The sequence below is a fragment of the Aquarana catesbeiana genome, linkage group LG05 (genome assembly GCF_042186555.1).
Source record: "Aquarana catesbeiana isolate 2022-GZ linkage group LG05, ASM4218655v1, whole genome shotgun sequence".
NCBI classification, from domain to species: domain Eukaryota; kingdom Metazoa; phylum Chordata; class Amphibia; order Anura; family Ranidae; genus Aquarana; species Aquarana catesbeiana.
In genome coordinates, this window is record NC_133328.1 from 598,385,361 (window position 1) to 598,673,718 (window position 288,358).

The following is a 288,358-nucleotide window of genomic DNA, read 5'->3' on the forward strand; positions in this document are numbered from 1 at the left end:
GGCAGCGTAGCAAGTGACATCTCCATCTGGTGGCAGGCAGCGTGGCAAGTGACATCCCCATCTGGTGGCAGGCAGCGTGGCAAGTGACATCCCCATTTGGTGGCAAGTGACATCCCCATCTGGTGGCAGGCAGCGTAGCAAGTGACATCCCCATCTGGTGGCAGGCATAGTGGCAAGTGACATCACCATCTGGTGGCAGGCATAGTGGCAAGTGACATCCCCATCTGGTGGCAGGCATAGTGGCAAGTGACAAGAGATGGTGGCAAGTGACATGCTCAGGGCTCCCAATGATTCTGCATTATGGTGAGTTGAACTATTTCAGTTTATATTACACTGTAATCATAGAAATAATGTGTTTCAATCATCCTGACACCATAACAACCATGGTGCCGGGGATGATTGAAGCACTAACACCAGCCATTGCCTTGAAAATTTGCCTGCGAAAAATCCTTACCCCTCGCGCGCTTACCCTGAAGTATTTTTAGTCTGTACAATTAAAGCCAGTTATTTTCAGTGTTCTTGTGTATGGAGATATGTTTTTAATTGATCTATTGTAGAAGTCATCGATAAAGGGCGTGGTGTGTGTGTATGTGTGTGTGTGTGTGTGTGTGGGGGGGGGGGGGGCGGCATTGAAGGACCCGGCCTTGGGGCGGCAAAGGGAGTAAATCCGGGCCTGCTTGGTAGGTTGATAATTTTAATTTTCTTTAAATGATGTGGCATCCTTTCATTCCTGACACATTACTGAGTCCATATCAGTATAGATATCCAGCATGATATTTTTCCCTATTAAGATCTGATGTGTTTGCAAAGTGTTCCTTCCATTTTTTTGCGCAGTATATATAGTTTGTAAAGACTGGAGTTCTTCTTTAAAATTGGACTGAATTTTTTTTTTGTGCTTTTCATCTGGGTGCCCCACTGGCTTTCCATATAAGCTCCAGCTTATATAACTGTGGTAGGGACGGATTTATATTTAGACATCAAACTGCCTCAGACATACCCTCCTCTACAAGCTTTGCTACTTGTATCATGTAAGTAAGTATTTTAATAAAATATGATGCTAGAACATACTAGCTGAAGAACCATGTCATTTTCTGTGTATGTAGAGCTACTTTTTACTGCACAGTCCAATCAACAAAATAAACAAGAGATAGTTCTATGGTTCCTAAACTATACTGAGTCTCCTAACTTCTCTCAACATCCACTAACCACCCCCACCCCACCCCAAGTTGTAAACCCAATCATTAAAAACTTATATAATTTTTAACACCTTAAAGTGACTTCAAAAGTCATTTTTATTCTTTTTTAAAGCTACCACTTTTGCTAAAATAATATCTGGTTATACTGCTATGCATGTGCTTGTTCAGCCAGCTCAAATGACAACACTTGTCCCCATTGTCCAATTTACACCCCTTTGTTGCCCCACTAATGCTGTGTACACACGGGCGGGCTTTTCGGCATCAAAGGTCCGACGGTCTTTCCGACTGACTTTCGACGAACTTCTGACGGACTTCCGATGGACTTTTGAACGAACGGACTTGGCTACACACGATCACACCAAAGTCCAACGGATTCATAAGTGATGACGTACGACTGGGCTAAAATAAGGAAGTTGATAGCCAGTAGCCAATAGCTACGCTAGCGTCGGTTTTTGTCTGTCGGACTAGCATACAGACGAGCAGATTTCTTGATAGGAGCTGGGTCCAGCGGAGTTCCGGCGGAAAGATTTGAAACATGTTCCAAATCTAAAGTCCGTCTGATTTTCGACTGAAAAAGTCCGCTGCAGGTCCGATGAAGCTCACACATGGTCAGATTGTCCGGCGGATTTGTTACGTCGGACCAGTCTGGTCGAAAAGTCTGCCCGTGTGTACGCGGCATTAGCCTACAATCTTGAGCAGTGGGCAAAAGTGGGAAACAATATCAATTCACTATGAGAAATGCAATGCTAAGCTTTTTTCAAGGGCAAGGATTAAAGTGAATGATTGCTGTCAATGGTTCTATGTGCTGTGTAACATATCAGAAGTTAATAAACAGCAAAGGGTGAAAAAAATTCAAAATTGTTTGAAAATGTTAGATTCTCCTGCTTTCCACTTGCTAGAAAAGTAAGTAACATTTTCAGTATTATAAAATAATACTTTTAACATGTTAAAACAGAATGAGCTTCTGAAATAATAAAACATAATAATCACATAATGGCTTATGGGCTTATGATCTGGAAAATCTATTAAATTGTGTTATTTATATGTAATCAGCTCTGCAAAATTTATAACTCCTGATGCACTTGTGAGTTTGAATGTGAACATGTCTCTAGCGGGATTCAGTAAGTACAACACAGACAATGAATGTCTTTAAGTCCTGACATACCAGTCCACAGAGTCACTATACTACCAGACTGCCAACGCACACACACACCAAGTGGAGAAGCCACATGCAGGGAAGGATGAAAGACGGTCTCATCAGTGCTGACCTACCTCATGCTGTAGGATGATTTCTCTGTCATTTTGTAACTATAATGCAGTTCGTGTAAAAGCCATTTTGAAGGGAATTTATGGCAAGTTATAATATTTTTAAAGGTCTTTTTTTTTTTTTTTTTTTTTTTTTTTAGATAATACCTGAATAGTACATTTTCTTATCAGTGAAACATAGAAAAGTGACAGCAGAAAAAAGACTGGGTAGTCCACTGAGTCTGTCCATTTTTTTTATTTTGCTTTTGTTTGGTTTTTTTTTGTTTTTTATGGTTTTGTTTGTTTTTTTGTTTTTGTTTTCATTATACAGTAGATCTCAGTGTGTGTGACAAACAGACTCCTGTCTATGTGTATAGTTTGCAAATATACAATAGGTACATACATTGCTGTGAAAAAGTATTTGCCCCCTTTCTGATTTTTAATTTTTTTTGCATATTTGTCACACTTAAATGACCCAGATCATCAAACAAATTTTATTATTACACAAAGATAACCCGAGTAAATACAAAATGCAGTTTTTAAATGATGGTTTCATTTATTAAGGCAAAAAAGTTGTCCAAACCTGCCTGGCTTTATGTGAAAAATATGTAGAAAAATGTAAAATAATGCATTTGGGTGGCAAAAATATGAATGTAATCTTTACACTAGGGGGAGAACCTCTGGGGGAATTTAGGATATTATTTCAATTTACAAATACCCTACGGGTGACCCCACAAGAGGTATAAAACTTTTTCGCGGAAGGGAGTTTAACAAGACACGTGGACACTCATTATATATACGATATACGCCAGCAGAAGGGCACGTACAGGCAGATTAACGTACCTTTAAGAAGCGGTTTGCGCGCGCGCGCACGTCGAGTGTTATTATGGGTCCCGCGGACTCGATGTCCGCAGGGATACCAGCGATCGTCTCACAGAGAGGAAGACCAGGGAAATGCTGATGTAACCAAGCATTTCCCCATTCTGCCTAGTGACACTGGCACTGATCACCGCTCCCTGTAATCGGGAGCGGTGATCAGTGTCGTGTTACACATAGCCCCTCCCCCCCACAGTTAGAATCACTCCCTAGGACACACTTAACTGCTTGATTGCCCCCTAGTATTTAACCCTTCCCTGCCAGTGTCATTTATACAGTAATCAGTGGCTATTTGTAGCTCTGATCGGTGTATAAATGACAATGTCCCAAAATAGTGTCAAAAGTGTCTGATGTGTCTGCCATAATGTCGCAGTCCTGATAAAAATTGCAGATTTAGTAAAAAAAAAAAAGTATAATAAAAATGCCATAAATCAATCCCCTATTTTGTAGACGCTATAACTTTTGCGCAAACTTAAAAAAGGATGTCAATTTTGTTTGGGAGCCACGTCACACGACCGCGCAATTGTCAGTTAAAGCAACGCAGTGCCGAATCGCAAAAAGTGCTCTGGTCTTTGGGCAGCCAAATGGTCCGGGGCTTAAGTGGTTAAACTATGTAGAGGGTTCTTTACTGTAAGAGCGGCAAGGATGTGGAATTCCCTCCCACAGGCCATGGTCTCAGCTGGGGGGGGGGGGGTGCATCTATAATTTAAAAAAACTATTAGATAAGCACCAAAACAACCGCAACATACAGGGATATACAATGTAATATTGACATATAATCACACATATAGGTTGGACTTGATGGACTTCTGTCTTTTTTCAACCTCACTTACTATGTAATTATGTAACTATGTAACTATGTAACTATGTAACTATGTACAGTAATTGCCCCCTTAACCTAATAACTGGTTGTGCCACCCTTGGCAGCAACAACTGCAATCAAACGTTTGTAATAACTGGCAATGAGTCTTTCACATTGCTGTGGAGCAATTTTGGCCCACTCTTCTTTGCAGAATTGTTTTAATTCAGCCACATTGGAGGGTTTTCCAGCTTGAACGGCCTGTGTAAGGTCATGATACAGCATCTCAATTGGATTTAAGTCCGGACTTTGACTAGGCCACTCCAAAACCTAAATTTTGCTTTGTTTAAACCATTTGGAGGTGGACTTGCGTGTTTTGGATCATTGTCCTGCTGCATAACCCAAGTACACTTGAGCTTGAGGTCACAAATTGATGGCCGGACATTCTCCTTTAGGATTTTTTGGTAGAGCTCAGAATTCATGGTTCCATCAATTATGGTAAGTCGTCCAGGTCCTGAAGCTGCAAATCAGCTCCAGACCATCACGCTACCACCACCATGTCTGACTGTTGGTATGATGTTCTTGTTATGAAATGCTGTATTCGTTTTATGCCAGATATAACGGGACGCACACCTACCAAAAAGTTACATTTTTGTCTCATCAGTCTACAGAATATTTGCCTAAAAGTCTTGGGGATAATCAAGATGTTTTTTGGTAAATGTGAAATGAGCCTTTGTGTTCTTTTTGGTCAGCAGTGGCTTTGGCCTTGGAACTCCCATGGATGTCATTTTTGCCCAGTCTCTTTCTTATTGTTGAATCATGAACACCGATCTTACCTGAGGCAAGTGAGGCCTGCAGTTCTTTAGTTGTTGTTCTGGGTTCTTTTACGACCTCGTGGATGAGTCGTTGTCGTGCTCTTGGAGTAATTTTTGTAGGCCGGCCACTCCTGGGAAGGTTTGCCACTGTTCCAAGTTATCTCCATTTGTGGATAATGGCTCTCCCATGGTTCATTGGAGTTTCAAAGCCTTAGAAATAGCTTTGAAAGCCTTCCTAGACTGATACATGTACATTACTTTGTTTCTAATCTGTTCTTGAGTTTTTTTAGATTATGGCATGATGTGTGGTATTTTGTGATCTGTTAACGTGCTTCACTTTGTCAGGCAGCTTCTATTTATGTGATTGGTCTGGCAGTAATCAGGCCTGGGTGTGGCAAGTGAAGTTTAACTCAGCTTTCCAAAAATTGTGGTTAATCACAGTTTATTCATGATTCAGCATGGGAGGGGGCAATTACCTTTTTCACATAGGGCCAGGCAGGTTTAGAACAGGTTTGTCACTTAATAAATGAAATAATAATTTAAAAACTGCATCTTGGATTTACTCTGGTTATCTTTGTGTAATATTAAAAATAGTTTGACGATCTGAATCAAGTGTGAGAAATATGCAAAAAAAAATAAAATCAGGAAGGGGGCAAATACTATTTCACAGCATTGTAAGTAAGCCGTATTTAATAATAAAAATAATAATAATTAATAATGCACCTAGGGAAAAAGAATCCTTTGAGAGAGTATAGGGTACAGTGTTGGCCAGCACTACAGATTTGTAGTTACTTATTTCAGATGACTGCAAAATGAGCAAACAGTGTGACCAGGCCATGGGAAAAGAGAATAGAATTCTAGGATGCATCACTAGAGGGATCACCAGCAGGAGGAAGGAGGTCCTGATTCCTCTATTAAGATCTTTAGTGAGACTTAATTTAGAATACTGTGTTCAGTTCCGGAGACCTCACAGAAAGATATTGATAAGATTGAACGAGTACAGAGATGGGTAACAAAAATGGTGAAAGGTCGGGGGGATAAAACGTATCGAGAGCGACTTCAGGAACTTAATATTTACAGTCTGGAGGAAAGAAGGGAAAGTGGAGACAGGACTGAAACCTTTAAATACATCAAGGGGGTGGATAAGGTTCAGGAGGGCAGTTTTTTCAATATGAAACCAAAATCAAGAACACGGGAATATGATGTTAAACTAACTAAAGGAAAGTTCAAAACTCATTTTAGAAAGTGTTTTTTACTGAATGTGGGAGCCAAGCTCAACCCTTGAAAAACACACACCATAATCCCCCCTCCACCAAATGATTGGAGCAGCATTATATGAAAACACAGAGCAGAGAGTGAGCTTACACTAGTGCCCCCATAGCAAGCCACTTCCTATGGGGGCACTCGGCAAGAAGAAGAGCCAAGTATGCATCCAAGGGACCCAAGAAGAGGGATCGGGGCTGCTCTGTGCAAAACCAATGCACAGAGAAAGTAAGCATAACATGTTTGTTATTTTAAAGCAAAAAAAAATAATAAAAAATGTAAGGTTTGTAATCACTTTAAATGTATTTTCTACTGAAAATGTGTTCACCGTGTACTAAAAATATGGAGCATTTTATTTTTAAGGGTCTCTGCTTTCAGAAAAAATATAATGTTTGGGGGTTTAAACTAATCTTCAGGCCTAAAAATGATTTTTTTAATCATGTGTGCAAGAAAACCCCCCCAAATGGCAGTGAAATGGTTAAAGGTGTTTCAGACTGATTTTGAATAAAAGTTGATTGCACCTAAAGACAAGTTGCACTTGTCTATTGACACATTCCCCAAGTAAACCTGTTTGTGTCCCAAGTGTAAAAATCAGTTATAACATCTGAGTTATCCTCTCACATGCACCAATAAGATTCAGTCTATCAGGACAGGATTAAGTTTGCTTGGTGGCTTTAGGACGGTAAACCTTAGGCTAGGTTCACATCTATGCGATTGAAGTGGTTTTCTGGTGTGTTTTGTGGTGCATTTTTGAACACGCAAAGCCACGCTGCAATGTCCTTAACAACTGATGACTGTATTCCCCACTGACAGCTGAATGTACATCAAAGAATGCCGGCATAAAAAAAACGTAAAAAAAAAAACTGCGTGGGGGCCCCTCCAATTCATACCAGGCCCTCCAGGTCTGGTACAGATTTTAAGGGGAACCCCACGCCAATTTTCTTTTCAAAAGCGTGTGGGTCCCCCCAAAATCCATACCAGACCCTTATCCGTTAGACCAGGTAAGGGGAAATGACCTGGCCAATCGTGGTGGGGGTCTGTGGGTGAGGGGCTTCTAGGAATCTGGAAGCCCCTTTAACAAGGTATTCTTTTGTTTACATCATTGTTTGACATGCTTGTTTTTTACTTATTCTTGTGAGTTCAATAACCTTTGAATAAATTAGCGTTATCAGCATTTTAGACATACTTCACCATTGTTGTATTGTTTGCATTCTTCGAGGTAAAAGCCACTGCTAATGCATATGTGGATGTGAGCGGGAGCTCTCTGCCCCAAGATTGTGGGAGATATCCCTCTATAGGAGCCACAGTGATGGACAAAGTAACCGGTGCCATATACAAGAAGTTGCTGATCCATCCAGCATTATCTCTACACATGCGGTTATTGAACTCTCTATAACTTGAGGGTCAACTTGTTCTGGTAAGCAGGCTTGCCCCCTCCTTCACAGTGGTGACGAGTGTCTTCTGACTTTTTTATTGTCTTTATCAACTTTATTTTTGGATCTTTCATGAAGTGCATAGAGGACTTTCTGGAACACTTAGTTGGCGCTGCACCCCTTGTGTTTTATATTGATTGTTTGGGTGTGTATTCGACCTACTGGTGCTGGCAGACAACGACCTATTTTTGATCCAAGCGCAGATATATTATGGTTTTTATTTGGCTTACATGAATCATCGGTTGGTAAGGACGTGATGACCTCCTACTCCTTAACAACCGGCTATTAATAGTTTGGTAAAGAACCTTACCTATTAGAAAAAAAAAAACAACAACACTTACGTTTTTGGTGCTGGTCTATTGAAGTATATTACACGCAAAATGCAATCTGCTGCTGGAAATAAAGTCCCTGGCCCTTTTCAAAAATGCAGCAGCTGAAAAAGCATAGGTGTGAACGTTTCCCATAGGAAACCATGGTAAATGGATTGTAGTGCGTTTTTGCAAAACACAAAATGCACAAAAAAAACGCAAAGGTGAGAACCAGGCCTTATTCCTTCTTATGACATTTTAATAAATCAGGCTTTTTTTGTTTTCTTTAGCGTGTGTGCTTACAAAAAAAAGGAACAAAAAGTGACAAAATGACAAAATCTATATTGGATCTAATTTTCTATCAGACAAAATTTACAACTGCACTTTAAAGAACAATGTGAAATAAAGTAATACTTAACCTGAAGGATAAAGGATAATAATATATCACATTGTACCCATATAACATATATCTCTCTATTTCCAGTATCCCAAGGCCATTAATTATTAGTAATATATTATTTCACGTAGTACTCAAACCCTATGATTGCAGATAAAAAGAAATATTTCTATCAAGCTAATTGGACTCTTTTTTCAGCTTCCAGAAACAAGGATACTAAATCTGGTGTTTTAAAAATTGCAGTTTGTGTTGTCATGGTGATGCCGTGCACTGTGCAGTGCCTCTTAACTGATTGCTTCTAAACATTTTGATTGTCAGATAATAAAAGTGTTTTATTAAAAAGAAATTGTGTTGCTTTGCAGGAAACACAAAAGCATTAGGATAATAGTAGATTTAGAAGCCAAATAGGGATTTCAAGTTTCTCTCAACAGTATGTTTTTGTGCTACAGAAAAATAAAAAAAGTATTGCTTAAAATTTTTTCGAGACCATTATTTCTATTGTAACATATAGAAAAACAGTAGCATTTGAAAGCATTTTACTGCAGATCGGAACCCATAACATTTGTTTTATTTAACTGTGTATGTCCTTTTCTGAAGTCAAATAACAAATAGACACTAATGCGTGTAACGCATGAATGCAAATGTAATATTAAGGACCCTATTATTCAAAGCAAGCCTATTCCTAAAATCAAAAGCCCATTTGAAACTTCATTTTCTATTACTGTAATGCAGTTAGGCTGTATAAACAGTAATAAATATGAGCGTCTTTTTTTTTTTCCTTACTGTACTATTATGTTATATCTAGAATTAAAATGCTGACCTGTGCTTGTAACAATGCAGGAGTTGTGAATCACTGCTCAACACAGAATGAGGCAGTCCGGTATCCTGATTTCTGATGCGCCCCTTGCACAGTAGGTAGCGTGAAGACTGTTGATTTGAACCCAGTGCAGAGGGCTTGTCAGACCAGTGTAGACCTGGACTGTTGAGAACCACTTCAATACCAGGCCTATTCTGGCACTTCTCTCCTACATTTAAAAATCATCATTTTTTTGCTAGAAAATTACTCAGAACCCCCAAACATTATATATATATATATATACATATATATATATATATATATATATATATATATATTTTAGCAGACACCCTAGGGAATAAAATGGCGGTCATTGCAAATTTTTATCTTGCACGGTATTTGCGCAATAATTTTTCAAACGCCCTTTTTTTTTTTTAAAAAACGGTTTCATGAATTAAAAAATAACAAAACAGTAAAGTTAGCCCAATTTTTTGTATAATGTGAAAGATGATGTTACGCCAAGTAAATAGATACCTAACATGTCACGCTTTAAAATTGCGTACAATCATGGAATGGCACCAAACTTCAGTACTTAAAAATCTCCATAGGTGACGCTTTGAACATTTTTACAGGTTACCAGTTTAGAGTTACAGAGTAGGTTTAGTGCTAGAATTGTTGCACACGCTCTAACGCACGTGGCAATACCTCACAGGTGTGGTTTGAATGGCGTTTACATATGTGGGAGGAACTTGCGTGTGCGTTCGCTTCTGAGCGCAAGCTACCGGGGACAGGGGCGTTTACATTTTTTTTTTTTATTTTACTTAATTTTTTTTATTTTTACACTTTTTTTAATCACTTTTATTCCTATTACAAGCAATGTAAACATCCCTTGTATTAGGAATCTATTGTGAGAGGTCCTCTTTATGGAGAGATGCGGGGTCAATAAGACCCCACATCTCTCCTCCAGGCTGGAAAGCATGAGATCAAGAAAAAAAATCACCGATCTCATGCTGACAGGCTTTGTTTACATCCGGGAACCCGGGCGTGACGTCATATAACGTAGCGCCCGGGCCTCCGATGGTCGTAGAGATGACTGGTGACCATCTGGTCACCTGAAATCTCTATCGTCGTCATCCTGCACTGGCCGATTCTTTCTCCGGGCCCCCGATGGCACGGGAGAGCCCGGAGAAGCACCAGATCACGGCGGGGGGGGTTCCCTCCCATCGCCTATAAGAACAATCAAACGGCGGAACTGCCGCTATGATCATTCTTATCATGCATAGAATCGCCTGTTGGAAATAATGATATGAGCAGTAGTTCAGATTACCTGCATTGCTGGCAGCACAGGGTCCTTTGGCTCTAGCTGCAACAGAAGAACACCGCAAAAAAAAGAAGAAGGCTACATTGATTGGTGCAAACAAATGGCCACTGCCCCCACCTATAACTGGCCTTCGCAGCAAGGAGCGACGCATGGTAAACAAAACCAAATAGAATTCCCAGCTCAACTCACCAGCCAGCCTGTAACAACCGAAATTGCCTGTCTAACAATTTTCATTAAAACAGAGGTTTAGTTAGCTGTATGCAAATATATGCATAGTCTGTAAAGTATAATCTGCAGTTCTAACTCTGTAAATTTATAAGAACCTCCATAGTACAAGCACATGCATTCTAATGGATAGATAGAGGGCAGGTGAGCCTGGGGGGGAGCCTACCCCTCCTTAACCACTTCCCGCCCTTAGGACGTCATATCCTGGACTTTGAGTGGATATATTTTTTTTCAGCAAGTGATTCCCTACATAGTAAAAGCCATCATATCTGATCTTTTGCCACACTGAATTACTTTTACAGGCGGCGGGAGGGGATGACCCCTCTCTTTACCGCCATCCTCCGGTGCTTCTCATGGCTCGTTCGTGCGATTGGCGAGCCAGAGAATGAATCTGCCAATGGCAGTAGTTTACCATAGAGCTGACCGTAGACCAGATGGCCCCCGGCCATTATTAAGACCCTCGGAGGCTGGAGGCGATGGCACCGACAGATGTAAACACTTCTGTTTTTTTGCTAATAAGCCTAAGATGCTTTTTTGTTTTTTTTATCACAGGCTTTCCAGCATAGAGGAGAGATCTGAAGAATTATAGACCCCAGATCTCTCCGTAAAAATGACCTGTCATGCCCTATTCCTATTACAAGGGATGTGCTTGCACGCAGAAGTGAATGCATACGTAGGTTGCACGTGCATAGGTAAATGGCGTTCAAACCACACATGTGAGATTGTGGCATGATGATCACCATGATCGTTAGAGTTAGTGCAATATTTCTAGTTCAAGACTTCCTCTGTAACTCTAAACTGGTAACCTGTAAAAAGATTTAAACGTCACCTGTGGAGATTTTTAAGTACCGATGTTTGGCGCCATTGCACAAGTGTGCACAATTCTAAAGCATGTCATGTTACAGTAGGTATCTATTTACTCAGCGTAAAATCATCTTTCACATTATATTTAAAAAAATGGACTAACTTTAGTGTTTTTTTGTTTTTTTAATTCATGAAAGTGTTTTTTTTTTCAAAAAAATCACATTTGTAAAATTGCTGTGCAAATACTGTGTGACATAAAAAAATTCAATGACTGCCATATTATTCCCTTGACTCAGTTCTACCTTCTGTACTGGCTACTACATAGAGTCTACACAGGAAAACTTAAAAACTTAGTAAAAGTAAAGTGTCCTGCTACAGAGAATCAGGGAATCTGGAGTGTCCCATTTCACCCTATATCTAATGCCATGTTCTTCAGCAATAAAAATCCTAAAAGACATCCCCTAGACTGATTATTGAGACACAATGAGAGAAATATTGCTGCGTGTCTGGAAGCCTCTGCACTAACTCTGGGAAAGAAGCTGTTAAATTACAGTAGCTCCTTGGGGATAGCGCTACATATACTGTATGTACCATACAGGAGGGATACCTTAAGAAGCTGGAAATCACTGTAGTAAACACTGCTACCACTATCATTCAGAGAATGTTTTGCATTTGCCCAATGAATGTAAAGTCTTCTCTGTTTGGACAAGGTGGAGTGAGTGACATCATTGCCCGCCCTCCCATCTTGTCCAATCAAAGAACGCTTTGAGATCATTAAGAAGATGCAAAGCAATCTCTAAACGAAACCCATGCTGTTGTTCACAATGTAGCAGGTTAGCTCCCTGAAGCTAGTGGAGATCACTATAGTAGTATACAGATCCCACAGAAATGATGTATGCATAGTTACATTGGTCCAAGCTGGACCAATGTAACTATGTAAAAATATCAAAAAGTGTAAAGATACTAAAGCGCTGACATGGATAAAATTATGTGAAAAATGTGATTAATAAGAGATATCCAAATGATATAGCTGCAATTAATTTGTAAATCACAAATGGATAATTGAGTGTATGTGAATAATTGCGCTAATATTAACCTCTTATTATTGCACCTTGGTGTTTACCTCAATATGTGATTAGACATAAATAAATATATTAATTGTGGATAAAAACAATCCTCCTAATAATTCACCCTTATGCAACACCTGTAAATTAAGTACCACGATAATCCTTAGTTAAAGTTGTCAGAAATAAAGTGAAAAATTATAAAATTTTATAAATTAATAAATTATTGAATTAGTGCGCCAACAATTAATGCTAAAAAGTTCAACTGAACTTAAAGATTACAATGATCAGCTGCATACAGCTCTGCGCTGGAGGCTCCTCATCCACTGCCAGTGCTCACACACAGACACTGCTGTAAATGCCACAGGCGGCGGAGTGGTGAAAGTGACAGTGAATCTGCTACTATTTATTTCACATTAGACTTGGCCTGTTTCTGTGACGCAACGCGTCGGGAGGAGGAGCCTGTGACGTTTCCAGCAGTGTCTGTGTGTGAGCACTGGCGGTGGATGAGGAGCCTTCAGCGCAGAGCTGTATGCAGCTGATCATTGTAATCTTTATGCGATCTTGCGAATGGGGATATGTGAGTGAGACTAGTATCCTAGCATTTGGTATCATTCTGCTGTGATCTCTGCGCAATGGATTTGTTTCCTCTGTTTATTTTTCATGTCATGGAAATGAGCTGACAATCGCAAAATCTTCACAAACACCACCGACGGCGGAGTGGTGAAAGTGACAGTGAATCTGCTACTATTTATTTCACATTAGAATTGGTACTGAACTTTATTATTTTGATTCACTCATCAGTTGAACTTTTTAGCATTAATTGTTGGTGCACTGATTCAATAATTTATTAATTTATATATTTATAATTTTTCACTTTATTTCTGGCAACTTTAACTAAGGATTATTGTGGTATTTAATTTACAAGTGTTGCATAAGGGTGAATTATTAGGAGGATTGTTTTTATCCACAATTAATATATTTATTTATGTCTAATCACATAGAGGTAAACACCAAAGTGCAATAATAAGAGGTTAATATTAGCGCAATTATTCACATAAACTCAATTATGTAAAAATATCCACACCTCAAGTTCATCTTAAATCTAAAGCTTGCTTGTCTAAAAGGGATTCATAGGCGCAGATTACTGGGACAAAGGAATCGGTAAAAAGAAAAAGAAATCTAGCTTTAGCATTTATGGTGTAAGAGCAAGAGGAGCTGCCTGGTGATATCTTGTGCCTCCACTGTTAGTCAGGGATGCTATTGATATGCAGCTGGATTTTGTGATTGCCCCAGCCTACGTCCCAATTTTACTTTCTTTGGACTCATCATCTCATTAGAAAAGGCTGCCAGGAGCTTCCCATAGCATTCTTCACATAAACTCTTGTAACACATACTAGAACATAAACTTTTTTGGACCTTGTTCAAATACCGAGCTTCAGAGGCTCATGGGTTTTGGAAAAGTTTAGCCGAACCACAACTGATCAAACTTTTCAGAAATTGGTTCATTTCTAATCAGAAGCTGGAGGGTGTTTCAAGCAGCGGTATTTCCATTATGGGTAGATTGGCCCTTTGCCACATCACATAGTCAAATGGAATTAAACTTAAATTAATCTCTCCACTGTTTTCATCCTCTTCTTTTCTTATCTTGCAGTATATTGTGGTAGAGCAAAATCTTTTTACATTTTTTCAATTGCATGTTTAATGTTTCTTTTTATATCAGGTTTAACCTTACTTTTTCTCTGCCCATTTTCTGTAACTTTCCAATGTATTACCACCCACGTACTACTATCTTTCTTCCTTCATATTAAATTTATTGATTTTATTGGGACCAATCTCTGCCCTTTCCCTGTACTGCCTCGATGACCCTGCCCTTACCTATTGGCATTATCTGCATTTGACATTTCTATTATAATTTTCTTGCTAACGGCATCTTTTTTGCTTTTTTTTTCTCTTTGTTCCATTTACCGTGATAGGCTTGCTATAGCATTGCTTCATTTTACACAGGTTATTTTATTTTATGAAAGCAAATTTGATTAAACTGCCACTTTCAAGGTAAGATTTTACAATAAAACAAACTCTAATTAGCACGTATAGATAGAGTTTGGAGCGAACAGTATTGAAATTCAGCATGACACATTTTATAGATAGCCCTTTGTTCTATCCTTATCTAATGAGATGGAAAAATACAAAGCATACATCCAGCTGCAAACAGTAGGCATTTTTGCTTCATTGGTTCAACTCATTTACACTCATATATTGCAAAAAATAAGCATTTGGGCATACATGATAGGAGGGCCAAAAAAGTGAACTTTTTTTTTTTTTTTTTAATTAACTCAATCTACAGTGCTAAACCTCAAAGAAAACAAATAAATATCATAAAACAAACATCACAAATGCATATACCATCCCAAGTGACAAATATAAATACATAAAAACGTGTTCACTCTGTGATGATAAAGGATGTGATCTACCAAGAATGTGAATATAAATTGCAAAATTATTAAAAATAATTAATCTACAATATTATATAAATCAAAGATTTTAATATAAATATAAAGTGCTCTGGTGCAATTCAGTTCATATTAAAGAGGAACCCTCGTCATAAAAAATTACAACAAAGGCACCTTTAGAAATGTTTAATAAAGGCAATCCACTAACAGATACAAAATGATACAAATTACAGGCTTTTTATTCTTTGCATGCCTTATTTGACTTTTTCTCCATATTCTTCTCATTGCGGCCATTTTTACTGAGGGCAGATGAATCCATCTCCCTTTACTTCCTGGAATTCTGTCTAGAACTCTGGGTCTCCTGGAAAATGTGACAGGAATTTCTCAAGACAAGATGCAGCTGTGAGGCCAAGTGGTTACATCACCAGTGCCTCACTCAACCAGAAAGTGGAAAAACAGTAACTGTAGTAAAAACAAAAAATGCTTGTTTATCCAATGAATGTAGGATGATGTTGTATCACTATGCAGTTCTGTATGCTGCTGTGATTTTTAGTGAAGGATGAAAGGTCCACTTTGATTCCACAGTGTCCAAACAACTCCGCGTGTTACTGAAAGGGCTGTAAAGTGCACTATGACAATCCCAACCGAAGATGAGGTAACCATACTTTAAATCTTCAAATCAAATGATATTCTAAATTAAGTGTAGGTTACATTTGTGAATGAAATAAAACTTATTTTTTTCTTTTCCATAGTAATTTTTTTTTTTTTTGAGCAGAAGAACAAATTACAGTCATCAAAAAAGACATATGTTGCACAACGTTATGCGAGAAAAGTAAGGACAAAAAAAGATAAAAGAAAATACATCAGCTTTGGATTCAGGCAGATGAGGACAATGAACAAAAGACATCATGCCCAGTAAAATTTTTTGTGGTTCTACCCATAATTTCCTTATGGTCAAGACTGAAGTAACTAAATAAGAAGTATTGAATATTAGCCAGCAGGTGAAAGTCTAGACTCCTTTTCACATCATTAGCATGAACACTTTTCATACTTAAAATGTATCTAAAGCCAAAACTTTTTTTCTTCAAACTTTTTTTAGTGTCATATAGATTGCAGAGTGGTGGCATATTAAATATGATGATATCATAGATAATGCATGACTTGAAAACAACAAATTCATCTTAAAACTTCCTATTTTAAATCTAGGAGCATTCCGCATTTTTATTCTATTTTGGATTAAGTAATGAGGGTTTAGAATAAACAAAAAAAAAAAAAAAAGTTTTGGCTTTAGACATACTTTAAGAAGTTAAAGATTTCAGTTGCGCATAGTCCATCTTTTCTTTTTTTCTTATTTTTTCTTTTTTTTTCTTTTTGTTTTTACATTTTATTGGTGCCTAAGCTACTTAAAAATAGTTTGCCAAATTGAGAGCACAAAAAAAAAAAAGGTACCAAACACTAAAACTCTACCCACTGAGATCACTCTGCAGTGGTCCTTTCATTTTCCTTCAAAATTGTATAATGAGCCTCAGTAAAAGTGTGTACGTGTACCCATATTATTTTCTTATTTTTTTTAAGTAAGGGCTAAAAATACATACTACAGTCATTGCTGAAAATATTTTCAGTAACCTCAGTATTCAGATTTCTCCAGCGCACAGCATGCGTGCCGGACCAGGTGTTTTGTCTAGCTGGGGAAAAGCTCAGAGCAATCCTATTCTCGAAGAATCTGCTGATTTCCTGTGTTTTTCTCAATTACACTATGGAGGCTTATTAACAAAGAGTAATTTGACTAGAAACTGAAGGATTGATCATCCCCTTGTTACTATTTTCAGTGTGTATACATTACTCCGCAGTAGGGCTACATTCTAAACACAAAGGATAAATAGAAAGTTTTGATTATTTTATAGTTCAAACTTGCGGAGGAAAATATATGCACGGGTGGCTTTTTAGGATACCAAGTTTAAATTTCAGTCTGGTCTAGCTGTGTTTTACCCTAGTCTTAAATAATAGCTTTTTGTAGAGGTGTAAACCACAGGAATTCAATCTAAGAAAGAGTTAAACTATATGTACGGGCATTACCAAAATGTAACTCTAAATATATCTACAGCATGTCTCAGCATTTATTTTTATCTTACCTTGTTTCCATATCAAGAAACAGCTTTTATTACTTTTTGTGACATCATTACCAGGTTTTATTTTTTTATTTTTGCACAGGTAGCTGTCAGGCGGTACGTTCCTATTGATTTAGACCCTCCTCCAGAACCACATATTCCAAGACACTACTCCCTACACAGAGTGAATGAGCAGACCCTTGGGATTCAATGCAGCAGTATTGTTTTGCTTGGAAGGAAATGAAAGAGTAACTCTACTTGGTTTAGAAAAAAAAAAAAAAAAATATATATATATATATATATATATATATATATATATAAAATCCCCTCTCGGTGATCAATGTACATTGCAAGGGTTTTAACAAATTTTGTTTTAGATTCCTAATTTGAAGAAATAGCTCTTTGTTTGATTTTGTCTATGTTCAGAGTGAATCTGAAGAGACTTTTTCATTGTTAATCAGCTGATGCACTTGCAGGAGTTCTAAATGAGGAATCTTGCAGTGTCAGCATTCCTTTAGAAGTGATTAATCCTTTGGGAATATGTCGCTAAAAATGAAATTTTGTTACAGAGGATGCCTAAAATTTTAATTGTATCTTATATGAGAGAGGGGAGGGGGAAGTTTGGGACTTTAAATGAAACGCATGGAACTATACATCTCCAACCTTATTTTAATATAAAAATGCACCAAGTTGGGACTTTAAATGAGGCATGTTCAGTATGGCTGAAAAATGAGTCAATAACATAGGCGTGCGCAAGGGGTGTGCCAGGTGTGCCTGGGCACACCCTAATCCTGGAGTTGGCAACCCATCAATTGTGGGCAGGTGACAGGTAAGCCACGATCCTTACTTGCCGACCCCCAGAACCTTTACAAGATAGGCGGCTGGAGTGGAAATTAAAGCGGAATTCCGGCCAGCTAAAAAATTTTTTTAAAGTCAGCAGCTACAAACACTGTAGCTGCTGACTTTAAATAAGTAGACTTACCTGTCCTGGGTGCCCGCGAAGTCGGCCGCCCGAGGCTGACCCGTCCCTCGGCTCTCGGGTCCCGGCACCGCCATCCTAGGTAAGGGAAGCAGGCAGTGGAGCCTTGCGGCTTCACTGCCAGTTTCCTACTGCGCACGCGCGAGTGGTGCAGCGATCTGTGAACGGCCCAGTGGTTTTATGGGAACACACACAGTTCCCAGAAGGCAACGGAGCCGCTCAGCTAGAAGCAGAACACGCCGCGGAATAGGAACAGGCAGATTAGGAAGACTGCCTAGCAACAAGGGTTCAGGTAAGTTTAAATTTTTTTTTTTCAAATGTTTTGTTTAAATTTTTTTTTAGGATTTTTGGTGCAATTTTTTTTTCAGGGTGGCCCTCCACTTTAAGGGACCGATCTGTATATTCTTCTGCAGCAGCTGAAAGTAGGCTTCTCCTCCTCTTCCTCTCGCCCATATTCAGCTGCCATGGGAGGAAAATACAGGGGATTGGTACCAATGTATGCCACCCCTCTTGTCCCAGTTCCTTTTCTTTCTGCTGCCCAGGTCCCCCTGTGTGCTCACCTGCTCCCCCCCCCCATTGTTTTAGGATGACGAGTGGGGAAGAGGCCGGTTAATATGTCACAAAGGCATATGTGTTGGAGCTTTGAGGTGCACACCCTAATACAATAGGCTGCGCACACCTATGGTCAATAATAAAGACAAATTTATATTTATTGTCTGGACAGTAGAGAAATGTAACATTATCTAATTTTTAAAGCGGACCTTCAGTCATATTTTTCAACTTTCCATCTATTTAATCTTCTGCCCTTGTTGTGTTTTTCTGCCAGCAAATACCTTATACAGCTCACTTCCTGTTTCTTGTCTGGTCATTATGACATCATGCACAGCTTCCTCACTCTCATGAGAGTTTGCCAGGAAGGGAGGAGGGATGAGTCCTGAGAGAGCCAATGAGAGCTGCAGGGCTGGAGGTGTGCCTCTGTGTGTGTGTACAACTCCAGGAAGTGAACAGGCAGCAGCTTCAACTCCCCACAGTTAAAATGGTTGCAGCCAGACTCAGTGGACAGAGATTTCTGCAGCATATTTGGCAAGTACAGAATCACAGTATATATAAAACAATATGCAAAGTGGTTGAAGGGAAGCTTCAGAATGACAAAGATGATTTTATTACAAATTATGTGAGCAGACTGCAGTTCCTCTTTAATTACAAAAATGAATGAACATACAGAATACATATTATAGACCGTTGTCACGAAAGGAGATCATAACATAAAAGTACATTGCATAATGTGGCATAAAACATTGTCCTCCATGTTCTATATAACTTGAAAAACAGAGTAATATAATAAATCCAATAAATAAAATACAATAGACCTTCTATTTAAAACAAGATGCATCGGAATCGGGCAGGCTTGTCCCATTACGCTTCGGTGCCAGGCCCCCATGCCCTACGTATGACACCCCTGTGGCGTCCCTGCATCAGTATGTGTGTCATGTCATCTCAGCTGACATATGGGGAGGTGAGCACAAGTGGGTGGTGATGTTGCTCCGGTGGATATGCCTCTCCTCTTTTGTCATGCCCACGTGACGCTGGCCTGAAGGTTAGTTTTGAGCGCATATAACACCCCTATTCTGTGTCAGCCAGTCCGCGTGGCAGCACCTCTCTCATACACTATGTATCTGAAACTGGACTATGGTTTATCTTTGCACCAAAAGGTAACTTTTCTATAAGCTGTTTCTTCTCAGATCCTTAGTATTTTCTCCATATATCTTTCTTCCTCCTTTGTTGGAGTCTTGAATATTTGGCTTGGTGCCCCTTTTTTTTATGTATCATGGTCCTTCCCCTTCCACAGAGGTCACACTTACTTGGTATACTCACCTGTCTACACACTCCTTTATCTATATTCCTTCACTTTGGTGTTGGGCACCATTCTTTCCCCCTTTTTCTATTAATTATTATTTTCTTTATCATTATTAATAGTATTTACTTATAGCCAATTTTTGGATTTTTCAAAATTGGACCCCACACTGTTTTAAAATACCACTCTGTTTTAAACTACGTAAACCCCCCTTTTTTTCTGAGTGGGGATTATGTGGGTCCATTCTGCCACAGTTCCCGGTATAGACACCACAGGGAGCCCCCGGGTTTTGATCTCACAGGTTCCAGGCTTCACACTTATTTGAGTATATGTAGTTATAGATGACTGCTGTATCCTACATATTATATAATAATTGTCCTTGTTCCCATTATATGGGTTTATATCATATTATACTGGTTTACCTATATCCTTTTTACAGTTTTAGATGCACCTGCCCCTGAGGAAGTGGTTTTATCCACAAAACATGTCGGGCATATCTGGATGCATCTTGTTTTATACAGACGGTCTATTGTATTTTATCTCAGTTGGATTTATTATATTACTCTGTTTTTCAAGTTATATAGAACATGGAGGACGAAAATCAAAGGTATCTGTACTTTAAGGAAATTCAATTGTGGAGAATATTTATGTCTTCATGCAGACCTTTATCCCGGGGAATCACTCTCAATACCAGGAGGGTACAACTATAACCGTGTTTACTTCAGTGTGTCTGTACTTGTGGATTAATGAAGAAAAGAAAGGGGAAATGAAAGGGGAGAAACCTTGTTTGGTTTGTAGCAAAGGTGGCTTAATGTTATTGATAAACTTCAATGAGGGGGTTGGGGCTCAGAAATGCTATGGACCAACACTGATCATTTTAAGATACCTCTACTACAAACCAAACAAAGGGTCTTGCTCCCTACAAGCAGTTTTGTCAGGTACTTTTAGCCTTAGCTTTGCTTGGCATTAATAATAAGGTAGCTGAATACCTTATTCCACGGTACTCCAAGAATAGCAGTTTTCCATTTTATACAACTAGAAAAACATCTGACGCTTTACCAAGTGCAGACCGGCATCAAAAAATGTATATTTTCTTTTGGCTAAGGCACTCAATTAAACAAATAAATACCAAATTGTTAAATTAACTCGTGCAACAGTTTCAAGGTCTTCAAGAAAATATACATTTTTTTCTAAAATTAATTTACTGTTTCACAGACTCTTAAATCTCAGTACTTCAGGATGGATCTGTGTTGTACTATTTCCTGTTCTCATTATATTCTTGGCCACAAAAAAGTGAAATCACTGTAAATCATTCCGACATTTGTGAAATAGCAGCTGAAGAATTTTATTGTTTTCCAAATTGATTGGCTGACCGCAAAGAACATCTTCAATATCCCTACTTCCTAAGTAAGCACATAACGGAGAGCAAGGAACGCTTTTAATTTGGCATGAAATATTCAGATTATAATTTATCAGTAGTGGGACATCATCCATCCCCGAAGGCCTGCTGGAAGCACAGGGGTTTCTGTGTTTGTTTAGGACAAAACTAGCCATTGCTGACTGTGTGATTTGAGCTCAAATTAGACCCCCCTCCAAATTCAACAAAGGTAATCAATATAGCATCTGTGACTTGGAACGGTTGGAGTTTTTAAACTTGAATACAGAAGCTTCTGCAGCCAAAATTACATTGAAGGTTAAAGGATTCAAATAAACTAAAGGTAAATCTTCATTTGTTGACAGGAGATGGTTTACTGTTTGATAGAAGTGCATTGTGTGTAAAGACTAGTTTACTATTGAGGAAATGGACCTCCAAGGTAATATTCTCAGGAATACTACCGGTACATCGAGCCACACCAGAAAGGCAGAGGGAGATTAGGGAAGTAAACAAGTGGCTGAAGAGCTGGTGTAGTAAGGAGGGGTTTGGGTTCCTGGAGGACTGGGCCAACTTCTCAGTCGATAACCGGTACTATAGAAGGGACGGACTGCACCTAAATGAGGAGGGTGCAGATCAGCTGGGAATGAAGATGGACAAAAAGTTAGATGGGTTTTTAAACTAGGTGATGGGGGGAGGGTCCAGAGGTATAGATAGTCAGCGCGGAACATATTCCAGAGGGTAGTATTGGGGGCATTAGTGGTAGGTTGACCAAAGAACAAAAACCCAAGTAAGGTATAGTAGCAAGTCCTAGTTGCAATTTCGAAACACCCAATACGAGGACAATATGTGACCGGTCTAAACTATATGGCATGTTCACCAATGCCAGGAGCATGGCGTACAAGATGGGTGAATTAGAGATACTGTTGTACGAGGAGGATTTGGATTTAGTGGGAATTTCAGAGACCTGGTTCAACAGCTCTCATGATTGGCTGGCAAACATTCAAAGGTATACCCTTTACCGCAAGGATAGAGAGGGTAAAAAAGGGGGAGGGGTATGCCTATATATCAAGAATAATGTACAAGTGAATGTGAGAGATGACATCACTGAGGGAGCTAGGGAGGAGGTGGAATCCTTATGGGTAGAGCTCCAAAAGGATGAAGCTAAGGGGAAAATAAAACTGGGAGTATGCCATAGGCCCCCTAACTTGAGGGAGGAAGTGGAAACAGATCTCTGATCACAATTTGGATTAGCAGCAAGGATGGGAAGTGTTATAATGGGGGATTTTAATTATCCAGACATAGACTGGGTGGAGGGAACAGCGCATTCATTTAAGGCTTGCCAGTTCCTTAATGTCTTGCAGGACAATTTTATGGGTCAGATGGTAGACGCACCAACTAGAAATAAAGCATTACTGGAGCTACTGATTACCAACAATACAGACCTGATCATGGATGTGGAAATACGGGGCAATTTAGGTAACAGCGATCACAGGTCAATTAGTTTCAGTATAAATCACACAAATAGGAAACATAAAGGGAATACAAAGACGCTGAATTTCAAAAGAGCCAACTTCCCTAAACCACAAACCTTGCTAAAAGGCATACATTGGGATAAAATATTAGGAACAAAGAACATGGAGGAGAGATGGGTTTGCTTTAAGAGCATATTAAAAAGGGCATTAGCCAATGCATCCCATTGGGTAATAAATGTAAAAGAGCGAACAAAAGTCCTGGATGGTTTAACTCTAATGTAAAAATGCGTATAAAAGCAAAGGAGAAGGCCTTCAAAAAATACAAGGTTGAGGAATCATCCTCAGCATTCAGACTTTATAAAGAAAGCAACAAGAAATGTAAGGGTGCAATTAGGACGGCTAAGATAGAACATGAAATACACATAGCGGAGGAGAGCAAAAAAAAATCCCAAGAAATTCTTTAATTATGTAAACAGTAAAAAAGGGAGGACAGACCATATTGGCCCCATAATGAATGAGGAAGGACATCTGGTTACAAAGGATGGGGAGAAGGCGAAGGTATTGAATTTATTCTTCTCCTCAGTCTTCACGAGTGAATCGGGGGGCTTCAGTAACCAAAACTGCAGTGTTTATCCTCATGACACAACACAGGAAGCACCTCCATGCTTAACAGAGGACGGAATTAAAATTAGACTTGAGAAACTTAACATTAATAAATGTCCCAGGACCAGATGGCTTGCATCCGAGGGTACTAAGGGAACTCAGTCAAGTGATTGCCAGACCGTTGTTCCTAATTTTTACAGACAGTCTACTGACTGGAATGGTTCCAGCTGATTGGAGAAAAGCCAATGTAGCACCAATATTTAAAAAGGACCCAAAATACATCCCTGGGAATTACAGACCAGTTAGCCTAATATCAATAGTATATAAACTCTTGGAGGGGATGATAAGGGACTATATACAAGATTTTAGTAATGAGAACGGTATCATTAGCAGTAATCAGCATGGATTAATGAAGAATCGTTCTTGCCAAACCAATCTACTAACCTTCTATGAGGAGGTAAGTTGCCATCTAGATAAAGGAAGGCCCGTAGATGTGGTGTGTCTGGATTTTGCAAAAGCATTTGACACAGTTCCCCATAAACTTTACTGTACAAAATAAGGTCCGTTGGAATGGACCATAGGGTGAGTACATGGATTGAAAACTGTCTACAAGTGCGAGTTCAGAGGGTGTTGATGAATGGGGAGTACTCAGAATGGTCAGGGGTGGGTAGTGGGGTTCCCCAGGGTTCTGTGCTGGAACCAATCCTATTTAATTTGTTCACAAACGACCTGGAGGATGGGATAAACAGTTGAATCTCTGTATTTGCAGACGATACTAAGCTGAGCAGGGCAATAACTTCTCCACAGGATGTGGAAATCTTGCAAAAAGACCTGAACAAATGAATGGGGTGGGCGACTACATGGCAAATGAGGTTCAATGTAGAAAAATGTAAACTAATGCATTTGGGTGGCAAAAATATGAATGCAGTCTATACACTGGGGGGAGAACCTCTGGGGGAATCTAGGATGGAAAAGGACCTGGGGATCCTAGTAGATGATAGGCTCAGCAATGGCATGCAATGCCAACCTGCTGCTAACAAAGCAAACAGAATATTGGCATGCATTAAAAAGGGTATCAACTCCAGAGATAAAACAATAATTCTCCCACTCTACAAGACTCTGGTCCAGCCACACCTAGAGTATGCTGTCCAGTTCTGGGCACCAGTCCTCAGGAAGGATGTTCTAGAAATGGAGCAAGTACAAAGAAGGGCAACAAAGCTAATAAAGGGTCTGGAGGATCTTAGTTATGAGGAAAGGTTGCGAGCACTGAACTTATTCTCTCTGGAGAAGAGACGCTTGAGAGGGGATATGATTTCAATATACAAATACCGTACTGGTGACCCCACAATAGAAATAAAACTTTTTTGCAGAAGAGAGTTTAACAAGACTCGAGGCCTCTCATTAAAATTAGAAGAAAAGAGGTTTAACCTTAAACTACGTAGAGGGTTCTTTACTGTAAGAGCGGCAAGGATGTGGAATTCCCTTCCACAGGCAGTGGTCTCAGCGGGGAGCAACGATAGCTTCAAGAAACTATTAGATAAGCACCTGAATGACCGCAACATACAGGGATATACAATGTAATACTGACACATAATCACACATAGGTTGGACTTGATGGACTTGTGTCTTTTTTCAACCTCAACTACTATGTAACTATGTAACTACATGTAACTTTTTGCAAACCACAAATGCTGGACTTCAAGATGGAGTGATTCTGGTTAAAAGTCTGCCTCTGTGTTTTTATTTTATTGCATAGTACAAGGGCCTGGGAACTTGTAGCACCTTGAAATCTATGTGTGGTGGTCTACCCCTCTCTGCCGCTATAAGAGACAGAGGAAAGCAGTTTTTATGACAGAATAGTGCTTGGTCAACACTGTTTCTGATTTATCATTGTAAAATGACAGTGAAAATGTTTATCTCCCAAGTTCTTCAGTGTTATGATGGCTAATAAAGCATCTGTAAACCCTTGGCCTGCAAACTGGCCACTGTTATATATTTCTTTAAGCTCTCAAATTAAGGAAATGCTGAAAATATTTTAAATAGTTTTTCCTACCAGTTTGTAGTGGTCATGTGACTGATATTTTTTCCCTCTTCGTGTTCAAGGGCTTTGGATGCAGACTAATGCTGGCCATACACCAGACAAAAAATCGGTCGAGTGTGCTTTCGAAAAACGAACATACGATTGTGAGAGCAAATGATCATGCCTTTAGGTAACGACCGATTTTCAAACAATAAATCATTTATCAGCATCAATTTATTGTTTTTTCATGTGGTTTTTGCATATAGAAAGGAAGTAACAAAATGTATTTGACCTCTGCATCCTGACCATCTCTACTGCATCACCTACATCAGCACCACCTTCAATATGGATGTGAATGAGAGGACCATTGCCATAGTAATGCTTGGAGTGATGGCTATACAGCAAGCAGAGGAGCCCAGAAGCAAAAGGCGAAGGTTATGGAGTAAAGAGTAGCTGACGAACCGTGATAACTTCTCTCATATGAGGTTGATTCAGGAGCTCAAGGAAAACAATCCTGGTGATTATCAGAACTATCTGAGGATGCCTGATGAGTCCTTTCAGCTGCTCCTGAGTCAAGTGTCACCCCTCACAACAAAAAAGGACACAGTCTTAAGACCTAGCATCACAGTGGAGCAGAGACTGGTAGCAACACTTAGTTTCCTGGCAACTGGATGAAGTTTTGAAGACCTCAAGTTCACCACTGGAATATCTGCCCAGATGCAGAAAATACATAGAATTATTAAAAAAAAAGGTATTTTAGATTATTTTCTGCCATTTCTGCTCTCTCAGCTAGGCATGCAATCCATCTAGTCTTCTCCAATGTCTTCATCAATGCAAACTATATTCTTTAGCATGCATGCTTCTGTGATTACATTATTATGTGCAAGAATACTGTACTGCGCTGCATGAAAGGTGTTTTTTTTAATATGCATAAACTTCCATTTTAGCCACATTTTAAAAATGTACACTTTTCAGGAGTCTACCCATATTGTGCGCTTGAATTTTTAAAGGCCAATGTTTTATGATTTTCTATTATCTTAAACCTAGAAAGACACAAGAAAGCATACTTAGATACCAGAACTGCAACAACAGAAATGGATATCGCTCAGGTTGTTTATACAGCTCCAGTTACTGCTATAGGACCTGATGATGATGCAGAACCATGCCAAACTATATCAGATGTTGAAGCAGACCAGGCAGAGCATTCCTCTGATAACATCACAAGCAGCACAGAGAAGCCACTACACATACACTTTAACATAAACTACATTTAAAATACATTTTCCTGATTTTTTTTTATATCTTCAACAGCACGTCATCTGTCTGAGGAACAGGAATTCAATTCCCTCACTGCCCAAAGATTGGTAGCTGATCTTTTAAAGTGCTCATCAGAGTTAGAGAAATACAAAGATTACTTGACCTCTGTCCAACAAAGTTTTATGTTTGTAGTTGACACACTATGTAAAATTTAACATGTGTCACTTTTGTCAATGTTTTTTTTTTTCTTTCCTGTTTGTATAGTTCAGTTCATGTGGTCATGTTGAGGACACTGTATCTGTAATGTGGGTGCTTTACGCACATTTATACTTCCGGCCTGCCTAGGAAAAACCTGGTTTGAGCAGAGCTGTCTTTAAAGTTTGTGCAGTCCGTCACCTCTACTATAGTTATGTGCAGGCACAAGAAGTCAAATATGTATGGCCACATATGGTAGTAGTGTTTTCATGCACCCAAATATCCCATATGTGGGTACTATAAACTTTAAAGATAAACTCAAAACAGGTTTATTCTGGAGGACCAAAATCTCTAGACTACTGATAATGTTTGTCAAAAAATTACAGTTTGAAAATCATGAGAGATAATTAATTATCATTATTTGATGGATGTATAATGTTATGTAAAATGTGACAATAATGTTTAACATTTTTGGAGGCTATTAAAAAAAAAAAAACGCAAAAAAGTTTGTAAAAATATTTCTTTACCTTATCAAAAAAATAACAATTGCAATAAAGTTTTGCATATTTGGTCTGTTGTACTAGTTTTTTACAAAGGTATATCATGATTGACAAGGTTGCAGGTGATATAGTTGGTGGTGTGCACGATTTGGCGTGACCTTGTGACGTGAACGTTCTTTGGCACGAATATTTACCTTCTGGGTTAAATGTTTTTCAACCATTCGTTTTTTCACTAACGAATAATACATTAACCTTGCAAATTATCGTTCATACGGTAGAAGTTTTCCAAACTTGCTGTTTTTTTTTTTTTTTATTAAGTATTCGTGCCCATCAACTTGCTGAAAAATTAACAAACTGTCTAAATGACAGATTTTCATCTGATTTTTCATCTAGTGTATGGCCAGCATTATACTGACCCTCTGCTGAATCATGACATGTTTGTAGGCAGGTGCCGACTGCAATAGTTCCTCCAACCTTCAGGAAAATTCGCCTATCTTAGGCTCCAGGTTCCCATCTTGGGAAGATGGTGATCCTGTTGGATGTCAGAGTCCCTTGAGATTTGGTCAGATATCTTGATGTAGAACCCTCTAAATATAGGGGGGGCGTTTTCTTAAGGGGCACCTGCAGTGAAGCAGTAGGTAGGGAGAGAGCTCCACTTGGTAGGTGCAATATGAAGGAGTGGTTCGGGATGTGTAGGGATGTGTAGATTTTCTTTTCAGGGTGTCCACACTGCACTGGTCCTGGACAGACTGTCTTTGACTGTCTTATACAAGAACCCATCATCATTTAACTTCACCACCACCCTGCTAATGGAGCATTCTTCTGGCACAATCAGATTGCAAGTGGACCTTGAATTGCTGCTGAGTAAATTCTATGTTATGCCCCACCTAGATGTTGACCGTGATCCTCCCTACCGGAGTCAGAAACTACAGGCAGGCTGAGAGGTGTGAATGCCTGTAATGATACAGGCTAAATTACCTCTCCACTCCTCCCAAGACCTTCTGCTCTATAGCTCCCATGTCCCCTCCTCCCATGCCTCTCTCTAGGACTTCTCCCAAGCCTCTCCCATCCTCTGGAACTCCTTGCTCCAGTATGTTCAGTCAGCCCGTACCCTGTCCACCTTTAGGCAATCCCTGAAAACTCACTTATTCAGGGAAGCGTGAAATTTTGAACTTTGCAAATCATAGTTATATCCTAGTCTGTAGAGTATGAAGTGAATAAGTTACTAGCATTAGTATTTGTTGTATGTGTCTATCTATCTATCTATCTATCTATCTATCTATCTATCTATCTATCTATCTATCTATCTATCTATCTATCTAGATATATATATACATAGATATATATCTATGTATATATCTATGTATATATCTATAGATATATCTATATCTATAGATATATCTATAGATATATCGATATATAAATATATCGATATATCTATATATAGATATATCTATATATGTATCTACCGTATTTATCGGCGTATAACACGCACAGGCGTATAACACGCACATTCATTTTAAGAGGGAAGTTTCAGGAAAAAAAATTAAATTTTAAATAAGGAACTTTGAAGCAAAATAAGGGTCAGTGCCCATCTGCAGCCTCACCATTGCCATCAATGCAGCCTGATCAATGCCCATCTGCAGCCTCACAAGTGCCATCAATGCAGCCTCATCAGTCCACATCAGTGCAGCCTCACCATTGCCATCAATGCAGCAGCCTCACCATTGCCATCAGTGCAGCCTGATTGATGCCCATCTGCAGCCCAGAGGGGACAGGAAGGGGGGCGGGATGAGTGCCGACAGAAAGTGAGAATCTCCTATGATAGACAGAACAGTGGTCCAATGGCGGCCCAGGAGACGGGACTTCCTATTACAGAGGCCGCCAAGTAAACAGGAGATTCTCACTGTATATAATCTAACGGTGCTCGTCCTGCCTCCCCTCCCTCCGAGGCAGCTAAAATTGAAGTATTGGCGTATAACACACACGCACTATTTGCACCCAATTTTCATGGTGAAAAAGTGAGTGTTATACGCCAATAAATACAGTATATATAGATGTATATATATAGATATATATATATATCTATATATATATACACACACACACAGTATGTATATTATTATATATGTGCCCATATGAAAATATACCTACCTACTATCCAAAATGTGTTCTTCCAATATAAATACTGAAATAAGATTTTATTTTTTTTTATATTCTCTTTTTTCATACCATCTAATTACTTACTTTGAATGTGGACACATTTATACTGAATGAATAGAGGTGTCGTATAATGTGTTTCATTTACTAATTAGAGACTTCAGAGTCAGAGATGAAAGCCCAATACATCAGAAATACTTAATTTGCACTTTGGTAGGATTGTTTTTGAAATCTATCATATTATCAAGTGGTTCTCATAAACATAACAAGAAACTCTGGACTAGTTAAGATCAGCAGATAAAGAGATTATCATACATTATATGTTGTATTGCTTTTCTGGGTGCTAATCAGATAAAATCTTATCTGGTGATATGATCACCTATGTCCATCAACTGGGGCACAATCCTATTATGATATTCAGATATTTTTACCTTCCTTTAACCCATTACTGGTTGGCCTCTGTAGCCAATCGTACTAAAAATGTAAAGTAAAAACAAAACATAGATCAGATGGTCATCTGTTTCAAAGTGCTCCACCTTACACTGGGCATTTCACTGTGGATACTGGTTTGCTGTACTACTATACTGGTAGTGGCTACATGCATTCACTATAAGGAATGGCTTATCGCATTTACAGAAACATGGGCTTTTTTTATACTTTATGACATAAAGCTTAAAGTTCATCTAAAGTAATATTTTTATTCTTTTTTGGTAGAGTGTCAAAATGCTCTAATTTTTGTTGGGCCTTTATTGCTGCCTTCTGATATATTTGCTTTGACCCTTTCACTGTCAGGTCCATACAGCATACAGACCTACAGCACCACTTCCAGCTGGACAGGTCCATACGCCAAACAGACCTGACATTCCTCCTTCTACTATAAGCTTATGTTCAGTTCAGTGAACAGCAAAACTATTTAGCAGACTCTGCTGAACAAACAGCTTTTGTTAGTAGCTAAAAAGGCGCTGATCGGAGCTTTCCACCTAAAATGTGACCCCCCGCCAATGCCATTGCTTCCCTGTGTCTCCAGCCTCTCCACCTCCCGCGTCCTGTTCTCGTGCTTTTAAATGCATCCCCCCACTCGTTTGTCCCCTTTTTTTGCCGATTCATCACCCCCCTGAGACATCCATTTCCCTCCCCCAATCCCCCCAAAACACCTATCGCCTGTGGCTATCCTGCAGCCACCAGCTTTCCATCTCACTGGATTCTGATGGTGCAAGGCAGCCAGGGACTTAAAAAATGTATACATACATTTCCCCACCACTCTCCTCCCACAATGCCCCCCACCAATCCCCTGACATCCATCCCACTGTGTTGCTGACCTTCGTTTCCTCCTCCCCCTCCCACCAGCAGCAGCTGCTGCTGCTGGGGCCCATGGGGAAGCTGTCAGGATGGAGAACAGTGGGGGGGGGAGGGTGGTTTGTAAACATGTGTTTACCAGCACCCTATCTTTCCTTGGATGGAAACAGTGAGTGATCAGTATCAATCACTTCTGTGTCCATTCATCACTTAAGCAGAGTAAACAGTGTTTACTCTGCTTAAGTTTGTGAATGAATAGGGCGTCTCTATACAGACTCATTTATGTACAGTGCACCTGAGGTTGCAGAGAAAGGGACTGTCTGCAGTCCGTTTTGCTGTCTCAAAAAATAGGCAACGTGGGTCTGTTTAGACCTCTGATATCTCACTAAAGCCCCACTTCCCCACCCACCCCAAAAAAAAGTACAAAATATTAAAAAACAAAATTGCAAAAAAAAATAAAAAAACAATGATTGAAAAAAAAAAACATAGTAAGGTCTTGTTCACACAGGGAATACTACAGCATATGCCCCTGCAAGGCCGTGTTTACCTGCGCAGGCAGTACCATTGATGTCATTTAGGATGTAGCAACTGCACAAACACAGCTGTTGCTCCCAATTTGACATCCATGTGGGTCCGGGAGCATGTCCCTGAGCTTGCATACACATGGATGTCCAATTGGAGCAGTGGTTGTACCCAGGCAGTCGTTGCATCCCAAGTTACATAAATATGGCTGCCTGCATGGGGATGCACAGAACATTTGTGCATCCCTGTGCTGGTAAACATGGTTCTCCATTGGAATATACTTTAGTATGCCCTATTGAACAAGGCCTTAGTAGCAATTTAGCAGAAATGTTGAAAGTTATGTTGTGTTTGTGTGCACTAATAATGATTTTAGTGTATTTTCAGTGAAACTAGTGATTTGATGAACATTTGTGCAACCATAGCGGGGCCTAAAAATTAAAGTAGCACTTTTTTATTCTATAGGTCATGTGCTTTCACAAATTATATATTTTTGGGGAGTATTTTACAAACTCGGAAAATGAAAAGGGGGAAGCACTCAGATTGCCACATCTGTAAACATGGGAAAGAGGGGGTACTAAATAGTAACCAAAAAAGTCAGACTTTATAGGCATAGAAACAATAGAGAAAGTGACAAAACTAATATTATATAAACTATTTATTGAAAAAAGTACATGATATATAGACAATGTTCAAAAAGTGGATAAAAACATAAACAGATGATACAATTTGTACATTGAGCCCTTGTGCGTCTATGCTTTTCGCCGTGAAGCTTCTTCAGGACACAAACGAGGTTCAAAACTGTAACAAAAGAGGGACAAAAGCAAGTTTCACTATCTGTAAATGAGATATTTTCAATTAAAATCAAAATAGTATACATACATATTATATCATTAAAAAACATATGCTAGACTGGCAAAGAGAGCACAAGGACAAAGACACATCATCAAGACAAGATACCTTCAAGAGAGTGAGCCTCATGTACAAATTTATAGCAGCCGGGGGGTTTCCAAAGATATGGAATATTTATGGCAAACTGTGAAGAAGTAAACAGTGTGCCATTGGTTTAAAGTAGCAATGTATATATTTTACAAACTCTGAAAGCTGTAAGTAAAAAATTATAACCTCCAGATTTTTAGAGTAAATTTACATTTTTGCGCACCTTCAGTTTTTACTATTTTACAAAAAAACGCAATTTAAAATGTAATGTTATTTATTAACTCAATACAGTTTTAGCTTTTATAGTCGTGGTGGGCTGCATCAATGCAAACCTGCTGTTTCCTGACTGTACATATAGCACTACCCCCTTAGGAGCCGTTGGTTAAGGTGGTTCCGCTGTTCTTGCCCATAAGCAATTTAACTTTAACAATTGAGCCTTGGTTAATGCACTTAATGTATATGTAAACCCAGTCACCAAAATCTCATATTAACTTAAACATGTCAATGTAATTTCAAAAATTCCAAAATGCATTTTTACTATTTTTAAATAGGTAGCTTATGATAAAATAATATTTGGTGATCCTGCCATCAAACTCACTTTGAAAGATGCCATGCTGCCATTGCTGGAGCACACATAGACAGGAAGTGGATGCAAATAAACTAAATAAGCTACAGGGGACCAGTAGCACTGAGAACCAACTAGGGGATAAAAAAACAAAACCAAAACAAAGATGAAAACAAGTTTTCTATTTATTTATATATTTTCTTTAACAATGTATTTATCCATTTATTTTCCATGATAATGGTTTATAATTCACAGCGTTTTATCACACTAAATCTCATTTAGTTAGGGTTTACAACTACTTTAAAGTGTAAATTAAATTAGGTCATTTTAAATAAAAAAAAATAATAAAATAATTAAAAACAAAATACCAGCAATAATAATTAAAAAAAGGAGTAGCAAAACACTCCCTTGTATTTCCTTCATAGGAAGGGTAAGCTATAAGAAAATCATAGAAGCCATTTGCATTTTATTAAAAAAATCAGTTTACAATAATATACAGAATGCTTAATGTTGTAGTAATTTGAAGTTATATACTCAATAAAGTTTTGTGGTAAAGCTTTAGCTTCCTCACATTATAGCATAATAATCTCCTGTGCTGTTAAATGTTATACTTTCATAACATTGGTAAAAAGAAAATGCCATACTCCCCTATTCTTTTCTGTCTTTGCAGTACAGAACACTATATGGAACTGCAGTGAAACACTGCCTTTATTACATATAGAATTGTGCAGCAGGAAGAAATACACTAGGTGCAAATTTTCATACGAAGTGTGGCACTGACCCTTATTAAAAAAAAACAAAAAAAACACGGTAATCCATATAAAAAGGGTTATCTGGAAAAAAAACAGCTAAATATTCAAATGAAATACATGTAATGCTGCGTACACATGACCAGACTTTCCGGCAAACTAGGTCCGACGGTCTTCCCGACTGACTTTCAGCAGAGTTCCGATGGAGTTTCAGAACAAATGGACTTGGCCACACACGAACGAACTAGGTCCGGTCGAAAGTCCTTCGTTTTGTTCGTGATGACGTAAATGGGACAAAAAAAGGAAGTTCAATAGCCAGTAGCCAATAGCTTCCCTTGCGTCGTATTTGGTCAGTCGGACCAGCACACAAAAGGACGGTTTTCCAGATTTTTTGTCTGTCGGACAGATTTGAAACATGTTCTATTTCTAGGTCCAGAAAAGGATCCCCGTTAGGACTGTACCTAAACACAGGGTGACAACTGTAGGTACTCTAAAGCCCCATACACACGATAGGACTTTGTACAAACTTTCCCTTGGCTTTTTGTACAAAGGGCGTTGCCCGAAAGTTTGTCTTGCATACAGACGACAGGACTTTTCCAGCCAACTTTCACCATATCACGTGGTTTTTCAGCTCTTTACCACCACCCTTTCGTCAACTTCTGTATTGTTGTCTGATATTGTGTGAATCTCGCCACTTTTATTGGCGAGATTGACACCTTGCGAGCCGGGTTGACACTGTTGCGGGGATCCGACTTGGATCCCCGCCAATGCCAGGCACTGTGTTTGGTATGAATCTTGAGGGGGAACTCCATGCCAAATTTTAAATAAAAAGCTGGCATGGGTTCCCCTCCAGGGGCATAGCAGGCCCTTAGGTCTGGTATGGATATTAAGAGGAACCCCCTACGCCGAAAAAACGGCGTGGGGGTCCCCCCCAAATCCATACCAGACCTTCCAGAGATGTTGACATGACGCTCTCTCCAGCCGGAATGCTCTCTGTGCGCTAAGCAACGGACTTATATAGGCGGTGACCCCACCCCTATGACATTACAGTCCCAGGGCATCCTGGGACTATGAGGTCATAAGGGGGCGTGGTCATAGGATGACATGACCACGCCCCCCTTATGACCTCACAGTTCCAGCATGTCCCGGGACTGTGATGTCATAGGGGGCGGGGTCACCGCCTATATAAGTCCGTTGCGGAGTGCACAGAGAGCATTCTGGCTGGAGAGAGCATCGTGTCAACATCTCTGGAAGAGAAGAGGGAAGAAGACGATCCAGAAGTCTGGGCCACCGCTGGCAAAAGAGCGCCAGAAGATAGCGGTGGAGCCGGCAGAAGATGCGGACACCGGGAGAAGACGCCGGAGAGACCCCCGAAGTCGGAAGAGGACCCCCGAAGTCCGAAGAAGACCCCCGAAGTCGGAAGAGGACCCTCGAAGTCGGAAGAAGACCCCGGAGCTGCCTAATAAATTACTTTAAAAATCTGTGTACTGTGTTTTTTATTGACACTTTTTTCCCTAGGTGAATGGGTAGGGGTACGATGTACCCCATACTCATTCACATAGGGTGGGGGGCTGGGAATCTGGGGCCCCCTTATTAAAGGGGGCTTCTGGATTCCGATAAGCCCCCCGCCCGCAGACCCCAACAACCAATGGCCAGGGTTGTCGGGAAGAGGCCCTTGTCCTCATCAACATGGGGACAAGGTGCTTTGGGGTGGGGGGGCCCACAGGGCGCCCCCCTCCCCAAAGCACCCACCCCCATGTTGAGGGCATACGGCCTGGTACGGCTTGGAGGGGGCGCTCGCTCGTCCCCACCCCCTTTCCTGACCGGCCGGGCTGCGTGCTTGGATAAGGGTCTGGTATGGATTTGGGGGGGACCCCCACGCCGTTTTTTCAGCGTAGGGGCTTCTCCTTAAAATCCATACCAGACCGAAGGGCTTGGTATTCCCCAGAGGGGAATTCCCTCTCGCGCCCGCCGCAGTAGGAAAGTGTGTTTTTCCTATTGCAGCTAGTGCGAGATGTATAGTACCCTGCCGCCGAGAACCAGCACGATCCGATTGCGCTGGAAACATTCTCGCGGCTGCGTACTGTAGTTTGTACAAAAGGCCAATGGCCTTTTGTACACACGATCGGACTTTGCTCCATCGGACTTTTGCTGCAGGAAAGTTTGTCCGTTCGCACAGCCAACAAAAGTCCGATGGAAACTGAAAAAGTTTGTCCGATGGAGCGTACACATGGTCGGATGTTGCTCCAAAACAGCTAATTTGCATGTTTGTTGTCAAAAAGTCCGATCGTGTGTACGGTCCTTTAGAGATAGTGTGCCAACGTCCCTGTAATCTACATACAAAACATGGGAATAGAGTTGGACTTTGGGGGCACACAGATAATTAGACTATAAAAAGTAAAAAATGGTAATTTTATTAGATTAGAATAACATGGACAAACACAGATTTTTAAAAAACAGTACAATGTATATATGGCAAATATATTGTATATAGAATAGATCCTACCATGCATGTAATATTAAACCCTGCTGTTAGTACAAATAATCCGACATTCAAATGAAAAAATGGAAAAAAACTTCCCAAATATGGATTGCAGTTATGAATGTAGGAGGGAAAATTGCAGGTGCGGTAGGAGTTTAACTTTCTATGCTCTTTATACGCGTCTGGATAACGCTTCTTCAGGAGCTAGAGACAATTCTGCTGAATATATATGAAAAGTATATAACAATAAATATATATAGATGATGAGCAAAAAATTAGAATAGAGTGTACATTAAATATAAAATAGAGAGTAAAGTAGATCTAAACCAGTTGCAGCAATCCCACAGGGAAAACCCCATAAAGGAAATGGTGAACCGGGGGTCAAGGGTACAACCCGATAACTGGGGAGGCCATTCAGCTAGTATAGTATTCAGCAGAATTGTCTCTAGCTCCTGAAGAAGCGTTATCCAGATGCGCAACATGTCGAGCGTATAAAGAGCAATGAAAGTGAAACACCTACCGCACCTGCAATTTTCCCTCCTACATTCATAACTGCAATCCATATTTGGGAAGTTTTTTTCCATTTTTTCATTTGAATGTCGGATTATTTGTACTAACAGCAGGGTTTAATATTGTATGCATAGTAGGATCTACTCTATATACAATATATTTGCCATATATACATTGTACTGTTTTTTAAAAATCTGTGTCTGTCCATGTTATTCTAATCTAATAAAATTACCATTTTTTACTTTTTATAGTCTAATTATCTGTGTGCCCCAAAAGTCCAACTCTATTCCCATGTTTTGTATGTCTATTTCTAGGTCCGTCTGATTTTTTCCCCAAAAAACAATCGGACTAGCCCACACACGATCGGATTGTCCGACGGACTAATCCCGTCGGACCTAGTCTGCTGGAAAGTCCAGTCGAGTGTACACGGCATAAGGGATCTGTTTAACCTTACCTCTGCCACAAATCACTGCCCTTGTCTGGCTGTTAAGAGACCTGATTTTTCTTTAATGAAGTTAACATCTCTAGGTCTTCTTTTTCCCCCTAGCCTGTAACTGGACAGTGAAAGAAGAAGCAGCCAGCAAATGAGCTAATCTCTCGCTCTCTCTCTAGTTGCTCTGCTCTTTCCTCTTATCAGCATGCTCCTTGCACTTCAGCACAGGTGGTTGGTTCTTTTCCCTCTCTGAGTCCAAGCTCTGGAAGAGGGCCTGTAAGAGGCTAATACCAAGTCAAATTAAGGTGTTTAAACCACTTGCATTTAAAAAATACATTTTACTGAACAGGTCTCTCAGTTCACGCTGGGCTCCTTCACCTTGACCCCCATCCCTCTTCCGCTGTGCGAATTCTGGGAGTGTTCCTGGCCTAGCCTGGTGAATCCCCCACTTTCTTATTTCTTCATACATACATATTTGTTTGAAAATTTGCTAGTGTATGGTCAGCTTTGGTCTATAAGGTGGGGGGGGAGGGGCAAAGCCTTTAGTTGTGGTGAAAACAATTTGCCACCAAAGCAGGCAGCCACAGTGGTCACATCCATTCTCCTGCTGTCCTGCACAAGTTGTTAAATTGGAAAACTGCAAGTTACTGCAAGTTAAAGTTGTGAATCCCCCACTTTCTTATTTCTTCATATGCACATTTGTTTGAAAATTTGCTAGTGTATGGCCAGCTTTGGGCTATAAGGTGTGGGGGGGGGGCAAAGCCTTTAGTTGTGGTGAAAACAATTTGCCACCAAAGCAGGCAGCCACAGTGGTTACATCCATTCTCCTGCTGTCCTGCACAAGTTGTTAAATTGGAAAACTGCAAGTTATTTCAAAGTCTTCTGAAACAACCCCCCCTTTTTTTTCTTCCACCTATGCAACCTGCTTCTTGGACTGGCTAAGATCACCTCCTAGAATACCCTTTTGCTGGGATAGCCAAGTTGGCAATAGTTATACCAGATCCCAGACGGTGAATCCCCCCAGGCCTTCCCCCTTCCTTTTGTACATGACTTTTCCCTTCAAGGAGTGCAAAAGTGGATTCTTTTTTTCCTTCCTTTTTGTTTTCTCGCCTACTCTTGCCCTAATGTATTTTCAATTTATTTGGTGTTATCTATAGCTACATGAAGTGGGTAGAGACCTATATTTTCTGTTCTTTAGACTTCACCTTTGCGTTAGTCTATAGATGTTTGTATGTCCTTGAAAATGAGATACTTGAGATACACTTGCCTTTGACTTTGCACTTTGATTTTGTATTGTCTGTTTGACATGAACCTGTACTATGTGAGATTGATATTATCAATAAAATGTTTTTGGATAAAAAAATACATTTTAGGATGTATAAGAGGAAGCAAAGCTGCATTAACTTGGAGTTCAGCTTTATAACTGTTTTCCAGGTTTAAATAAAATGAAAGCAAGTAGCCCAGCTACATTGTTGGGACACTTCCTAATTTGTGCACCTGCTTAGTAGTAACAGCATTTCTTATTTAGCAGACTGGTCACCTCAGCCCACTGTGCGCTGGGTGACCATCTCCCTCAAAGCCCTATCTCTTCTTGCTAAATCTGCAGAGCACACCTAACTGATGTACCCATGATGACTTTTGTTCCCGAAGCTGTGTTAGGTCACCTGGACTTCAAAGATTTTCCAGTAATGGTATCAAAATGAAAAAAAATTGGCACAAGACATGGGGGGGTGCATGAGTGGAGCCAGCGGAGCCGGCGCCGACAGACATGTCCCACTGAAGCTCCGTAACTCACGGGACTCCACAGCCTTATAAAACACCCACACGACTTGGTTCCTGATTCAACCTGAATCACTTACCTTAACAAAGGTATAGGGAACTTAAAATAGTACTCGGGGGTGCCCGCCTGAAGAAAAGTACCAAAAATCCTAAAGATGTTCAGCCCAGAGCTGTATCAAAAATGGCGCTGCCCCTTTCTATTCACACAAGCACATGTCGAGCTGCTAGGCAGAAACAGCAGCCACAGGCAGCTTACGAGGAGACTGACTATGATTTGAATGACTCTGCACATGATATGAAAGCAGACACCATACATCCTAGCATGTTAAAGCAATTTGAAAAGATGCTTCAGAAAGCACTTAGACAGACATCAGACTATATCACAAATAGCCTGACTAAAGAAATTTGTGAATTAGGTCAACACACATCAGACCCAGAAAATAGAGTTGATGAAGTTGAAACAAATGTACAATCTCACATATATGAATTAGAGAATCTTAAGGAGGAAAACCTTAATCTACAAACACATGTAGAAGAGTTTGAAAATAGAGCGCATCGCTCTAATTTGCACATTTGTGGGATTCCTGAGGCAATCATTGCTCTCCAGTCCACCATGACTGCCTTATTCCATGAGTTACAGCCATCAATCCCTGACGAGCGTTTGGAGCTAGATAGGATTCACAAGGCTCTGACACCACGCAAAGCTAAAGGGCCACCTCGTTATATAATTGCGAAACTCCACTTTTTTCACACCAAAGGGCAACTTCTAGCTGCAGCACACGCAAAGGAATCTCTCACTTTCCAAGGAAACTCCTATCAATTCTTTGCCGATCTCTCTCCAATTACAGTTGCTAAAAGACGTGTTTTGAAACCCCTTTTTCAAATTCTTCAGCAGAATCAGATATCTTATCAATGGGGATTTCCGTTTTCTGTATGCTTCACCCACCAAAGTTCCAAATATACATGCAGATCTTCTGATGAGTTTCAAAATATACAGGCATACCCCACTTTTAAGTACACAATGGGGTTTATTTACTAAAGCTGGAAAGTGCAAAATCAGGCTCACTTCTGCATAGAAACCAATCAGCTTCCAGGTTTTATTACCAAAGCTTAATTGAACAAACTGGGGTTAGAAGCTCATTGGTTTCTATGCAGAGGTGAGCCTGATTTTGCATTTTCTAGCTTTAGTAAATAAACCCCATTGTGTACTTAAAAGTGAGGTATGCCTGTATTACAGAATCTACATCTCTTGGACAGACCTGCTTCTTTTTCTGATGGTCCTCACCAACATAATACATCTTATGTCGCATGCACACGATTGCACATTCCGACAACAAAATCCATTCCAAAGGATATTGGCTCAAACTTGTCTTGCATACACACGGTCACACAAAGTTGGTCGGGAATTGCGAACGTCAAGAACGCAGTGACGTATAACACGTATGATGGCACTAGAAAAGGGAAGTTCAATACCAAGTGCTAGTAGAAGTTTGGTGAGAGATGATTCGTGCTTTCAGATCGTTACTGCTCTTCAGTTTGAGCTTGTAGGTTTGTATATGTTCTTCAGTGCGTGTAGTCAGTTCGCATTTGTTTCTCAGTGCATATTATTATAGTACGTATTTGATCCTCAGTGCTCGTTTCTGATTTTCAGCTCGCTCTTCTCAGGCCTTTCTGTTTTTCATTGCTTTTTGTTAGTTCGTTCTGACCAGCCGACTGTTTTGAAGCTATGTTGCGGTTATGTACGCGTCGTAGAGTTCGTGCTATGTGGGGTCTTGGTGTTGGGGTTCTTGCTTTAACCCAAGCCCAGTTCATGAACAGGAGGAGGGGAGGAGTTCATGGACCAAGAATTGGTTGCTCCAGCGTGACCAATTCTCTCATATGCCTTTGTTGCGGGAGATCCGTGAAAATAATCTTGATGATTTCAGGAATTATCTCTGGATGACGAACCCCGTTTTTCACCGTTTGTTGACTTTGCTGTCCCCTTATATTAGCAGGCAGGACAGCTGCATGTGGCAAGCCATCACTCCCGAACAGAGGCTAGTCGCCACAATGCGGGACTTGGCGATGGGGAGAAGTCTGCAGGACATCAAGTTCTTGACAGGCTTCCCCCCCAGGCTCTGGGGATCATTATTCCAGAGACCTCTTCTGCCATCATTCAGGTCCTGCAGAAGGATTATATCAAGGTAAGTTTTATCCTTTAACATCACATTCTATGTATTTCACGTTTGTTAATGTATTGTATTTCATTCATCATTCCCTAATTACCATGATTGTAATATGCTGTGAATGTCCCCTTTGTTTTCATGCATGCTGGAAGCTTTTAAAGTTCCTTTTTTGTCCTTCATGCATATTTGCCTTCACTAACCTCCCTAACATGCTATCATGGGCCCATACCCACCTAGTTTAGTCACGTAACAATGTATTTTGTCAGCTCCATAGTAGTGCTTTACCCTAAACACCCTCTAAAATTTGTACAAATGTTATTTGTGTCTTTAAAATCATGCAGAGTGCAAGTGGCTTTTTTGGGGGGTCCCAAAATCATTTTGAACCCTCCCTCCCTCCAACCGCTAAGTCAACCAATACCAATCCTCTATCTGCTGTCTTTGCCAAACCCATACACACTATACCTACCTTTTTTGTGGTCATATTTATGGATGAATTCACCAAAGCATGTAGTGAAAGGACCTGCCTGAATACTTTTAAATGGTACTGTTTAAAGTTTTGTTCTCCTATTATCTTGATAGGTAATTGAAGAATGTAAGAAAGTGCTTCAATTTGTACAGTGTGTATTCATATTTTTGCATTATGGCACTTCTTACCTGTCCAGTGGGCTGCAAATAGAGTAAGTAAGGAGGGGCTGGCCAAAGTAACACACATTATTATGTATGCATTCAGCTCTCAATGAAGTGGAGAGGGTTACCTGTCCAAAACATCTCCCCCCTTTTACAATGGGTGGGGTGAAAAATCTGATAAGTATACCTTCTCTTTTTGTCTTTAAATACTTCTTCAAATAAATGTTAATACTGATTTTGGCCAAGAATGTTTGTGTTTAATCTGCTTGCAATGTTTAAGCAAAATTACTATTTTTTTTTCTTGTTTGACTCCCCAGTTTCCTTCAACGCCATAGGAATGGCAGACTGTGGCCTCCCAGTTTGCCCAGCGGTGGGACTTTCCCAACTGTGGAGGGGGCAATAGATGGGAAGCACGTCCACATCGTCCCACCCCCCAACTCGGGGTCCTACTATTATAACTATAAGGGGTTTAATAGTATTGTGATGTTGGCGGTGGTGTCGGCGACATATGAGTTCCTGTATGTGAACGTGGGGAAGAATTGCTGGATTTCATCTGGTGGAGTCATCGCCCAGACCGAATTTTACAGACGGCTCCAGAATGGTGGCTTGGGATTGCCACCTGCTGAAGAGAATGTGGAAGGACTCCCATTCGTCTTTGTCGCTGATGAAGCATTTGGTCTTGGCGAACACCTGATGTGGCCGTTCCCGATGAGGACCTTTACCCTGGAGCAGAGGGTTTTTAACTGCCGGCTGGCCAGAGCCAGAAGAGTGGTAGAGATTGCCTTTGCAATAATGGCCAGCCAGTTCCACCTATTCCTCACTGCAATAAACATGGCGGAATATAAAATCAATCATATAGTTATGGCATGCTGCATATTGCATAACATTTTAAGAAAAAATGCATCAAACTACATGGGCTCAGTTGGGACTGAGGCCAGCTTATTACCGGATACAACAACACTGATGGTTCTTGAAGCTGATCGTCCTGGCTTGCCCCCCCAAAGCACCCGTGAAGTTCGTGAAAAGTATCTAGAGTACTTTGCGGGTAGGGGGGCCATTGATATGCCACATGATATATCCAATGGGCTTTTCTTTTTTACCTTTTTGTTCAATAGTGAAAACGTAATTTTTTGGATACATGAGGTGACAATCTCTTCTTCAGCGAACTATTATGTTCTGGGTCTGCTACACACGCACACACCTTGTTTTTGTTGTTAATGTATGTAATGCATTACTGATAAAAATATTCATCATTTTCAGCACCATGACTGAAATTTGTGGAGTCACGAAAATGGCCTGATTGTGGCAAATTATAAAGCACTGTGGGAGTTATTTACTAAAGGAAATTCCACTTTGCACTCTAAGTGCAGTGCAAAAGTGCACTTGAAACTGCACTGAAAGTGCACTTGTAGTGCAAAGTAGATTTACCTTTAGTAAATAACCCCCATTATCACTGTAAACACCAACTTACTACAAAACCTGCTTTTGAGCATTGAAATAAGAAGCCACACATTGTTGAGTAGAAAATATTTTACTCAAAGCACATTCACATATGCATTAGAAAAGGGTTTTTGAACGAACCAACATCTTTGTTGTATAACATTTTTTTTTGTCACATTAGAGATAGCCTTTTTTTGGTTAAACATCTAGACAACAAACCTATTTTAATACAAATAGGCCTGAACAAATGTAGTTAACCTGTATCTGCTAAAAACATCTTATAAGTGGGCGAACGAACAATGTTTCCTACGACCGATTACTGTGCCCATGAACATGAAAGTTGCCATTTTAAACTGTACAACAGTAAAGCACATGGAGCAGCATGCAAGTAATAATAATAATATGAACACACGACAAATACTTACTTTTTAGAAGCAGTTTCCTGATCTTTCTGTACTGATCAAGCTCCCTCAATTTCAGGTCTGACCATCATTTTCTCAGTTGATCCTTGGATCGTCGTACCCCAAAATTCCTGTGTAGACTTTTCACAACTTTAGCCATGATCTTGGCCTTTCTCACATTTGGGTTTGGGTAAGGTCCATGCTTCCCATCATAGTGGGCCCTTTTCAAGATATCCACCATCTCCACCATCTCTACAAAGGACATTAAAGCTCCTCCGGGATCGGAATGTTTATGGCTCCCGCCTTTCGTCATTGCTGCTGCTGTCTACATGCACCTGCTGTGTCTTCTCCATGTGCTCTCCCCACTCCGTTGAAAGACAAGGGGTGGGGAATACAATAGAAAGAACGTCAGGGGCGGGGCAGAGTTTCACGCCTGCGCGGTGTATATAAAGCATAACACGCGTGCGTGGTACGCATGATCTGTGAGCAGAGGAAGGAGTAGGAGAAGCGACGATCGTGATAAAGAAGGTACAATTTTAAGTTGGTGCATCAGTGGCCTATACTGCTTAGAGATTGAGGTTTATATTGGGTCAAGATTATGAGAGTTTCGCCTGACATTAGGGTTTGTCTTGTGTTGTGTCTTGCAGAGAAAATGGATCCCTTCAATGATAGGGAATTTCTAGCAATATTCATTGATATGTTCAGGGAGCTGCCCTGTCTGTGGCAGCTAAACCACCCGTTTTTTAAAAAGCAAACAAAGAGGCAGGCAGCGCTGGAGAAACTGCTTGAATTTGTAAAGCCGATGATCCCCACGGCAGACATCAAGTATTTAAAGTCCAAAATTGCTGGCATGCGGAGCACTTATAATAGGGAGTGCAAGAAGGTCCAGGATTTCCTGAGATCAGGAGCAGCAGATGACATTTATGTACCCAGGCTGTGGTATTATGACAGTCTGCATTTTCTGTCAGACCAGAGCGAACCCAGGCCAGCACTCTCCAGTCTTCCTTCAAGGCTTCCTTCCCCCCAGCTGAGGCTTCCGACGACCAACCTGGGCCTTCCAAGCGGCAACATGTGGAGGAGAGACTAGAGTGATAAGTGTCCTTCGCGCTATCAATAGTGTGTAACAAAGAATAAAATACTTCCGGTTTCTCGCTATATATCAGCTACAATACTTCTGGTTTCTCGCTATATATCATGGAATAGTACAACCAATCTGGTTCCCCAGATCAAGACATGTGACGGTGTCGTAACGCGTAGGGAGTGGTCAGAGCGAGACATACACAGGAGAAGTGAGAGGGCGCTGAGAGCGCCACACAATCGTTGTCTTTTCTATTTGCTTTTAACTATTTGACACGATGTAAGAGTCCACTATATATTCTTAATAAATATCCCTGCACTTTTAACATACTACACTAGTGGAGCCCCCTTCTTTTCTCCTTTCCTTCCCCTTATCACGATGTTGGTAACACCGGAGCTTTATAAGAATTTCAGTAGAGGACCCTTAAGGAGAAATCTACAATCCACCTTACTGACTACATACAACAGTGGCAATACCTACAGACCTGAACTCACAGATGCAATAATTAATCAGCTTTGAGGTGAGAGTTCTGGGAGACCACATCCAATTAATTGAATGAAGTTATATATGGGCAATACCACTATGTTTTACTACTAAGAAGCCAGCCATTGGAATTATATTTTATCCATGTTTGTGACTTTTTAGTACAGTTTAACTTCCCAGGAGGACTTAGCCCTTCCATTCATCCTATTTTTGGACCATCTATTATATATTGCACAAATTGATTACTATTGGTACATTATTTATGAGCATTTTTGTTATTATTCACCAGTTATTTTAATTTATTTATTTGTACCAGTCATGAGTATATGATCACTTTTTGCTAGTTTTCATATTTTTATTTGATGCACTTTATGCACTTTGGTAGTCCTGTTATAATTGTTTCACAATATCATACTTAGAGGAGATCTCCTCAGATAATTGGATCACTGCGTGAAATCATTCTTGTTGTTTAACATGTGGAGGAGCCCAGCTTGAGTAAGGTATAGCATTCTTACAAATATTTCTGGTTGTCAAATTAATGATGTTAAATAGATGTTTTTTTGATCACTAATTTATGATTTCACAAAGTGTTTTACATATCAATAGACAGTAGTAGACAAAAAAGATTGTGACAAGAATGAAAAATGCTGGGGTCGGAATGATAGTCGTTTCTATTTATTAACATTCAATTTGCAACAGTCATGAGCTGAAAATTGTGTGTGATTGCTGAACAAAAAACTAAAACTATGTCCCTTTTTCATACACAGGAAAGCCTCAGCCAGGCAGTAGAAAGTGGCAGCCAGGAGGTGGCCGGGCCCAGTAGCCTGCCCGAATCCCAGGTCCCTCCCCTCTGCATTCCAACAAAATGTTCCAGGAAGAGGAGTAACCTGGAGGAGGCTGCAATTGGCCTATTTTGGAAGGCTACTGCGGCCCTCAGACCCCCCCCCCCAATAATCAAGAGGAATATGCTTACATGGAAGCCTGCAAAATGCAGGAAATGGAGGAGGGTCAATGCCTCCTATGTGAGTATCTGATCTTACAGGCTCTAAATAAGGGGTCGAGGGATGAACTCACAAACCAAAGCCACGTTTGTGAGTTCAACCATGGTCCTCCTCCTCCTCCTCCTCCACCTCCACCTCCACCTCTTCCTCCTCCATCTCCTGCTACAACTACAACACCACAGCCACAGCCTGAAAGAAAGGAAACCTGGAAGGAAGTATGTAAGGAAGACCAGAGAGTGATGGCCTGAGTTCAGTCTGGTCTGACAAAAGATGCAGGCTATTGTATGACTACAGCCTGGGGACATATATGTCATCTGCTGCTGTTCCTGATCTCTTGTAGTCCTGGACCGGATTGTGCTCACTAATATAAGCACCAATTTTGACTGTAAAACTATTGATGTCTGCCCTGGGGTACAAAGGCTTCGCAAATTCCTGCAGTTTCTCCAGCGTTGCCTTCCTCTTTATTTTGTTATGACCCATAATGAATGGATATTTTTTTTCTGAACTACTTGCCTACAGTGGGGATGGAAAGTATTCAGACCCCCTTAAATTTTTCACTATTTGTTATATTGCAGCCATTTGCTAAAATCATTTAAGTTCATTTTTTTCCTCATTAATGTACACACAGCACCCCATATTGACAGACAAACACAGAATTGTTGACATTTTTGCAGATTTATTAAAAAAGAAAAACTGAAATATCACATGGTCCTAAGTATTCAGACCCTTTGCTGTGACACTCATATATTTAACTCAGGTGCTGTCCATTTCTTCTGATCATCCTTGAGATGGTTCTACACCTTCATTTGAGTCCAGCTGTGTTTGATTATACTGATTGGATTTTATTAGGAAAGCCACACACCTGTCTATATAAGACCTTACAGCTCACAGTGCATGTCAGAGCAAATGAGAATCATGAGGTGAAAGGAACTGCCTGAAGAGCTCAGAGACAGAATTGTGGCAAGGCACAGATCTGGCCAAGGTTACAAAAAAAATTCTGCTGCACTTAAGGTTCCTAAGAGAACAGTGGCCTCCATAATTCTTAAATGGAAGACATTTGGAACGACCAGAACCCTTCCTTGATCTGGTCGTCTGGCCAAACTGAGCTATCGGGGGAGAAGAGGCTTGGTGAGAGAGGTAAAGCAGAACCCAAAGATCACTGTGGCTGAGCTACAGGGATGCAGTCAGGAGATGGGAGAAAGTTGTAGAAAGTCAACCATCACTGCAGCCCTCCACCAGTTGGGGCTTTATGGAGGAAAAAAATGAACTTAAATGATTTTAGCAAATGGCTGCAATATAACAAAGAGTGAAAAATGTAAGGGCGTCTGAATACTTTCCATCCCCACTGTATGTGTTTTACTTCAAAAAGGACAGTTTGTTTGTGAGTAGGCAGTTACATTTAAAAAAATCAATGTCAAATTAACAAGGGACACCAACACCAACTTCCTTGAGATTAAAAAATACAAGATCATAACGGTGTTGTGGTAACTTGACACACAAAACGAGAAAAAATATTATGGAGATCACTATCAAAAAAAAAAAAAATAGGAGATCTTTATAAAAAAAAAAAATATATATATATATAAACAAAAATTAGAAACATTATTATGGAGATCTGAAGAAAAAAAAAAATAATATGATTCAGGAGATCATGAGAAATAATAAAGAAATCAGTTTGTCAGAACTCTGTGTGAATATGAGCAGCAAAACAACTTCATTATTATAGCATTATAAAGACGAAGAGAATGCGCTGCATTAAAAGATTTTAAAAATTGCAGCATGACGAATGTGCTATCTCCATTACGAACGCTAGTTTTACCAGACAGAACGTTTCCGTCTCGTAATTTGTTCTGAGCATGCACCGTTTGTGCGTCGGAATTGTGTACACGCGATCGGAATTTTACGAGAACGGATTTTGTTGTCGGAAAATTTGAGATCCAGATCTCAAATTTTGTGTGTCGGAAATTCCAATGGGAAAAAGTCCGATGGAGCCTACACGCGGTCGGAGCTCCGTTCACACATTTGCCGTCGGAAAGTCCGACTGTGTGTACGGGGCATTACATATAATTCTAGTACTTTTATTCTAAAAATATTAGTTATTTTAGTCAGTTATACATATTGTTTAAGGATATACAAGAAACTTTTTCAAATATAGACATATCAACTGTTTTTGTTTGCCTTCTTTGTTGACCAATGCGTCCATGGACCTGGTGTAAAAACTAAGATGTTATAATAAAAAATAATAGAAGTTTAGTTATTTTACCCCCCCCCCCCCCACTTCCCTAATTTTCCATACCTACCCATATTTCCTATTTACCTTATCTTACTCAGTATATATTAAAGCCGATTTTGGGTGTTAGTGCATTTTATTGTCCACAAAGTTTTGTCTGCTGTGGTCCCGAGAGCCTGTTACTTCTCTCCCCATCACTTTATACTCAGGCAATCCTCCTATTTGTTCTTTAGGAGGATCTCCTTGAATAGATTTTTGACCTCTTGGTCTGTATTTCCTATACACCCAGTATGCCATACTTTTACTTGTTACTTGCATAATTGACTTACAATTAAATGCTTATATGACCCTTATTCCTGTCCTTCTTTCTACAAACTTTTCTCTTTTCCTCTATAGGTATTTGCTCTTCCCTGGGGTAAGTGTAGCTATGCGATTCACAACTAAAATGTATGACCACATTGAGTTCATTATCTATCTATGGCCTCCTTAAATGTACTTATTTTAAATGTACAGGACCTCAACATACCACAAAAGCATACCAAAATATTTTGTTCCTTAGCTTCAACAAAAGTTCATATAGTATGTCTCCAAGAAACCCATTTTACTAAAGTGGCAACTCCTAAATATTTTGGCTCTTTATATCCTCAAGTTTTCACAGCTTCTGCTGAGACAAAACAACGAGGAGTATTGGTGGCATTTCATTGTACAACACATTTTTCCCTCCAGGCAAAGATTAAAGATCCTGAATGGCAATATCTCATACTTATGGGGTATCTATCTAACTCTCCAATCACAGTAGTATTCTATTATGCTCCAAACAAAACTCATGTAAAGGAGAGGAAAAGGGACGCGAGGGGATCCCCAGAAAAAGATGGTCCGCTCAAGAACAAGCTATTGTGAACCTAAATAACTTTATTGTGTCATAATAAATACAGAACAACTATCCACAAACCATGTATTAAAAAATAGGATAAAGGTCCTATTATGTGCAGGTGGCCACCATTTACATTCCACATACATCTATCACTCATGCACTCGCACCCATATGAATCATTACAGAGAAGACCCGGGTCTGTGCAATTTCCACAAAGTTCCTAAATAGGATAGATTGTGTGAGTAGTAAGCCTTCGGTCTTTCCTCAGTAAAGTGCAAATGCTGGTGATTGATGAGAAGCCATTCAGATGTAATCCCGATAACTAAATAAAAGTGCATATGTCAAAACAGCAACATAGGGAACTGAGAAGTCCCGGTTTGTCAGTTAAATAGCGGCAAATCAGAGGGCTAATTTACATCTTGTACAGGGAAGGCAGACGGTGAATAGCCATAAACAGTGTACCTCCTATGTGCTGGAGTACAGCTTAGCTCACCGTTTGACGTCTTCAGTAAAGGGATGATGGAGCCCAAGAAGATTGCTTATGGCCGCGCTGGTGTAGTATCGGGGAACGTTCATGCAGTGTGCTTGTTTGTTGCAGATATGAGCTTTCGTTTCCGGATCTTCCCCGAGGGGATGTACGGTGAGTCGCAGGGTTCAGACGTTCAGGTGTTCCGCACTTGGTCTGTCAGGTGGTTAGAAGTAGCGCTCAGTCTCAGTGTCCACCGCAAGACTCAACCCAATATCAGAGATCCGATCGGGATGTTCACATACAATCAAAGGGGTTTCTTCATTGATGTGTGGAGGTCTATGACCCACCTTAGCGTCTAACCCATGTACAGGTGGGTCATAGACCTCCACACATCAATGAAGAAACCCCTTTGATTGTATGTGAACATCCCGATCGGATCTCTGATATTGGGTTGAGTCTTGCGGTGGACACTGAGACTGAGCGCTACTTCTAACCACCTGACAGACCAAGTGCGGAACACCTGAACGTCTGAACCCTGCGACTCACCGTACATCCCCTCGGGGAAGATCCGGAAACGAAAGCTCATATCTGCAACAAACAAACACACCGCATGAACGTTCCCCGATACTACACCAGCGCGGCCATCAGCAATCTTCTTGGGCTCCATCATCCCTTTACTGAAGACGTCAAACGGTGAGCTAAGCTGTACTCCAGCACATAGGAGGTACACTGTTTATGGCTATTCACCGTCTGCCTTCCCTGTACAAGATGTAAATTAGCCCTCTAATTTGCCGCTATTTAACTGACAAACCGGGACTTCTCAGTTCCCTATGTTGCTGTTTTGACATATGCACTTTTATTTAGTTATCGGGATTACATCTGAATGGCTTCTCATCAATCACCAGCATTTGCACTTTACTGAGGAAAGACCGAAGGCTTACTACTCACACAATCTATCCTATTTAGGAACTTTGTGGAAATTGCACAGACCCGGGTCTTCTCTGTAATGATTCATATGGGTGCGAGTGCATGAGTGATAGATGTATGTGGAATGTAGGGATGAGCCGAACACCCCCCGGTTCGGTTCGCACCAGAACCCGCGAACGGACCGAAAGTTCGCACGAACGTTAGAACCCCATTGACGTCTATGGGACTCGAACGTTCGAAATCAAAAGTGCTCATTTTAAAGGCTAATTTGCATGGTATTGTCCTAAAAAGGGTTTGGGGACCCGGGTCCTACCCCAGGGGACATGTATCAATGCAAAAAAAACTTTTAAAAACGGCCGTTTTTTCGGGAGCAGTGATTTTAATGATGCTTAAAGTAAAAAAAAAAAAGTGAAATATTCCTTTAAATATCGTACCTGGGGGGTGTCTATAGTATGCCTGTAAAGTGACGCGTGTTTCCCATGTTTAGAACAGTCCCTGCACCAAATGTCATTTTTAAAGGAAAAAATCTCATTTAAAACTGCTTGCGGGTTTAATGTCATGTCGGGTCATGGCAATATGGATGAAAATCAGTGAGACAAACGGCATGGGTACCCCCCAGTCCATTACCAGTCCCTTTGGGTCTTGTATGGATATTAAGGGGAACCCCGCACCCAAATTAAAATAAGGAAAGGTGTGGGGCCACCAGGCCCTATATACTCTGAACAGCAGTATACAGGCGGTGCAAACAAGACAGGGACTGTAGGTTTGTTGTTAAGTAGAATCTGTTTGTAATTTTGAACATTTTTAACGTGTTTAGCTCCAGCCAAAAAATCTTTTCTAAGCTTTTTGGAAAACATAGGGAAGGGTTATCACCCCTGTGACATTTGTTTTGCTGTCTTTCCTCCTCTTCAGAAGATTTCACCTCACTTTTTTGTCCCAATGAAAAATGTTTTTTGAAAATTTGGGTTTTTTTGTGGAACAAGGATTGGAAAGCATCAGTGGAAAGGAGAACTTGTTTTCCCATATTAACTCTTACAGGAGAGAATTTCCCTTCCTAGGGGTAGATTTCATCTCACTTCCTGTTGTCTCCTTCCATTTGCAAGTAGGAGTCGTTTGTAAGTTAGATGTTTGAAAGTAGGGTCCTGCCCTATATACTCAGCAGAAATTTGGGCCTTAGGTGTTGCTGTGGCCACAACACTGTAAGCCCTCACAGGGCCCTGCTGTGAAATATTAGATCAAGAATTGTAATTACATGCCCCTGTTGAACAGGAGCTGAAAAATTAGGCCTTAGGCACTGGTGCTGGTGCCACAACACTGCAACCCCTCACAGACACTCTAGTTGGAACGCAGGAACGAGCCCTGCTGCAAATTATTGCTTCAAAAATTGTAATTACACGCCCCTGTTAGACAGGGGCAGAAAAATTGGGCCTTAGGCACTGGTGCTGGTGCCACAACACTGCAACCCCTCACAGACACTCTAGTTGGAACGCAGGAACGAGCCCTGCTGCAAAGTATTGCATCAAAAATTGTAATTACACGCCCTGTTAGACAGGGGCAGAAAAATTGGGCCTTAGGCACTGGTGCTGGTGCCACAACACTGCAACCCCTCACAGACACTCTAGTTGGAACGCAGGAACGAGCCCTGCTGCAAAGTATTGCATCAAAAATTGTAATTACACGCCCCTGTTAGACAGGGGCAGAAAAATTGGGCCCTAGGCACTGGTGCTGGTGCCACAACACTGCAACCCCTCACAGACACTCTAGTTGGAATGCAGGAACGAGCCCTGCTGCAAAGTATTACATCAAAAATTGTAATTACACGCCCCTGTTAAACAGGGGCTGAAAAATTGTGCCTTAGGCACTGGTGGTGGCGCCCAGAACCAAAAATGTTCTTACAAGCTATCAGCGTGATGATTGAGGAGGAAGAGAATAATTACTCAGGGATAGTCACTCAGCATCAGCATAGGCAGTCTTTGAAGGGATCTGAGATTTCAAAAAAAATTATTCGGTTACATCAGCATCAGGTGCTTGGTAGCTGGTGGTGATCCAAGACTCATTCATTTTTATGAAGGTCAGCCGATCGACCGAGTCGGTGGACAGACGCACCCTGTGATCGGTTACCACGCCTCCAGCAGCACTGAATGTGCGTTCCGAAAGAACGCTGGATGCAGGACAGGCCAGTAGCTCAATTGCATACTGTGCAAGCTCTGGCCAGTGATCCATCCTCAAGACCCAGTAACCCAGAGGATTTTCGGTGGGAAAGGTGTCCAAGTCTGATCTTGCCCCTAGGTATTCCTGCACCATGTAAAACAGACGCTGGCGATGGTTGCTGGAACCGATCATACCTTGGGGCTGCGGACCAAAAAATTGTCTGAACGCATCGGTCAGACGGCCACCTTCTCCACCGCTCCTTCTTTGACTGACCGAAGCCTCAGCAACACGTTGTCCAGAAACAGGAGTTTGTAACCTCCCAGTCTCTGGGAACGCGTTGCACAGACCTTTCTGCAAGGCCTCCCGAAGATGTTTCATCCTCTGCTCCCTCTGCGATGGCAAGATAAGGTCCGCAACCTTACCCTTGTAACGTGGATCAAGGAGGGTTGCCAGCCAGTATTGGTCCTTCTCCTTGATACCACGAATACGAGGATCCTTACGCAGGCTTTGCAGGATCAGGGAGGCCATGCAGCGTAGGTTTGCTGAGGCATTCGGTCCGGAGTCCTCTGGGTCACTAAGAACGACATGGTCCGCAGCCACCTCCTCCCAGCCACGTACAAGTCCATGTGTTTCTTGGGACTGATCCCTTAAAGACTGCTGCTGATGCTGAGTGCCAGGCTCCACCTCCATACTGACACAATCTTCCTCCTCCTCCTCTTCCTCCTCGTCCTCTTCCTGTGTGATCGGCGGGCACGCAGGAACACTGTCTGGATAAAGGGGGCCTTGAGAGCTAAGGAAGTCCTCCTCTTCCTGCCTCTGTTCTGCCTCAAGTGCCCTGTCCATTATTCCACGCAGCGTGTGCTCCAACAGGTGGACAAGGGGGACAGTGTCACTGATGCATGCACTGTCACTGCTCACCATCCTCGTGGCCTCCTCGAATGGTGACAGGACAGTGCATGCATCCCTGATCATGGCCCACTGGCGTGGGGAAAAAAAACCAAGCTCCCCTGACCCTGTCCTGGTGCCATAGTCGCACAGGTACTCATTTATGGCCCTCTGCTGCGTGTGCAGCCGCTGCAGCATGGCCAACGTTGAGTTCCACCTGGTGGGCATGTCACAGATTAGGCGGTTCTTGGGCAGGTTAAACTCCTTTTGGAGGTCCGTCAGCCGAGCACTGGCATTATATGACCGGCGGAAATGCACACAGACTTTCCTGGCCTGCCTCAGGACATCCTGTAAGCCCGGGTACCTGCCCAAGAACCGCTGCACCACCAAGTTAAGGACGTGAGCCAAACAGGGCACATGGGTCATTTGTCCCTGTCGGAGGGCAGAGAGGAGGTTGGTGCCATTGTCGCAAACCACCATTCCTGCCTTAAGTTGGCGTGGCGTCAACCACCTCTGAACCTGCCCCTGCAGAGCTGACAGAACCTCTGCCCCAGTGTGGCTCCTGTCCCCCAAGCACACCAGCTCAAGCACCGCATGGCATCTTTTGGCCTGCGTACTTGCGTAGCCCCTTGAACGCCTACGGAGCACCGCTGGTTCCGAGGAAGAGGCCATGGAGGAAGAAGAAGAGGAGGGGGTGGAGGAGAGAGGTGTGTCACAATCAGCATTTTGGAGGCGTGGTGGCGGAACAACCTCCAACACTACTGCACCTTGTCCTGCATCCTTCCCAGCTGCCAGCAGAGTCACCCAATGCGCCGTGAAACTTAGGTAACGTCCCTGTCCATGCCTGCTGGACCATGAGTCAGCGGTAATATGCACCTTACCGCTGACCGCCCTGTCCAGCGAGGCATGGACATTGCCTTCCACATGCCGGTAGAGAGCCGGAATCGCCTTCCGTGAGAAAAAGTGGCGTTTGGGTACCTGCCACTGAGGAACCGCACATTCCACAAACTCACGGAAGGGGGCAGAGTCTACCAACTGAAAAGGCAGCAGTTGAAGTGCTAGCAATTTTGCCAAGCTAGCATTCAACCGCTGGGCATGTGGATGGCTGGGAGCAAACTTCTTTCGGCGGTGCAGCAGCTGGGGCAGGGAAATTTGCCTGGTACAATCTGACGTCGGTGTACCAAAAGCAGATTGCCCACAAGTACTTGGCTGTGACACACCTAATTCTACACCTTCATTCCTCTCACTGCAGGTCTCAGAGAGGACTGAAGGTCTAGTGGGGTTGGAAATCTCAGCTGATGAGGAGCAAGGAGAGATCCTCTTTGTTCTTTGGTGTGGGTCTTTTAGATACGCTTGCCAACGAACTGCATGGCAGGTCAACATATGTCTGGTCAAGCATGTGGTACCCAAGCGGGAGATATTTTGGCCACGCGAGATACGCTTGAGACATATGTTGCAAATAGCAGCGGTGCGATCTGATGCACTCGTCTCAAAAAAGGCCCACACCAAAGAACTTTTTGAATAACGCGCAGAGACTGCAGCGCCCTGCACATGTGGAGCTTTGGGGTGTGATGCAGTCAATGTGCTGCCCTTAGGCTGGCCCCTGGAGGGCATCCTGCCTCGTTGGTGATGTGCTGCCGCCTCCTCCTCCTCCTCCTCCTCCTCCTCCTCCTCTCTCCTATCAGGCACCCACGTTGAGTCAGTGACCTCATCATCCCCTCCCTCCTCATCACTGGAGCAAACCTGGCAGTATGCTGCAGCAGGGGGAGCATGACTGCCAGATTGCTGTCCTTCTTGGGCACCCCCTCTGTCCGCGCTCATGTTACTGCCTTCATCGAGCTCAGTATCGTCATCAGAGCCTTCCAAACGCTGGGCATCCTCCTGGAGCATGTACCCAACACTGTGGTCAAACAGTTCGAGGGAATCCTCATGAGGACATGGTGGAGCTAGGGAAGGAGTCACTGATGACATTGAGCTGAGGGAAGAGGCCGCTGCTTTGCCAGACAAAGCACCCTGGGCATGGGTGAGAGAGGATGAGGAGGATGAGGACGGCTTGGTCATCCACTCGACCAAGTCTTCCGCATGTTGCGGCTCAACATGGCCAGCTGCCGAAAAAAAGGCCAAGCGTGTCCCATGGCCACGTGCTGATGAGGATGCACCGTCTCCACGACCAGCACTAGACACAGAGCCTGCTTGCCCTCTCTTATTGGCTTGTGACTGTCTGCCTCTCCTTCTTGGCCTTCCAGACATACTAATGGCCTGTAGCTGCACTAAGCTGGGATAGAACACCTGTAATTTTCTTCAAGTAGCTTTATATACTGTAACCAGACAAGCCTGCCTGTCAGTAGGAAGATAACAGGAACGGATCTAGCTGAACACTGTGAGCAGGACGCACTGTACTAAATGTAAATAGTCTAGCTGCCTGACCGTGGTACTAATAGGATCAAATAGAACACCTGTAATTTTCTTCAGGTAGCTTTATATACTGTAACCAGACAAGCCTGCCTGTCAGTAGGAAGATAACAGGAACGGATCTAGCTGTACACTGTGAGCAGGACGCACTGTACTAAATGTAAATAGTCTAGCTGCCTGACCGTGGTACTAATAGGATCAAATAGAACACCTGTAATTTTCTTCAGGTAGCTTTATATACTGTAACCAGACAAGCCTGCCTGTCAGTAGGAAGATAACAGGAACGGATCTAGCTGTACACTGTGAGCAGGACGCACTGTACTAAATGTAAATAGTCTAGCTGCCTGACCGTGGTACTAATAGGATCAAATAGAACACCTGTAATTTTCTTCAGGTAGCTTTATATACTGTAACCAGACAAGCCTGCCTGTCAGTAGGAAGATAACAGGAACGGATCTAGCTGTACACTGTGAGCAGGACGCACTGTACTAAATGTAAATAGTCTAGCTGCCTGACCGTGGTACTAATAGGATCAAATAGAACACCTGTAATTTTCTTCAGGTAGCTTTATATACTGTAACCAGACAAGCCTGCCTGTCAGTAGGAAGATAACAGGAACGGATCTAGCTGAACACTGTGAGCAGGACGCACTGTACTAAATGTAAATAGTCTAGCTGCCTGACCGTGGTACTAATAGGATCAAATAGAACACCTGTAATTTTCTTCAGGTAGCTTTATATACTGTAACCAGACAAGCCTGCCGGTCAGTAGGAATTTAACAGGAACGGATCTAGCTGAACACTGTGAGCAGGACGCACTGCACTAAATGTAAATAGCAGGAACGGATCTAGCTGAACACTGTGAGCAGGACGCACTGCACTAAATGTAAATAGTCTAGAAGATAACAGGAACGGATCTAGCTGAACACTGTGAGCAGGACGCACTGCACTAAATGTAAATAGTCTAGAAGATAACAGGAACGGATCTAGCTGAACACTGTGAGCAGGACGCACTGCACTAAATGTAAATAGCAGGAACGGCTCTAGCTGAACACTGTGCGCAGGACGCACTGCACTAAATGTAAATAGCAGGAACGGATCTAGCTGAACACTGTGAGCAGGACGCACTGCACTAAATGTAAATAGCAGGAACGGATCTAGCTGAACACTGTGAGCAGGACGCACTGCACTAAATGTAAATAGCAGGAACGGATCTAGCTGAACACTGTGAGCAGGACGCACTGCACTAAATGTAAATAGCAGGAACGGATCTAGCTGAACACTGTGAGCAGGACGCACTGCACTAAATGTAAATTGCAGGAACGGATCTAGCTGAACACTGTGAGCAGGACGCACTGCACTAAATGTAAATAGTCTAGAAGATAACAGGAACGGATCTAGCTGAACACTGTGAGCAGGACGCACTGCACTAAATGTAAATAGCAGGAACGGATCTAGCTGAACACTGTGAGCAGGACGCACTGCACTAAATGTAAATAGCAGGAACGGATCTAGCTGAACACTGTGAGCAGGACGCACTGCACTAAATGTAAATAGCAGGAACGGATCTAGCTGAACACTGTGAGCAGGACGCACTGCACTAAATGTAAATTGCAGGAACGGATCTAGCTGAACACTGTGAGCAGGACGCACTGCACTAAATGTAAATAGTCTAGAAGATAACAGGAACGGATCTAGCTGAACACTGTGAGCAGGACGCACTGCACTAAATGTAAATAGCAGGAACGGATCTAGCTGAACACTGTGAGCAGGACGCACTGCATTAAATGTAAATAGTCTAGATAGAAGATAACAGGAACGGATCTAGCTAAACTGAATACAGTGTATATATATATATGCAACACCTGGGATGCATATATATACACAATACACTGTAAGTGCAGCTAACTGACTGACTGTTCTGCCTAATCTATCTAACTCAAATCAAATGACACTGTCTCTCTCTCTCTCTATCTCTCAGCACACCGGAACACACACTACACAGGGCCGCCGTGCAGGCGGCCTTATATAGTGTGGGGTGTGTACTAAATCCCCTGAGCCATAATTGGCCAAAGCCACCCTGGCTTTGGCCAATTACAGCTCTCTCTACTGACAGCGCTGTGATTGGCCAAGCATGCGGGTCATAGTGCATGCTTGGCCAATCATCAGCCAGCAATGCACTGCGATGCCGCAGTGAATTATGGGCCGTGACGCGCCACACGAATTTAGCGCGAACGGCCCATAACGTTCGCAATTCGGCGAACGATCGAACAGCCGATGTTCGAGTCGAACATGGGTTCGACTCGAACACGAAGCTCATCCCTAGTGGAATGTAAATGGTGGCCACCTGCACATAATAGGACCTTTATCCTATTTTTTAATACATGGTTTGTGGATAGTTGTTCTGTATTTATTATGACACAATAAAGTTATTTAGGTTCACAATAGCTTGTTCTTGAGCGGACCATCTTTTTCTGGGGATCCCCTCGCGTCCCTTTTTCCTCTCCTTTACATATGTTATATGGTCCATTGAACAACCATTTGTTTGATTGCTGACCAAGTATCGTCGAGTCAATCAACAAATGGTACCTGTGATATTAGGGGTATAATAATTAAGGTAGGCAATTTCTGGTCGGTCACTGAACCCCCTTCATATACCCCTAAACCTATTTTGGATGAATTTAAGGTGTCCCCTTTCCTTTGTCTTCCAAACAAAACTCCTACATTCTTCCTTTTTCATTTATTACAGGTGATCGAAACTCATAAAATGGGCATGTTATTAATTTGTGGAGACTCGAATCAAGTCCTTTATCCATTTCTAGACAAATCTCCAATTCATATCACCTCAATTCCCCGGAAACATTCATTCCAACAATTACTCCAGCAACATTCTCTATTAGACTCTTGGCATGAAATGAATCCTGCAAAACGCCAGTTCACCTTCTATTCCCATCCCCATAATTCATTCTCTCGAATTGATCATATATTAATTACCGTAGGTCTTACTCCTGAACTTCTCTCTTCATCCATTATTCCTTTCACATGGATTGGCCATAGTGCAGTATTAACCACGTTTACCTCTCTAATTCCTAAGGCACCTGACTCCACATGGCAGATTAATAACTCCATTCTATTCCACCCATCTCATTCTGCAGATTTGGAAAAAGCTTTAAGGCTATGTTTCCACTATTGCGTCCCCAAAGTTGCACGATTTTGCCGTGATTTTTTGCCGCGATTTTACCGCGACTTTTTACCGCGACTTGAAGCAATGCCTGTGTCTGTGGACCTCAAGTCGCATCAAAGTGGGACCAAAGTAGTGCAGGGACTACTTTGAAGTTGCTGCGACTTGAAGTCGCACAGATATGAACGGTACTCATTGGAAATCATGGGGTACGACTTGTTATGCGACTTTTCGGTCCCAAGTCGCATGAAAAGTCGCACTAGTGGAAACATAGCCTAAAGGACTATTTGGCCAACAACGCGACTCCTGAAATTTCTCCTTTAACACTCTGGGAGGCACATAAACCTGTGCTCCGAGGAGCATGTATTCAATAGTCCTCTTTTCTTAAAAAAGAAAAACGTTTGTTGCAGCAAAAACTGGAGGCAGAATTGAATTCTTCCCATGCGCTCTTTCAATCGAATCCTACTCCCACAACAAAATTACAATTAGATAAAGCACGTCTTGATCTTGATCTTTTCCGCTCAGACTCTGAGGAAAAATTGTTATGTAAATCTAGACATTAATTTTACCTAAAAGCCAATAAACCCACTACACTCTTAGCGCGAGCCCTTAAAAAGTCTACTCACCCCTCCAAACCAATATGTCTGAAACTATCACAAGATATCCACACAAGTAATGCTGTGAAAATTCTTCATACTTTTCAAAAACATCTTGCTTCTTTATATAAAAAAGAGGAACCATTAGATCAGGCTTCTGCAGATTCATTTTTCTCACATATCACACTCCCTTGGCCCTTCGAGATAACCTTGAAAATCCCATAAGCTCCAGTGAAATTATTATGGCTATTCAATTAAATAAACGTCCACACCCAGATGGCTTTTCAGCCATGTATTTTAATAAATTTGTTCATATCCTAGCTCCAATATTGACCGAAGTCCTTAATTCTCTTCTTGTTGAACACTCCTTTCAACCTGAAACTTTAACAGCAATTATTTCAATGATTCCCAAACCAAATTCAGATGAAACATCCTTCTCCAACTATAGGCCCATTTCTCTGTTTAAGTTAGACATTAAACTCTTAGCGAAAGTCTTAGCAACACATTTAAACAATATAATAGGAGCTTTATCCCAAGGCTTCAATCAGGAGATAATATACATAGGGCAACGTTACTGATGCATGCTGCCAAAAACTATGAATTCCTCTTTGCCTCTTATCCTTAGATATCAAAAAAGCATTTGACATGGTTTTGTGGCCCTACCTTCGTTATGTCCTACAACGCTGGGAATTTGGTCCCCATTTCCTTAGTTGGATCTCATCATTATAACACAATCCCAAAGCCTATGTAAAGTATGCAGGTTACAAATCTAATCTATTCAATATCTGTAGAGGAACCCTCCAAGGTTGCCCACTTTCTCTGCTTTTATTTGCCCTCCTCATCGAACCTCTTGCCCAATCAATTCACTCTAACCCTTCAATTAAAGGCCTTGAATTAGCTGGACATCAACATAAAATTTGCCTATTTGCCGATGACATTTTATTTTTTATGCCCCCTCCATATAGTTCCACTCCCAACCTAATCTGAAAACTTGATCATTTTGCTCACATATCAGGCCTAATCAATAACCTCCAAATATCTATGGCACTAAATATTTCCCTATCTCCTCCAGAAGTACAACAAGCACAAATGTCTCTTCCTTTCATGTGGTCCACTACTCTTCCTTATTTTGGAGTCACTCTATTACCCTGTACACACAATCGGATATTGATCGGACATTCCGACAACAAGATCCATGGATTTTTTCAGACGGATGTTGGCTCAAACTTGTTTTACATACACACGGTCGCACAAAGTTGTCGGAAAATCCGATCATTCTGAACGCGGTGATGTAAAACACGTACGTCGGGACTATAAACGGGGCAGTAGCCAATAGGGCGTCAGAGTCTAAAGGTTTTGCCCGTAGATGAGCTTTAAATACTGTATATAAGGCATGATGTCTCATTCTAATTCAAAATGATAGAAGCAAAGGTGCCACCAGCAGCACATAAACATATTGAAAAATGAATTGTTGAAGTGTAATGAGTGGTATAAAATATATAATGAATTTAAAAAATGGTTTATTCCACCAATAAGACTTAGGCCTGTATCCAATACTGAAAAATCAGAGATTTGGATTAGTATAATTATTATAACCTTTAATTGTGTGTAAATAAGTAGAATAAAATTACACCAGCAATTCATAAGTAACACTGTTGAAATAGAAAAATCAATAGAGAAAAGAAGAATATTAAGAACCCAACTCCAGCCAAAAGTTTTTACCACAGTGATCACCTGGACAGGAAGTCAAGGAAATTGTCTCCATTTTGCGCTCAATAAAAACTTGACAGGTGTTCTTTTCCTTTGCTACTCTATCAGAAAAAAAAGGTTTTTAGCTGTAGTTGGGCTTAGGAGAAAAAAGCATTGATACAACATTGACATTGACAAAGTTGCAAAAAAAGACATGTTCACTACATGTCTAAATATTGTATATAGAGCAGGGATAGGTAATATAAAGCACATGTGTCAGTGCGGGCACGCAATGTAGTTTTCAGTGGAGCACAGAAATGTATTGGGTGGCATGGCTCGGACTAGCTTGTGGGAAGACCAGAGGGCCCCTGCTCTGTACAAATACAGTGCAGCTGCCGTAGGATGTAATTGATAACTCACTAGGCTGTAAATTACAAATCCAGGCTTTCCCCTCTGCAACTATGGTTCATCCACTTCCAGTTTGTTTCAGATAGGCTTGCCTGACTACAGTGCTGATGTTCCCTCTGGTAACATAGTAGGCATGCCTGCAGTTGTGGAAATTGTTATGTGAAGAAGCCCACCTGCCTACCCCTTTCCTCAACTGCAGCAGGTATGAATGTAAAACCCCTAAATTTCTGATGGTGCTAGAATTGGGGCTAATCTGAATCCATGAAGGTTTAGGAATGGGGCTGATCTGAAGTCTGAAGGTGTAGGAACTGGAGCTTATCTGAGGTTTGAAGGTTCATGTATTGAGGTTGATCTGAGGTCTGAAGGCACAGGAATTAGGACTGATCTGAATTTGATGGTGTAGGAATTGAGGCTGATCTGAGGTCTGAAGGTACTGCAATTTGAGCTGATCTGAGGTGTGAAGGTGTAGGAATTGGAGCTGATTTGAGGTCTGAAGGTGTAAGAATTGGGTATGATCTGAGGTTTGAAGGTGCAAGATTTGGGAATGGTCTGAGGTCTGAAGGTGCAAGAATTAGATATGATCTGAGGTCTGAAGATACAGGAATTGGGACTTACCCTAGGTCTGAAAGTGCAGGAACTAAAGCTGACCTGAGTCTCAGTTAAAGCTCATTGGCAAGTTGGCTGTTTAATGCTTGTAAATTGACACTTAAAGAGAAGCTAAGTCCACCAATTTAACTGCTTCTCAAAACAGTTAAATCCAGCTGTTACAATTACTAGTTTGCTTATGTTAGCCCTCAACTATCAAGCCATCAAATGGCTGGTGTCATAATTGATCACATGTGCAGCACCATGACAACTTCAGATCAAAGAGAGGCTAAATGGCAGCTTCCCTGTAAAGAATAGAAGGTTTTAGCTCCATTTTAATGTGGAAAAGGATGCTGTCCCCTGATGTACAGCATTATCTCAGAAGTCAGATGCAACAAGTAAACACTAATGCCCCGTACACACGGTCGGACATCCATAGATTTTTTCCAACGGATGTTGGCTCAAACTTGTTTTGCATACACACAAAGTTGGAATTTCCGATCGCCAAGAATGAGGTCACGTACACCACGTACGACGAGACTATAAAAGGGCAGTTCAGAACAAAGCGCGGCACCCTTTGGGCTCCTTTTGCTAATCTTGTGTTAGTAAAAGTTTAGTGAGAGACAATTTGCACTTTTTCAGACTCGTGGTTTTCAGATCGTTTTCTGCTGTTCAGTCTGTGCTTGTGGGTTTGTATCTGGTCTTCAGTGCGTGCAGCGAGTTACGCGTGACTCTGTCATTGTGTTCTTGTTTGTTCGTTACTGTTTTTCAGGTTGCTCTTCACAGGCCTTGCTGTTCTTCAGTGCATTCTGTTACTTCATTCTGAGCAGCCGGCCGTTTTCTAGCCATGTTACGTATATGTACTCCTTGTAGGATTCGTGCTGTGCGGGGACTTGGTGTTGGGGTCCTTACCTTGACACAAGTCCAGTCCATGAACAGGGTGGGGAGGAGTTCATGGACCAAGAATTGGTTGCTCCAGCGTGACCAGTTCTGTCATATGCCTTTGCTCCGTGAGATCCGTGAGAATAATCCCGACGATTTCAGGAACGGTGACGGACCCGTATTTCACCGTTTGTTGGCTTTGCTGACCCCCTATATCAGCAGGCAGGATACCTGCATGAGGCAAGCCATCACTCCAGAGCAGAGGCTAGTCACCACCCTGCGGTACTTGGCGATGGAGGGGAAGCCTGCAGGACCTCAAGTTCTCAACAGGCATCTCCCCCCAGGCTCTGGGGATCATTATCCCGGAGACCTGTTCTGCCATCATTCAGGTCCTGCAGAAGGAGTATATTAAGGTAAGATTTTTATCCTTTAACATCACATTTTATTGTATAGAATGTTTGATAATATATTATATTTCTTTCCTCATTCCCTAATTACCATGATTGTAATATGCTGTGAATGTCCCCTTTGTCCTCATGCATGCTGGAATTTTAGGGGGTTTTTTTGTCCTACATATTTGCCTTCACTTACCTCCCCAGCATGCTCTCCTGGGCCTATATTCACCTCGTGTAGTCAATTAACAATGTATTTTGTCAGCTCCATAGTAGTGCTTTACCCTAAAAAAACCCTAAAATGTAGACATTTGTGATGTGTGTTTGAAATTCTGGCAGAATGCCAGAGGCTTTTTTTTGTGTTCCAAAATCATTTGGAGCCCTCCCTCCCCCCCAACTGCTAACTCAGCTGATACCAATCCTCTATCTGCTGACTTTGGCAAACCCATACACACTATACCCACCTCTTTAGTGGTCATATTTATGGATGAATTCCCCAAAGCATGTAGTGCAAGGGCCTGCCTGAAAACTTACAAATGGTACTGTTTAAAGTTTTTGTATCCTATTATTATCTTGATAGGTAATAGCAGAATGTAAAAATGTGCTTCCATTTGTACAGTGTGTATTTATCTCTTTGTATTATGACACTTCTTACCTGTCCAGTGGGCTGCCAATAGTGTAAAGTAAGGAGTGTTGGGAGATTTCAGCTTCTAAGACCACCCAGATAGGTTCAGGTAATGCAGGAAGACCTCCGTTGACCCCCAGGCCTGGAGATATCAATAAAGTGACACAGGAGACAGGTTTGCTTAGCCACTTAATGACATCTAATTATCAATTCTCAGACATTCAGTATTTATGTTATTTGAGGGATGGGAGGAGTTTTACTAACCTTATACATGTCATTGAAATGAAAATAGGTTCAGTTAATATTTAACTATTAGCTGGTGTTATAAGACAAAATCTTGCATCATTTTTACTATTAGAGTATTCTTAAACAGGTGTTGAAGGAGGCACTTATCTTATCAAGAACAAACATGAGCTAGGACAAACTTCACATTCTAGCTATATTAAAATGTATAGGTAACCTTGAGAAGGTTTTCTATAGATAACAGCTTAAAGATTATGTGGGTTTCAGTTGAAACTCAAATATGAGTTTTCTCAATTTTCCTGTGAAACATAAGATGGTTTCTTAGAATTAAAATGGAGTCCCTCATGATATGTGCTATGTTCTTTACAATCCCCTCTTTGAGACATTATTTATATGGCTCACTATCTTTCACAGTTATGTAAATTTTCTTCTATCATAATACATACTCAGATAAATTCTATTCGCAGCAGCAGGATCAGGGGTTCGGGATGCCTTAACAATTATACACATTATAAGCTTATAACAGGCATATAGGAACAAAACAAAAAGAGTAATCATAATTATAGTTATGGCAGCACTCTTTATCCATGCCAAAATTCCTATCCCAGAACTTAGGTTTGCAAAAGGATCCCATGTCTTAGCAATGTTTCTAGCTTCATCTTGTAATTTGCTTACTTCTTTCCGGTGTTGTGCAATTATATCATAATAATCTGGTACCTCCATACTTGTGTTATGAAACCAGGTACAACACTCATAATCTTCTGTGTTTTCACATAACCCAGTTAAAGCAGCACTCATGCTTTCTATGGCTAACTCGTGTAGTTCTAATTGTTTTCTAATTGCCCTAGTTTCTATATTTAATTTAGTAATATCATCAGAATTCTTTTCCATTATTTCATCAATGATTCCAGTGTAATTATTCAACCTTTTCATTAAGTCTATTCCCCACCCAGTCCATGAGGGAAACCAAGCCCATGTCATATCTTTTGTAAGAAATAACTCCCTTTTATTGCGGTGTTTGAGGGGGTACCTAGGATGTATGCTAGCTTCAAGGAGGTGTCTTCCCTTGCTATCTCCTACTACGCCCATGATGGGGACTAGGGATGCAAGATAACACCATCCTTGGGGTTCGGTGGGGATCCAAGGGTGACAGATTTTTCCACAACAAATATAAATACTGTTTCCTAGAGCTAAGGATCGTTTGTTGAATATTGTCATCATTTCATCAGAAAAACTGGAAAAAGTTAAACTCGACAATAATTGTCCTACTGTGGAAGTGGAACTGGAGTTAAGAAAGTTTATTAGAGTGGTGTTTAGGGCAGGTTCTGAAGTATGAAAGAAAGGGCTTTCAATTGAAGTAATTGAAAAATTAATATTAGCTTGTTGGCAAACTTCAGCTCCATTTGTGGAGTTTCCCAGCCTAAAACACCAGTCTGGGGAATGACTTCTACCAGTAATTTGGAAAGTAAGGGTATTATTTGAAAGTGTTCTTATGACTTCTGTAAGGACGACAGGAGGTGTGCCATTAAGGAGTGGGGTGAAGTTTAGAGGTACTGCCATTAAGGGGATTCTAGCAGTGCTAGGATGGAGTTTACTACATATCCAACATTTTTCAAATCCAGATTTCTGGGCGTAGCTATATTTAAACTTCAACAATAACATTTTATCTGTAAAACTTTCTGAGTTTTCATTTCTCTTGTGTCTGTCATGTGTATTATTCTGTTGTAGAGTGTTAGAGGCCCCACAAATACCCTTTATGAGTCCCAAATCTTCAGAATAATAAATACAGTTAGTTATCAGCCAAGTTGGCAGGAACACAATCAGGGCAGCCCAGCATAGGAGGCACAAGGCCTTCCCAGAAGTCCGTGGTGAAATAAGTGACGTCATCTTGTTCCAAGTCTTGACCACCTGCTTCACTCAGTGTTCGAGGATTTATATCATTTGCTTCACCTCTCTGTGCTTTATCTTTGCCTTGCTTCTTAGGGTCCTGGTTGACCTTCTTTACGCGACTTGCATGAATCCAGGCTGTTGTCCTTCTACCAAAATAGCTGTGCGGGTGACTGCAATCACTGTGGTTGGGGGTCCGAAGGGAAACTCTTGTTTCTTGGTGCGGTTCAATCTCTGGACCACCACGGTGTCACCCACCTGGAAAGGGTGTGTAGGTTCCTGTGAAGAAGAAGGAGAGGTGCGAGCAACATTCCTTTCAACTTTATCCAAAGTTTCAATAATTTTTTTTACATATTCTTCCTGAATAAGATCTAGGTCCCCTCTTTCTAACATAAGTGGCTGTCTGGCCCATGGGGTGGGGAATGGCCTACCCATTAAGACTTCAAAAGGAGAGTATCCTGTCTTTTTAGAGGGTGTCATTCTTACCTCGGCTAGTACAGCTGGTAGGACCTTCTTCCAATTTGCATACGTACCTCCAGTGGCCTTCCTGATCTTATCTTTAATGGTTCTGTTCATCCTTTCCACTATACCTGAACTCTGGGGGTGGTAAGGAATATGAAACTTCCATTCTATTTTCAGTGTTTTTACCAGGTCTTGACAAACTTTGGCCACAAATGCAGGACCATTGTCAGAGTTGATCTGTAGTGGGCAACCCCACCTTGGGATAATTTTTTGTATCAGAATCCTCACTACTGTTTGTGCATCTTCCTTTGTAGTTACAAACAATTCTATCCATCTTGAAAACATGTCCACTATTATTAGCAAATATTCCTGTCTTTTACCTAGTTTGGGCATGTGTGTAAAATCTATCTGCAGATGAGTGAATGGTGTAGATGGATCTATCAGATGTTCGTGTTTTGCTTTGTGAGGGTTGCTAGGGTTATTCCGAATGCATGTGATGCATCTGGAAACATATGCCTTAACGAGAGAGGGAAGACCTGGAATGTAAAAATCCTTATCCAAAAGTTCACATGTGACTTTCCACCCTCTGTGACCTATCCCATGGTATTGTGAAATAAAAATGGGTGCACTGGCTACAGGGATACATGGTCTCCCCACTTGGCAGACAAGATCAGTTTCTGGGTTTGTCTGCACACCTATTGAGTTCCATTGCTGGATGTCTTGTTCTGTGGCATATGCTTGGAGATCACGCAATGTTTGATCCAAAAGAGGAATTTCTGGTGAGAGTAATGGCATTTGTATGTTTGCAGGCTGTGTGGATGCTACTTCTCTTGCTGCTTTGTCAGCTAAGGCGTTGCCTTTGGCTATGTCATCCTGTTGCCCTGTATGTGCCCTACAGTGTAGTATAGCTATGGACCTTGGTAATTGTATAGCTTCTAACAGACTTGTGACAAGCGTGGAATGTGAGATGGATTTACCGTCTGCTGCTATATAGCCCCGCCTTTTCCATATGACTCCAAAATCATGCGCAACACCGTACGCGTACTTGGAGTCTGTGTAAATGTTTACATCCTGCCCTTCAAAAAGCTGACAAGCTCGAGTAAGGGCTATAAGTTCTGCAGCTTGTGCTGATTGGAATGGGACAGGGTTTGCTTCCAGTATTTTATCAGGCAGCTGAACAACAGCATACCCTGCATGGTATGTGTTATCATTTGGTCTTGAACAAGACCCATCCACAAAGACATTCTGTGCTCCAGGGAGAGCAGTTGAAGACATGTCTGGTCTCGGGGATGTGTCTTGGTGGATGAGGTCCATGCATTCATGTTGAGGCACTACCTCATCTTCTTCACCTTTCAAGCCTAGCAAGGCATTCAGGATTGGAGCTGGGCCAGAAGTGGGAGAGGCATATTTTATCTCAAGTTTAGGGTTAGAAAGTAAAATTACTTCATAACCGCTCAGCCTCTGGGCTGACATGTGCTGGGTATGGATGTTCTTTAGTAGAATGGATACATTGTGAGTGGTGTGTAGTGTGGTGGCATGCCCTAGAGTGAATGATGTAGCCATTTCCACCACCATCGCACAGGATGCCAGAGCTCTGAGACACGCCGGCATGCCCTGTACTGGCATCGGCACAACTTTTGAAAAAAACGCAATTGGGCGGAGTTTCCCCCCATGCTCCTGAGCCAGGACCCCCGCCATCGTTTTACAGTTGTCCCTTGCAAACAAGTGAAACATTTTACCATATTCAGGTAGTCCAAGTCCAGGAGATGTGACCATTGCAGTTTTAAGATACACAAAAGCATTATACATTTCATCATTCCATTTCACACAATCCGGCATGTCAGTACCTGTGGCTTGCCTCAGGAGATTATCATAGTAGGAACAATCAGGTATCCATTGGCGGCAGTAACCAATCATTCCAAGAAAGGATAGCATGTCCTTCTTAGTAAGTGGGCGGGGCAGACCCACGAGAGCCGCAGCTCTCTTGTGACTGATTTTCCTTTCTCCTTTGGAGAGTACAAAACCAAGGTATTCAACAGTTTCCTGACACCATTGTAGCTTTTTCTTAGAAACCTTGTGACCATTGTCTGCTAACCAATGTAACAGATCTAAACCATCATTTTTACATGCTTTCTGGCTTGGACTACACAACAACAAATCATCAACATATTGAAGTAGGACGGAACCATGGCGGGGTGTCCAAGACCGCAGGGTTGCCTGGAGGGCCACTGTGTACACTACAGGGGAGTCTACATAGCCCTGAGGTAATCTATACCACGTCATCTGTCGGTTTCTGAAATTGAATGCAAAGATAGGCTGTGTCTCTTCGTCAACAGAAACTGAAAAAAATGCATTACAAAGGTCAATGACCGAAAAATACTCTGCATCGCATGGTATGGAGGTTAAGAGTGATGGCACGTCAGGCACTATGGGAGCGATGGGTATCACTAGGTTGTTTATAGCTCTGAGGTCTTGTACAAACCTGTAAGAGCCGTCTGGCTTCATTACTGGGTTAATGGGGGTGTTGTAGGGTGACAGTGTCTCTTTAAGAATTCCTAGCTGCAGGAACCTTTCCACCATTGGGGCCACTCCTTCCTCTTTTTCTTTTGAAATGGGGTATTGTTTGTGATAAACCGGCTGTGCCCATGATTTTAAAGCTGCCTTGTATGGGGTACAAGAAATAAGACCTACATCCAAGGAGCTTTTTGACCATACCGGATCATCTGGTGGAGGGAGATCACTATCCTCAGTGTAATATATTGGTATTACCTTGGAGTGTACGAAGACCCCTCCTTCAGTAGTCATTTTCAGTGTTATACCCAATCTTCCCATCAAATCTCTACCCAAGAGATTCACAGGACAATTTGGTATAATCCTGAAACAATGATGCAAGACTGTTGCACCTCCCCTTTCAACATCACTTACTGGTAAAGGTGGTGTTTTGTATGTTTTGGTAAGTATCCCATTAATTCCCATAGAAGGTTCAGCAATTTTAGTTTCACTTCTGTAGTAGTCCTCACTGAGGGTGCTCCGAGTTGCCCCTGAATCGGTTAAAAATGGAACAGGCCTATTTTTGATATATAGGGTCACAATTGGTTGTTCATTGTAAGAGTGTGAGATCAAAGGAAATGCTGGGATACTACCTTCCGGGCAGCTTCATTTCAGTTGCTGTTGATTCCACTGTATAGGGAATCGGGGACCCTGTTGCTTTGGGGCAACTTGATTCGGTTGGCTAGATTGGGGTCCCTGTGTACGCATTTGATCTTGATCTTGAGTATTTGGGTTATTCCATTCATAAGGACATTGATTTCTCCAGTGACCCTCTTGTCCACAGTTAAAACAACATGTGCGGGACTGCTGGGGTGGTCTGGAAAAACCATGCCCTCTCCCTTTTGTTCTTCCTCTTCCTCTTCCTCTGCCTCTGTTTCCACTGCCCCATTGTCCACCATTATCTTGGGGAGGCTGAGTTCTCACTCCACCCTGATAAAGGCTACTCACTGCTTTCTCTTTTATTACATCAAAACACCCTGCTGCTTCTTTCTGTATTAAGGTTTCCTGAAATTGGTCAATCGTCTGTGTGGTCCATTCAGATATCATCTGTTTCACCACCAAGGCGAACTGGGGTTTTAGATTATTCATAAAAGTTTGAATAAACAAAGCTCCCACATCAGTAGTTGTAGCTAATCCAGCTTCTGTTGTCCAATTTTCATGAAACCTTTTCCAGAATTCAACTACAGTTTCTCCTGACTTTTGTTTGCATGCTATGGCAGTAGGGAGGGAACTTTTATTTTTAAATACTCTCATCATTTCAGTCTCTAATTCTGTCCACATGGTGTCCCTACCTGGTACTGTGTTTAGCCCATATGCTCCCGCGTTTCCAGTGTCAATAGTGTTTATACTTGGAACATTTGTCCAGTTCCAGGAACTGGTGTGTCCTATGATACCATCAATGATAAGACGCATGTCTTCCTGTGTGTAATTTCTACCCTTACAGGCCTTTTTTAAGTAAGTTAAAGTGCCACCTGCAGAGGCGGTGGGTTTGGGGCAATGTTTTACTATCCTGTCAATGTCCTCAATGTCTATTACCTTTTTTAATAATTCATTTCCAATGGTCATGAAAGGTGCTTGAAGGTTAGTGTTACTATATACAGTTCCACTCTTTGTTTTAGGGGGACTAAGTATTCTATCCCCTTTAACGTCTTCTTCCTCCTGCTCTTGGCCAGGTGGTGAAACTACCCCTCCTATAGCTCCCTGATCATCTTCTGGTTCACCTACCTCGACTCGGGCCCTCTGTGGGTGCTGTCTATCTTGTTGTGGAGCGGGAGGCATCTGCTGTTGTGGTTGTGGAGCGAGGGGGACCTGCCGTTGTCTGGTTCCATAATGTCCAGCCAGAAGATCAATATCTTCCTTTCTTAAACTCGGATAGACATGTACATATGCAGGTGGAGGATGACTGACTATTGGCAGGGGTGGGGCTATTGGGTCAGGGACAAATCTCTTTTTATCGGCTTCTTCTCTATGTTTCTGGTCATAATCTTCCTTACTTAAACATTTGGTGGGCTTTTTCTGTTTCTTATTATCCCTCTGAAACCAATATGGGGCGTATTTTAACCAGTTCTCTCCTCCCTTTTCCATATAATCCATATCCCATTGAGGATCCCCGGGGTACCAAGGGAAAGCTCTCTTATCTCCTAAACACAATCCTTTTATCATATCTATGTGAAATTCATCATTAGCGCCATCCCGGGGAAAAGGGTCTACACTGTGTATGGCTTCGGTCCATCCCGCTAAATTTGAAACCCATGGGACTATGAATTCATAATTAGTACCACAAATTCTGGCTACAAAATCCTTACACGTTTCTCCTGGATTGGGAAGAGGGGGAGGATCTTCTTTACCTTGTTTCTGACCCATATTGACAGTGGGAGCCGACTGTTCTTACCACTCAGTCTTCTGACCCACACACACACAACAGATTATCTTATAACTTCTAATGCGATAGATAAGAAAAAGCAAAGGATTTTGGGGTCACCGGAGTCTATTTCCTCATTAACCACTTCATATTCCTTCCCAAAAGGAATGTCTCTATATATGTGTATGCAGTACTGCTTATCTTTGTGGGTTTCCCAAAAACCCTCCAATATTAACCTCTGGCATGGTTCTTATCCCCTACTAATTTACGGGTCTAAAAAGCTTTAATCAGAGCTGAGGCAAGAAATATTTCGTCAATAAAGACAAAATAAAGACTTACCTTCAGATGATTTTTTTGGCTTTTTTTCCCGGCGAGCCCCCAGATCTGTTGGGAGATTTCAGCTTCTAAGACCACCCAGATAGGTTCAGGTAATGCAGGAAGACCTCCGTTGACCCCCAGGCCTGGAGATATCAATAAAGTGACACAGGAGACAGGTTTGCTTAGCCACTTAATGACATCTAATTATCAATTCTCAGACATTCAGTATTTATGTTATTTGAGGGATGGGAGGAGTTTTACTAACCTTATACATGTCATTGAAATGAAAATAGGTTCAGTTAATATTTAACTATTAGCTGGTGTTATAAGACAAAATCTTGCATCATTTTTACTATTAGAGTATTCTTAAACAGGTGTTGAAGGAGGCACTTATCTTATCAAGAACAAACATGAGCTAGGACAAACTTCACATTCTAGCTATATTAAAATGTATAGGTAACCTTGAGAAGGTTTTCTATAGATAACAGCTTAAAGATTATGTGGGTTTCAGTTGAAACTCAAATATGAGTTTTCTCAATTTTCCTGTGAAACATAAGATGGTTTCTTAGAATTAAAATGGAGTCCCTCATGATATGTGCTATGTTCTTTACAAGGAGGGGCTGGCCAAAGTAATACGCATTATTTAGGCATTAATCTCTCAATGGAGTGGAAAGGGTTACCTGTCCCAAACTTATCCCCCCCCATAAAATTTAGCAAATGGCCCCTGAGAGGGGGGAGGAATCTAATAGGTGGACCTTATACCTTTGTCTTTAAATACTCCCTAAAATAAATGTTATGCTGATGTTGGCTAAGAATGTTTGTGTCTAATCTGCTTTCCATGTTTATGTGCAAAATGATTAATTTTCTTTTCTTCACAGTTTCCTTCCACTCCACAGGAATGGCAGACTGTGGCCTCCCACTTTGCCCAGCGGTGGGACTTTCCTAACTGCGGAGGGGCAATTGATGGGAAACACGTCCACATCATCCCACCACCCAACTCGGGGTCATACTATTACAACTACAAGGGGTTCAATAGTATTGTGATGTTGGTGGTGGTGTCAGCTACTTATGAGTTCCTGTATGTGGACGTGGGGAAGAATGGCCGAATGTCAAATGGTGGAGTCATCGCCCAGCTGGAGTTCTACAGGCATCTCCAGAATGGCAGCTTGGACTTGCCACCTCCAGAAGACAATGTGGAAGGACTCCCATTCGTCTTTGTTGCGGATGAAGTGTTTGCGCTGGGGGACCATCTTATGTGGCCATTCCCTATGAGGACCCTCACCCCAGACCAGAGGGTTTTTAATTACCAGCTGGCCAGAGCCAGAAGAGTGGTGGAGAACACATTTGGAATCATGGCCAGCCGGTTCCGCCTTTTTCTTACACAAATACACATGGCGGAGTATAAACTGAATCATATAATCCTGGCATGATGTGTTCTCCACAACTTTTTAAGGCAAAATTCTGCCAACTATGCTGCCTCAGTTGGGCCCGAGGCCGGAATTCTTGTAACTGAAACAACACTGACAGTGCTTGAGGCTGGCCGTCCTGGCTTGCCCCCCCTGAGTGCCAGCGAGGTCTGTCTAAGATACCTTAAATACTTTGCGGGTAGGGGGGCCATCAATATGCCAGACAATATATGATACATTTTTTAAATTAAAAAAGCATTTTAACTACTAAAATCTTTGGTGACATTTACTGCTTGTGTTTCTTTTAGCTGACCCTGACAGAAATGCGGGGAGTCCTGAAAATGGCGTGATTGTGTAACATAAAAAAGCACTGTTGGGTTTTATTTAATAAAGTAAAATCCACTTTGCACTACAAGTGCACTTGAGACTGCACTGAAACTGCATTTGTAGTGCAAAGTGGATTTGCCCTTAGGAAATAACCACCATTGTCACTGAAAACCACAATTTTTACACCACAAAATGTAAGGAGCATTGAAACAATAATCCACACATTCTTGAGTATGAATCTTTTTAATACCAGCACAATAACATGTGCATTTATAAAAGGTTTTTTAAAACAAACCAACATGTTTGTTGTCTAACAATTTTTTGGGTCACATTAATAAAAGTAGAAATGTCCATTTAAAGTAAAACAGGCATGTTTCAAACAAACAAGAAATACACAAATATGGAACTTACAAAGTTCAACTTTTGTAGGAATTGAAGGCAATATCAGACATGAGTATTCACAGATGGAGACACCCCTATAGTATACACTAGAGCACCTGTGTGGGACCCCCTAATAAAAAGGGTGTTCTGTTGTCCCACACTAGTGCTCCAGTGTCCAGATGTGTAAACAGCTGCTGAGTGTCCTCTCCTTACACAGAATCTAGTTTTCATTACATTCTAGTTAACAACTCATCTACACAACAAATTTATTTGAAAAGAGAAGTAGGCCAGAAAAAATGGATTCAAATGCATATGGCCAAAACAATGGGGTTTTCTATGCCGAATGAACAATGTTTCATACGAACGAACAATGTGCCCATGAACATGAAAGTTGCCATTTTAAACTGTACAACAGTAAAGAAAAGCACATGGAGCAGCACGAACGTAATAAAGATAAAGAATAGGAACACAGGACAACTACTTACTTTTTTGCAGCACTCTCCTGATCCTTCTGTACTGCTCGTGCTCCCTTAATTTGAAGTCCGACTACTGCTTCCTGAGTTGATCCTTGGATCGTCGTACCCCAAAATTCTTCTGCAGACTTTTGACTACTTTCGCCATGATGTCCTTTCTGACATTGGGGTTGGGATAAGGTCCATACTTTCCGTCATAGTCGGCCCTCTTCATTATGTTGACCATCTCCAACATCTCCCCAAACGACATATTTGAGGCCTTAAATCGTCTCTTCCAGGATCGGGATGTTTCTGGCTCCGGGCTTTCCTCCTCCTCCTTCTCATTGGTGTAATTATCAGACACCAGCTCTGTCTCTGACATGTGCTCTTCCCCACTGTGCCGAACGAGAAGGGGCGGGGAATAGACTAGAAAGAACGTCAGAGGCGGGCAGAGTTTGACGTATGCGCAGTGTATATAAAGCGTAACACACGTGCATAGTACGTATGATCTTTGAGCGGAGGAAGGAGTATCGGAGGCGCAGATCATGATAAGAAGGTAAGATTTAAAATTGGGCCTATACTGCTTCTAGATTGAGGCCTGTATTGTGACAAGATTAGGAGACTTTAGCCTGACATTAGGGTTTGTCTTGTGTTGTGTCTTGCAGTGAAAATGGATCTAGTCAATGATCAGGACTTTATGACAATCTTCATAGATATGTTCAGGGAGCTGCCTTGTCTGTGGCAGGTGAACCACCCTGATTATAAGAACCAAACAAAGAGGAAGGCAGCGCTGGATAATTTGCTGCAATTTGTGAAGCCGGTGATCCCCATGGCAGACATCACATATTTGAAGATCCTAATTGGTGGCATGAGGAGCACTTATCTAAGGGAGCACAAGAAGGTCCAGGATTCCCAGAGATCAGGAGCTGCAGATGACATTTATGTCCCCAGGCTGTGGTACTATGACAGACTGAATTTTCTGGCAGCTCACCCATGGTCCTCCTCCTCCTCCTCCAGGTCCTACTCCTCCTCCTGCCACACCTCCAACACCAGAGCCACAGCTGGGAAGGAAGCATGGAAGAAAGACAAGAGAGTGATGGCCTGGGTTCAGTCTGGTCTGACAAAAGATGCAGCCTCTTGTATGACCACAGCCTGGGGACATACATGTCATCTGCTGCTATCATGATCTCTGGGACTTCTGGACCAGACTGCACTCCCTTGGATGTGGACTCCTCAGGCCACCAATTTTGCTGTAAAATAATTGATGTGTGCCCTGGGGGCCAAAGGCTTCGCCAATTTCTGATGTTTATCCAGCATTGCCTCCCTCTTTGTTTGGTTCTGATCCCTTAATAAAGGAATTTTTCTTTCAATTATACTCGCCTATGTGTGTTTTCATTCAAAAAGGACAGTTTGTTTGTGAGGAGGCAGGTACATTTCAAACATACAATGTGAAATTAACAAGAGACACCAACACCAAACAATCTCCTTGAGATTAAATAAGACAAGATAATAATCGTGTTGTGGTAACTTGACAGACAAAACACACCCAAAAATATTCTCGAGTAAAAAAATTAAAATATAAAACATGATCAGGCTTGAAAAAAATACAAACCCCAAAAAAAAACCATATATATTTTTTGACAGATGTGACAAATCAAAATATATTGATGAAATCATGATAAATAATAAAGAAAGAAGTTTGTAAGAACCTGCAACCTGACGAAAGTGCTATATCCATTCTGAACGCTAATTTTACCAGACCGAGCTGTTCCGTCTCGGAATTTCTCCTGAGCATGCGTGGCACTTTGTGCGTCGGAATTGTCCACACACGGTCGGAATTGACGCGACCGGATTTTGTTGTCGGAAAAGTTTATAGCCTGCTCTCAAACTTTGTGTGTCGGAAAATCTGATGGAAAATGTCCGATGGAGCCCACACACGGTCGGAATTTCCGACAACACGCTCCGATCGCACATTTTCCATCGGAAAATCCGACCGTGTGTACAGGACATTATGCTGTAAGGAAGGTGAGAGTAGGAACTAAATCTGTTATTCTGAGATAATTTTTTTGTGCCATCTGAGTACTTTCACATGACTTCTTGATCGCAATTGGCGTTTGCATGCCCATTGACTTGCATGTAGGAAAACCAGTTATGTGAACAAAAGAGTAGAGAAGGATTACAAACCCAGCCAACTTTTTATGTCTGTCTGTGTCCCCCTTTGGAGAGATTCACACCTTCTCTATTTGACTTGTTGACCTTTATAACCAAGAAAAAAGTGAAACAGCAATAAATAAAGTGACAGGTGTTTTTCTCTCCTCTACTCTACCAAAAAAAAAAAAAATGGATACACATACAATACACTTTAATAACAAATTTAGGTTGGGGGAGTCAAGGCATAACCATAAGGAACTATAACATCGGCTATATAGAGCTTCAACTGATAATTAAATTCCAGCTGTGTTGAGAAAACCATTCCCTGAAAATTTCATGATGACCAAACAGGGTGTGATTATACCTAGAGATTATAGAGTAATAGGAAAATTGCTCCACCAGTCACTCAGCAGATTGAAGTCCAGTAGTCTTTCTATAAGTGACTACTGATTGAGGCCTGGCCAACTCTGGCTTTAGTACTTAGGGTGGCAGACCCGGAACAAGTCTGAAGCAAGTCATTTCCGAAATCATGATCATACTTTTTCCAGGTCAGTGACTCAAAGTAATGAAGAGGGAATTCTCATGGATAGACACACAACTAGCATTTTTAAAGGGGAGTTAGTAAAAGCAGACTACATATTACTCTTAAGACAGATTTGCAGCATGTAGAGGGACATCAGCCATTCTTATGTGCAATGGGCATAATAGTAGATATGGAGTAATCCTTGTATAATTTTGAAACCAATTAGGTTACAATACATGAAGAAAAATAAACCATGTCCCATAAGGCACAGGTCTGAATTGGTTGCATGAAAACTATATAGTGATTCCATTAATAAAACTAAATATGTCTCTGGTTCTGGAGATTTAGCTAGAAATGCACTGTAATGCTCTGTAATTGGAATAGTAATAGAAGTGACATTTGATGACCCTATCACAGCCTTCTACATAATGCTCTTTGAAAGGTGGAGCCAGCATCCATATTACACGCTAAGTCTTTAAAATGAATAATTCACTATATTATTCTTAATCATGCCAGCAAATAGTCACATTTACATAGATCAGCCATATGTAGAATTACTGCTGCTTTTAACAATTTGGGCACCAGCCTGTAATATATCCATTCTTTACCAGGCCATTTTTCAGTTTTCACTGATGTGATAGTTTGACAATTACTCGATCATTCAACACTGTACCCACTGAATTAAATATATTATGATATTATAATTATATTATTTTTATATATTTTATATATTGCTGGTATTAGGTTACTTTTTTTTTTAACGATATATAGGAAAGTAAACTGCAATTTTTTCTTTAGTTTTTGTTATAAAGCAAGATTTAATGCCGGTACATATACCCACCCCAAGGTGATCCAATTTTTTTGCCACAATTCTTATTTTTTAAATAAAGAAAGAATTAGGAGCTTGGTAAAGGTGCACAAGATTCAGCACATCAGCACAGGGTAGAGGTCCTGTACAGAGGGTGGAGGTGGTTAAGGGGTTAAGGAACATGTCACATACATTGGGAGGTCTAATATGCAGGATAAGGGTGGTGAAGGGTTAATATACCGGTTACTACAGAGACAGAATTGAGGAATTGAGATGAGATTTACAGTGAAGGGGTGTAAAAGGGTTCAAAAAATTAACCAACAATAAAATGTATTAAAATTCCCCATCTTGAATCTGCTGCTGCCTAGGATCCCTTCATTTATGAAATGCTCTTTCCTTCCCTTCCTCTGTTGTGCGAGGAAGTGGAGGACTCTCAAATGTAAACACTAGGAATGTTTACATTTGTGATCACTGTGATTTGCTATGGTAGTAAAAATGGTTACTCTCAGTTTTGCAGTGAGCTTCTCACAGTGTGCATCAGAAGATTCAGCCATTTAGAGCCCACATTATTTTCTTGCTAAACAAGATTTAGCCCTTTTCTCTCCTGCCTTCCTTTCATTTTTTTGGATTTCAGTCCTTTTAGTCATGAGCCCCTTCATCCCATGTGGATGTGTAGCAGAATGTGGCCTGTGGTAATACACCTGATTGGTCACTAAATCTATCCTGCCATTTGGGTCATATGCCAGTCCTGCCCTTTCTAGGAGAGGAGCATCCTGAGTAAGGTTATATTACGGAGATGGAGAGCTGGCTGGGTAAGCTGCCACAATAATAGGGCGTACACACGGTCGGACTTTGTTCGGACATTCCGACAACAAAATCCTAGGATTTTTTCCGACGGATGTTGGCTCAAACTTATTTTGTCTACACACGGTCGCACAAAGTTGTCGGAATTTCCGATCGCCAACCACGCGGTCACGTACACCACGTACGACGAGACTAGAAAAGGTCAGTTCAGAACCAAGCGCGGCACCCTTTGGGCTCCTTTTGCTAATCTCGTGTTAGTAAAAGTTTGGTGAGAGACGATTCGTGCTTTTTCAGACTCATGGCTTTCAGATCGTTTTCTGCAGTTCAGTTTGTGCTTGTGGGTTTGTATCTGCTCTTCAGTGCATGCAAGCAAGTTCCGCGTGACTTTAGGTAGTCATTGTATTCTTGTTCGTTCGTTACTGGTTTTCAGGTCGCTCTTCACAGGCCTTGCTGTTCTTCAGTGTGTTCTGTTACTTCGTTCTGAGCAGCCGACCGTTTTCTAGCCATGTTTCGTATGCGTACTCCTCGTAGAGTTCATGCTGTGCGGGGGCTTGGTGTTGGGGTCCTGACCTTGACACAAGTCCAGTCCATGAACAGGGTGGGGAGGAGTTCATGGACCAAGAATTGGTTGCTTCAGCGTGACCAGTTCTGTCATATGCCTTTGCTCCGTGAGATCCGTGAGAATAATCCTGATGATTTCAGGAACTTTCTCAGGATGACGGACCCCGTGTTTCACCGTTTGTTGGCTTCGCTGACCCTCTATATCAGCAGGCAGGATACCTGCATGAGGCAAGCCATCACTCCGGAGCAGAGGCTGGTCGCTACCCTGCGGTATTTGGCCACAGGGAGAAGTCTGCAGGACTTGAAGTTCTCGACAGGCATCTCCCCCCAGGCTCTGGGTATCATCATCCCAGAGACCTGTTCTGCCATCATACAGGTCCTACAGAAGGAGTATATGAAGGTAAGATTTTTATCCTTTAATATCACATTTTATTGTATTGAATGTTTGATAATATATTGTATTTCTTTCCTCATTCCCTAATTACCATGATTGGAATATGCTGTGTATGTCCCCTTTGTTCTCATGCATGCTGGATTTTTATGTAATTATTATTTTATGTCCTTCATACATATTTGCCCTTCACTAACCTTCCCAGCATGGTGTCTCCTGCCCTATATTCACCTCATGTAGTCACTTAACAATGTATTTTATCAGCTCCATAGTAGTGCTTTACCCCAAACACCCCCTAAAATGTTTGGAAATGTTATTTTTGATTTAAATTCAGGCAGAGTGCCATAGGCTTTTTTTTGTGGTGTCCCCAAATAATTTTTAGTAACCCTCCCTCCCCCCAACTGCTAAGTCAGCTGATTCCAATTCTCTATCCTCAATCATCTATCTGTTGACTTTGCCAAACCCATACACACTATACCCATCTCTTTTGTGGTCAGATTTATGGATGAATTCCCCAAAGCATGTAGTGCAAGGGCCTGCCTGTATACTTTCAAATAGTACTGTTTAAAGTTTTTGTATCCTATTATTATCTTGATAGGTAATAGCAGAATGTCCAAATGTCCTCAAATGTGTACAGTGTGTATTTTTATCTTTGTATTATGACACTTCTTACCTGTCCAGTGGTCTGCCAATAGTGTAACTAAGGAGGGTCTGTTCAAAGTAATACCCATTATTTAGGCATTCATCTCTCAATGAAGTGAAGAGGGTTACCTGTCCAAGATTTACACACACCTCCTATAATGTTAGAAATGGCCCATGAGAGGGGGGGAGGGGGAATATGATAGGTGTACCTTATACTTTGGCCTTGTTAAATTCCCCTTACTAAATGCTATCTGGAGGTTGGCCCAGAATGTTTGTGTCTAATCAGCTTGCCATGTTTCTGTGAAAAAATAGTAATGTTTATTGTTTTTTCCTCAACAGTTTCCTTCCACGCCACAGGAATGGCAGACTGTGGCCTCCCACTTTGCCCAGCGGTGGGACTTTCCTAACTGCGGAGGGGCAATTGATGGGAAACACGTCCACATCATCCCACCACCCAACTCGGGGTCGTACTATTATAATTACAAGGGGTTTAATAGTATAGTGATGTTGGCGGTGGTGTCGGCTAATTACGAGTTCCTGTATGTGGACGTGGGGAAGAATGGCCAGATGTCCGATGGTGGAGTCATTGCCCAGACGGAGTTCTACAGGCGTCTCCAGAATGGCAGCTTGGACTTGCCAGCTCCAGAGGACAATGTGGAAGGACTCCCATTCGTGTTTGTTGCTGATGAAGCGTTTGCGCTGGGGGACCACTTGATGCGGCCATTCCCGATGGGGGCCCTCACCCCGGAACAGAGGGTTTTAAGTTACCGGCTGGCCAGAGCCCGAAGAGTGGTGGAGAACACATTTGGAATCCTGGCCAGCCGGTTCCGACTATTTCTGACACCCATCCATATGGCGGAGTATAAACTGAACCATATTATACTGGTGTGCTGTATTCTCCATAACTTTTTAAGGAAACAATCGGCCAACTATGCTGGCTCAGTTGGGCCTGAGGCCGGAATCCTACATCAAACCACACTGACGGCGCTTGAAAGTGGCCGTCCTGGCTTGCCCTCCCTGAGTGCCCGTGATGTCCGGTTACGCTACCTGGAGTTCTTTGCGGGTAGGGGGGCTATCAATATGCCAGACAATATGTGAAGCCTTTTTATAATAAAAAAAAAAAAGAAATTCTTGGTGGACATTTACTGCTTGTGTTTGTTTTAGCTGACCCTGACAGAAATGTGTTGAGTCCAGAAAATGTCGTGATTGTGTAACCTTATACAAAGCACTGTTGGCTGTTATTTCCTAAATGTAAAAACACATTTCACTACAAGTGCACTTGCAACTGCACTGAAACTGCACTTGTAGTGCAAAGAGGATTTGCCCTTAGGAAATAACCCCCATTTTTGCATAAAACAGCAATCACCCCAAAAGTGTTGTATTGTAGTGTTGAGACAATAATCCACACATTTTTGAGTAAGCCACTTTTTTATACCTGCACAATCACATGTGCATTTACCAAAGGTTTTTAAAACAAACCAACATGTTTGTTGTATAACAATTTTTGCAGTAGCATTATCAAAAATCGAAATGTCCATTTCAGATAAAACAGGCCTGTGTAAAACCAACAAGAAAGGCAAAAAACTTGAACTTACAAAGTTCACATTAGGTAAAACCTGAAGGCTATATCAGACATCAGTATTTAGGAACTGGGTTTGATATAGCGTTCAGATAGGGGGGAAATCACCCCTGGAAAAGCCAAACTTGGAAGATGCACACCAATTTACGAGTGTCAACATGTGCTATCTGCCATCAGGGGGGATCAAGGGAAGTGTTTTGGGGGAGCAAGCCCTTCCTCAACGCTACTTTATAATTGAGGAAGGGGTTGCACCCCCAAAACGCGTCCATTGATCTCCCGTGATGGCAGATAGCACATGTTGGCACACTGTGTGCATCCTCCAAATTTGGCTTTTCAAAACATTGCAAAAAGATTTTAAAAATTGGACCACAATCCCAAAAATAGATTTTGTGGGGTTTTAAATTCGCTCCAAAACATCAATGATGTTATTATTTTTTTTAATAACATCATTGATTTTTTGCTGTATGTTGTGCAATTCGAGATTACACCCCATGATCTCCCCGATCAGGATCTGGGCACTTTCAGAAGTAAAGCGTTCTGTATCCGCAACCTCACGATCACCTAAAAAGAGAGAAACCAAACAAAAACAGGTATCAAAAATCTGCCACCATCCATCTCTTTTACCTGAGCCTGTGGTCACAGACACTCACCTGTTGTGGTGCCAATCTCCACCACATCTTCTTCTTCCTCCTGCTCTTCTTCGTTTGGGGGTATTTCACCTTCTTCCATAGGTGGGGGGTCTCTGGTCTCCTCGGATGAGGGGTGTCCTCCGAGTCTTTTCTCCCCTATGTAAAACAAAAATGGTATAATTAGCACACAGATATTTGATGGCAGAACTAGAAATAGGAAACATTGCTTGGAAGTGGGGTACAATTGTAAATTTTAGCCGAGTTCCAAGATGTCTTTTTTTTATTGCCCTTTGTCAAGCTGCAATACTTTACCTGTTTAGTACAAGCTTCACAGATGGAGACCCCCCTATAGTATACATTGGAGCACCTGTGTGGCCCCCCTAATAAAATAGGTGTTCTTGTGTCCCACACTAGTGCTCCAGCGTCCAGATGTGAAAACAGCTGCTCAGTGTCCTCTCCTTACACAGAATCTAGTTTGCATTTCATTCTAGTAACAAACCCATCTACACAAACAAATATTTGGCATCCAAGTAGGCCCAAAAAAAATGTGGGAAAATGCATATGGCCTAAACACTGATGTTTTAGAGGCCGAAAGAAAAATGTTTGATACGAACGAATAATGGGCCCATGAACATTAAAGTTGCCCTTTTAAACGTTACAATTAATAAAAGCATATGGAGCAGCACGAATGGAATAAAGACAGAAAGAATAGGAACACAGCACAACTACTTACTTTTTTGCAGCACTCTCCGGATCTTTCGGTACTGCTCTGGCTCTCTCAATTTCAGTTCCGACCACCGCTTCCTGAGCTGATCTTTCGATCTTCGTACCCCGAAATTCTTGTGAAGGCTTTTGACCACTTTCGCCATGATCTTTGCCTTTCTGATGTTGGGGTTGGGGTAAGGCCCATACTTTCCGTCATAGTCAGACTTCTTCATGATGTCGACCATCTCCAACATCTCCCCAAAGGATATATTTGTGGCCTTAAAACGTCTCCTGGATCGGGACGTGTCCGGATCCGGGCTTTCCTCCTCCTCCTCCTTGTTGCTATAATTAGCACACACCTGCTCTAACTCCGCCATGTGCTCTTCACCCACTGCGCCAAACGAAAAGGGGCGGGGAATAGACTAGAAAGAACGTCAGGGGTGAGCGGAGCTACACGCATGCGCAGTGTGTATAAAGCGTAACACGCGTGCGTATTACGTACGATCTGTGAGCGGAGGAAGGAGCATTGGACACGCCGATCGCAAGAACGAAGGTAAGAGACAAACTTGTGCCTATACTGCTTCTACATTGAAGCCTATATTGTAACAAGATTAGGAGAGTTTTGTCTGACATTAGGCTTTGTCTTGTGTTGTGTCTTGCAGTGAACATGGATATCTTACTGAAAGATAATGACTTCATGTCAGTATTCATAGATATCTTAAGGGAGCTGCCCTGTCTGTGGGAGATTAACCACCCCCATTTCAAGAACCAAACAAAAAGGAAGGCAGCACCGGTGCAATTGTGTGAAATTGTGAAGCAGGTGATCCCCACGGCAGACATCACCTATTTAAAGATATTAATTGGTGGCCTGAGGAGCACATATCTGAGGGAGCGCAAGAAAGTCCAGGATTCACAGAGATCCGGAGCAGCAGATGACATCTATGTCCCCAGGATGTTGTACTATGACAGGCTGCATTTTCTGGCAGGCCAGAATGAACCCAGGTCATCACTCTCCAGTCTTCCTTCCATGCTTCCTTCCCCCCCGGCTGAGGCTTCTGACGCCCAACCTGGGCCTTCCAGGCCACATGTGGAGGAGCCCAGATTGAGCCAGGTATAGTATTCCTCTAAATATTTCTGCTTGTCCAATCAGTGATGTTAACTAGATGTTAGTTGGGAGTACTAATTTAGGATTGTGATTGATGAAGCAAAACATTACAACCATGTCCCTTTTTCATACACAGGGAAGTCTCAGCCAGGAGGTGGCCGGGCCGAGCCGGCTGGCTGATCTGCAGGTCCCTCCCCAACACCTGGAAAGAGAAAGTGGCAGTAGGAGGAATGCCCTAGAGGAGGCTACCGGAGGACTCTTTTGGAGGGCTACAGAGGTCCTGGGAGCACGACAGGCCGTGGAGGAGGACATTGCTGCCGTCATTGCATATAAAATGCAGAGGATGGAGGAGGGCCAACAAGTCTTGTGTGAGGTGCTCATATTGAAGGCTCTTAACAAAGGTATGATGGGCCAAATGACAGGTCAGACACACCTTTGCGATGGTCCTCCTCCTCCTGCAGGTCCTCCTCCTCGTCCTCCCTCTCCTCCAGGTCCTCCCAGTCCTCCTCCAGGTCCTACTCCTCCTCCTGCCACATCTCCAACTGCACAGCCACAGCCGGGAATGAAGCGTGAAAGGAAGACCAGAAAGTGAGGACCCTGGATCCAGTCTGGTCGGCCAAAAAATGCAGCCTCTTGTGGTACCACAGCCTGGGGACACACATGTCATCTGCTGCTATCCGGATCTCTGGGACTTCTGGACCAGACTGCCCTCCCTTACATATGGACTCCTCAGGCCACCAATTTTGATGTTCAAGAATTGATGTCTGCCGTGGGGGTCCCAGGCTTCACTAATTTCTCATGTTGATCCAGTATTGCCTTCCTCTTTGTTTGGTTCTGATCCCTTAATAAAGGATTTTTGTTTTGAATTATACTCTCTTATGTGTTTTACTTCAAAAAGGACAGTTTGTTTGTGAGGATTCAGGTACATTTCAAATATACAATGTGAAATGAACAAGGGACACCAACACCAAACAATATCCTGGAGATTAAATAATAAAAGATATCAATGGTGTTGGGGTAACTTGACACACAAAACACACACAAAAATATTCTGGAGTAAAAATAAAAATAACATTGAACAAAGATCAGCCTTTGAAAAAATACAAACATTAAATCCAAAAAAAAGGCTTAAAATCCCCCAAAAAATTAAATAAAAAAAACAAAATACTGTCATATGTGACAACTAATAACAATATATTCAGAGAATCCCAATAAAAAAACAAAAATAAAACTTTGTGAGAAGTGTGTGTGAATATGAGCAGCAAAACGACTTCATTCTTGTCACATTATAAAGAAGAAGAGAGTGCGCTGTATTAAACCATTTTTAACATTGCAGCGTGACGAAAGTGCTGTATCCATTGCGAACGCTAAGTTTACCAGAACGAGCTGTTCCGTCTTGGAATTTCTTCTGAGCATGCGTTGCACTTTGTGCGTCGGAACAGGCCACACACGGTCGGAATTGACGCGATCGGATTTTGTTGTCGGAAAATTTTATCTCCTGCTGTCCAACTTTGTGTGTCGGAAAATCCGATGGAAAATGTCCGATGGAGCCCACACACGGTCGGAATTTCCGACAACACGCTCCGATCGGATATTTTCCATCGGAAAATCCGACTGTGTGTACGGGGCATAAGAGTGATTACTGTTTTTTCCTGTGGGTGCAGTAGCACAGACCAGCATGTGGGCAGTGAACGTATATTGTGTAATTCCCCTTAGGGAGGAGGCTGGAGGACTTGTAGATGTTATGACTACTCGCATTCCCCAAAGAGGGATGATGAACTCTGGGACCCCCCTCCCCCTCATGTAGGTAGAGGCCTCTCATTTTTTTCCTGCTCTATATACTCTATTATTTCTGTATGTTGTTGCAAACTGTTTGGAACTGTAAGCCTTGCGCCACCGCCTATTTAGGAGGCTGACCTGTATCTTGCATTCACTAATTCAGTAAACCTTTAAAGGGACTTGTGGAAATGTGGTGCTGTTCCTGTGTGATTCATTGAATGAACCTAAGCTTAAAGAGCTTTGCTAATCCCTATCTCCATATAGACAGCACAAAAAGTTTCTGAGCAATCATACAAAAGTAGCTTTCGGTGAATAGAAACACTGTTTACGGTGTCCTTGTGGTTTCTCACAATTATATATATGTAGAAGAATTTGCATTAAGTAGGACCTGTGTGTGGATATAACTCTTCTACAGTATGTCAAAAGTGTTGTCATCAGGGATGGGCAAACGGTTCGGCCCCTGCATTAGATCGGGCCGAACTTTGGATGCTGGGCCTTTCACCGAACAACCAAATTATCGGGCTGTTCGACCACTTGTTCGGCCCGCCGAACGACCACAGTGCACTGCGCCACATTGAAAGCCCTGATTGGCTGAAGCAATGAAAGCCCAATCAGGGCACAGAGCACTGTCAGAGCCATGATTGGATTCTGTCATGATGACTGTATCCAATCATGGCTCATCGCTCTTAAGTAGGGATGAGCCGAATACCCCCCTGTTCGGTTCACACCAGAACTTGCGAACAGGCAAAAAATTTGTTAGAACACCTAACACCATTAAAGTCTATGGGACACAAACATTAATAATCAAAAGTGCTAATTTTAAAGGCTTATATGCAAGTTATTGTCATAAAAAGTGTTTGGGGACCTGGGTCCTGCCCCAGGGGACAAGGATTAATGCAAAAAAAAGTTTTAAAAATGTCTGTTTTTTTCGGGAGCAGTGATTTTAATAATGCTTAAAGTGAAACAATAAAAGTGTAATATCCCTTTAAACAGTCTGAGAGCAAAATGACATTTCAAAGGAAAAAAAGTCATTTAAAACTACTCGCGGTTATTAATGAATTGCCGGTCCGACAATACACATAAAAGTTCATTGATAAAAACGGCATGGGAATTCCCCACAGGGGAACCCCGAACCAAAATTAAAAAAAAAAATGACATGGGGGGTCCCCCTAAATTCCACACCAGGCCCTTCAGGTCTGGTATGGATATTAAGGGGAACCCTGGCCAAAATGTAAAAAAAATGGCGTGGGGTCCCCCTCAAAATCCATACCAGACCGTTCAGGTCTGGTATGGATTTTAAGGGGAACCCCGCGCCAAAATTTAAAAAAAAATGGCGTGGGGTCCCCCCAAAAATCCATACCAGACCCTTATCCAAGCACGCAACCTGGCAGGCCGCAGGAAAAGAGGGGGGGACGAGAGAGTGCCCCCCTCCTGAACCGTACCAGGCCACATGCCCTCAACATTGGGAGGGTGCTTTGGGGTAACCCCCAAAAACACCTTGTCCCCATGTTGATGACGACAAGGGCCTCATCAACATGACCCTGGCCGGTGGTTATGGGGGTCTGCGGGCAGGGGGCTTATTGGAATCTGGAAGCCCCCTTTAACAAGGGGACCCCCAGATCCCGGCCCTCCCCCCTGTGTGAAATGGTAAGGGGGTACAAAAGTACCCCTACCATTTCACAAAAAAACTGTCAAAAATGTTAAAAATGACAAGAGACAGTTTTTGACAAATCCTTTATTTAAATGCTTCTTCTTTCTTCTTTCTTTTATCTTCCTTCGGTTTCTTCCTCCATCTTCTTCTTCTTCTGGTTCTTCTGGTTCTTCTGGTTCTTCCTCCGGTGTTCTCATCGGGGATCTTCCTCCGTGGCGTCGGCATCTTCTTCCCTTCTTCTCCTCGGCCCGCTCCGCATCCATGATGGCATGGAGGGAGGCTCCCACTGTGTGACGCTTCTCTCTTCATCTTCTTGTCTTCATCTTCTTGTCTTCATCTTCTCCTCAAGTCGCTCCGCATCCATGATGGCATGGAGGGAGGCTCCCGCTGTGTGACGCTTCTCTTCTTCTGACGGTTCTTAAATAATGGGGGGCGGGACCCCGCCCCCCTCTGACGCATTGGGACTTGACGGGACTTCCCTGTGGCGTCACGGGGAATGCCCCCTGTTATTTAAGAACCGTCAGAAGAGGAGAAGCGTCACACAGCGGGAGCCTCCCTCCATGCCATCATGGATGTGGAGCGGCCCGAAAAGAAGATGAAGAGAAGAAGATGAAGAGAAGAAGATGAAGAAAGAAGCGTCACACAGCGGGAGCCTCCCTCCATGCCATCATGGATGCGGAGCAGCCCGGAGAAGAAGGGAAGAAGACGCCGACGCCGTGGAGGAAGATGCCGGACAAGAACACCGGAGGAAGAACCAGAAGAACCAGAAGAAGAAGAAGATGGAGGAAGAAACCGAAGGAAGATAGAAGAAAGAAAAAAGAAGATAGAAGAAAGAAGAAGCATTTAAATAAAGGAATTGTCAAAATCTGTCTCTTGTCATTTTTAACATTTTTGACACTTTTTTAGTGAAATGGTAGGGGTACAAGTACCACCTTACCATTTCACACAGGGGGGAGGGCCGGGATCTGGGGGTCCCCTTGTTAAAGGGGGCTTCCAGATTCCGATAAGCCCCCCGCCCGCAGACCCTCACAACCACCGGCCAGGGTTGTGGGGATGAGGCCCTTGTCCTCATCAACATGGGGACAAGGTGTTTTGGGGGGCTACCCCAAAGCACCCTCCCAATGTTGAGGGCATGTGGCCTGGTACGGTTCAGGAGGGGGGGCACTCTCTCGTCCCCCCTCTTTTCCTGCGGCCTGCCAGGTTGCATGCTTGGATAAGGGTCTGGTATGGATTTTTGGGGGGACCCCACACCATTTTTTTAAAAAAAATTTGGCCAGGGTTCCCCTTAATATCCATACCAGACCTGAAGGGCCTGGTATGGAATTTAGGGGGACCCCCCATGTTTTTTTTTTTTTTAATTTTGGTTCGGGGTTCCCCTGTGGGGAATTCCCATGCCGTTTTTATCAATGAACTTTTATGTGTATTGTCGGACCGGCAATTCACTAATAGCCGCGAGTAGTTTAAATGACTTTTTTTCCTTTGAAATGTCATTTTGTTGTCAGACTGTTCTAAACACAGGAAACGTGCGCCCCTTTACAAGCATACTATAGACACCCCCCAGGTACAAAATTTAAAGGGATATTACACTTTTATTCTTTCACTTTAAGCATTATTAAAATCACTGCTCCCGAAAAAACAGCCGTTTTTAAAACTTTGCATTGATCCATGTCCCCTGGGGCAGGACCCAGGTCTCCAAACACTTTTTATGACAATACCATGAATATAAGCCTTTAAAATTAGCACTTTTGATTTCTCCCATAGACTTTTAAAGGGTGTTCCGCAGCATTCGAATTTGCTGCGAACACCCCAAATTGTTCACTGTTCGGCAAACTTGCGAACAGCCGATGTTCCTACTCATTCCTACTCTTAAGTATTCTTTCCATAGCGGCCATTTGTAGAGTGATGGGGATGTAGAAAGATAAGACAGGGCTCTGTTCAGTGCTATTAGACAATTAGTGTGCTATTCTGATTTTATTGTCAGTGTAGAATATCAATATAGTGTGCATCTAGGGATAGTTCAGAGTGAGTGTAGTGCGACCATTCATCTTTACATTAGTGTGACTATAGGGATAGTTCAGCCAGTGTGAGTGTAGTGACCGTTTAACACAGTATATTTTATTGCGTTACTGCAAGTTTAACGCTGTATATTTCAGTGCATTATGTGCCATTTAATGCAGTACATATCTGTGCGTTAGTGCACGCTTAACGCAGTATATTTCAGCTGCATTACTGTATGTTTAACGTCATACAGTTCAGTACGTTACTGCAAGTTTAACGCTGTGTATATCAGTGTGTTATGTGCCGTTTAATGCTGTACATTTCTGGGCATTACTGCACGATTAACGCAGTATATTTCAGTTGTATTACTGCGAGTTGTACACACTGTACAGTTCAGTGTGTTACTGCAAGTTTAACGCCATATAGTTCTATGTGTTACTGCAAGTTTAGCACGTATATATCATTGCGTTACTGCAAGTTTAACGCCATATAATTCTGTGCGATACTGCAAGTTTAACACCGGATAGTTCTGTGCGTTACCGCAAGTTTAACGCCAATAGTTCTGTGCGTTACTGCAAGTTTAACGCTGTATATTTTATTGCGTTACTGCAAGTTTTACACTGTATATTTCATGCGCTACTGCAAGTTTAATGCCATATATTTCATTGCATTACTGCAAATTTAACGCCATATAGTTCTGTGCGTTACTGGAAATTTAACGCTGTATAGTTCTGTGCGCTACTGCAAGTTTAACGTCATATATTTCATTGCATTACTGCAAGTTTGACTCCATATAGTTCTGTGCTTTACTGCAAGTTAACGCTGTATATTTTATTGCATTACTGCAAGTTTAACGTCATATAGTTCTGTGCGTTACTGCAAGTTTACCGCTGTATATTTCATTGCGTTACTGCAAGTTTAACGCCATACGTTTAATTGCATTACTGCAAGATTAACGTAATATATTTCATTGCATTACTGCAAGTTTAATGCCATATAGTTCTGTGCGTTTCTGCAAGTTTAACGCTGTATATTTCATTGCGTTACTACAAGTTTAACACCATATATTTCATTGCAATACTGCAAATTTAATGCCATATAGTTCTGTGCATTACTTAAAGTTTAATGCTGTATAGTTCTGTGCGTTACTGCAAGTTTAAAGCCGTATATTTCATTGCATTACTGCAAGTTTAACTCCATATAGTTCTGTGCTTTACTGCAAGTTTAACACTGTATATTTTATTGTGTTACTGCAAGTTTAACGCCATATAGTTCTGTGCATTACTGCAAGTTTACTGCTGTATATTTCATTGCGTTACTGTAAGTTTAACGGCATACATTTAATTGCATTACTGCAAGATTAACGTCATATATTTAATTGCGTTACTGCAAGTTTAATGCTGTATATTTCATTGCATTACTGCAAGTTTAACGCTACATATTTCATTGCATTACTGCAAGTTTAACACTATATAGTTCGGGGCGTTACTACAAGTTTAACGCCGTATATTTCTGTGCATCACTGCAAGTTTAACGCCATATAGTTCATTGTGTTGCTGCAAGTTTAATGCCATATAGTTCTGTGCGTTTCTGCAAGTTTAACGCTGTATATTTCATTGCGTTACTACAAGTTTAACACCATATATTTCATTGCAATACTGCAAATTTAATGCCATATAGTTCTGTGCATTACTTAAAGTTTAATGCTGTATAGTTCTGTGCGTTACTGCAAGTTTAAGGCCGTATATTTCATTGCATTACTGCAAGTTTAACTCCATATAGTTCTGTGCTTTACTGCAAGTTTAACACTGTATATTTTATTGTGTTACTGCAAGTTTAACGCCATATAGTTCTGTGCATTACTGCAAGTTTACTGCTGTATATTTCATTGCGTTACTGCAAGTTTAACGGCATACATTTAATTGCATTACTGCAAGATTAACGTCATATATTTAATTGCGTTACTGCAAGTTTAATGCTATATATTTCATTGCATTACTGCAAGTTTAACGCTACATATTTCATTGCATTACTGCAAGTTTAACACTATATAGTTCAGGGCATTACTACAAGTTTAACGCCGTATATTTCTGTGCATCACTGCAAGTTTAACGCCATATAGTTCATTGTGTTGCTGCAAGTTTAACGCCATATAGTTCTGTGCGTTACTGCAAGTTTAATGCTGTATATTTTATTGTGTTACTGCAAGTTGAACACCATATATTTCATTGCGTTACTGCAAGTTTAACGCCATATAGTTCTGTGAGTTACTGCACGTTTGACGCAGTATATTGCAGTATATTATAGTGTATCCGTGGAGTGTGTCTGTGTAGTGAATACTCAAATTAAAGAGCACCAAACACCACTTTCCATTGATTAAAGTATATCCACGTACACATTTACACATCTTTATTACATTTTGTTAATAAGCACCCCCCCAAACCCCCCATCATGTCTGGGAGGACAGCAAGGAGAGGCAGATGTTCCCTTGGCACTGTAAGGGGGCCAGCAGCGTATGTGTCCACAGGCAAAGGTGGACGTGGTCAGTCCTCAGTCAGTGCATCATTTTCTTAGTGATATTGTCCGTGCTATCCAGCCACAGCATGCAGAGGAGGTGGTGGGTTGGCTTACTAAACCGTCCTCATCCTTCTCATCCTCCATCACCCAAGCAGAGACTAGTGCGCAATCCCCTGCAGCGGCTAAAGTGGCTAAACCTTCCTCCTTGTCCACAGCTATTCCTGCCATAACCCCAGCATCAGGCATGGAGGAGTCAGCGGAGTTATTTGAGCACAGAGTCAGCCACTTGCTCCTTGACGATGCACAGCCATTATTCGATTCAGATGTTGGTTCTAAAGTTGAGGAAGGCAGGAACATGAGCCTACAGAGAGGGGAGAACACTGGTACACAAATTGGCATTTATGTTCCCCCAGCTGCAGCGTATTGCCAAGTTGTCTCTAGTGGTAATGAGGACAGAGGAGATGATGATGAGGTCACTGACTCAACTTGGGTGCCAGACAGAGCAGAGGAGAAAAGTGAGGGTGAGGCACAACCCCAACAAGGCAGCCATCATGGAAGAGTAGAGCGCAGTCACCTTATTCCATCACATTGTGGAGATGTTATCTCCCGGCCCACTTCCCACAGCACAGCTGTCTGGACCTTTTTTTGTACATGTGCAGCCAATCGCACTTTTGCTATTTGCAAGATTTGTCTCAAGCACATCAAGCGTGGAAAAAACATCAACCATTTGGGTACCACATGCTTGACAAGGCATTTAACCTCCCACCACTCAGCCCATTGGCAAGAGCCCCTAAAAGCCACACAAAAGGGGCACAAATCTGTCCCTCCTCCTTACTCACCTCAGTCTGTCCCTGCTATACCTCATGACCTCTCAGCAACCTCCACTGACAGGGATGATGGTATAGCGCAGGGTGTCCCAGGTCCTTGCAGCACATCTGCCAGCAGCACACCACCAGCTGTAGTTTATAGCCAAATTTCTGTGCCCCATCTGCTGAAGCGGAAAAAAATACAGTCCCTGCCTGTCACAATGCTACGGGTGTGAGCCCATAGGCAAGCAGGTGACATTGGATCCCCCAGGGCGTGGAATCTAAGGGCCCCCCTTAATGGGAGTTTGGACTTAGCTGCATGCTGACCCTAGGTCACGACCCCCAGGTTCACCCTGCTCGCGAGGAGAGTACCCGAAGAGACAATGCAGGCAGGGATGGAACAAAAGGAGAGCCGGAAAATGAGCCAACGTCAGGACGGGCAGCAGACAAACGTAATCAGGAGAACTAGCCGAGCCGGTACACAAGAGATCTGTCCACGAGATGTCAGGTTAGGAAAGATTGCATGGAAGGGGCTCAGAAACAAGTGTTGCTCAAGCAACCAGAAACTAGTCTGAGTGGAATTTAAATCGGGAGACACATGAGAGGTTGGACAGGAAGTAGCAAGGAGGAAGTTATATTAACCATCAGGTGAAGCCAGCAACACCCATAGCTGCTAAGTCAGTGCAGCAAGAGCAGAGCACAAGCTTGTGGAATCACAGGTGCCTGCAGACCTACAGCAGCAAAAGGTAAAAAAACGTATGCAGCCAGTAAGACACAGATCAGCTCCATAGCTGATCTGTGACACTGCCACCCACAAGCCCAGCGTATAAATGTAAGCTTGTCAATGCTGCTGGCTCTATAACTTCTGCCTTTCCACCTGGTGGATTCTGTCCCCTTCCGTGAATTTGCAGAATGTGCTGTACCACAATGGCAGGTTCCCAGTCGCTATTTCTTTTCACGTAAGCCCATTCCAACTCTCTACCATCACTTGGAAGGCAATGTTGTGGCATCATTGGGCAAGGCAGTCAGCTGCAATGTCCACGTTACTGCTGACACATGGTCCAGCAAGCATGGGGAGGGACGATATTTTTCGTCCACAGCACACTGGTTAACTCTGATTGCAACTCGGAAGGATGTAGGACAGGGCTCAGTGCTGCAGTTTGTTGTGCCCCCACATCTCCATACAGCTGGTGATGATGCAAGATATATCAGCTCAACCTCCTCCTCTATGAATTGTCCTATGAACCTCAAGTATCCCCTAGCAGTGCTTCAGCTGGTGTGTCTAGAGGACAGGAACCACACCAGAGCAGAAATTCTCGTAGCTCTGCAGGGACAAGCCAAGAGTTGGTTCATGCCAAGCCAGCTGGAGCCAGGAATGGTGGTGTGTGCTAATGGCACAAACCTACTGTCTGCCCTTAGACAGGGAAAGTTGACACATGTGCTATGCCTGGCATATGTCCTCAATTTGGTGGTACAACATTTCCTAAATAGGTACCCAGGGTTGGAAGATCTGCTAAAGCAGGCCAGAAGAGCCTGTAGCCATTTCAGGTGATCACACACAGCTAGTGCACGGTTGGCTAAAATTCAGCGGGAACTCCACCTGCCTGTAAACCGCCTGATTTGTGACATGCCCACCAAGTGGAGCTCGACTTTGGCAATGCTACAGCAGCTGCACATGCAACAGAGGGCCGTCAATGAGTACCTGTGTGAGTATGGTACAACGACAAGCTCAGGCCAGCTTGGCTTTTTTTTTTTTCCCACGCCAATGGCTGCTCATAAAGGATGCATTCACTGTACTGTCACTATTTGAGGAGGCCACAAGGATGGTGAGCCATGACAATGCATGCATCAGTGACACAATCCCTATTGTATTCCTGCTGGAGCAGACTCTGCATGGCATTATGGACAGGGCACTCAAGGCAGAGCAGCGGGACGAAGAGGAGGACTTCCTTTCCTCTCAAGGCCTATTTTATGCAGATATCATTGTTCCTATGCCACAGAACACACAAGAGGAGAGAGAGTAGGAGGATTCTGGCAGTTTCTGAGACATTGAAGCAGAGAAAGACACACATCAAACAGTAATAGATGGTTTTCCATCCCTAGAGCCCTTGGGATTAGTACGTGGCTGGGAGGAGGCAGTTCCAGATACTGTAATCCTCAGTGACCCTGAATCTCCTTCTCGTGCCTCTGCAAATCTGCAGTGTATGGGCTCCCTCATGTTTCAAAGCCTGTGAAAGGACCCAAGAATACGTAAAGGAAAAGGATCATTATTGGTTGGCAACCATCCTTGACCACCGTTATAAAGGGAAAGTCTCATAACTCATCCCATCTCCACAGAGAGTGCAGAAGATGAAATCTCTTGAGGACACTTTAAAGAGGAGTTTATGAAACGCTTTTCCTGACTCTGGTAGGTTACAGTGTCATGGAAAACTTTGTTTTGAGGCTTCTGTTAGTCCTTGCCGCCCAGGGCTATCAGCTTCCACATCCCATCCTCAGTGTCTGCATCACATAGTGGATGATTATCTAGGGGTGAAAACAGAGATGGAGAGCTTTCCAGTCGACGATCCACTGGCTTGCACTTTCCGAACAGGCATTCAGTGCTGTTGAAGGTTTTGTTACTGATCATAGAACGCATCTGTCCACAGATTCCGTGGACATCTGACTTTTTTCAATATGAATTAGTCCTGGATTACCAGCAGCTATGATGCCTAAGTCGCCGATTAAGTGTTTTTGGGATGTGGCATCTCTGCAGGACTTCCACACTGCTTAGTGTTGTGGGTGTTGATTTCACCTGAAAGAATGTTTTTGGTGCAGGTTTCATGAGCACAATTAACATCCAAAGAGCGATTTTTCTGTACCTGTTTGACAGGTGCATATCATTATAAGTTTCGACAGCAAGGCCAATTCTTGCTTTCATCAAGAGTACTTCTCTAGGGTTATGGTATGAAGGCACCACCAACACCTAAAGACCAATTTTTCCGCACCCCTTACTTCTATCCAAAGTCTGTGGTAGAGACACCAGAATGTATCCTAGAAATCTCTAATCTTGTTCCCAGTGCACTACATTGTGGCTCATCATACAGACTGGCTCCCCAAGTCATTGCTTACAAAATATAGAAAGCTTGCAGGGAAAATGTCATTTTTGGGCTTTATAAATGCAATTGTTGCTGCAGCAGCTTCTATACACAGTACAGATGTGCCACTTTACATGTGGACTAAGGGGACCCCCCCCCCCCCAGGCACTATATTGAAAGAAATTTTTCATTTTTGTGTGGCTTTCCTAATCAAGTCCAATCAGTATATTCAAACACAGCTGGACTCAAATGAAGGTGTAGAACCATCTCAAGGATGATGAGAAGAAATGGACAGCACCTGAGTTAAATATATTAGTGTCACAGCAAAGGGTCTGAATACTTAGGACCATGTGATATTTCAGTTTTTCTTTTTTAATAAATCTGCAAAAATATCAACAATTCTGTGTTTTTCTGTCAATATGGGGTGCTGTGTGTACATTAATGAGGAAAGAAAATGAACTTAAATGATTTTAGCAAATGGCTGCAATATAACAAAGAGTGAACAATTTAAGGGGGTCTGAATACTTTCCGTCCCCACTGTATAAGCAGGGAACCAAGGTACCATTGTCATCCAGACAGAAAGTAAATGGGAACCCAACATTTTAGAGTTGTCACTAGAATGAGAGATGATAAGGACAAATGTTCTGGGAAACTACTAACTAAGTTTTCCACAATAAAGAGTTTTCACCAGAGCGAGAGATGATAGGAACAAATATTCAGGGGACAACTGTGGGCAATTATTTTCACTTTGATGAGATTTCCTTTCATTTTTCTGTTGTGTTGAGCAGGAAGGGAAAGGAACTCTAAATGGGACACGGATAGCTAAACTAACCTAATAGGGGCTTTATCCCTTCCCTACTCAATTCAAAATGTCTACTAAAAAAAAATGCCAATACATACTGTACATTTTAGACCTCTGGACTGCTGTGAAGTCGTCAGGAAATATGTTTTCTTCTAGAATTCTACTCTTGCACTGGCCACCGAAATCTACATTTCTAAATATCCTGATGCACTTCTGGTGAGGTGCTACAAACATGTGTAAACCACACTGAGGCTTGAATTACAAATCAATAAATAATTAATTTAAGCTGTACAGATTCAGTTAGAAATGAAATCACATTTCAAGAGCTGTAGTTCACTATAGCCATAAAACTTGGCACTTGCACTTCATCCTAATTTACAAAATGTATCCATTGTTATTTTGTTGCAGGTGCAAACTGCCTCTGATGTTTTCTTCCCAGGTCAAACACTGTATTCCATATCTGCAGGCTACACAAAGCTTTTCAAATAAATTGAAGTCTACTAAGTTCTGGATTTTAAGGGTTAACAATCATTCAAGATGGAATCATATAAAGCCTTTTGCTATTATGTACCCATCTCTTATATATCACTTTAGTTATTATTACTCTCTAACTATAATTCAGATATTTGGTTTATGTTCAAAGAGCAGAGTAAGAAGCTGGAAAATCCTGTTACCCAGAGAATTGTACTGGGTAAGATTACATAGGTCTCCATGGCAATAGACTCTTGTTGCTGTCTACAATGGCTGCTGCCAAGACGCCAATACAATGGTCGACATAGAAAGTGTAATTTTACGAACGGGGTAGTGTTAAAATATAATTTCCGTATGTCGTTTTTTCCAAATGTTGGAATTACAGAGAATGTGTTTTTATTGTTTTGGGTAATGCTACTTTTTATATTTGCAGTTATTTGAAACATAATATAAAATGTAATAAAAATAGCAATTTTCCTCTCTGGCACCGTACCTTCACGTAATCTTGTTGCAGCTTAATACTGCGCTTCATTTGACAGGATATGTTGCTTTCCTAATCTTGTTTATTAATCTCAAGTCGAAGTTCATAAACTCTTAAAGGATGTGTCCACTGTTGCAGATATATGGTTATCTTCCAATCAGTAGTGTGGGAAAAGGGTCTTTGAGTGCTTCAAGTAAGACCAGCGATGGGAAAAAACAATCAATTCTCCTATGTTAAAGCCCATCTGAAGTGTCATAGCTTATTATCTGTTTATAGTCTTGTACCCCTGCATGTTATTATGATTTGTTACCGATTTTGCATGGAAATGCCCTAAATTCTCTTAATGAAAATGCTGATTTCTGCTCTTACATTCCAGTGCTCTGTGCCGGGAGAGCTGAGTAACCCACACACTGACTTGTGTTGCAGAAGAAAGATGGGGGCGTATCCTACTAGATCTGTTACAGACTACTGAGAGCAGAGCATGTAAATCCAATGCCTAATGGACTACACAGTCATACTTAGACTCTCTGCATAACAGAAAAGTGTGGGTAAGACTACAGAGGATATGGAGGTTTTAAGCGCAACAACCATCTGACTGTTTATACATTTTCTTAGAGCAGGAACTTTACTGTTTAAAGTTTTTCTCTCCCAAAACAGCACAATGTCCTGTGTTACTGCAGTGCACTGCACATGCACCAATGTTTCTGATCCTTGACACCAGTGAGACACAGAAATGAGAACTTCAGGATGGGAAAGATGGCTGGATTTTGGGGGATTTAAGCAGTAGAATGCACTTATCAAGTCAGCTCTCCAATGGCAACTCATTAGCTACTGTGGGAAGATAAGCACATGTGGGGTGCACAGTGGGTTGGTTTATGTGTCCAGGAAGAAAACATTTTTAAAACTTGTCACTTTCCATGAAAATCTCCTCCTACTTTTTTCAAGGCAAGCGCATGCATGCTAGGTTATGTGTAAGTGTAAATCTGGCCGTGCACTGTAGGATTTCATTCTAAGAAATTACCTAATTCCTCCATCGAGTCATCCCTACCAACTATTGTATATTGATAATCTGCACCAACAGCTGTCAGAATACCTGAACATCAGGTGTATCTGAATGGATGCAGCCACTGTTCATCTGACAATTTTCTGTCTGGCTCCTTCAGTTTTTAGATCGAAGGATGTTGGGCAGGGGGGTGCTGACAGGGCCACCCACTACTAATTCACTATATGTATGGCAAGTCTAACACTTCCAGGTGTAGTGCTAACCCCTGGATCGGCCACTGGAAATATACTGGGTCCCGCTAACCTGGCCACCCTGTTTCAAGTTACAGAAGCACACCGACAAATTCAAGCTTGGTCTAGGGGTCTTTTTTATCTTTTATTGCAGATCCTGAACAAAATGCAGGGAGGAGGGTTGAGGGTATAGGATACCCAAAGGTACTCTCAGATCTTGGAGGACAGCTTACTAAAAAATTCTGATTCCAGCAGTATTGAACCATATAGAAGCAGACTCAAAAAAACATTCAGTAAATCTGAGACCCGATGTGAGCAGTCACAGACCTTGCAGCAGCTTCTGGTGGCTCATCCTCAAGAAGTATTTGAATTCCCGGAGCTAGTAGTGAAAGGTTCCACTCACAAATACCCCAGGCAGCTCCCAACCAGCTCCCCTGCAACACTCTTTAGTGAAGGCTTCCCTCTCTCAAGTTCTGCTTCCTCCAGCAGGTGTCCTTCGGCCCCTCAGCACATGGCACCTGCTGGAGCCTAGCACCAATAGTTTCTCTAAAACACCTATAGGCTATCTCCCAGTGTAGAAGACCCAGGGGAAGAGGGCTCTGATCAGATCCTTCAAAATATTTATCTTTTCCAAAGCCACACCTCTTGGACAGCCTCCCAGGGATTGGCTAGGGTCAGATAACTATTCATAACCCAGAGATTGAACCTCCCACAATATTGCTAGAATATTCTTCTAGCAGAAAGCAAGAGCAATATACCACTAGGCTTAGGAAAAGCCTGAACAGACCTGAAAAATGAATTGCATCTCAGCTGGTTACAGCAAAGACATACACTAAATCTAGCCAGCCAAGGGCAGGGGTGCTACACAGGTATTTATTCCTGAAGATCATAGTACTCTTCTTACCAAAGCTTCCATCCACTTTGCACTACAAAAGGACAGCGCTATCTTTGTTTAGATATTATTCCGGGTCACCATTTACTTCCAGGACTGAAATGCCAGCTCAGAGATGATGCAGTCATACAAATCCTGGAACATTTCTTAAGTCTTTTTACAAATTTCTAATAAGCTTCTGCTGCAACCTCCTACCTTTTGACTTGCTACAAAGTTGCAGCATGATTACTGGGTCACCCAACTGGAGCCCAAGAACTACATTATAATAATAAAAGATAGAACTTTTATGAAAAATTATACTGTTGCTGCTTATTTTGATGCGTCAGGAATCTATTTGTGCAGACTGTTACTGAAAAGTACACTGGAATTTTCTAGTGCCAGATAGGAATTTGAAATTTCTTGCAAAAACTATACTGCGCTGGCACAACTGATTTTAAGTATTCGCAAGGTCTTGCCAAGGGCCATTAGGTCTTTGTTCAAGACAAAATACAAGATATAAGAACAATGCCAGAGAGTACCCTAGTAACTTTTAATTTATTTACCATCTCATTAATTAAGATGTGGTCCTGGTTCTCATAAATAAACTCTTTTGTGACCTAATACTTTGTTCATAGTAAGTTAGGCTTTGCCATAACAACCTGCATACATCTGGCCAATTTTTTTAGAGTAGTGTATGCACAAGTAACAGAAAAATCACAACTTTTAATTATAAAAAAAACTTAAATAATGTAATTTTTAATTTTATTAATATTTTGTGATCATTGACCTTTAAATATTGTACCAGTGGAAGGCATCTTTCTACATTTCCACCAATTAAAAATATAAGAAATAGTAAATATATCATTGAATGTAATACTTCTGTAATAAATTCCTAATCTAAAACATGAAATGAGAAGACAGAAAATGAAAACCCAGACTTCAATTGTCTTAAGAAAAGCAGAAGGTTTAATGTGTTCCCAAACAATGACTCTGTTTTCTATATAAAGCACTGAAGGATTGCAGATGAAAACTGTAATCAACAGAGAAAGAATTGGAGCATAGTGGGTAGGATAAAGGAGGAAGGTGACTAATGTGATACCATCCAAATAAATACAAAATCAAGCCATTTAAACACAAGGCAAGGTGACTAATGACTCTATGGCGTTCCAGCCTTTGGCTTCTGATCTGCCAGGATTTTAGGAATGTTCTAATAAAGATGCAATTAAGGAATTAACTTTGCAGTACATATCACTGAGCAATATGTTAAACTATGCAAAAACCTTCAAACCTGGCCTGATACCAAACAGAGCAACAGCTTTTTAAAGTGGAACTTTTGTTAATTTTTTCTTTGCTAAGAAACACCAGAGTCTTACCTTTTTTGAAGTGTGTACCATGGCTGTTGCATATTGTAGAAATCTCCCCCCAGCTGCTGGGTGCTCTCCACAGCACTGATGTTTTGGTGCTGTGGGGGTTATCCTCAGCCTCTCTAAGTGTAAAGGGTTGCACTCACCTGCCCCTTCCAACCTCCCTCAAACGCTAAGCGTTTTGTTATTGGACAAAAGAGGCAGGTGAGTAGCGCAACTCTTTCACACTCACAACAGTTATTGTGAACCTCAGCAGTGCTGGAAGGTCAGCACTATGGGGAGGACTCGTGGGCAATCGGGAGAAGATGTATACACTATGCAGCAGTCAGCAGGACATTGGACTCATTTCATTAGAGGTACATTATGTCCCTGGGGTTGCATAGCATAAAAAAACAAAAATAAAAAAGCTAAAGGTCAGCTTTAAACTAAATGGGCCAAAGAAGAAAAAAAAATGCTCAGGCTAAAAAACCTTTAAACAGGAGCTGTTCCTATGCAGTACTACTTTTCAGTCACAAGGTGTCAAAAGACTGAGGACATACTATGAATAAATGGGCATCATGGCCTTGTCCTCTGGGAGAACACTATAATCACGCTCTTCATTCATAGTGTATTAAAGCAGAGGATGGTGCTAAAGTCATTATGATAGTGCTAGTGTGTATGTCAGCAATGGCCCTCCCTGGGCTGGAGAAAAGGTTAAGAGGACCCAGTTGGTCACGCAAAGCATGCAGAATAGGGGACCTCTAATGCCCCATACACACGGTCGGACTTTGTTCGGACATTCCGACAACAAAATCCTGGGATTTTTTCCGACGGATGTTGGCTCAAACTTGTCTCGCATACACACGGTCACACAAAGTTGTCGGAAAATCCGATCGTTCTAAACGCAGTGACGTAAAACACATACGTCGGGACTATAAACGAGGCTGTGGCCAATAGCTTTCATCTCTTTATTTATTCTGTGCATGCGTGGCACTTTGTCCGTCGGATTTGTGTACACACGATCGGAATTTCTGACAACGGATTTTGTTGTCGGAAAATTTTATATCCTGCTCTCAAACTTTGTGTGTCGGAAAATCCGATGGAAAATGTGTGATGGAGCCTACACATGGTCGGAATTTCCGACAACAAGGTCCTATCACACATTTTCCGTCGGAAAATCCGACCGTGTGTACGGGGCATTTGAGTAAAGTAATTGTGGTGGTAATTTGGGGGGGAGGGGGCAGGGGGCTTATTCTGGGGTTTTGGATTTAATTTATATATTTTTCTGAAAATGTTTATAATATATCTATAGTCAAACTTTGTTTTTAGTGATAGACAGAGTTGGAAGCAGTTAGCTCCCCTGTTAGCTTTTTTTTTTCTTTGCTCTTGATGGCTACACTGAGGGGATTTTTCGTTCACTTTCTGTTTTTGCGAAAACATTGTTACCCTGACAGGAAGTGAGTGAAAATCTTTATTCAGGGACATGATGGCAGTATGAACAATTTTCATTTATAGGGTGGTGAAGGGGTAGAACCTCAATGAGCTTTTTATTGCTCTCTGAGTCACCACTAAGGACACCCCCCATTTCCTGGCACAGTGACCAAATTGGCATGAAGACATGAAGTGAAGGAAATCTGTCCAACGGGAGACAGAAAAAAAAACATGTGATGGGGACTCTAACCATTTCCTATTTAAAAACACTTGGCGCAGATAGCCTCTATGATAAAGTATACAGTATTCTTGGTTTTAGAAAATCCTTTTCTTCATTATCACGAGCCAAAGATATGCAAAGATTTTGCTTAGAGTTGTGATTCTGAAGATGCTGGGTGGCAGATGGTGGGTTGAAAACCCTACACAGCACCTTCTCCCTGGTCTAACATAGCACTGACCCATAGGTGGATGGGAGTACTGATGCCCCAAGACCTAGCGTTTTTTCATGGTTCGAGATAAGGGCTTTAACAGTTCAACATAACACTTACAGCCTATGTAACAGAGGAGACCAGGTCACTTAGAGCATATTTTGTAAAGGGGTCTGCTCCTCATTGCCAGGAGAGTGACTTCATCTCCTGATCACCACCACTTCCAAACTGACCAGGTTTAAACCATGTACCTACTATTCAGGATCCTTTACACCAGCACCTATTAAATGATTTGTGAGTTGCACTCATCCAGCCACCTCAAGTCTAACTATGTACTGGCCCACTTTATAGCCTTCCGCACAGGTGTCAGGCATCCTCTTGAATAATATCACACCAGCCAGAGGCAAAGGTCCATGTCTTTTATTAAGTGTTTCCAGGTTACACTTAGAGGATGCAGCATCTCATTCGCAGGCAACATAACAAGAACAATTGCAACAGTCTGTACCAATTTCGGTGGCATGATAGAATGCCTTCTTCCATGGTCAGTGGGGCACTTTAGCAATACACCCAACACCAGAGGTGACCTGGTTCAGGGAAGGCCCACAAAAGGGAAGAAAAAATCCTAAAGTTCCGTGATGCTACTTTCTTACACTCCAACTCCACCCAACTAAGCTCCACCCACTATTTATATGAGACCCTGCCAGAGAGAGCAGAGTTGAGCTATCTCTTCCCAGGGAGCAGTACCAGGAGGAGAGTAAGTAAAAGAGCAACCTATAAACCCCTGCCTACACACTTCTCTGCCTCTCACTCCCTCTTTGAGCTACTTGGACTATGTGTGAACACCATAACATTGACCATTCCCACCATTAACTCTCTTTCTATGATTAGCCCACATCATTTTCTTTTCCTATCAATTTACAGATCTGACACTTCCAGTGGAGGCGTTCATCTTTTACCTGCCATGTGTTGACTCGATGTAGAAAGATTGCAGGTCATTACACAAGCTGGATGGAAAAATGGTTATATGACATTGGAAGAATAACAGGACTGAACCAAAGGGTCTTTTCAAATATTTTCCAGAGATTTCTGAGATTTTTAAAATGACAGCAGTCATCTTGCAGCAGATTTAAACACACTACTTTTATAAAGTGTCTCAACTTTTAAAGGGCATCCACATTCTACCTAGAACACCAAGTCTTACAACTACAGAACATAATTTCAATGAAATTGTAAAACAATCCACAGGGTTCTTATGAGTTCTGCTGATGACTTATCATCCTTTAAAACACCTATTAATAACTTGTTTGTGTCAGAACTAGTCATAATCCACCATTTGATTGGGGAAGAACAGGATAATTAAAACTCTTCTCTTCCAAACCATGTCAAGCCGACATAGCTCACATGGCTATTTTAGGTTGTTTAGAACTAGGGTTATTGTCAGGGTTGTTGTTTTATGCCACAGCTCCAGGATAGTTAAACAGAACTTCCCAAAACCTCTGGAGCCACGTTGCCCCATATAAAATCACCTGAAAGTATATCAAAACCCATGAACAAAAATGTTGATATTTTAAGAAAATTAAATTTTAAGGTTTATTTATTTAATTTAATTTTTCATTGACTCCAAAGCATTTGGCCAAACTATATATAGATATATATATCTATATATAGATATATAGATATATCTATATATAAATATTCAAATTTTCAGCAAAATTTTGGTAAAGCGATTTTGTTCATCTCTATTCAATAACTTTCTATATTTACTTGCAAAGATAGTGCTTACATATCATATATAGGTTGGCATTACCTAATTCTCAGAAGCAATGCTTGTTTCGTGGCAGAGCTAACCTCTTTACCAACCACCATGTTCACTGACCTACCTGCCCTGGAACTATCATGCCTCCTGATAATACAATAATAGCAATCTCCAGAAATGGATGGGAGCCTAGGCTGTGACAGATAAGAGCTACCTTGTCAGGTTCCCTTAACAGTGTTATTAAATGTTTCGACAAAGAAAAAAAATCATCAGAACAAGTTAAATTAAGATTATTGTTCCTTGACAAAAAAACTGTCAGCTATGCCTATGGGAAAACTTAATTCCAAAGTTTTCAGTAAGTCAGCTGTAAAGAAAGAATCTCAGTATGTAGGTATAATTATGAGCTGTAAGATTAATGATGTCACGATATTACCATCATTACCAAACTGACAGTCTCTGCATTACAATTTTCTCTTGGAATGATTAGGATTACTTACAATAAATTATTATCACTAAGCTTCTGGAGCAAAGCACAGCTTAGAAACCAGAGTAATGATGTTATACAAGCGTATCATGTATAATGAAACATTGCCTTGGAAGACATTCCATTAGGCGGTATGTGTGCATCCTATGAAAATAAGGTGAGGGTGAAAAAGAAATGTTAAAGAAAAACTCCACTTTTGCTAAGCTAAAAGAAAAATGTCCTGACCAGCTGCTACAAACATATCTTTGTAATTTTATGGCATTAAAAACAATTACGGTATATTATTATTTCAGTCTGCAGCTACCACAATTTTTTAAACCCTTAAAGTGCAACAGGCTGGCCCCTTTTGCAGGTATAGCTATGTAAAACATTAAAAATAAGTGCCTCTATTGTTTAAAATCCAGTAATACACTGTCTCACCCTGCTCTGCACATGCTCAGTTGCTCTCTATTTTTAGGCACTGCTAAATTTGTAGAGGCCGATCTGCTGACAGCCTTAAAGCAGAATTAAGCCCTCATATCCTTTACAGCCAAGGAAGCTGCTTCTATTTGATCTGCCATTGTCATGGTGCTACACATGTGATCAGTTATGACATCAGCATTTGATGGTTTGACAGTTTGGATGAGTACACAAGCAAATGTGACAGTTGGCAATCCCAGGACTCCAGGAATGTAACTGTTTTTTAAAAACCGTTAAATCGGTGGGTTTAGTTCCGCTTTAGGATTTGCAGCTGTTCAGGGGCTCTGGGCTTCAGCATAATGGCAGCCTCCAGCAAAAAGAAACAGGAGCAATGCTGGAGGCAATTTACAGCATACACTACTTTTTGTAGCATAATTATTAAATGTAGAATGTATGTTCCTTGTTAAAGAACACTATTTTTGGTCAAGTTGGTATGTGTAAAGTTCTACCGTCTTCCGGACCCGCCAATCAAACAGGTGCAATAGGGTGGAATGACATGAATGAATGGATGTAGAGTGGGACTGGGAGTGTTCAGGATGCATGGCCTGTGCCCTGTTTATACTCCAAAGACCGCCTAAGGAAGCTTTTCAGCTGCAATCACCTGATTACAGCAGTCAAGCTTCTAATGGACAGCTCAGTGTCCGGTGATTGGACTCTCTTAAAGGACTTTTTTTCCATGTCCCGCTTTGGGGGGGGGCACTTAAAGTGTTATTAAACCCTCCACGGTAAAATCTGTCTGTATATGCAGAATTGCATCCTTGTTATACTCACTGTGAAACTTAAGGGGGTTAATCCTCTGCATTGTGTAAAAAGGCTCTTTGATCCTATATGCACAGATCCTCTCCCTCCTGCAGGGTCTCTCTTGGCAAGGCCAGATAATACACAGTCAGAGTAGTAAAGCTGCACATGCTCAGTTTAGTCCCTATTGCTGGAGAGAATATTTCCTGGTTGAGCTGAGCTTTTCATTGCACATGATATTGACATCACACATGTGGGCGTGTATACAGATCCTAAATGACAGCCCAGTCCCTCCCCCCTCCTCCATGCACAGTAACTAAAAAATAACACAGTGGGTGGGATGTCACATCTTGATTGATGGATGATCCGCCTTCCATAACAGCATGAGGACACAGGCTGTAGTGGAAATCTCCTCCTACCTGAACACTCAGCACTTGAGCAGACCCTGCAGTTTATCATGTGACTGTGGTATACAGATCAGCCAAATAGGTATATAGGGGCAGTATTTTAATGTAAAAAGAAGATTTATAAGCTGTGGGCACTGCTGTGGGGGGTAAACTATTTTCATATATTTAGGGTTTAGTAACACTTTAAAGCAGAACTTCACCCCCCTCTCCCTCTTTTGACACTTTTTTTTGGGGGGGGGTGGCGGGTACCTATTTATGAAAGGTGCCCACTCCCACTTCTTCTGGAGTTATCTAACTTATTCCACTGGAAATTCTCACCCTTCCCCTTCCTTGCCTGCATCTCAGGTCCCAGGTGGCTGTGGATCCTTTCACAAAGCACAGTGCGATTCACCCATACACAGTGAGAAGCTGGCCGTGAAAGACACAACGTGTCTCAGCCAACTTCCTACAGTAAATATATCAGCATCGGGGACACAGAGACTGGCAAAGAAGTGCCATGGGTGAGGACAGTGCTGGATCCCTGGACAGGTAAGTGTCCTTTCATTAAAAGTCAGCAGCTACAGTATTTGGCTCGGCAGACTTTTATTTTTTATTTTTTCAGATTGAAGAACCACTTTAACAACTGAACTCAGTTATGAAGATTTGGCATTTGTTAATAGCACTGTACAAGTAATTGTCCAGGTGAATGGTGCCTTGTTTTTTTAGAACGAGTTAGGCCTTTATCCAGTGGTAAATGTTAATGGATATCTCCTTTTTTTATTGTCAAAGAAAAACTTGCCCAATAGTATAAAAAAAAATAATTTCTTAAATTGTGCTGTATATTGTTTGCCATTACGATGACCCATCACCAAAAAACAACATAACAAAAAATTCCCCTACTCCTGTTGTACATGCAGATACCACATCTGTGGGCATTATTTGTTGATGTACCAATAAAAAGGCCCAGAAACAATTTTGCTTCCTACCTAAAGTACACAGACAACGACAATGACACTGAAACTGACCCTAACACTAATGCCCCGTACACACGGTTGGATTTTCCGACGGAAAATGTGTGATAGGACCTTGTTGTCTGAAATTCCGACCGTGTGTAGGCTCCATCACACATTTTCCATCGGATTTTCCGACACACAAAGTTTGAGAGCAGGATATAAAAATTTCCGACAACAAAATCCGTTGTCGGAAATTCTGATCGTGTGTACACAAATCGGACGGACAAAGTGTCACGCATGCTCAGAATAAATAAAGAGATGAAAGCTATTGGCCACTGCCCCGTTTATAGTCCCGACGTACGTGTTTTACGTCACCGTGTTTAGAACGATCGGATTTTCCGACAACTTTGTGTGACCGTGTGTATGCAAGACAAGTTTGAGCCAACATCCGTCGGAAAAAATCCTAGGATTTTGTTGTCGGAATGTCTGAACAAAGTCCGACTGTGTGTACGGGGCATTAGACTGTCACTGACCTAGATCAAGCTTTAATCTAACTATCTTTTTTTTTTTTTAACAAACTTTTTTTGATTCTTTTCTAGCGATTCTGCAAAGATGTATGTTCCTTGTCCTCAAAGAGGAGAAAGAGATACAGGGAAGGCTTCGTAACTAGTGATCACTGTAATTGGCTTATCAAAATATACAATGTGTGTGTGTGTGTGTGTGTGTGTAATTTTCCACTTGTCTACTCGCATTTTGCGAATGAGAGCGGGGGGGTACACCCCGCCGGCGGGCGGGGAGTTGATCGGGAGCCATTCTTCCAGCGATTGCCCCGGGGGAAGAGAGCATGGTGGAGGAAGAGGAGAGTCGCGGGATCACAGAGCAGGATAGCCCACTGTTACAGCTTACATTACAATTGCCTCTGCTCTGCTCACCATCATACACAACCCCGCCTCTCCCTGACCTTGCGCCTGTGATAAACAGAACGTGGTTCCAATGCTGGGATGTGTTCTGTCTATCACAGGCTGGAGTTAGGAGGAGGCGGGGCTGTGTATGACAGTGAGCACAGCGGAGGCAATTGTAAGGTAAGCTGTTCCGGCATGCTATCCTACTCTGTGATCCTGCAGTTCTCCTCTTCCTCCAGTCATGATCCGGCTGCCCTCTCTCTTCCTCTGCCCAGGCGAGGCTGCAGTGGTGGGCACAGCGAGGCTGCAATGGTGGGCACAGTGAGGCTGCAATGTTGGGCATAGTGAGGCTGCAATGTTGGGCATAGTGAGGCTGCAATGGTGGGCACAGTAAGGCTGCATTGGTGGGCATAGTGAGGCTGCAATGGTGGGCACAGTGTGGCTGTAATGGTGGGCACCACTGTGCTGTAATGGTGAGCCCCACTGTGCTGCAATGGTGGGCACAGTGTGGCTGCAATTGTGGGCACAGTGTGGCTGCAATGGTAGGCACAGTGAGGTTGCAATGGTGGGCACAGTGTGCCTGCAATGGTGGGCACAGTGTGGCTGCAATGATGGGCATAGGTGAGGCTGCATTGACAGGCGCAGGTGAGCCTGCATTGATGGGCACTGGTGAGCCTGTGCTGAGGGTCACTGATAAAGTTGTTGTTAATATTTATTTTTGTAACTTAATTCTGCATAAAACTTTTATGTGTCCTTACATGAGAGAATTTATGAGGGCATGTTTAGGGGCAGAATTAGGGGTGGGGTAGGGTAGGGGTTAGGTTGGGATACTGGTGGCGAATAGGCCTTGAGGAGTGGTTAGTAGCTCAGAACTTGAAATGTTGAGCTCTATAAATATATATATATATATATATATATATATATATATATATATATATATATATATATATATATATATATACAGTTGTGCTCAAAAGTTTGCATAACCTGGCAGAAATTGTGAAATTTTGCCATTAATATTGAAAATGTGATTGATCATGCCAATAAACTGTCTTTTATTTAAGGATAGCAATCACATGAAGCTATTTATTATCACATAGTTTTTTTAATCCTTTTTAAATCATAATGATAACAGAAATCACCCAAATGGCCCTGATAAAAAGTTTACATACTCTGGAATGTTTGGCCTTGGTACAGACACAGAAGGTGGCACGCACAGGTTAAAATGGCAATTAAAGGTTAATTTCCCACATTTGTTTTTTTTTTTTTTTTTTTTTTATCACAGTTAATGTCCGTGTATAAACATTCAATGAGTTTATTAGCTCTCACATGGATGCACTAAGCAGGCTAGATACTGAGCCATGAGGAGGTAGAAAAGAAAAGTCAAAAGACCTGCGTAACAAGGTAGTGAAACTTTACAAAGATAGAAAAGGATATAAGAAGATATCCAAAGCCTTGAATATGCTAGTCAGTTCTGTTCAATCACTTAATATGAAGTGGAAAATTTGGGAAAATCTTGATACCAAGCCAAGGTCAGGTATGATACCCAGCCAAAATTTCAAGGGGTACGTATGAATGCTTTTTCAAGACACTGTATATATACACATGCAGTGTAACAAAACCCCGGCTCCTTCTTATCCATGACGGAACACTGATTTAGTTTCCCAGCAGTGAGTCAGTGTTCCACCTATCACAGAAGAGGACGAGGAGAAGGGGGGCTTTGTTACACTGCGCGGCCACCGAATAGACTGCATGTCACAGCACCGGGAGATCAGGCACATGAGGCTGCAGATGGGCACAGTGACTCAAGTATAACCCGAGGGGGCTTTTACTCGAGTATATATGGTATATGAATGTCAGCATGGCTTAAAGTGGAACTAAACCTATCGATTTTTACTATTTTCCAAGGCGGTTACATTCAAGGCATGCCCATCATGGCTGGATCTATGGAGGTACTGGGGTGGGCTGCTCCCCCCCAGTTTTCAGTTGTGCCCCCCCAGGTCGGCCCTCCAATGGATGTTGTGCATGGCCACTGAGATCCTTCCCCCCAACCCTCTCACAAAGGGAGGGCAGCCTCAAGCAGGAGAGATTCCGGAAGAGGTGCGCTGTTCTGTACTCTCGCCCTCCTGTCAGAATAGTGTTCCTCCATGCAGCAGATGACACAGGATTGCTAAATCAGACTGTACATGGTTTGGTTACTCCTACCCACATATCAGTGCCATCTATCATTGCTCATCAGTGCCGCCTATCAGTGCACATCAGTGCTGAATATCAGTGCCCCTCAGTTCTTCGTATCAATGCCCATCAGTGCTGCATATTAGTGCCTCCTCATCAGTGCCCATCAGTGCCACCTCATCAGTGCCCATCAGTGCAGTCACATCAGTGCAGATTAGTGAAGGAGAAAGCTTAGTTTTTTACACAATTTTATAACAGAAACAAAGAAAAAACTTTTTATCAACATTTTTGGTCTTTTTTTATATGTTTATAAAAAAATAAAAAAAATAAACTGTGGTGATTAAATACCACTAAAAGAAATCTCTCAAAAATTTGTAAAAATTTTGTTTGAGTACAGCGTTGCATGACCACCCAGTATTGACGTGGTTAAAAATGACACTAAAAAAATGTTTTGCCATGGTCATTTTTGTGCATCTTTCTTTAAATGACACAAAAAACAAAATAGATAAAAATGGAAAGAAAAAAAGTTTAAAAAGAAAATTAATAGCTAAAGGGGGAGAAGAGGAGGGAGGAGTTTTCTTTTAGCGCTGATTATGTTAACTAGGGGACTATCTACAAGTGTCATTTTACACAGGAGTTCCTGCATGTTCCTTGACAGCAGAAGCTGAATGTGGGAGATACAACCTAGAAAACTTTGTTTTTTAATGCAAATCTCCAATGTTCAAAATTCTCAATTGTTTAAAACCCCAAAACAGGATAACATGTTCAAACAAAAGAGAATTTATGTTCTTACCATACGGTACAAGAAACAATCATGTGCAACTAAAAGTACTAACCAGTCAAAAAGTTGAGGTCATTCATTTGGATAAAAGCTAATGTGTGACTGCTGCCTACTGCAATTCATTGAGCCCTAGTACTAATTACATCTAATTACATGTACACAGTCTCTACAACATAACTGTGTTATAGTGTAATTATTTTACTATTTATTATGTTCGGGAAGAAAAATATAATTTGTATTATTTTAACCTGGTTAAAAATGTACAGTAAATATATAGACAAAACTTTTTTTATTTATTTTTTTAGACTTTGGATAGGAAGGGTAAAATCCCCACCAGTTTATTTATTTTTTTGCTATCTGTCTCCCATTGTTAAACTTCCCCTTCACTTTCTGTCCTGGACATAGAACAGAAAGTGAAAAGAAACCTCTCCAAAATAAATTTCCACTTTGCAATTTTTTACAGGAAAAGATGTTCCCCATTGGAAGACTTATTTCTGTTTTGGTAACAACTCACAGTTTTTATTAATGCAGAAAGAAATAAAAACCTCCCAGAAGTTCTAATCTTCCCCTGCTATATTTAAAACTGAAAAAACTGTCTTGGTTAAAGTAAAAGTTAATATGAAAAAAACATTTTTTTACAATACCACTTGCAGGAGGCATACATGGCATCGTTCTGTACTACTTCTGCGGAATTGTTAACTGTTTTGCTGTGTAGAATCTTACTAGCCTGTGCAGTTTGATCTCCCGCTATAAAGGTCTATTCATGGAGAAAAACGTGTTAAATTTTTTTTTCACTGTCCCTGTCCTATTAGGGAGATTTATCTTCATTTCCTGCCTTGGAGATGCAACAGGAAGTTATAGAATTTCTCTCTAAATTGAAGGTAAATCCCCTTTATGAAAGAAAAAATGGGTCCCCATTGAAAGCTTCACCCTCACTTCTTGTTCTGATGACAACTGTAATCTTTTGGATTTCCCCTCATTTCTTGTTCATGGTAGTGAAAAAAATATAAATATATAAAAATATATATCTATATAGATATATATCTATATATCTATATAGATATATAGATATCTCTATATATTTATAGAGATATCTATATATCTATATAGATATATAGATATATATATATATATATATATATATATATATATATATATATATATATATATATATATATATATATATTTATACACACACACACACTATATATACAGTATATACAGTGGGTAAAATAAATATAGAACACGTCACCATTTTTCTAGGTAAATATACGGTATTTCTAATAGATATGAAGAACAGTTGATACACTTCTAAACATTCACATGAAAAAGTAGTTGAAGCTAAAATAATTACCAGAGATTTTATGTACTTCTGAACAGTACTTCCAGTAAACAGCGTTTTGGATATTTGTCTGTATGGCTTTAATATCAATGTCCAAAAATAAATAATTCATCTATTTGAATAACGTTATATGAGAATCCCCTGTGATTAAAAATAATTTTCCAAAAACTAAAATGCTGATAAAAATTCACAATTGTTATGAAAAACCTCAAACTTTAAGAAGTGTGCCCGATTAATTATTTCTACATTCAACTATTAGGAAAGAGGTTGTGATTTTAACAGATGATTTGTAAGTATGGAGCACAGTGGAAGCACGTACAGAAGCAATGACTCACGCTACGACAGGCTGTTCAAAAATAACAATTACGGCAGCAGTAATATCTCCACTCGTAGTTCTACATGTGCAGAGGGCATTTTGCTAATACTTTTTCAATCTGTGTTTTAATTTGAAAAATGGTTCTTTGGATCTGAAAGCAGATTGTGCCTAAAACGTTCCCAATAAGCAAAAATCCGTTTAGTAAAGTGTGCAAGGAGTGTACTTTCTGCACTATTATTGGGATATGGGACATCTTTTGGTCATTCTCATTGCAGTCTTCTGCCTTTGGCAGCTCTTGCTTTTTTTAAACATTTTAGTACCAGAGCAATCTTTCTTAAAAGGACAAGCGTAGCTTTGGGTCCATTTACACTGTCGTGTTTTAACGCACCTGTTGCAACACACTAAAACCCATGTGTTCAGCATCCCCATAAAAATTGTTTTCTGTTCTTAATTCTGTGCTGCAATGCCTAAAAAATACATTGGAGTGAATTGGAATGCACTGGGAGGCCCAAGTCAATAACAGCACATAAAATATGCATTTTGATGCAATGGCAGCCTCTACTAACAAGCCTTGGGTCAATGGCTGTTAATCCTATCCATTCCAAATTCTAAATTCAAAAATGCATTGAAAATGCTTGTCATAGCACATCAAATACACGGCCACAAACAAAGCAAACACGTTGATGCATAACAATACACCTGCCTACTGATACAGCCCACCTCGTCTTATATTACCTTGGTCCTTATTGCAACTATTTTCAATGTGTGGTCTTGTGGGGTGGAGCCACAAATATTTTCAATGCTTATCTATAGGTTGTCCAATCTGGTTAAAGATGGTGCCACATCCCAAAAATTGAATCAATCAAGAAAAAAACAAGGGGAAATGCAAATATCGGGATTTTTTTAGGCACCAAAACATCTCAGAACAAAGAATGATATATTGTTTATTACAATACCTAAAAAAACTCCATACATATTAAAACATAATGTCAGTACATCCATAATCATATAAAAAAAACATTATAAAATACATATACATGAATAATGTATGTGAAAACCCCAACACATTTCAATTCTTGACACGAGTCTTCATCAGGGAATTATATATTACAGTGGTTAAATAACACCATAAATCACTATAATCATCACATTTCCAAAGAAGAAATCCTGCAAGGTTCAAACTGTTTGAGCACAAAGATCACCATGGAGTATACCACTAATCTGGATAAAGATCTCAAAATAATATTTGGCCTCTAGGTCCACTCAATACTGATCATCACAATACTCCAGTCACAAGTATTCAACCAGAAGTTATAAAAAGGTATAAATTATGACCACCCCAAAACACCAAAAAGATGTCCCATCCAAAAAGTAGTAGTGTTTTGTAGGATGTGCAACATCTTAGCCAGGAGAAGAAGGTTTGTATGGCTCCAGGCAGAGCTGCACAGTAAAAATCGCTGGAAAGGAGGTAGAGGTAATAATACACCAGGTGGGTTGTACACAGGAGTTGGGGTAGGAAGGTGGGACAATTTCTACCATTTTCCTTTTAAAAAAAATTAGAAAACCATTGGAATATGAGATCTTTTGTGCTTGTAAAATAAGTAGCATCCAAAATTCTCTGCTCTGCTATAAGTAGTAACTTGGGAGGGTGTGAAGACAAGTGGTATACGACAATGCCCGTCCATCTGCCATTTAATGTACTACAACAAGGATAATCAATAATCACTGTTAAATATGAGGGCTGTACTAAAAGTAATGCAAAAGAAGGCTTTTATTAACTTACATAAGATATTCAAATTTCACATGTGGTTAAAGCAACTCTTCCTCTTTATTTATTTGCAATGAAAAAGAAAATGAAGAAGAGTTATAAAAGCAGTCCAAACAGAAGCAGCATGCTGTCTTTGAGTTTTTGATGAAGGAGGGATGTAGGATGTGTCCAACATTGATGGTACCTCACTGCATGCTTTTTCTTCGATACTGATTTCCCTTTCCTTTCTTTAGGGTGCATTCACACCTGCAAATGCACCCTGCCAGTGGGGGCTGCCATGATTAGATGCAGGAGACAGCCTTGTTAAAAGCAATGGGAGGCTGCCAGCTCCTGCAGTTCATTTCAGCCACTCATAATCTATCAAGCAGCGATTCCATGCAGGTGATCAGCCTTGGATGCAGGCAGTCTGCAGAGAGATTTTTCCATTTAGGCTATGGGTTTACTGATTCAGCATTATATTTTTCATTATTTAAAAAAATACATATATATATACCCCATATTGACAGAAAAACACAGAATTGTTGACATTTTTGTAGATTTATTAAAAAAGAAAAACTGAAATATCACATGGTCCTAAGTATTCAGACCCTTTGCTCAGTATTTAGTAGAAGCACTCTTTTGATCTAATACATCTTTTGGGAAAGATGCAACAAGTTTTTCACACCTGGATTTGGGGATCCTCTGCATTCCTCCTTGCAGATCCTCTCCAGTTCTGTCAGGTTCGATGGCAAACGTTGGTGGACAGCAATTTTCAGGTTTCCCCAGAGATGCTCAATTGGGTTTAAGTCGGACGTCGCCCCTGGGACTTTAAATGAGATGTTCATGGTGATCAAAGGGTAAACAAGTGTGGAAGTCCAAAATAGTTTATTAAGAGTAACAACATCATATAATGGCAGACATGAGCATGGGTAGACAAATTCATAAAAACAGCAACATTGCAATTGTGATCCCAGAAACATAGCCATGATAAAATAGTAATAGTAGTACATGTGATACAGATATGCCTGGTACATCTCTAACCCGACGCGTTTCGCGAGCTTTCCTCGCTTCATCAGGGGCTGATGTGCATATCTGCTGTCTGTAAGAAACAGATAGAGTATATATTAGAGTGTCGGTTATGATTGGGCAAAAGCAGGGAGCCTGAACCCATCATACCCATACTTACTTGTCAGACAAGGCCCTCTGCCGACCCCCACCTGGGTTCAGTCTCTGAAGCCTTGTCTGACAAGTAAGTATGGGTATGATGGGTTCAGGCTCCCTGCTTTTGCCCAATCATAACCGACACTCTAATATATACTCTATCTGTTTCTTACAGACAGCAGATATGCACATCAGCCCCTGATGAAGCGAGGAAAGCTCGCGAAACGCGTCGGTTTAGGGCTGTACCAGGCATATCTGTATCACATGTACTACTATTACTATTTTATCATGGCTATGTTTCTGGGATCACAATTGCAATGTTGCTGTTTTTATGAATTTGTCTACCCATGCTCATGTCTGCCATTATATGATGTTGTTACTCTTAATAAACTATTTTGGACTTCCACACTTGTTTACCCTTTGATCACCATGAACATCTCATTTAAAGTCCCAGGGGCGACGTCCGTTTTCTCTGTTATTTAGGGATGGAGGTGTTTCGTGTTAGGGGTCAGCCTTCAGACTTTTTGTTTCAATTGGGTTTAAGTCAGGGCTCTGGCTGGACAATTCAAGAACAGTCATAGAGCTGTTGTGAAGCCACTCTTTCGTTATTTTAGCTGTGTGCTTAGGGTCATAGTCTTGTTGGAAGGTAAACCTTCGGCCCAGTTTGAGGTCCTAAGCACTCTAAAGAAGGTTTTCTTCCAGGATATCCCTGTACTTGGCCGCATTCATCTTTCCCTTGATTGCAACCAGTCGTCCTGTCCCTGCAGCTCTAAAACACCCCCACAGCATGATGCTGCCACCACCATGCTTCACTGTTGGGACTGTATTGGACAGGTGATGAGCAGTGCCTGGTTTTCTCCACACATACCGCTTAGAATTAAGGCCAAAAAGTTCTATCCTGGTCTCATCAGACCAGAGAATCTTATTCTCACCATCTTGGAGTCCTTCAGGTGTTTTTTAGCAAACTCCATGCGGGCTTTCATGTGTCTTACACTGAGGAGAGGCTTCCGTCAGGCCACTCTGCCATAAAGCCCGGACTGGTGGAGGGCTGTAGTGATGGTTGACTTTCTACAACATTCTCCCATCTCCCAACTGCATCTCTGGAGCTCAGCCACAGTGATCTTTGGGTTCTTCTTTACCTCTCTCACCAAGGCTCTTCTCCCCCGGTAGCTCAGTTTGGCCAGACGGCCAGCTCTAGGAAGGGTTCTGGTTGTCCCAAACATCTTCCATTTAAGGATTATGGAGGCCACTGTGCTCTTAGGAACCTTAAGTGCAGCAGAATTTTTTTTTGTAACCTTGGCCAGATCTGTGCCTTGCCACAATTATGTCTCTGAGCTCTTCAGGCAGTTCCTTTGACCTCATGATTCTCATTTGCTCTGACATGCACTGTGAGCTGTAAGGTCTTATATAGAAAGGTGTGTGGCTTTCCTAATCAAGTCCAACCAGTATAATCAAACACAGCTGGACTCAAATGAAGGTGTAGAACCATCTCAAGGATGATCAGAAGAAATGGACAGCACCTGAGTTAAATATATGAGTGTCACAGCAAAGGTTCTGAATACTTAGGACCATGTGATATTTCAGTTTTTCTTTTTTAATAAATCTGCAAAAATTTCAACAATTCTGTGTTTTTCTGTCAATATGGGGTGCTGTGTGTACATTAATGCGGAAAAAAATGAACTTAAATTATTTTAGCAAATGGCTGCAATATAACAAAGAGTAAAAAATTAAGGGGTCTGAATACTTTCCGTCCCTACTGTATATATATATATATATATATATATATATATATATATATATATATAGTGGGGAGAACAAGTATTTGATAAACTGCTGATTTTGCAGGTTTTCCTACGTACAAAGCATGTAGAGGTCTGTAATTTTTATCATAGGTACTCTTCAACTGTGAGAGATGGAATCTAAAATAAAAATCCAGAAAATCACATTGTATGATTTTTAAGTAATTAATTTGCATTTTATTTCATGACATAAGTATTTGATCACCTACCAACCAGTAAGAATTCCGGCTCTCACAGACATGTTATTTTTTCTTTAAGAAGCCCTCCTGTTCTCCACTCGTTACCTGTATTAACTGCACCTGTTTGAACTCGTTACCTGTATAAAAGATACCTGTCCACACACTCAATCAAACAGATTCCAACCTCTCCACAATAGCCAAGACCAGAGAGCTGTGTAAGGACATCAGGGATAAAATTGCAGACCTGCACAAAGCTGGGATGGGCTACAGGGCAATAGGCAAGCAGCTTGGTGAGAAGGCAACAAGTGTTGGCGCAATTATTAGAAAGTGGAAGAAGTTCAAGATGACGGTCAATCTCCCCCAGTCTGAGGCTCCATGCAAGATCTCACTTTGTGGGGCATCAATGATCATGAGGAAGGTGAGGGATCAGCCCAGAACTACACGGCAGGACCTGGTTAATGACCTGAAGAGAGCTGAGACCACAGTCTCAAAGAAAACCATTAGTAACACACTAAGCCGTCATGGATTAAAATCCTGCATCGCAGGCAAGGTCCCCCTGCTCAAGCCAGTGCATGTCCAGGCCCATCTAAAGTTTGTCAATGACCATCTGGATGATCCAGAGGAGGAATGGGAGAAGGTCATGTGGTCTGGTTAAACAAAAATAGAGCTTTTTGGTCTAAACTCCACTCGCCGTGTTTGGAGGAAGAAGAAGGATTAGTACAACCCCAAGAACACCATCCCAACTGTGAAGCATGGAGGTGGAAATATTCTTTGGGGCTGCTTTTCTGCAAAGGGGACAGGAAGACTGCACCATATTGAGGGGAGGATGGATGGGGCCATGTATCGCGAGATCTTGGCCAACAACCTCCTTCCCTCAGTAAGAGCATTCAAGATGGGTCATGGCTGGGTCTTCCAACATGACAACGACCCGAAACACACAGCCAGGGCAACTAAGGAGTGGCTCCGTAATATGCATCTCAAGGTCCTGGAGTGGCCTAACCAGTCTCCAGACCTGTACCCAATAGAAAATCTTTGGAGGGAGCTGAAAGTCCGTATTGCCCAGTGACAGCCCCAAAACCTGAAGGATCTGGAGAAGGTCTGTAGGGAGGAGTGGGCCAAAATCCCTGCTGCAGTGTGTGCAAACCTGGTCAAGAACTACAGGAAACATATGATCTCTGTAATTGCAAACAAAGGTTTTTGTACCAAATGTTAAGTTTTTCTGATGTATCAAATACTTATGTCATGCAATAAAATGCAAAATTAATTACTTAAAAATCATACAAAGTGATTTTCTGGATTTTTGTTTTAGATTCCATCTCTCACAGTTGAAGAGTATCTATGATAAAAATGACAGACCTCTACATGCTTTGTAAGTAGGAAAACCTGCAAAATCGGCAGTGTATCAAATACTTTTTCTCCCCACTGTAAATATATATATATTATCCTTTCCCTTCGCTTCACCCCACTCTCACTGGAGGAGTTCTTCCCCTGGCAGTGCCTCAGCACCAGCAGTGCTGGTCCTTGAATGCTTTCACCAATGTCACCAATGTTACTCAATGAAGCGTACTTATTGGGATGCTCCAGCCCAGGATTGGCCTCCCTGGCACTTCCCCCTCTAGCCTTCCTAACTGTCACCCATCTACTCGCTTCTAGTGCCTGCACCTCTTTGTCTCCACCCGCCTTTGTGCAGTCACCTGCCGGGTACGTTACCGGCTCTCCTTTAGTGTGGAGGGTCTTCTCAGTGCTGGCAGTTGCTTCCCTAGATTCAGAACCTGGGCTTCCAGGGAAACAATGTGCTAACATTTTGCACAGCAGTATTCGCCCTCAATCAGATGATCAAGGAACACATGTATGCCGCACCCAGATTCTGGTGGTAGGGGACTCAATTCTTATAAGGACAGAGAGGGCAATCTGTGGCAAAGACCTGAAGCACTGAACTGTATGTCGTCTACCGGGCGCTTGGGTTTGGCACATCATGGATCTGATGGACAGATTACTGGGAGAGGCTAGGGGAGACCCGGCTGTCATGGTGCACGTTGGCAGTTGGCACCAATGAACAAGTCAGAGGCAGATGGAGTGTCCTAAAGAATGATTTTAGGGACTTAAGTGCTAAATTGAGGAAAAGGACTTCCAAGGTAGTATTCTCAAGAATACTATCGGTACCTCGAGCCACACCACAAAGGCAGAGGGAGATTAGGGAAGTAAACAAGTGGCTGACGAGCTGGTGTAGTAAGGAGGGGTTTGGGTTCCTGGAGAACTGGGCCTGACTTCTCAGTCGGTCACCAGTTATATAGAAGGGACGGACTGCACCTAAATGAGGAGGGTGCAGATTTGCTGGGTGTGAGGATGGCCGAAAAGTTAGAGGGGTTTTTAAACTAGGCGACGGGGGGAGGGTCCAGAGGTAGAGATTGTCAGCAATGAACATATTGCAGAGAGTAGTGTTGGGGGCATTAGTAGTAGGTTGACTAAAGCACATAAACCCGAGGTAAGTATAGTAACAAGTTCTATTTGCAATCTCAGAACACCCAATAAGAGGACAGTATGCGACCAGTCTAAACTACGTGGCATGTTCACCAATGCCCGGAGCCTAGCGGACAAGATGGGTGAACTAGAGATACTGTTGAACGAGGAGGATTTAGATTTTGTGGGAATTTCAGAGACCTGGTTCAAAAGCTCTCATGATTGGCTGGCAACCATTCAAGGCTATTCCCTTTATCGTAGGGATAGAGAGGGTAAAAAAGGGGGAGGGGTATGCCTGTATATCAAGAATAATGTACACGTGAATGTGAGAGATGACATCAATAAGGGAGCTAGGGAGGAGGTGGAATCTTTATGGGTAGAGCTCCAAAGGGAAGAAGCTAAGGGGAAAATAATACTGGGAATATGCTATAGACCCCCTAACCTGAGGGAGGGGGGAGACGGACCTCCTATCACAATTTGGATTAGCAGCAAGGATGTTATCATAATGGGGGATTCTAATTATCCAGACATAGACTTGGCAGAGGGCACCACGCATTCGTCTAAGGCTCGCCAGTTCCTAAATGTCTTGCCGGACAATTTCATGGGTCAGATGGTAGATACACCAACTAGAAACAAGGCGCTACTAGATCTACGGATTACCAACAATACAGACCTGATCAGGGATGTGAAAATATTGGGCAATTTAGGAAACAATGATCACAGGTCAGTTGGCTTCAGTATAAATCACACAAATAGGAAACACAAGGGAAACACAAAGACACTGAATTTCAAAAGAGCAAACTTTCCTAAACTACGAACCTTGTTAGAAGATATAAATTGGGATAAAATGTTAGAGACAAAGAACACAGAGGAGAGATGGGTTTGCTTTAGGAGCAAATTAAATAAGGGCATTAGCCAGTGCATCCCATTGGGAAATAAATTTAAAAGAGTGAACAAATGTCCTGAATGGCTTAACTCCAATGTAAAAATGCATATAAAAGCAAAGGAGAAGGCCTTCAAAAATACAAGGCTGAGGGATTATCATCAGCATTCAGACTTTACAAGGAATGCAACAAGATATGTAAGAGTGCATTAAGGGCGGCTAAGATGGAACATGAAAGACATGTAGCTGAGGAGAGCAAAAAAAATCCCAATAAATTCTTTAAGTATATACACAGTAAAAAAGAGAGGACAGACCATATTGGCCCCATAAAGAATGAGGAAGGACATCTGGTTACTAAGGAAGGGGAGATGACAAAGGTATTGAATTTATTTTTCTGCTCAGTCTTCACAAGGCAATCGGGGGGCTTCAGTAACCAAAACTGCAGTGTTTGTCCTCATGACACATCGCAGGAAGCACCCTCATGGCTAACAGAAGACAGAATTAGAAATAGACATGGGAAACTTAACATTAATAAATCAAGGGGACCAGATGGCTTGCACCCAAGGGTACTTAGGGAACTCAGTCAAGTAATTGCCAGACCATTGTTCCTAATTTTTACTGACTGGAATAGTACCAGCTAATTGGAGAAAAGCCAATGTAGCACCAATATTTAAAAAATGGCCAAAATAAATCCCTGTGAATTACAGACCAGTTAGCCTAACATCAATAGTATGCAAGTTCTTGGAGGGGATGATAAGGGACTATATACAAGATTTTAGTAATTAAAACGATATCATTAGCAGTAATCAGCATGGATTCATGAAGAATTGTTCTTGCCAAACCAATCTATTAACAGTTCTGTGCTGGGACCAATCCTGTTTAATTTGTTCATAAACGACCTGGAGGATGGAGTAAACAGTTCAATCTCTGAATTGGCGGAGGACACTAAGCTAAGCAGGGCTATAACTTCTCCGCAGAATGTGTAAACCTTGCAAGAAGATCTGAACAAATTAATAGGGTGGGCAAATACATGGCAAATGAGGTTTAATGTAGAAAAATGTAAAATAATGCATTTGGGTGGCAAAAATATGAATGCAATCTACTCACTAGGGGCTGAACCTCTGGGGGAATATGGGGGTCCTAGTAGATGATAGGCTCAGCAATGGCAAGCGATGCCAAGCTGCTGCTAACAAAACAAACAGAATATTGGTATACATTAAAAAGGGGATTAACTCCAGGAATAAAGCGATAATTCTCCCACTCTACAAGAATTTGGTCCAGCCTCACCTGGAGTATGCTGTCCAGTTTTGGGCACCAGTCCTCAGGAAAATGTACTGGAAATGGAGTGAGTACAAAGAAGGGCAACAAAGCTAATAAATGGTCTGGAGGATATTAGTTATGAAGAAAGGTTGCAAGCACTGAACTTTTTCTCTCTGGAGAAGAGACGCATGAGAGGGGATATGATTTTAATTTACAAATACCATACTGGTGACCCCACAATAGAGATAAATCTTTTTTTTGGAAGGGAGTTTAATAAGACACGTGGCCATTTTTTGAAATTAAAAGAAAAGAGGTTTAACCTTAAACTGCGTAGAGGGTTTTTTACTGTAAGAGCGGCAAATGTGAAATTCCTTATCACACGCAGTGGTTTCAGAGGGGGGCATCGATAGTTTCAAAAAACTATTAGATAAGCACCTGAACGACCATAACATACAGGAATATACAATGTAATACTGACATATAATCACATACACATAGGTTGGACTTGATGGACTTGTGTCTTTTTTCAACCTCACCTACTATGTAACTATGTAAGGAACACAGCAGCGAGTCTCCAGATATGTTTGACCAAGGCGAAGGCATGGAAGAAATTAACCAGGCAGTTTAAATAGCCAGAAGGGGCTGGCTGTAGGCTAGACTGGCGAGCAGGAAATGATCACCAGGTGAGCCACTGTGGAACGATGAGTACTGGCAATTAACCAACTGCTGAGCAACCTGAGTACTGAGAAGGGAGGGCTGAGAGCCCATCCCTGACAGCGTATTTGTGAGGTCAGGCACTGATGTGGACAAGAAGGTCGTGCTCACAGTCTCCATACTAATTTATCCCAAAGGAGTTCTATCGGGTTGAGGTCAGGACCCAAACTCGCTCATCTATGTCTTTGTGGATCTGGTTTGTGCACTGGTGCACGGTCATGTTGGAACAGGAAGGGGCCATCCCCAAACTGTTCCCACAAAGTTGGGAACATGAAATTGTCCAAAATGTCTTGCAATTCTGATGCCTTTAAAGTTCCCTTCATTGGATCTAAGGGGTCAAGCCCAATTCCTGAAAAACAACCCCACACCATAATACCCCCTCCACCAAATGATTTGGTGTCACCTGTTTATCCAGCGATTCTTGTGGTGCCTAAGGTTGGTATGCTCTTATGTCATCTTTACAGTGTCGCAGTGAGATTTTTACCACAGCATCATTTATTTTAAAGAGCCATTTAATTTGTCTTTATGTGCTCAATAAACCTTTTTTAATGGACTCTGTTCATACATGCCTTATTTCCTTAACTATTTATATAGAACCATACTGTATATCAGTCCATCCAACTGAGCTCATTAACTGTGCTTTAACACTACCTGGTGACCACCTACCAACAGCGGTCTTGTTCGTATGTTTTTCTTCTGCTCACTCCCCAACTCCTGGGAGTTTTTATATGAGCAGAAAAGTCAAGTGGCTGGATATAAATTCAGTATTTTTTTTTTTTTTGCACTAAGGCTGCAGTGTCTGGATGTTTGTATTTTGCTCCTTAAAATTCATACCAGACCCCAAGGGCCTGGTACGAATGTGGGGGGGGCACGCTGTTTTTTTTCCTTTATTTTTCATTGCCGGCACTCTTTTGTTTACATTCAGCTGTCAATGGGGATAAATATACAAACATTAACAGTGCTAATGGAATGATTTGAACCAACATTTACAATATAAAGTGCATAAGTGCAATAGTGTTACATCAAATAATAAAGTAATAAGTGATGGCAATAAAAATTCTGAATAACGGCAATAAAACCACAACCAGGCGATAAGGAAGTCTCGGAGACCACACATCAAAAAGACGCTCCCCTCTTGTGTCCCCACTCACCAAAAATCATGGACCCTCAGCTTTACAGTCTGGGGGTCAAACACGCTTAATGGGGTTGTGCTGAAGATGGAACCAGAACTCGAAGAGACCTTTCAGATGGTTGGAATGGTAAGGAAGCTACCATAGACAATATCCAAACAGATCGCAGAGGATCTCATATAGTAGAAAAGGAGAGAGATATAACATAGTGAAATACTGCCGCCACTACTAAACTGCACAATTTAACAAACGCCACTCATGGAACAGATGAAAAAACAGGCATCAGTGTATTGGTGTAATCCAGGTTTGCATCTGCGGCGTGCGTTCCACAGACACCGGAAGTTGCGTCACTGGTACGTGAACTGGAAATGCGTCAACGTGTTTTGCCCCTCCTCCAGGGCGTCATCAAGGACATCACTTCTGGTTCTCGTGAGATGAAATTTATATACAAGGGAGTGGGTGTCTCCCATTAAAATGGCCAATCATGTGTGAGGAAAACCTACTAGTATGATTAAACAAGCACTTCCCTTTGTTCACATCACTTCCTGTTTATAAGCCATACAAAATAGCAAAACTTTAATGACATACAAAATTGTAACGCACAATTGATAAATGTTAAAAGCTGATTAAAAAATGACACATTAAAAAAAAATGATTAAAAACAGAATTAGAAATGGAAGTTCATTGGTAGTGTTTAGATCTTAGGCGGCAAGTTGGTCAGTAAAAATTAAATAAAAGTAAAAATAAAAATAAAAAATAAATAAAAATGAAAATAAAAATAAATAAAAATAAAAATGATAAAAAGAAAATAATAAAAAAGAAGAAAAGGAAAAAAACAGAAAAAAACAGGAAACAAATACTAACCCCCTACCAATTAGACAGAAAACAATTCAGGTCTAGTTCAATGTTCAAACCATGTGGACTTAGGTTAGTGCCTAACCTATGTATCCACTGGGTCTCGTTCTGTGAGATAGATTTTTTAAGGTTGGAGCCCTGGGGAATGGGGGGGGAAGCCCATTGACAGCTGATGACTCATTAGTAGCTAAGGACGTGCAGCCAGCTTTCTGGCCCGCTACTTAACAACCAGCTATTCTTCACAGAGAATTCGGATCGGTGGATACTTTTTCGACCGATTCAAATTCTAATCATTCTGAAAATTTGGAATTCCTTAGAAAATAAATAAATGAAACAAAACTAAACAAAATGAAACTTAACAAATTCCAAAATGATTCCACATAACAAAATTAGTAACATAACAAATTTATCCGAAAGAAAACAAAACAAATTTTTCTATTCTGCACATGTCTAGCATAAAACCTAAATGTACAACATAGTAATAACTCATGGACCTCTCCACAGCAGGTAAGGAGGCAGCTCTCCTGTCAATTTTGATGAAGCATGCCTGATCTTGGGGTTTTCACAGAAATAATTGTATAGTCTACCCTTTTTCTCTTCCTTTTTTTTTTTTTTTTTAACTCCCTTTTAAAAACAGAGTCATGGGATTCTCACAAATCTAAGAAAATCAACACAGCCATATTATCTGTGATCATAGGCTTTACATGCCATCTTTCCAATCACTTACTCAACAAATAAGATAAAGCATGAGCTGAAAGCTTCCTTCAGCTCCATAGGAATCTCTGCATGCCTACTGCTTTTTATTCATACATATCCTGCCAGTCAACCAGCGAAATAGTATATCACACTAAAGACTTATCTGATTCTGCTCACAGCAGCGGTGATAGGTGTTATAATTTCACTGTTTACTTGATAATATGTTGATGAACACCCTCTAAACACAAATGATCTGCTGCAACTATTATTCAAACAGAAGTGAAGAAGAGCGAGGTGAAAAGAAAATTGTAACAATCATTTCTAACACACTTAGGAAGTAGTTTTACCTTTAGAAAAAATAAAGTCAAGGTTCTTCAAATGTTCTTTCAAAGTATCTCCTTCCCCTGGCAGAATAATTGTGATGGTGTGTCCAACTGCTAAAAGTTAGGCACTGATGTGTGACAGTAGCCAATTCTCCAAACTTAGCAGTGCAATTCCCAACTAGCCTGGTCAATTCATAGCCATTAGGACACCAAAGAATGACATCCAACTGTTTCTGAATTGTGATTGGATTCATTACCAAGGTTATTTCTATTCTTTTCAGTCTCTTCTAGAAGATTCAGTAATACTCAGGAAAAAAAATCCAATTTTTAGATGTCTTTTTCATTTTGTGAACTTAAAAAAGTAAAAAGACTAAAAAATATATTTTTCTCAACAGTTTCAGTTACAGTACTTACCTGTAATGAAGAAATGTCCCATGATGTACAGGCTGGTGGATTCTGTAGATATCTTCATTGCAGGACTGCCCCATCCTCTTCCTTCGGCTGAACTTCCAGCACAGTGGGGGTTAATAGTTTTGGGTCTCTAGGCTCAGCTCCACTAAAGATAATCCAGCAGGGACATGCCCCCCCCCCCCCCCCCTGTTACACTGCCTGTAACAAAGTTTTGGAATGGATGAGAGCCTGATCAATCACAGGACTCTCTCTTCCATTCGCAGATCATCTTATAGGCAATGTAATGAGTGAAAGAACTTTGCTCAATGGAGGAGAGGGAAGCATGAGGGTGTGTCCTCATCAGATCAGCTTTAGTGCAGTTGAGCCTGAAGACCTAAAGCTGTTAATCTCCACAATGCCTTATGATCAAGAGCAGAAAGAGGACAGGACATCCCAGCAGTGAAGATTTCTACAATACATGTTCCGCTTGAACATATATAACAATATATGCCAACTAAGAGTCCAAAAAAATTGGCAAAAGAAACGGGAGAAGGGCAAGTAGTTTAAATGGAGGACCAAACCATGGTATTCATATGCCATATAGACTTTATTAAAGCAAAAAATATATAAAGATAGAACTAATTACCTAAGTTGTGGCAGTACCCCATCTATACTAAACAAATTGGTTTCTTTTTTGCCCCAAAAAATCAACAGTATTTTGAGATCCATCTTTTAAATTTGTTTTCCATCTAAGAGTCCCCCTTTTTATAAGCAAGAGTTGGCTAGGAATGTTTAAAGTGTTTTTAAATCCTTGCATATACTTACTGAAGTGACTAGCCTTAGGAGATACATGGAGATGAAACAAATACACTTACATAGGTTGAACCTGTCTATTTTCAACCCTCTTTGATCCACAGCTATTCAAAGTATACAATTGACACCACATTTCTCAGCTTCAAGAAGAATCAGATTTGGATGCCACACAATGCATAGAGAGGAGAGCTGAGTGTAATATGATACCTGATTGGAGGGAGTGGACACACACCCCTTCACACAGTCTCATATGAAAACATGCACAGCTGAGGATGTCAATCACAGGCTGTGTGCTGGAGCCCCCCTCCCCTGTCCCCTGGAATTGCTTTGTGTCCAAAGTGACTAATGCAGATAGCAGAGGAAGGAGCCAGCAGACAGAACTCTCACTAGGTGCTTTGGATTGAGCTAAGTACACACAATATATATATATATATATATATATATATATATATATATATATAGTGAGATTGGGATGAATAATCTCAAGTGGTAGGTGCGTTTATGATGAGTTGTGCCAGTCCAAAACTATTTTTGGGCATGGCAGCCCACTTTTATTCAATAAACGGAAAGTTCACTTGTACATCAGTTGCCCACGCGGAGGTTTCTTCCGCATAACATGCATAAACTAAAATGCAGAGCCACCTGGCTCAATCGTTAGCAGCACTGCTGCTCCTCTTACCCGTCCTTTTGACTGTGTTGTCCAGCTCTCCTGGAACACTTGGCTCTCTAGCCTTCAGTCACAGTGCCCCACTGCACCGCCCACCTCTAGCCTAAGGACTGAGGTTCTCCTGACACCCCGATAGGAGCTAGCCTGACTGCTGGAACCAAGATCTGCAATTGTCATTTAACCACTTAAGGACCGGAAGGATTTACCCACTTCCTGAGCAGGCCATTTCTTGCGATACTGCACTGTGTCGCTTTGACTAACAATTGTGCAGTTGTGCAATGTTGTACCCAAGCAAATTGTATGTCCTTTTTTTCCCACAAACAGAGCTTTCTTTTGGTGGTATTTAATCACCTCTACGTTTTTTATTGTTTGCGCTATAAACAAAAAAGAGAGACAATTTTGAGAAAAAAAAACAATGTTTTTTTACTTTTTGCTATAATAAATATCCCCAAAAAATAAAAAAAAACTAATTTCTTCATCAGTTTAGGCCAATATGTATTCTTCTACATATTTTAGGTAAAAAAAAAATGCAATTAGCGTACATTGATTGGTTTGCCCAAAAGTTATAGTGTCTGCAAAATAAGGAATAGATTTATGGCATTTTTATTATTTTATTTTTTTTACTAGTAATGGCGGCAATCAGTGATTTTTTTTGGCAGGACAGATTGGACACTGACATTTTTTACACTTTTTTGGGAACCAGAGACATTATTACAGTAATCGGTGCTAAAAATATGCACTGTTATTGTACCAATGACACTGGCAGGGAAGGAGTTAACATCAGGGGCGATCAAGGGGTTAAATGTGTTCCCTCACTGTGTGATCTAACTGTATGGGGGACTGTGTGACTGGGGAAACATACAGATCCATCTTCCTGCATAGCAGAAAAACAGGATCTGTGTGATTTCCCCTGTCAGAATGGAGATTTGCCTTGTTTATACAGGCAGATTCCAGTTCTGTCACTGTAGGGAACGATCGCGGGGTGGCCGGTGGACATCAAGTCGGCATCAATCGCTGAACCCACTGACTGGCACCCCCTCTGGGCAATGGGAGTGCACTTGCCGGCAGCCTCATAAAAGCGACATCCTGCGCCGACGTACACCTTAGGCGATTCGTGGGACCGTGCCACCTTGCCACAGTATAATGAAGGCGGCTGGTTCGCAATCGGTTAAATTAAATAGGAAGGTATAACCCAAATGTAATATCCTTTAGCCTTCAAAATACTTTTGATGACTACACAGGTTATAACTAGGGATGAGCACCCCCCGGTTCGGTTCGCACCAGAACCCGCGAACGGACCGAAAGTTCGCACGAACGTTAGAACCCCATTGACGTCTATGGGACTCGAACGTTCGAAATCAAAAGTGCTCATTTTAAAGTCTAATTTGCATGGTATTGTCCTAAAAAGGGTTTGGGGACCCGGGTCCTACCCCAGGGGACATGTATCAATGCAAAAAAAACTTTTAAAAACGGCCGTTTTTTCGGGAGCAGTGATTTTAATGATGCTTAAAGTAAAAAAAAAAAGTGAAATATTCCTTTAAATATCGTACCTGGGGGGTGTCTATAGTATGCCTGTAAAGTGACGCGTGTTTCCCATGTTTAGAACAGTCCCTGCACCAAATGTCATTTTTAAAGGAAAAAATCTCATTTAAAACTGCTTGCGGGTTTAATGTCATGTCGGGTCATGGCAATATGGATGAAAATCAGTGAGACAAACGGCATGGGTACCCCCCAGTCCATTACCAGGCCCTTTGGGTCTTGTATGGATATTAAGGGGAACCCCGCACCCAAATTAAAATAAGGAAAGGTGTGGGGCCACCAGGCCCTATATACTCTGAACAGCAGTGCAAACAAGACAGGGACTGTAGGTTTGTTGTTAAGTAGAATCTGTTTGTAATTTTGAACATTTTTAACGTGTTTAGCTCCAGCCAAAAAATCTTTTCTAAGCTTTTTGGAAAACATAGGGAAGGGTTATCACCCCTGTGACATTTGTTTTGCTGTCTTTCCTCCTCTTCAGAAGATTTCACCTCACTTTTTTGTCCCAATGAAAAATGAAATGTTTTTTGAAAATTTGGGTTTTTTTGTGGAACAAGGATTGGAAAGCATCAGTGGAAAGGAGAAATTGTTTTCCCATATTAACTCTTACAGGAGAGAATTTCCCTTCCTAGGGGTAGATTTCATCTCACTTCCTGTTGTCTCCTTCCGTTTGCAAGTAGGAGTCATTTGTAAGTTAGATGTTTGAAAGTAGGGTCCTGCCCTATATACTCAGCAGAAATTTTAGCCTTAGGTATTGCTGTGTCCACAACACTGTAAGCCCTCACAGGGCCCTGCTGTGAAATATTAGATCAAGAATTGTAATTACATGCCCCTGTTGAACAGGAGCTGAAAAATTAGGCCTTAGGCACTGGTGCTGGTGCCACAACACTGCAACCCCTCACAGACACTCTAGTTGGAACGCAGGAACGAGCCCTGCTGCAAAGTATTGCTTCAAAAATTGTAATTACACGCCCCTGTTAGACAGGGGCAGAAAAATTGGGCCTTAGGCACTGGTGCTGGTGCCACAACACTGCAACCCCTCACAGACACTCTAGTTGGAACGCAGGAACGAGCCCTGCTGCAAAGTATTGCATCAAAAATTGTAATTACACGCCCCCGTTAGACAGGGGCAGAAAAATTGGGCCTTAGGCACTGGTGCTGGTGCCACAACACTGCAACCCCTCACAGACACTCTAGTTGGAACGCAGGAACGAGCCCTGCTGCAAAGTATTGCATCAAAAATTGTAATTACACGCCCCTGTTAGACAGGGGAAAAAAATTGGGCCTTAGGCACTGGTGCTGGTGCCACAACACTGCAACCCCTCACAGACACTCTAGTTGGAATGCAGGAACGAGCACTGCTGCAAAGTATTACATCAAAAATTGTAATTACACGCCCCTGTTAAACAGGGGCTGAAAAATTGTGCCTTAGGCACTGGTGGTGGCGCCCAGAACCAAAAATGTTCTTACAAGCTATCAGCGTGATGATTGAGGAGGAAGAGGATAATTACTCAGGGATAGTCACTCAGCATCAGCATAGGCAGTCTTTGAAGGGATCTGAGATTTCAAAAAAAATTATTCGGTTACATCAGCATCAGGTGCTTGGTAGCTGGTGGTGATCCAAGACTCATTCATTTTTATGAAGGTCAGCCGATCGACCGAGTCGGTGGACAGACGCACCCTGTGATCGGTTACCACGCCTCCAGCAGCACTGAATGTGCGTTCCGAAAGAACGCTGGATGCAGGACAGGCCAGTAGCTCAATTGCATACTGTGCAAGCTCTGGCCAGTGATCCATCCTCAAGACCCAGTAACCCAGAGGATTTTTGGTGGGAAAGGTGTCCAAGTCTGATCTTGCCCCTAGGTATTCCTGCACCATGTAAAACAGACGCTGGCGATGGTTGCTGGAACCGATCATACCTTGGGGCTGCGGACCAAAAAATTGTCTGAACGCATCGGTCAGACGGCCACCTTCTCCACCGCTCCTTCTTTGACTGACCGAAGCCTCAGCAACACGTTGTCCAGAAACAGGAGTTTGTAACCTCCCAGTCTCTGGGAACGCGTTGCACAGACCTTTCTGCAAGGCCTCCCGAAGATGTTTCATCCTCTGCTCCCTCTGCGATGGCAAGATAAGGTCCGCAACCTTACCCTTGTAACGTGGATCAAGGAGGGTTGCCAGCCAGTATTGGTCCTTCTCCTTGATACCACGAATACGAGGATCCTTACGCAGGCTTTGCAGGATCAGGGAGGCCATGCAGCGTAGGTTTGCTGAGGCATTCGGTCCGGAGTCCTCTGGGTCACTAAGAACGACATGGTCCGCAGCCACCTCCTCCCAGCCACGTACAAGTCCATGTGTTTCTTGGGACTGATCCCTTAAAGACTGCTGCTGATGCTGAGTGCCAGGCTCCACCTCCATACTGACACAATCTTCCTCCTCCTCCTCTTCCTCCTCGTCCTCTTCCTGTGTGATCGGCGGGCACGCAGGAACACTGTCTGGATAAAGGGGGCCTTGAGAGCTAAGGAAGTCCTCCTCTTCCTGCCTCTGTTCTGCCTCAAGTGCCCTGTCCATTATTCCACGCAGCGTGTGCTCCAACAGGTGGACAAGGGGGACAGTGTCACTGATGCATGCACTGTCACTGCTCACCATCCTCGTGGCCTCCTCGAATGGTGACAGGACAGTGCATGCATCCCTGATCATGGCCCACTGGCGTGGGGAAAAAAACCAAGCTCCCCTGACCCTGTCCTGGTGCCATAGTCGCACAGGTACTCATTGATGGCCCTCTGCTGCGTGTGCAGCCGCTGCAGCATGGCCAACGTTGAGTTCCACCTGGTGGGCATGTCACAGATTAGGCGGTTCTTGGGCAGGTTAAACTCCTTTTGGAGGTCCGTCAGCCGAGCACTGGCATTATATGACCGGCGGAAATGCACACAGACTTTCCTGGCCTGCCTCAGGACATCCTGTAAGCCCGGGTACCTGCCCAAGAACCGCTGCACCACCAAGTTAAGGACGTGAGCCAAACAGGGCACATGGGTCATTTGTCCCTGTCGGAGGGCAGAGAGGAGGTTGGTGCCATTGTCGCAAACCACCATTCCTGCCTTAAGTTGGCGTGGCGTCAACCACCTCTGAACCTGCCCCTGCAGAGCTGACAAAACCTCTGCCCCAGTGTGGCTCCTGTCCCCCAAGCACACCAGCTCAAGCACCGCATGGCATCTTTTGGCCTGCGTACTTGCGTAGCCCCTTGAACGCCTACGGAGCACCGCTGGTTCCGAGGAAGAGGCCATGGAGGAAGAAGAAGAGGAGGGGGTGGAGGAGAGAGGTGTGTCACAATCAGCATTTTGGAGGCGTGGTGGCGGAACAACCTCCAACACTACTGCACCTTGTCCTGCATCCTTCCCAGCTGCCAGCAGAGTCACCCAATGCGCCGTGAAACTTAGGTAACGTCCCTGTCCATGCCTGCTGGACCATGAGTCAGCGGTAATATGCACCTTACCGCTGACCGCCCTGTCCAGCGAGGCATGGACATTGCCTTCCACATGCCGGTAGAGAGCCGGAATCGCCTTCCGTGAGAAAAAGTGGCGTTTGGGTACCTGCCACTGAGGAACCGCACATTCCACAAACTCACGGAAGGGGGCAGAGTCTACCAACTGAAAAGGCAGCAGTTGAAGTGCTAGCAATTTTGCCAAGCTAGCATTCAACCGCTGGGCATGTGGATGGCTGGGAGCAAACTTCTTTCGGCGGTGCAGCAGCTGGGGCAGGGAAATTTGCCTGGTACAATCTGACGTCGGTGTACCAAAAGCAGATTGCCCACAAGTACTTGGCTGTGACACACCTAATTCTACACCTTCATTCCTCTCACTGCAGGTCTCAGAGAGGACTGAAGGTCTAGTGGGGTTGGAAATCTCAGCTGATGAGGAGCAAGGAGAGATCCTCTTTGTTCTTTGGTGTGGGTCTTTTAGATACGCTTGCCAACGAACTGCATGGCAGGTCAACATATGTCTGGTCAAGCATGTGGTACCCAAGCGGGAGATGTTTTGGCCACGCGAGATACGCTTGAGACATATGTTGCAAATAGCAGAGGTGCGATCTGATGCACTCGTCTCAAAAAAGGCCCACACCAAAGAACTTTTTGAATAACGCGCAGAGACTGCAGCGCCCTGCACATGTGGAGCTTTGGGGTGTGATGCAGTCAATGTGCTGCCCTTAGGCTGGCCCCTGGAGGGCATCCTGCCTCGTTGGTGATGTGCCACCGCCTCCTCCTCCTCCTCCTCCTCCTCCTCCTCCTCCTCCTCTCTCCTATCAGGCACCCACGTTGAGTCAGTGACCTCATCATCCCCTCCCTCCTCATCACTGGAGCAAACCTGGCAGTATGCTGCAGCAGGGGGAGCATGACTGCCAGATTGCTGTCCTTCTTGGGCACCCCCTCTGTCCGTGCTCATGTTACTGCCTTCATCGAGCTCGGTATCGTCATCAGAGCCTTCCAAACGCTGGGCATCCTCCTGGAGCATGTACCCAACACTGTGGTCAAACAGTTCGAGGGAATCCTCATGAGGACATGGTGGAGCTAGGGAAGGAGTCACTGATGACATTGAGCTGAGGGAAGAGGCCGCTGCTTTGCCAGACAAAGCACCCTGGGCATGGGTGAGAGAGGATGAGAAGGATGAGGACGGCTTGGTCATCCACTCGACCAAGTCTTCCGCATGTTGCGGCTCAACACGGCCAGCTGCCGAAAAAAAGGCCAAGCGTGTCCCATGGCCACGTGCTGATGAGGATGCACCGTCTCCACGACCAGCACTAGACACAGAGCCTGCTTGCCCTCTCTTATTGGCTTGTGACTGTCTGCCTCTCCTTCTTGGCCTTCCAGACATACTAATGGCCTGTAGCTGCACTAAGCTGGGATAGAACACCTGTAATTTTCTTCAAGTAGCTTTATATACTGTAACCAGACAAGCCTGCCTGTCAGTAGGAAGATAACAGGAACGGATCTAGCTGAACACTGTGAGCAGGACGCACTGTACTAAATGTAAATAGTCTAGCTGCCTGACCGTGGTACTAATAGGATCAAATAGAACACCTGTAATTTTCTTCAGGTAGCTTTATATACTGTAACCAGACAAGCCTGCCTGTCAGTAGGAAGATAACAGGAACGGATCTAGCTGTACACTGTGAGCAGGACGCACTGTACTAAATGTAAATAGTCTAGCTGCCTGACCGTGGTACTAATAGGATCAAGTAGAACACCTGTAATTTTCTTCAGGTAGCTTTATATACTGTAACCAGACAAGCCTGCCTGTCAGTAGGAAGATAACAGGAACGGATCTAGCTGTACACTGTGAGCAGGACGCACTGTACTAAATGTAAATAGTCTAGCTGCCTGACCGTGGTACTAATAGGATCAAATAGAACACCTGTAATTTTCTTCAGGTAGCTTTATATACTGTAACCAGACAAGCCTGCCTGTCAGTAGGAAGATAACAGGAACGGATCTAGCTGAACACTGTGAGCAGGACGCACTGTACTAAATGTAAATAGTCTAGCTGCCTGACCGTGGTACTAATAGGATCAAATAGAACACCTGTAATTTTCTTCAGGTAGCTTTATATACTGTAACCAGACAAGCCTGCCTGTCAGTAGGAATTTAACAGGAACGGATCTAGCTGAACACTGTGAGCAGGACGCACTGCACTAAATGTAAATAGTCTAGAAGATAACAGGAACGGATCTAGCTGAACACTGTGAGCAGGACGCACTGCACTAAATGTAAATAGCAGGAACGGATCTAGCTGAACACTGTGAGCAGGACGCACTGCACTAAATGTAAATAGCAGGAACGGATCTAGCTGAACACTGTGAGCAGGACGCACTGCACTAAATGTAAATAGCAGGAACGGATCTAGCTGAACACTGTGAGCAGGACGCACTGCACTAAATGTAAATAACAGGAACGGATCTAGCTGAACACTGTGAGCAGGACGCACTGCACTAAATGTAAATAGCAGGAACGGATCTAGCTGAACACTGTGAGCAGGACGCACTGCACTAAATGTAAATTGCAGGAACGGATCTAGCTGAACACTGTGAGCAGGACGCACTGCACTAAATGTAAATAGTCTAGAAGATAACAGGAACGGATCTAGCTGAACACTGTGAGCAGGACGCACTGCACTAAATGTAAATAGCAGGAACGGATCTAGCTGAACACTGTGAGCAGGACACACTGCATTAAAAGTAAATAGTCTAGATAGAAGATAACAGGAACGGATCTAGCTAAACTGAATACAGTGTATATATATATATGCAACACCTGGGATGCATATATATACACAATACACTGTAAGTGCAGCTAACTGACTGACTGTTCTGCCTAATCTATCTAACTCAAATCAAATGACACTGTCTCTCTCTCTCTCTATCTCTCAGCACACCGGAACACACACTACACAGGGCCGCCGTGCAGGCGGCCTTATATAGTGTGGGGTGTGTACTAAATCCCCTGAGCCATAATTGGCCAAAGCCACCCTGGCTTTGGCCAATTACAGCTCTCTCTACTGACGGCGCTGTGATTGGCCAAGCATGCGGGTCATAGTGCATGCTTGGCCAATCATCAGCCAGCAATGCACTGCGATGCCGCAGTGAATTATGGGCCGTGACGCGCCACACGAATTTAGCGCGAACGGCCCATAACGTTCGCAATTCGGCGAACGATCGAACAGCCGATGTTCGAGTCGAACATGGGTTCGACTCGAACACGAAGCTCATCCCTAGTTATAACATCAATATTTTGATATAAATAAATTTCCAGAGCTATGCCATAAAGAATGACTCTGCTCTAGGGCGATTCTTTTGAGTTTCTCAATTACTCTAAAAATATCTGTTGGATTGAACGAAGTGGATGACTGTGGACACATTTATTACCAAGGGTCACATTAAGAAATTCTTTTCAGTACTGTTGGCCTCAAAGCAGTTTTTTAAATATATTTTTGTGTGGTTTGATGGAGCTGTGGAGACTCTGGACCACAGGTTATTTTGCTTGTTTCTTGTTTTTACAGTTTGTACATTTTTAGGTTTGGTGCTACCCTAATTATTCGTCTATGAATATTTTACGGCAAATAAATCATTGGCTATGCTCTGACTAGGGTTATCTCAAACAGTGAGATATCACTGCCTTAAATACCAATTTTAGTTTTAATCCACTCCCAATAAAATGGTTCCCTTTTGGTCTGGTCAAATGGTGTAAGGGGTCTTCTTCCTCTGATGGTGAACAGGTCCAAAATGCTGCATAACACAACTCCCCATAATGATATGGCACCATTCTTTACAGCAGGCATCTCCAAACTTTCTAAACAAAGAGCCAATTTACTGTCCTCCTGACTTGAGGGGGTCCGGACTGTGGCCATTGGGAGAAGGAATAGTTGCCCATCATTTGTGTCAGTGGGATTAATAGTACCCTATCGCTGGTGTCAGTGGGAGAAATAGTGCCCCACTGTTGGTGTCAGTTTGAGGAATAGTGCCACATTGTTGATGTTAGTAGCAGGAATATTTCCCCATTGTCAGTGGGAAGAATAGTGTCTGGTATCAGTGGAAGGAAAAGTGCCCCAAGGGTCGGATAAGGGCAAGAACAGGGCCACAGTTTGGAGACCCCTGGGGGTGTACTGCCTTGTAAGCCCAGGGTGGTTTAATAATGCACAATCAGGGAGCCTGCCCTTAACGCTCTGGGCTCAAAGGAGTTGAATGACTGTGGAAATCATTTAACTTAGAAGAGGACAAGTGGAGGATGCATGAAGAATTGCTGAAGTATAAAGCAAAATAATAAAGGGCAAGGTGTTTTTTTATTCTTTTAACTGGGGGGCCCAGAAAGCTGATTATTTTAAAAACACAAGGCTGGACTTTGCAATTCCTAGCTTTTCATGTTGCATTCTCTATATTATAAAATACATTTTAAAAATCCAAAAAGACAAGTGGAGCCCCACATAAATAACACTTCAGGTGGGCAGACCCAGGAACTGAAGTGCAGATATCCCACCAATAGAAGTACCCTAGATATATGAAAAATTGGCAAGTAGTTTCAGTCATGTGATCCGGCTCCCCTAAGTCAGTCAACAGTGACTGCAGGGGAGACTTGACAACAGATGGGCCATTGGAGCCAATGGGTAATGTCATAGTTCCAGGCTTTTGCCAGAGTGCTCTCTCCTCTTCCCTTCAGCCTCCACTCGCGGACACAGAGGATTATGTGGCTGAAAATAGATAAGCATATACATCTTTCTTACACAGGTTAGTCAGAATAGGTGTTAGAAGGGAGGATGGAGTATTTTTAAGACGAGTTAGATTTAGCCTGGAATTCCAGTTGAAATTGAACTATAGGCAAAACTTTAGTTTTTTTTATTTTGGATATAGTAAGGGAAGGTTATAACCCCTGTCAATTTTTTTTTTTTTTGTTATTTGTGTCCCATTGGGGAGATTTACCTTTGCTTCCTATCTCATAGCCAAAACAGGAAGTAAGAGGAAATCTCTGCAAATAAAGGAAATCATGTGCCACCCCCTGCCCAGGTCACCAGAACTAGTGTCCCCATAGGAAGATTTCCCTTTTATTACTTTTCTGGGAACTACCCAAGATTATGGATTTTCTTTTACTTTCACTTTCAATAACAATGGTAAATAGGTCAAATAGAGAGAGTGAATCTCCCTAATGGGGGCACAGAAATTAATGAAAACCTAATGTTCTAATCCATCTCCACTGTGTCCAAAAAAAAAGTTTTTCAATTAGTTATGATTTAATTTTTTTGGTAAGTGAAAAATTATAATGGGCTTGGGTCAAAGGTTTATTGTTTTTTAAATTTTTATTTTATAACTGAATTTTACTATATGCATGTGTAATACTAAATAAACATTTGATACATGTCAAAGGGTTCTCAGAGCACTATGAGTTAGCTAAGAAAGCACAGCAGTAGCTACTGTACTTCCTTTTAGACAGAGTATCTCTATCTGAAACCACTAATGAGGGCATTTGAATAGAAAAGGCATGAGAGAAAGGAGTCACTGCTCTCTTTTTTGGGGAGATAATACGAAAATATGGAAAATATGCAAAAAGGAAATTAAAGGGGTTGTAAAGGTTTGTGTTATTTCACCTTAATGCATCCTATGCATTAAGGTGAAAAAACACCTGGCAATGACGGCCCCCCTAGCCCCCCGTTTTACTTACCTAAGCCCGTTTACCTGCTCGGCTCGTCCCCGGCGTCCTCTTCTCCACGGAGTCTCGGCATTGATTGGATCGATTCATAGCAGCGCAGCCATTGGCTCCCACTGCTGTCAATCGAATCCAATGACGCGGCCACCGGGGGGCGGGACCGAGACATACACTCTGTGTCTATGGACGCAGAGTGTATGAGACCGGAGCATGCCCGCAAGGTAACCCCCTCAGGAGAGAGCTTCCAGAGGGGGTTAGCTATTGCGGGGAGGAGCTAAGAGAGCCACCGGGGGGCCCCAGAACAGGAGGATCGGGGCCACTCTGTGCAAAACGAGCTGCACAGTGGAGGTAAATATGACATGTTTGTTATTTTAAAAAAAATAAAAAATGGACCTTTACAACTCCTTTAAAACGCCACAAGCTGACTGGAAAGGAAAATAATTAAGAGAATAAAAATATTAAAAGAGAAGTTTTTTTTTTTTTTTTTTTTTAATGAATACTTACCTAGGTGGATGCTGCATCTGTCCCCCACCAGCTCTAAGACTGAGAACTGAGTGATCAAAGACCAGATCAGAGTTTTGTGAGCAGAGAGCTGGTGACTGTCATTCACCACTGTCTGTTCTCCCCCCCACGCTCACTGGAGCAATGGGCCGTAGAGGGGGCTGGTGCAGCTGGCTCAGGCTCTCAGTGGCTCGCTGAGAGGCTGAACCAGGTGCCAGTCCAGGGTCATAGGCGGATTCCGACTTTATTGTTGTGATCTTTCCCCAGCCTGGACTGGCTCTGTGACGTCAGCCTGCTGTCTGCTGAAAACTGGTCACAGGAGTGCCGAACAAACATTGGCTGTACTTCTCCTTTAATATAAAAAACATTTTTAAGTTAAAGAGCAGGAAGGAAGGAAGGAAGGAAGGAAGGAAGGAAGGAAGGAAGGAAGGAAGGAAGGAAGGAAGACTACATAATTAAAAGGAAGGTTTTGCTGCATATAATGTATTCATGTAAATTATTTTGTAGTATCAGGCACCTTCATGAGTGTGAACATATCTTTCATTTATTGAAAAAGTTCTTGTTCATGTTCCTGGACCTCAGGCTTGGAAATGTGCTCATCAATGCAAGAGGACATTAAGATCTGCTGGAAGGTAAGATTCAGATATTATGCCCTGGGTTATGGTTATGGGTAGTTCTTTTGTAATGAAAGCTAAAGACACCTTGAAGTGCCTTTTGTCAGCAGAAACACGATGGCTTTCCAGAAAACCCTCTGTAGATCCACAGGTAGGTCCTTCCCACAAATCTGATACTGTCCAGCTGTTACCACAGTGTGGGTGGTGCTGAAATTTTTGGTTACGGCCACCCACGTGAAACAGATCAGTTCATATCTGTTGTATTTTTGTTAAGGACAGCTTTCCTACGAAATCTGTACAGCCACAGGAAATGTTATGGTCACTTCATCTGCTTACTAAATGATTTTTTACCACATGCTGGAAAAGAAATTATTTCACTGTGGGAGATGTGCCTTAACCAGATGCCTCAACCAACAGTCAGTGGGATTGTTCACTAAACCTTTAAATGAAGCCAACCGTTTAAGTCAGCAAGAACAAATTGTTTCAGTGACAAGATCGGAATACATTATGAAATGTTTTCTTATCCCAGTAGAATTCTATACTGAACGCCTATCACCGAAGGTCAATCCAAGAAAAATATCAAGCAACAGATCTTGGGCTCTCTGCACTTCACTTGTCATTGTGAAGTAACAGATGTAACCTAAATCACTGCTGAATTCTATGAGTCAGACGTGTTGAAGAAACGACTGGCTTTCCATACAGGAGTTGGCATGTTGGAGCACCAAGCATCCGCCAACAAAATGTTATAGGGGCAGCAAATTATACACAGCATAATATACACATAATATACACAGTACAAACAACAGTATGAAGAATATATTAGATCATATCATCTCACTCCTGTACTGTATAACATATTGGTCTGAAAAAATTATGGATGTCTGATCTAAGTGTGTAATTGGTAAGTTTGAATTATGGAAGAGTCAAAATAGAAACTCTTTTTTAGATGTTTATAAAGTACCTCTTTTCAAAATAGACTGAGTATCAGGCAGTGGCGGCTGGTGCTCAATTTTTTTTTGGGGGGGGGCCGGCAAACAAACCTGGCTCCTTCACTATCCCCACTCGCTCCCCATTGCTCGATCAATCGCCCGCTCACCCGTCTGCCATCCAACCACCTGCCAGCCCCACATTTACCCTGTTCCAGGTCCCTGTTCTGAGTCCCGGCAGGTGCTTCTCCTCTGGGCCAATCGGGTCTTAGAACTCCCGGCCAATCGAGTCTAAGGACCCGCTTCCTAATTGACAGGAAGGTGAAGCAGGAAGACATTAGCTAATATTATTTTGCTAATGTCACACAAGTGGGTGGGCTCGGGGTACAGTGTCCTGCGCCCCAAGCCAACCCTTTTTAAAGCCAATTAGAGCCTCAGACTCATGTGCTTAAAAAATAAAAATAAAACCCCATTGAAATCCATTGGTCCACCCCCTGCATGGAGATTAGGGGCCGGGCGCATGGATTAGAGGGGTGGCGCCCCTTCACCCCTTATGAGCGTCCGCCACTGTTGTCAGATATATTTTTTAATGTTAATTGCATTCATGACAAGTAGGGGTTGATTTAACATAACTGGAGAGTGCAAAAATCTGGTACAGCTCTGCATAGAAACCAATCAGCTTCTAACTTCAGCTTGTTCAATTAAGATTTGACCAAAAAAAAAAAAATGAAAGCTGATTGGTTTCTGCCTTAAATGTTGTGTTAAAGACAGTATTTCAAAGTACAGAGCACTGCGCAGAGAGATCAGCATATCTTTCAAAGAAATGTAATGAATAATGTGGCGCTTACTCAAAGTGTAATGTGATGTATCTACAAACACAGTGATATAACGAATGAACAAATATAATAATACTGGATGTGCAACTGTACACAACAATAAATAAATATTTTTTTTTCATAAACAGTAAAGTGCAACAATTCCAAAGTGACAATGCAGTGAGTAAACGTGACTAGTCTCAAAGTTCATAATACATAGAGTGCTTGTGCAGAAAAATGGAATCCAACATGTCCAAATGCTTCCACCATCCGTAGTGCGCCAGTGGTTTGCCCCAGACTCTCACCTCAGACAATGAGACTTCCGGTCTCGGCCGCGACCAGAAGTGATGTCACCCATCCCTTGATGAAGTCACGTGATCAGTGACACAACGCGTCGGGAGGAGCCGGGGAAGTCATTTTCGGTCACGGCTGAGACCGGAAGTCTCAGTGTTTGCTAAGCTGAACAGCGCTAATTTTTACTGTAAGTTACTGCTTTGTTTAATAAATCTTATACTTAAATACTAAACGGCATATGATGGGAAGTAAGGATCTATAAAGAGATCACCATAACCAGTGCAAGCCGTACTATCCATCTGGTTGGGTGTCCCTGGAGAAAGGATTTCACTGCCTTTGAACCTGGAGTCACATTTATACAGAGGCTGTACTTGACCTGTAGGGGTTTTTGTCTAAGTATTATTATATTTGTTCATTCGTTATATCACTGTGTTTGTAGATAAATTACATTACACTTTGAGTAAGCGCCACGTTATTCATTACATTATTAGCACTGTGTGGGAACACCATTTATGTTGGCAGCTACTTAGTTTATTATTTTTTATTATTTATTTTGGTTTGCGCATTAGTATTTGCACTTTATTTATCTTTCAAGGTAGTGCCTACCAATGGTTGATTAGAAGTGTTGAAATCTGCAATGGAATCCTGCAGCTCCCTAGTATCATCTGGTGAGGAATCAAACCGCTCACCTCTTGTGCTGTAACTGGGAAGTTGTGCAGCTTCAGTTTAACCTTCACAGGGCTGGATGTTGAAGAGGAGAACTGTGAGAAGGTCCCATTCTTGTGCCCAGATCTGTTATTTGGCTGTGCATGATACTTGGGTGCAGAGCCCTGTACAGGAGAACGACCATGTGAAGAGCCTGGAGAGCTGCCGGCGCCATCTTGGCTGCTAAAGCGCCGCGACTGGGGAAAGAAATCCCCCATCTTCCCCTGGCCCACTTCTATCTCTTCTATTCCTTGTGACCATGTCTAACACTGAATGCGGGGACTGAATACGGTGCAGACCGAGGCTCAGTTTTGGTAAAAATCACTCCTGCGGGCCGCTGAAGATCAGAGCCATCTCTCTATGCAGCCAACTCCTCCACCGGTCAGCCACACCCCTGGAAGCTGATTGGTTTCATTGAAGAGCTGCTCCAGATTTTGTACTCCACAGTTTTAGTAAATCAACACGGTAATGTGTAGGTATACCATTATAGTGCAGCGCTGTCTTATGATATGTGATTAAACATGCTCAAAACCTAACATGCATGACAAAACCAATATCGAAATAACAATCAATAAAATATTCACTTAAAGAGGAGTTCCACCCAGGGGGGCCGTCAAAAAAAAAAAAATTAAAAGTCAGCAGCTACAAATACTGCAGCTGCTGACTTTTAATTGGACACTTACCTGTCCCTGGGTCCAGCGATGCGGGGGATCGAAGCCCCGCTCGTCCCCCCCTTCGCTCGTCGGCACCGGCATTTCAACTGTGGGCGTCAGGCTGTGGCTTCACAGCCTGGCACCCACTGCGCATGCGCGAGCGGCGCCGCGCGCTGTGATTGGCCACTCAATCACCTGGGACCTGTAATGGGTCCCAGATGATTGACAGGAGGGAGGGAGCAGAGCGGAGCCCTTCCTGTGCCTGGGGGGAAGTGATGTCACCAGCCCAGGCAAAAACAAACAACAAGGAGAGGGGCGCCTCTGAGTATAAATCATAAATACATTTTATTAAAACAACAATATCCACTCACATGGAAGTTGGAGAAGTTGCATTAGGGTCGGTTGGCTGGGCTGGAGAGATGCGGTGGAACTACAGGTCACAGCGGTTCCTGCAGGGCATGCCAGGTCCAAAGAGGATTAGTTCTTGCAGCCAGGTTCAGTCTCTTGCAGCGAACAGTCCAACACAAATCCTGCTGGGTTGGGAGCCAGGTTATGTCCCAGATGCACAGATAGGGGTTCCAGGGAAGGAAGGGAGAGATGTGTAGGACGCCAGAGCATCCGTTCAGCCGTGCTGCTGCTCACTGATAGAATGGTGCGAAGCCTCTAGGAAGGGAAAAAGGCCGGCCGAGCCGAAGATCTCTAGCGAGGCTTGGAGAGCAAGTACAGCGTGGCGCCCGGTGATGACGTCACACGCATGCAACGCGTTTCAGAATAGGCTTGCCATTGGTGGACGAATGGCCGCATTCCTTTGTCAAGCATAGGGAGAGGAGGACACAGTGGGCTTATATAAGCTGAAAAGAGGGGGGGGCGGGGCCGGAAAGTCAGTGATTTGCATAAAAAATAGGTAATGGGCGGCATTAAATGGCAGGGGGGATAAAAACAAAAGGACCTTACAATGACATAGTGCAGAAAAAATAAAAGGGAGAATATATGTATATAATTTTACAACAGGGCTCCAATTAAGACAAAACATTGTGAATAAAACCAGATAAGGTAAGATAAATTCAGGAACAAGCATTTAAAACATTGTGAATAAAACCAGATAAGGTAAGATAAATTCAGGAACAAGCATTTAAAACATCATGAGGAAATAAATCATAAGGTACAGTGCAATAAAATAGATCAAATAAATATAAATAAATATACAGTAAATACAATAGACTGCCATAAGATGTTATGTATAGAGAGTGGGAGATGACTGTCAAGGATAGGGGATTAATAGTTGTAGTCTGCACCGTCTGGTGTGCAATATGGAATAAAACAATGTCAATTTAATTAATAAATTATAAATTGATCCTGGGACTATGATTACAGAGAATATGGAAATAAACACTGATGGATTTGATTTTAGTATTTCAGGGTAAGTGGGGGGAGGGGGGGAGGGGAGATATGTACATATATAAATGTGTGATGGGGAGATGCACATAAAAAAAAAAAAAAAAAAAAAAAAGAAAAAATAAGGGGGGGGGGTAAAAAAAGGGGGGTAAAAAGAGGGGAAAAAAAATAAAAAAAATAAGGGGGGGGGTAAAAAAGGGGGGTAAAAAGAGGGAAAAAAAAAAAAAAAGGGGGGTAAAAAAAGGGGGGTAAAAAGAGGGAAAAAAATAAATAAATAAAAAATAATAAATAAGGGGGGTAAAAAAAAGGGGGGTAAAAAGAGGGTTAAAAAAAAAAGGGGTAAAAAAAAGGGGGGTAAAAAGAGGGGAAAAAATATATAGGGGGGGTAAAAAAGGGGGGTAAAAAGAGGAAAAAAAAAAAAAAAAAAAAGGGGGTAAAAAAAAGGGGGGTAAAAAGAGGGAAAAAAAAGGGGGGGGGGTAAAAAAGGGGGGATAAAAAGAGGGAAAAAGAAAAAAAAAAAAAAAAAAAAAAAAACTACAACTGAGACAAAATTTCATGGTAGCTGTAAAGTGGTAAAAGGAAAGGTTGTTATAGGACTGTGGATATCTCTATTCCTTCATTGAGGCCGCCAGGGGAGAGTACATCTAAGCAGTATATCCAGAAAGTCTCTCTGGCGCAAAGCTTTTTGAACCGTTCAGCTTCTGACATGTGTTTAGGGATTTGTTCAATAACCCAAACAGACAGACCGGTGGTAGATTTGTTGTGACACTCGGCAAAGTGCCGAGGGACACTGTGTTTGTCCTTACCACCCTCAATGAGTCGTCGATGCTGGCCGAACCGCTGCCTGAGTGGGCAGATAGTTCGCCCAACATAGATTAACCCACAAGGGCACGTGAGGCCATACACTACAAAATTAGACGAGCAGTTATAGAATTGTTCCAATGTATAAATTCTGCCTTTAGATAGAAAAGATTTTTTGCCATGTTCCACAAACATACAAGTCTTGCAGCGGGCTTTCTTACACTGATACATGCCGACTAGTGGTATGAGGGTGGTGGGGTTGGAACTGGGCTTGTCGATGGGCAATTTACTTGGGGCAATCCTATTTTTGAGACTCGGAGCCTTTCGGTACGTGATTCTGGGTATAAGCGGAAGGGAGGTTTTCAGAAGTGGATCCTGTAGCAGAATGGACCAGTGTTTCTTTAGTATATTTTCCATTTTTTTGTACTGAAAATTGAAGGTAGTGATAAACCTAGTGGAATGATCTGTTATCTCTTTATCTTTTTTGGCAGGTTTGCCTTTAGCGTAATAGTTGCATGCTTGATCAACTAGATCTTTAGGATAGTCCTTGTCGGCGAACTTCTTTTTAAGTTGTATACTCATGGTGTCATAGTCGCTGTCTAGGGTGCAGTTCTGTCGTAGGCGGCAGAACTGACCTTTAGGTATGTTTTGTGTCCATTTTGGATAGTGGCAACTCCTATAGTGCAAATAGGAGTTGCCAGCGGTAGGTTTGATGTGGTTTTTTGCGATAATCAGGTTGTCTAAATGACCCAGATCTAAATCTAAGAAGGCCAGATTAGTAGGATCGACAACATGAGTGAAAGACAAGCCGTATGGATTGGAATTGCAATGTTGGACAAAAAGGGAAACTAGGTCGACAGGGCCATCCCAAATGATGATTATGTCATCAATGTAGCGGCCAAAAAATACAATATTGGCACAGTGGGGGTTGTTTTGTATAATGAAATTCTTTTCCCAATAACCCATCGCCAGGTTGGCGTAGGAGGGAGCGAAATTCGCTCCCATCGCAGTTCCCTTAGTTTGTAGGTAGAAGTCGCCATTGAAATCAAAATAGTTATGGGTGAGGCAAAAATTGGTTGCCTCCAAGATGAATGCAGCTTGTCTGGGGTTGATAGAGGGATCTTGTGCGAGAAAAAATTCTAGCGCAAGTAAACCAAAAGAGTGTGGGATGGAAGTGTAAAGTGATGTGACGTCCAGAGATAACCAGAGGTAAGATGGTTCCCACTTGTAAGATGCAAGTAGTTCCAACAAGTGTGAACCATCTCTGATATAGGACGGTAATTGTTTAACAATGGGCTGGAGATATAGGTCAATATATTGACTGAAACCGGTAGTAACACTCTCCATGGCATCCACAATGGGCCTGCCAGGGGGAGAAGTGAGACTCTTGTGGATTTTAGGTAAGTGATAGAAATATGGGATCTGGTAAAAGTTTTTGGTGAAGAAAGAGGCTTCCGTTTTGTCGATCACTCCGCCATCAAGAGCTGATTTTACCAAAATGTTAACTTCAGCGGCAAATTCAATGGTGGGGTCCTTGGAAAGTTTTTTATATGTAGTCTCATCTGAGAGGAGTCTAAGGGCTTCGTTAATGTAATCTGCCTTGTTTTGCAGGACAATACCTCCCCCTTTGTCCGCTGATTTGATGATAATGTCAGCCGAGTGTGTTAGGGAATCCAGAGCCTGGATTTCAGAAGCTGAAAGGTTGTGTATATGAGAAGGTATCGTGGTAGAAGTCTGGCAAAGTTTCAGGAAGTCAGCATATACTACCCTGTAAAAACTTTCAAGGTAAGGGCCTTTTGACTGGGCCGGATAGAAGATGGATTTAGGTTTTAGTGATGAGTGTAAAATAGGTGGTGACGTAGCAAGGTGTTGAGTAAAGAGACTAAGAGTGTCTCCTTCATTCGTTATGGAATCTAATATGTCTATGATGTCCCCATCATATTCAAACATATCTGTGGAAGGACTGGTGGGAAGAGGGTCCAGGCACACTTCAGTAGGTTTGTGTGATTTGGCATGGAAAAACCTTTTGAGGGTCAAGTTGCGAATGTATCTGTTTAAATCTTTAAATAAAAGGAAAGGATTGGGCTTATTAATAGGGGCAAAATTAAGGCCTCTGCTAAGTAGGCTAATGTCTGCGGGGGAGAGTTCGAGAGATGATAGGTTGAAGATTTTTACAGTTTGCGGAGCTTTGGTGTATTTGTTTCGGAACTTTTTTCGTCCTCCTCTGCAGCCTCTCCGGTGAGTTTTCGTTTTCTCCGGTTGGCTCGAGGAGGACTGGGGACTAAAAAAGTGTTGGACTCTGTGGTGGTGGGGGAACCCGATGTGTGAGGTTTAGGACATTCAGTCGAAGGTTCGATAGTAACAATGGGGGTGTTGGAGGCAGATTGGACATCCATAGCTAAATCTAATGATTTCCTGACTGAGATAGATGTAGACATCATTTTGGAAACAGGGTTGGGCACAGGGGCAATATCTCTTGTGATGTTATCACGTCCCCTTCCTGTATGGGAGGGCCTGTTATAAAAATGATTAAGATCATTAAGCAGTTTTCTGGATTTGGTTGTAGGGATTCTGTTAGTTGGATGACTAATGCGAGTCATAGGAACAGTACCAAGTGAAGAATTTCTATAGGGAATAGAAATGCTCATAAGGGGTGGAGGCGGATGATGTTGGGACAAGGGTGTGGTGGGAAGTAATGGGCGGGGGCGGGGGGGACAAGTGGGTCTGTGGGAAGAAGGGGCCAGGGGGGGATGGGAGGAAGAGGGTACAAAAGGTGGTTGGTTGGTGGTGGATGCGGGGGGGAAAAGGGAGGGAGGGGGACAGGGTAATCTGGTATCAGATGGGGGAGGGGGTTGTTGAGATTTAGATTTCCAGTTGAAAATTCTATTCAAATTAAAGTCATCTAGATCTCTTTTGAATTTGCCCAATTTTGTTTGAATCATATAGTCCTCATCAGATTTGGTGTTTTTCTTGAGGATATCAAGCCAAGAGAGTGGGACTGTAACCCTACGATCTGTGATCTCTGTAGCTATAGTGTTAGCTTCAAGTTTAAGTTTCTCGAAGAGATGTAATCTATGCTCAATGAGTATTTCCATCCATTTGGATGTACAAAATTCAGATATGGTTTCCCATTCTTTTTTACTGGTGGAGTTTAAAAATGGGCAGTCTTTTGTAATTCTGAGGCCTCGAGGGGAGATTTTGGTCGAGATATATTTTTCCAAGAAAAACCTATCCCACCATTGCTGATTTAGGTTTTTGATGATTCTCTTCAGGTGTTTAAATTTCCCGCAAAGGGTATATCTAGTGGCACCTGTTAATTTTATATCGTTAGAAAAAATGGTAGATGGGAGGATGGTGTACATATCCTCCAGGACATTGTGTCTATATGTCTCTATGTCTTTAAGAAGGTCCATGATGTAAAAATAAACTTTAACAATAAAATATTGGTATGTTCAACTATATAAGGGATTATTATAAATAGACCGGGGGGATAGGTCAATAGGAAAATCAAAACAAAAAAACAAAAGAAAAACAAAAAAAACAAAAAAAACAAAAAAAAAAGGGGGGGGGGCACTTAGAATCAATATCTGTGGGGGTAGTATTGGAAGGAAAATTTACCTTATAAACAGATATACAAGTGCAGTTTCAATATACGATAAAACAAGAAGGAACCATTTTTTTACCCCCCTTTTTTTTTTTTTTCCTCTTTTTACCCCCCTTTTTTACCCCCCCTATATATTTTTTCCCCTCTTTTTACCCCCCTTTTTTTTACCCCTTTTTTTTTTTTTAACCCTCTTTTTACCCCCCTTTTTTTACCCCCCCTTATTTATTATTTTTTATTTATTTATTTTTTTCCCTCTTTTTACCCCCCTTTTTTTACCCCCCTTTTTTTTTTTTTTTTTTTCCCCCTCTTTTTACCCCCCTTTTTTACCCCCCCCCTTATTTTTTTTTCCCCTCTTTTTACCCCCCTTTTTTTACCCCCCCCCCCTTATTTTTTCTTTTTTTTTTTTTTTTTTTTATGTGCATCTCCCCATCACACATTTATATATGTACATATCTCCCCTCCCCCCCTCCCCCCACTTACCCTGAAATACTAAAATCCATCAGTGTTTATTTCCATATTCTCTGTAATCATAGTCCCAGGATCAATTTATAATTTATTAATTAAATTGACATTGTTTTATTCCATATTGCACACCAGACGGTGCAGACTACAACTATTAATCCCCTATCCTTGACAGTCATCTCCCACTCTCTATACATAACATCTTATGGCAGTCTATTGTATTTACTGTATATTTATTTATATTTATTTGATCTATTTTATTGCACTGTACCTTATGATTTATTTCCTCATGATGTTTTAAATGCTTGTTCCTGAATTTATCTTACCTTATCTGGTTTTATTCACAATGTTTTAAATGCTTGTTCCTGAATTTATCTTACCTTATCTGGTTTTATTCACAATGTTTTGTCTTAATTGGAGCCCTGTTGTAAAATTATATACATATATTCTCCCTTTTATTTTTTCTGCACTATGTCATTGTAAGGTCCTTTTGTTTTTATCCCCCCTGCCATTTAATGCCGCCCATTACCTATTTTTTATGCAAATCACTGACTTTCCGGCCCCGCCCCCCCCCCCTCTTTTCAGCTTATATAAGCCCACTGTGTCCTCCTCTCCCTATGCTTGACAAAGGAATGCGGCCATTCGTCCACCAATGGCAAGCCTATTCTGAAACGCGTTGCATGCGTGTGACGTCATCACCGGGCGCCACGCTGTACTTGCTCTCCAAGCCTCGCTAGAGATCTTCGGCTCGGCCGGCCTTTTTCCCTTCCTAGAGGCTTCACACCATTCTATCAGTGAGCAGCAGCACGGCTGAACGGATGCTCTGGCGTCCTACACATCTCTCCCTTCCTTCCCTGGAACCCCTATCTGTGCATCTGGGACATAACCTGGCTCCCAACCCAGCAGGATTTGTGTTGGACTGTTCGCTGCAAGAGACTGAACCTGGCTGCAAGAACTAATCCTCTTTGGACCTGGCATGCCCTGCAGGAACCGCTGTGACCTGTAGTTCCACCGCATCTCTCCAGCCCAGCCAACCGACCCTAATGCAACTTCTCCAACTTCCATGTGAGTGGATATTGTTGTTTTAATAAAATGTATTTATGATTTATACTCAGAGGCGCCCCTCTCCTTGTTGTTTGTTTTAGCTTGCTGGACCCTGCTTTTGGTACCTTTGGTGGCCGCCCTGACTGACCTCTTGTATATACTCCCAGTATATATGCATGAACTTACACATGCATTTTTACAGTTTTCAGTTTCTGGACTAATCGGTTTTACTTTCAAGGTAACTGTGCTTTGCGCCTTTTTACTTGTATCACCAGCCCAGGCAGAGGAACAGGCAGACTACGAGGGACCACCTAGCAACAGGCATTTAGAGGTAAGTAAAAAAAAAATATATATCCAAATGTTTTTTTGGGTTTTTTTTAAGAATTTTTCCAGGTATTTTTGTTTTTTGGGTGGAACCCCACTTTAAATAACTGCATTAATGTCTTTCTTTATAAGTGAATGTAATTAATCAATCAGTAGGTGCTGTATAGCCCTCCTATGTAGTCTGTGTGGCTCAAAGAATAAGTGCTGAAATATATACGTGCCAAAAATGTTATTCATATCGTAATTAACTCATGCAAATTGATTAATGTGCAATCCATATATTTCACTTGTGATTGTTCCATCAACTGTAGTGCTCTTTCCTTCATTGACAAATAAATACTGTATATACTCACCTCCAGTATTCAACCCAAATTAATGTTAGGTCAAATAATACGTTTCCCTTTAATCTGGGTAGGCGTAAGTTCAGATGTTTTTCCAGATCCAATTATCTCAGGAATTCAATCCATCTCCATCCTCTTTCATCATATCATATTCCTTCCACCAAAACTCAAATGAAGATAGATTACCATAGCGTAAAATATTTTCCAATAGTATTTATGTAGTGCAGTGATTCTCAACCCTCTCCTCAAGTAACCCCAACGGGCCATGTTTTGGGAATTTCTCTTAGATAAAATAGCTGTCCAAAATACCAATCCATTGACTGATTTAAAGCACCTGTGTAAGATAAAGGAAAACCTGCAAACATGGCCTGTTGGGGGTACTTGAGGACTGAGGTTGAGAACCACTGCTCTAGTGTAGAGTGCTTGTATGTACATAGGTTTTTCTGTAGTGTAGGTAAATTGTTTGGCTTGGCTGGCAGCCAGGCCTGTGTGTTTTAAATCTGGGTCAGAGTGAGTGATGCAGGGAGGCTGGAATGACACATCAGGCAGCACCTTTGTTACTTCCCCCTGTTTGCTGAAACTTTACAGATACTTCCAGAAGAATGGGAGGGAGCTTAGGAGGAGCTGCCTGGAGTATTGACGAGGGCCCCAACCTATACCTGGCCAAATAGGTTGGCAGGGTGAGGAACCTCTTAAATACTCTGGCTCAGCCCAGCAGGGAAAGTGGCGTTTCGGTGGAAGCTGGAGATGGAGTGTTGAGCCCTTGAGGGTAGCCCCTAGTCTGCGGGGTGACATCAGGCCTGGGAGCTTGGGTGCAGGAGGGATCCTCTGACAACACAAGGAGCAGTCTTATCTAGTGGCAGGGGAGCAGGTGTGAGGATAGCAGGAGCCAACGAGCACACCCAGGAGATCTCCAGGCAGAAGGCAGCCAGGTGGCTGGTGAGAAATATTTAGGAAGGACAGAGAGGCAGCCGAGAGGACTGAGGAGTGGCAGTCTGAGGAACTTGACTGGCCTCAACCCAATACACCTTTGGGATGAATTAGAGAGGAAACCTTGTGGACAGCCTTCCCAGAACAGTTGAAGCTGTTATAGCTGCAAAGGGTGAGCCAACTCAATATTGAACACTATGGACCAAGACTGGGATGCCATTAAAGTTCATGTGCGTGTAAAGACAGGTGTCCCAATACTTTTGGTACTATAGTGTAGCTCTGATGGAGATGGAAATGGAAATGTGAACAAAGCTACATTTCTTCTGGGAAGGGGTTAGAAGTTCTGTTTTTTATGACTGTCCATGTCTTCCGAGTTCCAGTGACAACTGTACTCTCATTTTTTGCCTTTGTGTCACTGGAGTTGGATGTGGGAACTGTCCCCAATGACGACACAGGCAGCAATTAAAGCTGACCATACATGGCTATATTATTCTTCATTCAGCCACTGGGGTGAACAAGAAAACAAAACAAACATGTTCCTTTATCTACATAAACAAAGGTGTGAGGGCAACCCCCCTCCCCTCCACTGGGACATTGCATGTTAACAGCGCTTGCCACTGTCAGAATACAAAGGTCAGCAAAGGTCAGTTTCTGCAGCCTCTGATTAAGGAAATTTTTCCAACATATCCCTACCTATCACCAACATATCTTAGTTACACAGTTACATAGTAGGTGAGGTTGAAAAAAGACACAAGGCCATCAAGTCCAACCTATGTGGTCGTTCAGGTGCTTATCTAATAGTTTTTTGAAACTATCGATGCTCTCCGCTGAAACCACCACCTTTGGAAGTGAATTCCACATCTTTGCCACTCTTACAGTAAAGAACCCTCTACGCAGTCTAATGTTAAACCTCTTTTCTTCAAATCTTAATGAGTGGCCACGTGTCTTATTAAACTCCCTTCCACGGAAAAGTTTTATCCCTATTGTGGGGTCACCAGTAGAGATGAGAGAACGGTTCAGTCCAAGCATAAGTTCGGCCTAAACTTTCGTTGTTCGGTCGTTTAGCGAAAATCCGAACAAATGGGTCGTTCGACCCTTTGTTTGGCCCCCCGAACTGACCACAATGCATTGCAGTGCTGAACAGTGCATTGCAAGCCCTGATTGGCTGAAGCAGTGAAAGCTTCAGCCAATCAGGGCATAGAGCACTGTCAGAGTCATGATTGGACACTGTCATCATGACTTTATCCAATCATAGTTCATTCCCGCCCCACAATATAAAAGTATTCTTTCAATGGCAGCCATTTTCAGTGTGGTTTCGGCGTGGAGAGAAATAGAACAGGTCTCTGTTCAGTGCTATTAGTTGTGTTCCTGCTGGAGCAGACTCTGCGTGGCATTATGGATAGGGCACTGGAGACAGAGCAGCAGGAGGAAGAGGAGGACTTCCTTTCCTCTCAAGGCCCACTTTATCCAGACACCATCATTTCTATGTCACAGAACAAACAGGAGGAGAGAGGGGAGGAGGATGAGGAGGAGGAGCATTATGGCACTTTCATAGGCTTCGAAGAAGAGGAAGACATGCGTCAATCTGTAAGTGATGGCTTTCCAACCCCAGGACCCTTGGGAGTAGTACATGGCTGGGAGGAGGAAGTTCCAGATGCTGTCATCCTTAGTGACCCCGAGGAGTCTGCTTCTCAAGACTCTGCAATTTTGAGGCGCATGGGCAACCTCATGCTTCAAAGCCTGTGAAAGGACCCAAGAATATGTGGCATAAAGGAGAAAGATGATTACTGGTTGGCAACCCTCCTTGACCACCGTTATAAGGGAAAGGTCTCAGAACTCATCCCATCCACACAGACACGTTAAAGAGGATTTTGTTGAACGTTTTTTCTAACTCAAGTAGGTTACAGTGTCATGGAAAACGTCGTTTTGAGTCTTCTGTTGGTCAAGAGAGGAGCGTTGGAGAAGGCGTCTGCCTAAGTGAGGCATTTCGGATTTTTTTTAGTCCTCGCTGGCCAGGACTGTCAGTTTCCACATCCCATCGGCAGCATCTGCATCACATGGTGGATGATTACCTCGGGGCCAAAACAGAGACGGAGAGCTTTCCAGCTGATGATCCACTGACTTACCGGGTCATGAGAATAGACCACTGGGCAGAACTTGCCCAGTATGCTATTGAATATTTGGGCTGCCCTGCATCCAGCGTGCTTTCAGAACGGACATTCAGTGCTGCAGGAGGTTTCGTTACTGATCATAGAACGTGTCTGTCCACAGACTCCGTGGACTGTTTGACTTTTATAAAAATGAATCAGTCCTGGATTACCAGCTATGAAGCCCCTGATGCCGATGTCATTGATTAAGTCTTTTTGGGATGTGGAATCTCTGCAGGACTTCGAGGCTTACTAGCTTTGAGGGTGTTCAATCATTTCATCTGGAAGAATGTTTTTGGTATAGGTTTCATGGGCGCAATTAACACCCAAAGACCAATTTTTCTGCACCTGTTTGACAGGTGCATATCATTGCAATTTTTTACAGCAAGGCAAATTCTTGCTTTCATCAAGAGTACCTCTATAGGGTTATGGTGGGAAGGCGCCACCGACACCCAAAGACCAATTTTTACGCACCCCTTACTTCTAGCCAAAGTCAAAGGGACACCAGAATGTATCCAAAAAATCTCTAATCTTGTTCCCAGTGCACTACATTGTGACCTCATCATACATACTGGATCCCCAGCTGTTGCTGAGCAAAATAAAGGCAGCTTGCAGGAAAAAGGTCATTTTATTGGGCTTTATAAATGCAATTATTGCTGCAGCAGATTCTAGACATGGTACAGATCTACCACTCTACAGGTAGACTAAGGGGACCCCCCAGGCACTATATTGGAAGGAATGTTTCATTTTTATGCTTTCACTTTAAAAATAAAAAAATCACTGCTCATTTAAAAATGACGTTTTTCACAAACTTTTTTTTATTGACTCATGTCCCCCAGGGCAGGACCCGGACCCCTATAACCATTGTATTCCCAATTACTTGCATATAAGCCTTCAAAATGGGCACTTTTGATTTTTGATGTTTGGGTCCCATTGACTTTAATGGGGTTTGATATTCAGGTCCAAACTTTCGCGGTGTTCGAAAGTTCTGGTGAAAACCGAACAGGGGTCCGTTCGGCCCATCCCTAGTCACCAGTATGGTATTTGTAAATTAAAATCATATCTCCTCTCAAGCGTCTCTTTTTCAGAGAGAATAAGTTCAGTGCTTGTAACCTTTCTTCATAACTAATATCCTCCAGACCCTTTATTAGCTTTGTTGCCCTTCTCTGTACTCGCTCCATTTCCAGGACATCCCTCCTGAGGACTGGTGCCCAGAACTGGACAGCATACTCCAAGTGAGGCCGGACCAGAGTCTTGTAGAGTGGGAGAATTATCGCTTTATCTCTTGAGTTAATCCCCTTTTTAATGCATACCAATATTCTGTTTGCTTTGTTAGCAGCAGCTTGGAATTGCATGCCATTGCTGAGCTTATCATCTCCTAGGACCCCCAGAACCTTTTTCATCCTTGATTCCCCCCTGAGGTTCTCCCCCCTCCGTGAGTAGATTGCATATTTTTGCCCCCCAAATGCATTATTTTACATTTTTTCACATTAAACCTCATTTGCCATATGTTGCCCACCCCATTAATTTGTTCAGATCTTCTTGCAAGATTTCCACATCTTGCGGAGAAGTTATTACCCTGCTTAGCTTAGTATCGTCCGCAAATGCAGAGATTGAACTGTTTACCCCATTCTCCAGGTCATTTATGAACAAATTAAACAGGATTGGTCCCAGCACAGAACCCTGGGAGACCCCACTTTCCATCCCTGACTATTCCGAGTACTCCCCATTTATCACCACCCTCTGAACTCGCCCTTGTAGCCAGTTTTCAATCAATGTACTCACCCTATGGTCCATGCCAATGGACCTTACTTTGTACAGTAAACGTTTATGGGGAACTGTGTCAAATGCTTTTGCAAAATCCAGATACACCATGTCTTCGGGCCTTCCTTTATCTAGATGGCAGCTCATCTCCTCATAAAAGGTTAATAGACTGGTTTGGCAAGAATGATTCTTCATGAATCCATGCTGATTACTGCTAATGATACCGTTTTCATTACTAAAATCTTGCATGTAGTCCCTTATGACCCCCTCCAAGAGCTTGCATACTATTGATGCTAGGCTAACTGGTCTGTAATTCCCAGGGATGTATTTTGTCCCTTTTTTAATTATTGGAGCTACATTGGCTTTTCTCCAGTCAGCTGGTACCATTCCAGTCAGTAGACTGTCAGTAATAATTCGGAACAACAGTCTGGCAATTACTTGACTGATCTAAAATAAATATATATGTGGCGCTACCTCATCTAAAATAAGATAACTGATGAAGAAAGTGGATAATCAATAATACTGATAAAATAAAAAATCCTCAAAGTAGTGTAAAAAAATCAGGTAAGTGACACTGACATAAATTAATGTGCAAAAAAGATGATGAATAATGACAGGACCTCACTAATAAAAATGCATATGTGCATGAAGTAAACAATAATATATAAATTATAAAATATAGATAACGTAGAATAATCAGATAAGTAGCAATGGCGTAAATTAATGTGCAAAAAAAGATGATAATTAATGCCGTGACCTCACTAATAAATGTGCATAGTGCATAGAATAAACAATAGAAAATGCCAAAAATGTGGATAACATAATAATATAACTATAAAATCAGGAAAAATTATTCAAAAAGAAGACTCCATCCAGTGAAACTCTAGCGTAAAGAGCAATCACATACACTAAATATAAGAAATGTGTGAACTCTTAATAGTATTACCATATACTGTGTATAAAATCAAAGAATACACAATTCAGAAAAACTCCAAGCAGCTCTAAGTGGCAATCTGAAAAAATCTAACAAGTGGTAAAAAGTGCAAGTGCAATAATCAGTGTAAATAAGGATATAAATGTGCAAAAAATGCTAGTGAGCTAATAATATAAAATATATTATTAAGACAGAAGAATGTCCAAACAAATGCAAAGTAAAATTCAAAAAAATGATAACTTGCAACTCCCGATAACAGCACGGTGCAGATCTTCTAAAGATGATAACAAAAGTGCAGGTATGGATCTTTTAAAGATGATGAAGAAAGTGCAAGTGCAGTGGACAGAGCTCTGTTAAGGCCAGTGTCCGATAGTGGGTATGTCAATTCAATCTGGTTCCAGGGTGCACTGAGCATTTCTCCCAGCCTCTCACCTGTAGTTGCGGCCCCCAATGGGCCGAATCGAGCGTGTGCCCACAGGCAATAGAGTAGTGCAACGGGGACGGGCTTCTGGTCGTTGTCACAGCCTCCCGGGACAAAGATACACTGGCCACAGCTCAATACTCTCCCGCACTCAGTAGGTATCCTCAAAAGCCCTCTCCTCACACACGTTCTTTCCTGTCTCTGAATACTCCACAGCTTCCGAAATGGTGAAGAGGCCGCCACCAAGGGTATTAGGGGGCTTACCAGATGTTGATGACTTGGGGAGACTTATGCCATCCAAGTCACAAAGGCTTTGAGACCAACTGGTCAGAAGGGTGCATCTCCTTAGATAGCCTCAATAGATCCCAGATCAAGGCGGCAGCTCAGCATTCACGGTCACCTGCAACAACACAAAAAATAATGTTCCAATAGGAGGCCACAGACGAATGTTCATATACCATGTGAGAAATGGATAAAAAAAACACATAGTGTAATAAGTAAACACTAATTTATTAAAGTGGCAAGAAACAAACTGACATATTTGTAGATCATCAAAAGTACAAAGAACAGGTAGCAGTAATTGTGAAGGGTCCACCGAACGCATTTCTGCTAAAGAGCCGTCATCTAGGGTATTTAAAGGAGGCCCTGATATGTGCTAATCACTGGATGTTCTTCAGTTTCCTCGTGACCTGTGTTCCTGTTCCTGCTGACTGACCTTCCCTTGCTAACCTGGCTTGCTCCTGACCTTATACTACGAATTCTGGATCCTGACCTTGGCTTGTATCTGACCATGCTCTGCTGTCTCAAGTGCTGACCTTGGATTGCCACAAGATTACAATCAGTCCTGCTCCTCCATGTATGTCTTTGGCCTGGCTACTGACCAAGTCCCTGTTATACGCCTGTGCTGACCTCAGCTTGCCTCCTGACCACATCCCAGATCCTGGCTCTTACCTCACCCTGCTTCCAGTTGGACTCCTACACAGTCTCAACACCAGGCTTCCAAGGTTTCTCTTTCAGGTGCCATTCTGCAGACTGTCAACCACGACCCACTTCTGGTGTGGTTCCACCATTATTGGCTAAAGCACAAGCTCTACTGCTACCTCTTACCCAATTATCGGCACCCATGCAACTTTGTGCTTTGTGCCTCTGTCTCCATCCTCAGGGGTGCTCGGACCAGAGCCACAAGGGGATCCCTCTAGTCTTTTCGGCCTCCAACCAAGGCACGTGACAAATTGTTGGTCGTGGTTGGTCTATAACTACAGTATGCTCCTCTGCTAATTGCTGCCAATTAAAAATAATCTGGTTTAGGGAGCAAGCACACTTTGGGTGATCCTGGGAATGCCTCTACTGTATATGCAATACACAGAAAGAACAGCAAGTGATGGGGCTCTTGGTGGCCTCAGTGCAGGTTTCAAAGGACAACAAGAACAAGGGAAAAAGTTAAAGTTTCTAATGACAAACTTGCTTGACTTACATACCAGTATTAAAGGAATTATAGTGTTTTGAAAGTACACTCAATTTAACAAAATACCTGTAGTGATCACAAATAAATACACTATCCAACCCATTTTAGTGTAACAATAAGTAAAGTAGTTTAAAGATACTAGATGTTATAGTTTATCTGAAAGCAAAAACGCTTTTCCTTTGTAATATCTGCCTGCTTCATATCAAATAATGGTATACAGTCAGCATTGTGTGAATTACTCGCCTCTCTATAGAAAATCTCCTTTTGTGTCTATTGTGCAACATTGAGACTCACCAGGACGTCAGCTTATTTCCCTGCCAGCAACGAAGGATAGAAATACAGGAATAAAGCGGACACCTGGGCTGTTCATTCGGAACTGTGCTTTTTTCCAAGTTTTCACATACCAAAATTGGTAAAAAAATGGCATTTTATCTGTTCTGGAAGCAGCATGTGGGTCATTAAACCACCAAGCCATTGCCTTTGTGTCCTGCTTTTTTGTTAACTTTATCAAAGCTGAGGAAATCCTTTAGCCAAGCAGCTTGTTACTACCCATTTAATTTCTTCTTAGAGAGCACCATCATATCACCTTCATATTTTAACTCAGGGCTTTATACTTCAAGACTGTAAATGTCCAATATTACATTTTACAGCATTAATATAGATATTGTTCACTAGCAGTGATGTGCAGAGTTGTAATGAGGTCTCGTTCACACGGGCTTCAGCTTGTATAAGAGCAGGGTGTACAGAAATCTTTTACAAAGCATTTGCAAAGCTTTTACCAGTCTTTAGGCAGATTTACTGGAACTTTCAGATTGAGTGCATTAAATACAGATTTAAATGGGAATAATGGTCCTCACTGTGTGTAGGCAGTTGAAGTCTATTTTCTCCACTGCAGGTGGCGCTTGTCCACATCGGCAATGCAGATGGAGGAGGAAGTTGAGGGAAACCTAGTTCCTCTATGGTTTCCGCGGTCACAGGGAGGCAGCTAACCGATTGGATGCTGATACCCCTTGTGACTTTGGCAGCCATCTTGCGTCTGGCAGAGTGTATTTAAGACCTTGTAACTAAGGGGGTTACTAATGCGCAAACCAAACGATGGTGATAATCTAAAAACTAATTAAATAGCTGCCCACAGAGAAAAGTGTTCACACACTCAGCATAAATGTAGTATTTTAAGACCTTGACTCCCATATTTGGTGTGCATTTTATTAGTGGCTAAAGTAGAGACCCATCTGACAGGGAAAATACATAGAGCCAGGGAAAGGTTCCAGAGGAGTAGGGAAAGCACAGGGACCACTCCAAACTTCTGGATAGCTTCCCCTTTGGGTATGGACTGGCCAGGCCACATTCCGTCTTCAGACTAATGTCCCATCACTGTTACAATTGTGAGTGTTGCCCAGTCGGGTTGCCTTCCCACTGGGCCTGTTGTGTATTACTGAGCTTCTGTTATAATATATTCCTGTTATTGCACTTGGTGTGTTTTTTGCCCACCACATCACGCTGCACCTGTGGTCACTAGGGATGAGCCGAACACCCCCCGGTTCGGTTCGCACCAGAACCTGCGAACGGGCCGAAAATTTGCACGAATGTTAGAACCCCATTGACGTCTATGGGACTCGAACGTTCAAAATCAAAAGTGCTCATTTTAAAGGCTAATTTGCATGGTATTGTCCTAAAAAGGGTTTGGGGACCTGGGTCCTGCCTCAGGGGACATGTATCAATGCAAAAAAAACTTTTTAAAACGGCCGTTTTTACAGAAGTGATTTTAATGATGCTTAAAGTAAAAAAAAAAAAAGTGAAATATTCCTTTAAATATCGTACCTGGGGGGTGTCTATAGTATGCCTGTAAAGTGCCGCGTGTTTCCCGTGCTTAGAACAGTCCCTGCACAAAATGTCATTTTTAAAGGAAAAAAAGTCATTTAAAACTGCTTGCGGCTTTAATGTAATGTCGGATCCTGGCAATATGGATGAAAATCAGTGAGACAAACGGCATGGGTACCCCCAAGTCCATTACCAGGCCCTTGGTCTTGTATGGATATTATGGGGAACCCCGCACCCAAATTAAAAAAGGAAACAGCAGTATACAGGCGGTGCAAACAAGACATTGACTGTAGGTTTGTTATTAAGTAGAATCTGTCTGTAATTTTGAACTGGTACATTTTGAACGTGTTTAGCTCCAGCCAAAAAATCTATTTTAAGCTTTTTGGAAAACATAGGGAAGGGTTATCACCCCTGTGACATTTGTTTTGCTGTCTGTGCTCCTCTTCAGAAGATTTCACCTCACTTTTTGTCCCAATGACAAATGTTTTTTGAAAATTTGGGTTTTTTTGTGAAACAAGAATTGGTGATAAAGCATCAGTGGAAAGGAGAAATGTTTTTCCCATATTAACTCTTATGCCCCGTACACACGGTCGGATTTTCCGATGGAAAATGTCCGATCGGAGCGTGTTGTCGGAAATTCCGACTGTGTGTGGGCTCCATCGGACATTTTCCATCGGATTTTCCGACACACAAAGTTGGAGAGCAGGAGATAAAATTTTCCGACAACAAAATCCGTTGTCGGAAATTCCGATCGTGTGTACACAAATCCGACGGACAAAGTGCCACGCATGCTCAGAATAAATAAAGAGATGAAAGCTATTGGCCACTGCCCCGTTTATAGTCCCGACGTACGTGTTTTACGTCACCGCGTTTAGAACGATCGGATTTTCCGACAACTTTGTGTGACCGTGTGTATGCAAGACAAGTTTGAGCCAACATCCGTCGGAAAAAATCCTAGGATTTTGTTGTCGGAATGTCCGAACAAAGTCCGACCGTGTGTACGGGGCATTACAGGAGAAAATTTCCCTTCCTAGTGGTAGATTTCATCTCACTTCCTGTTGTCTCCTTCCGTTTGCAAGTAGGAGTCGTTTGTAAGTTGGATGTTTGAAAGTAGGGGCCTGCCCTATATACTCAGCAGAAATTTGGGCCTTAGGCCACAACACTGTAAGCCCTCACAGGGCCCTACTGTGGAATATTAGATCAAGAATTGTAATTACATGCCCCTGTTGTACAGGGGCTGAAAAATTGGGCCTTAGGCGCTGGTGCCACAACACTGCAACCCCTCACAGATACTCTAGTTGGAATGCAGGAACGAGCCCTGCTGCAAAGTATTGCATCAAAAATTGTAATTACACGCCCCTGTTAAACAGGGGCTGAAAAATTGGGCCTTAGGCGCTGGTGCTGGTGCCACAACACTGCAACCCCTCACAGATACTCTAGTTGGAACGCAGGAACGAGCCCTGCTGCAAAGTATTGCATCAAAAATTGTAATTACACGCCCCTGTTAAACAGGGGCTGAAAAATTGGGCCTTAGGCACTGGTACTGGTGCCACAACACTGCAACCCCTCACAGATACTCTAGTTGGAACGCAGGAACGAGCCCTGCTGCAAAGTATTGCATCAAAAATTGTAATTACACGCCCCTGTTAAACAGGGGCTGAAAAATTGGGCCTTAGGCACTGGTGCTGGTGCCACAACACTGCGACCCCTCACAGATACTCTAGTTGGAATGCAGAAACGAGCCCTGCTGCAAAGTATTGCATCAAAAATTGTAATTACACGCCCCTGTTGAACAGGGGCTGAAAAATTGGGCCTTAGGCACTGGTGCTGGTGCCACAACACTGCAACCCCTCACAGATACTCTAGTTGGAACGCAGGAACGAGCCCTGCTGCAAAGTATTGCATCAAAAACTGTAATTACATGCCCTGTTAAACAGGGGCTGAAAAATTTGGCCTTAGGCACTGGTGGCGGCGCCCAGAACCAAAAATGTTCTTACAAGCTATCAGCGTGATCATTGAGGAGGAAGAGGTTAATTACTCAGGATGGTCACTCAGCATCAGTAAAGGCAGTCTTTGAAGGGATCTGAGATTTCAAAAAAAATTATTTGGTTACATCAGCATCAGGTGCTTGGTAGCTGGTGGTGATCCAAGACTGTTTCATTTTTATGAAGGTCAGTCGATCGTCCGAGTCGGTGGACAGACGCACCCTGTGATCGGTTACAAAGCCTCCAGCAGCACTGAATCTGCATTCCGAAAGAACGCTGGATGCAGGACAGGCCAGTAGCTCAACTGCATACTGTGCAAGCTCTGGCCAGTGATCCATCCTCAAGACCCAGTAACCCAGAGGATTTTCGGTGGGAAAGGTGTCCAAGTCAGATCTTGCCCCTAGGTATTCCTGCACCATGTAAAACAGACGCTGGCAATGGTTGCTGGAACCGATCATACCTTGGGGCTGCGGACCAAAAAATTGTCTGAACGCATCGGTCAGACGGCCACCTTCTCCACCGCTCCTTCTTTGACTGACTGAAGCCTCAGCAACACGTTGTCCAGAAACAGGAGTTTGTAACCTCCCAGTCTCTGGGAATGCATTGCACAGACCTTTCTGCAAGGCCTCCCGAAGATGTTTCATCCTCTGCTCCCTCTGCGACGGCAAGATAAGGTCCGCAACCTTACCCTTGTAACGTGGATCAAGGAGGGTTGCCAGCCAGTATTGGTCCTTCTCCTTGATACCACGAATATGAGGATCCTTCCGCAGGCTTTGCAGGATCAGGGAGGCCATGCAGCGTAGGTTTGCTGAGGCATTCGGTCCGGAGTCCTCTGGGTCACTAAGGACGACATGATCCGCAGCCACCTCCTCCTAGCCACGTACATGTCCATGAGTTTCTTGGGACTCTAAATGATCCCTTAAAGACTGCTGCTGATGCTGAGTGCCAGGCTCCACCTCCATACTGACACAATCCTCCTCCTCCTTCTCCTCTTCCTGTGTGATCGGTGGGCACGCAGGAACACTGTCTAGATAAAGGGGGCCTTGAGAGCTAAGGAAGTTCTCCTCTTCCTGCCTCTGTTCTGCCTCAAGTGCCCTGTCCATTATTCCACGCAGCGTGTGCTCCAACAGGTGGACAAGGGGGACAGTGTCACTGATGCATGCACTGTCACTGCTCACCATCCTCGTGGCCTCCTCAAATGGTGACAGGACAGTACATGCATCCCTGATCATGGCCCACTGGCGTTAGGAAAAAAAAACAAGCTCCCCTGACCCTGTCCTGGTGCCATAGTCGCACAGTTACTCATTGATGGCCCTCTGGTGCGTGTGCAGCCACTGCAGCATGGCCAACGTTGCGTTCCACCTGGTGGGCATGTCACAGATTAGGTGGTTCTTGGGCAGGTTAAACTCATTTTGGAGGTCTGCCAGCCGAGCACTGGCATTATATGACCGGCGGAAATGCACACAGACTTTCCTGGCCTGCCTCAGGACATCCTGTAAGCCCGGGTACCTGCCCAAGAAATGCTGCACCACCAAGTTAAGGACATGAGCCAAACAGGGCATATGGGTCATTTGTCCCTGTCGGAGGGCAGAGAGGAGGTTGGTGCCATTGTCGCAAACCACCATTCCTGCCTTAAGTTGGCGTGGCATCAACCACCTCTGTACCTGCCCCTGCAGAGCTGACAGAACCTCTGCCCCAGTGTGGCTCCTGTCCGCCAAGCACACCAGCTCAAGCACCGCATGGCATCTTTTAGCCTGCATACTTGCGTAGCCCCTTGAATGGCTACGGAGCACCACTGGTTCCAAGGACAAAGCACAGGAAGAGGCCATGGAGGAAGAAGAAGAGGAGGGGGTGGAGGAGAGATGTGTGTCACAATCATTAGTAGTGGCATTTTCAAGGCGTGGTGGTGGAACAACCTCCAACACTACTGGACCTTGTCCTGCATCCTTCCCAGCTGCCAGCAAAGTCACCCAATGCGCGGTGAAACTTAGGTAACGTCCCTGTCCATGCCTGCTGGACCATGAGTCAGCGGTAATATGCACCTTACCGCTGACCGCCCTGTCCAGCGAGGTATGGACATTGCCTTCCACATGCCGCTAGAGAGCCGGAATCACCTTCCGTGAGAAAAAGTGGCATTTGGGTACCTGCCACTGAGGAACCGCGCATTCCACAAACTCACGGAAGGGGGCAGAGTCTACCAACTGAAAAGGCAGCAGTTGAAGTGCTAGCAATTCAACCGCTGGGCATGTGGATGGCTGGGAACGAACTTCTTTCGGCGGTGCAGCAGCTGGGGCAGGGAAATTTGCCTGGTACAATCTGACGTCGGTGTACCGAAAGCAGATTGCCCACAAGTACTTGGCTGTGACACACCTAATTCTACACCTTTATTCCTCTCAGTGCAGGTCTCAGAGAGGATTGAAGGTATAGTGGGGTTGGAGATCTCAGCTGATGAGGAGCAAGGAGAAGTCCTCTTTGTTCTTTGGTGTGGGTCTTTTAGATACACTTGCCAACGAACTGCATGGCAGGTCAACATATGTCTGGTCAAGCATGTGGTGCCCAAGCGGGAGATGTTTTGGCCATGCGAGATACGCTTGAGACATATGTTGCAAATAGCAGCGGTGCGATCTTATGCACTCGTCTCAAAAAAGGCCCACACAAAGGAACTTTTGGAATAACGCGCAGAGACAGGAGCGCCCTGCACATGCGGAGCTTTGGGGTGTGATGCAGTCAGTGTGCTGCACTTAGGCTGGCCCCGGGAGGGCATCCTGCCTCGTTGGTGATGTGCCTCCGCCTCCTCCTCCTCCATTCTCCTATCAGGCACCCACGTTGTGTCAGTGACCTCATCATCCCCTCCCTCCTCATCACTGGAGCAAACCTGGCAGTATGCTGCAGCAGGGGGAGCATGACTACCAGATTGCTGTCCTTCTTGGGCACCCCCTCTGTCCATGCTCACGTTACTGCCTTCATCTAGCTCAGTATCATGATCAGAGCCTTCTAAACTCTGGGCATACTCCTGAAGCATGTACCCAACACTGTGGTCAAACAGTTCGAGGGACTCCTCGGGAGGACATGGTGGGGCTAGGGAAGGAGTCACTGATGCCATTGAGCCGAGGGAAGAGGCCGCGTTGGCAGCTGCTTTGCCAGACAAAGTACCCTGAGCATGGGTGAGAGAGGATGAGGAGGATGAGGACGGCTTGGTAATCCACTCGACCAAGTCTTCCGCATGTTGCGGCTCAACGCGGCCAGCTGCCGAAAAAAAGGCCAAGCGTGAACACTGTGCAGAGCTCACAAAAAACTAACTTGTACCTTATTTAGCTGCCTGCGGTACTGATAGGATCAGGAAAACACCACCAACCTTCTACAGGTAGCTTTAGCTGAACACTGTGCAGAGCTCTCACTACACTAACTTGTAGTTTTAGCTGAACACTGTGCAGAGCTCGCAAAAAACTAACTTGTAGCTTATTTAGCTGCCTGCGGTAGTGATAGGATCAGGAAAATACCACCAACCTTCTACAGGTAGCTTTAGGTCAACACTGTGCAGAGCTCGCAAAAAACTGACTTGTAGCTTATTTAGCTGCCTGCGGTAGTAATAGGATCAGGAAAACACCACCAACCTTCGACAGGTAGCTTTAGGTGAACACTGTGCAGAGCTCACAAAAAAATAACTTGTAGCTTATTTAGCTGCCTGCGGTAGTGATAGGATCAGGAAAACTCCACCAACCTTCTACAGGTAGCTTTAGCTGAACACTGTGCAGAGCTCGCACTACACTAACTTGTAGTTTTAGCTGAACACTGTGCAGAGCTCGCAAAAAACTAACTTGTAGCTTATTTAGCTGCCTGCGGTAGTGATAGGATCAGGAAAATACCACCAACCTTCTACAGGTAGCTTTAGGTCAACACTGTGCAGAGCTCGCAAAAAACTGACTTGTAGCTTATTTAGCTGCCTGTGGTAGTAATAGGATCAGGAAAACACCGCCAACCTTCGACAGGTAGCTTTAGGTGAACACTGTGCAGAGCTCGCAAAAAAATAACTTGTAGCTTATTTAGCTGCCTGCGGTAGTGATAGGATCAGGAAAACACCACCAACCTTCTACAGGTAGCTTTAGCTGAACACTGTGCAGAGCTTGCAAAAACTAACTTGTAGTTTTAGCTGAACACTGTGAGGAGGATGCACTACACTAACTTGTAGCTTTAGCTGAACACTGTGCAGAGGTCGCACTACATTAACTTGTAGTTTTAGCTGAACACTGCTCAGAGGATGCACTACACTACCTTGTAGCTTTATCTGAACACTGTGCAGAGGTCACACTACACTAACCTGTAGTTTTAGCTGAACACTGTGAGGAAGACGCACTACACCAACTTGTAGCTTTAGCTGAACACTGTGAGGAGGACGCACTACCCTAACTTGTAGCTTTAGCTGAACACTGTGCAGAGGTAACACTAAACTAACTTGTAGCTTTAGCTGAACACTGTGAGGAGGACGCACTACACTAACTTGTAGCTTTAGCTGAACACTGTGCAGAGGTCACACTAAAATAACTTGTAGCTTTAGCTGAACACTGTGAGGAGGACCCACTACCCTAACTTGTATCTTTAGCTGAACACTGTGTAGAGGTCACACTAAACTAACTTGTAGCTTTAGCTGAACACTGTGAGGAGGACGCACTACACTAACTTGTAGTTTTAGCTGAACACTGTGCAGAGGTCACACTAAACTAACTTGTAGTTTTAACTGAACACTGTGAGGAGGACGCACTACACTAACTGTAAATAGTCTAGCTGCCTGACTGTGGTACTAATAGGATCAAAAGAACACCAGCAATTTTCTTCAGGTAGCTGTAAATACTGTAACAAGACAAGCCTGCCTGTCAATAGGAAGATAACAGGAACAGATCTAGCTAAACTGAATACAGTGTATATATATATATATATATATATATATATATATATATACAACACCTGGGATGCATATATATACACAATACACTGTAAGTGCAGCTAACTCACTAACTGTCCTGCCTTATTTATCTAACTCAAATGAAATGACACTGTCTCTCTCTCTCTCTAAGCACGCAGGAACACACTACACAGGGCCACCGTGCAGGCGGCCTTATATAGTGTGGGGCGTGTTCTAAACCCCCTGAGCCATAATTGGCCAAAGCCACCCTGGCTTTGGCCAATTACAGCTCTCTCTACTGACGGCACTGTGATTGGCCAAGCATGCGGGTCATAGTGCATGCTTGGCCAATCATCAGCCAGCAATGCACTGCGATGCCGCAGTGAATTATGGGCCGTGACGCACCACACGAATTTGGTGCAAACGGCCCATATCGTTCGCAATTCGATGAACAGTCGAACAGACGATGTTTGAGTCGAACATGGGTTCGACTCGAACACGAAGCTCATCCCTAGTGGTCACTCTATTTCCCCTACTCTCAGTCCCTTGCCCCCCAACTAATCACTGGGGTAACTAATCAATGGGCCTAATATAAAACTTTATCCAAATGCCCCTAGTACTCACCAAAATCCATGCACATGTGAAATCTTCCTTGTGTAATAGCACAGTCGACATAAGGCTCATGTGTTATGCACACAAGAGTGATTTTTACATGCACAAGCCATGGGGCTTCATGAAGATTTTTGCAAAGGTTAGTTCTTTCCTTTTTTTTGTATGTGGACTTTAATTCATGTAATAAGCAACCTGTCAACAAGTCCCAGTCCCTAAATAGCCACTGGTCCCTGAAGAAATAAATATAGTCCTGCTGGAGTTGGGGCTCTCATCTCTCAGTGGAAGGCTCACTGTCAGCTGACAGATCCTCCAACGTGAAAATAAAATTATTTTTAACGGATTTATACTTACCTGCTCTATGCAGAGCAGTCCCTCACCTACATTTTTGGAATCCCTTCCGACACCCTCCACTCCTCCTTTCTCTTCCACATTCCTTTCACTCCCACTGCTCTCAGAGTCTCCTGTGAAGAGTGAAAGAGAGCAGCACTGCAGATGGGACAGTGCTGGATCAATGGAAGAGTCAGATAAGTGTTTGGGGTGCAGGGCGCAGAGTGGGGGATGCAGGCAGTGGAGTATTTTTTACCCTAATTCATAAAATGATTGATGTAACTTGACATGAATTGTAATTGTATCTTGACTTACTGATGTGGCTCGTACTTCTTGGTCATCTGATTGTAAAAGGGCCAGAAGGAATTGTTGCCCTTTAAGGATTTATCTGCTTCTTGGGGACTGTAATAGAGATAACTAGGGATGGTCCCAATGTTCACGTCGAACGTAAATTCGACGCGAACATCTGGTGTTCGCCTGTTCGCCGAATAGCAAACAATTCAGGGTGTCTACGGAGAAAATTGAGTACTAATACGGCTACAATCAAATCAAGTAGGGTGTTCACGGCAAATTCGAAAGCCGCGGAACACCCTTTAAAAGTCTATGGGAGAAATCAAAAGTGCTCATTTTAAAGGCTTATATGCATGGTATTATCATAAAAAGTGTTTGGAGACCTGGGTCCTGCCCCAGGGGACATGTATCAATGCAAAAAAAAGTTTTAAAAACGGCCGTTTTTTCGGGGGCAGTGATTTTAATAATGCTTATAGTAAAACAATAAAAGTGTAATATTCCTTTAAATTTCATACCTTGGGGGTGTCTATAGTATGACTGTAAAATGGCGCATGTTTCCCATGTTTAGAACAGTCCGAGAGCAAAATTACATTTATAAAGGAAAAAAAGTCATTTAAAAGTACTCGCAGCTATAATGAATTGTTGGTACCGGCAATACACATAAAAGTTCATTGATAAAAACGGCATGGGATTCCCCCACAGAGGAACACCGAACCAAAATTTAAAAAAAAAATGCGTGGGGGACCCCCAAATTCTATACCAGGCCCTTCAGGTCTCGTATGGATATTAAGGGGAAGCCCAGTGCCAAAATTTTTTTAAAAATGGCGTGGGGGTCTCCCTCAAAATCCATACCAGACCTGGTATGGATTTTAAGGAGAACCCTGCACCAAAGTTTAAAAAAAATGGCGTGGGGTCCCTCCAAAAATCCATACCAGACCCTTATTCGAGCACGTGACCTGGCAGGCCGCAGGAAAAGAGGGGAAAACGAGAGAGCACCCCCCGACCTGTACCAGGCCACATGCCTTCAACATTGGGAAGGTGCTTTGGGGTAGCCCCCCAAAGGACCTTGTCCCCATGTTGATGGGGAGAAGGGCCTCATCCCCACAACCCTTGCCCGGTGGTTGTGGGGGTCTGCAGGCGGGGGGCTTATTGGAATCTGGAAGCCCCCTTTAACAAGTGGACCCCCAGATCCCAGCCCCCCATGTGAAAGGGTAACAAATGTACCCCTACCATTTCACAAAAAATGTGTGAAAATGGTAAAAAAAGCACAATACAGGCTTTGGGACAAGTCCTTTATTAAAAAAATAAAAAATAAAACTGCCCCACAGAGTCTTCTTCTCGTGCTCCGATGGACCGAAAAAGAAAAAAAAAAAAAAAAGCTGCACGCCGCCTACGATCTGCCTCCATGGGAGACACCCGCCGCAATGACCGGCCACTCTCAGGTGACAGCTCTTTTATAACTGAGGGCGGAGCCACACAATGATGTCGCCAGGTGACCCCGCCCTCCTCAGACGCACGGGGACATCCCTATGGCTTCCCCGTAGCATCAGAGGGGGCGGGGTCATTCAGTTACGTAAACGGGTGGCCCCGCCCCTTCTGACACTACGGGGAAGCCATAGGGATGTCCCCGTGCATCAGAGGGGGCGGACTGGGTGGCCCCGCCCCCTCTGACATTACAGGAAAGCCATAGGGATGTCCCTATGCATCAGAGGGGGGCGGGGTCACCCGGCGACGTCATCGTGTGGCCCCACCCTCAGTTATAAAAGAGCTGTCACCTGAGAGCGGCCCATGAAGGGAGATCGTAGGCGATGTGAGCCTTTTTTTTTGTTTCAGTCCGTCGGAGCGCGAGAAGAAGAAGAAGACTCCGTGGGACAGTTTTATTTTTTTTAATAAAGGACTTGCCCCAAGGCGTGTATTGTGTTTTTTTTACCATTATCACAAATTTTTTGTGAAATGGTAGAGGTACATTTGTACCCCGTTACCATTTCACACAGGGGGGGCCAGGATCTGGGGGTCCCATTGTTAAAGAGGGCTTCCATATTCTGATAAGCCCCCCGCCTGCAGACCTCCACAACCACCGGGCAAGGGTTGTGGGGATGAGGCCCTTCTCCCCATCAACTTGGGGACAAGGTGCTTTGGGGGGGCTACCCCAAAGCACCCTCCCAATGTTGAGGGCACATGGTCTGGTACGGTTCAGGAGGGGGGGCGCTCTCTCATCCCCCCTCTTTTCCTGTGGCCTGCCAGGTTGTGTGCTTGGATAAGGATCGGTATGGATTTTGAGGGGGACCCCCATGTCATTTTTTTTTTAATTTTGGCGCGGGGTTCCCCTTAATATCCATACCAGACCTGAAGGGCCTGGTATGGAATTTGGGGGGACTCCGACACATTTTTTTAAAATTTTGGTTCGGGGTTCCCCTGTGGGGGAATCCCATGTCATTTTTATCAATGAACTTTTATGTGTATTGCCGGCACCGACAATTTATTATAGCCACAAGTACTTTTAAATGACTTTTTTCCTTTAGAAATGTCATTTTGCTCTTGGACTGTTGTAAACATGGAAAACATGCGCCACTTTACAGGCATACTATAGACACCCCCCAGGTACGAAATTTAAAGGAATATTACACTTTTATTGTTTCACTTTAAGCATTATTAAAATCACTGCTCCTGAAAAAACAGACATTTTTAAAACTTTTTTTTGCATTGCTACATGTCCCCTGGGGCAGGACCCGGGTCCCCAAACACTTTTTAAGACAATACCATGCATATAAGCCTTTTAAAATTAGCACTTTTGATTTTTCCTGTTCGTGTCCCATAGACTTTAACGGTGTTCGTGTGTTCAAACAAATTTCTTGCCAGTTCTCATTTTCTGGTGCGAACCGAACCGGGGGGGGTGTTTGGCCCATCCCTAGAGATAACGTATTTATAAATAAATAATAGTGCCCTTCTGGTTACTATGCAAGAAATGAAATACTGAAAATGTAACAATGTACAATCAAACAATGAATTGAATAGTCCATAAAGTTCAAAATGGAAAAAAGTGCCTATGTGCCTATAGCAATGAAAGCATATAGTGAAATTAAGGTGTATCTAATTCTTCTCAAGGGAATGATATATCCCACCAGGTGGCAAACCATATGAATTGTTAAGGAATCAAGCCTCTTACCAGATAGTTGTAAACCCCAATTACAGCAATCAAACACACATGAGAAATAATGGACCCCTCAGACGCGTGATGTCTTTCACGCCAGGCGATGCCGGCTGTCAGGGCGGATCCATGTGGTTTGAATGCTTTTTATTGTCCTGAATTATGTGAGTATCTTGTGGTGTTTTTAACAATAAATGTGTACTGAGACCGGGACCGGTTTCCCAACAATTTTCTCAGGGACCAGGGGAGCCCCCTTTTAAAGCACAGTCCCCCTTTATATCAGTGTCCTCAGTTCCCCTTCACATCACAGCCCCACTTTACATTACAGTGCCTCTTTACATTAACATGTAACAGGGACTGCTCTGTAAAAGGGACAATGTTATGTAAAGGGAGCTGTGATGTAAAGGGGACTGCACTGTAAAGGGGGCAATGTATTGTAAAGAGGGCACTGTGATGTAAAGGGGACTGCTCTGTAAAGGGGGGCATTGTAATGTAAAGGGAGTCTGTGATGTAAAGGGGACTGCTCTGTAAAGAGGGGCATTGTAATGTAAAGGGGGTCTGTGATGTAAAGGGGGCTGCACTGTAAAGGGGGCACTGAGATATAAAGGGGACTGCACTGTAAAGGGGAGTACACTGTAATGATCACAGTGCCCCTTTACAGTGGAGTCCCCTTTATCACACAGTCTCCTACATCACAGTGCCTCTACAGTCTGCTCCCCCCCTTTTCCTCTCTAAAATCACACTTCCCCATTCTAATCTCTGCCTCCCCTGCACAGGACAGCTACCTTTGGCAGGGCAGAGGCTGTGATCAGTCCGTGTGTCTTCTCCCAGCTCCCCCACCTGTCCAACGATGTCATTCTCTTAGCAGGGCAGGGAGTTGGAGGAGCTCTCCATTCTGATCTGCAGCTCCTCCTGCCCCTTGCCCTGCTGATTGGATGACATTGTCGTCCGGGCTGGTGGAGGAGACGGGAGAGGACACAAAGGCATGGCCACACAGCAGGAGGGGATCGGCGACCGCGGTGTGTGATAGCCCTGTGCGGACTGCGGTCACCGCTCATCTCCTGCTGTGCAGTCCAGTCATCAACAGGCCACGGACCTGCACCGGTCCACGGCCCAGGGTTGGGGACCCCTGATGTAATGGACCTTACTTGGGTGCTATATTTAATTTTTTGCTACTATTATTTTAACAGAGATTTATAGCAAACTGAAAAAAAAAAGTGAAAGCAGAATGTGGGCAGAAAATATTGCAGTTAGTGTTTGGATAAATAATTTTATGCACATTAGGAAAGGCATATTACTCGTTACAGAACTGGAGACAAAAATGGCCATTCATCTGCAGAACACGCTTCAGCCTGAACTCTGTACAAATCTGACTCCGCACAATGGACAAACACTCAATTACTGGAATCCACTTTCATGTTTTTGCTGTCGTTCCATCCCCATGATCTTTAAAAAGCATCATTCCTTTACTGTGACTTACTGGAACTTTTGGAAACGTTTGTAAAGCACACACAGCACCAGGTGAAAAGTAAAACCACAAGATTTTGTTGCTGCTTACAAATTTTAGTGGCATTTAAATGTGTTGTTTACTTAGGAGTAAAACGTTATATTTAAAAAGGTTGCCATGGTAATGAACATGCTTAACAACAGTAAGTTTGCAAAAAAAACTTGCAGTGTTTTAGTGCATTTAAATCATTTCACTTTTCTCATTTTAAACATGGACTGATATTATTTTATGCAAGTAAAGGAAACTTGACTTTGAGTCAAAAAAATCTGCATGAATGCAATTTCATAAATGGGATGAAAAGAAAAAAAAAGAGAGAAGAAAACATGGATTACGGGAATCATTTGCTCACACACCCTCCTTAAGAAATGGAAAATCTGAAGTGCGCTTTTACTTTAGTATTAGGAAGTCTTAACGCTTATTGTTAAGCCTAAAGAGAAATCGTCTTTGATGCCGTTTGCCTCTTCAAAACAGAGTTTTGTGTTTCTGTTCTTGTCAACTGTGTTTCTTGTTTGCTTTTACTTACTCATTTATTTGTTTTTTGTTTTGTTTTGTTTTGTTTTTGTTTTTTTTTTAGGTCTTGTATTTGCATTTAAATAAAAAATAATCTAAAATTAACAAAATAGAAAGTAAATGAATAGAAGGGAAATCCAAATCAAATAAATATTTGGTGTGACCACCCTTTGCCTTCAAAATAGCATTCATTCTTCAAAATCTTCTAGGTACACTTGCACACAGTTTTTGAAGGAACTCAGCAGGTAGGTTGTTCCAATCATCTTGGAGAACTAAGCACAGATCTTCTGTGGATGTAGGCTGCCTCAAATCCTTCTGTCTCTTCATGTAATCCCAAATAGACTCGAAGACGTTGAGATCAGGGCTCTGTGGGAGCCAAACTATCACTTCCAGGACTCCTTGTTTTTCCTTCACTGAAGATAGATCTTAACCACTTGCTGACTGCCCACAGTACACTGTGGGTGGCTGGCATGGGCAGGCTAAATCACATACATGTACAAGATCCTGTCTGTTTTGGGTTAGGGGCGTGCAGCACTCTGCTCCCTACACTGCTGTGTCCACCTGGACACAGCTAATTGTGAATCCCAGACTTTGTGGCAGGGGGATCATGTGATCGCTATGCAATCACATAGCACAATGTCAACAAAGCTGTTTTGAATGTATTTAATTCATTACAGCTGGGTTTTCCTGCAGGGTGGTGCTGTGATTGGCTGATCCTGTGAGGAGAGAAAAGCAAATCAGCAGCATTTTGTCACACGGGGGATATACATAGATAATCAGGGCACTGATCATCAGTGCCCTGATGATCAGTGCACCCCCAACAGTGCCAAGCAGTGATGCCAGTCATTGCCCACCAGTGATGCCAGCCAGTGCCCATCAGTGCCACCTATCACTGCCCATCAGTGCCACCCATAACTGCCCATCAGTGCCACTTACCAGTGCCCCTCAGTGCCATCTATCAGTGCCCATCAGTGCTGCCTATCAATGCTCATCAGTGTTGCATATCAGTGCCCAACAGTGCTGCATTTTAGTGCCACCTCATCAGTGCCCATCAGTGCAACCTATCAGTGCCCATCAGTGCCGCCTCATCAGCGCACATCAGTGAAGAAGAAAAATTACTTATTTACAAAACAGAAACTAAGAAAACTTTTTTTTTCAAAACTTTCAGTCTTTTTTAATTTATTTTTTTTGCAAAAAATAAAAAACCCAGTGGTGGTTAAATACCACCAAAAGAAATCTCTATCTGTCTAAAAAAAATGATAAAAATTTCACTTGGGTACAGCGTTGCATGACCGCGCAATTGTCACTCAAAGTGTGACAGCGCTGAAAGCTGAAAATTGGCCTGAGCCGGAAGGGGGTGGAAAGTGTCCTGTATTGAAGTTGTTAAAAAAATGTTTATCCACTTCAGCCCGGAAGATTTTACCCCCTAATGACCAGAGCATTTTTTGCAATTCGGCACTGAGTCGCTTTAACTGACAATTGCACATGCAACGTGCACGTGCAAAGTTGTACCCAAACAAAATTGACGTCCTTTTTTTTTATTTGATCACCTCTGCAGTTTTTATTTTTTGTGCTATAAACAAAAAAAGAGCGACAATTTTGAAAAAAAAGCAATATTTATATTTATCTATTACTTTTTGCTATAATAAATATCCCCCCAAAAATATATAAAAAACTAATTTCTTTCTCAGTTTAGGCCAATATGTATTCTCCTACATATTTTTGGTAAAAAAAAATCGCAATAAGTGTATATTGATTGGTTTGTGCAAAAGTTATAGCGCCTACAAAATAGGGGATAGATTTATGGCATTTTTATTATTGATTTTTTTATTAGTAATGGGGGTGATGTGTGATTTTTATTGGGACTGCGACATTGCGGTGGACACATTGGACACTTTTGACACTATTTTGGGACCACTGACATTTATACAGCGATCAGAGCTAAAAATAGCCACCGATTACTGTGTAAATGTCACTGGCAGGGAAGGGGTTAAACACTAGGGGGCGATCAAGGGGTTAACTGTGTTCCTTCAGCGTGTTCTAACTGTAGGGGGATGGGCTACTGAGGACATGACAGAGATCACTGCTCCCGATGACAAGGAGCAGTAGATCCCTGTCATATCACTAGGCAGAACAGGGAAATGCCTTGTTTACATAGACCCGCTGCGCGCACGCTAGTCCGTGATTACGAAGGGACGTACGGGTACACCCTTTTGCGCACCCGTGCCATTCTGACGATGTACATCGGCGTGCAGCGGTCTGGAAGATGTTAAAAATGTGAAAAAAAAATATTTATTTGTTTTTTAGCATGCTGTCATCAGTCAGTATCCCTGGTCACCACCATATCAGTCATATGATGATGCTATACTGCACTGGTGACAGTATTTAAAAAAGATGTGAAAAAAAATGTAATTTCTTAATTTTCCCAAAAATTGTAACAAAAAATTGCAACTTCAAAAACTCGCCATGCCTCTTACTAAATGCCTCAGACTGTCTACTTTCCAAAAAAAGAGCAATTTGGGGAGAATTTGTACTGTCCTGACATTAAGGGCCTAAAGAAATGAGAGGCTGAGGCTATCAGTACTGATCACTTTTCAAACACTGTATATATACCAGTTTGTAGACACTATAACTTTCACACAAACCAATTAATATACACTTATTGGGATTTTTTTTTTTTTACCAAAGGCATGTAGCAAAATACATTCTGGCCTAATTTTATGAAGACATTTAATTTTAAAATATTGGTCTGTTTTTTTAAAAAAATTTCTGTATTTTTCTTGTTTATATAATAATAAAAAAAAAACAGTGGTGATCAAATACCACCAAAAAAAAGCTTCTAAAATTTGAAAAAAGTGTGTGAATTCTGAATGAAAGTTATGTGAATCTTGTGTAAAAACATTCATGAATAAACTACTTTTTCTTTTATGGAAGTTGCGAGAAACCACTGCAATTGCTTACTCAATTACTTCATATTCCTGAATTTTAATGTGTTGGCTTTACATTTGCTTTAAAATGGAAGATAAAATAAGCTAATTTCAAACATGTATCATCACTTGTTTATCGCTTTACTTGTATAAAATCACTGCTGCTTTAAAATGCTGAATTAATTATGTATTAGTCGAATGAAAAGCTATTTTGCCTTTGTGTGTTTTTGAACGGAAGAAAAAAGTAAACAGCAATAAAACAATGTACTACAAAGTTTTGGGTCTGTAGTGAGGAATGTAGGCTCTTTCCGACAGAATGAAGCTTCAGTGGCTTTTTGGACAATACGCAGCAATGTTATACTTTGTGCCAGAACCAAATTCTGTGCCATTTTTTCTGTTTGATTAGAGGGGGCTGCTCTCATTTGTTGGGAAACTTGCAAAGGAGTTTGCAAAATTTACCGCAGGTAGAGTTCTCACCAGGCCAGTATTTTCCTGACACAGCCAATAAAAATGGAACTTGAAGCCAGTGTTATAAATAGGAAAGAGATTGTAGGGATGTTTTATATACACTCACCGGCCACTTTGTTAGGTACACGGTATTACCCGGTTGGACCCCCTTTTGCCTTCAGAACTGTCTTAATTCTTTGTGGCATAGATTCAACAAGGTGTTGGAAAAATTGCTCAGAGCTTTTGGTCCATATTGACATGATAGTATCACGCAGTTACTGCAGATTTGTCAGATGCACATCCATGATATGAATCCACCACATCCCAAAGGTGCTCTATTGCAGCCTTCAAAAATTCCACTCGCCTGCTCTAATTTTGCAAGTGGAATTTGAGGGCTGGTGAGCTATGGCTGCCTGGGATCGGGGTTTGAGCACCGCCGGCAGGTGGGGTTGTATGGGAGCCGTTCTCCCAGCGATCGCAGAGGGGAAGAGAGAGCAGAGTAGGCAGCCGGATGATCAGAGCGCCAAGGAACATCACAGCTTTCATTTCAATTGCGGTATGTTCCCTGCACTCGCCGTCACATACAGCCCCTCCTCCTTGTCCAGGGACTTTGTTAGACAGATCACCCGCCCAATCCAGGGACGTGTGACGTACATCAAAGTTTCCCAGCCAGGAGGTGAGCGGCGGGAACATACTGCTATTGAAATGAAAGCTGTAAAGTTCCTCTGCGCTCTGATCATCCGGCTGGCAATTCCTCTCCTCTCTTCTCCTGCACAGGTAGGCTGCATTGGTAGACACAGGTTGCACTGTTAGGCACAGGCTGCATTGGTGGACGTGGACAGGCTTAAATGGTGGACTCGGCCAGGCTGCATTGGTGGACATGGGCAGGCTGCATTGGTGGACACAGGCAGGCTGCATTGGTGGACACAGGTTGCACTGTTAGACACAGGCTGCATTGGTGGACACGGGCAGGCTGCATTGGTGGACGTGGGCAGGCTTAAATGGTGGACTCAGCCAGGCTGCATTGGTGGACATGGGCAGGTTGCATTGGTGGACACAGGCAGGCTGCATTGGTGGACACAGGCTGCACTGTTAGACACAGGCTGCATTGGTGGATGAGGGCAGGCTTAAATGGTGGACTCAGCCAGGCTGCATTGGTTGACATGGGCAGGCTGCATTGGTGGACACGGGCAGGCTACATTGGTGGACACAGGCAGGCTGCATTGCTGGACATGGGCAGGCTGCATTGAAGTAAAGGAATAAGTGCAGCACTATGACTGTGTACAATATCCAGAACTAAAACTGGATAACGTGAAACGCTCTGTGATGAATTAATAAAAGAAATAATCAACAATGAAGTGAACAGTGTTAATCAGATACTGATAAGGTACCCTAAAATCAGTGCATTAGGCGTCGGATGGTTATGATGAAAATCAAACGTAAAAGGTAATACAAGAAAATCATAATCACAAAATAACTTGATGAATGGAATGTCACTTGAATGCATTTAAAACATGATATAAAGTCCATCTAACACTAAATATCAAGGTGTGCTCTTCCATGTGTAATGCCCTGTACACACGATCGGACATTGATCGGACATTCCGACAACAAAATCCATCAGATTTTTTCGGAAGGATGTTGGCTCAAACTTGTCTTGCATACACACGGTTGCACAAAGTTGTCGGAAAATCCGATCGTTCTGAACGCGGTGACGTAAAACACGTACATCGGGACTATAAACGGGGCAGTAGCCAATAGCTTTCGTCTCTTAATTTATTCTGAGCATGCGTGGCACTTTGTGCATCGGATTTGTGTACACACGATCTGAATTTAAGCGATCGGATTTTGTTGTCCGAAAATTTTACATCCTGCTTTCAAACTTTGTGTGTCAGAAATTCCGACGGAAAAAGTCAGATGGAGCACACACAAAAGGAATTTCCGACAACATAATCGGATCGCACTTTTTCTGTTGGAAAATCCGACCGTGTGTACAGGGCATAAGTCGATAAGACCTTGGGGACAATGGTATTGCCGTGTTGTTCAACCACCCGGGATATGTGCTTCCACCACCAGGGGAGAGGTATAGGTACTCTTACCGGAGGATGTGGACACACACGCCAGCAGCAGTGAATCAAACAGGCATGTAAGTATATCTGAAATCCATGATGACGGTCTCCAATGGAGGAAAAGTACAGGTGCACAAGCTCAGCGGAAGGAAGGACGGACAGACCAAAAGACAACCACAATTTCCAGGTGTGGTGTCTATGTAGAGAGTTCTCCAACAGTGGATCAGAGTATTCATAAAAAACAAAAAGAAGGCTCTCTGCACACCACTCACAAAAAGGACACAGTGATGGACATTGATGGACACGAGTAGGCTTCATTGTTGGGAACAGGTGAGGCTGCACTGATGGGCATGGATAAAGTTGTTTTTAATATTTATTTTTATAACTTAATTTGCATAAAACATTTAAGTGTCATTTCAATAGATAATTTATGAGGGCGTGTTTAAGGGCATAATTAAGGGCGGGGTAGGTTAGGGGTTGAGTGGGACAACTGGTGGTGAGTGACACTTGAGGCCTGGCTAGTAGCTCAGGACTTGAAATTTTGAGCCCTGCTCTATTGGATTGAGATCTGATGACTGTGGAGGTCATTGGAGTACAGTGATCTCATTGTCATGTTCAAGAAACCAGTGGTGAGATGATTTAAGCTTTGTGACATGGTCCTGCTGGAAGTAGCCATCAGAAGACGGGTACACTGTAGTCAAAAAGGGATGGACATGGTCAGCAACAATACTCAGGTAGAATGAGGCATTTAAACGATGCTCAATTGGTACTAAGGGGCCCAAAGTGTGCCAACAAAATATCCCCCACACCATTACACCACCACCAGCCTGAACTGTTGGTACAAGGCAGGATGGATCCATGCTTTCATGTTGTTTACGCCAAATTCTGACCCTACCATCTGAATGTTGCAGCTGAAATCAAGTTTTCCAAACCTCTATTATCCAATTTTGGTGAGCCTGTATGAATTGTAGCCTCTGTTTCCTGTTCTTAGCTGACAGGAGTGGCACCCGGTGTGGTTTTCTGCTGCTGTAGCCCATCCCCCTCAAGGTTCGAAGTGTTGTGCATTCAGAGATGATATTCTGCATACCTTGGTTGTAACGAGTGGTTATTTGAGTTAGTGTGGCCTTTCTATCATCTTAAACCAGTCTGCCCATTCTCCTCTGACCTCTGACATCAACAAGGCAATTTCCTCCACACAACTGCCGCTCACTGGATATTTTCTCTTTTGCGGACCATTCTCTCTAAACCCGAGAGATGGTTGTGCGTGAAAATCCCAGTAGATCAGCAGTTTTTAAAAATACTCAGATCAGCCCGTCTGGAACAAACAACAATGTCACGTTCAAAATCACTTAAATTCCGGTTTGAACTTCAGCAAGTTGTCTTCATCACATCTAGATGCCTAAATGCATTGAGTTGCTGTCATGTGATTGGCTGATTAGCAATTTGTGTTACCAAGCAATTGAACAGGTGTACCTAATAAAGTAGCCGGTAAGTCTATATACCCAATTAACAAAATAAATGTAAAACTACCCCTTTTGTTTTTGGTAAGCCGTCTTTTAAAAAACAAAGGAAAGTTACACTTGTGGAATTAATAAAACCCAGGGCAAGCAGGTGATTAGCAGCTAAATATACACAAATATGTATATTTACTGTATTTATTCTTTTAGCTCCTGAAAGATCTCGGAATCTGTGGAGCAAATCTTGTGATTCACACGGGTGATTAATCTAGTTCCCTAATTAGAGCCCATCATCAAGCAAAAAATAAATAAAATAACTCCTATACTCCCATCCCTCACCCCACCATCCTTCCATCTTCCCACTTCTATGCATTCACCATTTTCGTTCAAATAAAACGTTTTTTTTTGTTTTTTTTACCTGTCTCCATGTTCCTCTCCAGTGCCTTTTTTTGCTTGTGGAGACCAGTGATATCCAGTGTTGCTGTTTGGGTCTGTTACTGGCCAGTTGTGTCCCTGTTCCCTCCCTACTGGGCTCTTCAGGAACGATGACCCCCCCCCCTCCAATGGACAACTAGGAAGTATACATGTCACCAGGCTTGCACCATGGACACCCATAGGAGGACCCTCCTACTCTGCAGTGAAGAATAGAGAAGACAAGGGACCCAAGATGTCACATAATTATAGATTTAGGTGAGTAATTGGGGATTTCAAATTAGATGTCTCGAAAATTGCTGCAGTAGCTAGCTAGAAGAGGGTGGGAGTATTGTTTGTGATGGGGTGATGGCTGGAGCACAGCTTTAATAAATTGATCTTTCATGTTATAGCAATTTAGCTTCCCGTGTTACCTCTTCTTCTCCTGCCTTCTTATTAGACAATGGATTGATTTACTAAAGGCAAATAGACTGTGAACTTTGCAAAGTGCAGCTGCACTCTGCAAGAGCAGTTGCTCCAGAGCTTAGTAAATGAGCAGAATCATTGCTGATGTGCATTATCCAATCATATAAGCATTCATATCAAAAATGCTGTTTTTTTTCCCTTGTATGTGATTGGGCATTCTTTTCAAAGTGAAGTTTTCCCCATTTACTAAGCTCCGGAGCAACATAGTGCATAGTTTATTTGCCTTTTGTAAATCAACCCCAATGATTTATCATCATCACCTTTGTCCAGAGAGTATTGCCCCGTACACACTGTCGGATTTTCCGACGGAAAATGTGTGATAGGTCCTTGTTGTCAGAAATTCCGACCATGTGTAGGCTCCACACATTTTCCATCGTAATTTCTGACACACAAAGTTTGAGAACTTGCTATAAAATTTTCTGACAACAAAATTCGTTGTCGGAAATTCCGATTGTGTGTACACAAATCCGACACACAAAGTGCCACGCATGCTCAGAATAAATTAAGAGACGAAAGCCATTGGCTACTGCCCCGTTTATAGTCCCGACGTACGTGTTTTACGTCACCGCGTTTAGAACGATCGGATTTTCCGACAACTTTGTGCGACCGTGTGTATGCAAGACAAGTTTGAGCCAACATCCGTCGGAAAAAATCCATGGATTTTGTTGTCGGAATGTCCGATCAATGTCCGAACGTGTGTACAGGGCATTAGAACTGAAAATAGAAAAAAAAGATTAAAGTGATACTAAAGGATCATTTTTTATTTTTTTTTAAATAACAAACATATCATACTTACCTCCACTGTGCAGCTCATTTTGCACAGATTGGCCCCGAACTTCCATTTCTGGGGTCCCTCGGTGGCTCTTGCGGCTCCTCCCCGCATTAGATAACCCCCTTGGAGAAGCACTCTTCAGGACTCGGCCTCGCCCAAAGGCGCCGCGTCATTGGATTTGATTGACAGCAGCGGGAGCCAATGGCTGCGCTGCTATCAATCTATCCAATCAAGAGCTGGGGACCCGTGGAAAGAGGGACGGCGGGGACGCGCCAACAGAAATTCAGGGCTCTGGTAAGTTAAACGGGGGGGCTAGGGGGCCGGTGACTGCAAGGTGTTTTTTCACCTTAATGCATAGGATGCATTAAGGTGAAAAAACATGAGCCTTTACAACCCCTTTAATCACTAGAGATCTGCACTATAGCCGAATGATGGCTACAGCAGCGGACCTGCTTGGCCGGGACTACGTCCATTAATAATGTCTCGTGCATGAGTAGCCTGCGTGCCCCTTGCAGGGCGCGTGCGGCGTGCTCTGTGATCAGCGAGTCTATGAGACTCGCCTGATCACAGATCGGAGTAAGGGGTCGATCCTGACCCCTTACCACATGATCAGCTGTCAGCCAATGACAGCTGATCATGTGATGTCAACAGAGCTGGTAATCAGCAATTTTTTCTCCTCGCGCTGACAGCGTGAGGGGGGAAAAAAAAGCCGATCACCAGTGGCCGTGAGAGGGACATCAGTCCCGATCACGGAGATCTGCTGCCAGATCACCAGTGCCCACCTGTGCCCCCTGCCATTGCCATTGCCACCTAGTAATAGGCAGCAGTGCCGCCTACCAGTGCCCACCAGCGCCACCATCAGTGCCCACAGTGTCACCCATCAGTGCCCACAGTGCCACCCATCAGTGCCCACAATCAGTGCATTTAACAACAGTGCTGCACATCAGTGCCACCTATCAGTGCCCATCAGTGTCACCTACCAGTGCCCATAAGTGCACTGCCCATCAGTGCCACCCATCACTGCCCATCAGTGCCACCCATCACTGCCCGTCGGTGCCACCCATCAGTGCCGCCCATCAGTGCCTGTCAGTGCCGCCCATCAGTGCCACCTAACAGTGGTACCTATCAGTGCCCATCAGTGCCACCCATCAGTGCCACCCATCAGGGCCCATCAGTAGCCATCAGTGCCGCCTTATCTGTGCCCATCAGTACCGCCTTATCTGTCCCCATCAGTGCCGCCTTATCTGTGCCTATCAGTGCCGCCTTAACTCTGCCCATCAGTGCCGCCTTAACTGTGCCTATCAGTGCCGCCTTAACTGTGCCTATCCGTGCCCATCAGTGCAGCCTATCAGTGCCCACCAGTGCCGCCTCATCAGCGCATATCAATGAAGGAGAAAAATTACCTGTTTGCAAAATTTTATAACAAACTATGAAACATGATTTTTTTTTTTTCAAAATTTTTCATCTTTTTTTGTTTGTTTAGCAAAAAATAAAAATCCCAGCTGTGATTAAATACCACCAAAAGAAAGCTCTATTTGTGGGAAAAAAATGATAAAAATTTCATTTGGGTACAGTAATGTATGACCGCGCAATTGTCATTCAAAGTGCGTCAGCGCTGAAAGCTGAAAATTGGTCTGGGCAGGAGGGGGGGGGGGGGTAAGTGCCCAGTAAGCAAGTGGTTAAGCCAGGAGTAAACTTACTGGCTCCCAGAGACATGCATATCACAAAAATATCGAATTAAAATTATAGATCCTTTGGTGGGTAAAACAGTAAACATATTTAAATAGCGTTTGAGCTGTTTTTCCCTTAGAGTTTTCCTTTAAATCATTACTCATTTATCATAACATGAATACATCATGAAGACACCTGGTATGTGCATCTTTGATAAATGCATAACTGGTGGTTATATTTATTGCAGACATTTTCATTTTTTTTCTGCAGTGGTAGCTATATTGATTCCACTAATGGAAAATAGTGAGGAAACATTTAGAAGCTGATATTTTTTCTCTTAAATAGGATAACCTCCTTTATCAATTTTTCTTTTACTTTAAAGAGTGGTTTAATAACAAACCAATCACCGCAAAGTGTTTTTCATGATGGAAAGGTGGGAGTATAAAATCTGACAAGTGAAAATAGCAAAATGGATTATGAAGGCTGACCATGTCTTTTTCTATTTAAATTAATGATGATGATTGGTGTGCTTAAAGGAAAAATAGAATTTTAAAAGGTTTTACTGGATTGGTTCCCATCTCATCACCTTGGTGATGTATTTTTTTTAATTATTATTATATCTGCTACAAAAATTAAGGCCAACTGAACTTCCACCAAAATAGCTAAATTCAAGGTGCTGAAAATATTAATCTTGCCAAGTCTTAATATTTTTGGCTTGTATATGAACTCAAGCCACAGTGCAAAGTCTGTGGCTGGGTAGTAGGATGCAGAGAAGGACCACTGTGCTATGTATGAGATCAATGGTCTCTCTGTAGTAGTATGACAATACCACTGATGGGTCAGACCTACAGCTCTCCAATTATCAAAGCCACCCTCTCTGCTGACTGCAGAACTTTGACTCCAACCCAACAAGAGGTGTGCTGGACTACTGGAGAGACCACTGCAATCACACAGAGTGTAGGGTTGTAGGGTTCCCTTCTGTCCAGCCCAGACCGCTGCAATCACACAGAATGCAGGGTTCTGTTCTGCCAAGCCCAGACCATTGCAATCACACAGAATGCAGGGTTCTGTTCTGCCCAGCCCAGACCATTGCAATCACACAGAATGCAGGGTTCCGTTCTGCCCAGCCCAGACCGCTGCAATCACGAAGAGTGAAGGGTTCCTTGTTGCCCAGCCACAGATTTTTACTGCCATGGGAGAGGGCTTACAAAAAGTAAAGGCTTGTGTGGACGGCATCCGTTTGAGATGCCTCTGAGATCATTCAGAATTCACTGACATGGCATTTGACTCAGTTGACCTCCTTCTGACCTGCATTCAAGTGGGCTTTGAATTTTCATACACTTGTATGGGAATGGAAAATACAACTGAATTTTGAATAATGATCGGATGATCATCACATCATACCTCATCTAAGATTAGATACCACATACGATTCTCATGTTGAGACAACCGTTACCGAAAGTTCTAATGGTGTAATTGTTATACTTACAATTGAATTTACTAGGCTCAAGTACATTTACAATTGTTATTATGATTGTACAAATGCTTTATTTTTGAACATATAATAAAAACTTTTATTGAAAAAATATATATATATATATATTTTGATTATATAAGTTTTCAAACTTATATCTTATTTCTGTTTTTTTTTTTTTTATTATCCTACAGTATGTACGCAATCTTTATATTACAAATAAACATTAAATACATGGCAAAGGATTCCAAGATTACTTTGATGGAACTGTCTGATAAGGGAAGAATCATTGCTCTGACTTGTTCACTTGTGTATTTAAATTTCTGCATGAGCTTTTGAGTCCAGTAATAGTAGGCCTTTAACAACAAAGGAGCTAAAGAGACATGTGAAAAGGAACCTAAAGCTCCACCTACTTTCTGGATATTAGTACCTAACATTTCATTTCAAGGTTTTCTATTTACCTTTTTTATTTTTTTTTAGTCCTGATTATATATTTAAAAAAAGCTACAGTTCATTCCCCATAACTAGTGAGATACACTCAACAGAAATGACCAGTAAATATGTTCTTCTTAGCAACACCCCTTAAAAACAAGGTAAAATTAGTTCTGTTTTTTTATTAACAACAACATTTCTAACATTACTCATGTTTATCAGTTTTGCTTTCCTCACATGTCAAAGACCCTGCTTATAAGTAACAGAGGCCATTTTGTATTCTAGAAACAAAGTCCATCTATGTATTATCTGACAAAGGTTGTTTCTTGCTATATCAGTACATCCAAAGTGCTGCTGCTGTAGCCCAATTTATTTTATAGCCTAACTCTGGACTATTTTTTTAATGCCACCCCAGTTGTTTAAAAATGCAATGCAGGCTGCAATGCTCATCTCCTATTCAGTGCTTTCCCCTGCAGGAATGTTTCTTGCCACTAGATGTCTTCAGGTCCACCTGAGGGGTATTTCCACAGTACCCTGGACTCCCAGTATAATAATTCAGAGTGTGGCCATGGCATCAATCTCTGCATTATCAAGAACCATCTTTTTTCAAGGTCCAATAAGGAAAGGAAGAAAAATGAATACCTTGAAAAGTTAATTGTGACTAAGCAGTACCTTGAAATATATACCAATTGCCTTAATTTACTACAGTGCCTTGAGTCTCATAGTTGTATATCTGCAGTGTGAGATCTAAAGCACTGTTGCTTCTGACTGCTATTCTCACAAGATTTGGAGTGAGATTTGGTGATGTCACTATTGTGCTGCTCACTGTTGTGTTTGCTGGAGATAAAGCTGTATCTGAGGACCTGCAGTGCAAGCATTTCCCTGCTTCATTCTTCAGTCATTCTTTGGATCTCTGCTATCTAAGCATTTCCTGAAACATCTTGCTCATCGCCCTACTGGCCATCTTGTGGGGGAGGAGGAATTTTGACATAAGGAAAAGCCTGCCTGCCGGTACCAGATTGTATCTGCCATTTATTTTGGGTACCCATAAATATGGAGCAATAACAACCAGACAAATAAATCTTGAGAACATGATCTTAAACTATAAAAATACATTTTTCTGGTATAATGCTATTAAATGTTATATTTTGAAAGGCATTCCCCACTAAGAACTGCTGCAAAAATAGCTGAAGTTAATGAACATGACTCAGAGTCATTTTGTGCCTTAGTTTGGTACATTGTTTACATCCATCACTTTAATGCAATAAGTGGTTTTTCAAAACAAAAAAAAAAAGTAATGTATTGTTTTAATATGTTCAGGGCACATTAGGAAAATCTTTCAAAACCAGTCTGAGAGCTGGTTTTATTTAAATTTATGATCAAAAACATAAATCCAATATTTCATCTCCCTAAATTCATACAGGAAGGAAAGCTGCGCAAATCAAAGTAAACTTTACTGGAAAAATGACATGGTAAGAGAATAATCAACCTTGTTCTTTAAATTGCCGATTCATTATTAGAATTTTTTCTGCCAGTTTGTAATGATTTTTTGGAGACCTTAATGGTGGATGAATTTGTACCAGGCTTTTTTTTTACCTGGCTAATTATTAAGGAGCTCTGTGATCCTGTATTTGGACACATTTAAATACTTTTTTTTTTTAATTGGAACTGATCCTATGAATATGCTTAATGTAGAACTAAAGCTAAAACTTTTTTGTTAATTTTGGGTACAGTAAGGGAGGGTTATAACCCCTGTTGGTTTTGTTCTTTTTTTAGTTTTTTTATTGCCATCTGTGTTCCATTGGGGAGATTTCTTTTTCGCTTCTTGTCCCATAGCCAAAACTGGAAGTGAGAGGAAAACTCTCCAAAGTGCCTGAATCTCTGGTTGTCACCAGAACTAGTGTCCCCATTGGAAGATTCCCCCTTTTTTTCCATTCTGGGACAGACCAAAATTTGGGATTTTTTTAACTTTCACTATTTCAGTGATAGTGGTAAACTGGACAAACAGAGAGGGTGAATCACCCTAACAGGAGAATATACAACAATAAAAACATATAATATTATTATTATTATTATTATTTATTTTATTATTTCTATAATTACATGTAAAGTTTATCTAAGGCCAATTTTTTTCATTGGATACAGAATTTTTTTCATGTCTTAATACACCGCTGTAAGTTAGAGAAGATCTCTCCAATGTAAGGGAAAGCCTCTCTTAGAACAGGTATTTCCATTGATAGATTTCCCCACTATTGCTGTCCTGGTGAAAACTCAAATTTGTACATTTTCCCTCGCTTTTATTCCCGATAGACAAATAGGGTGGTTTTCATCAGAGGGGGAAACAGGAAACAATAAAAATGCAGCAGGGGTTCTAACCCATTACCACTCCAACCAAAAGAAAAAAAATGGCTTTAAATACTCTGTAATAATTCATATAAAAACAACCACATTGCAAAATGTAGTAAAAATAGAAGAATGAAAGTGGTTGTAAAGGATCACGGTTTTTTACCCTCACGCATTTTTTATATGAGGGTAAAAAACTGTCAGTGTGCAGCAGTGCCCCCTCAATATTTACTTGAACCTCATCTTGATCCAGCAATGTGCAAAAGAGCAGTGGCTCTCTGGTTTCTCTTTACTACAGCCAGTAAGCCAAAGAGAGAGTGGGGGTGGGGGGCGAGCCCCGCCGCGCTCCATGTGTGAATGAACACACAGAGCAGTGGCTTGGGAGCAAGCCTGCTTGGTGGCCCCTATAGAAAGTTGCTTGCTATGGGGGCACTTAGAAGGAGGTAGGGGCCAGGAGTGCCGGCGAGGGGGGGCGAAAAGAGAAGGATCAGGGCTGCTATGTGCAAAACCACTTCACAGAGCAGGTAAGTATGACATGTTTGTTATTTAGAAAAAAAAAATCAGCCTTTATTATCACTTTACAGCTGATTTACAGGCAAGCATCTGAATACATACAATAATTACATATATGAAAACCTTTTGGCCTGTCAAAGGATTTATAATTCTTCACAGCCAGTTTTGTATTTCAGGTACCAAACGGGGATTACTTTTCAGAGGGCACCACAGTCCACCATGAGTGTGAAAGAGCCCAAACTCAGAAGGTACTGAAATCTAGGGAATGCCATTGCAGCCAGGTAACTAGATTTTTCAGAGAATCAGATATGACATCCTGTGTTGCCTGTTGTACTCTTATGACATTTTACCTTAAACTGTGAGAACAGGTATCCAACGTTATAATTCTTTACTTCCACATTAAAGCGGAGTTCCACCCAAATTTTGAACAATATCCGTATGTATTCTCTTCCTTGCCTAGATGCTGACATGCCGTTTAAAAAAATTTAAATCGCCGTAATTAGCTTTTATTTTTCTATTCTTCTTTGCACTTCCTGGTTCTCCTCCCGTGGGAGTAGGCGTGTTTCTAGCCTCTCCCAGACTCCTGGGAGCTAGTCTCAGGCTTCCCAGGATGCCACTGAGCATGTGCGGGAACGAGCAGTGAATGCTGGGAGCACAGCATTCACCACATCCAGGAAATAAATGCTTGTGGACTTCAAATGCCCACAATGAAGATGGAAACCACCTGCAGTGAATAATATAAGTTATTCTTTCCGAAGAAATCTGACACAGGAGGACATATTACACACAATATGTGAGTATGTAATGCTGAGAAGAAAAGTTTGTGAATGAACTAAAAAAAAAAAAAAAACGATAGATAGGTGGAGCCCCGCTTTAAATCATTTTTTCATTCCAAAACCGAGCTTATAATATTTCCTCCCCCACGTGCCTCTTCCCCTGACTTCTCTGTCAAGAGCAATGGCACAACCATCCACCCCTCCCCACATGTCAAGGTACTAGGTGTTATCCTGGATTCTGATCTCTCCTTTTGGCCCCACATCCAATCACTTTTCAAAGCTTGCCGCCTCAACCTCCGCAACATCTCTAAACTACGTCCCTTTCTAACCAATGACACCACAAAGCTCCTGATTCACTCCCTGGTTATCTCTCGCCTTGACTACTGCAACTCCCTCCTCATTGGCTTACCTTTAAATTGACTATCCCCACTTTACAAACCGCTCAGTATCTGCTACCCCTCTCTGCCAATTCCTCCATTGGCTGCCACTCGCCCAACGAATTAAATTCAAAATACTAACAATAAGTTACAAAGACATCCACAACTCTGCCCCCAGCTACATCACTAAACTAGTCTCAAAATACCAACCTAATCGCCATCTCCGTTCCTCCCAAGACCTCCTGCTCTCTAGCTCCCTCATCACCTCCTCCCATATCCGCCTCCAGGACTTCTCCCGAGCCTCGCCCATCCTCTGGAATTCCCTACCCCAATCTGTCAGACTGTCTTAAAATTTATCCACGTTTAGGTGATCCCTGAAAACGTTCCTCTTCAGAGAAGCCTATCCTGCCTCCATCTAACAACTGCACTATTTTCTCCATTAGCTTATCCCCCACAGCTATTACCCTTATGTATAACTTGACCCTCCCTCCTAGATTGTAAGCTCTAACGAGCAGGGCTCTCTGATTCCTCCTGTATTGAATTGTATTGTACTTGTACTGTCTGCCTAATGTTGTAAAGCGCTGCGTAAACTGTCGGCGCTATATAAATCCTGTATAATAATAATAATAATAATAATTTTTGGTGATATCTGCATTAACAGATTTATTGTTTAGAAAATTTGAGTACGTGTTTTTACTTTTAATTGTTTATCTCATGAGAAATCAAGTGCTTGGTTGATTTTTAGACTTTTTCCTGCAAAATAATTTTATTCTCATACTTGAGAAATAAATGAGTTGGGAGACTGTTCCGGTACACTGTTCAGCTCTGTATGCATATTACAATGTCTGTTGATTGTGTTTGGAAACATAAGTCAGCTAGATTTCCAAGTCAAGAGACAGCGTTCACTGCTAAATATAACAAAAAAATGAGCCAACAGCTCTAGATAACAATTTTGGCCACTCATAATAAAGATACTTTTCAATCAGTTACTGTACTCTATAATGTTCTTTGCTTGCTTGTTTTATCTTTTCTCCTTCATAGGCAATTAGTCTGTGATTCTAATAGCACTCCTCATGTTATATAATTAGTTAAAGCTGCACCCCAAGCACTAAAGAATGTTACCTCTCATTGTGCCACATTCTAACAATCTAGACCAAACTAAATACCGCTGGGGTGGACTTTTAAGGCACTAATTAAGTAACAAAGTATGTACTATAAAAAGGTATTATTTATTACCGAACAAAAAAATACATTGAAAAATGGAATGAATACAACACTGTAACAGATTGCACCATAAATAAATAAGTATGATCCTCCTTCACCCGACGTGTTTCAGAGTAAAAGCATCTCCTTCTTCAGGGTTGTCTGAGGGATAGGATCATATATCTATAGTATAGGTATGGGAGAGTAAGCATCAAGTGATAACAACAACACAATAACTTATTATAACAAATATACATTTTTTTGGAAAATATCAGGAAACTTACTCAAAATATGGTGGCATTACAAATGAACATCCATATAATTTGTTAATATCAAGAAACATAGAAAAGGACAATATCTGAGTGATTGGTCTTTAAGCATTTTCTGACTGGATGTGGTGAAGATGGTGACTCCACCTTGTCCAATCAGAGAATGTCTTGTATTCTTTCAGAAAATGCAAAATGTTCTCTGAATGGTGCCAACATTGAGTGAATGACCCTCTGTGTTATTTTTGCAGCTGAGCAGCCACTCGGCACAGGATTCGAGATAGCAGTGATCACTATTGTAATGGTATTGGTATTATAGTGATTTTCAGCTTTCACATGGCTTAGCTAGGTATGGAATATGCATACCTACATTGGTCCAAACTGGATTAATGTAAATGCAAATATGTATTCAGTTTTGAGATGCAATGCACACAATTTTTGTTTTGGGGTTTGGATATGCTTTTGATATCTAATAAAGTAATATTTCGCAACCCACTCAATAAAAGGTTATCTTAACCTAAAATTCAAACTCTTTGCTTTATCTGTTTCTTTCAGACTACCCAACTATTCTCTCTTTGCCCGCTCACTTCCAGGCTTTCACTAGAGATACAAGACAAAAAGTAAATAGACCATCCAGTGCTCAGTTTAAGGACCTTCCTCCAGGGACTATGGCACGTAATGGTTTCAGCGATGCAGCCCTCCTCAGACTGGGCAATCTTCAGAAAACTGTAAAAACAATAATATTTTTACAGTTTATTTTTACAGTAACAATAATGTACTCAAAAAGGCAGAATAAAATTGACGTCAACAATATCGGTCCAGGCACTGCGTCATCCCGAATCTGGGAGTCTGGATCCATCAGGTGCCTGGACTGATGGCCATCTCAGAAAGCCGCTGAGATGGCCATTCCCCGTCCCTCCACAGCTCAGCGCTCCAATGAGCGTGGAGGAGCAAAGCAGGAGAGCTGCTGATTGACAGTCAGCAGCTCTCTGCTCGGGGAGCCGAGAGAACCGAGCCATCGGCAATGTTTGATGGCTCGGTTCTCAGTGCAGAGACACCGGGGGACAGATGCAGCATCGGACCGATGCTACATCCACCTAGGTAAGTATAAATTGGGGGAAAAAACAAATTAACCCATACTTCTCTTTTAACATTCGATTTTGAATGGACTTTCCCGAACGAAAACATGTACACTGCTAGAAATTTGTTTGAGAAAAGTTTTCCATCCTGCTTTTTTGAATGTTCTCATCACTGCAGTCGAAAACAAATATCGATTTGACCCTACTTATGTTTGGAAAATCAAAGAAACATGCTTAAAGTGAAAATTTTTCAAGCAAAAAAAAAAATACTAGTTTATGGTCAGCTTAAACCAGTGGAACACAATCAAACAGTTATTTGGGTGAACTTATGGCTGGGCACATTTTCACAAGTTCACTTTTCCTTACCTAGCACATCAGCCAAAAGTAAATGGTTGTTAAACCAAACCAGGGTGGACTGCAAAACACGTAGACTGATGTTTTAAACAGAAAGGCAGTGATAATCTACATTCTATTGGATTGGAAGGCATATGTCTATGACCATATCTCATTTTAAGTTATTTTGTTTTTATAAGGGAAACATTAGTGGATTCCACTAGCTGAGTTTCAGTGAAACTGATGTCAGATTTATTTTATTTGAGTGGTGATGTCCTGAACAAATAATTTCAAATGCTTCAATCTGATATGCAGTAAATGGGCTAAGCAAGTAGCAAGAACCCAGGACAGAACAGTTGGCTTGCGAAGACAAAATGAAAGGAGGGTTATAAAGGAGTCTTGATGACCGTTTGAACAGCAAAGGCAGAAATAGTGTCATGTGTTGATATTTAGGAATGGGTCAATGTCATCGTTTTTAAATTAAGACATGAAATTTATTAATTGCTTGACACCAAAAATGTGTTTCATAGCTAAATATGCCACATTTCTAGCTTATTGGTGTTCCCACAAGTTTGTTCAGCAGCATGGATGCATGTGGAGCCGATCACCCTCTTCATGTTTCCCATAATGTCCTAAGACTGTGTTCCCTGAGGAATCAAGAGCAACCTGCCTTGTCCTGTATGGAGACAGAAGTATTCTCCAAACATGTAATGTTGTGTCTATCATATCATTTTCGCCACCTCAACAAATGCAATTTGTTTCCTTTCTTGCTTACTCTCACCTTATACTTTTCCTGCTAATACCATTGACATACTACACTATAAGTGCTCTCCCACCTCTCCTTCTAATTTTCCAGTGGATCCTTTTGAGCTTGGCATTTTTTGTTTTTGTACACCATTGAGGATCACCACCCAACGACCAAAAACCTTACAAAACCGAGTTCAACCAAAACATCAATCATTAGAATTCTGAAGCGCCTAGTTTAAAGTTGGTCAGAAATGGGTCATTTTTTTTTTCATTTAGCCAGTGGACTGGACCAAAAAAAAGACAGGTTCCTCTATCTACATGAATCAGGTGGATGGAGAAATCCATCATCCCCAGCTGGAACATTTTATTCTGACAATGGGACCTAATACTGTCAGAATACACTGATCAGTGGCTGCAGCCATTGATCAACAACAGTTTTATATCTTGTTCCTTTGACAGAAGTCAGACAAAATGATTGACTTCTGTCGTGCAGGAACAGCCATACACTACTAAACTGACTTCTATGGCCAGATTAACGTTAAGTATATCTAAAGCCAAAACTTTTTTTATTTTCACTATGGATAGAGTAGGGAATGATTAAAATCCTATTTCAGCTTTTCGATTACTTCCTGTCATGTAGACCCAACAGAAAGTGAGTGGAAATCTCACCAAATCCTTCCTTACATAGTTTTTTAGGGCTGAAGTGACTCGATCAGTCACTGGTCATGGGTGAGTAATAGCGTAAGTGAGCAGGAAGGATTCCCTTCCAGTGGTTTGTGCCCAGTTTGTGGATGGTGGCAGTGAGTCCGCTTGGGGCTTGGGCTGCTACCTTTTAGTGCAGCCTTAAGATTGTTTCTGCATGTAGACTTAGAAAGGTAGGTGGAGAAAGGAGCGCTGGCGTCCAATGATATGCAAGTTGAAAGGTAAGTTAGAAGGCCTTTATTGAAAATAGAAACAAGTACATCCATTCCTTAGATAGTTGGCCCTAGAACATATTTTCCCAGTGTACGATTTCCCTCTATTTTAGTCGTATCACAAAATCTTGGATTTTCCCTTATTCTTAGATCTAATGACAATGGTCACCAGCATTAATAGAGAGAGTGAATATGTAAAGATGGAAGATGTACAAGAGGGCGCAAATGCCTAGTGCATTACCTCCAAAACCGTTTATTAAAATCATAAGACAATAATGCAGAATAAAATCAAGCTTGACAATAGCACCAATCCAGCAAAAGAGATGGGCTTCCCAACCTATGCTAGGTGATAGAGAAGCTTACCTGTTTCGGGGGGCAGACCCCAAAAGCATCTCTATCGTGTGGCGTCGGTTGGGATGCCCATCTCACTTGCTGGATTGGTGCTATTGTCTAGCTCAATTTTATTCTGCCTTTTTGAGTATATTATTGTTACTGTAAAAAATAAACTGTAAAAATATTATTGTTTTTACAGTTTTCTGAAGATTGCCCAGTCTGAGGAGGGTTACACAGCCAGTCCCTACTGTGCAAGTACAAAGTTTGTTGTGCTTTTTGAATGGAGCAGCTGCGGGGGAAGGAGGAGGGGGGCCAAACTTCCAGCTGAGTTGGCCGTGGCAGATGTTGCATTGAAGGGGAGGAGGAGGCAAACAAGCAGAGCTTCCCCTTTTGGGCAGAGCTCTGCTTTAACACCCTGTCTCAGTACTCTTCCCAAGAGTATTATGCATGTGCTTCCACTGTGGAGGCCCTCAAAAATGTTAGGACTGCAGAAAATACTGGGGTGCCGTAAAGAGGCTCTGCAGCTTATGCATGTATTTGCAAATGTGTGCAAACTAAACACCTGTTTTTAACTGTTAGACAGGAGAATTTGGTTGACTGCAGGCCGGCTGGTAAGTTGAGCTGGCACTTTTCTTTGGTTTTGTTTGACATGTGTCACCCTTCCATGTTCTCCTTGCTGTGAAGGCCAATTATAGGTGGAGGCAGGGACCATTTGTTTGTACTCTTCCCAAGAGCCCTAAGTCCTGATGCAAGCAGTGGCTAGTCCTTGGGAGAAGTTATGCAAATATCAAAATGCAATCTGGGTGGTTTTCAGTCCGGAGGAGTGGGTGTTCCTAGGCTGGCTGAATTTTCATGCAGATGGCTAAGAGTAATTTCCACATGTAATGATGAGCCTTCATAACTGAAAGAACTAAAATTCTATGAATAAAAATTGTGGGACAGGGATAGTCGGGCGGGGGGGGGGTGGGGGGGTAAGTGAACATTGATATTCTCCAGCCAGAAAATGAGACAGGCTTTACCTAAAACACTGACTTAATAAAGGAGGCCATGCCTCCGAAATGCGTCATCATACCAACCCTGTGGGCTGAAGTACTGGTCTCTGTCTCCAACGGCTCTCCCTTTGTGGTGGGTCACATCATCACAGCGTGGCACTGGCTGACCTGGGCACATGCGCAGTTTGCAGAGCATGCCGGAGATGATGCCGGGTGGCTTGTGAGCTGCCATCCATCTTTGAGGAGGTTGGATGTCTCTCGTCCATCAATACTTCTTGCAGTGACCACCCAGGAGAGGAGAACATGTGTACTTCATGCCTTTATATGTGCTTCAAAATGTGAGTGCAACTTGTAAAAAGTTTTTATTATGTGCCTTATTAAACAGTATTATACTAGGGCGGACCTGCGCTCTTTCCTTTTTTCTGCTTGTATAGATCTACCTGAATCACTGCAGTTTCTAATGCACATTCAATAAAATAAGAGTAAGCAATTAAAGTAGAGAAGAAGAGCCTGTACAACTGCAAGAGTTAAGGCAAGGTTAGAGTCCAGCTTTAAGAAGACTGCACAGCTTACATAAACATTTTGGAACTATGTCACTGAATTTATATAGACTAAATGGTTGTTTTTTTTTTTAATTTCTTACTGGAGATCTTTTTTTTAATACATTTTCATACCTTACCTTTCAGCTTTTAAGCCTATATGTAGACATACACATATATTCAAGCCAGCTATATTAGCATTTTTCTGCACGTCATCATACTGATGCATAATTCAACAGCACTTCAGTAAATTAGCTATAAAAAGAACATTTAGTCACATAGTATAAGTACAATGCCAGCTTTTCCCTTTTTTGTACTCGGCAATCTGGGCCATCATCAGTGATGTGCTAAGTAATCTTGAATTGAAGAGATAGGTGCCAGAATGCTGAATGTCCTGGTTTTGAAAGACAAAATGCCAAACAAAACAAAGTGAAGCATAATAAAAGTCTATACGACTGTCTTGATGTGGAACACAAATTGTTGGCCCATAACTTCAAGCATAGTACATGTTGTGCATTATTTTTTTCAGACTTCTAGAACAAAATTGTTTATTCCCCCCACCACTTTAAACCAGACCTATTGCCTAAAGTTAAAGTGGATATTCACTGCATCTGAGAACCACAAACAAAAAACACTATTTAAAGCGGAGTTCCACCCAAAAATGGAACTGCTGCTTTTCAGAATCCTACCCCCCTCCGGTGTCACATTTGGCACCTTTCAGGGGGGAGGGGAGAGCATAATCCAGGTATTGGCTCCCACTTCCGGGCATAGATATCCACGGGTACCCATATCCATATATGCCATATCCGGCTCCTCCTCCTCCGTCTCCCCCGCTGTCTTCTGGGAGACACACAGGTCCCAGAAGACAGCAGGGACTTGTGGGATCACGCAGCGCGACTCGCGCATGCGCAGTAGGGAAACAGGCTGTGAAGCTGCAAGGCTTCACTTCCTGATTCCCTTACCGAAGATGGCGGCGCCTCCACCCGAGAGCCGAGGGACAGATCGGCTTCGGGTGAGGACATCGCCCAGGACAGGTAAGTGTCCTTATTTTAAAAGTCAGCAGCTGCAGTATTTGTAGCTGCTGACTTTTAAAAAAAAAAAAATTGGCAGGACCTCCGCTTTAATTCATTTCTAATATTGAAAGCAAACTCCCCCATCCATCCATCCATCCATGTCTCCATGCTTTTTTTTGAGAAATCACTTTGAAAAACACCCCTCTAGCATTTCTGGCCTGGGCCATCTTGAGTAAGGGCAGGTGATTTATGTAGCATTTACTTCCTGGAATCCTTTTGCCCTTAGCTCAGGCTTGCAGGTGTTTTATCAAATTAGGCGACTCGTCCCATTTTGTAATGGAAGTGACGTTCCGTCACGGCCATCTTGGTACACCCCTCACTCGGCCGCAGTAAGGATACAGTGAGAAGGCAGTAAGCAGATATCTTATTACACCCTAACATTTTACACTTATTTTTAACAGTAAACTGCGCTTATGTATTGAAATACAGTATTTTGAAATACGTTTCACTGTTTTCATGTTGAATTTTAAAATCAGCGGGTGTTCTGTCATATTAGCAAACCTGTGAGATCAGCAGGCTTGCCGCTGATTTTAAAATTCAACATCAAAACAGTCAGGCAAATTTCAAAATACTGTATTTTAATATATAAGCTCAGTTTACTGTTAAAAATAAGTGTGAAATGCAAGACTCCGGTGGGTGTAAAAAGATTTCTGCTTACCACCTTCTCAGTGTATCCTTACTGCGGCCGAGTGCTGGGTGTACCAAGATGGCCACAACGTCACTTCCGTTACAAAATCTGACAGGACACCGAATCTGATGAAACACCGGCAGGAGGGTGTACTTAGCTGAGAAAACCTCTCTCCCTCTCCTAAAGACTCCTGGGATGTATGACATTATTTGTCAAGAAACCAGGAAGTAACTGAAGAAATGTAAAAAAACCCCCAAAAACTTAAAACAAGTAAATATGGTCTACATCAGGGGTCTCAAACTGGCGGCCCACCAGCTGTTGCAAAACTACAAGTCCCATCATGCCTCTGCCTGTGGGAGTCATGCTTGTAACTGTCAGCCTTGCAATGCCTCATGGGACTTGTAGTTTCGCAACAGCTGGAGGGCCACCAGTTTGAGATCCCTGGTCTACATTCTTATCTATTTACTAATGCTAGCAGCATAAAGAATAAAATAATCATAATAAAATAATCAACGTTGATTTGGAGAGTGAAGTTCAACCTTTCGCTGCCAGATCCATTTTTGCGGGGTTTTTTTGCACACATGTTTAAAAAATCATTTTAGGCCTGAAGATTGCACAAAACCGCCAAACATTATATATTTTCTGAAAGCAGACCCCTTAGAGAATAAAATAGCAGCAGTTCCAATTTTTTATGTCACACGTTATTAAGGCAAAGGTCTAGGAAATGCAAAATTTCTGTAGAGAACACACTTAAAGCGGAGGTTCACACAAAAATTGGACCTCCCCTTTTCGAAACCCCCCCCTCCGGTGTCACGTTTGGCACCTTTCAGGGGGGAGGGAGGTGCAGAAACCTGTATAATACAGGTATTTGCACCCACTTCCATATTTTAGAAGTCCATATTTTAAAAGTCAGCAGCTGCAGTATTTAAAAAAAAAAATGTTGGTGGACCTCCGCTTTAAGTGAATTTTAGGGCAAAACGAGCGCAATAAACTACCCACAATTTTGGTAAAATATAAAAGACGAGGTTGCACCGAGAAAGTACACAACAAGTCAAACCTTAAATTTATCTGCGCCCGTGAAATGGGGACAAACTTCAGTACCCTACATTTTCCATAGGCAGCGCTTCAAAAGCCCCCTATAGGTATCAGTTTAGTTTTCGAAGGAGGTCTTGTATTAGATTAATTGCTCTCATTCTGGCGTGCACAGCGATATATGTAATCAACGTTTTCAAGCGTATGTGCCCCCGATGCTTGTGTTTATGTTTGTATGTGCGTATATGTGGGGGTGGAGGTCCCCCCCAAAAAAAAAAAAAAAAAACACATGCTTGGGTGTAACTTTATTTTTTGCACAGAAAAAAAAATCTTTTTTTTTTTTTACTTTTTTGTCATCACATAGGGGGCAAAAAGTGACAGGTTCTGTTTAATGAGACATTCAGGGTCCAAAAGATGTCTCTTCTGGGCTCCACTGAATGCAAAACATTACTTCCCGGCTAAGCTATCCGGGGACATGAAGAGGCTGACCTGGAAGTAATGTCATAGACATCACTTTCCAGGTCACAGCAAGAAGGGGAGGAGAGCGGATGTCTGTTGGCTCTTCTTCTTCTTCCCCTCCAGCCGCCAGCACCCGCCATGTAGCTCCTGGGCTGCCAGAGGGGCGCCAGTAACAGGGGGGTGTATGAGCAATCGTGTGGCCTGTCAGTTTCACACACAATCCGAAATGTGCGTGAAACCCCCCACTTTCAGGTCCGTACAATGTATGGACCAGGCAGTGAAAGGGTTAAAGTGGTTGTAAACCTCAGGCGTGAAATATGAACAAAGCATATCCCTCTATAGTGTACTTTTCTCAATTAAGAGTGCTAAGTGTCATTTCCTTCTGCTGCTTGGTTCCTCTGCTATCAGCATGAATCATTCTGACAAGGTTTCCTGACACCAAGAGAAAAATGGTGACAAGGGAGGGATCTCCAGGTAAGTAACAGCCTCAGCTCTGTTCCTGTGTGCTGTGTGGAGAGGGGTGTGTCCCTTCCCTCCAATCAGCTCTCAGAGCTCTCCTCACTGGGCTCTGCAGAGTATAACTTCAGCTCTCCACCCCCTTTTTCTGAATTCTCAGACAAGCTTTAAAAATGTAGCACTTTGAATGGTTGTAGAGAAAAGAAGCCTGCAGATAGACAGGTACAACTTAAAGGGGTTGTAAAGGCAGAAGGTTTTTTATCTTAATGAGTGTCTCAGCCATCTGAGATTCTCGTTCCTGATTGGCTGAGACCTGAGTGGTACCTTTGGCATCTGCTGCTGTCAAAAAAGTCAGTTAGCCAATCAGGGAAGAGAGGGAGCAGGGCTGGGGCACTGTGTCTGAGTTGACATAAGGAGCTGTGACTCAGCTTGGGTGCCCCCATAGCAAGCTGCTTGCTGTGGGGGCACAGAACAGGAGGGAGGGGCCAGGAGCACTGAAGAGGGACCTGAGAAGAGGCGGATCCGGGGTGCTCTGTGCAAATCCACTACACAGGGAAGGTATGTATAACATGTGATTTTTATAGGAAAAAAAACGAGCCTTTACAAACACTTTAAGTCGGAGGATTTGTTTTATCTCTGAGGCTAGTCACTTCACTGGGTATATGTAAGGGTTTACAACAACTTTAAGCCTTACTTATGTAGGGCTGTTTTCCCTAGATTCCTTGCTTCCTGTTCTTGAAGAGTCCTTAGAAGGGTTGCCACTTCATCCCTTTAAACCCCGAACATGTATGAATTACACAGGTTCTGGGGCTAATTTAATGCAGATAAGGCACCAAGTGAGTTTAATTACCACCTTAATCAGCCACAGAACCTGTGTAATTATTATGTGTTCAGGTTCAAAGGGATAAGGTGGCAACCCTAGTCCTTAGGAAGCCCTACCACCTGAAGAAAGGAGGGAGGCCTCTTATCCCTTTCCCTGCTAGGGAAGGGAATGTGTCTGTGCTCACTTCCTTTACTCACTCTGTTCAGCAAACGAGATTGAGAATAGGAAGTATTCTGTAAGCCCTGGGTCACTCTAGCCAACACAAAGCTGAGGACTCTTTCGCCACCCTCCCCCCACCATATGATAGCACCAAGCATAGAATTGCCCAGATCTGTTGAGTATGTCATGGCAGGGGCATAAGGAAAAGTTTATCAGAGAAAGGAAGCAATGATTGAATAAGAAGCCATATTGCGTTGGTTCCTTTTTTCCGCCCTTTTTTTTATCATCAGCTCTCTGAAATTAAATCAGGTAATATAATGAGGCTTTATGCATTTTAAAAGCTGTCTTCTTTTCACAAAATTATTCCAAATTAGATTTTTTTGCTAATTTTTAGTCCCAGATTTGTTCAGTCAAAACAAACAATATGTCCAAACTGTATGCTACAGCAAGCAGTGAATTGATCAAAACAAACCTATTACGGCTTTTTGATGGTGGTTCGTTATTTTTGCTTAAAGTCGTTTTTCTTCCCTGCTGTACAAAACTGCAGAGTAAGTTGGCTTGCCATAAATACGACAAAAATGAAAAGTTTACAGTCTGTTTTCAAATTTTCCGACTTAATGCATGCCTCAGGGCATCCTTATCCATCTAGTATTATAGAGCATACTGTACCTGATGTTCTGAAAATGTACTGTTGGATTACATCGAAAGGAAAACTGTGAATATTCAGAAAGACAATGATACGATGAAAACAGACAGAATGTGATTACCAGGCTGTTTTTTGACAGTAAACGATACATTCAGTTTGAGCGTTGTACAATGCAGCTCCGGAATGGAAATTACACTAACAGTTACAATGCCTGCATGAATTAGAAGCTCGGATGTTAGACTCCCATGTTTATTCCGTCAATCCCCTCATCACCAAAAAGGGCTTAAAATGTTTGCAATGCTAAATCTTCAGTTGGCAAGTTGTCAAGCCTTTTCCACACCAGTATTATGTAAGACCAATAGTGAGGATGACCATAAACAGGCGGATACCCTAAATGGCAATAATAAGCCCTTGTGGCTGTCAGGAGCACTCAGAGATTTCCCAAATTGTAGATCTAGCTAATCCTTTACTGAGAAGGAGGTTAGAAAAGAGGTTAAAGTGATTGTTAAGGCTTCATTTTTTTTTTTTTTTTTAAATAACAAACATGTCATACTCACCTCCACTGTTCAGTTAGTTTTGCACAGAGTGGCCCCGATCCTCGACTTCTAGGGACCCCCCCGCAGCGGTGGTAGCTCCTTCCCGCATCGTATAACCCCCTAGGAGAAGTGGTCTCACGGGTTTACCTTGCGGGTGCGCTCCCAAGTCCAGCGTTTGCGTCCATAGATGCAGAATGCCGGACTCAGCCCCTCCCCCCCGGCGCCTGCATCATTGGATTTGATTGACAGCAGCGGGAGCCAATGGCTGCGCTGCTATCAATCTATCCAATCAAGAGCCAAGACAACGGGCAGAGGGGAAGAGCGCATCTCCGGCGGGGGAATACAGGACTCAGGTAAGAAAAAAAAAATAATTAAAAAAAAAAAAATATATATATATATGTATGTATATATATATATATATATATATATATATATATATATTGTAATTTAAAAAATTGTCCCTTTAAGGCCATTTGGCAAAAGTGACGTTTGACATTGCTGCCGTCATCCAATGGCACAGAGTCAAGTGGGGGCCATCATTCCCTCACTCGACTTAGTGCCAAGCAGGGGAAAGTATCGGATCATCTCCGCCACTACCAACGGATCCGGTAAGTGGCGGAGATGACTGGGACAAGGCAGGAGGGGGTGGCACCTCTCCTGCCACCGATAAAAGTGATCTCATGGTGACTCCGCCGCAGAGACCACTTTTATCTTAAAGCGGACCAGAAAATACTGGGGTTATGGCAGCTATCTGCTGCTATAACAACGGTATTTAATGTCAAAGGACCAACGTTGATCGATGGCAGGCGGTTCCCGAAGTGGTTAAAGTGTCATCTCCACCTTCTGTTCATGTCCCCAATTCAGATGGGGATTTTGCAGAGCAGTGTTGGCAACTCGGCACATGCTCAGTTTTCAATGCGTTTCTATGCTGAGCATTTCCTCCCTATCACATCTGAGCAGCCCATGTGACTAAAGAGTTACACATGTGGGTGTATACACAGTGGTAAATGACAGCCCACTCTTTCCCTCCTCCTCCATGCCCACTAACCAGCTAAACACAATGAGGGCAGGACATTACATTATTTTATTTTTTTTATTTAAATCATTCAATTATTTCCTCCTTCCCGGTCCCTCCCCCCCCCCCCCACGACTTTATCATTAAGATCAACAGCACAACCATTGGTCCCTCCACACATGCCAGGGTGCTGGGTGTCATCCTCGACTCTGATCTCTCCTTCAGCCCCCACATCCAATCACTGGCTAAATCCTAGAAAGAGGGACGGGTTAACATGGGCTATTCCAAACAAAATGCCCTGAAACGCCTGTGGTGGTTGAAGGACTATCTCGGTACTCAGTGTTTTGAGACAAGTTACGATAAAATAAAATTTGGTACATTTATTATAGGAAAAATACATAAAATACAGTCACAACAAAACAAACTGAGAATTGTTTTATACAGTTGCAAAGGATTAACACTAATATAATCTAGAACCCTTTAGGTAGATGGGAAGAGTGATGCAGATAAAAACTATGTCCCTGACAAGTCTGATTTTGCACTTTCCAGCTTTAGTAAATAAGCCCCATTGCGTACTTAAAAGTGGGGTATGTATATTTATTAGGAAAAAGGAAATTCATTTTTTTTATTTTTTATTATTATTTAAATAATTACAGCGCCATCATCCACATACAGAAATAGAAGGGATAATGTAAATTAAACAGTGTGTGTTTAGTATCAATTTAACATTTGATTTTGGAATGAAAGGACTTTACTAAATAAAAACCACATACACTGTTAGAAATGTGTTTGTTCAACAAAACATTTTCCAAACTGCTTCTTCAAATTCTCTTGTCACTGTGGTCGAAAACCATCGACCATATCGATTTGACCCACTAAAAATTAGAAAAACAAACAAACTTTCTTAGAACCTTCTTTTCTCAAGAATTTTCATTTGAAATGTTTGCCCATATATGGCCAGTTTTAGATGTGCGTGTAAACTTGCAGCTTCTCTGGAAAACGATCAGCGTTCTGGTTGCTTTTCAGGGGCAATTGACAGGAAGTGAGGAGGCAATGTGACGCAGTGTTTATTTTGACATCAATTTTGATTTAGTTTTAGTCATAGTCTTTTGACTAAAATGCCATTTTAGTTTTAGTCGTGTTTTAGTCATCTGAATTGTTTTAGATTTAGTTGTACTTTAGATAATTAAAATCTCCAGTACATTTTGGTTGACTAAAATTATTTAGTTTAGTTAAATTGTAATGCATTATTTAGGCGTTTCTCTAGAATTTCCAAACTCATTATATACTCCTGGAGTAAAAATCTAATAACATGTTATTACTTATGGTATTAAGGTTTGAACAAACTACAGATTTAACTGTTATATAAAATGGAAGTTAACGGGGGTAAACATCCCTTCTTCACAATTTCATTCCATTTTCGTTAATTGACAAAAATTTGAATTGATTTTCGGTTTGTTTTCGTCACTGGAAAGTTGCCGTTGGCAAATATTATGGCGAAAATATTACTACTACTTAAAGCGTTTGTTAACCCAAAAAAAAAAAAAAAAAAATCGTTCCTGCTCCTTTAAAGCATGTTATATAGCATAGTGCTTGTGCTGTGTAATTTAGACCACTGTAACACCCAGGCCTGGATTTACTCCCTTTGCCGCCCCAAGGCCGGGTCTTTCAATGATGCCCCCCCCCCACACACACACACATACACACACACCACGTCCTTTATCGATGATTTCTACAATAGATCAATTAAAAACATATCTCCACACATGAGAACACTGAAAATAACTGGCTTTAATTGTACAGACTAAAAATACTTCAGGGTAAGCGTGTGAGGGGTAAGGATTTTTCGCAGGCAATTTTTCAAGGCAATGGCTGGTGTTAGTGCTTCAATCATCCCTGGCACCATGGTTGTTATGGTGTCAGGATGATTGAAACACATTACTTCTATCATTACATTGTAATATAAACTGAAATAGTTCAACTCACCATAATGCAGAATCATTGGGAGCCCTGAGCGTGTCACTTGCCACCATCTCTTGTCACTTGCCACTATGCCTGCCACCAGATGGGGATGTCACTTGCCACTATGCCTGCCACCAGATGGAGATGTCACTTGCCACCATGCCTGCCACCAGATGGGGATGTCACTTGCCACCATGCCTGCTACCAAATGGGGATGTCACTTGCCACCATGCCTGCCACCGGATGGGGATGTCACTTGCCACGCTGCCTGCCACCAGATGGGGATGTCACTTGCCACGCTGCCTGCCACCAGATGGAGATGTCACTTGCCACGCTGCCTGCCACCAGATGGGGATGTCACTTGCCACCATGCCTGCCACCAGATGGGGATGTCACCTTCCACGCTGCCTGCCACCAGATGGGGATGTCACCTTCCACGCTGCCTGCCACCAGATGGGGATGTCACTTGCTACGCTGCCTGCCACCAGATGGAGATGTCACTTGCTACGCTGCCTGCCACCAGATGGGGATGTCACTTGCCACCAGATGGGGATGTCACTTGCCACGCTGCCTGCCACCAGATGGGGATGTCACTTGCCACCAGATGGGGATGTCACTTGCCACGCTGCCTGCCACCAGATGGGGATGTCACTTGCCACCATGCCTGCCACCAGATGGGGATGTCACTCGCCACGCTGCCTGCCACCAGATGGGGATGTCACTTGCCACCATGCCTGCCACCAGATGGGGATGTCACTTGCCACCAGATGGGGATGTCGCTTGCCACCAGATGGGGATGTCCCTTGCCACCAGATGGGGATGTCACTTGCCACCAGATGGGGATGTCCCTTGCCACCATGCCTGCCACCAGATGGGGATGTCACTTGCCACCATGCCTGCCACCAGATGGGGATGTCACTTGCCACCAGATGGGGATGTCACTTGCCACCAGATGGGGATGTCCCTTGCCACCAGATGGGGATGTCCCTTGCCACCATGCCTGCCACCAGATGGGGATGTCGCTTGCCACCATGCCTGCCACCAGATGGGGATGTCACTTGCCACCAGATGGGGATGTCCCTTGCCACCAGATGGGGATGTCACTTGCCACCAGATGGGGATGTCACTTGCCACCATGCCTGCCACCAGATGGGGATGTCACTTGCCACCAGATGGGGATGTCACTTGCCACCAGATGGGGATGTCCCTTGCCACCATGCCTGCCACCAGATGGGGATGTCACTTGCCACCATGCCTGCCACCAGATGGGGATGTCCCTTGCCACCAGATGGGGATGTCACTTGCCACCAGATGGGGATGTCCCTTGCCAATGTTGCCATGCTGCCTGCCATCAGAAGGAGGAGGGCGGAACAGCGGTGCGGGCAATGAGAGATGTCATCTCTCTCCCCGCCGCCGCACCGCTGACACTACTAGCTACTCTCAATTTTTTTTTAAATGGTGCCGGGCGGCGCAATCACGCTACTGCTCATGCGCCACCCGGCCGAGCACTTACGAGCTTTCCCGAGCCCGGCCGGCTTCGGAACGGCGCATGCGCAGTTGCGTGGTCGGCTCGTGGCCATCTTTTCTATGGGCACCGGTGCCCATAATAGACTTTAATGGGCAGCACGAAAGGGGGGGCGGCCGCGAAGTCGCTGCAGGAGCGGCGCCGCCCCTACACCACTGCCGCCCCGAGGCCTGGCCTCGGTGGCCTTGTGGCTAATCCGGCCCTGATAACACCTAAAAAACCTGGCTGAAATGTATTCCTGACTAAACGTATTCCAAACCTTTTCATACGTATTGTTCGTTGAAGGCTCCTGTGCTTTGAGCAGAGTTGAAACAACTCTGGAGGAACATCCTAATGATTAAAGCCTCTGTGTTTTAACGTTCTAATGTGAAGGTTCGATCTGTGAAGATTCTGATGGATGTGATGCCTCAAGCCAGAAGAAAGGGTTTTAGAGGAATATTTACCGGTGGCTGGACACTAAGATATATTGCCCTAGGGAATCATGGGTCTCCCTACAAATATGGCAGGACTGTTATCACCGTTGTTGTTGCTATTGCAAGTCTCGAGAGAATTTGAGGTAGGAGGCTGGAGAAGGCCTAAATTAGATTGCATGCCCAAGGACTTGACAGGACATTTATTGCCTCTGCCCAAGGGTGAGGTAGATGTAAAACAAATCTCCACAGCTTGATATTGCTTGCTGTAGCAAAAGGATGCACTTCGGGAAAGGTCCACTGGCCCACAATCCGACTGAATAACTTTGGTTGTAGGGACCATTTGTTGGGATCCAGGAATCCTTGGGATAGGTGATTGGCGTTTGTGTTTAAGTGGGCTGGAAGATAGACTACTCTTAGGTCCTTCAGATTCCCCTCTGCCCAAATGAAGATGGGTTCCACTTTCCTTAGTAAGGAACTGTTGTGGGTATATGTATGATATTGCAGCTCTATTGTCTATCTGAATCAGAACTGATTTGTCCTTGGTTTGAGAGATCAAATGCTGTCAATGCGAGATAAGCTGCCTGGATTTCCAGGATATTTGCGATGATGTCTGCTGCACTGAACGCCCATCTCTCTTGAACCAACATCTGGCTGCAATGTGCCTCCTAGCCTATTGCATTGGCGTCTGTGGTAACTGTGGTCCAGAAGACATGCCCTAATGGATGTGGCTTTACAGGCATCTCCCTCTTTGTCCACTAGTGCAGACCCCTTTGCATCAAACTTTTTTGATATATGGACTGGGATAGCTGGTTTGCTCCATTGCTTCAGAGTTTCTAGATAAAAGGCACCTGAGGTATCCATGTGTCCATGAGACCATCTGGATACAAATAGACAAAAATCCCTATTAAGTTGAGTTAGCTCGAGGCTGTTATGTAGGACCATGTCCTCACTCTCCTTACTTTCTGAATAATCGCCCACACTTTCTGAGATGGCAGGGACACATCCCTTTTGCAGTGTTGAATAAGGCGCCTAAACTGGAGAAAAGATGACTAGTTTGAGAACCGTATCTTGATAGTGTAGGCCACAGCATCCACCTATGTTCCACTAGCTGGGCTGGATCTTTTGACAAAAGGAGGATATCGTTTCGTTAGTTATAAGAACAGAGACCCAGTTCTCATAAAGAAGCTTGGATAGTGATCCGAGCCCTCGTGAGGGCTCTGAGGGAAGTGCCGTATCAAAAGGGGAGACTCTGGAATTGCAGATGGACCTGGTCGACAGAAAATCTCAGATACTTCTGTAACAGTTGTAGTATGAGTGCGTGCAAGTAAGCACCCCTGAATCCCGGGTACTTCTAATTCTGCTGTTCTGGGAAATCAAGTCTGATTTTCCTCCTGTGATATGGGAAATGGCTTTCTGTAACCTTTCTTCAAAGAGTGATTTACCAGCAAAAAAATGGTAGTTATACTAATTTTGTTTTGACACAGTGTCAGCTGCCCGTAGTTCTGACCACAATACCCATATGGCCATCACAAGTAGTGACATTGATCTTGCAAAGTATCGAATTGTATCCATCGCCGTCTCACCTGTGAAGTCTGCTGAGAGACATAATTCTTCCAAAGCCTTGATTATATTTTCCCTAGGGACATTATGATGAATCACGGTTTCCATGTTTTTGGTCCATGCCCGCAGGGCTTTGGATACAGATGATAAAGCAATTGCTGACTTTCAGGCATTTACTCGCCATTTGGTAAGCTCCTTTAAGTTGGGGACTATTCATCTGTCTAAAGGATCCTCAATTGAGGCTGAATCATCGATTGGTGAGATGAAATTCTTTGTTATACGAACCACTGCCGCGTCTACCTCCAGTGGACTACCTGGCATTGCAGATTCTTGTTCCGTACTGCTTATTTTAGGCAGCAGACAGAAAAAGCAGCTAGAGAAAGATAAAGGAGTTAGGGACTGGTAATTCAGCTGGAGTAAGGAAACGGTATTCCTGGGTAAAAAAAGAAAAAAAGAAAGAAATTACATTTACCATTGACAAAAAACGGGGTCCCCTCCAGGAGCTCCCCGCATAGGCAACCTCCTCAGATGACAACAGGATGCCATGCTGAAAGCTCCCAGTAATAAACAATGGAGAGGGGAGGAACATGAACATCTGTAAAAGATCCAACCCTCTAAAAAATGATTTTGACAAACAAGGGCAAAAAATTTTAAATTTCCCCCCATTCAAGATGGCTGCCACAACCTCAGGCCAGAGCGCGCATGCGTGGCCGGTGGCACTAGGACCTATGCAGCCTGCCCGACTCAGCCCGGCCCACTGAGCTAGCTCCTGACATCCCCGTATGCGCAGAGCGGGCAGGAAGACACTGAGGGACTCAGAAAAGCCACCCACTATAGAAACCAGGAATGGAGGTGCAATATCACAAGGAGGGGAAGGTGGTGGGGGAGGAAGAAAGCAAAAAAGAGAGAGAGGAACGCAAGGAAAGGAAAGTGAGGAGAGTGAATAGAATGCTGGGAGTGCACTAATCCTTTTCTTTTATAATATTTACTGGTCCTGAGGGAGGAGCCAAGGTGAAGCTTGTCACAGGTGTGCTGCCATTGAGGTACCAGGAAAAAGTTTTGCCTATAGTTCTACTTTAAAGTATCACTAAAGGGATTTATTTTATGTATTTTTTTAGTTTTGGAAATAGTGGAGAGGTATTAGAATACTTGCCAGTTTTTATTGCTGTCTGTGCCCCTATTAAAGAGATTCTCCCTCTCTATTTGTCCTGCTTACCATTATCATTGAAAGTAAAAGAAAACCTCAAAACGCACAAAGTAGTAGAGGGAAAATCTTCCAATGGGGGTGCTAGTTCTGGTGACCTGGGGTTCCCCATGGAGTTCCCTAAAGCGGAGTTTCACGAAAAAATTTTTTTTTAGATGTCAGCAACTGCAAATACTGCAGCTGCTGACTTTTAAAATAAGGACACTTACTTGTCCCGGGGTCCAGCGATGTCGGCACCCGAGACCGAACCGTCCCTCGACCCTCGGGTGCTGCCGCCGCCATTCTCACTGAGGGAATCAGGAAGTGAAGCGTTGCGGCTTCACTGCCCGGTTCCCTACTGCGCATGCGCGAGTCGTGCTGCGCGTCTACACTGGTCCCTGTTGTGTTGTGGGAACTGTGTATTTCCCACAACACAACAGGGGTGGGCGGGGAGTCTGCGGCTAGCTGCGGCTAGCTATACCCGGAAGTGGGTGCAGATACCTGTATTATACAGGTATCTGCACCCCCCTCCCCCCTGAAAGGTGCCATTTGTGACACCGGAGGGGGGGAGGAATCCGATGAGTGGAAGTTCCACTTTAGGGTGGAACTCCGCTTTAATTTGCAGGGATTTCCTCTTTGGATTCCCAAATCTTTCCTGATTTGGGAATGGGACAGGAAGTGAAGGGAAATTTCTGCAATGGGACACAGAAGGCGAGAAAAAAAGGTGAAAGGGGGTATAACCCTCCCTTACTCTATCCAAAATGAAAAAAAAAAAAGTTTTGACTACAGTTCTACTTTAAATAAATAAAATCTGATCATTGAAAACACCCCTGTCAGTTGTACATGGTTTGTCATCCTCTAACTACTACAGCTGCAGGATAGCTTGTTCTGTTGAAAAAACAGTTGATTTCCTGGCTGGGTGTCAAGGGGAAAAAAATAAATAAATCCTAAAAAAACTAGTGCAGCCATAACATCTAAGAATTGGTAAGCTGCAATATAATAAAGGTTTGTTTTGGGTGTAATGCCACTTTAGTAGAATTTTCTTTTACAAAGGTTTTATTAATATTCAATTCAACAGTACTGCTTGACAGTTTGGTGGATACATTGCAGTTGAACATTAAACAAAGTCAGGACAAGGTTTGGATGATAATAAAGGAAAAAGGGGGAATATAAGCAAAATAGAAGTGTTCGAATTCCAGAAATACTAAAATGAGCCATAGGAAACATCTGAAAAATGAGAAACGCAGTCTGGAGCTTCACTATTCTGAGGAACATTGCGTGAAGTGTAGAACTAAATCGACCATATATTTTGTTAAACGTCAGCCATTATCAACCTTATGATTCAAAATTGTATATCAACCAGAGTATAACTTTGAACAGTACTATATAGCAATGTAACCATCCCGCCCAGGCAAACGCCTGGTGGCCTGGCAATCTAAAAGAATGGATGAAATATCAAGCTAAAGAAAGAGAAGAGGAAGGAGAAAAAGGGCTATAAGATGGAGAATGACAGGAAAAGAAAGAAAAGGGGTAGTCCACATGGTGGGGAGCAGAAGCATATTAAATCAAGAGAAGTGTAGTATCAAATCTGGAAGGTATAATATAGTCGATCTAGATTTGATACTACACCAAACCCAAAGGAATTTATTGTGGGTGTCTGATAGTATAGCAGTCAGTTTCTCGTCTACCATTATGTCGTTCATGCGGTGTTTTATTGCCTCAAAACTAAGCATAGGTGTTTTCCATGCCCTAGCTACAGGTAACCTGGTTGCAGTAAAGAGATGCATCACCAGCTGGCTCTCCAGTAGGAGCAATTCAGCTATTGGTTTGCAGAGGAGAGCTTCATAGGGATCCCCTATGGTTAGTATGAAGTATATTGCGGAGAAGAGTGTAGGCTCAGACCCATAGTCTGCATACCTTTGGGCATGTCCACGAAATGTGTGCCATAGTGCCCTCCTGAGAGCATCCTCGGAAACACAAAGGAGAGTAGTCTGGAATGAAACGGGCCAGCCTAGCCGGTGAGTAGTACTATCTGTAAAGTACTTTGTAAGCATTTTCGAGAGTAAGAACATTTTTTGAACATTTAGATGTTTAGTGTTACAGTCATGACCTGCTAGTCCTCTGGATCCAGCTGTCTCCCTAATTCCGCCTCCCACTGAAGGTGGTAAGATCTTAAAGGTGTTCTTTTAAAGGAGATGATAGAGGAGTAAATTAATGATATCAAGCCAGAGGTTTGAGGTCGGGCCCTACAGATGCTTTCAAAGGGGGTCACAGTGTAGCGAATAGGCCTAGATTTTATAAGCTGTTGGAGGAATTGTCGGAGCTGTAGGTAGCTATAATGTTCTCGTATGGGAATATTATGAGAGGAACACAGGGTCTCAAATGCAATGATTATCACACCCCAGTGAGAATAATGGGCAGTGTAGGATTTGGAGCAGGGGAAGATGAGGAGAAATCAGACCTGCAGAGAATTTAATTGAATCCCATAGGCGGAGGGAATGATCCAGGCATGGAGCGATCATGGTAGGACGATGTATAGGGGGAGCCAGGGCAGAGAGGAGACTGGTATCGGATATGAGTCCACTAGATCAATTGTGGCCCATAGTGGCATTTGCTGCTGTATAGTAGGTTGCATATTGGGGACCGAAAGCCCTCCATTGATCTTACGGGCATATAAGATTTGCTTATTAATCCTAGGTCAGGTGGAGTTCCAGATGAACTTCAGCATTTTGTGTTGATGTATCCGCAAAACATGTAAGGGGACCAGAACCGGCAGGACTCTAAAAACGTAAAGTAGTTTCGGAATACAGGTCATACGAACCACCACAATCCTGCCGAACCAAGATAGTAGAAGGTGAGTCCAGGAAGACAACATATCCGTCAGTTTTCTGAAAATAGAAGGAAAGTTTGTTTGATAGAGTCCTGCATAGGTCGGAGTAACCCGGAACCCGAGATACGGTAAAGAGGGTAGCCATTGGAACGGGAAAGCTCTTTGTAGGGTTGCCAATACTGAGGATGGAAGATTAAGGGACATAGCATTTGATTTTGGTAGGGTTGACGCAAAGGCCAGATAAAGACGCAAAAGTATCGAAGAGGGAGAACAGGTTGGGTAAGGCGATTCTGAGTTTGGTTAGGGTCATCAGAATATCGTCTCTAAATAACGATATCTTATGGGAAGAGCCCGCTACCTCGACACCTGTTATGTCTGGATGAGAACGAACCACCTCTGCCAGAGACTCCAAGGCCAAGATAAATAAGAGCGGAGAGAGTGGACAGCCTTGTCGAGTTCCCCTCCTGATAGGGAAAAGAGACAGTTTAAAGCCATAATATTTGACCTTAGCCTGAGGGGAATCATATAATGCCGATATCCATCTTAAGAATGAGGCTTCAAAACCGTAATGGCAGAGCACCCTTGTTAGGTAGGGCCAGGACAATGTGTCAAAGGCCTTATTCACATCGAGGGACAAGAACATGGTTTCCAAGGATTGACCATGGGCTATATGCTGTATTTGTAATATTCGTCTTATGGGGTCACTCGCTTGTCGCCTTGGGACAAATCCTACCTGGTCCTTCTTGATCAGGCGTGGCAAACAGGAATTTAAGCGACTGGCCAAGATTTTCATCAAGATTTTCATTTCCACGTTAATAAACGAGATTGGCCTAAAGTTGGCCCAAGAGGAATGGTCATGGTCCAGTTTTGGAATCATCAATATGTTGGCGGTTAAGAGGTTTGAAGTGAAGGCCTGGTCGTCCTTTACTGCGTTGTACAGAGCCGTCAGATGGGGAACTAAAATGTTTGCCAATTTTCTATAATAAAGTGTCGTAAAACCAGCCTCTTGACTATGTTCAGTTCCTTAATACATTGTAGCACTTCGGTTGTCTGTATACAGGGGGTCCCCGGGTTACAAACAAGTTAGGGACTGTAGGTTTGTTCTTAAGTTGAATCTGTTTGTAAGTCGGAACAGGTACATTTTTTAAGTGTAGCTCCAGCCAAAATAACAATTTTTAAGCTTTTTGGATAGCATTGGGAAGGGTTAACACACCTGTAACATTTGTTTTGCTGTGTGTGCCCCTGTTCAGAAGATTTCACCTCCCTTTCTGTCCCAATGACAATTGGATTTTGAAAATTTTGGGTTGTTGTGGAAACAAGCCGTGGTGATAAAGCATCAGTGGAGGTACCTTTTCCCCATAATAGCTCTTACAGGAGTGAATTTCCCTTCCTAGGGGTAGATTTGCTCTCACTTCCTGTTGTCTCCTTCCGTTTGTAAGTAGGAGTCGTTTGTAAGTCGGATGTTTGTAACTAGGGGACCCCCTGTATCTGGGTCCATTAGAGATACATGGGTTTCAGACAACATGGGCAGTGTCAAACCATTCAAGAAGGAGTCCAGGCCCTGTGTGGAAGACTGAGTAGAGGCAGAGTAAAGAGTAGTGAGACGATGACAAAATTTGTCTAGGACCCGCAGCGGGTTGCCTGTAAGAACATTATGTCGGGCATGTAGGGTGATGGGAGTGTGTTTAGGAGTGAAGGTAAGTAGTCTATTAGCCAGCATAGAGTTATGTTTATTTCCCTTGGTGTACCATTTCTGGCGGGCCCAACGTAATGTACATTCTGCTTCTTCTGTTAAACATAAATCCAACTCTGTGCGGGCTTGGTCTAGGAGTTTGCGGTTAACAGGAGTGGGGGACTGGTTAAAAGTCATAGATAGGGACTCTAGGCGTGTGTCTCCAGGGGGCACCTTGCTAATAATCATTCACGTTTGCGTTTTGCCGCCAGTTAGATAACATGTCCCCTAAGGACCGCTTTGTATGCTTCCCAGAGGGTGACAGGAGAAGAGACCAAACTGACATTAAGATGGAAGTATCCCACGGATGCTTGGTTGATATCCGTCAGGATCTCTTTAAAGGACAGTAGCGAGTCATTCATAATCCAGAGGGAATGTTGAGGCTTACAGAGTAGAGAGTGGCAGACAACCAAAACAGGGTCGTGGTCCGACCAGGTTGCAGCTAGAATAGAGGCAGAGCCAACTAAGGGGAGATGTTTCCGCAGGATAAACATATGGTCCAACCTGGAATGAGAGTGGTGGGGGTGAGAATAATGGGTAAAATCTTTACCCAAGGGATGGAGCTCTCTCCAGACGTCTACCAGGTCATGACTTTGTAAAGAATATAAAAAATTTTTGGCATCAGGGGAAGGAGCTTTGTGTTCTGAGGGATAATTATCCATATCAGGGTTCAGCGCCACATTAGAGTCGCCCGCCAGAAGGAGGTTTCCCCTCCGATGAGACTTCAACAAAGAGCAGATATGGGTCAGGAAAGGCCCGGGTTTATATTTGGAGCATAATAAGTGAAGATAATGACCTCAGTATCCTGAATGGTACCTTGTAGCAAAATGTACCTACCATTTAGATAAGGGATCTCTCTACTGCAACTGAAGGTAACCATTTTGCGTAGGGCTATGAGCATGTCCCTTTGTGTTTGGTTGGACTGTTATCCTGGAAAACTTGAGGGTATAGGCTATCAAAATATTTAGGGCAGAAGGAAGATGGAAAATGGGTCTCTTGTAAGCACGCAATATCCACCTTTTGATTTTTAAGATATTTAAAAACCTTCACCCTTTTGTGGGAGGGAGTTCATTCCCTGAACATTTAGAGATAACCAGTTCAGTGTCATGATGCTAGGAAGGTTAACCAGAGCCTACCACTGTGCACCCACCACGCTCATATAGGGAAAAAGAGAGGAGAGAAGAGAAGAAGCAAAGAAAGGAGAAAAGAAGAGAGATATGACATAAGACATAAAAAGGCAGAGAAGAACTTGGAGTATGTTATGCCAACTAAGCATTAATGCAACGTTTAGTGGGACAAAGGGCCCACAATGAGGTCGGAAGTTGGCCAAGACTATCGTCTCAGCCAAGTGCCAACTTATGGGGGAACAGTGGTCTGTCTGAACCACTTGGCATCTTGACAAAGAGCGATGAACTGTAGAGTTATGAGCACAAAGCCTAGCGCACCACTCAAAGCAGTAAAGAAGAGTGCCACTATAAAAAAGGGGTATACAGTTTTAAGCAAAAATAGGTATCTCTGTCACCCCAGACCGTCCCTCACTTTCAGGGCACCCCAGAGCTAACGAGCAGCTGTGAAGTTGTAGGACAACCTAAATAAACCACAGAACCAAAAAAGGAGAAACTTATAATATTAAAAATTAAATCTATTAACTAACCAACAGGATAATAAAATTATTCAAAAACTGTGCCACCCCTCTACGGGAATGGGGGGCTAAAATCAGCAGTCCACATTTCACAGGTAACTGCAAGAGAGTTGGGACAACCCACAAAATGTTTAGCAGGTGAAAACAAGCAACACCAGCGAACTGCTACTTTCCTGCCCTATAGAGTTCAACCCTCCCCTGTAGCAGTGATGGTAGCAGGCGGCCTGCTAAGTGGACACTGACCACCATACATAATCCCACCACAGGAGGGACAGAAATAATATGCTATACTAAGAACCCAGTACAGAATGTAGTGCAGGTCACCACCACCCGGGGCCACCATCTCACAAATGGGGTGGCCCAGGATGGGGTTCCATCCTGCAGACAAACATAATTTTTCAAAGCAGAGGCTCTGAGGAGCAGGAAACAAGCACTACTGAACCCAGTTCGATCCATTGTTAACTTGATAGCAGTGGGATGATGTCCAACAAATGCAACATAGGGGTTGTATCAGGGGGCGATAAAAGGCACAGGTGCACCCCTATGGTGTCGTCAGGGTTTAAGAGATTTTCATCAACCTGTAGGGACGGTCTTAAAGCGTTGGGCTTGTAGGTCCCACAGGGCTGGCGAGCTAGGTTGGGATCATTGAGAAGATGTTGATATATGTCGAGGAGGCTGGGAAGATTTGGGTCAATAGGATGAAGATGGAGCCCCACCTTGGGAAGGAGGTAGGTCGAATTGCAGCTCGTGGAAGTGGCGCCTCAGATCAGAAGGAGAAGAAGCATGGAACTGGCGACCTTGAAGTGTGAATGAGAGTTTAATAGGGAACCCCCATCTATATTTAATCCCTTGAGTTTGCAGGACCTGAAGATAGGGTTTCAATCCCTGGCGTCTGGCAATAGTAACCTGGGAGAGGTCCACAAATAGCTGGAGGGGGTTGCCTTAAAAGGAAAGATCTCGTTGTTCCCTTGCAGCCTGAAGGAGTCTCTCTTTAGTGCGATAATAATGGAATTTTATAAATATATCCCTCGGGGGACCCTCTGATGGTTTGGGTGCGAGGGATCTGTGGATACGGTCAAATTCCAACTGCTCTGGAGGTATCTCGGGTGCCAGTTCTTGGAAAAAGGCAGTCACTGTGCCTTGCAGGTCAGTGATGGCTTCAAGGACTCCACGGACGCGTAGATTCTCCCTGCGGGCCCTATTTTCAGTATCTTCAAATTTGTCCCGCATGGTCTCTAGTTCAAGCAGACATTTTATCCACTTCTTCTTCATGACCCTCTAGGACAGTGGTTGCCAGATCCATATGCTGCTCTAATTGGTTTGTGCAGTGGTCTATTTCTTTAAGACCCCTCACAAGGTCAGAGGACAGTTTGCGAGAGGCCAGTAATCTCATCCCACACAATAGAGTGGAATTTAGCCAGCAAAATGTCAGAGTCTGTAGTCAGAGGACTTACCAAGTCCGTGGGGAATTGATGCAGGCTGTCAGCTGGGGAAGCCGGGTCCGATGCTGACTGTTGTGTGGAGTCATATGGCTCTGGAGGTTTGGGCGCCATTTTTCGTTTGCCCTGCCCTGCGGCTGGAGAGGCTTTGGACTGCTGGCGGTTCCTGTGTTGGTTCTTTTTAGAGCGGTAGCCCGGGAGCCGGGAGCCTGAGACGGTCTGGAGCAGCGGGAGGTGGGTGAGTGGTGCTGGGATGCAGGCTGTGCTGTATCCATCAGGCTTTAATGCTCCGACGGCGCAGAGTGAGAGGATCAGGCAGCCATCTTCCTCGCTTGCATGCATGCGCCCATTTAATAGTATTTTCTATACTGGCTATACAACAGACCAACAACAGGGACAACAATGGGGAAAAGCGGGGCAGAGGGATTTAGTTCTGAAAGAGGGACTATCCCTCGAAATGAAAGATTGTACCGACTTTATAGAACTGCCTGAATTTATTACCATGCTCCCAGTAATATTTTTTCTTACAAGGCCATGTTTCAGCCATTTTCACTAATGCCATCTAGTCTTTTTCTCAACCTGTTTTGGCATAATGCCACTTTGAAAATGCTGGAAAAATACGGTGCTAAATGGAAATGTAAACAAGCAAGTATAAAAGCACAGTATAAAACACTGATGTATTCAGAGACCCAGTAATTGTTTGTTCAAGGCCTTTGTCCTGATTAATTACGCATTTTTTGGCAGCTATCCTTGTAATTATTTCTAATAGTTAAATGTTCTAAAGAATACAATTAACATACTAGCTTGTAATATATTGTACTCTATAACACAGCTTCAGCCTACATTTTACACCAATGTTTAATGGTTACACTCGAAATTCCGCCTACATGACTTTTGCATTAAAACATAATCAATTTCTCTCTCAGCTCTAGATAATTATTTACTTCTCACTGCAGTAAGTAAACATTTCATTAAAATAGTTTTAGTGAATACTGTAAGAACTTTGTCCTTTCCATTACAATAACTGTTCCAAGAAAATATAGAAAGACATTTCTTTTGTATTTTCAACCAATTGTGCCCTATTTAAAACAAAACATACAACAGCAAATTGAATCTATTTAAAAAAAAAAACATTGTTGAGAGCAATACGTTTTTTATTATTATTATTATTATTATTATTAGTTAGCTCAACACCAGGGAGATTTAAAAGACACAAATCAATGCCACTAATACATCAATAAATGTATGTTTTTTTTTTTTTATGCAGATACGTATATGCCACTCATCACCTCTCTCCTTCAGTCTCTTCTTGTATTACTGACTTACTAACTGACATATCAGCATGGATGTCGCACCACTTCCTTAAAGCGATTGTAAAGTCTCATTTTTAAAAAAAATAAAAATAACAGATATGTTATACTTACCTGCTCTGTTGTAGTGGATTTGTACAGCCCAGATCCTCCTCTTCTCGGGTCCCTCTTTGGCTCTCCTGGCCCCTCTGTTGAGTGCCCCCACAGCAAGCAGCTTACTATAGGGGCACCTGAGCTGAGCTGCAGCTCTGTGAGTCCATTCAGACATGGAGCTGCAGTTCTGCCCCGCCCCCTCCCTCTCCTGATTGGGTAACTGACTTTGATTGACAGCAGTGAGAGCCAATTGAACAGCTGCTGTGTCTCAGCCAATCAGGAGGGAGAGTCCAAGACAGTCGAGACACTTGTGGACATTTGCTGGACAGAGATTTGTCTTAGGGAAGTATTAGGTTGGGTTCACACTATTGGGTTTCCTTGCATCCGATTCGCATGACAGGAGAGTGTGACTGGCTCTCAATAGAGCCGGTTCACACATCTCCGGGGGGGGGCGGCCGTGTAATGCACAGCAGAAGAGTCCTGTGCATCTTTGGCTGCATTTTAGGTTTGAATTCAACCAAAAATTCGGACCTGAAATGGTGAACAGGGATGCCCCAGACCGGCTGCTGTTTCCCACACCCAGCCTTAAGGGTACTGAGGGGGGCTGCTGCACACAGAAGGCTTTTTATCATAATGCATATAATGCATTAAGATAACAAAATCTTCTGACTTTACAACGCCTTTAAGCTAAATCTCTTAATAACTGAGCTGATAATATTGTCCCCTGCCCGTGCCCCCCTCAATGACTTTCCCATCAAGGTCAATAATGCAACTATCAATCCCTCCCCTCATGCCAGGATACTGGGTGTAATCCTAGACTCTGACCTGTCCTTCCATCCCCAAATCCAATTGTTGTCAAATGCTTGTAGACTTGTAGACATAACATCTCTAAAATTCACCCCTTTTTAACTAATGAAACCACTAATCTACTCATTCACTCCCTTGTTATCTATCGCCTTGACTCTCTCCTCATAGGCCTACCTCTCCATAGGCTACCCCCTCTTCAGGCTATCATGAATGCTTCTGCCAGACTCATCTACCTTACCAACCACTCAGTGTCTGCCACTCCTCTCTGCCAATTCCTACACTGGCTTCCCATCGCCCAGCAAATTAAATTCAAAATACTAATTACAACATACAAAGCTACATCACCAAACTTATCTCCAAATATCATCCAAACCATCCTCTCCACTTCTCTCAAGAACTTCTGCACTCAAGCTCCCTTGTCTCCTCCTCCTATGCTTGTCTCCAGGACTTCTCCAGAGCCTTTCTCATCCTCTGAAACTCTCTACTTAAATCTGTTCAGCTATCTCCTACTCTAGCTGCCTTCAGGCGATCCCTGAAAACTCATCTCTTCAGGGAAGCCTATAACACCTCCAACTAATCTCCCACCACTTCCGTCAGCTCATTCCCCACAGTTACAACCTTTTGTACCACCTGCCCCACCCTATTAGATTGTAAGCTCTTCTGAGCAGGGTCCTCTTAACCCTATTGTATTTTATTGTATTGTAACTGTATTATCTCCCCTTTTCCATTGTAAAGCGCTACATAAACTGCAGTATATAAATCTTGTATAATAATAATTATACTAAAATTAAGTGAAAGTACCTGAATTTGATTCGGCATCAGTCTCTTGCAGAACTCAGACTCAGAGAAGCAACATGAGAAACCAACCAGCTGTACTGTGGCGCTCATGTGCTAAAAGTGGCCATGCTGACAGGTAAAAAAGAGAAAAACAATTGCTGCATGTATTAATTACCTGCCGCAGAGGTCACCTTTCCTACAAGATAGGGCAGTGCTGTGTGGAAGTGCTGAGTTGAGCTGGCCATACATGGGTCAAATCCGAACAAATTTTCTTTCAAAAATCTGAAATTGCACGTGTTTTGTGATCCAATGGTGCCACCATTAATTTCGAAATTCTACCAACCTTCAATCGTATCTCATGTTGCTACAGAAAATAATTTTGGTGGCCAGGAATCTTCATTTTTTTTCACGTTTCTTTTTCGATTATATTTCTTGCACGATTTTTCCATCATTCATTAGAAATTCATTCCAAAAATTTCCAACATGCCAGATCACTCAAATTCAATGGTCACATGAAAATCGGCCGTTGCTGCAGCTCACTAATGGTGCGAAATTCGGAAGAAAATTCTTAGTTATGATTTTTTAAGAAAATTCTTTTGGAATTTGACTCATGTCTGGCCTTCTTAAATTTGGCCAAAGACTGATCGAAAAGTACAAAAAAAAACAATAGAGTCCTTGAACGCTAGAACTGGCAGTCATTAAGAACCATTGTCGTGTCATAACAATTTTACAAAGAATGGCAGGACCCCAGTGCAACTGCTAACTTCTGGAAAAAACTAGACAACAAGAATAAACAAAAATGCAGCGCTCGATGGGACCAGCAGTGAAGAACTGTTACAAATGATATAATCAATCAAGTTTGTTTATTTGATGCACGCTAAAGTTAAAAATAAAAAACAACTGTCAATGAAAAAATGAGATGATAAAAATAAACTTCATAAAAACAACTCATTATCATGGTTGAAGTACTCTGAAAATTAGTATATACAATACCACCATAACTCCAGACGACAAGGGGTTAATGTCAGCAAGTGTGTTCCAAGTCTTGATCCTGAATGGCAGACCCTATGACTTGATGTGCAGAGAAAAATTAGAGTGGAGATAGATCGCTGTATAAGGTGCACTTAGTAGCTTATGTACAGATGTCAGACTTGCTTTCCTCCAGGAGGTGTATTGTTGTCCGCGTCACTGGACGTCCACGGTTAAGCTGGCTGATCAGGCGGGCTAAAACCTGGCGTCCTGGAAGGTGCTCTGGACGACGCGCACTGAATCCGAAAGCCGGAAGGCAGGGTCGTGGCTGGAAACGAGGAGTAACCGGATGCTGGGCGGATCGCAAGCTCAGTGTTGCCGTGGCGACCGTGACTTACATGTTTCACGCGCCTGCGCTCTGTCAAAGTCTTTGAGGTTTATACATGTCTTTCAGAATCTTGTGGCATGTCAAAGCCAGGGAGACTTGGGTTTTAGCTGCACCTTTTAAAACTGAATGAGTTGTGCACTTAGATGGTAGGACACTTAACTTGGAAAATCACATGCAAAAAAACTCTCAAAAACTGGAATATGCTCAAGTTGGAAGAATTGAGATAAACAAAAAAATACACTAGACGACGGTGTATAGTAGTAATTAAGTAGTATTAGACTGAAAACTCTTCTTTTATTGTATTGTATTGTAACTGTATTGTTTCCCTCTTATTTTGTAAAGTGCTGCGTAAACTGTTGGTACTATATAAATTCTGTATAATAATAATAGTATAGCAGAGTATTTCTTGGATAGAGCTACCTGGCATAGACAGCCACTACAATTTAAATCATTTGTCCAAACCCTGCTGGGTTTTTTTTTTTTTTTTTTACAAGTAAGGATAGATACACTACATCTCTATCTCTAATGACAGAGACCGCATCTGTCATTACTATATATCTAGGGGATTGGAAAGATATGGAGAGATATGCTCTGTGTACCTGGTAAGTCTATAGAAAAGGAAGTGAAGGGACATTTCTTGAAATAGACACAGACAGAAAACAAAAATGACAACGGTTTCAACCATCCTTTACTCAGTCCAAATTGAAAAAAAAATTGGCTTTAGATATAATTTAATTCCCCCAATATTTTAACAGTAAGACATTTAAATTGGAATTTTCTGACTGGGACTCATCCCATTATTCTCAAGTGGAGTGCATTGTGACTCAGTCCCCTCCAGAATAGGGTTCTGTCTGTCTATTTATTTCATATGTATGTTTATTTCACTAAGCATGTGATTTTAATGCAACTTGTTTTTATCAGTACATAAAATACAATTTATTGTCATTTTTATATGCAACATTTTTGCTGTTAATGCCATTTAACCACTTCAACCCCGGAAGAATTTACCCCCTTCCTGACCAGAGCACTTTTTGTGATTCGGCACTGCGTCGTTTTAACTGACAATTGCGCGGCTGTGCGACGTGGCTCCCAAACAAAATTGACGTCCTTTTTTTCCCACAAATAGAGATTTCTTTTGGTGGTATTTGATCACCCCTGCCCTTTTTATTTTTTGCTCTATAAACAAAAAAAGAGCAACAATTTTGAAAAAAATACATTATTTTTTACTTTTTGCTATAATAAATATCCCCCAAAAATATATAAAAAAACAATTTTTTTCCTCAGTTTAGGCCGATACGTTTACTTCTACATATTTTTGGTAAAAAAAATCACAATAACTGATTATTGATCAGTTTGCGCAAAAGTTATAGCGTTTACAAAATAGGGGATAGTTTTATGACATTTTTATTAATAATTTTTTTTTCTTTTTAAATGGCGGCGATCAGCGATTTTTATTGTGACTGCGACATTATGGCGGACACATCGGACATTTTTGACACATTTTTGGGACCATTGTCATTTTTACAGCAATCAGTGCTATACAAATGCACTGATTCTTGTGTAAATAACACTAGCAGTGAAGGGGTTAACCACTAGGTGGCAGTGTAGGGGTTAAGTGTGTCCTAGGGGCGTGTTTCTACTGTGAGGGGCATGGCTGTGTGTGACACATCACTGATCTCTGCTCTGATGACAGGGATCAGAGATCAGTGACACTGTCACTAGGCAGAGCGGGGAGATGCTTGTTTACATTAGCATCTCCCCGTTCTTCCTCCCGGTGAGGCGATTGCGGGTATCCCCGCGCCAATTGAGTCAGCGGAACCCGCGACCCGACTCACGGAGCCTGCTGCTGGCCACCTCTTTAAGGGGAACATACAGGTACGTGGTTTTGCCTGTACAAGCCCTTCTGCCGCAGTATATCTGCGTGAGGTGGTCGGCAAACGGTTAAAATCCCAGGGGAAGTTCTCATTGTTTAAATGTATTAATGGGGATGTTGGCAATTTATGGTCCTGTATAGGCCCAGTAATGGTATTACTAGTAATAATCATCTTTTTTATTAGCAAAATGCCACCATTTTGGCTAAATGCAATAGAGTCAATATAAAAGGACACAATGGGCATTAAATGCCTCTTGTGGAGTAAAGACACTAATTTGAACTATCCTGGGTCTGTTCTTTTGCCAAAAAATGATTCTCATCAGTGTGTTTCATTGTTTAATTTTTTCACAAAAAACATAGTGAAAACTAAATTACCTTAAAGTGATTGTAAATGATCACCTTGTAAAAGGTGATCATTGGAGGAGAGCACAGCTAGAGAACTGACCATAGTGTGTTCTCCTGCTTATTGTGGTCAGTTTTTAATAGGAAAGCAGAGGGACCAAGCAGGAACACCAGGGATTTTATATAGAGGAAGCAATACAAAGAGAACAGGATACTTTCTCTTACAAGTACACCCACACCCTCTAAATGAAGAAAAAATAGATTTTTTGTTTCTTTTTTAGCCAAATTTTACCTAATCAGCTTAATATACAAAATAGAGGTCTTGTATGGCATTTTATGGACAGAAAAATAGTTAACTTTGCTACAAACTCATGTTCACCTAAGTGTCTCTGCTCATCACTACTTTAGAGCTGTAGAATGCTTTTAGTTCTCTTTCATTCTTCTCTTTGTCTCTTTTTTCCTTGCCTTGTCTATTTCACCGGAGTTTATTTTGTGATGTGAACTGATAAATAGGAGAGAGATATAAACTGTAATGTCATTAAAATATCTCAGACACTCTAGTGCCTTGAGAATTCCTGGAGGGATTTTGGCCAAGTGAGATTTTCAGAAAGTTTATGGACTGAATTATTCCCCGTAACGAGACAATGAATAGACATATTTTTATTCAATGCAAACGTATGCAGAATGTATTGCGTAAATGACAATATTTCAACTTTTTAGAATAGTTGGATATTGAGGTCAACTATAACTTTTTTGATGTTTTTTTGTTTCTGGTACCAAAACAATGTAAAGAGACACTCCAGGTAAAGTAAGGATTTTTTTATGCTGTTATAAAGACCAAAATATATTTGTATACGGCCCACCAGGCCACTTTATGTGGCCCTTGCACCTCATCACATGAAAAGATATAATAAAATACTTACACAAATGTGAGGGTATACTCACTTTTGTGAGATCTATCTATCTATCTATCTATCTATCTATCTATCTATCTATCTATCTATCTATCTATCTATCTATCTATCTATCTATATATCTATATATATCTATATAGATATAGATATATATAGATATATATCTATATCTATATCTGTATAGATATAGATATAGATATATATATATATAGGAAACATCAGAAAGGGATTGCTGCACAAAAATGTTTTAATGAAAAATGTAATCAAAACTTTCAAAATATATAGGCCATCATCATAACAGTTTCGGGCTAATAGCTAATCCTTGTTATCTGGGGTGTGAGTGTCACCATCCAATGCAAGCATAGACTGGTGTTGACTGCAGGAGCAATGGAGCAACTTTCCCAGATAGCAAGGATAACTTGCCACAAATTTGTGGCAGTGTTGAATTGAAGTCTTGTTAATTTGCTGCACATTTTCACTGGCAAGTTGTACACTTCCAGAGCACTTGAAGTACAAGCTCTAGTTGCCAAATTTTCCAATTTGTAAAAAATTTGCATGGCAAGTCTCTAGCAAGAGCAAAGTTGCAGTGCTGAGTCTACAGCAAGAGCTCTGCAAGTCCACAGCATAAAAATTCAGTCACAGTGGCCCCTGTGGTGGGATGACTATTGCACAACATAACTGAACCAGAACCTGCAGCAGACTTGCAGAATGTTTGCAAATGAACTTGATCTGGAGTCTTGCAATGCGGACTTGCTGCAATTGTGCAACAAACTTGTGTAGCCTGGCAAGTCTAGCAATAGCTTAGCAGGTAATTTTCAAACTTGCAGCTCAATTGCCTGCTACCTGGGTTGGAGCACCTGGAAAGTGAGTATAAGTGTGTAGATGGGTGGACTAGTAATAGAGTGACTTGTTCTGTTAATTTTCTTTAAAGGGTAAGTTCACCTTTGCAGAAAATCTGTAAGGTGAATGTACACTGGACCCTCTCCCCACCCTCCCCGGTCCCCCTGTACTGAAGTCCAACGATCCCCGCACTGTCAGGCACGGGGATGCCGCATCACCTGTCCGGGGATTTGAAATCCTCCTGGATTTCTCTCCTCTCCTACAGCGTTGACAGGACGGGCTAAACAGAGTCTGATTGGTCAGCGCCATCCATGTGACGGTGCTGACCAATTAGAATGCTTCCTATCCGTACACGCTGAAAGGTACAAATAGGTGATTAAGCCATAGAGATTTCAAATCCCCGGACCAATGGAGTGGCGTCCTGGTGTCTGACAGCAGGGGATCGCAGTGTTCCAGTACAGGGATGGGGAGGAGGTCCAGTGTAGGTTCACCTTGCAGATTTTCTGTAAAGGTTAACTTCTGCTTTAAACTCAGTCTATCTTTTTGTTTAGGTTATTTTAATACATTTCCATTTGATCAGCATAATATAATCAATTGATGCCTTAAAGCTGAACTTCAGGAAAACAGGAAAATATACAGATGAAATACACATATGAAAATTGTTTTCCCTGCCAAAGGAATTATATTACTGTCCACCCAGTCCTGAGATTTACTTGGTTCTGCCACACAGCACAGCCTTGCCTGACAAGACATGGGCTAGCACACAGGGATTATTCAGTACAAATAAAGACCAACAAACACTTCTTTCTTTAATAAGTATTTATTTGTTTTGGCAAAATTATTTATAGGCCACGGTGTTGTTCAAGGGGTAACCTGATGATGTATTAACTATAATTAAAATAAATTATGAAGCCATCCTGGCTATAATAAATTAACATAAGAATTACACGGTGTCCATCCAGACAATGCTGGACGACTATTCCCCACTAAACAACACCTATGACTGATTTCAAGAAAATGGGGAGGGGGGTGGGAGTCCCGGCCCTGTCTTGAAGGGGGGTCTGCGGGTCACCCCTGCCTTAAATCTGCTCTGCATTCGCAGGCATTGGCAACCCGCCAATTTTGGCCGAAGTGATCTGGATGCCGCACACCGGACAAGATAACAAGTGCCTTTATTAATAAAAAACTGGATCACACGATGTATAAGACACTACAGCAGGAACGCACAGAAATCAGCTGATGCATTTCTCACTCATAGCGGGTGCTCACTCATAACTCAGTAAGCACCCGCTATGAGTGCGAAACGCGTCACATGATTTCTGTACTTTTCTGCTGTAGTGTCTTGTACATCCTGTGATCCAGTTTTTCATTAATAAAGGCACTTGTTATCATGTCCGGTGTGCGACATCCAGATCACTTCGTCCATTTCTGCTCCACTCAGCATCAGTCAGCACCTGGGACTCTTTTCCCCTTCGGAGGATTTCAACTAGTTCATCCACTCATTAAAAGTGATAATGTCCTTCGCGCTAATGTGAGAAAAAGAAGCGTTAGTGACAACAAAACAACAAAAATGATAATAATACGTATACCGTGAATTGACTGTGATGATATCTAATGTGACTGCAGCAAAATCAAAAAGTGCGTGGCAGAGAGCAGACGTAACCAGAAGTCACGTAAGGAGGCGCCTCAGATGCCGCTCCTTCTGTTATATGCTGTTTTTAATAATTTTAAATGTACGAGACCACCTTTTAGACTTTAATAAATATCTTATTCAAACATACTACACTAATGGAGGCTTTTTTTCTCCCCTCCCTCCTCTCTTTATCCCACCGGGCTGGTGGAGCCTGGTTAGGCAACCACCCCCCTTCCCTTCCTTTTTTGTCTATAGGCCATCCCCTTACTGAGAAGACATTCAGCCATCAGTAGATGCCTTTCTTGGATAACCATTACGCCACAACGTTTAGTATCAACCTAAAGAAACCCATCGATGCCTGTATTTACTTCTCTTAAGGTGAGAGTTCTGAGAGCCTAATGAGACCGGCACTCTATATAAGAAGATCAACGCTATCATCTACATATTTTCCCATACATCATAGTCCCAGTTGAGGATATCCACCATATATGAACTTTTTCACTTTATTAATTTACGTATCGATACCTAGCACATTTTATATTTTGTGTACAATTCTCTCTTTTTTTACTTTGCACATACATATGTGTTAGATATTTTTTCACTTTTCAGGTGATAGATTTGATGCGCGAAATCCTTTTATTCATCCACTCATTGATTTAGACCTACCTGAGCGGTGGAACACTTTCCACAACCCGCCAATTTTGTCCAATCCTCAGCCTGTTGCTGCACAGGTAACTGCCGTAGTAACCAATGACAACCTGTCAAGATATTAAATGGGAAAACAGCATCCCCTTTTGAGCTCTCCCATGTTGGTCCCGCATACTGCATGAACCTTTCAGGAGATCTGATCTTTTATGCTGCAGTTTCACTTTCGCTTACAAGTCTTCTTCCTACCACTACCTTTGACCGGACAGTGAAAGAAGAAGCAGCACATTTAAAAGACATTTAATCATGATTAGCATGAGTTTGTATCTTGTCTGCCTGGAATTCAGATAATATTTTTTACATGTAGCTTGTGATCTGTAATCTACATAGAGGATACATATCTACCTATGACATATCTTTTCTTCTTGGTACAAACTTGCTGACAATACAATAAGGATTTTTGTAAGAAGACAGATATTTTTCTTTCTGTGTATTTACAGGTCATACATTGACATCTTGATCTGTCTGTATAGAAGTCTGCTTCTTACAACATAAGTGTTAAATAATAGATAAAGCATGCTCTGGTTTGCTGTGACACTCCACGTTCGTTGTGCCTTTTATGGCTTAATAAGAGGCCGCCAATATATATATATATCTCTGTTGTTTACCTGACATACATCCCCTCTCGGAAATCTGACACCGTATTTCTAATAGACATTGTTGGTGTTTGTATTGTAGATCTACGTGTCAAGTGTTTGTGTCTAACATACATAGCCTTTGGTCTTTCTTATTGGAGAAGGTGATTTAAGAGGCTTGGCATGATACCTCTCACATCTCCAGTGTTTTATCCATCTGTCATGCCCCTGAATGGAGTCTTCATTTCTGTAGTGACAGCCCCGACATGTCAACTTTGTGCCACTCGACTATTTTCATCCCGTTACATTGCAAAGAAGCGATCACCGAGATGAATTTCCCTTGACACTGGCTTTCACTTCTTATCAAAATCTTAAAGTCATGTAAATAACGGTATCTTTTTATTTCTGAAAAAAAAAAAAAAATCAATAGTCCTTTAGGCTTCTTCGGACATTAGATGGTAAAGCAGAGGCTAAGCAGATCAATACATATCCATTAGGGCAATGGCAAGGCAGGACTCGGAGCAGCAATCTGCCTCTCAACAAGCCTCTTTAGTGGATCAAGCTTGGTTAATATGTTGACAATAAGCAGCCTTCAACTTGTCTGACAAGTTATTCCACATAGGGTGAAATTCTACAAACTGGAGGGCAGAAATAGTGAAAGAAAAGAAGAGAATGGAAATATTGATGCATTACACATCTTCAGAACTGTTTTCAGAAAGGCAAAGTCAATGTCATGACCTCTATAGGGTTATTTCTCCATCCAAGACCTATTACAAAGGTAGTCCCTCTATGAAAGTCTGGGCCATTCCAAAAAAATAACTAGCACCCAAATCAATGACAATACAACTGCTCAAATGCCCTCCAAACCTGACTGGACACAGACACCGACTCCCTGTTGTATAATTGTGAATGAGATGGGTAAAAGATGGCTTTAACTCCTGTTGTCCACCTTTTAATTCCTCAGGCGCATTTTGCCCCTTTTAAGAACTTAAAGTGATTGTAAAATAACAAACATGTTATGCTTACCTCCTCTGTGCAGTTGGTTTTGCACAGAGCAGCCTGGATCCTTCTCTTTTCATGTCCCTCTTTGCTGCTCCTAGCCCCTCCCTCCTTTGAGTGCCCCTCAGCCAGCAGCTTTCTACAGGGGGCACCCAAGCCGAGTCAGAGCTCCATGTATCCACTCAGACATGGACCCCCGACCTGGTCCTGCCCACTCTCTCCCCTGATTGGGTGACTGAGTTTGATTGACAGCCGCAGGAGCCAATGGCGCTGCTGCTCTCTCTCAGCCAATCAGGAGGAGTGACCTGGATGGCTGAGGGGAATGTGGACATCACTGGAGAGAGGAGCTCAGGTAGGTAATTAGGGGGCTGCTACACACAGAAGGTTTTTTTATCTTAATGCATAGAATTCATTAAGATAAAAAAACCTTCTGACTTTACAACTCCTTTAATCATAGATGCCTCTATGATTAAGCCCTGAAAAGGGCAAAACACAGCAGAGGAGTTCTCTGCAGGTGAACAACAGAAGTTAAAGCCACCTTTTACCCATCTCATTTACATTTATGCAACAGGGAGTCGGTGTTTGTGTGCTTATTAAAGCAGTTTCGTTATTAAGCTTGCCATAGATGGATTCCTGTGGAACCAACTGAATTTTTATGCATTTCAATGTGTGACCACTCCTTTTCAGCAGTCAGCAGAGCTTCCCTTTATTTACTAAGCATTTCATTTACAAAACAAAACTTCCCTTGTAAAGTGAACAGCTTTAACCACTTGCCGACGGTGCTATAGCCGAATGACGGCTACAGCGTGGATGGTTAGCTCTGGGAGGCCGTCATATGATGGCCTCCGGTGATTGCGTCCACTGCTGGGTGCAGGCAGCACGTTCTGTGATCACAGGGTCGGGAGGACCCAGCTGATCTCAGATTGAGGTAAGGAGACAATAAGCTCTTTACCACGTGATCAGCTGTGTCCAATCAATCAAAGGCATTCCTTTCCTCATGCTGACAGCAGGAGGAGAGGAGAGGAGAGGAGAGGAGAAGAGAGCCGATAACTGGCTTCTCTAAAAGGAACATCTACACCGATATTCAGGGCACTGATTATCAGTGCAGTCCCAACAGTGCCCATCAGTGCTGCCAATCTGTGCCCACCAGTGCTGCCAATCTGTGCCCACCAGTGCTGTCAATAAGTGCCCACCAGTGCTGCCAATAAGTGCCCACCAGTGCTGCCAATAAGTACCCATCAGTGCTGCCAATCAGTGTCACCTATCAGTGCTGCCTACCAGTGCCCATCAGTGCTGCCTATCAGTGTCACCTATCAGTGCCACCTTTCAGTGCCGCCTATCAGTGAAGCCTCATCAGTGCCCACCAGTGCCTCCTCATCAGTTCGCATCAGTGCCGCCTCCTCAGTGCCCATCAATGCCCATCAGTGCAGCCTATCAGTGCCCATCAGTGCAGCCTCATCAGCGCACATCAGTGAAAGATAAAAATTATCTGTTTGCATTTTACAACAAACTATGAAAAAGTTGGGGGTTTTTTTTCAAAAATGTCCGGTCTTTATTTGTTTATTTAGCAAAAAAATAAAAAACCCAGTGCTGATGAAATACTACCAAAAGAAAGCTCTATTTGTATGAAAAAAATATAAAAATTGTGTTTGGGTACAGTGCTTACAATGTGGGTAATGCACATTTTACACTGATGATTATTAAAATTTCACTAAAACGCAACTAGTGTAAGTACCAGAATTTGACTTGGTATCAGTCTCTTGCAATTCCTGTACAGCCAAGATCAGACTGGAAGAGGGAGAAGCAGCATAAAGAGACAGACAACTGTTCTGCAGTGCTCATGTGCTAACAAATAGTATGCTGACAGGAGGGGAAAGCAAGGTGACATAGAAATCAGCTTGTCAATCAGTTGCTTTTCCTTTACCTTCCATTTAGAGTCTGAGGGTGGAAAAAGACCTAGTTATATTATTGAACATGTATGTAAATCCTCAATCTACTTTTCAGTATATCTGGTATCATGCTTAACTGTAGAAAATCATTTGTTTTAATCTGTTCCAAAGTTGCTTACCTAGAGATCCTGACAATAATGCCACGTACACACGAGGGGACTTTCCGGCATACTTGGTCTGGCGGACCAGAGTCCGCCGGACAATCCGACCTTGTGTAGGCTCCGGCGGACTTTTCCGGCGGAAAAGTCCGCCGGACCTAGATTTAAAACATGTTTTAAATCTTTCCGTCGGACTCAGTTTCTGACGGAAAGTCCGCTCGTCTCTGTGCTGGTCCAACGGAAAGCCCGCTCGTCTGTATGCAGAGTCCGCCGGACAATCCCACCTTGTGTAGGCTCCGGCGGACTTTACCGCCGGACCTAGATTTAAAACATGTTTTAAATGTTTCCGTCGGACTCAGTTTCTGACGGAAAGTCCGCTTGTCTGTGTGCTGGTCCAACGGAAAGCCCGCTTGTCTGTATGCTGGTCCAACGGACCAGATACGACGCAAGGGCAGGGTATTGCATTTCGCGATCGCTGCAATAGGAAAAACAAATTTTCCTATTGTGGCTAGCGCGGGGCATACCAGGCCCTTAGGTCTGGTATGGATTTTAAAGGGAACCCCCTACACCGAAAAAACGGCATGGGGTCCCACCTAGAATCCATACCAGACCCCGATCCGAGCACGCAGCCCGGCCGGTCAGGAAAGGGGGTGGGAACGAGCGAGCGGCCCCCCTCCTGAACCGTACCAGGCCGCATGCCCTCAACATGGGGGGTGGCCCCCCCACCCCAAAGCACCTTGTCCCCATGTTGATGAGGACAAGGGCCTCTTCCCGACAACCCTGGCCGTTGGTTGTCAGGGTCTGCGGGCGGGGGGCTTATCGGAATTCGGGAGCCCCCTATAATAAGAGGGCCCCCAGATCCCGGCCCCCTAACCTATGTGAATGAGTATGGGGTACATGGTACCCCTACCCATTCACCTAGGGAAAAAAGTGTCAATAATAAAACACACTACACAGGTTTTTAAAATAATTTATTAAACAGTTCCGGGGGGTCTTCCTCCGGCTTCGGGGGTCTTCTTCCGGCTTCGGGGGTCCCTCCGGTTCCTCTTCTCCCGGCGTCCGGTTGGTTCTTCTCCGCTCTCTCTGGCCTCTTCTCCCGGTGTTCCAGTTCTTCTGCCGGCTCCTCCGCTGTCTTCATGCCGCTTTTTTGCCAGCGGAGGTCCGGACTTCTAGACTTCTTGTCTTCTTCCCTCTTCTCTTCTCCAGATGTTGACACGACGGTCTCTCCGGCTGGACTGCTCTCTGAGTGCTCCATTGTGACTTATATAGGCGGAGACCCCGCCCCCTTATGCCGTCACAGTCCCTGGGCATGAGAGCAGTCCAGCCGGAGAAAGCGTTGTGTCAACATCTGGAGAAGAGGGAAGAAGACAAGAAGCCCAGAAGTCTGGACCTCCTCTGGCAAAAGAGCGGCATGAAGACATCGGAGGAGCCGGCAGAAGAACTGGAACACCAGGAGAAGAGGCCAGAGAGAGCGGAGAAGAACCAAGAGGCCCCGGGAGAAGAGGAACCGGAGGGACCCCCGAAGCCGGAAGAAGACCCCCGAAGCCGGAGGAAGACCCCCGAAGCCGGAGGAAGACCCCCCGGAGCTGTTTAATAAATTATTTTAAAAACCTGTGTAGTGTGTTTTATTATTGACACTTTTTCCCTAGGTGAATGGGTAGGGGTACCATGTACCCCATACTCATTCACATAGGGTGGGGGGCTGGGATCTGGGGGCTCTCTTATTATAGGGGGCTCCCAGATTCCGATAAGCCCCCCGCCCGCAGACCCCGACAACCAACGGCCAGGTTTGTCGGGAAGAGGCCCTTGTCCTCATCAACATGGGGACAAGGTGCTTTGGGGAGGGGCCCCGCAGGGCGCCCCCTCCCCCAAAGCACCCACCCCCCATTTTGAGAGCATGGGGCCTGGTACGGTTCAAGAGGGGGGCACTCGCTCATCCCCACCACCTTTCCTGACCGGCCGGGCTGCATGCTCGGATCTGGGTCTGGTATAGATTCTAGGGGGGACCCACGCCGTTTTTTCGGCGTAGGGGGTTCCCTTTAAAATCCATACCAGACCTAAGGGCCTGGTATGACCCGCGACGGGGCTCGCAAGGTGTTAATCTCGCCGATAAAAGCGGTAAGATTGACTTCCTTTTCTAGTCCCGTCGCACCTGAGTCACTTTCAAAATGAACAGACTTTTCTGTGTGTGGGCAAGTCCGTTCATTCTGAAAGTACGCCGTAACTCCGGCGAAAGTCCGTCGGAAACGCGGGCGGACCTAGCCCGCCGGAAAGTCCGGTCGTGTGTAGGCAAGTCCGTCCGTTTTTAAGTCCGGCGCACCTGGCGGACAAAGTCCGTCTGAAAGTCTGCCGGACCAAGTATGCCAGGAAGTCCGATCGTGTGTACACGGCATAAGAGTGCTAACCGTTGAGGGCTGTCAATACTAAGCCAGTGCCCTACAATTAGCAGCAGCATTTTCTGTCTTCTATGCAAGCTCCTTCAGTTGTCTGTTGGGCTGCCTATAGGATTTGGGCTGCCTATAGGATAAACAACTTAAAGTTTATTTCCACGTTTGCAGCCAAATCATTATAACACCTATTTTATATTTGATACATGACTCCATTGATATTGCATTACTTAAAAATATTTTAAAATTGTTTACCTTTTTTAGATGTTCTATTATGGGCCCTCCAGTAAGAGAAAAAATCCTCGGTAGTTTTCTTAGTTTATGAGGGGGCTGGGCAGCTGAGTTTGCTATAATTAACACTGCCTGTACTGTGCTGGCAAATCTTCATTATCAGTTGAAAACTAGATTTGAACACCGTCTGTACTAACAAAGGGTTAAAGGTGTAAGGTCTGGGTTTCTTGCATTGTATATTAATGAGGACAGGCTCATTGTAACATTCTTAAAAAAAAAACTTACAGTCAGTCATGACACCTCCTCTTGAAAAACATCTACAAGGTAAGAATGATTTTTAAAAAATATAAAATTAGGAATGCTGTGTGAATGGGAGCATATAAAAATATAGTGGGATTTTCTCAAATTTGACTGCAAAAGTGGAAATATGTTTGTTTGGTTTAAAAAAGCAACTCAGAAGCAGCTCAAAACAAAGGCAAACTCAGAAGCATGTTGAAAAAATCTTAGAAGAACCTGAAAACGGAAAATTGTTATCAAATATTTACTGTAATTTTCCTTTCCTGGCCCATCCTCACGTCAGCACACAACGGGTTAATACCTCCTTTGGAACCCCACATGACCACCTGTACCTAGCTGAATAAAAGACAACCCCTCCCCCAAATAAGATGTTTGATAACTTAGTCTGTGACAGGCCACTAGAGAGGAAGTCCGGTGCTGTCGTGAGGATGGGCCAGGAAAGGAAAATTATAGTATTTGATAACAATTTTCCATTTTCCTGGCCCACCTAAGGTCAGCACACAACGGGATATACCAAAGCAAATATAGGGCGGGAGAGAACAAATGAAAAGAAAATTGAAGTCTCCCTGCTGTGCACTCAGTGACTCATGTGAAAACTCAGAGGGACTACTTCCCAGTTTTTCTGGAAACTGGATACCACTTTAAAATTGAACTTTGGAAATAGACGTGGTATCCCTATTTCTGGAAAAAAAAAAGACACCAAAGGGCCAATGCAGTGTTACAATCTTCAACATCCTTCTGTCTGAAGTAGTTGCTGTCAGGAGAACTAGTTTTACCATGAGGTACTTTAATGGCAATGAAACCATTGGAACAAAGGTTGCTCTCAGATCCAAGCCTAGGTCCCACAGAGGGAACAAGGATTTCCCTCAAGGTCAATATAGATTGTCATCTGGAAGAAGTATCTGGTCACTGGCTTTTGCACCCATCTGCAGCCTGTGAAAAGATAAAGTAGAGATCTGTACCTTAAATGGAGTTGTATGAGAGACCAACCTCTAGCGCTGATTGTAAAATGTCAAGGATATTGGCTAGAGCAGGGAACACATGAGCAAAAGCTTTTGCTGAGCAAACAAAACAACCTTCTTTCATATCCTCTCATATGAAGCATTCATAGATGATCTTCTGGCCACCAAGGTCTGAACAACCTCAGATGAGAATGCCTGCACCTCTAGTGTAGCCTGATCCATAGCCATTAAGAAGTAGTCTCATTGGATTGGGGTGCTGTTACTGACCTTGCCATAAAAGATTTCATTTGACCAGACACAAAGATCAAACAGAAAATTTGATGGCACTGTGAACCTATCTTGTATGACAGAGTCTTTGCATTGGTATCCTGTTAGAAATATCAGAAGCTGCATGTTCAGTGAAGTCTCCCTGAGGGCAAATATTGGTATGAGGCACTTGTTGAAAAAATATTCTGCCTAACCGAACCAATAATTTGATTTTGCTTCCCTGGCAAGAAGACCAGCCTTAACTGACTAAGTGGTTCTCTGCCCCACGAAAAGTTTCTTTGCAAGTTGTAACAAGAAAAGACTTGGTGTGCCCTTGTCAGGCAATGTAGGCTACTACTGTCCTCTTGTCAACCTTACTCAGCCCCCTTGAAGATTCTGAAAGGCTTGCAATGCTAGAGAAGGCTTCCTTCCATTCAAGATACTTGGGGAGTTTTCACTTGTTTCTTCAGATTATGGACTCCCCAGCCCCAGAGACTAGCATCAGAATCATCCTATCTCCTGGCCCGAGAGGCATGCCTCCAAAAGAAGCACAGCACCGATGTCCAAAATTCCAATTCTTGTTGAATTTGTACAGGCACAAAGATTTTCTGATCCATAGACAGCCAGCTCATAGGTTAAAGAAGACAAATTGAAACGCCCTCATGTGCCACTTGGCCCAAGGTGCCACCATGGCCAACAAGATGTTCAAAAGATTCCTGGGGCTGTGCCAGTTCTGTAAAAGGCAGACACCTGAACTGGAAGTGACACCTGGCCTTCGCAAATCTCACATGCCTCTGGTGCTCGGCATTGATCAGTACATGGAAGTATGAGTTGGCTTGTCGATTGATACCAACTGGTCCTCCTTCTGAACTGTCCCTGTGACTGTCCGCATGGACTCCATCTTGAACCTCTTGGTGTGCATGAACACATTCAATTCCTTCAAACTGAAAAACAGGCCAAAAGGCTCCTGCCTTAAGTACTAGAAAAACTGGGGAGAAAGGTCCCCAGATGATTCCATGTTTCCGGCATCACTGGCATGATGGCCTTGTAGCAGTATAAAAATTCTGCAAACATTTTCTCTTCTGAAACCTGTTGAACATAAATTAAATGAATTTAGTGGTCAACTTTGGAAATCTCCCTTGTACTCCCACCTGTCTTCTGGACCCACTGGTCTTTGATGATTGTCGTCCAAACCCTCCAGAAGGAGGCTACAATCATCAACTTCGCCCCCTGGCCCCAACTGGAAGAGACTGGTTGAATGCACCTTCAAAAAGACTTTCCAGCCATCTTAGTAGCTTGCTCTGGACCTGATTTCATGTCAAATTTAACTTTGAGACACCTCCACTGTGATCTGTTAAATCTGCAGCCTGTCCTATAAGATTTGGCTTCCTGCACCTTCTGAAGTTCAGTAGGCTTGAGTGAAGGATGGCGGCTTCCTCTTACTAGTCTGTGGCTACTGTCCAGACTTTTCCTCCTGTCATTCGCTTAATTGTTTTGTTCAGCGTTTGGCCAAACAAACCTAAATACGCTAAGTTGTCTGATTATTGCTCCACAGTGAAACAAGGATGTCTGAACCCAGAGTGTCAGGTGGGTTGGAATGTTCACTAGGTCATGGCCGTGCAGATGAGCAGGTAATTCTTAGCAGTCCTCTAGGGGGCTGTGCTACATTTTGAACAAGAATGGGATTACAATCAGATAGTTCACAAGCTGAAAGAAAATTTTTAAATAAAAGAACTTGGAAACATTAGCTACTATCTGGGAATCCAAATAGAGAGAGAAGAAGATGGAAGTTATCTTCTCAACCAATCTCAGAAAATCTCTGAAAGCTTAGAACAATTCCATATGCAAGATGCACAGGAAGTGAAAACTCCTATGGAACCAGGCTATCTAAAGAGCAATGAAGCAGAAAAAAAGCTGAAAAAGCAATGACATGTATCGCAGAGCAGTCGGTAAGCTGCTATATGTTGCCACTGTGACAAGACCAGACATAGCCGCAGCAGTGGTCATACTATGCAGGAAAGTTTCAGCTCCCTGTCAGCGTGACTGGAGCGCAGTGAAAAGAGTGATACAATACCTCAAAAGAACAATGCAGATGAAGTTATGGCTACCAGCAACATCAAATCCAAAACTGGTCGGATATGTGGATGGTTGGGCCAGGGACTGCACAGACCGCAAATCCACAAGTGGATTCATCTTCCAGTATGGGGAAGGAACCATAGGTGTGTGCCAAGTGTGTCTGAGCACACCCCAATTCACTCCACAGTCCTACTGGCTTTTCTCCTCGCCTCTTGCCCTGGCTGCTGCGGGGGATGTTTCAGTATGGAGAGCTGGGGAAGGGGTGAGTTAATATGTGATTTACCGACCCCTACCTTTTCTAAATGAACACAGTGAACACACTGACCCACAGTGTTCATTAATAACTGAAGAATAGTAAACTATGTTTCTTCCCATTCATTCACTGCCCCGTGCAGCTGAGGTTGCAGAGAAAGGCATGTGTGTTTGAGCTTTGGGATGCACATCCTAATACAATGGGCTGCGCACACCTATGGAAGGAACCATAAGTAAGTTTAGTCGAAAGCAAAATAATTGTCGCTCGATCTTCAACTGAAGCAAAGTACATTGCAGCAGAACACGCATCTCAAGAAGCAATATGGATTTGTCAACTTTTTGCGGACATTGGGGTAGACATGTCAAAACCAATTCCCAGTTTTGAAAACAACCAGGGATGTATAAATCTTACACAATCAGAAAGGGTCAATCCTAGAACCAAACACATTGATGTCAAGTATCACCTACTGAGGGAAAATTAAGAGCAAGGTGGTATTGACATTCAATACTGCCCGTCAGAGGAGATGACTGCTAATGCACTCACCAAGCCTTTGTTAAAGAAACGTCATAGTTATTTCCAGAAGAAGCTGAAAATCATTTGACAAAGCACATGCTGTTGAGAAGGGGTGTTGGAAAAGCAACAGCAATCTGCTTACATACTGTCACTGTGTATATGCATTATAGATGTCTATAAGGATGGGCAAACGGTTCGGCCCGAGCATAAGTTCGGGCCGAACTTTGGTTGTTCGGGGTGTTCGGCAAACACCGAACAATATGCGGTGTTCGGGGCAAATTCGAAAGTCACCGGAACACCGTTAAAGTCTATGGGACACTAACATGAAAAATCAAAAGTGCTCATTTTAAAGGCTTTTATACAAGTTATTGTCATAAAAAGTGTTTAGGTACCTGGGTCCTGCCACAGGGGACATGTATCAATGCAAACATTTTTTTTAAAAATAGCCGTTTTTTTTCGGCAGCAGTGACTTTTTTTAATGCTTAAAGTGAAACAATAAAAATGAAATATGCCTTTAAATGTCATGCCTGGGGGGTGTCTATAGTATGCCTGTAAAGTGGCACATTTCTCCCGTGTTTAGAACAGTACCACAGCAAAATGACATTTCTAAAGGAAAAATTGTCATTTAAAACTGATCGTGGCTGTAATCAATTGTTGAATCTCAGCAATATAGATAAAACTCATTGAAAAAAAGGACATGGGATCCCCCCCAGTCCACTACCAGGCCCTTTGGGTCTGGTGTGAATATTAAGGGGAACCCCAAACCAAAAATTTAAAAAAAAATTGCGTGGGGGTCCCCCCAAAATCCATACCAGGCCCTTCAGGTCAGGTATGGAAATGAAGGGGAACCCTGCACCAATTTTTTTTTTAAATGGCGTAGGGGTCCCCCCCAAAATCCATACCAGACCCTTATCTGAGCACGCAACCTGGCAGGCCGCAGGAAAAGAGGGGGACGAGAGAGCGTCCCCCCTCCTGAACCATACCAGGCCACATGCCCTCAACATGGGGAGGGTGCTTTGGGGTCTGACCCCAAAGCACCCTGTCCCCATGTTGATGGGGACAAGGGCCTCATCCCCACAACCCTTGCCCGGTGGTTATGGGGGTATGCTGGTGGGGGGCTTATCAGAATCCGTAAGCCCCCTTTAACAAGGGGGCCCCCAGATCCCACCCCCCCTATGTGAATTGGTAACGGGGTACATTGTACCCCTACTATTTGACAAAAAAGTGTCAAAATGGTTAAAAAGACAGGAGACAGCTTGGGACAAGTCCTTTATTAAAAAAAAAATAAAATAAAATGTCCAGCAATGTAAATTCACACTGCCCGATGGACCGAAAAAGAGGGGGCAGGATCACCAATTTATATCATCGGGTGGCCCGCCCTCAGCTATATAACAGTTGTCACCCAGAAGAAGCATCACTCGGTGGGAGCTTCCCATGGAGGTGGAACTGTTGCGGCTTTTTTTTTTTTTTAAATTTCGGTCAGTTCGGTGTGAATTTACATCGCTGGACATTTTTATTTTTTATTTTTTTAATAAAGGACTTGTCCCAAGTTGTCTCTTGTCTTTTTTATCATGTTTGACACTTTTTTTGTGAAATGGTAGGGGTACAATGTACCCTTTTACCAATTCACATGGGGGGGGGGATCTGGGGGTCCCATTGTTAAAGGGGGCTTCCAGATTCCGATAACCCCCCCGCCCGCATACCCTGACAACCACTGGGCAAGGGTTGTGGGGATGAGACCCCAAAGCACCCTCCTCATGTTGAGGGCATGTGGCCTGGTACGGTTCTGGGGGGGCGCTCTCTCATCCCCCCTCTTTTCCTGTGGCCTGCCAGGTTGCGTGTTCAGTTAAGGCTCTGGTATGGATTTTGGGGGGGACCCCTACGCCATTTTTTAAAAAACTTTTGCACAGCATTCCCCTTAATTTCCATACCTGACCTGAAGGGCCTGGTATGGATTCTGGGGGACCCCCACGCAATTTTTTTTTTAATTTTTGTTTGGGGTTCCCCTTAATATTCACACAAGACCCAAAGGGCCATGTAATGGAATGGGGGGGACCCATGCCCTTTTTTTCAATGAGTTTTATCTATATGGCTGAGACCCAACAATACATTACAGCCGCGATCAGTTTTAAATGACAATTTTTCTTTCAGAAATGTAATTTTGCTGCGGTACTGTTCTAAACATGGGAAAACTGTGCCACTTTACAGGCATACTATAGACACCCCCCCAGGCATGATATTTAAAGGAATATTTCACTTTTATTCACTTTAAGCATTAAAGAAAATCACTGCTCCCCTGAAAAAACTGCAGTTTAAAAAAAATAATTTTGCATTGATACATGTCCCCCTGGGGCAGGACCTGGGTCCCCAAACACTTTTTATGACAATAACTTGCATATAAGCCTTTAAAATGAGCACTTTTGATTTTTCATGTTTGTGTCCCATAGACTTTTGGCGGTTTCGTGTGTTCTGCCAAATTTTTTGCCTGTTCGCATGTTCTGGTGCGAACCGAACCGGGGGGGTGTTCGGCTCATCCTTAGCTGTCTATGCCAGCAGGTGGCGCTGTAATATAATAGTGTGTTATCTATGGTAGGGAAATCAGAGGAAGTACCATCCAGCACTTGTTTGTGTTCTCTTCCTGTTTCTAATGCTGTAAGACATAATCTAACATCCTCACCGTTTGCTGGATCCAAGAAGCTTCCAGCGCCTAATTGCAATACTCTGCACAAAAGGAGGGACAATCATCTTAGGCAGAAATTGAATTGGAGAAGTATATAATAAATATGGCCATTATATATTTTATAATCATAATCAATAATAAATGGTTAAAATACATAACAAAATGGTATGCCAAGCAAACACAAAGGTCACATCTATCTATCTATCTATCTATCTATCTATCTATCTATCTATCTATCTATCTATCTATCTATCTATCTATCTATCTATCTATCTATCCATCTATCTTTATTTGTCTATCAAGCTATCTATTTGGTAAATTATGAATAAATATTTATATATCAATGCCTTTTCTCTATTTTATTAGTTAGTAGATTTTTGTAAGAAATGTGTTTTCCGTACACATTTACAGCCTGTGAACAATCACTCTTTGTTTTATTATGTGAGCTCATTTAAGATGTAAAGATCTGCCAGCCTCCAGTGAATTCTGCAAGTTGCCATTTTACACATTACTAATAGAGAGAACATTTAAAAATAATCGCCATTCTCCAACTTTAAGAAGTGACTTTGAGGGTTTGCAGGCAAAGGGGAAATACACTTTATTTTGGAAAGTAAAGCAACTTCTTAAAACAGCTTCCTACTCTGAAAATATTTGGACTGTAACACAATAAGAGAACCGAGAAAAGTGTTAAGTAAGCATTGCAATTTCTTAAATACAGAACAAAAACATCAATTACATGGAAAAGATTTTGCACAAGATAGGAAAGAGCACATAGGAGAGCTAAATGCTTCTTTATTATTATTTTTGACATGTTTTCATGTTAAATTTGTATCAGGATCGTTTATCTTCTTGTATGATATTTTTGATCTGGGGTTAAAATGTGATGTGTTTTATAAAATAAAGAGAAAGAAAGAAAAAAACAAATAAAAGCTCAAAGTGAACCTGTCTTTATTTACATTTTGTATATTTAACCAGGCATTATTATTATTATACATGATATATATAATGTCAACAGTTTGCACAGCACTTTACAACATGAGGGCAGACAGTACAGTTACAATATAATTCAATACAGGAGGAATCAGAGAGCCCTGCTTGTTAGAGCTTACAATCTAGGAGATCGAAGAAAGGTCAAGTGAATGAATGGTCTAGTCAGCTTAGTGTTCTTTAGGTGCCTGAAACCTATAACACCCAGTAAAGCAAATCTTGACCAGTTCCTACAATTGAGAGCTGCTCCCAGCCAATACTGCACATCATGGTTGCTCAAAAAGGGTGCCTTTTATATTTGTTGATCATGAGTAAGTACAGAAGGGCCAGGTTCTCACATTGACCAAAATGAACATAAAATACCACCTCTAATATCAAGAGACCTTGATATGGTTTCTAAGTTTTGGCAAATTCTTGAAAGTGTAAAGAGTAGCACCTGGTACAAAAGTTAATCTCACTTAAAGGACTTTTTAAAACATTTTATGGTTAAGAGCATTAGCTACAACTAGAGGTGGGAAGGCCTTGAAAAAATCCAGAAAACTGGGGAAAAAATTGTTTGTTTTTTTGCTTGTTTGTTTTTTTAAAACAGCTTTTTTCTATTTAATCCAAAGCTGTTTTTTGTTTTTTTGTTTTTCCTGGAAAAAAAAATGTAAAATATGTTCTTATACAATGATAAATAATACATCTATGATGTGGAATTCAAATAGTAATGAGCTTGATGTTCAGGTCGAACATAAGTTCGACTCGAACATCGGGTGTTCACCCGTTCGCCGAAGAGCAAACATTATTGGGCGTTCACGGAAAATTTGAGCGCACACGCGCCTGCTGCACTGCGGGAATGCTGATGCTCATGGCCAACAGTCACGATGACGGCTGGCCGTGAGCGATCGCGGGCACGAGTGGCAGAACAGGGACGTGTGTGTGTAAACACACAAATCCCTGTTCTGTGAGGAGAGACAGATTGTGAGTTCCTAATAGCTAGGAACCACGATCTATCCACTCTAGTCAGTCCCCTCCGCCTACAGTTAGAACACACAGTCAGGGAACACAGTTACCCCCTTGATGGCACCCTAGTGTTAACCCCTTCCCTGCCAGTGACATTTATACAGTAATCAGAGCATTTTTATAGCACTGATCGCTGTATAATTGTCAATTGTCCGCCATAATGTCACAGTCACGATAAAAATCGCAGAACGCCGCCATTACTAGTAAAAAAATATAATAAAAAAAAAAATAATAATAAAAATGCCATAAATCTATCCCCTATTTTGTAGACGCTATAACTTTTGTGCAGACCAATCAATATACGCTTATTGCGATTTTTGGTACCAAAAGTATGTAGAAGAATACATATCGGCCTAAACTGAGAAAAAAAATGTGCTTTTTTAAAAAGAAAATGGGGATATTTACAAAATATTGAGTTTTTTTCAAAATTGTCGCTCTTTTTTTGTTTATAGCACAAAAAATAAAAACTGCAGAGATGATCAAATACCACCAAAAGAAAGCTCTATTTGTGGGGAAAAAAGGACATCAATTTTGTTTGGGTACAGCGTTGCAAAACTGCGCAATTGTCAGTTAAAGTGATGCAGTGCCGGAATTACAAAAAATGCTCTGGTCATTGAGCAGCCAAATCTTCCGGGGCTGAAGTGGTTAAGCAAAGTCCTAGTATTTCTCTTCAGAATATAGGGAAAATTACATAAGTGAAATTAATAATAGTAGTGTAATAAACAAAGAAAAGTCTCAGTGTTTCTCTTCAGAAAAAGGGTATCCAGATTCCATGTGCACAGATCTGCATCTGTAATTGAAGAAATCTCCACCAATCCCTGAATTCTACACCACCACCTTCTAGAATGAACACTCACAAAAAAAAGGAAAAAGCACCTTGGTTTATGCCTGGGTTAACCATTCAACTCATGAGACCATAAGTGGGGATTTCCAAACGATATGCCAGTAACCACTCCATACATCTCCACATTAGGTGATCTCAGGATTTCAAAAAAAGCGAACGGCCATCGTTGTGCAACATGTAAAAAAAAGTATTTCAGCAATAAAAATAGTATAAGAATTTTGCACTCACAAATAAGGTGCCTTTCCAGCAATACTCTTAGGGTTGGTTAGGCGCCGTTCGGTCTATAGAAGCTGGCGTGCGCTCCAAGCCTCGGTATTGTGTGGGTTAGGACAGGAAGGGATGTCGACGTTACCCAGAAGCTTCTACGCATTTCGCATCCAGTCATGCGTCTTCAGGAAGCTTCCTGTGCAAAATTCTTATGCTATTTTTATTGGTGAAATTCATTTTATACGTGTTGCGCAATGATGGCCGTTTGCTTTCATGGAGAGGCAGACGCTCACAGGCCACTAAAAGAGGGCAAGCAGCCTCTGTGTCTACAGTCAACAGTGCTGGTCATGGACATGGTGCATCCTCTGCAGGTGGCTGTGGGGCACGCTTGTCCTTTTTTTCTGCTGCTGGCCATATTATTGAGCCAGAACATGCAGAAGAGTTGGTGGCGTGGATAACAAAGCAGTCCTCATCCTCCTCATTCTCTGTCACCCAGACTCAGAGTAGTTTGCCTTAAAACACAGCTGCCAGAGTGGCCTATTCCACCGGCTCCTTGTCCACAGTCACTCCTTCCGTAGCCCCATCATCATGCACGGAGGAGTCCCCAGAATTATTCGACCACAGTGTTGGGTACATGCTGCTGGAGGATGCGCAGTGATGTGAAGGCTCCGATGTTAGTTCCCAGGTTGAGGAAGGGAGTAACATGAGCCTAGAGAGAGGGGTGCCCAAGAAGGACAAGAAACTGGCAGTCATGTTCCCCCAGCTGCAGAATACTGCCAAGTTTGCTCCAGTGATGAGGAGGGAGGGGATTATGAGGTCACTGACTGTACTTGGGTACCTGGGAGAAGAGAGGAGGAGGAGGCACAACTCCAATGAGGCAGGATGTCCTCTAGGGGGTAGCTAAAGGGCAGCCACCCTATTACATCACACCGCAGAGCTCCGCAGGTGCAGGGCACTGCTGACTCCCTGCTGACTTTTAAAAGTTCCTTGGTGTGGGCCTTTTTCGACACGTGTGCAGAAGATCGCACCGTTGCTGTTTACAACCTATGTCTGAAGCAGATCAAGCATGGTGGGAACATCAGCCGCTTGAGCACCACATGCTTGACCAGACATATGACGACCTGCCATGCAGTCCGTTGGCAACAGCACTTGAAAGACCCACATCAAAGAAAAAGGCGGACTTCTCCTTGCTCCTCATCTGGGATCCTCATCTGGGAGCTCCATCCCTACTATACCTCCAGTCCTCTCAAAAACCTGCACTGAGAGGAATGAAGGTGTAGCAATAGGCATCCCAAATACTTGCAGCCAATCTGCTAACAGTACACCACCATCTGATTTTAGCAGGCAAATTTCCCTACCCCAGTTGCTGAACCATAAAAAGAAATTTGTTCCAGCCATCCACATGCTCAGCGCCTAAAGATAGCTTGGCCAAATTGCTAGCACCGCAACTGCTGCCTCTTCAGCTGGCAGACTGTGCCCCCTTTCATGAATTTGTGGAATGTGTTGTACCTCAGTGGTGAAACGCCATGGTGAAATGCCATTTCTTTTTGCAGAAAGCCATTCCGGCTCTCTACCGGCATGTGAACGGCAATGTTTTGGCCTCATTTGACAGGGCAGTCAACAGTAAGGTTCATAATACCTCTTACTCATTATCCAGCAGGCATGGGCAGGAACGTTACCTTTCCTTAAAGGCGCACTGGGTCACTCCGCTGACAACTGGGAAGGATGCAGGACAGGGTTCCATGTTGTTGTTGTTGTTGTTGTTGGAGCTTGTTCTGCCACCACGCCTCCAAAATGCTAGTAGTGATTCTGCCACAGCTCTCTCCTCCACCCCCTCTGAACCAGCAGTGCTCCGTAAGCGTTCAAGGGGCTACGCAAGCAGTCAGGCTAAAAGATGCCATGTGGTGATTGCGTTTGCCTGCCTAGGGGACAGGAGCCACACTGGGGCAGAGATTCTGTCAGCTTTGCAGGGGCAGGCTAAGATGTGGTTGATGCCATGCCATCTTCAGCCAGGAATGGTTGTATGCGACAATGGCACCAACCTTCTCTCCGCCCATGTTCCATGTTTGGCACACGTCTTAAATTTGATGGTGCAGCAGTTCTTGAGCAGATACCCAGGATTACAGGATCTCCTGAGACAGGCCAGAAAAGTCTGTGGTCATTTCCGATGGTCATACAATGCCAGTGCTCGGCTGGCTGACATTCAAAGGGAATGCAACTTGCCCACCAACCGCCTCATTTGTGACATGCCCACCAGGTGGAAGTCAACATTGGCAATGCTGCAGTGGTTGTGCACACAGCAGAGGGCTATCAATGAGTATTTGTGCGAATATGGCACCAGGACAGGGTCAGGGGAGTTTGGCTTCTTTTCGCCACGCCAGTGGCTACTGGTCAAGGATGCATGCACTGTCCTGTCACCATTTGAGGAGGCCACAAGGATTGTGAGCAGCGACAATGCATGCATCAGTGACACTGTCCCTCTAGTCTTCCTGCTGGAGCACAAGCTTTGTGGAATCATGGACAGGGCACTTGAGGCAGAACAGCGGGAGGAAGAGGAGGACTTCCTTATCTTTCAAGGCCCCCTTTATCCAGATAGCATTCCTGCGGGCTCGCCAAACACACAGGAAGAAGAGGAGGAAGAGAAGGATTGTGTCAGCATGGATGTAGAGGATAACACTCAGCAGCAGTCTTCAAGGGATGGTTTTCAGTCCCCAGAAACCTAAGGATTTGTATGTAGCTGGGAGGAGGTAGTTACGGATCATGTGATCCTTAGTGACCAAAGGGACTCAGAATCAAATGCCTCTGCAAACTTACACTGCATGGCCTCCCTGATTCTGCAAAGCCTGCAAAAGGACCCCAGAATTCGTAGTATCAAGGAGAGGGATAATTACTGGCTGGCAACCCTTCTTGATCCACGTTACAAGGGTAAGGTTGTAGAACTCATCCTGTCTTCGCAGAGGGAGCAGGGGATGAAACATCTTCAGGAGGCCTTGATGAAAAGTCTGTGCAATGCATTTCCAGACCCTGGGAGGTTACAATTTCCTGGTGCTGGACAATGTGTTGCTGAGGCTTCATTCAGTCAGAGGAAGAGGTGGAAAAGGTGGCAGGCTCACCGATGCCTTTAAACTATTTTTCAGTCCTCAGCGCCAAGTTCTGATCGGTTCAAGCAACCATCACCATTATATGGTGCAGGAATATCTAGGGGCAAGAGCAGACTTGGAGACCTATCCAACAGAGCATCCACTGAGGATGGACCACTGGCCAGAACTTGCTCAATATGCAATTGAGCTACTGTCCTGTCCTGCATCGAGCATTCTTTCTGAACGCACATTCAGTGCTGCTGGAGGGTTTGTAATGGATCAAAGAGTGCGCCTGTCCACAGACTCAGTTGATAGGCTCACATTCATAAAAATGAATCAGTCTTGGATCAGCAGCTATCAAGCACCTGATGCTGATGTAACTGATTGAATTTGCTATGGATGTGGGATCCCTTGAAGACTGCCTATGCTGACTATTCTATTCCTCCTCAATCTTGACAATGCTAGCTTCCAACAATATTTTTGGTTTAGGGCACCACCACCCAAGGGCTAATTTTTCTGCCCCTGTTTAACAGGGTCATGTAATTACAACTTTTGATATAATATTTCAACGCAGAGCCCGTTCCTGCGCCCAACAAGAGTAACTGTGAGGGCTTACAGTGTTGTGTCACCATCAACACCCAAGGCCCAATTTTTCTGCCCCTGTTTAACAGGGGCATGTAATTACAATTTTTGATCTAATATTTCACAGCAGGTCCCGTTCCTACACCCAACAAGAGTATCTGTGAGGGGTAACAGTGTTGTGGCACCACCACCACCCAAGGCCCAATTTTTCTGCCGCTGTTTAACAGGGGCATGTCATTACAATTTTTAATATAATATTTCAATGCAGGGCCTGTTGCTATGCCCATCAAGAGTAATGCCCCGTACACACGGTCGGATTTTCCGATGGACAATGTCCGATCGGAGCGTGTTGTCGGAAATTCCGACCGTGTGTGGGCGCCATCGGACATTTTCCATCGGATTTTCCGACACACAAAGTTGGACAGCAGGAGATAAAATTTTCCGACAACAAAATCCGATCGCGTCAATTCCGACCGTGTGTGGCCTGTTCCGACGCACAAAGTGCCACGCATGCTCAGAAGAAATTCCAAGACAGGACAGCTCGTTCTGGTAAACTTAGCGTTCGCAATGGATACAGCACGTTCGTCACGCTGCAATGTAAAAAATGGTTTAATACAGCGCACTCTCTTCTTCTTTATAATGTGACAAGAATTAAGTAGTTTTGCTGCTCATATTCACACACACTTCTCACAAACTTTTATTTGTGTTTTTTTAGTGGGATTCCCTCAATATATTGTTATTAGTTGTCACATCTGACAGTTTTATATTTTTTATGTTTTTTTTATTTTGTTTTTAAGCCTTTTTTTTTCTTTAATGTTTGGATTTTTTCCAAGGCTGATCTTTGTTCAATGTTATTTTTATTTTTACTCCAGAATATTTTTGTGTGTGTTTTGTGTGGCAAGTTACCCCAACACCATTGATATCTTTTATTATTTAATCTCAAGGAGATTGTTTGTTGTTGGTGTCCCTTGTTCATTTCACATTGTATATTAGAAATGTACCTGAATCCTCACAAACAAACTGTCCTTTTTGAAGTAAAACACATAGGAGAGTATAATTCAAAACAAAAATCCTTTATTAAGGGATCAGAACCAAACAAAGAGGAAGGCAACACTGGATCAACAGGAGAAATTAGCGAAGCCTGGGACCCCCACGGCAGACATCAATTCTTAAACATCAAAACTGGTGGCCTGAGGAGTCCATATCTAAGGGAGGGCAGTCTGGTCCGGGATTCACAGAGACTTGGATAGCAGCAGATGACATCTGTGTCCCCAGGCTGTGGTACCACAAGAGGCTGCATTTTTTGGCCGACCAGACTGGATCCAGGGTCCTCACTGTCTGGTCTTCCTTTCACACTTCCTTCCGGGCTGTGGCTGTGCAGTTGGAGATGTGGCAGGAGGAGGAGTAGGACCTGGAGGAGGAGGAGGACTGGGGGGACCTGGAGGAGGACTGGGAGGACCTGGAGGAGGACTGGGAGGACCTGGAGGAGAGGGAGGAGGAGGAGGACCATCCCAAAGCTGTGTGTGAAGTGTAATTTGGCCCCTCATACCTTTCTCCAGAGCCTCTGATATGAGGGCCTCACACATGGCTTTTTGGCCCTCCTCCATCCTCTGCATTTTATATGCTATGAAGGCAGCAATATTCTCCTGCCTGGTGTGGGGTGCTCCCAGGACCTCTGTAGCCCTCCAAAAGAATCTGATAGCCGCCTCCTCTAGGGCACTCGTCCTACTGCCACTTTCTCTTTTCAGGGGGGGTGGAGGGACCTGCAGATCAGCCAGCCGGCTCGGCCCGGCCACCTCCTGGCTGAGACTTCCCTGTGTATGAAAAAGGGACATAGTTGTAATGTTTTGCATCATCAATCACAATCCTAAATTAGTACTCCCAACTAACATCTAGTTAACATCATTGATTGGACAAGCAGAAATATTTAGAGGAATGCTATACCTGGCTCAATCTGGGCTCCTCCACATGCGGCCTGGAAGGCCCAGGTTGGGCGTCAGAAGCCTCAGCCAGGGGGGAAGGAAGCGTGGAAGGAAGACTGGAGAGGGATGACCTGGGTTCAGTCTGGCCTGCCAGAAAGTGCAGCCTGTCATAGTACAACATCCTGGGGACATAGATGTCACCTGCTGCTCCGGATCTCTGTGAATCCAGGACTTTATTGCGCTCCCTTAGATATGTGCTCCTCAGGCCACCAATGAAAATCTTTAAATAAGTGATGTCTGCCGTGGGGATCACCTGCTTCACAATTTCACACAATTGCTCCAGTGCTGCCTTCCTCTTTGCTTGGTTCTTGAAATGGGGGTGAGTAATCTCCCACAGACAGGGCAGCTCACTTAGCATATCAATGAATAGTGACATGAAGTCAGTATCTCTCATTAAGATATCCATGTTCACTGCAAGACACAACACAAGACAAAGCCTAATGTCAGACAAAACTCTCCTAATCTTGTTACAATATAGGCCTCAATCTAGAAGCAGTATAGGCACAAGTTTGTCTCTTACCTTCGTTCTTACGATCGGCGCGTCCAATGCTCCTTCCTCCGCTCACAGATCGTACGTAATACGCACGCGTGTTACGCTTTATACACACTGCGCATGCGTGTAACTCCGCCCACCCCTGACGTTCTTTCTAGTGTATTCCCCGCCCCTTTTCGTTCGGCGCAGTGGGTGAAGAGCATGATGGCAGAGTTACAGCAGGTGCGGGCTAATTATAGCAACGAGGAGGAGGAGGAGGAAAGGCCGGATCCAGGCACGTCCCGATCCAGAAGGAGATGTTTTAAGGCCACAAATATGTCGTTTGGGGAGATGTTGGAGATGGTACACATCATGAGGAAGTCCGACTATGACGGAAAATATGGGCCTTACCCCAACCCCAACATCCGAAAGGCAAAAATCATTGGTAAAGTGGTCAGGAGTCTAGAGCGGAATTTCGGGGTACGAAGGTCTAAAGATCAGCTCAGGAAGCAGTGGTCGGACCTGAAGTTGAGAGAGCCAGAGCAGTACCGAAAGATCCGGAGAGTGCTGCAAAAAAGTAAGTAGTTGTGCTGTGTTCCTATTCTTTCTGTCTTTATTACGTTCGTTCTGCTCCATATGCTTTTATTAATTGTAATGTTTAAAAGGGCAACTTTAATGTTCATGGGCCCATTATTCGTTCGTATCAAACATTTTTATTTCGGCCTCTAGAACACCATTGTTTAGGCCATATGCATTTTCACACATTTTTTGGGGCCTACTTGGATGACAAAGATTTGTTTGTGTAGATGGGTTTGTTACTAGAATGAAATGACAACTAGATTGTGTGTAAAGAGAGGACACTGAGCAGCTGTTTTCACATCTGGACACTGGAGCACTAGTGTGGGACACAAGAACACCATTTTTATTAGGGGGGGCACACAGGTGCTCCAGTGTATACTATAGGGGGGGCTACATCTGTGAAGCTTGTACCAAACAGGTAAAGTATTGCAGCTTGACAAAGGGCAATAAAAAAAATATACATCTTGGAACTCTGCTAAAATAGACAATTGTACCCCACTTCCAAGCAATGTTTCATCTTTATAGTTCTGACCTCAAATATCTGTGTGCTATTTATACCATTTTTGTTTTACATAGGGGAGAAAAGACTCGGAGGACACCCCTCATCCGAGGAGACCACAGACCCCCCACCTATGGAAGAAGGTGAAATACCCCCAAACGAAGAAGAAGAGCAGGAGGAAGAAGAAGACGTGGTGGAGAATGGCACCACAACAGGTGAGTGTCTGCGACCACAGGCTCAGGTAAAAGAGATGGATGGTGGCAGATTTTTGAGACCTTTTTTTTGTTCTTTATCTCTTTTTAGGTGATCGTGATGTGAGGGATCCTGAACGCTTTACTTCAGAAAGTGCCCAGATACTTATCGGGGAGATCATGGAGTGTAATCTCCAATTGCAAAACATCCAGAACCAAATCAGTGATGTTATTAAAAAAAATAATAACATCATTGATGTTTTGGGGCGAATTTAAACCCCACAAAATCACCTGTTTTATTAATGTGGTCCAATCTTCAAAAAATTTTTAAAATGTTTAGAAAAGCCAAATTTGGAGGATGCACACAGTGTGCCAACATGTGCTATCTGCCATCACGGGAGATCAATGGACGCGTTTTGGGGGTGCAACACCTTCCTCAATTATAAAGTCGCATTGAGGAAGGGCTTTCTCCCCCAAAACACATCCCTTGATCCCCCCTGATGGCAGATAGCACATGTTGCCATTCGTAAATTGGTGTGCATCTTCCAAATTTGGCTTTTCCAGGGGTGATTTCCCCCCATCTGAACGCTAGATCAAACCCAGTTCCTAAATACTGATGTCTGATCTATCCTTCAGGTTTTACCTAATGTGAACTTTGTAAGTTCAAGTTTTTTGGCTTTCTTGTTGGTTTTACACAGGCCTGTTTTATCTGAAATGGATATTTTGATTTTTCATAATGCTACTGCAAACATTGTTATACAACAAACATGTTGGTTTGTTTTAAAAACCTTTGGTAAATGCGCATGTGATTGTGCAGCTATAAAAAAGTGCCTTACTCAAGAATGTGTGGATTATTGTCTCAACACTACAACACTTTTGGGGTGATGTAATTGTTGTTTTATGCACAAATGGGGGTTATTTCCTAAGGGCAAATCCTCTTTGCACTACAAGTGCAGGTTCAGTGCAGTTGCAAGTGCACTTGTAGTGAAATGTGTTTTTGCATTTAGGAAGTACCAGCCAACACTGTTTTTTATAAGGTTACCCAATCACGACATTTTCTGCACTCAACACATTTCTGTCAGGGTCAGCTAAAACAAACACAAGCAGTAAATGTCCACCAAGAATTTCTTTTGGTTGTTTTTTATTTGAAAAAGGTGTCACAGATTGTCTGGCATATTGATAGCCCCCCTACCCGCAAAGAACTCCAGGTATCGTAACCGGACATCACGGGCATTCAGGGAGGGCAAGCCAGGACGGCCGCTTTCAAGTGCCGTCATTGTTGATGTATTTGGGATTCCGGCCTCAGGCCCAACTGAGCCAGCATAGTTGGCTGAATGTTTTTGTAGAAAATTATGGAGAACACAGCAGGCAAGTATTATATGGTTCAGTTTATACTCCGCCATATGGATGGGTGTCATAAATAATCGGAACCGGCTGGCCAGGATTCCAAATGTGTTCTCCACCACTCTTCGGGCTCTGGCCAGCCGGTAATTAAAAACCCTCTGTTCCGTGGTGAGGGTCCTCATCGGGAATGGCCGCATCAGGTGGTCCCCCAGCGCAAATGCTTCATCAGCAACGAACACAAATGGGAGACCTTCAACATTGTCCTCTGGAGGTGGCAAGTCCAAGCTGCCATTCTGGAGACGCCTGTAGAACTCTGTCTGGGCGATGACTCCACCATCGGACATCCGGCCATTCTTCCCCACGTCCACATACAAGAAGTCGTAATTAGCCGACACCACCGCCAACATCACTATACTATTAAACCCCTTGTAATTATAATAGTACGACCCCGAGTTGGGTGGTGGGACGATGTGGACGTGTTTCCCATCAATTGCCCCTCCGCAGTTAGGAAAGTCCCACCGCTGGGCAAAGTGGGAGGCCACAGTCTGCCATTCCTGTGGCGTGGAAGGAAACTGTTGAGGAAAAAACAATAAACATTACTATTTTTTCACAGAAACCTGGCAAGCAGATTAGACACAAACATTATGGGTCAACCTCCAGATAGCATTTATTAAGGGGAATTTAACAACAACAAAGTATAAGGTACACCTATCATATTCCCCCTCCCCCCTCATGGGCCATTTCTAACATTATAGGGGGGGGAACTCTTGGACAGGTAACCCTCTTCACTTCATTGAGAGATGAATGCCTAAATACAGGGTATTACTTGGAACAGCCCCTCCTTAGTTACACTATTGGCAGCCCACTGGACAGGTAAGAAGTGTCATAATACAAAGATATAAATACACACTGTACACATTTGAGGACATTTGGACATTCTGCTATGACCTATCAAGATCATAATAGGATACAAGAACTTTAAACAGTACCATTGTAAAGTATACAGGCAGGCCCTTGCACTACATGCTTTGGGGAATTAATCCATAAATCTGAGCACTAAAGAGATGGGTATAGTGTGTATGGGTTTGGCAAAGTCAGCAGATAGATGATTGAAGATAGAGAATTGGGATCAGCTGACTTAGCAGTTGGGGGAGGGAGGGTTACAAAAAATTTGGGGACACCACAAAAAAAAGCCTCTGCCACTCTGCCTGAATTTAAATCAAAAATAACATTTCAAAACATTTTAGGGGGTGTTTGGGGTAAAGCACTACTATGGAGCTGCTAAAATACATTGTTAAGTGACTACATGAGGTGAATATAGGGCAGGAGACACCATGCTGGGGAGGTTATTGAAGGGCAAATATGTATGAAGGACCTAAAATAATAATTACATAAAAATCCAGCATGCATGAGAACAAAGGGGACATTCACAGCATATTACAATCATGGTAATTATGGAATGAGGGAAGAAATACAATATATTATCAAACATTCAATACAATAAAATGTGATATAAAAGGATAAAAATCTTACCTTCATATACTCCTTCTGTAGGACCTGAATGATGGCAGAACAGGTCTCTGGGATAATGATCCCCAGAGCCTGGGGGGAGATGCCTGTCGAGAACTTCAAGTCCTGCAGACTTCTCCCTGTGGCCAAATACCGCAAGGTAGCGACCAGCCTCTGCTCCGGAGTGATGGCTTGCCTCATGCAGGTATCCTGCCTGCTGATATAGGGGGTCAGCGAAGCCAACAAACGGTGAAACACGGGGTCCGTCATCCTGAGAAAGTTCCTGAAATCATCAGGATTATTCTCACGGATCTCACGGAGCAAAGGCATATGACAGAACTGGTCACGCTGAAGCAACCAATTCTTGGTCCATGAACTCCTCCCCACCCTGTTCATGGACTGGACTTGTGTCAAGGTCAGGACCCCAACACCAAGCCCCCGCACAGCACGAACTCTACGAGGAGTACGCATACGAAACATGGCTACAAAACGGTCGGCTGCTCAGAACGAAGTAACAGAACGCACTGAAGAACAGCAAGGCCTGTGAAGAGCGACCTGAAAAACAGCAATGAGCGGACAAGATCGCACAGAAAACTCCAATACGAACTGACTGCACGCACTGAAGAGCAGATACAAACCCACAAGCACAAACTGAACGTCAGAAAACGATCTGAAAGCCACGAGTCTGAAAAAGCGCAAATCGTCTCTCACCAAACTTTTACTAACATGAGATTAGCAAAAGGAGCCCAAAGGGTGCCGCGCTTGGTTCTGAACTGGCCTTTTCTAGTCTCGTCGTACGTGCTTGACGTCACCGCGTTCTTGGCGATCGGAAATTCCGACAACTTTGTGCGACCGTGTGTAGGCAAAACAAGTTTGAGCCAACATCCGTCGGAAAAAATCTGAGGATTTTGTTGTCGGAATGTCCGAACAAAGTCCGACCGTGTGTACGGGGCATAACTGTGAGGGCTTACAGTGTTGTGGCACCACCACCACCCAAGGCCCACATTTTCTGCCCCTGTTCAACAGGGCCATGTAATTACAATTTTTGATATAATATTTCAAAGCAGGGCCCATTCCCGTGCCCAACAAGAGTATCTGTGGGGGTTACAGTGTTGTGGCACCACCACCACCACCACCCAAGGCCCAATTTTTCTGCCCCTGTTTAACAGGGGCATATAATTACAGTTTTTGATATAATATTTCACAGCAGGGCCCGTTCTTGCACCCAACAAGAGTAACTATGAGGGCTTACAGTGTTCTGGTACCACCAACACCTAAGGCCCAATTTTATGCAGAGTATATAGGGCAGGCTGTATAGTATATATACTGCTGTTCAGTTTATATAGTGCCTGGGGGCCTGGGGGACCCCCACGCCATCTTAAAAAAAAATTGGGCGCAGGGTTCCCCTTAATATCCATACCAGACCTGAAGGGCCTGGTATGGATTTTGGGGGGACATCCACGCCATATAATTTTGGTATTTTTGGTATTTTTATCTATATTGCCAGGATCTGACAATACATTGCAGCCGCAAGCAGCTTTGAATGAAAATTTTTACTTTAGAAATGTCATTTTGCCGTGGCACTGTTATAAACATGGGAAAGATGCGCTACTTTACAGGCATATTAAGGACACCCCCAGGCACGATATTTAATGGAATATTTCATTTTTGTTGTTTCATTTTAAGCATTATTAAAATCACTGCTCCCAAAAAAATGTTATTAAAGCTTTTTTTTGCATTGGGACATGTCCCCTGGGGCAGGACCCGGGTCCCCAAACACTTTTTATGGCAATAACTTGCATATAAGCCTTTAAAATTAGCACTTTTGATTTTTCACATTCGTGCCCCATAGACTTTAACAGTGTTTGCATGTTCAAACAAATTTTTTGCCTGTTCGCATGTTCTGCTGCGAACCAAAATGGCTCATCCCTAAATTCAAACTATATAACATGAAGATCTTAATGAAAGATTTCTGAGACTTTATATAAAGTCTTAAATGATTGCAAGTTCTCTGCTGAAAACAAGCAAATCCTGGAATTCTATTCAGCACTTTACTTCTCAATGCAGTTCTCAAACAAAATAAATATGCATTTCTGCCACTATGGGGCACTGCAGGGGAAAGGCGCCAGTTTAGTTTGCTTGTGGGCTTCCCCTTGTACCTCCTAAGGTTGGGTGATTATTGGGATACAGTAGAAAATTTTGAGTTTCTGATCTCCACCATCACAGCAATTTCTGCTGAGAGCAAAGCTGCAATTTGCAAATAGTGTGGGAAGAAATATTCTTTTCTAAATGCTACAAGGATAACAAAACACATCCTGGCATGCCAGATTTATTTTTTTTGGCCATTTTTCAGAGAATATAAATGATAACACAAAAACTTTTCTTTCACTCATGGTTAGTGTTTGGCTGAAGCCGTTTTTATCAATCAACTGTGTTTCCTCTTTTTAAATCATAATGACAACAGAAACTACCCAAATGACCCTGATCAAAAGTTTACATACCCCAGTTCTTAATACCGTATATTGCCCCCTTTAACATCAAGGACAGCTTGAAGTCTTTTGTGGTATTTGTGGATGAGGCTCTTTATCTTCTCAGATGGTAAAGCTGTCCATTCCTCTGGTCAAAAAGCCTCCAGTTCCTGTAAATTGTTGGGCTGTCTTGCATGAACTGCACGTTTGAGATCTCCCCAGAGTGGCTCAATGATACTGAGGTCAGGAGACTGAGATGGCCACTCCAGAACCTTCACTTTATTCTACTGTAGCCAATGACAGGTTGACTTGGCCTTGTGCTTTGGATCATTGTCATGTTGGAATGTCCAAGTACATCCCATGCGCAGCTTCCTTTCTGATGAATGCAAATGTTCCTCCAGTATTTTTTGATAATATACTGCATTCATCTTGCCATCAATTTTGACCAAATTCCCTGTGCCTTTGTAGCTCACACATCCCCAAAACATCAGAGATCCACCTCCATGTTTCACAGTAGGAATGGTGTACCTTTCATCATAGGCCTTGTTGACTTCCCTCCAAATGTAGAGTTTATGGTTGTGGCCAAAAAGCTCAATCTTGGTCTTATCACTCCAAATTACTTTGTGCTAGAAGGTTTGAGGATTGTCTCTGTGCTGTTTGGCGTATTGTAAGTGGGATACTTTGTGGCATTTGCGTAGTAATGGCTTTCTTCTGGCGACTCAGCCATGCAGCCCATCTTTCTTCAAGCACCTCCTTATTGTGAATCTTGAAACAGCCACACCACATGTTTTCAGAGAGTCCTGTATTTCACCTGAAGTTATTTGTGGGTTTTTTCTTTGAATCCAGAACAATTTTCCTGGCAGTTGTGTCTGAAATTTTAGTTGGTCTACCTGACCGTGGTTTGGATTCAACAGAACCCCTCATTTTTCACTTCTTGATTCGAGTTTGAACATTGCTGATTGGCATTCTCAATTCCTTGGATATCTTTTTATATCCCTTTCCTGTGTTTTACAGTTCAACTACCTTTTCCCGCATATACTTTGACAATTCTATTGCTTTCCCCATGACTCAGAATCCAGAAACGTCAGTGCAGCACTGGAAAAAAGATGCAAGGGTCTGTCAAGAGTCCTGAAACTAATTTACCTGTTGTACACACACACACTAATTACAAGAAAACAGATCACAGGTGGGGATGGTTACCTTTAATAGCCATTCAAACCCCTTTGTGTCAATGTGTGTGCATGTTATCAGGCCAAAATCACTAGGGTATGTAAACTTTTGATCAGGGTCATTTGGGTAGTTTCTGTTGTGATTATGATTTAAAAAGAGTAAACACAGTTGATTGATAATACATGACTTCAGCCAAACACTAACCATGAGTGAAAGAAAAGTTTTTGTGTTATCATTCATATTCTCTTAAATCATACAAATCATACATTCTGCCAGGGTATTTAAAGTTATGAGCACAACTGTATGTGCAAAGAAATATATACAATCTCCCAATAAGTGTCGGTTGTGCTATGTTCTCAAAATTATATATACAAAGATGATCTTGCGTGAAGAAAGTGCTCCAAACAATATCTTGCACCACAGTGTAACACCACCTCTCACTGTGGCCTGTTACCTCAAAGTAAGACCCACACAAAGGTAAAGTCTAAAAATGCTTGTCCCAATAACTGGGTAATGTTCCACAGGTATCTTCAGACCCACTTGTATATGTAATATAATGCTTAAATGGCAAGATTCACCATAAATGCATGAAAAAAATGGGGAGACTATCATGGTGCAGTATCAAAAGGTATCACAGTTTATTAAAAGAAATAAAATTACTCACAAAAAGTTACTCACAAATATAGTGCACTTGTAACATCCAGTGCACCAGATAGTTCACATGCGACATCAATGTTAGTGACCATGGTCCCTTTAAGAATGAGCATCCCTGGATGAATTCTAGAGATGGTGGAAGGAACAACACGGGAACCAAATGGGCACAGTGATGTCACACGGCCCCACCTCCTGACACTATCAGTTTAGTTTTTTACATTTTAGAATGGGGTGCCTTGAGATTGTACATGATTTTAAAGGGTGCCATGACTGAAAAAAGGTTGAAAAACATTGCTCTATACAGACAGTTTTACATGAACTCCATATTCACCTGTGTACTGAATGCATCTTGCCATACACAGCTACTGCAGGAAGCGACTGCTTTGTACATGTTGCAAGGCCTTGCTCCATGACCACCCAGGCCTGGTCCCTAGGTAGACCCTGTGCTGCAGCAGATCCCAGTATGCGATGTCCAGTCACAAGGTAAGGGACATAAAGTGGAACCTGTCCTCCCAACCCAACATGAGCCATCATCAGCCGCACCATCACTAGCTTCCATCTCCAGACTGGTGGTCACCCCTGGTAGTGTGTCTCAACCCTGAAATTTACTCAACTCCTGGGGTTGAATGACTTGACTCCCATTGTGAGGTTCAATACACTTGGTGTACACACGAGCGGAATGTCCAACAGAAAAAGTCTGATGGGAGCTTTTCATCGTATATTCCGATTGTGTGTATGCCCCATCAGACTTTTTACAGCGAAAATCCTGATGGACCTAGAAAGAGAACATGTTCTAAATTTTTCCGACGGAACCAATTCCTATCAGGAAAACCGATCATCTGTATGCTGTACCAAAAACGACGCATGCTCTGAAGCAAGTACGAGACGGAAACTACTGGCTATTAAACTTCCGTTTTCTAGCCCCATCGTAGTTGTTGTACGTCACCGTGTTCTGGACGGTCGGAATTTGGTGTGACCATGTGTATGCCAGGCAGCTTGAGCGGAATTTCGTCGGAACTCCGTCGGAAAAACCTTCAGAGTTTATTCCAACGGGAAAACCGGTCATGTGTACAGGGCATAAGATTACACATAGGCTGGTAAAAGATATTTCTTATAGTAAAATACACTGACAACTTCCAGCTTAAATAAAGTTACATTTACTGTAAAGTTCAGGTTCTTCACATACAATTCACATTACTCTTCATTCACAATGGACACTGATTCACAGAAATACAATGGATCTCTGATAATACATTAGCTGTGCATAGGTAGTGAAAACATTAGCTAACTGCCTCTAGTGGTGCATATGTAGCACTAACTGTCGGTGGAGCTGCTGGTTTAAACGGGCTTGTTACCTTCACTCTCCTTCTCTCTGTTTTACCGACACCGGGTCTAGGGGTTCCGTTGAGTTTACCCCTGGACGATACACGCACCAACACTTGAGTACGTTTTCAATGCTTTATTGAACAATTTACTAAGGAAATAGCAGGAAAGAGGCAGAAGGGAAACTGCAGAAGAAACTCAAATATCTTCTCATAAGGTTCTTGACAAATGTCCTGGTAGGATTTGAATATTATAATAGAATGCGCTCCCCTCGTGGGACACACTCCTTGCTCGCCTGGATAGGCCTCTCTCACTTGCCTAGCAGCCAGTATGTAGCATGAACAAAAGTCTCTGCCACAGACTTGTTTGGGGATAAACCGGTAGGATCCTCTGCCACAGGATGTATTGGTTTTCTGCAATGAACGTCAGTCACAGTGCTTGAACCTTTAAGCCAACCCGGCAACACTATGCTGTATAGTTACTTTTAGGATACGTCCTCCAACTGAGTCACCAGGCCCCTCTCCAGACCAGCAGGCTGCGTGATCCTTCCATGACGGGTCCTCCCCTGGGATCTCCTCGGTTGTCCAGCTTCCTCCCTTTGGATAGACAGCTCAGGACCATTCCTCGGCTGCTGCAGTAGGCCCCAGACAAGCTTCTTGGCCCACCCCTGCACCGCAGCGACGTGGGCCTCCGGAACGGAGGACCACGAGCTTGACTCTCTAACGCATACCTGTCGGCCAGGAGGGCCAGCAGGTGGCTGAAAAACAAACCCCACAATATGGCGTCTGTCCCATAAATACCCTCGCCCAGAATGCAACTCGGATGACCACCTCCACCGAGTTGTCTCCGGGACAGAAGAGCATCCATACGCTTCGACACGTTGCCTTTCCAACACTGACCAGTAACAACAGCGACACCCACCGGTCAGTCTGGAAACACACACAACGTCAGCCAAGCTGGAACAGAGGCAAACTTAACCTATTTAACGAAAAAGTTACTAAATTTACCTAACATATGGTAGATCGCAAATCGGACAGGGAAAAAGTCCATGGTTTCTGGTCCCTGAGAATGGGCATTTTGAAGGGATCTCGACGAGAATAAAATTCACATCCTAGCTAGTCCTCCTGGCAGCACTTCCCACACCGGACTGAAAGCAAAATCAAATCTCTGCATTAGCCAGAGAATTAAAGTGATTTAAAGCTTTAGATTTTTTAAATTAAAATAATAAACATGCTATACTTACCTGCTCTGTGAAATGGTTTTGCACAGAGCAGCTCCAATCCTCTTCTTCTGGCGTTCCAAGGCAGATGGTTTCCTATGAGTCACATTCATAGCTATGCATCCACTGGTGCATTTTTTGGAAAGAGTCAGGGACTTTTTTTCCCTGCAGCAGGTTGCGTTTTTGGTTCCATAGACTTCAATAGAAGCCATATCAAAAACACAAGTTTTGCATTTTTGATGCGTTTTTCCTGTTTCTGCAATGTTTTACGTTTTTCACCTGCATGACTGCAAACACCGCCCCTTAACCACTTGACCTCCGGAAGATTTACCCCCCTTCATGACAAGGCCATTTTTTGCGATATGGCACTGTGTTATCTTAACTAAAAATTGCATGGTCATGCGACACTGTACCAAAATAAAATGTATGTAATTTTTTCCCACAAATAGAGATTTCATTTAATGGTATTTGATCACGATTGCATTTTTTTGTTTTTTGTGCTATAAACAAAAAAAGATGGACAATTCTGAAAAAAAAACAATTTTTTTTACTTTCTGTTATTAAAGCAGAGTTCCACCCGTCTCATTTTGTTTTCGGCATCCCCTCTGCTTGTATATTTAATACACATTAAAGCATGTCTATATTTCAACCACGTTCCAAGTACATGTTTTTTAAAATGTACTTATCTTATTTTTTGTCCGCCTAAACAATTCCATATTGATTGTGAGCATGTGAAGCCCACCAGGACTCTCTTCCGGGATAAGGTGCATGCTGGGTAGCCAGCATGCACCTCCCGATCTCGCGCATGCACATTTTACGCAGGGCGAAGCACAGAGAGTGTGTCTGGCTGCCATCCCAACGGGCAGCCATGGAGGAAGGGCTCGCCCCCTTGTTATGGCAACAAAGATAGGAGGCGGCGAGACATCACCGTGGAGGGGGGAGACAGGAAGCGATAAAGAAAGCCTTGGAAACAGGGTAAGCAAAGAAAAAAAAAAATTGCTCAATGCTGTTATTGTGGTCAGTTAGAAAGCGGATGATGTGAACATTAAAAAGTGGGTGGAACTCTGCATGAAAAAATCTCATTTCTTCATAAATTTAGGCCAATATGTATTCTGCTACACATTTTTGGTCAAAAAAAATCACAATAAGCATATATTGATTGGTTTACACGAATGTTATATCATCTACAAACCATGGGATATATTTATGGTACTTTGATTTGTTTATTTTTTTATACTAGTAATGGATCAGCAACTTATATCAGGACTGCTATTTTGCGGCAGACAATCAGACACTAACTGACACTTTTGACACTTTGCTGGTACCAGTGAGACTAACACAGTGATTAGTGCTAAAAATATGCACTGTCACTGTACTAATGACCCTGGCTGGGAAGGGGTTAAACATCTAGGGTGATCAAAGGGTTAAATGTATGCCTAGCCAGTGTTTGTGTTTACTATGTGTACTGCTTTTACTAGGGGAAGACATGGATTCTAGTCCCTGCTTTACAGTAACTCAGAATTCATGCCTCCCCCGTCAGTACCAGGATCTGTCCTGTTTACATAGGCAGATCCCCATTCTGTGTAGTTTACCGGTGATTGGTGGGTGCCAGAGAACATTGAGTGGCCAACACCCGCAGGCTTCTGCTGTGAATTTTTACAGCAGAAGCTGCCCGCTGGCAGCACTCACGCTCCCAGCAGGTGGATTCCCGGAATTATATATATATATTAGGCTTGTCCCGATACCGATACTAGTATCGGTATCGGCACCGATACCGAGCATTTGCCCAAGTACTTGTACTCGGGCAAATGCTCCCGATGCTTCCCCCGATACCTGGAAGTCAGCTGCGATCGGCGCATGGGGGAGTTACAAGATTCTCCCCCAGCGGCTTTCAGCTGCTTTAGTGACATATAACGGTGATCGGTCACCGCTGACTGTCACTGCATCCTCCTCCATGCCCCCTCCGTTCCTCTCTCCTTCTCTGTGCCTCTCCGCTGTCCCCTCCGTTCCTCTCTCCTTCTCTGTGCCTCTCCGCTGTCCCCTCCGTTCCTCTCTCGTTTTATGTCCCCCTCCGCTGTCCCCTCCGTTCCCCTCTCCTTCTCTGTCCCCCTCCGTTCTCCCCCTCCGTTCCGCCGTCCTCCTCCTCTTTCCTTTGTGAATGGACAGAGTCAGCTGACTCTGTCTATTCACATAACTGAAACATTGTAATCTCCTGTGATTACGATGTGTCAGTTTATGAATGGAGAGGAGCCGCTGTCTTCTCTCCATTTATTTTCAGTGCAGCTGAGGCTGCAGAGAAAGGGACTGGGGAATCTCTATCCTCTGTCTCTTTCTCTGTCTCAAGGAGGAGATATCAGAGGCAATAAAGAATAAAAAAAAATTATTGTAAAAAATAAAAATTGTAAATTAAAAAAAAAAAAACACACACACATACACCGTTCACCCCCCCCCCCAAAAAAGCACTGTTTAAAAAAAAAAAAAAAAAAACACTGTCACGTGACATAAAAAAAAAGTATAGGTATTCAGTATCGGCGAGTACTTGAAAAAAGTATTGGTACTTGTACTCGGTCCTAAAAAAGTGGTATCAGGACAACCCTAATATATATATATACACGATCTGGTGCACAGCTGGCGCCCTGTAGCAGTAAAACTGCTATAGGGCAGTCGGTAAGTGGTTACTAACAAACTGAAGTTCTGAACAGCCTGATGAGGCCCAGACCATACCTCTACAGTCAAGCTGATCCACAGCACAAAGACTGTTCAAAACGGCACCAGAAATGACTGAAAATTGCAAAGGAGATTTATCCAGAATGGGATTCATTGTCCAATAAGCCGAAAGAATCAAATTGTAAGTGGCTATACCTATGCATGTGCAAACTTTGCAAGTTCAAATGTACATTTTTTTTGTCACTTTTGTCACTTTCCAGTCAGTGTGGCCCCAAAAGTGAAGGAGAGAAAACTGGCTCTTTTTGAAATTTAGGAGTTCCTTATGGATGCCCAATCTGTGTCCATCTAGCTGATGTGGAACTACAAATCCCATCATATCTCTGCCTTTGGAAGTCATGCTTGTAACTGTCAGCCTTGCAATGCCTTATGGGACTTGTAGTTCAGCAATGGCTGGAGGGCCACAGGTTGAGCATCCTCTTATTGCCAATGGTGGCCCCAAACTGGAAGACTGAATAAAGTTGTGTAGAGCACATGTTGCTTTAACAGCCTTTATAGAAAGTTGCATGTTAAGATGGATTGGAGTGTGCAACCAATGTTGTTTGTTTTCAAAGATGCCAAAAGCACATTCTATCACTTTCCTAGCCCTAGTGAAGTGACAATTAAAAACCTTTTTTCAGTGTTCAATAAGCGGCTGGAAAAGAAAATTAAAAGGTGCTCACCTAGAGCAAATGCTTCATCCCCGACAAAGACATACGGCATAGCAGAACCACTTGTTCCCCGGCGTGGGCTGTTGTCTGGTAGGGCCAGTCTATCTTCTTGCAGCAGGTGTCCAAAACATGAGTGTGCAAAAATACTAGAGTCTGAACTGTTGCTGTAGGACCGTATATCAATATAAGTAAAACGATAATTGGCATCTGCCACGGCAAAAAGCACAAATTAGAAACATTTTTTATAATTTTTAAAAACCACTGCCACTGGCTACTGGCTTAAATATGTGTATATGTTTCCCATCTATCGTGCCCACGCAATTGGGAAAATTACAGCCTTGCCATCAGGTATCTTGGACCATTCTTCCGCTGTTGATTTCTGGAAGACAGCATCTTTTAGTAACTTCCCAAATGACTGATCAGGTGTACTGGACAAAATAGCTTGCAGTAAATTTTCCCACCATAAACTCAAAATGAAGATTTGAAATAGAATGTCCAGTTGCAAGGTACAGTATCTGAAACAAAAAAAAATGTTATGTTTTGCAGTAAAAGCATTGCAAACCAGATGGCGAAGCGCCAAAGATAGTTACAACAGTCATTTACAAAAAAGAACGTAGCATGAGAAATGGTTCCACTGTACAGTCCCTCACACCCTACTCCTTCACCAAGGACCTTGAAATTTTGAAACCCATTCTGGAGATGAGAAGGTAAGCTAGGATCAAATTATATCTTTAATCTGTGTAACTTTTCAATTATTAAAATAAATCAAACTATTTTTGTTTGGATTTGCAACACAGACAGCTGCTGGGAACTATCACAAGATCCTGATGCAGAAGACCCTGAGGAGGGAGCCTCAGCCCCAAGACCAAAATACAGGGTATTCTACTTCATGAATGTGAGAGTAGACTTTGGAAGATCAACAGGAGGAGAAGGGGGCAACTGCACCATTGTAAAATGTGGGGTGGGTACAGCGCTAAAAATATTGATAAAAAAAAATTAATCTAAGAACTAAATGAATTAACATTCAGTAGTGGTGAAAAATGTAAGTGGAAAACTAAAGCAGAATCCCTACAAATAAAGAATTGGCAAAATTTGACAAAAGCAATCTAGTGAAAACAAATGAAAAAAAGTAAAAATCCTATAAATGACAATGATGTGAGTCGCAACTATAAAGGCACATTGACACAGAATATAAAGTGACAAAACATCGAAAGGAATTCCAAAAATAATGATGATCATAAAATATGCAAAAAAAAAAACTCAAAGAGTGATGATAAACAAAAGTTATAACAAATAAAGTCCCAAAAAAGTAACAGGAAATGTTGAAGAATGTTCATGAAAGTGAAAACAGCTGATCGCCATGAAAAGGATAGTGGAGAGTAGGGATGAGCTTTGCATTCGAGTCGAACCCATGTTCGACTCGAACATCGTCTGTTCGATCGTTCACCGAATTACAAACGATATGGGCCGTTCACGCCAAATTTGTGTGGCGCCCATAATTCACTGCAGCATCGCAGTGCATTGCTGGGTGATGATTGGCCAAGCATGCACTATGACCCGCATGCTTGGCCAATCACAGCGCCGTCAGTAGAGAGAGCTGTAATTGGCCAAATTATTCAGTTTAGCTAGATCCGTTCCTGTTATCTTCCTACTGACAGGCAGGCTTGTCTTGTTACAGTATTTACAGCTACCTGAAGAAAATTAGCAAGAAACAGCAAAGCTGCTGAGGTGACCATAAACTCTTTCACTCTCTATTAATAATGGTAGTAGCTGTCTATCCTGTCCCTGGGATGCCTATCTTATAGACCACCCTAGGGATGGAATCTTCATTATATATATATATATACCTGAAGAAAATTGCTGGTGTTCTTTTGATCCTATTAGTACCACAGTCAGGCAGCTAGACTATTTACAGTTAGTGTAGTGTGTCCTCCTTAAAGCTACAAGTTAGTTTAGTGTGACCTCTGCACAGTGTTCAGCTAAAACTACAAGTTAGTGTAGTGCGTCCTACTCACAGTGTTCTGCTAAAGCTACAAGTTAGTTTAGTGTGACCTCTGCACAGTATTCAGCTAAAGCTACAAGTTAGGGTAGTGCGTCCTCCTCACAGTTTTCAACTAAAGCTACAAGTTAGTGTAGTGTGACCTCAGCACAGTGTTCAGCTAAAGCTACAAGTTAGTGTAGTGCGTCCTCCTCACAGTGTTCAGCTAAAACTACAAGTTAGTGTAGTGCGACCTCTGCACAGTGTTCAGTTAAGCTGCAAGTTAGTGTAGTGCGTCCTCCTCACAGTGTTCAGCTAAAACTACAAGTTAGTTTTTTGTGAGCTCTGCACAGTGTTCAGCTAAAGTTACCTGTAGAAGGTTGGTGGTGTTTTCCTGATCCTATCACTACCGCAGGCAGCTAAATAAGCTACAAGTTATTTTTTTGCGAGCTCTGCACAGTGTTCACCTAAAGCTACCTGTAGAAGGTTGGTGGTGTTTTCCTGATCCTATCACTATCGCAGGCAGCTAAATAAGCTACAAGATAGTTTTTTGCGAGCTCTGCACAGTGTTCAGCTAAAGCTACAGGTTCGTTTTTTGCGAGCTCTGCACAGCTAAAGCTACCTGTAGAAGGTTGGTGGTGTTCTCATACTACAGGCAGGCAGTTGATTTTGCTAGCTGCAGTATCAGTATATATATATATATATATATATATATATCCCAGCTTAGTGTAGCTACAGGCCATTAGTATGTCTGGAAGGCCAACAAGGAGAGGCAGACAGTCACAAGCCAATAAAAGAGGGCAAGCAGGCTCTGTGTCTAGAGGCAACAGTGCTGGTCGTGGAGGCGGTGCATCCTCATCAGCACATGGCCGTGGGACACGCTTGGCCTTTTTTTCAGCAGCTGGCCGTGTTGAGCCGCAACATGCGGAAGACTTTTTCGAGTGGATGACCAAGCCGTCCTCATCCTCCTCATCTTCTCTCACCCATGCTCAGGATACTTTGTCTGGCACAGCAGCTGCCAACACGGCCTCTTCCCTCGGCTCAATGGCATCAGTGACTCCTTCCCTAGCCCCACCATGTCCTCCTGAGGAGTCCCTCAAACTGTTTGACCACAGTGTTGGGTATATGCTCCAGGAGGATGCCCAGCGTTTAGAAGGCTCTGATGATGATACTGAGCTAGATGAAGGCAGTAACGTGAGCATGGACAGAGGGGGTGCCCAAGAAGGACAGCAATCTGACAGTCATGCTCCCCCTGCTGCAGCATACTGCCAGGTTTGCTCCAGTGATGAGGAGGGAGGGGATGATGAGGTCACTGACTCAACGTGGGTGCCTGATAGGAGAGGGGAGGAGGAGGCACATCACCAACGAAGCAGGATGCCCTACAGGGGCCAGCCTAAGGGCAGCACACTGACTGCATCACACCCCAAAGCTCTGCATGTGCAGGACGCTGCTGTCTCTGTGCGTTATTCCAAAAGTTTTTTGGTGTGGGCCTTTTTTGAGATGAATGCATCAGATCGCACCGCTGCTATTTACAACATATGTCTCAAGCGTATCTCGCGTGGCCAAAACATCTCCCGCTTGGGCACCACATGCTTGGCCAGACATATGTTGACCTGCCATGCAGTTCGTTGGCAAGCGTATCTAAAAGACACACACCAAAGAACAGAGAGAACCTCTCCTTGCTCCTCATCAGCTGAGATCTCCAACCCCACTAGACCTTCAGTCCTCTCTGAGACCTGCACTGAGAGGAATGAAGGTGTAGAATTAGGTGTGTCACAGCCAAGTACTTGTGGGCAATCTGCTTTCGGTACACCGACGTCAGATTGTACCAGGCAAATTTCCCTGCCCCAGCTGCTGCACCGCCGAAAGAAGTTCGCTCCCAGCCATCCACATGCCCAGCGGTTGAATGCTAGCTTGGCAAAATTGCTAGCACTTCAACTGCTGCCTTTTCAGTTGGTAGACTCTGCCCCCTTCCATGAGTTTGTGGAATGTGCGGTTCCTCAGTGGCACGTACCCAAATGGCACTTTTTCTCACGGAAGGCGATTCCGGCTCTCTACCGGCATGTGGAAGGCAATGTCTTGGCTTCGCTGGACAGGGCGGTCAGTGGTAAGGTGCATATTACTGCTGACTCATGGTCCAGCAGGCATGGACAGGGACGTTACCTAAGTTTCCCCGCGCATTGGGTGACTGCTGGCAGCTGGGAAGGATGCAGGACAAGGTGCAGTAGTGTTGGAGGTTGTTCCGCCATCAAACCTCCAAAACGCCACTACTAATGATTGTGACACACCTCTCTCCTCCACCCCCTCCTCTTCTTCTTCCTCCATGGCCTCTTCCTGTGCTTTGTCCTCGGAACCAGCGGTGCTCCATAGCCGTTCAAGGGGCTACGCAAGTATGCAGGTCAAAAGATGCCATGCGGTGCTTGAGCTGGTGTGCTTGGAGGACAGGAGCCACACTGGGGCAAAGGTTCTGTCAGCTCTGAATAATGGACAGGGTACTTGAGGCAGAACAGAGGCAGGAAGAGGAGGACTTCCTTAGCTCTCAAGGCCCCCTTTATCCAGACAGTGTTCCTGCGTGCCCGCCGATCACACAGGCAGAGGACGAGGAGGAGGAGGATTGTGTCAGTATGGAGGTGGAGCCTGGCACTCAGTATCAGCAGCAGTCTTTAAGGGATCAGTCCCAAGAAACACATGGACTTGTACGTGGCTGGGAGGAGGTGGCTGTGGACCATGTCGTCCTTAGTGACTCAGAGGACTCCGGACCGAATGCCTCAGCAAACCTACGCTGCATGGCCTCCCTCCCTAATATTTCACAGCAGGGCCCATTTCTGCGCCCACCAAGAGCGAGTGAGGACTTACAGTGTTGTGGCACCAGCACCACCACCATCACCAAAGGCCCAATTTTTCTGCCCCTGTTCAACAGGGGCATGTAATTACAATTCTTGATCTAATATTTCACAGCAGGGCCCTGTGAGGGCTTACATTGTTGTGGCCAAAACAACACCTAAGGCCCAAATTTTTGCTGAGCAGGCCCCTACTTTCAAACATCCAACTTACAAACGACTCCTACTTGTAAACAGAAGGAGACAACAGGAAGTGAGATGAAATCTACCCCTAGGAAGGGAAATTCTCTCCTGTAAGAGTTAATATGGGAAAAACATTTCTCCTTTCCACTGATGCTTTATCAATAGGGATGAGCTTCGTGTTCGAGTCGAACCCATGTTCGACTCGAACATCGGCTGTTCGCCCGTTCGCCGAATTGCGAACGATATGGGCCGTTCGCGCTAAATTCGTGTGGCGCGTCACGGCCCATAATTCACTGCGGCATCGCAGTGCATTGCTGGCTGATGATTGGCCAAGCATGCACTATGACCCGCATGCTTGGCCAATCACAGCGCCGTCAGTAGAGAGAGCTGTAATTGGCCAAAGCCAGGGTGGCTTTGGCCAATTATGGCTCAGGGGATTTAGTACACACCCCACACTATATAAGGCCGCCTGCACGGCGGCCCTGTGTAGTGTGTGTTCCGGTGTGCTGAGAGATAGAGAGAGAGAGAGACAGTGTCATTTGATTTGAGTTAGATAGATTAGGCAGAACAGTCAGTCAGTTAGCTGCACTTACAGTGTATTGTGTATATATATGCATCCCAGGTGTTGCATATATATATATACACTGTATTCAGTTTAGCTAGATCCGTTCCTGTTATCTTCTATCTAGACTATTTACATTTAATGCAGTGCGTCCTGCTCACAGTGTTCAGCTAGATCCGTTCCTGCTATTTACATTTAGTGCAGTGCGTCCTGCTCACAGTGTTCAGCTAGATCCGTTCCTGTTATCTTCTAGACTATTTACATTTAGTGCAGTGCGTCCTGCTCACAGTGTTCAGCTAGATCCGTTCCTGCAATTTACATTTAGTGCAGTGCGTCCTGCTCACAGTGTTCAGCTAGATCCGTTCCTGCTATTTACATTTAGTGCAGTGCGTCCTGCTCACAGTGTTCAGCTAGATCCGTTCCTGCTATTTACATTTAGTGCAGTGCGTCCTGCTCACAGTGTTCAGCTAGATCCGTTCCTGCTATTTACATTTAGTGCAGTGCGTCCTGCTCACAGTGTTCAGCTAGATCCGTTCCTGTTATCTTCTAGACTATTTACATTTAGTGCAGTGCGTCCTGCTCACAGTGTTCAGCTAGATCCGTTCCTGTTATTTACATTTAGTGCAGTGCGTCCTGCTCACAGTGTTCAGCTAGATCCGTCCTGCTATTTACATTTAGTGCAGTGCGTCCTGCTCACAGTGTTCAGCTAGAGCCGTTCCTGCTATTTACATTTAGTGCAGTGCGTCCTGCTCACAGTGTTCAGCTAGATCCGTTCCTGCTATTTACATTTAGTGCAGTGCGTCCTGCTCACAGTGTTCAGCTAGATCCGTTCCTGCTATTTACATTTAGTGCAGTGCGTCCTGCTCACAGTGTTCAGCTAGATCCGTTCCTGCTATTTACATTTAGTGCAGTGCGTCCTGCTCACAGTGTTCAGCTAGATCCGTTCCTGTTATCTTCTAGACTATTTACATTTAGCGCAGTGCGTCCTGCTCACAGTGTTCAGCTAGATCCGTTCCTGTTATTTACATTTAGTGCAGTGCGTCCTGCTCACAGTGTTCAGCTAGATCCGTTCCTGCTATTTACATTTAGTGCAGTGCGTCCTGCTCACAGTGTTCAGCTAGAGCCGTTCCTGCTATTTACATTTAGTGCAGTGCGTCCTGCTCACAGTGTTCAGCTAGATCCTTTCCTGTTATCTTCTAGACTATTTACATTTAGTGCAGTGCGTCCTGCTCACAGTGTTCAGCTAGATCCGTTCCTGCTATTTACATTTAGTGCAGTGCGTCCTGCTCACAGTGTTCAGCTAGATCCGTTCCTGTTATCTTCTAGACTATTTACATTTAGTGCAGTGCGTCCTGCTCACAGTGTTCAGCTAGATCCGTTCCTGTTATCTTCTAGACTATTTACATTTAGTGCAGTGCGTCCTGCTCACAGTGTTCAGCTAGATCCGTTCCTGTTATTTTCTAGACTATTTACATTTAGTGCAGTGCGTCCTGCTCACAGTGTTCAGCTAGATCCGTTCCTGCAATTTACATTTAGTGCAGTGCATCCTGCTCACAGTGTTCAGCTAGATCCATTCCTGCTATTTACATTTAGTGCAGTGCGTCCTGCTCACAGTGTTCAGCTAGATCCGTTCCTGCTATTTACATTTAGTGCAGTGCGTCCTGCTCACAGTGTTCAGCTAGATCCGTTCCTGCTATTTACATTTAGTGCAGTGCGTCCTGCTCACAGTGTTCAGCTAGATCCGTTCCTGTTATCTTCTAGACTATTTACATTTAGTGCAGTGCGTCCTGCTCACAGTGTTCAGCTAGATCCGTTCCTGTTATTTACATTTAGTGCAGTGCGTCCTGCTCACAGTGTTCAGCTAGATCCGTCCTGCTATTTACATTTAGTGCAGTGCGTCCTGCTCACAGTGTTCAGCTAGAGCCGTTCCTGCTATTTACATTTAGTGCAGTGCGTCCTGCTCACAGTGTTCAGCTAGATCCGTTCCTGCTATTTACATTTAGTGCAGTGCGTCCTGCTCACAGTGTTCAGCTAGATCCGTTCCTGCTATTTACATTTAGTGCAGTGCGTCCTGCTCACAGTGTTCAGCTAGATCCGTTCCTGCTATTTACATTTAGTGCAGTGCGTCCTGCTCACAGTGTTCAGCTAGATCCGTTCCTGTTATCTTCTAGACTATTTACATTTAGCGCAGTGCGTCCTGCTCACAGTGTTCAGCTAGATCCGTTCCTGTTATTTACATTTAGTGCAGTGCGTCCTGCTCACAGTGTTCAGCTAGATCCGTTCCTGCTATTTACATTTAGTGCAGTGCGTCCTCCTCACAGTGTTCAGCTAGAGCCGTTCCTGCTATTTACATTTAGTGCAGTGCGTCCTGCTCACAGTGTTCAGCTAGATCCTTTCCTGTTATCTTCTAGACTATTTACATTTAGTGCAGTGCGTCCTGCTCACAGTGTTCAGCTAGATCCGTTCCTGCTATTTACATTTAGTGCAGTGCGTCCTGCTCACAGTGTTCAGCTAGATCCGTTCCTGTTATCTTCTAGACTATTTACATTTAGTGCAGTGCGTCCTGCTCACAGTGTTCAGCTAGATCCGTTCCTGTTATCTTCTAGACTATTTACATTTAGTGCAGTGCGTCCTGCTCACAGTGTTCAGCTAGATCCGTTCCTGTTATCTTCTAGACTATTTACATTTAGTGCAGTGCGTCCTGCTCACAGTGTTCAGCTAGATCCGTTCCTGTTATCTTCTAGACTATTTACATTTAGTGCAGTGCGTCCTGCTCACAGTGTTCAGCTAGATCCGTTCCTGTTATCTTCCTACTGACAGGCAGGCTTGTCTGGTTACAGTATATAAAGCTACCTGAAGAAAATTACAGGTGTTCTATTTGATCCTATTAGTACCACGGTCAGGCAGCTAGACTATTTACATTTAGTACAGTGCGTCCTGCTCACAGTGTTCAGCTAGATCCGTTCCTGTTATCTTCCTACTGACAGGCAGGCTTGTCTGGTTACAGTATATAAAGCTACCTGAAGAAAATTACAGGTGTTCTATTTGATCCTATTAGTACCACGGTCAGGCAGCTAGACTATTTACATTTAGTACAGTGCGTCCTGCTCACAGTGTACAGCTAGATCCGTTCCTGTTATCTTCCTACTGACAGGCAGGCTTGTCTGGTAACAGTATATAAAGCTACCTGAAGAAAATTACAGGTGTTCTATTTGATCCTATTAGTACCACGGTCAGGCAGCTAGACTATTTACATTTAGTACAGTGCGTCCTGCTCACAGTGTTCAGCTAGATCCGTTCCTGTTATCTTCCTACTGACAGGCAGGCTTGTCTGGTTACAGTATATAAAGCTACCTGAAGAAAATTACAGGTGTTCTATCCCAGCTTAGTGCAGCTACAGGCCATTAGTATGTCTGGAAGGCCAAGAAGGAGAGGCAGACAGTCACAAGCCAATAAGAGAGGGCAAGCAGGCTCTGTGTCTAGTGCTGGTCGTGGAGACGGTGCATCCTCATCAGCACGTGGCCATGGGACACGCTTGGCCTTTTTTTCGGCAGCTGGCCGTGTTGAGCCGCAACATGCGGAAGACTTGGTCGAGTGGATGACCAAGCCGTCCTCATCCTCCTCATCCTCTCTCACCCATGCCCAGGGTGCTTTGTCTGGCAAAGCAGCGGCCTCTTCCCTCAGCTCAATGTCATCAGTGACTCCTTCCCTAGCTCCACCATGTCCTCATGAGGATTCCCTCGAACTGTTTGACCACAGTGTTGGGTACATGCTCCAGGAGGATGCCCAGCGTTTGGAAGGCTCTGATGACGATACTGAGCTCGATGAAGGCAGTAACATGAGCACGGACAGAGGGGGTGCCCAAGAAGGACAGCAATCTGGCAGTCATGCTCCCCCTGCTGCAGCATACTGCCAGGTTTGCTCCAGTGATGAGGAGGGAGGGGATGATGAGGTCACTGACTCAACGTGGGTGCCTGATAGGAGAGGGGAGGAGGAGGAGGAGGAGGAGGCGGCGGCACATCACCAACGAGGCAGGATGCCCTCCAGGGGCCAGCCTAAGGGCAGCACATTGACTGCATCACACCCCAAAGCTCCACATGTGCAGGGCGCTGCAGTCTCTGCGCGTTATTCAAAAAGTTCTTTGGTGTGGGCCTTTTTTGAGACGAGTGCATCAGATCGCACCGCTGCTATTTGCAACATATGTCTCAAGCGTATCTCGCGTGACCAAAACATCTCCCGCTTGGGTACCACATGCTTGACCAGACATATGTTGACCTGCCATGCAGTTCGTTGGCAAGCGTATCTAAAAGACCCACACCAAAGAACAAAGAGGATCTCTCCTTGCTCCTCATCAGCTGAGATTTCCAACCCCACTAGACCTTCAGTCCTCTCTGAGACCTGCAGTGAGAGGAATGAAGGTGTAGAATTAGGTGTGTCACAGCCAAGTACTTGTGGGCAATCTGCTTTTGGTACACCGACGTCAGATTGTACCAGGCAAATTTCCCTGCCCCAGCTGCTGCACCGCCGAAAGAAGTTTGCTCCCAGCCATCCACATGCCCAGCGGTTGAATGCTAGCTTGGCAAAATTGCTAGCACTTCAACTGCTGCCTTTTCAGTTGGTAGACTCTGCCCCCTTCCGTGAGTTTGTGGAATGTGCGGTTCCTCAGTGGCAGGTACCCAAACGCCACTTTTTCTCACGGAAGGCGATTCCGGCTCTCTACCGGCATGTGGAAGGCAATGTCCATGCCTCGCTGGACAGGGCGGTCAGCGGTAAGGTGCATATTACCGCTGACTCATGGTCCAGCAGGCATGGACAGGGACGTTACCTAAGTTTCACGGCGCATTGGGTGACTCTGCTGGCAGCTGGGAAGGATGCAGGACAAGGTGCAGTAGTGTTGGAGGTTGTTCCGCCACCACGCCTCCAAAATGCTGATTGTGACACACCTCTCTCCTCCACCCCCTCCTCTTCTTCTTCCTCCATGGCCTCTTCCTCGGAACCAGCGGTGCTCCGTAGGCGTTCAAGGGGCTACGCAAGTACGCAGGCCAAAAGATGCCATGCGGTGCTTGAGCTGGTGTGCTTGGGGGACAGGAGCCACACTGGGGCAGAGGTTCTGTCAGCTCTGCAGGGGCAGGTTCAGAGGTGGTTGACGCCACGCCAACTTAAGGCAGGAATGGTGGTTTGCGACAATGGCACCAACCTCCTCTCTGCCCTCCGACAGGGACAAATGACCCATGTGCCCTGTTTGGCTCACGTCCTTAACTTGGTGGTGCAGCGGTTCTTGGGCAGGTACCCGGGCTTACAGGATGTCCTGAGGCAGGCCAGGAAAGTCTGTGTGCATTTCCGCCGGTCATATAATGCCAGTGCTCGGCTGACGGACCTCCAAAAGGAGTTTAACCTGCCCAAGAACCGCCTAATCTGTGACATGCCCACCAGGTGGAACTCAACGTTGGCCATGCTGCAGCGGCTGCACACGCAGCAGAGGGCCATCAATGAGTACCTGTGCGACTATGGCACCAGGACAGGGTCAGGGGAGCTTGGTTTTTTTTCCCCACGCCAGTGGGCCATGATCAGGGATGCATGCACTGTCCTGTCACCATTCGAGGAGGCCACGAGGATGGTGAGCAGTGACAGTGCATGCATCAGTGACACTGTCCCCCTTGTCCACCTGTTGGAGCACACGCTGCGTGGAATAATGGACAGGGCACTTGAGGCAGAACAGAGGCAGGAAGAGGAGGACTTCCTTAGCTCTCAAGGCCCCCTTTATCCAGACAGTGTTCCTGCGTGCCCGCCGATCACACAGGAAGAGGACGAGGAGGAAGAGGAGGAGGAGGAGGAGGAAGATTGTGTCAGTATGGAGGTGGAGCCTGGCACTCAGCATCAGCAGCAGTCTTTAAGGGATCAGTCCCAAGAAACACATGGACTTGTACGTGGCTGGGAGGAGGTGGCTGCGGACCATGTCGTTCTTAGTGACCCAGAGGACTCCGGACCGAATGCCTCAGCAAACCTACGCTGCATGGGCTCCCTGATCCTGCAAAGCCTGCGTAAGGATCCTCGTATTCGTGGTATCAAGGAGAAGGACCAATACTGGCTGGCAACCCTCCTTGATCCACGTTACAAGGGTAAGGTTGCGGACCTTATCTTGCCATCGCAGAGGGAGCAGAGGATGAAACATCTTCGGGAGGCCTTGCAGAAAGGTCTGTGCAACGCGTTCCCAGAGACTGGGAGGTTACAAACTCCTGTTTCTGGACAACGTGTTGCTGAGGCTTCGATCAGTCAAAGAAGGAGCGGTGGAGAAGGTGGCCGTCTGACCGATGCGTTCAGACAATTTTTTGGTCCGCAGCCCCAAGGTATGATCGGTTCCAGCAACCATCGCCAGCGTCTGTTTTACATGGTGCAGGAATACCTAGGGGCAAGATCAGACTTGGACACCTTTCCCACCGAAAATCCTCTGGGTTACTGGGTCTTGAGGATGGATCACTGGCCAGAGCTTGCACAGTATGCAATTGAGCTACTGGCCTGTCCTGCATCCAGCGTTCTTTCGGAACGCACATTCAGTGCTGCTGGAGGCGTGGTAACCGATCACAGGGTGCGTCTGTCCACCGACGCGGTCGATCGGCTGACCTTCATAAAAATGAATGAGTCTTGGATCACCACCAGCTACCAAGCACCTGATGCTGATGTAACCGAATAATTTTTTTTGAAATCTCAGATCCCTTCAAAGACTGCCTATGCTGATGCTGAGTGACTATCCCTGAGTAATTATCCTCTTCCTCCTCAATCATCACGCTGATAGCTTGTAAGAACATTTTTGGTTCTGGGCGCCACCACCAGTGCCTAAGGCACAATTTTTCAGCCCCTGTTTAACAGGGGCGTGTAATTACAATTTTTGATGCAATACTTTGCAGCAGGGCTCGTTCCTGCGTTCCAACTAGAGTGTCTGTGAGGGGTTGCAGTGTTGTGGCACCAGCACCAGTGCCTAAGGCCTAATTTTTCAGCTCCTGTTCAACAGGGGCATGTAATTACAATTCTTGATCTAATATTTCACAGCAGGGCCCTGTGAGGGCTTACAGTGTTGTGGCCACAGCAACACCTAAGGCCCAAATTTCTGCTGAGTATATAGGGCAGGACCCTACTTTCAAACATCTAACTTACAAACGACTCCTACTTGCAAACGGAAGGAGACAACAGGAAGTGAGATGAAATCTACCCCTAGGAAGGGAAATTCTCTCCTGTAAGAGTTAATATGGGAAAACAATTTCTCCTTTCCACTGATGCTTTCCAATCCTTGTTCCACAAAAAAACCCAAATTTTCAAAAAACATTTTTCATTGGGACAAAAAAGTGAGGTGAAATCTTCTGAAGAGGAGGAAAGACAGCAAAACAAATGTCACAGGGGTGATAACCCTTCCCTATGTTTTCCAAAAAGCTTAGAAAAGATTTTTTGGCTGGAGCTAAACACGTTAAAAATTTTCAAAATTACAAACAGATTCTACTTAACAACAAACCTACAGTCCCTGTCTTGTTTGCACCGCCTGTATACTGCTGTTCAGAGTATATAGGGCCTGGTGGCCCCACACCTTTCCTTATTTTAATTTGGGTGCGGGGTTCCCCTTAATATCCATACAAGACCCAAAGGGCCTGGTAATGGACTGGGGGGTACCCATGCCGTTTGTCTCACTGATTTTCATCCATATTGCCATGACCCGACATGACATTAAACCCGCAAGCAGTTTTAAATGAGATTTTTTCCTTTAAAAATGACATTTGGTGCAGGGACTGTTCTAAACATGGGAAACACGCGTCACTTTACAGGCATACTATAGACACCCCCCAGGTACGATATTTAAAGGAATATTTCACTTTTTTTTTTTACTTTAAGCATCATTAAAATCACTGCTCCCGAAAAAACGGCCGTTTTTAAAAGTTTTTTTTGCATTGATACATGTCCCCTGGGGTAGGACCCGGGTCCCCAAACCCTTTTTAGGACAATACCATGCAAATTAGCCTTTAAAATGAGCACTTTTGATTTCGAACGTTCGAGTCCCATAGACGTCAATGGGGTTCTAACGTTCGTGCGAACTTTCGGTCCGTTCGCAGGTTCTGGTGCGAACCGAACCGGGGGGTGTTCGGCTCATCCCTATTTATCAACAATCCTTGTTTCACAAAAAAACCCAATTTTTCAAAAAACATTTGTCATTGGGACAAAAAGTGAGGTGAAATCTTCTGAAGAGGAGCACAGGCAGCAAAACAAATGTCACAGGGGTGATAACCCTTCCCTATGTTTTCCAAAAAGCTTAAAATAGATTTTTTGGCTGGAGCTAAACACGTTCAAAATGTACCAGTTCAAAATTACAAACAGATTCTACTTAACAACAAACCTACAGTCCCTGTCTTGTTTGCACCGCCTGTATACTGCTTTTTAGAGTATAAAGGGCCTTTCCTTTTTTTAATTTGGGTGCGGGGTTCCCCTTAATATCCATACAGGACCCAAAGGGCCTGGTAATGGACTGGAGGGTACCCATGCCATTTGTCTCACTGATTTTCATCCATTGCCAGGACCCAGCATTACATTAAAGCGGCAAGCAGTTTTAAATGACTTTTTTTCCTTTAAAAATGTCATTTTGTGCAGGGACTGTTCTAAGCACGGGAAACACGTGCCACTTTACAGGAATACTATAGACACCCCCCAGGTACAATATTTAAAGGAATATTTCACTTTTTTTTTACTTTAAGCATCATCATCATTAAAATCACTGCTCTCGAAAAAATGTCCGTTTTTAAAAAGTTTTTTTTGCATCGATACATGTCCCCTGGGGCAGGACCCGGGTCCCCAAACCCTTTTTAGGACAATACCATGCAAATTAGCCTTTAAAATTTGCACTTTTGATTTCGAACGTTCGAGTCCCATAGACGTCAATGGGGTTCTAACATTCGTGCGAATTTTCGGTCCGTTCACAGGTTCTAGTGCGAACCGAACCGGGGGGTGTTCGGCTCATCCCTAGTGGAGAGCCTTCATCCAAATAGTTGTGCACCCAAAGTGAGCATGTAGTCTCCTTACCCGCAGGGATGACCGCAATGGCGGTCTCATCAAGCCCAGGGAATTGGGTCTCCCAGAAACCTGTACGGATGTCCTAATCAGCTGGATCTTTATCACAGGCTAGTTTGGAACATGGTAATGACTTGAATCTCTGCACATGATGGAATCATTGTACTTCTTATTAAATAAGCATCTACGTTTCTGCCCAGAGCCCAACGCAGTGATTTTCTATTGCAGGTTCAAAAAGCTGCCAACTGGCTGGTTTCTATGGCAAACATCACCATTTTTCCCCTGCTCCAGATATTATAAATGAGTCCCACTGGCCAGCCAAACTAACTATATATATACAGGTGTGTGGGCGGGGCTTCCACTCTCTGCTCTCACTACAACAGCGTTCCACTGATGCTTTGTTGGGGGGCCCGCGTCTTGGGGCCCAGATGACAGTTTTGCAGTGCAATAGAAAATCACTGCTTTGGGCTGTGGGCAGAAACTTAGATGCTGCCCACAGCCCAAAGCTGTCCTCCTAGTACAACGGCGTGGTGACGTCAGCACGTATCTTCCTCCAGACGCCTAACGTCAACCTGTGATGAAACGCGTCTGCAGGAGGATACGTGCTGGTGTCACCACGCCGTTGTACTAGGAGGACGGGGTTTTCTACTGCAGCTGGACGGCTCTGCATTTTAGCGCTATTTTACTCTATTGATATGTAAGTGCAATACTTTTTTCTTAATAAATTATCTCAAACGGTATTACGCTATGGTTGGTCTTTCTCTTATACCCTGCTGAGTTACCGAGACCTACCGGACACCCACAATCACAGGGGATTGCGGTACACAGACGACTCATCTGGGTATATCAGTCTGGACGTTCCTTATCAAGCAAAGGCCGTGGCTGGGCTATAGCCATCTGCATGCTTTTGCTTGCCATCTGGTAAGCAAGTTTTTCTATTAGGTGGCGGTACATAAGTTTGGATCAAGTTTACCTGGGTGTTTTGTTCTGGACTCTGCTAATGCACATATATTTTGATATCTATAAGCCATTGCTGGTTTGGACATATATAGCGCACCTTCTCCTTTCTATTCTAATTTTTGTTATCCTGCAAATAAGCTGCTGCTGTTTGGATTTTGATTTTATTAATTTAGTTTAATATTTTTTAATTTGTGAACCATTATTGTTACTTGTATCTAGCGCTTTTTTTTCCTTTATATAAAAAAAAAAAAAATAATAATAAAAATGCCATAAATCTATTCCCTATTTTGTAGACGCTATAACGTTTGCGCAAACCAATCAATATATGCTTATTGCGATTTTTTTCACCAAAAATATGTCCAAGAATATATATTGGCCTAAACTGATGAAGAAATTTGTGTTTTTACATTTTTTTGGGATATTTATTATAGCAAAAAGTAAAAAATATTGTTTTTTTTTTTTTTTCAAAATTGTTGCTCTTTTTTTGTTTATAGCACAAAAAATAAAAACTGCAGAGGTGCTCAAATACCTCCAAAAAGAAAGCTCTATTTGTGGGACAAAAAGGACATAAATTTTGTCTGGGTACAACGTCGCACATCTGTGCAATTGTCAGTTAAAGCAACACAGTGCCATATCGCAAAAAAAACCTGGTCAGGAAGTGGGTAAATCTTTCCGGTCCATAAGTGATTAATATTCAGACAAATTTTTTGCTATTCAGAGATTATGATATTTCTGAATACCCAAATTACAATATAAACAAATTTTACTGAATTCTCCAAATAACGAAACGAAATTCGTCCGAATTTCGGAACTTCGGACTGACATTCGAAACTAATTTCAGTCGAATTCTAATGCCGCGTACACACGGTCGGACTTTTCAACTACAAAAGTCCGACAGCCCGTCCGACAGACTTTCGACAGACTTTTGGCTGACTTTTAACGGACTTTCTAATGACCGGACTTGCCTACACACGATCACACAAAAGTCCAACGGATTCGTATGTGATGATGTACACCGGACTAAAATAAGGAAGTTGATAGCCAGTAGCCAATAGCTGCCCTAGCGTTGGTTTTTGTCCGTCGGACTAGCATACAGACGAGCGGATTTCTGGGTCCGGCGGAGTTACGTCGTAAAGATTTGAAGCATGTTCCAAATCTAAAGTCCGTCAGATTTGCTACTGGAAAAGTCCGCTGAAGGTTCGGTGAAGCCCACACACGATCGGATTGTTCACCGGATTTGGTCCGTCGGTGTCCGTCAGACAAGTCCGGTTGAAAAGTCTGACCGTGTGTACGTGGCATAACTGTACACATTATACTGTGTTATTAGAATACCATTTTGAAATAATGCTGTTTTTGTTATACCAAAGCTGATTTAAAGAGTTGTTGTAAAAATTTGATGGAGATTTTTCTTTTGTTTGTTCACTTTGCCACATTTGAATCTAAAAAAAAAAAATCTAAAGTTTTCGATGCAACCGATTTAAAATTTATCGATTCAGACGCTTCAAATTGAAAAAAATCGGTACATTCAAAGAAAATTTGAAAAGACATAAAACAAATTCCGAATATGAATTCCAAATACGAAGTGAACGAATCAACCAAATTTAACTAAACGAAATACCGTATTTATCCGTGTATAACACGCACTTTTTTCCCCTTAAAATCAGGGGAAAATCGCGGGTGTGTGGTATACGCCGATCCCCGCCGCTGTTTGTGAGCGGAGCGAGCCGGCCGCCGATATACATAGATAGCCGAGTGTACTCAGCTAGGCTCGGCTAGCTCCGCTCACAGTCACGCCCAGTCCCGCCCTATGATGGACATAACACAGGGACTGGGCGTGACTGTGAGCGGAGGTAGTCGAACCTAGCCGAGTACACTCGGCTATGTATGTCGGCTTTTCTGGGCTCCACTCAGTCACTCAGTCACTCATATGGCGCCGCTGCCGAGATACACAGAGCCTGTCTCGACTCTTCTAGGCTCCGCTCGTAGTCCCGCCCAGGCCCGCCCTGTGATGGACATAACACAGGTCCAATGGCGGGACTGGGCGGGACTACGAGCGGAGCCGAGAAAAACCGAGACCTGTGTTCTGCCGAGAAAGTTCCCCTCGGCGGATAAGGACCCCCCTGTACTGCGCAGTACGAGCCACCGGAAATATCCGAAGCTGAATACCTGTAAATCAGCTGTACACGGCGCCTGTAACAGGGCCCCTCACGGGCTCGCTATGCTCGCCACGCTTCGGGCACGGCCTCGCTTCGTTCGGCACTTTTTTATTCTACCTCGATGTCCACTTGGATGGTGGGGCTTGAACCTGGACTCAGGGCGCAGGCGCCGTGTACAGCTGACTCAAGGTTTTCAGCTTCAGCTATTTTTGTCGTCTCCGTAGTCCTTCGTACTGCGCAAGCGCTGCACCTGCGCAGTACAGGGGGGTCCTTATCCGCCGGGGGAACTTTCTCGGCAAGACACAGTCTCTGTGTATCTCGGCAGTGGCGCCATATTTAAACCGAAAATGATCTGACAAGGCTCCAAATGACAATGATAAGGATGCAAATGACACTGATAAGGCTGCAATTGATCTGACAAGGCTGCAGATTGACACTGATAAGGCTGCATTGATGGGCATTTAAATGTAAGTTTTTTTCCTTAAAATTCCCTCCTAAATTTGGGGTGCGTGTTATACGCGGCACATGTTATACGCCGATAAATACGGTAACTAGATTAACAAATCAAAACGATTTTTTTCGTTATGAAATGTCTAATCAGGTCCCTTATGAGCAAAAATTTGAAATGAAAATTGCAGCGATGCAATGCATTAAATCTAATGTCCCAGAATTTCAAAATTACCCCTCAGCAAACAACACCAATGGCACTTATGCCCCTTATCCAAACCCTCCCACATGTTACCAGTCTTCTAGCAGCCCACTTACAGTTCTGGCAATCCTTATCCCCACAGACAACCATTTCGACAGCTAGACCCAATCTTATCTTCCATTGCATCTAAAGTCGGCCCACCAGTATCTCATTTTGTAACACCAGATGTGGCAAATAGGGATCCACCTTACACTTTTCCACATGCTCCATGTAGAGTTCAGGAAGAGCACTTTGTAGAAAGTAGTCACCCTATAACAGAAATTGCCTGGACAATGACCTTCATGGCAATACTGCCCGGTATTATTATTTTAATAAAAGCTGCAAATTTAATAATGCTAAAAATTAGTTTTGAAATTACACCAATCTGTTAAAGCTTTTATGCCATTGTTGTGACTGGGTGTAGCTATGCTTTTATAGAATTTCAAACTGAATTAAAATTGCAAATGCATTTTCACAGTCTGAGTGGCCTGTAATAGTACATTGCTACAACAAACACAATTCCAATATACAGACATCGTCACAGAAGGCAAGGCAACCTGAGTTATGCTAATGACTCCAGTGTTTTAGCATCATGTAAAAATCCTAAACTATCTAATTTATAGAGCACATTAAAATGAGGAAAAATAGAAATCCATTCAACGGCCTTCTTTACATGTCCCTCTATGCTGTTAATTAGATATAATGAATTGATTAGAGGTGCATCAGAAAACATTCCTTTGCTCTCTAATTAGCGGGTCATCACATTTGTGGAAATAGAGCATTGTGCTGTGTGGGGACTCGGCTGGACTCACACCATGCATGCTTTTAAATTAAGTGCTTAAATTAGGCTTGAACTTGTTTCACCAGGCTAAGCCCAATTTATAATAGATTCATTACACAGGGATACATTAGCCGATGCATTCCACTGTTAAATTAATGGTTTACGCTTCTTAGAATCATGATATATACTGAAAAAGTCGGCTTGATGTAAGATAAATTGAGAATGAGTACAGAGGACAGACAATTTTTACCATGAGGAGAAATAAGATTTTTGTCTCAGACTGTGCCCTCCAGGGACTTTTGCTTTGTTGAGGGTTGTGGATCTATTAGGGCTCATATGTACTGCTTTTGTAAAACATTTTCTCAAACGCAATTCCTCATAGCTCATTCTTCATAGGGTGTTTCACAGGTGGTGAAGAGGCATTATTTCCCCTCCTCACTGTCGGTGTTAACCCCTAAAACCCCACACCACCATGTTGCAGCCATGTGCATTGCATCCAGTTGCAGCGTGGCCCCATTCCGTTGAGTGGGTTGCGTTTGGCAGGAAGTACTGCCCACCGACCTGACAGCTGGGATAAGTTTTGCTTTGCCATAGTGCAAAGCATTTTAGCCATGGAATGTGTACTGCCCCATTCACTGTCTTTGCAGCTTTAGAGGGAGCAGTTGAGGGCCAGTTAAAAATGCATCTGAACTGCGTGTTTGTACTGATCGCAAATTGCAAGTATAAAAAAAGGGCCTTAGTGCAGCAGGAGTTGCTTGTATATTGTCACGATTGTATGTCTGTTGTCTCAATTGCACGCTTGTTGCCAACATAGTGGTTGATTTACTAAAGGCAAATAGGCTGTTCACTCTGCAAAGAAATAATAATTTTGCAAATCAATTTTCCCTTACCTTAGTGAATGAGGTGAATCTCTGTTGACTTTCATCATCAAATCATGATGCACTTGATTGGGCATAATTTGCAAAATTAATTTTGGGCACATTCACTAAGCTTGAAAAATGAAAAGTTTTCGCTTTGAAAAGTGAACCATTTATTTGCCCTTAATAAATCAATGCCAAAGTGGCCTATTGGCTTCCACATATTGTCACTTTTGTGTATTGGTCATAAGAATATTGTCATAATTGGTTATGTGCTGCCTGTATTTTGTAATGATTGCACAATTATACTGGCACAGTGAAGTCAACCAGCATGAACACAATACTGAATACACAAATAGCTGCACACAGTCCCCTTAAGGGGGCTTCAAATTCAGCATATACTGTAACCCCTAGAGCATAAACAGTAGCTCTCTATGTGCAAAATGCCCCAAGAGACTAAGAAAGTAACAACGTGGATCTGCTATGCCACTCGAGATCTCTCAAACAAAGGGGCTAGGTTTAGGAAATAAAGAAATAAAGATTTAAAGTGGAACATGGATCTGCCCAAAGGGTGAAGTAGTCTGAGTATAATCTTTGAAGTGGATCTTCTGCCGGCTACATTGAGGCCCTTTTAAAACATTGGTGCGCAGGGAAATTTGGGTGTGTCTATAAACAGGGTGTTGTAGTATCTTATCAGAACAGATGGTCTTGACAAAGAAGGGGGATCTTTAGGTGTAGATGAATACTTTAAAGCAGAGGCAAACCCGGGTGGAGCAGTTGGATATAAAGGTTTAAGCAGTCTGGAAACAGAACAGTTAACTTGGCTGCATTGGGCCTAGGCCTAGGATAGGCCTAGGATAGTAAAATCAGCTTGCATAACAGTGAGTGCAGGGTCGGTATCTTCAGATTAGTTGCAAAGAAGAATAGACAACATTCACAAGGGTTCAGCTTCACTATGGGCCCACTCACTACTCTCTTTGTAATTCTCCTAAGCAGTTGGTTAGAAGGGCCTTTCTTGTGGTGGACCATCACTTGAGTGGGCGATCTCCTTCTTTGGCTCATCGGCGGGCCTATGCGATGGTGGTTTGGATCACAAGCGAGTGCCTCAGGGTACGCACCGGAGCAGCCAATCGCATAGTAACCTCACTTTAGCTCAGCCACCTGGTCCATGATGCAGCAGCATCCAGCAAACTCAGCTCTGAAGCCTCTCAGCACAGCGCAGCACTTCTACTCTCTTCCTCTCTCCAGTCAGTTGCATACTATTTATGCAATCTTCAAATACAGAATACCTAGAGTACACTGTCTCCATTTATAAGACCATTATTAGTATTTGTTTAATTTAATTATTGCCCATTGTATCCAAAAGAAAAACAATGCTGGGTTTCCATTTTAGGGTGTGCCTGCAGCAGACTACACTAACCCTTTAAGATTGTCATTCTGCTCAGGGAGCCCGTGGGCTCTGTTTTGGAAATACCAATGATGGGTCACTATTCCTCCCACTAATACCAATGATGGGGCACTATTCCTCACACTGACACCAATGATGAGACACTATTCCTCCCACTGACGCAAATGATGAGTCACTATTCCTACCACTGACACCAATGATGAGACACTATTCCTCCCACTGATGCAAATGATGTGGCACTATTCCTCCTTCTGACAGCTACGATGGGGCACTATTCCTCCCACTGACACCAAAGATGAGGTATTTTTCCTACCAGTGACACCATTGATAGGGCACTATTCCTACCACTGAAACCATCATTGGGGCTCTATTTCTCCCCCTAATATCTAAGATGGAGAATTGTTTACTCCCACTGATGCCAAGACATTATCTACTTCCACTGGCCACAGTCCAGCCCCCCTAAAGTTTGATTGACAGTAAACCCTTTGCTTAGAAAGCTTGGAGACCTCTAGTTTAGCACATTTATAATTAGTACACTCCTGATAAAGCACCATTCTGTCGCAAAAACTGGTAGAGCACGCCAATGCACTCAACCCTTTACTGTTTTGTGTTGGGGTTAGGGTTTTCATATTATAATACAACTATTGTTTTATTAATAATTTGTGGTTCAGCTTTGTATTGTCAGGATTCTTCTGTTTTTTTTTTTTTTTTCGTGCTTACAAATGTAAAGTAACATTTAAAAAAAGCCTCTATCAAATATTGAGTGCAGGCATTTAGAACAGGGGTGGTTAGCCTTCTAGATATAAGGGTGCAGAGCAGTATGACATTACCAAAAGGCCACACAAAATATTCAGTGAATAGAATTGATCAGAAAGCTTTCAGCACAAGTGCATGCCACTAGAGATTGTTAAAGACTGCAGACATGTTACAGGATATGATCGGAGACTCTGAGACATGCTATAGTAGCTGTTGGAGTTGGGAAACATGCTTTAGGAGACGGTCATAGACTGGAGAGACCAATGACAGTAGAC